Consider the following 243,793-nt stretch of genomic DNA (forward strand, 5'->3'; position numbering starts at 1 on the left):
CTGTCCATCACCAACTCCCGGAGTCTACCCGAACCCTTGTCCATTGAGGAATGGGTGTGGAGTGAGGCAATAGCTATAGCTGTAATGTTTTATTAACTGAAAGAGTTGAAGGACCTCCCTGGTGGTCCACTGGCTAAGATTCCCGTGCTCCTAATGCAAAGGTCCTGGGTTCCATCCCTGGTCAGGGAACTGGATCCCACATGCCGAAACTAAGGGTTCACATGCTCCCACTAAAGATCCCGCATACCGCAATGAAAAATAAGGAAACTAAACTAAGACTCACAGATGCTGACCTTTCATTCTTAAGTTTATCTCATGGGTCCGATTGCCTGGCCCAGCATACTTACGTGTAAGTAGCTGATCAGACTAAAGTACGTGATCAAACTAAAACCTTTCTAGAAAAGTGTCTGCTGCCAAAAGCCCCTGGCATCAGTACTCCCTCCTCAAGCCCATTTCCTACTATACTGGTGAGTCTATCCGGGAAGCTATTCTTTTCTCTTGAACACATGACATTTTTGTGATTAGGAGACACAACCAGAGATTTTCAAAGGGGGGAATTGTGAATCCTCATCTCAAGGGAGTAACCCAGCAAGAGAGAGAGAAAACCTCCAAGGCTCTGAGCAGGTATAAATGGTCCCCCACCCACGGAATGTCCAGGGCTCAAAAACCAAATCTCCATCCTTTCAAAATCTGAATTGCTCAGTCCACTCTAATGCAGGGAAACGGCCTCAAGGCTATAGATTGTAGAAATTAACTGATTAAAGAAGTCCACATAACAATTTATGAACCACCTTCTTACTGAGGAAATGAACATGGGCTGCATAATGTAATAAAAGCGGCTCTCCATTCAACTGTAGAACCAGCTATGTTACCCAGCAGGGCTCAGGTTTAACTTTTGCATTTTTCTTAATGAGTGTTGAATAAATTCAGCCTTGTGCTGATCTCTGAATTGTGACCAAATTGTAGAAACAGAGGGATGTGGGGGCGGATGGAATAGGGAGCACGAACTGTGGATGTTTCAGGGGGAAATTAGGGAAGAATTGGCCGAGAAATATCAGTCAAAGAAAGGTTCACAGGCTGGCATTTGAAAAGACATTATTTTCTATATGTTGAATCAAGTGTTTGTTAATTTTAAAAAAAGGAGAAGAGAAGGGAAGTATTATTTGTCATCTGCCAGAATTAGGGCCAGGTACCTGGGCACATATTGGGTTGGCCATAAACTTTGTTTAGTTTCCCATAAGATTTTACGGAAAAAAAAACAAACGAACTTTTTTGGCCAGCTCAATACTTTTTCACAGTGAGATTTTATCTCACTGTGAGATAGGGAGAGGGGAGGGGAAAAATTTTTTGAGTGAGGGGGGATTGGAGATGGGTATGAAAGTGGGGTTAGGGTGTAGGATCCCTTGCTGGGAGACGGTCTGCCATGCTGGTAGTGGCTTTCACACAGAAAGGAGAACACACAAGGAAATGACCTTTGGAGAAGCCTGGAGACCAATGTCTCTTGCTACTTCTCTGGCAGCTATGCCACGGGTGATGGAGTATTGCTCAGAGCAGTGTTAAAAGGGATACCACCACAGTTGCATTTTTACAGCATGCTGTCAAGAGCTGACAGCTTCCAAGTTGCTTGATTAGACATTAGACAGTTCAGAGGACAAAGTGAATCATCAGTGACACCCCTCCCCTGCCCCCACACACATACCTTGGCTGTGATACTGATACACATATCAGTTATCTGTTGTAGTCGTCCTGAAGTTACTTGTTTGTTCAATCAGTAAGTCGTACCCAACTCTTGTGATCCCCATGGGCTGCAGCCTGCCAGGCTCCTCTATCCGTGGTATTTTGCAGGCAGGAATAGTACAGTGGGTGGTCATTTCCATCTCCAGGGAATCTTCCTGACGCAGGGATCGAACGCACATCTTGGATTGGCAGTCGGATTCTTTACCACTGAGCCATCATTGTGTTATATTCTCATCCACATATAGATGGTTTTCACACCCTCAGAATCATAACATAGTAGCTATTCAGTGCCATTTTCCACTTACATCAGATCACGAGCATGTCCAACATCACACACACTTTAGAAGCATTTTTTTTTTTTAGGGGCAGGATAATATTCTATCCAGGAATATATGAGAATCTATTCTATTACCTTTTCCTACTCTGGATACATCAGTTGTCCCCTACTGTTTCCCCTCAAATAAAACAACTCTTGCTGATGTAATCTTTACACATTTTCTCTTAAATTACTTCTTGGAATTGGGATTTTGGCAGAGTTGACAGGCAGAGAAAACAAGCATATAGAAAGTCAACTCAGTAGAAAATAGAGTTTAGTGGGATCAATGTGGCCAGGTACTGATCAGTTTACCTTCTAAGAATCATGTCATGCAAATGGGTGTGTGAGGTGTCACCTTGTATAATGTTTCAGGGCGATAGGACCAAATTATATGAGAGAGAGTTAAGTACTTCAGGCCTCTCTTACTCTCCAGGCCAGAGATGGAGGGACTGTGGGTCAGTCTCTAGAACCAAGGACCCAAAAGGAGACCTCTGAATTCCTGGGAAGGAGGTGTCATCAAAAACTCAATAGCAATATACCTGACACTTAATAATCAATAGTTAAATACAAGAGAGGGAAATTGGCCTCATAGATCAATCGGTGGTGGCTTAGAGAGCTGGGTGTTCTGTGAAGGAATTTTAGGCCATATTTAGAGCTTATGGGCAAAAAAGATGGAATAAGTTTCTTTATTTTGGGTGGTTGTGGTTAGGGACATTGATTTTTTTGAGGGGGACTTTTGGCCATTCTGTTTTGGGGGAGTTGTGAGCTCAGAACAAGCAGATAGGCTGCAAGGTAATACTTGAAAAATTGGATTTCAAACTAGAAGGAAAAATGATCGTATTTGAACCCTGTAAAAATTCCTGTAACATCAATACAGTACGTGTGTGGCCTTGACCTTATTTTACAGATGAGATAGTTAAGACCCAGAGGGGCTTATGAAGTGACCATGGTGGGAACTTTCCCAGCAGTCCAGTGGCTGAGACCTCACCTTTCAATGCAGGGAGTACAGGTTCGATCTCTGGTCGGGGAGTTAAGATCCCTGACACCTAGGGGCCCAAAAACCAGAACACAAACAACTGAATCAATATTGTAACAAATTCAGCAAAGACAACAAAATGGCCCGCATCAAAAGAATCTAAATAAAAAAGAAAAGTGACCACAGAGCATGTGCGATATATTGACCACAGGCTTGAGATTTCAACTCACGTCTTCATTTGTGAGTTAAAAGAGGTGGATCAAGAGACACTGGCATCAGGGTTCACCTTTATTCTATCACTTTGTCAACACTGAGGATGTGAAACAGCATGATACCCTGCTTCAAGTTAAGCTGGAGGAACAAGGCAGCCTGAGGAAATTCAAACAACACAGCGTAAAATAGCTATTCAGACCGGAGCCACGTGCCAAGGTGAGGGGACTGGCAACCAGGTGATGACACAGGCCAGTGGTTTCGGTAGTTTTTGCTTGCACACCACACACACAACTGTTTCGGAAAACTGTGAATTCCCTTCGCACATAATTCATAATTTTTCTTTATAAGTATAAATGGTTGCAAAGAATATTCCTTCTGGTGTATTATGAATATTGATATTCTAACATAGAAGTGTTACATGTTTTAAAAAATTGTACCTAGTGTAACCTAGACACCATAACAACTTTTTTGTAGTATGATCTTTATGTTCATATATTTCAAACAGCATAGTTTAAATCGTTGACTATAAACATTTTAAATTTCTAATTGTGAAAATTTTCAGATGAAAATAGACATATAAATAATTAAGTTAAAATCTGTTAAGGTGATATCATGTTACAAACTCCCTTCCCATCCAGGCTGCCATATTAACATTGAGCAGAGTCCCCTGTGCTATACAGTAAGTAGGTCCTTGTTAGTTATCCGTTTTAAATATAGCAGTGTGTACATGTCCATCCCAAACTCCCTAAGTATCCCTTCCCTAAACATCATAACAATTTGATATCCATCATGATTCATTTAAAAATGAATAAATCAATTTTTAAAGTTTTACATTGTCCTTTTCTTCTCCTTGAACTTACAGTCTTTCTTTTCATTTCTCAGAGTTTTATTCTAATGAAATATCTTTTATGCTTTAAGAACATTTACTGATTACTTTGTCATTGTTCTCTGTAAGCAGACTTAAATATACAAAGAAGCAAAATCGTAGTCTGATAGCACCCTAAGGCTTTTAGGGCTTAAATAAAATACTAGATTGAATTTGTAGTTTAATTAGTATTAGTATAATTCATCCACATAACAAACTCCTTTTAAAATATGAGAAATAATTATTGGACATAAAAAGTAACTTTTTATTGAACTGCATCTTTTAATAAGATGAATAGGGCTTTTTAGAAAGGCTGTTCAGAGGGAGGAAATTACTTATTATTGTAATGATACAGAGTTCACTATTAATTCTGTTCTTAGTTTTTGTTTTTTATAGATGTAAATTCTCAGAAACCTTGTTCACACAGAATGGATGGAAATGAGAGTTTGGTTACAGCAGTGTCACTCAATTATTTAAACTCTTTCTGAATTATGTGCCAAAAATCACATGGTGGTTTGTCAGAAAATTTATTTTTAGTGATGTACGAGGTGACGACTCAACTAAGTCCTGCTGTGATATTGTTGAAAGCAGAGGATTGAAGGCAACTGGACTTGGGGAAGGTTTGATCCCTGGACTTTTGGGGTTATTTGTTTTCTCGACATTTGCTCCATTATTTGGAATGATCCTGTTACGTGATGCCCTTGACTGTTCAGGCCTAGGGACACTGTACCCGGGTGAAATTCAGGGTGGGGAGAGGTGGAGTAGGAGGGAGTGGTTAAGACAGGGGAGGGAGGAGACAGGGGTGAGTGGATTGCCCAGAGCACTTACAGGTAAGAACCAGGACTGTGCTCAGATCAGGTTTAGAAAGAGCACACTTGAGATCTGAGAACTTGGAAATGAATTCCTTTAACACTCTCCTCTGGGGACTTCCCTGGTGGTCCAGTGGTTAAGACTCTCAGCTCCCACTGCAGAGGGCCCAGGTTTGATCCCTGTTCAGGGAACTAATTTATAACTAAAACATTGAGACTTACGGCATGCAGACCTCAATTGGGACTCTCGCCTCAGGTCCTGCCATTGTTAGGGTCAGAACTATTACTGGTGCAGTGAATAATTCCTTAAAAGAAAAGAAGAGGAGGAGGTAGGCAGGTTACAGGATTCTCCAGGGAAGAATACCAGAATGGGTTGCCGCTTCTTCCTCAGGGTGTCTTCCCAACTCGGGGATCAAATGCACCTCTCTTATGTCTCCTGCTTGGCAGATGGGTTCTTTACCAGTAGCGGCACCTGGGAAGCCCTATTAAAATATAAGTCATTCCTAAACAAATGATGGCTCTTTGTCTCGATTGCTGATATCCGATCAGTCACCACTGACCAGGCAGAGTGGGCCAGGCCCCTCTGGGTCTCAACCTTGGCAGCACCCTGGAACCACAGGGACAGCATTATAGAATACCGATGTCCAGGCGGGTCCAACCCGCAGAGGTTGTCTGTGGTGAAGCCAGGGCATTCAGATACGTAAGAGCTGCCTAGGTTATTACAATATATAGTCAGGGCTGGGAAACTGGGCTGGAGCAGCAGTCTTCAGCCCTTTGGCATCAGGGATTGATTTCATGGAAGACAATTTTTCCACAGACCGGAGCAGTGGGGATGGTTTGGGGGTGATTCAAGCACATTATATTTATTATGCCCTTAATTTCTATTATGATTACATCAGCTCCACTTCAGATCATCAGGCATTAGGTCCCAGAGGATGGGGACCCCTGAGCTAGAGGGACCCTCCATTAACTTCAGACAGGCTAAGTAAAGGTTTAGTTTCTTTGGCTGGATTGTGTTATGCCTGGTGAGAAAGAACTAAATGATTCTCTTAGAACTTGGACTTTTTTGACCATTGCAGTGGCCTTTTGGACAACTGACTACTATTAATAGCTGTGTTGCCAGTTGTTAATGAATCTCTCTGAGCCTCAATTTTCCCATCTATACAATGGGCATGATACTGATTTCTTACATTTTAGAGTTATCCTGAAAATTAATATGAGAACTTATAAAATGTTTAAAAGAGCTGCTGGCATTGATAAAGGGCTGCGAGGTGCTTTATAAATAAGAGACAATTTGTTCCAAATGCTGTCAGCATGAGTCATTTCTTTGTGGGCAGTCGGTCAGTGATAGACTCGGTAGGGCCTTGGTTCATGGACCCAGGCTTCTTTAGCAAACTTCTTTAGCAGAGGTACACAAGGTGGCTTGATTTATTTCTGGACATTTATCCATGAGAAAACAAACAGGCAGCACAGCTCAGTCTGTACCAACAAGATGATGATGGATTAAAAAAGGTGCGTTAGGGAGCAGAACAACATATAATTAGCCAGATAGACGGCGTTGTTGGATTTAGCATCAGCTTTTACAGAACTTTGATTATCCTGTTTGCCAACCTATTTTAAACTACTACTCTTGGGGAGTCTGTTGTTTTGGGTGGTGAGGATGGGGTTGAAATATGGGGAATAATATGGAGAGTGGCTGTGTCAATGTGAGGGATGCCATGGCTCCCAAGGTCACGGCCAGTTTTGTGGGCAGCTGCCCAGGTCCCATGTGCAGAAGGCCTCTGAGCTCAGGTTAATGCCCTACTGTCACTCTCTTGAACTCTGTAATAATTCTGTCTCTGAGCTTTTGTTTTGCAAGTGCAGTCTGACGGTTCAGCCGCAGATCTGTGCGTAGAGGAAACACATGTAATGTGTGTAACAGCCGCAGTTTCTTTTTTTTAAGTCTTTATTGAATTTTGTTATGATATTCCCTCTGTTTTATGTTTTGGCCCCCTGAGGCATGTGGGGTCTTAGCTCCCAGAACAGGGATCAAACCTGCATGCCCTGCATTGGAAGGGGAAGTCTTAACCCCTGGACTACCAGGGAAGTCCCGCAGCTGCAGTTCCCATCTGCCTCATTTGCACACAACTTCCGAGCTTCCACGATGCCCCATGAATCCCAGTAGACCCACCAAGCATGGGGATTCAGAACAACTCAGGAGACAAGATAAGCATCGTACATTAAATAAGCAGGGACACTGACAGCTGTGAGAGGCCAATTTTTCTATTCAAATCAGAACCTGCTTTGAAGGCAGAAGGAAGGCATTGTTCTAAGAAACACAAGTGACCAAGGAATCCTGTCTTATCCTTTTTCACTTCCCTGAATGAGCCAGTCGTTTATGATGAAAATAATGCTACAGGAGGGAAGAGAAGGATGAAGAACCCCAGAGATCCTTTATTTTTTCTGTCTTCCTTAACCATCAGTAGTGAAGGTGGACAGTGTTGGTAGAGTGTGAATGTATCAAAAAGTGAAATAGGAACAGCCAAGCTAGTCTTGGGCAGTGTTTCTACTGTTTTGGTAAGAATGAATTGCATATGCACATAGGAGCCACAAAATACGAAGTGTGTAATTTCGGTCATTCTGCAGAGGAGTTAAGTGCCCTTAGATTTGCATTTAAACCAGCACTGCATAATATAAAAAGTAAGATTCATGCTCATAATTTAAAATTGTAATCTTTTTCTTAGGACATTACACAGCAAATAAAAGATACCATGACACGTAGAGAGAACCATAGAAAAAAGGGAAAAAATTTGTATTTTAGTACCTTTAACGGCATTTCCCCATCCCACCCCTGCCCTGCACTCTTTGAAAAGGGCAACTCATATTTTCATTTTGTAACTGGGCCCTGCAAATTATGTAACTGACACGGTCTGAGTTATCATGCTAAAAACTGTCAGTAATTGAGAGTTGTCTTTCTGTACTAGTTTCGGAATTGTTAAGCTCCTCTGAAGCACCTGAGTGAGGCTTTGGAGGTGTCTGATGGTGAACATCCTCTGCCTTCTCAACATCTGTGTCTCCATTTTTCATTTTTCTTTGGCAGTCTTCCCTCCACTCTCCTGGCATGTGCTTGGGTAGCTTATAACTCAGCAGTGGTCCACCACCAAGAGGGAGGTCAATCACATCATAATCTCCTGACCTCAGTGATTGGTTCAGGGTGACAAGTGACCCAGTCAGAGCCAATCAAATGCAAGGAGCCTCATGATGTACATGGGTGGGCATTTCCAATACTCACCAAGGGCTGGTTCTCCTCTGTTTCTAGACACACAGGAGGGTTGTACTCTCTGTTTCCTAAAAGTTCAGCAGACTACAGTTCTGGGACTACATCAAACAGACTTGTGGACTCCTGCCCTGGAGATGATTGTCTGGACTGTGATGGACTTTGATCAATCATGAAATGAATTTCTGATATGTGACAACACTGAGAATTTGGGATTGCTTGTTTGTGGCAGAGCCACAAAACCCAGCATACCCTGATGAGTACAGCAAGTGTTAGCTGTTCTTGCATTTTTTTAGGAATGGATACTATTTTCTATTAAGAATGTTTGAGTTTAGAAAGATATCCTCTTAAAAAAGTCAAGTCCATTTTTGGACAAGTTGTAAACCAGTCTGGAAATCACCATGAAGATGACACAAAAATGACTGAAATTTGGGAAAGGCAGGTTTCATGTATGATAGCAGAGTGTACAGAATACCAAGGAAGTCTTGGTTGTAGGGGGAATGTGGATGATCTTCATTTTGTTTCTGATACGGTGTTGAAACTGCATGAGCTTTTTCAGAGGTAGTTGGTGTAAATAATGATGGAAGAAAAGTGGCTGAGTCTGCTTAATGGTTTAAGGAAGAAAAAGAAGCTGCAGGCAAAGTCTTATGTAATGTGATTTTATTGAAATACAGAGGAGAAGGCTTAGATGGATGGACAGAGATAGAAATATGACTTGCTTGGCAAATGCTTCCAGACGGTCATCCACTGGGCTTTTCTATTATCACTACAAAATTGTGCTTGATGTGGTTTTTTGTTACACATACTTAGAGGCAGGGGAAAACCAGTCTTCAAAATGGTGGCCTCAATGTGTCAGAGTCAGGAAGGGTCCTGGCACCACGTTGGTGACTGAATACGACCGTGGTGATATATTTAAGCTTATTAATCAGAAAGTGAAGATTGATCCCAACATTCTGCATATAGGCAATGTGGGGAGATATTAAACCCCATGAGGGTTTCTGTTCTTTTTCCTCTAGCCCAATAATTGTTTTGGATGAATCACTTGCACTTGTGCAAGTTTTAGCCAAGTTGCCTTAGGTAATTCTTACATAATATTTATAAAAACATTCCTGTAATTGTGACTCATGGTCATGCTTCTACTCAGAATTGTGTTAAAGCTGAGAATTTCAGGGAGAAAAGTGCCTGAGTGATGTTGAAGCCTTTCAGAGAATTCAGTTAGTGGAGGCAAGACAGCCAAGGCCATCATTTATTTGCTGCAAATGCTCTTAGTCACTGAAGCCCCAATGACAAATATGCTAATTATGTTTTTTTTACATTTCCCTTCCATTTTTTTGGAATTAAAAAGCAATAAATATTGTATAGCACAGGGAATTCTACTCGATGCTCTGTAACGGCTATATGGGGGGAAAATGCACGCATATATATGTGTATAACTGACCCAGGTGGCGATAGTGGTAAAGAATCCATTTGCAAGTGGAAGAGACAGAGGAGATGCGAGTTTGATCCCTGGAGGAGGGCATGGCAGCCCAGTTCAGTTCAGTCTCTCAGTCATGTCCGACTCTTTGCGACCCCATGAATCGCAGCACGCCAGGCCTCCCTGTCCATCACCAACTCCTGGAGTTCACTCAGACTCACGTCCATCGAGTCAGTGATGCCATCCAGCCATCTTATCCTCTGTCGTCCCCTTCTCCTCCTGCCCCCAATCCCTCCCAGCATCAGAGTCCTTTCCAATGAGTCAACTCTTCGCATGAGGTGACCAAAGTACTGGAGTTTCAGCTTTAGCATCATTCCTTCCAAAGAAATCCCAGGGCTGATCTCCTTCAGAATGGACTGGTTGGATCTCCTTGCAGTCCAAGGGACTCTCAAGAGTCTTCTCCAACACCACAGTTCAAAAACATCAATTCTTCAGCGCTCAGCTTTCTTCACAGTCCAACTCGCACATCCCTACATGACCACTGGAAAAACCATAGCCTTGACTAGACGGACCTTTGTTGGCAAAGTAATGTCTCTGCTTTTGAATATGCTATCTAGGTTGGTCATAACTTTCCTTCCAAGGAGTAAGCGTCTTTTAATTTCATGACTGCAGTCACCATCTGCAGTGATTTTGGAGCCCAAAAAATAAAGTCTGACACTGTTTCCACTGTTTCCCCATCTATTTCCCATGAAGTGATGGGACCAGATGCCATGATCTTCGTTTTCTGAATGTTGAGCTTTAAGCCAACTTTTTCACTCTCCTCCTTCACGTTCATCAAGAGGCTTTTTAGTTCCTCTTCACTTTCTGCCATAAGGGTGGTGTCATCTGCATATCTGAGGTTATTGATATTTCTCCTGGCAATCTTGATTCCAGCTTGTGCTTCTTCCAGCCCAGTGTTTCTCATCTGGAGAATCACATGGACAGAGGAACCTGGTGGGATACAGTCCTTAGGGTCGCAAAGAGTTGGACATGACTGAAGTGACTTAGTGCACATGTAACTGATCACTTTGCTGTACAGCAGAAACTAACACAACATTGTAAGTCAACTATATTCCAATAAAAAGGAAAAGAAAAGCAATAATATGTACTTCCTTCTCAAAATACTCAAATATTACCTAAATGTATAAAGCAGAAATTACAAGTTTTTACCTTTACAGTTATGTATTTCCTAAAGTAATACATAATCAATATGGAAAATACACAGAAGCATTTTTAAAAAACAGATTCTCAACATTTTTTCCCTAAATATTTACACTTAAAAAAGTGATATCATAAAATGGCCCTGTATGTGGATGTGTAATACTTTTATTGCCATTTTTCAGATAAAGACCTTTGGGTTTAATTTACCAAAGGCACACAGCCTAACGAGTAACCTGGCTGGGATCTAAACCTGGGTTTGTCTGCTTTTAAAGAGCATGTCCCTGACAAACTTGCCCTTTGCATGTCAACAGTCAGATTCACCCCATCTTTAAAGACTGCAGAAAATTGTCTAGTATAAGAAATGCCAATCACAACCACAGTGAGATGCCACTTTACACCTGTCAGAATGATTATCAACAAAAAGACAACAAATAAAAAGTGCTGGCAAGGATGTGAAGAAAAGGGAACCCTCATGTGCTATTGTGGGAATATAAATTGGTATAGCCATTACAGAAAATACTATAGAGGTTCCTCAAAAAATTATAAATAGATCTACCCTATGATTCAGCAATCACACTTCTAGGTATTTATCTGAAGGAATTGAAATCAAAATCTCAAAATGAGATTTGCACTCCTATGTTCATTGCAGCCTTATTTATAATAACCAGGATATGGAAACAACCTAAATGTCCACTGACAGATGACTGGATAAAGGAAATGAAGAGAGTGTGATATACTACATTTACGATTATTTATTGTTGTTGTTGTTGTTCAGTTACTAAGTCATGACCAACTCTTTGCAACCTCATGAACTATAGCCCGTCTGTCCTCTTCTCTCTTCTAGAGTTTGCTCAGATTCATGTCCATTGAGTCAGTGATGCTATCTAACCATCTCATCCTCTGCCACCCCCTTCTTCTTAGGCCTTTGATCTTTTCCATCATCAAGGTCTTTTCCAATGAGTCGGCTCTTTGCATCTTTTTCCATGAGCAGTCAAAGTACTGGAGCTTCAGCTTCAGCATCAGTCCACCCAGTGAATATTCAGGGTTGATTTCCTTTAGGATTTACTGGTTTGATCTTGCAGTCCAAGGGACACTCAAGCGTCTTCTCCAGAACCACAGTTCAAAAGCATCAGTCCTTCGGCTCTCAGACTTCTTCATGGTCCAACTCTCACATCTGTACATAACTACTGAAAAAACCACAGCTTCAATTATACAGACCTTTGTTGGCAAATGTGTATGTGTTTGTCACTCTGTTGTGTCTGATTCTTTGTCCATGGAATGTAACCCCCCAGGCTCCTCTGTCCCTGGAATTCTCCAAGCAAGAATACTGGAGTGAGTAGCCATTCCCTTCTCCAGGGGATCTTCCCAACCCAGGGATTTTCCACATTACAGGCAGATTACCGTCTGAACCACCAGGGAAGTATATATATGTGTGTGTGTGTTGCATGTATGTATGTGTATATAAGTGAAAGTGAAAGTGAAAGTGAAGTTGCTCAGTCGTGTCCGACTCTTTGTGACCTCATGGACTTTAGCCTACCAGGCTCCTCCCTCCATGGGATTCTCCAGGCAAGAGTACTGGAGTGGGTTGCCATTTCCTTCTCCAGGGGATCTTCCCGACTCAGGGATTGAACCCGGGTCTCCCGCATTCCAGGCAGATGCTTTAACCTCTGAGCCACCAGGGAAGCCCTGTATGTGTATATATACACATATAAAATAATATATAATCATGTTATTGAAATAAAACATATATGCATATTATATAAAATATTACTAATATATATTGCACATAATATATATGTTATACAGACTATTTGAAAATGGAATATTATTCAGCCTTTAAAAAGAAGTAAATCCTACCATTTGCAACAATATGGATGGTTCTGGAGGATGTTGAGTGGAATGAGCCAGACAGAAAGACAGATATTATATGAAATTATTTGTACATGGAATCTAAAATAGTGGTCTTCCTCAGTGACTCAATGGTAATGAATTTGCCTACAATGCAGGAGATGCGGAGATGTAGGTTCGATCCCTGAGATGGGAAGATCCCCTAGAGGAGGAAATGGCAACCCACTCTAGTATTCTTGCCTAGAGAATCCCATGGACAGAGAGCCTGGCAGGCTACAGTCCATGGGGATATTAGAAGAGTTAGACACAACTGAGTGACAAAATAATAACAACATCTGAAATAGTCAAGCTCAGACAAGGAGAGGGTGAATGGTGTTGTCCAGGGGCTGAGGGGAGGAGGAAGTGGAGAGATGATGGTCAAAAGGTACAAAGTTTCAGTTTCAGACAATGAGTTCTGGAGAGCTAAGTACAGCATGGTGCCTCTAGCTAATAATATGTATTGGATACGTAAAATTTGCCAAAGCATACATTTTTTTAAAGATTATTTTTATTGGTGTATAGTTGCTTTACAATATTGTGTTATATTCTGCTGCATAGCAAAGTGAATCAGCTATATGTTTACATATATCCCCTCTTTTTTGGATTTCCTTCCCATTGAGTAAAGTTCCTGTGCTCTATAGTAGGTTCTCATTGGTTATCTATTTGATACATAATATTGAGTTTATGGCATAGTAGTGTGTATATGTCAATCCCAGTCTCCCAACTCATACCCCCCATTCCCTCTTTGGTATCCATATGTTTGTTCTCTATGTCTGTGTGCTGGACAGTAGCTCTTATATTAAGTGTTCTTATCACACATGGAATAATAATGATAAAGGGGTATGGGAAGGCTAGGAAGGGGTCCATGGGAACAAGGCCCTTCTCTGTCTTCTCCCTGCACCTAGCACAGTAACTGGGATGGGCGGATGTTCAAAAAATTGTTTGTATGTTGAAGGAATGAAGAGTCACATGTAATAAAAGCAAATAGCATACAGGAGACCTTGACCATTGGTGCCTGGTAGAGTCTGCAGGCTTCCTGGAGGAGGAGAAGACCTTTCAACCAAAAAGTTACACTTAATTAAGGAGGAGAAGGGAGCTGTTCACAATACAAATCACCCCAAGCTTTCGAGAAAACTTGAGTTGTAGTGGGAAACTGAGACTGTTTGAAAACTCAGACTGGTTTTCAAGGGAGATTTGATTTTTTACCACGTCTCTTGAGAGGAATTTGATGTGGTGAGCTGTAGGATTTTTATCTTCCATTAAAGCATAAATGCCAATAATTATAAATAGAAATGCTTTTTAAAACATGGCCTTTTATGTACCTACTATGCTGTCATTTTGTTTTATAGTACATAAAAGCATTTTGTCCATTTCATTTTAAATGTTAAGCAACACCCCAAGGGTTGCTAAATGAGTCATTGAACTCGCTTCTTGCAGGGTCTGTAGCCATGAATATGGCACCTAATAGATGTTTTGATCAGTGGTTATAAAAGAAAACATGTTAATAGCTGTTTGGAGTACATCAGCAGAGTGGAGGCATTTTTGCCTTAAAACCATGGAGTTATTCTCAGTTGTATTTGTTCTGTGGTGTCACCCAAGATGGAGTTTGTTTTGTACCCTGCTGGGTGGAAAAGCCACAGGCTTAGGTTGCAGGTAGATCTGGATTCAAATCCTGTCTCCAAGTTACTGTGTGGCCCTGGGAAATTTACCTTTGCTCTCTGAGCCTCAGTTTTCTTGCCTACTGAAGGTGGGAAGTAACTTCCATATCTTCTCAGATATGTGACTCAGTCCAAGTTCGTACTGCTTGCTCCACGTTGTTCAGTTGCTAAGTCATGTCGACTCTGCAACCCCATGGACTACAGCACACTAGGCTTCCCTGTCCTCCACTATCTCCTGTACTTTGCTCAAGTTCATGTCCATTAAGTCAGTGATGCTATCCAACCATCTCATCCTCTTTCATCCTCCCCTTGTTGCATGACAGGCCAATAAATTGAGAGATGAGTTATTTGGGCAAGGAGTGGTAGCATTATTAAGAAAGCTAGCCGACTGAGAAGAGGATGGACTCCTGTCCCAAGAACCATCTTGCCTGAGTTAGAATTCAGGCTTCTTTTATGCTCAAAGAGGAGGGAGTAAAGTTAAACATTTCCTGGTTCCAGTCAGCCTCCAGAGGGCATGTGTTCATTTCTTCCTTCCTGCAGTTATTCACAGGTGGGCTTGGTCAAGATGTTTCCTGTGAGTTAAACAAAGGTGTTTTAGCTTAATGCTCATTTCTTCAGAGTCAGGGTTTCCAGAGATGGGCCATTATGTATCATTTAAGCTTATAGACCACATCCCTTTAATGATTAACTTAATAATTAACTTGTAATAGAATACAAAGGTTCTTCCCTGTTATAGATATTACACTTAAAGCTTATAGTCCAGTGCCCTCAGACTCCCTTTTACTTTTCCTCTTCTCTTTAAGGTCATCAGCTCTTGCTGCAATCCTAACCTTTTTCTCTGTTATTGTCTGGTGACAGGAAATGTGTCTTATAAAAGCATCTTGTCGCTATGCTTTCCCAGTGCCCTGAAAGAGCTGGTCAGGCAGAGGAGTTCTGAGTTTTCTCCTGCTGAATAAGAGTCTGCCTTTGTTCTGCTGCTCTTTTATTCATTTAAACAATTTCTGCCAAGTGCCTGTTCTGGGCCAGGCTCTTTACTGGTCTCTGGGTTACAGTGGGAACAGGGTCCCCAGGTTGGTTCTCAGAGGTGTGTCAGGTAGGGCTCCAGGTCGCTAGGCTGGGTATCTTCTGTTTCCCCTCCAGGTCTATCTTCATCCCTCTCTGCCTGTCCAGGAAGGCTGACCACATCACAGGTTCCCTTGCTGTCTGGCGTCTGGCTGGACTCAGCCTCTGGCCCACTGGGGAGAACTCAGAGGCAGAGAGATGTGTGAAGTTGGGATTTGGACTCTTCTGGGCTGCCTTCACTACCCCCACCCCAAGAAAGCCACAGCTCTTTCTAAATTGTCTTTCTCTAACTTCTCAACTTTTAACCATTTGAGCCTCATTGCCTTTTGGGGTTTAGGGCCTTGAGTTACTGCACCATTCCTTGTGCTTTCTTTACATCTACGCTTTTGAATAAAACCTTTTCAAGTACCTCTTATTGATAGTTGAGTCATCTTGATTTGAAAAGGTCCCTCTGTTTTCTGCTGGGGTCTGACTCCGTGAAAAATAATAAACATCCACACTGGCTCTGATGTGCATTAAAAGAGAATTGCCCATAGTTAAAACATCCATTGGGTTTCTGTTCTGTATGAAATCCATGGTGATGTCTATTGAAGGTCGATTTATAGCTAAAGGTTTCTCCATGTTGATCACATCCAAAAGGATTTTTTTCCGGTATAAAATCTCTGATACTCCATGAGCTATGTCATTTTTTGTTTGAAAAAGGTTTCCTGTGGTGATTACATTCATAAGGCTTCTGCCCTGTATGAATGCTATGACATTCATGAAATGTGGCTTCTTACTCTAGGCTTCTTACTTTTGTGGTGTTCACAGGGCTTCTCACTCTAGAATGGATCCCTGTTTTGGGTAAGAGATGAGCTATCATTGATTCCCCCACCCCCAGATTCATTACTTTCAGAGTAGATGTCGCCACTGAGAAGTCCAAAGAGTAGGAAGAAGTTTGAATTTTGGCTGGAAGCTCTCACCCAGTGATTATATTCAGGGTTTTAATCCAACATGGATGAGCCAGAGCAAAACCATCTTTCATCTCTGTTACAATCAGATGACTTCATCCAGGTGTAATTTCCCTCTGATCTGCCACATCTAGTTTATGGTTCAAATTCAATCTAAGTTCGTCACATTGATGGGGTTTTATTTTTTGGAGAAGTAAGTATGGAGGTTAAAACAGCTTGTTTTCCAAGATTCTCACCTTGGTCTAGGTTTTCCTGTAACAGGTCATCTCTGGTGGGGAAAGCTTACCTGTTTTCCTATTGTCAGTTTATCAGGTCATTATCTTTCAAAAAAAAATGTCATAAGCCGTTCTTTGTGAGTCTTTTCACGTTATGAAGGAATAGACACATCTTAACAAATGTTTTGCCATGAGGTTGGCTCCTTAGGTGCAGCCTACTCTTTATATTACAGAAATCTCTAATAGAGATCTTTTTTTTCTCAAGTTCTGGGAGGCAACCTACCGGTTAGCACCTGCCTGGCACTTCTTCCGCCTTGGTCCATGGCTTCCCTCCTTGTTTCAACTTACAGATCTCAGCTGGTTTGCTGTCTTTTTGTTTTGGCTCTTGACTTGTGGGATCTTAGATCCCAATTAGGGATCGAACCTATGCCCTCTGCAGTGAAAGAGCAGAGTCCTAACCACTGGAGCACCAAGGAAGTCCTTGGTTTGCTGTCTTAATGCCCTCTGGAGAGTAGGATCTGTAACTCCCCAGCATTGTGTCCCTGTGGTCGGTTGTCTGTGTGGTTCCTGCTGCCCCAGGTAAAATTCATAGCCCCTTTTGTGAATGATCCTCTTCCCTTCTACTTGATCCTTTCAAAATCTTCTTCTTGGGAAAAAGCAGAGAAGGTGGATTATTCTGCAACTTACTTATTTTCATTTATCTTGCAGTTCTTTCTGTGTTAACTCCCATTTCTTATTAATGGTGATGGGGTATTTCATAGTATTGTTATGTCACAATTTATTCAATCACTCAATTGTGGTATCTCAATCATTTAATAAAAAAATAAGCTGTTAAGGATTTGGAAGTTTAAGCCATTTTAAAAGGGAAAACTAGCATTTGTTTAAAATAGAAAATTACCACTCCTCAAAATAAAAAATGTTCAAGAGTAGATTTTGATAAGATGGATATACCTCTTTAATGGATAAATCAAAACTTCTGAAAAGAAAAAGACCAAAGTCTGTCTGACTATACATTTCTATGACTGGATAATGATCAAATGTTCAGTACTCCAAAAAAATTAATTAATGACATTAAATGGGACAAGACATGATTGTTGCTGTCTGGGGAAAGAAAAGTAATTATATACTTTCTCCACCCAAACAAAAGGTCAGGCTGTCCTACCCTGTGAAGCTGTCACACGGGCCATTAGCCATTAAGCCAGGGAAGTTCTGCCTTCTGTGTTTTGATCTATTCAATAGCTGTTCTGAGCACCTGGCACCATCCTCTGTCACGTCCTGCACACGCTGTGCAGGGAACAGACCCCAGGAGGGTACAAACCAACAGAGTGGGTGAGTCCTTCATGAGCAAAGATGCTAAATCTGAAACACATGGTCTTTTTTATCACTTCAGATCTGCAGTGTCTACCTCTTGTCAGGTGCCTGAAAAGCTGCCGGAAGCAAAACTTGTCAGCTGAAAGCATCCTTGGAGGTGGGTGTAAGTGGGACTGGTCCTCCCTCCCTGACGCCAATAGAAGTGCAGGCGCTTGAGTACCTTCAGGAGGTGGTCTGGACTCCCGCTCATCCAGGTAGCTGGGTCAGCGAGCAGAGACAGTCTGCATCACATCTCATTTACTCATCTGTTCTTTTTGCAAGTTTCTCTTTCTCAACAACTTCGTTGCTATTGTTTAGTCAGCAAGTCATATCCAACTCTTTGCGATCCCATGGACTGTAGGCTCCTCTGTTCATGTGATTTCCCAAGCAAGAATACTGGAGTGGGTTGCCATTTCCTTCTCCAGGGGATCTTCCCCATCCAGGGATTGAACCTGCGTCTCCTGCATTGACAAGCAGATTCTTTATCTCTGAGCCACCAGGGAAGCCAGCTTCAACAACTTTGCTGCTGCTGCTGCTAAGTTGCTTCAGTCGTGTCCGACTCTGTGCGACCCCATAGACGGCAGCCCACCAGGCTCCTCCATCCCTGGGATTCTCCAGGCAAAAACACTGGAGTGGGTTGCCATTTCCTTCTCCAATGCATGAAAGTGAAAAGTGAAAGTGAAGTCGCTCAGTCGAGTCCGACTCCCAGCGACCCCATGGACTGCAGCCCACCAGGCTCCTCCATCCATGGGATTTTCCAGGCAAGAGCACTGGAGTGGGGTGCCATATCTAGATATAATTCACATACCATAAAATTCACCCATTTTAAGTGGGTCACTGATTTTTAGTCATTTTGCTGAGATGTGCAATGAGCTGTTTTTACTCCTAACACCTGTGACACCAGATATGTGAGTTTTCTCTTCACACCAACCAGTTCTCCAACTCATTGGATACCAGTAGGGACTCCGACAAATCAATTCAGTTGGTAGGAATTTGTGCAGACCCACAGATGCCAGGGCTCAGTCCCACAGACGGTCCTCAAGTAGGACCCCAGTCTCAAATCTCAGGTTGTCACCTGTACTTCTGACTGAGGAGCTATACACTGGGGCTTCCTGCAAACCACCTCCACCCTAGGTGTGATGATTCAACAGAAGGATTCAGAGAATTCAGGAAAATACTGTGACTGGTTTATGGTAAAGGGAGCAACTCAGGCGCAACCACGTGGGCATGGGGGACAAGGTATGGGGGAGGGGTGCTGAGCTCCCCCCCTCTCTGGGCACATCACTCTCCCAGCACCTTGGTGTGTTCACCAATCTGCAAGCTCCCTGAGCCCTGACGTTTAGGGTTTTACGGAGGATCCATTTCACGGTTGTGATTGAGTAAATCATTGGCCATTGGTGATTAACTCACTTTTCAGCTCCTCTCTCCTCCCTGGAGGTCAGACCAACCTTCTAATCATTCCAAGATCTCTTTGGCCACAGTCCCCTTCCTGAAGCCATCAAGGGCCCCCAACATGAGCCATTTGTTAACATGCAAAGACCATTCTTCACCCTAGGAACTCCAAGGGTTTTAGGGGTCATGTGAAGGAACAAGAGACAAAGACCAAATATTGATTTCTTATATCACATCCAGTAACCCCACAGTCCAGTGTTAGGGTATATCTGTCACCCCCAGTGAGATCTCTTGTGTCTTTTACAATTAATCGTCATCCCTAGTTCCAATTCCAGGCAACCATGGATCTTTCTGTCTCTATGGATTTACTTTTTCTAGATATTTTGTATTAATGGAATAATGCAAAATCTCTGTTTTGTCTGGCTTCTTTCACTTGGCGTAATATTTTTGAGGTTGTCCATGTTAGAAATGTAGTTCATCCCTTTTTATGGCTAATATTTCATTGTATGGATGGGTCACATTTTTGCTTATTCCTCTATCAGTTGATGGACATTTGCATTTTTCCACTTGAAGGCTATACTGAATAATGCTGCTGGAACATTTGCATGAATAACTTATTTACTTTTAATAATAATAATCTGTGTATGGAGGAGGAAAGTTTCAAAATGGAAGTGATATGTAGATCGTGATTCTCTGATTTTTACTTCATGCCACTGTTTTAAGAGTTAAGGTCCTGTTTGCATATATTTCTATGTGATTCATAACACACATCTACTTGGTTAGTTCTGAGAACTATGGCCCAGAAAATTAGAAGCTGCCCCTGCACAGTATTGTGAAACCAAGGACAAGACTAGGGATGAGAGATAAGCAGTTTAGCAAACTAGCTTATGCAAGCCCTGAATGTTAGAAACAAAGGACTAGAAAAGCACACTGTAGCCTAAAATGAAGTCTCTTTTCTAGCATGTATACTTGTGTTTTTGCATAAGGTCTTTTAAGGATATTTCAGAAGCTTAGATGAATGTGCTGAGTTACCTGAAAATGTGTTATTGTTGTTCAGTCAACTAGGTCATGTCTGATTCTTTTGTGACCCCATGAACTGTAGCCCACCAGGCTCCTCTGTCCATGGGATTTCCCAGGCAAGAATTCTGGAGTGGGTTGCCATTTCTTTCTCCAGGGGATCTTCTTGACCTAGGGATCAAACCCGCGTCTCTTGCATTGTAGGTGGATATGTCCAGAAATGTGTTGAGTTACCTGGTAATTATCAGGTAATATATAATAAAAATATAGATATATAATATTTATTTATTTGGCTCCCCAGGTCTTAGTTGTAGCATGCAGGGTCTTTAATTGCAGCCTGAGAACTCTTGGCATGTGGGATCCAGTTCCCCGACCAGGGATGGAACCCAGGCTCCCTGCTTGGGGAGCTTGGAGCCCCAGCCACTGGGCCACCAGGGAAGTCCCTATCAAGTATATCTTAACGTATGGACAAGAACCCAGGAAGCTGGAAAGAATGAGTGGATTCTGCAGATGAAGCCTACAAAAGTACAGGGGACAGGGCTGCAGGGTGGATGGGGAGTGGACAGTGCCTGATTTTGGAAACAGCTCCCAAGTATCTGGTGCAGGACCTCTTCCTCACCTCCCACCATCCACACAGCTAATGGCCTCGTCCAGCTCCCAGGTAGGAGTTTTATCCAAGCCTGAGCACATGCACTCACCATAGTGATGGGCTTAGAGATGGGCATATGATTTAATTTAGTTGGTCTGAAGTTTTTCACTTCATGGGTAGAGAGAGGATTGTGACAGAAAAGCTGGTTTTCTACTGGAGTCAGTGATCTGATAGAAGTCCAGTGCGATTGGGTCCACACTGTGGGGGGAAAAAATGATTGTCCAAGAAAGAAGCCAAAGAAGAGAAAGTTAATCTCCTGAGACAGATTTTTGATGGTACCTCTTCAGTCCCTGGCAGGGCCCAAATGTTAATAAATTCCTCCCTCTCTCTTTTTTTTTTAAATAACCCAGTTGGAGACGGGGTTTTGTTGTCGGCAATTCAAAGAGTCTTGACTCTTCTCTTGCTTGGAATACATCGAGGTCATCAGAATTTAATTTAAAAACATGAGAGTGACAAGCTGCCTCTTGTTCCTAAGTGAGCTGGAGCAGATTCTTACCTGTTCAAGTGTTTCTGGCTGAGCCTTAGGCAGAGAGCGGGTTGTTTGTCTTGTCCCTGAATCATCGCTTCCTTCTCTCTTCCTCTGCTGGGAGGTGATCTCAGTTTGGGAGGGAAACCAGAGCAATTTCAAGTCTACTTGATGAAGACTTCCTTACCCACTCAGCGAAGCTGATAAGAACAAGAGCCACTCCTGTGACACAGATGAGAAAACCAAGACTCGGGATGGCTAGATGCTTGGGTCACGGAGACACAGAGAAAAGATCAGCCTGCCCAGGGCTTTCTGTTGCTTTTACTGCAATGCCTTTCACTTTGAGAGGGGGTCCAGCCCTGGCTCGTCCAGGGCATTCTCTTCACCTGCCTGCTAGCCTTCCTGAGGACATGACCTCCCCTGCACCTGGCACGAAGTACATGGTCCACATTAAACCCCGATCACGTACTTGTGATGACAAAAGAGAAGACTCGGATGTAAAGAAGAAAAGGTAGACTTTGAAGCGAGGACACATTTTATGTGCTGGGTGAGATATTTGAAGCCTAACCATCTTCTTTTTTTTTAATTAATTTTTAAAATTTATTTTTGGCTGTGCTGGGTCTTCATTGCTGTGCAGGTTTTTCTCTAGTTGCGGGGGGTGGGCTTCTTGTTGCGGTGGATTCTCTTGTTTCGGAGCACGAGCTCTGGGGGACGGGGCTCAGTAGTTGCAGTTCCTGGGCTCTAGAGCACAGGATTAATAGTTGTAGCACACAGGCTTTGTGGCTCAGAGGCATGTGGGATCTTCCCAGACCGGGGATGGAACCCATGTCTTCTGCATTGGCAGGCTGATTTTTTTTTTTTTTTAAACCACTGAGCCACCAGGGAAGCCCTGAAGCCTAACATCTTCTGAATAGAATTAAGCAATTGTGAAACTGGTGGTTACTAAATCGCCTTGGGATTTTAGTTAAGTTATCAGTTAAAGAAGATGAGTCTGATTCTGACAGGGAAATGCATAGGAATGATGACCATATACTAAGCAGGGGCTTTGCACTTTTTATCTGTGATGCTCAGCATTCTCCTGAAGCTAGTGATCATTCCCATTCCACAGATTGGGAAATATGGGCTCGGAGGGGTGATCAACCAGCATTCATGGCGTTCTGATCCCAACCCCAAAACATCATGTTGTAGCTTTAAAAAAATCCTTGTAACTGAGCTGCAATTACTGCCAGTTAATCACATTCTTTGAAGAATATAATCTATATCGGAATTTTTAAGTTTGCAGCTGCCTCCACATTTGAGGACCGCTGCTCATAAGTGATTCTGGTTCTAGAAGAATTTCCAGTGCAGTATGCCACTCACTCCCTTCTTTGTGACCCTTTGATCTTTAGAGGAAGTCAGATCAAGCACTTCTGATCTGATGCTGTGTGGAGACTACAAGGATGCTAACACAATCTGGGTTTTCTGGGCAGCCTCGTTCCGCAGGAGAGACGTGCCTTTGTCAAGGGATGGCAGGCAGCTAAATCTCCAGGATTTAGATCTCTGACCAGCAGGCAGAGAGCTGAGTGTCTGCAGAGGAACCAGGAAGGGCTGGATGCCTAGTGGGGACAAAATTGAATGTGCATGTGGTCATGGTGCTTGGAGTAATGGGAAGGGTTCCCTCGGAGGGGGAAACTCTTTTCTAACTTTCCTCTTTCAAAAGTATGCCTTGCTTGCTTCTCAGCCCATTTTTACCCATGTGAGAATTGTCTAGTGGGACTTGGAGTTGATGGAATCTTCTCAGTAGTGGGTGACTCAGAGGGTAGACTGTCTGCCGGGTGATTCATGCTCGAGTCTTCAAAACTGAACTCACTTGCTTGCTTCATTTCATCTCGAGCAGTGGCTGCTGTGTGGATTGGCCACCTGGGCCAGGAGAAGGGAAATGGAAGATGATTTCTGAAGAAGGAAAACTGATGATGATTTCATTTAATTATGACCCCTTGTGACTTCCCGAGGCTTTTCCTTGGCTTTATGTGATGGGATAAATGTGCTTGCTTTGTCAAGAAGCCACCTTAACCGTGACTTTCAGCTGTGGAAATTCTTCTATTCTCAGTTGTGGATGGCCTTGTAGACCCGCAGCAGCAGCAGCAGTAGCAACTCGGCACATGATAGAAATGCAGAGTCCCAGGCCCCCTCCCAGCCCTGTGATTCAGAATCTGCATCTCCACAAGATTTTGGGATCTTCCAGGGAATCTTGACTGTGCATTTCTATTCGAGAAGCCTGCATAGGGTGAGACCAGAATATAGTAAAGTGACCCATTAATGTCCTTTAATAATAATAATATCAGTAGGAATAACATCAAGGGACCCCAGGGACTGTGCTAATAAGTCTTTGATGTATTATTTCATTGAAACTTCTCAGCAACACTGGATGGAGGTACTAACATTATTCCCTTTTTTTTTCTGGCAAGGAAACAGAAATGCACATGTGGGTGAGAGGCAGTGAGAGACAGGGCCCTGGATCCAGCTCACATCTCATCTGCCTCTAAAGTTCATGACCATGAGCTCTATGCTACGATGTTAGTCTGTGTGAATGAGTGAAAGATGCGGTCACAAGTTGCTTCCATGTGTTCATTTGCTCCTCAGATGTTTTCTGAGTTCCGGCTTCAGAGCAGGCATGGAGTGGGCTTGGAGGAGATAGGATGGAGCCCGCCTCCCCATGCACCCCCAATTCAGAAGGGTAATGGGAGGAGGAAGGGGAGGAGCAGGGGCATGAATAAATAGCCGAATCCCAATGGGCATCACAACTTCATGTCCTGGGCCAACCTTGAGGGGGAATTCAGCATTTTGCTGTCCCCCTCCAAGGGAAACCCATTGCTCCAAGCACCATGACCACATGCACGTTCAATTTTGTCCTCACTAGGACAGAGGATGAGATGGCTGGATGGCATCACAACTCGATGGACGTGAGTTTGAGTGAACTCCGGGAGTTGGTGATGGACAGGGAGGCCTGACGTGCTGCAATTCATGGAGTCACAAAGAGTCAGACATGACTGAGCAACTGAACTGAACTGAACTGGGGCATCTAGGCCTTCCTTGTTCCTTCTGCAGATGCTCAGCTCTCTGCCTGCTGGTCAGAGATCTAGGTGCTAGAGATCTAGCTGCCCACCATCCCTTGACAAAGGCACGTCTCTCCTGTGGAACGAGGCTGCCCAGAAAACCCAGATTGTGTTAGCATCCTTGTAGTCTCCACACAGCATCAGATCAGAAGTGCTTGATCTGACTTCCTCTAAAGATCAACCGGTCACAAAGAAAGGGATGAGTGACACCAGACTGGAAATGCCGATTTTGTTGTCTAGTTTTCTACTTCCTTTTTATACCTTAATTAGAAGCATTTCTGTGGCATTCTGCTTGCCTTATCCTCAGTGGACCAGAAGGGCAGATCACAAGTTCCCTTGAATCACCTCCTCTAGTGGTTTTTGTTTTCACTTCTAGCTAATTCTTTTGCACATCACATCTTACATGTAAACCCAATATGTGAACCAGATCCCGGGACAGCATGACTCTCTGAGCTTGGAGCCCTTCCCTCTTCTCAATCTCTTCCCCTCTTTTTTCCCCTTCCACCACCAGCCTCCCCGTCTTGCTTTGCCCCCACCCCCATGGGCCTCTGTATTTGTCAGGATGATATTGCTTACAAATGACAGTAGCTCGGTAACAGAAAGTCCAGGCGTAGGACTAGCTTCAGGCATAGCTGCAGGCAGGCACTCAAATGAGAACAGCAGGCATTCTGTCTCTTTAGTCTGCCTCCTGCTTTCTCTGATGTTGGCTTCATCCTCAGATGCCACTCCTGCCAGCCGGGGTAACTTGGCACCCAGTGGTCCACGGGAAGGAGTACTTTCTTAGTGTTCAAGGACTGAGAGTCCCCCTGAGCTGCCTTGAGTCAGAGACATGGCTACTGTGCCCAAGACATGGAGGACTCATGAGCCAGGTACCTCCCTGGTGGCTGGTGTTGATGGGGTCCATGTCACCTGATCCACAGTCCCGAGGCAGCAGTCACCTGGGACCGCCATGGACAAGAGCAAAGGCTAAAAACCTCCCATCACATCCAGCTCTGCCACCTGCAGGATGCGTGACTGAAGTCTAGAGACTTCAGCGAGAGAGTTGTTCATGCCCACACCAGCCTAGAGCCATGCCAAGTCCCAGGCTCTCCTGAATTTCAGCTCAGAGTTTCCTCTATTGACGCACCCAATGTTTTCAGAGAGGGGCAAACCATTTTCTTTCCTGATAAACAAAGTCCTTCAAAGCACTTCTTGTGGTATTCACCCTAAAGGACCATCAGTGACCTTGCTCTTGCGTGCCTGCTGATGACAAGTTGGAAGATGCGAGCCTCTTAGAATCCAGCAGTGTAATGGCATGAACGGAACGAACACAGAGCAGGACTCTTCCTCCTGTAATTAGAAATGTGGAAAGAATCTTTCTTTCTTCTTTGTTTCTCAGTATCTATCATTAAAGTGAGACAAGTGCTCTATAACATTCAGGGAAATGAGCCAGTTATTCAGGTATTTCATGGAAAATACATTTCTTTGGCTTGAGCAACTCACCTCCTTAGCTGCTTCCCACTTCCATTCAACTGCTGCCTCTGGCGATAGATAGGCTTTCTGTGTTGCCTGGTGAAAACATGACAAAAAGGAGAATATGTAAGGATTTTTCTGTGTATTCATTATTAATACTTCTGGCAGAAAGTACACAGAGTTCTCTACTGGGGCTGAGAGCTGCTGAAGCCCATCCAAGCCTGGAGAGCATAGCCACAGGCCACGTGTTGCATCGCACGGTGGGTCTGTGGGCAACGCATGAACCGTGGGGCCTGACTGGCTGAGTCCTAGTTCTGCTCCCCCAATTCTGAGCAGCCTGGGTCTGGATGATTAACCTCTTCCATGATCCTATTAATAAGATTCCATTTAATAGTGCTTATTATCTCATAGGGTTTTCATGAGAATTCAATGAGTTACTATATCTAAGTGTTTAGTCCAATGTCTGGTACATAATTATACCAGGTAATGAGTTTTACTATTATTGTCATTTACTGAATTTGGCTCTCAAATAAGTGTTTTTATGTGAGAAAGGTTGAGTTCTTCATTTAAAGGGTTTGCTTGTATTCTGCATTTTGTCAGAAAACAACAGGTACAAAGTTCCTGAGGCTGGAATGAATACAGTGAGTTTGAGTCCAATTGAGGGGTGAGTATGGGCCGGGGCTGGGGGGAGGGTTGGGGGCTTACTGGAGGAAATCAATTGTTAGGACTTTTTAGGGCATGGTTGTTGTTCAGTCACTCAGTGGCGTCTGACCCTTTGCAACCTCAAGGACTGCAGCACACCAGGCTTCCCTGACCTTCACTATCTTGGGAGTTTGCTTAAACTCACGTTCGTTGAGTCGATGAGGTCTTCCAGCCATCTCATCCTCTGTCACCCCCTTTTCCTCCTGCCCTCAACCTTTCTCATCAGAATCTTTTCCAGTGAGTCAGCTCTTCACATCAAGTGGCCAAAGTACTGGAGCTTCAGCTTCAGTACTAGTCCTTCTAATGCGTATTCAGGGTTGATTTCCTTTAGGATTGTCTGGTCTGATCTCCTTGTAGGGCAGGATAGGGAAGTGGAATTTTATTCAAGGCCACTGAAGAGTTTTGAGCAGAAGTGTGATATTATCTGATTAGATCTTTACTTGACTGCACTGGCTGCTGTGTGGAGAATGGATTTTAGCGGAGGTGAGGGTGGGTAAATGTTTTCATCCACGGAGGCTTGGGTGTGTTGTAGCTCCCAGTCCTATAAAAAGGCATCACGATTAAGCTCAAAACTTCAACTTAAATAAGGACCACAGGAGATGATTTCTAGGGGTACTGGGAGTAAGCCCCTGTGGTGATTCTGCCTTGGTGATAGGGGGTGAAAGTGAACACAATGAACGAATGAAGATAGAATGTGCTTTTATTTCCAAGCATTAAGCGTATTGGGAACCTGACTGTCCCACTGCGTAAAATGCACAGTGGGTTCCTGTATGAAATCTGGGGAAGTGGTTGTGGAGGAGAGAGTGACAGCCTGACATCCAGGGTCATTCACCCCAGAAATGGATGCACTCCTACGGGTACCCACAGACTTTGGAAGAGTATAACAAGTAGAATGATGACCTGTCTTCTTGGTTTTTATGACAGCTCAACGGAGGCTCTGTTACGAACGTCTGGACTTGTGTTTGTAGAAATAGTCCTTAAAGCCTCTCTCTATGGTAGCACATGTCTCTGGGGTCATTGGGCCATCGTTCAACACTGCTGTTTCCAGGAGAGGCACTAGGGTGTCTGGGTTGGACTTGGGGGTGTGGGTGGACACCCCGAGTTTGAATCTCCACTTCTCTACTTGTAACTGAGTTTCTGTAGACTTCTTTACTTCCCTGAGTTTCAGATGCCTCATCTGTAAAATAAGGATGAGCCTCATGTTTGCCTCAAGGGGTTATGCAGAGATCAAAGAATCAAGTGCCGGTAAGGAACTTAGCACAGCTCCTGGCATGGGGTCAGCACTGCATGTGGATGTGTGTTTTTGACTGTGCATTGTGCTCATGAGAAAGTGCTCTGTGTCCCTGCTATTTAAAAGGTGGTCCCCGACCAGCAGCCATACCCTGTGGGAGCTTGTCAGAGTCAGAAATTCAGCATCTGAGAGAGTAACATTGACATATATACACACTACCATGCGTCGAATAGCTTTTGGGAGGCTGCTGTATAGCACAGGGAGCTCGGCTTGACACTCTGTGATGACTAGAGGGGTGGGACGGTGAGGGGTGGGAGGGAAGCTCAAGAGAGAGGATGTATGTATACTTATAGGTGATTCACATCATTGTACAGCAGAAACTAACACAACATTGTATAGCAATTATACTCCAATTGAAAATAAGTTAAAAAAATAAAGGATTAAAAAAAAAAAGAAACTCAGAACCTTCGGCTTCACTCCCAATCTGTTGAATTAGCTTTAGTGCTTGAACAAGATCCCGGGAGATTTCAGCAGATGTTTCTGTTCAGAAGCACTGCTCTGGGCTAAAATGTACATAGAAAGGGCAACTGGATCTGTTTTGATTACGGAAAACTGTTGGCAGCATTGTGTTGGTGCAAAAAGACATCAGCCTCATGGCACAAAATATACAGAGACCCTGAAGTAGCTGGGCATTCTCGGGCAGTCATGTTTGGGACAGAGGTTCTTCATCTATAAAGTGACTCATCTATGTCAGAGACTTGTTGACAGTATAAATGAAATAATGTGAAAGCTAATATGAAAGAGTGCAAAGTACATTATTTTTATCTTGTTTGCATAGAAAAAGGACATCATAATCCCTAGAGCCGTCAATACCATTTTCAAAGAATTCGATTCCCCATTTTCCACATCAATTTTCCGGGAGGCAGGGGACAAGACCTATTATTTGGTGTCTCGATTAAAATAATGCAGAGTGGCAGTGGCCCAGGAATCTCAGCCTGATATTTTTGGAAACTAAATGGGAGAGTTTTGTAGTTTGGCTAAAAAGCATTGCCCTAGAAAAGGCCAGAAATGCTGTCAATGGGGATGTTTATGCCATTGACAAAATAGTCACGGAATTGCAGTAGACGGCCATGAGCAGAAGCCAGTGGGATGCTTCCGGGTGGTGTGGTTCAATGTGACACACGTTTATCAGCCACGACAGCCTTTTTTTTATTATTTCCAAACATCACAACCAAAGCAAGAAACAAATCCTATTGTTCACATTAGCACAGATCAAGTACAGCAAGCCTCAGTATATTATAGCACAAGAAAAATACACAGTTGTATACCGAAGACACAGCATAATGTAAGAATTCGTGGGAGAGGGGAACGTGGGGACAACCAGAAAGTACAGTCTGAAGTCCTCTGGGATGGAAGGGGGTCTGACAGATGCTCGCAGCACACAGCTGTGGACAGAGCTCATCAGCAAGGCTCACCCTGTGTTCACAGGAGTGAATGTCTTTACTTGACTCAGTATAGACCTTGACAACAGGGTCACCCAACTTTAACACCATGTCAAACAAAAGAGCGGTGAACCAGAAACCATCCTCCTTCATACATCATCACATCACATAGAAAACCCGCGACAGAGACACAGTTCTTATGAGCAAAACAGCTTTCAAGAAAGTCACAGGCAGCTCAGAGTTTAACTCCCTGAAACTACACTTCAGCAATTTCTTGAGACACATGCCCTCCCATCCACAATTCCCTCTCTTGTTTTAAAGACAGAAAAGAAACCATAGGAAAATTTGTCTTTTTAAAATAGGGAAATACATACCTTAAAATAGCAAGATATCAAAATACTTTGTACATGGGTATGTTCTGATTTTCCAAAACACTTGATCTCTCTTTCATTAGAGTTTTCAAAGATGCCCTGTGTTGAATGCAAACAAACCCAACAACAACAGAAACAATCATAATAGCACAAAATAGAATAACACAATAATAATAACAAAAATAGAAGTGGATTCCATCCCCATCCTATTTCTTTCGGGGGCTGGGGGGTGGTGATGGAGTCAAGAAGAGGGGCACAGCATAGCATTACTTCTTCCACAAAGAGGTCATTGTTTTTAGGGTTATTTTACCGTAAATAGAGTAACAGACTAGAAATCTAGTTTCTTATGAAATGAGAGTAAAGCCATTCGAGCTGGGGGTTGGTAGCTGTAACAGGTTTGCTTGGGGGAGATTCCAGCTACCCTTACTGTTACTGCAAATCCTTGGGTCTGTCTGACCTGAAGCATGAAGGAGTGGGTGGGAAGCAGGGCGCAGGCAGGGATCCAAGACCCTGGGTGCATGGAAATGAATGCAGACAGCGCTCAGAGTAGCCTTCATGGATTCCCCCCAGGGACTATTTGAGAAATCAGAGCTTGTGACTTACCCACGTAGGCATCCTTTCAGAGAGCCTGTTATATACCGTTTTCCTCTTTCAACCAAAGGCTCTCTGCAAGCTTAAAAACAAGAAGATACCTAGGATCATGACTGGTAAAACTCTTTTTTATGTCTTATAAGTAGTTATCTGCCTTGTTGCTAAACACCTGGGCCAGCTGGAGGGTGGAAAGTGACCAGACTGAGAACCCTTGCAAAGGCCCCACGTCTTATCCCAAGTTCATGCCGTTGCAACTGCAGAGGATCTCCTTGAAGGTGTTGCGCAGCTCCAGGCTCCGGAAGGCATAGATGAGCGGGTCGATGACAGAGTTACACATGATGAGGACCAGGTAGGTATTGAAGTGGGCAGTGTAGCAGACGCAGTAGGGGTTGGTGGGGCAGGTTATTATGAGGACAAGATGGAGGAAGAAGGGGGCCCAGCAGAAGACGAAGACCCCCAGCAGGATGGTGATGGTGACTGCCCCCTTCATGCAGGAGTGCTGCTGCGGGGCCGCTCCATCAGCGGGTGGCAGCGCGGCGATGCGCTTGACGTGCAGCCGGGCGAAGAGGAACATGTGCACGTAGAGGGTGCCCATGAGCAGCAGCATGGCAAGGAACATGGTGACCAGGCACACGATGACCATCTTGCTCTCGGAGTAGACGATGAACACCACACCGCAGATGCCGCAGCCCAGCCAGATGGCCACGATCAGGGCCAGTGCCTTCCTCACGGTCATGATGCTGTGGTAGCGGAGTGCATAGAAGATGGTGACGTACCTGTCAACCGCAATGGCCAGAAGGTTGCAGATGGAGGCCACCAGGGAGATGCAGATCATGGAGTCAAAGACATTGTCCATGTGCTGGATGAACTGGTCCTCCAAGGTCAGGTAGTCGCTGTTGACCACGGCGATCATGATGGTCTCCAGGGCATTGGACACGCTCACCAGCATGTCGGCCACAGCCAGGCTGCAGAGGAAGAAGTACATGGGGGAGTGCAGGTTGCCATTCCTGACCACCGCCAGGATGACCAGGATGTTTTCCAGCAGGCTGATGATGCCCAGGGCCAGGAAGACCTCGGGCTTGATGAAGACCTGTTCACAGAAGCGGCTGCTGCTCTGGTTGCTGAAGGAAGGGGCAGCGACGTGCTCTGAGCTGTTAGGCAGCTTTGGTTGAGCCGAGTGCAGACAGCACGAAGCATTCATCGCTCACAGGCAGCTGGCTGATTGGAGCGGGGGCTCCAGCAGGGTCCCGAGGCTGTGGCTGCTGCTGTTGCTGCTGCTTTAGGAAAGAAAAAAAATCTCCCCTGGGATCCTGGTTTCAGATGCTTGTCCAGAGTACAAGCTTGTCCAGTGTTAGATTTTGTTCTTCCCCAGAATAAAAGGATGGAGACAGGGAGAGAAAGAGACAGGTCGGGAGAGAGAATGAGAGACAGAGGAAAAAGTCAGCTTGGATTCTTACAAAAAACTTCCCTGTGCTTCTCCAGGACGATCAGTTTTAGAGAAACTTATCTCTCTCTCTCCCTTCTTAGCTTCCTACTGTCTCTCTTTCCCCCTCTCACATCCCAACCTGGGAACAGAAAACCAGCCACTAGCTGCTACAGTTACAACAGTTTTCATAGCAAGATGGGGGACGTGGTACCTGTTGTGAGGAGTGCGGGGGAAACACTCAGTTTTTATACATTGGCTGGAGGCAAACAACTCCTACTTAATCTTCAGAGCGGCGAAATGACCACTGAGCATCGGACGTCTTTCTGACTGACAGCAGAACCGGCTCCCAGGAATCGGACCCAGAGATTCAAAAGCAGCCTACTGCCCTCTGCTGGTCAGACCACTCATCCGTTCTCTGGCTGGGCTGAGCAGTTTTTGTCATGGAAACTGGCACAGCCGTCCTTTCGTCCACGTATTATTTGTTCATTCTTTTTCTTTTTTGGTGGCAAACATTTATTAAGCACCTGCCATGTGTTAGGTTTCTGCCCCGTTCAGGAAATTCAGTAGTGAGCAAAGCAGACACACCATCCTTGTTTCTCCCAGACTCAGAGTCTGGGGTGGGAGATGAGAAATCCAGCAGTTTTATTACAGTGTGATGCATGCTTGAATCGGGGAATGCCAGGAGCTGGGGGAGCTCTAAGGGAGCCCCCTAACATGCTGGTCAAGGGAAGTTCTTGGAGGAACGGGCTTCTAAGCTTTGATTTCAAAGAACAGAGGCGATGCCCAGTGGTGAAGTGAGGGCTGGGGTTGATGGAGACAGAAGAGGATTCCGGGCAGAGGGAATAACATGCTTACAGCCTGGAGGCTAAAAGCAGTGGTTCTACACGTAGCTGTGGGAATTATCTGTAGAATGTGTTCCTGGGGATCGCATTTGACCTTCTGAAACAGAATCACCCAGGGGTAGTACCTGGGCAGGTGCGTTTTCAGTTTTTAAGGGGTGAGGGGAGAATAGAGCCAAGGTTGAGATCGACAGAAAAGAGAGCTTGGTGTTTTTCAAAGGACTTTAGTTTTCTCTGGCCAGAGTGTGGAGCTGGGAGACACAATTTGAGAAATGAGTCTGCCTTTTTTTTTTAAGACGAGAGGGGCCAGGCTCCTGAAGGACAGTCTCAGCTGAGTGTGGGAGTTTTGGACTGTGGGGCAGTGAGGGGGCTGTGGGAAAGAGGAGGTGGGGTTTGCATTTTAGAATGATTCCTCTTTGCATGGTGGAGACTGCTGTGGGAGGGGATGAGTCAGAAGCCTGGGGGGCCAGGGCTGCAGAGATTCACAGGAAGATGATGGCATCTTGAAGCAAGGAGGTGGCCACAGGGCCATGGGAGGAGTGGACAGAGATGCTTAGGATATAGAGTCCTGGAGATTTGAGTGTGATGGGATGTGGGACAGTGCAGGGAACACCTGCACTTCCTTCTTAAGTAACTGGGAGAACAGAGATGTCAGTTGAGCTGGAAAAATGTATTGGTTGGCCAAAAGTTCATTCAGGTTTTCTGTACCATCCGACGGAAAAAACCCAAATGAACTTTGTGGCCAACCCAATAAAAGTCAGAATTTAGCACCCAATTTTTAATACTTAGTTTATGTCAGATGTGAGGTTGGACAGGAGGATGATGTAAACTCTTGACACACTGAGTCCCCTTGCCACCCCCGTCCCCCTGCCGCATACCTGTACATCAATTACTGGTCCACTGATGCTCTGATTATCCAACTATCCACTAACTATGGATGTGAGTGTGACTGGGTGTGTATTAGACAGAAGAAATGTGCATACAAAGTAGGCGAAAACTTAGAATATTTATGAAACTGTGGGGTGGAGAGGTCTTCTTGAAAATATAGGCAACCGGAGGGGGAAAGGGATAGGGAGTTTGCGATGGACATGTGCACATGGCTATACTTATTTATTTATTTTATTATATTTATTTATTTTTAATGGATTGATTGCTTTACAATATTGGTTTGATTTCTGTCATACATCAATATGAATTAGCTACAGGTGTACATATGTCTCCTCCCTCTTGAAACTCCCTCCCACTTCCCACCCTTTCCCACTCCTCCAGGTTGTTACAGAGCCCTGGTTTGAGTTCCCTGAGTCATACAGCAAATTTGCAAGTAAAAATAGGTATTTTACATATGTTGCTGCTGCTGGTGCTAAGTCGCTTCAGTCGTGTCCAACTCTACGCGACCCCATAGATGGCAACCCACTAGGCTTCCCTGTCCCTGGGATTCTCCAGGCAAGAGTACTAGAGTGGGTTGCCATTGCCTTCTCCTTACATATGTTGCTGCTACTGCTAAGTTGCTTCAGTCTGTCCGACTCTGTGCGACCCCATAGACTGCAGGCCACCAGGCTCCCCTGTCTCTGGGATTCTCCAGGCAAGAATACTAGAGTGGGTTGCCATTTCCTTCAATGCATGAAAGTGAAAAGTGAAAGTGAAGTCACTCAGTCGTGTCTGACTCCTCGAGATCCCATGGACTGCAGCCTACCAGGCTCCTCCATCCATGGGATTTTCCAGGCAAGAGTACACACTGCTATATTTAAACTGGATAACCAACAAGGACCTACTGTACAGCAAGGGAACTCTGCTCAGTGTTGTGTGGCAACCTGGATGGTTTGGGGAGAATGGGTGCATGTATATGTATGGCTGGGTCCCTTTACTGTCCACCTGAAACTATCACAACATTGTTAATCAGCTGTACCCGATACAAAATAAAAAGGTGTTTTTTTTTTTTTTTTAAAGGAGAGGCAATAAATTAAGTGTGAAAAAAGGCACCATAAGCAAAGTCAGAAGAAAAACAGGAAGATTTGCCATAGTCAAAGGTTACTATCTCTTCAATACAAAGAATGTTTTCACATTAATAAGAAAGAGATGATTTACCTCTTAGAACGAGGGACTAAAGACAGGAATAGAGATTCACTGAAGAGGAAATTCAAGTGACTGATAAATATATGAAAAGATGTTCACCCTTCTGTGGAGTCTGGGAAATGCAAATCAAACTTCAGATTGAAAAGAATGTAAAAGATATCAAATTCAGCTGAGAGTGCTGGGAGAATGACACTTCTAGTGTTTGTGGATAGTCTTTATCATTTTCAATTTCTACTAAAATTAAAAAAAAATGTATCTGAGTATGGATCTCAGTCCATGAACTGAGGGGCATGAAAAACACTTGTATTTATTTTGAACAAAGTGACTTCATTTCTGATGCTAAACCTCTCATGTTCCAGGTTGGGGAAAAGAAAATCCTAATTCTCATGGGGCTTTCTCTTCCTCACCCTCTGGGTCACATCCAGAGGTGTGTTTATACTGTTCTGGTCCATGGTTTCGGGGGCACTTGTCTTACCTGTAAAGCTCAGACTGCGAGGTCTTTCCCCTGCTTTGGGCTGAGCACCGACCATCATTCTCTGCACCTGTCCTCTGTTTATAAGCATCCTTGAGAGCGAGCAGGCGGGGCCTGGCACTTCAGACCTGTATCCTCAGAGGTACCCTCATCCCCTCACCCCCGATGAGTGTTGACGTGGTCTCCTCTAAGCGCTAGTCTCTGCTTTCCTGGGGGAGCAGCCCAGACACAGCTACTTTTAAGCTGACACTGTACTTTGTTTTCTACATCCGTGACTCTGCCTCTGTTTTGTAAAGAAGTTCTTTTGTGCCCTTTTTTAGATTCCACATGTAAGTGATATCATACGATAGTTGCCTTTTTCTGAGTGTCCAAATATTTTAATCCTATGCCTTGAAAAAGTTTTTTTAGTAAGATTTACTTATTTATTTTAAGTTTGTTTTGTTTTTGGCCACACTGCACAGCATACAGGATCTTAGTTTCCTGATCAAGGATTGAACTCACACCCATTGCAGTGCAAGTTCAGTGTCCCAGCTATTGGAATGTCAGGGAAAATACCCTAAGATTTATTTTTACTCAGACTCTAGGTTCCTAATATTTTTATGCCTGTAAATTTCACTTTACTTTTTTAAAATTGAGACATATATTCCAGAAAATTCATGATTTTGAAGTATGTGTTTCAGTAGGGTTTTTTTTTTTTTTCATGTTCATGAGGTTGCACAGCCATCACCACTGTCTAATTCCAGGACATTTTCATAACTTGGTCTCCATTAGCAGTCACTGCTTGTTTGCTACTTCCCTCAGCCTCTGACAATTACTAATATATTTTCTGTCCCTATGTGACGGTACAAAATATGCTCACTGAGGCTATGTTTATCTTCTGGATCACAAAAATCTCCATTTTCCAATTTTTCAAATTCAAAACAAGCAAAACCAACAGCTGTAAGTGGAAATATAAATTGGGCCTGCCACTATGGAAAATGGAGGGTCCTTAAAAAACTAAAAATAGAGTTACTGTATGATCCAGCAATCCCACTCCTGTCTGGGCATATATCTGGAAAAGATGAAGCTCTAATTTGGAAATATACATGCACCCCAGTGTTCATAGCAGCACCATTTACAATAGCCAAGCCAAGTGCCCCCCAAACGGACTTAAGAAGATGTGGTGCAACAGAATATTACTCAGCCATCAAAAGGAATGAAATATTGTCATTTGTAGGAACATGGAAGGATCTAGAGATGAGTCAGTCAGAGAGAGACAAATATTATATGATACCACTTAAATGTGGAATCTAAAAGATAATACAAATGACTCCATATACAAAACAGAAATGGACTCATGGACATAGAAGACAAATTTATGGTTACCAAAGAGGAAATGGAGCGGGGAGGGATAAATCAGGAGTATGGGATTAACAGATACAAACTACTACGTTTGTATAGATACAGACTACTATGCTTACTATACCCAAAATGGACCAGCAACAAGGATTTACTATGTAGCACACGGATGATATTCAATACCTTGTAATAACCTATATTGGAAAATAATCTGAAAAAGATATATAACTAAATCACTCTGCTCTACAGTTGAAACTAATATAATATTATACATCAACTATACTTCAATAAACAAAAACAACAAAAAGCCAACACATGTCAATTCTTCTGTATTAAAATTCAGTATAAAAGTTATAAAAACATTCAAAACAACAAAACCACAAATCTCTGCTCTCACTCTCTTGAATTTTAAGACCTTATAAATAGAGAGTTATTTTGTTTCCTGAACACTTCAGTGCAAGGAACAGGTCAAGGTACTTTCTTGTGCACATTTTTTAAAAAGAACTTGCTTTCTTTGCTCTCTGCTGGAACCTCTTTTGAAATTTAGGGTTATATTTTGCTTCTCCAAGTCCATTTTCCTGTGGTTGATTGACAGTTGTAGCAACCGAGTCAAATTAATGATAGAAAGCAGTTTTCTGAGTCTAGAAGACAGATGATGCATGTTGTTCCCAGTTCTTCTGGTTACCAGATATGATGAATACAAAGCCCTCCATGGTATACAAAAAAATCTCTCTGTATTTCTTGCTTGAAAAAAAAAAATCAATCTTAGCACTTTTCTTCAATCACAGAATTGAGTGCCCTTAACTCTCCTCACCTCCTCTTGTTTCCTTTGCCTGTTTAGCACCAGAGTCCTAGGTTCTGAGTGTTGTGTTTCTTGGCGGGAGAGCATTACCCTGATGATGCTACAGGGCTGAGGACTGTATCACTGGATTATCTCACACCAGGACTGGATGATCTCAGACCGGAGCTTCTTAGCCTTTTGCTGTGCATCTGAATAACCCAAATATCCCATCAAAATCCAGATTCTGGTTCTATAGATCTGGGAATGCTGATGCTGCTGGTCCGTGGACTATACTTGGAGTATTGAGGAAAGAGATCTAGCCATTTGCAGGTGTTGACAGAGAAGCAGTGCAAGGAGAGCCAGCCATGGAGTTCATGTGGGAGAGGAGCATGGAGCATGTTACTTTCAAAGGCAGCAGCGATGCCGCAGCTGCTGGACTTGGTGTGTGACCAGTGACAGTCACACAGGGGGCTGCCCATAAGCCTAACTTGGGCATCATTCCTGTTGTGTGGCCTCTGAGCTCAATGTTCTGACCTCCCCAGAGAGGTTGTGAGCTACCCAACAAACATCATTTAGTAAATTTCTTTTCTGTTTAAATTAGCCAGAGAGGGTTCTGTTATTTATAACCAAGAATTTGAGTCACTCTTGCATTCTAGTTCAGGTCAATAGATATTGGCTATCTGGAAGAATTCCAAGGCTTCGTCAGTTTGGAAAAAGAATTTTAAGTAGCTCAGTGGTAAAGAATCCGCCTGCCAATGCAGGAGACCCAGGTTCAATCCCTGTGTCGGGAAGATCCCCGGCAGAAGGAAATGGCAGCCCACACCGGTATTCTTGTATGGGAAATCCCGTGGTCAGAGGAGCCTGGTGGGCTACAGTCCACGGGGTTTGCAAAAGAGTTGGACACAGCTTATGGACTCGGCAGCAGCAACGTGGCGCCTGTGCTGATGAGGGAATGGAAGCCTGCCCGCTGCGCCTCTGGCATCTTTGTGTCACACTTGTATTAGTTTCCTTCTGCTGCTCTCACAAATCACCACAAACTTAGCAGCCTAAACTGTCAGAAAACGTGTTCTCTCACAGTTCTGGAGGGCGGAAATCCAAAAGGGGTTGGTTGGCAGGGCTCCATTCTTTCTGGAGGCAACAGGAGAGGGTCTGTGTCCTTGCATGTCTCAGTCTCTAGAGGCCACCTGTACGTCCTGGCTCATGGCCGCATCCTTCCGTGTCAAAGCCAGTCAGTCGTGCCGTGTTTTTACATCTCCCTCAGACGCTGACCTCTGTCATCATGTCTCCTTTTGTAACTCTGACTTTGTTACTTCCCCACTACAAGGACTCTTGTAGGCCCACTAGGATAATCTAGGATCAACTCCCATCTCTAGACCCATCACCTTTTTAAAAGTTTTTTATTAAAATTTTTTTATTTTTTAAAAATTATTGGAGTATAGTTGATTTACAATCAACTATTAGTTTCTGCTGTACAGCAGAATGAATCAGTTATCCAAATACATATATCTATTCTTTTTTTTTTAGATTATTTCCCTAGATAGGTCATTACAGAGTACTGAGTAGAGTTTCCTGTGCTATCCAGTACGTCCTTGTTAGTTATCTGTTTTATATATAGTAGTGTGTATATGTCAGTCCCAATTTTCCAGTTTATCCCTCCCTGCCTTTCCCCTTTGGTAACCACTTGTTGTTCAATTGCTGAGTTGTATCCAACTCTTTGTGACCCCATGGACTGCAGCACGCCAGGCTCCCCTGTCCTTCACTATCTCCCAGGATTTGCTCAAATTCATGTCCACTGAGTTGGTGATGCTATCCAACAATCTCATCCTCTGTTGACCCCTTCTACTTTTGCTTTCAATCTGTCCCAGCATCAGAGTTTTTTCCAGTGAGTCAGCTCTTTGTATCAGATGGCGAAAGTACTGGAACTTCTGCTCCAGCATCAGTCCTTCCAATCAATATTCAAGGTTGATTTCTTTGTAATCATAAATTTGTTTTTTTACATCTGTGACCCATAACTCATAAGTAAAAGTGTTAGTCCCGCAGTCATATCCAACTCTTTGAGACCTGGTGGACTGTAGCCCGCCTGGCTCCTCAGTCCATGAGATTCTCCAGGCAAGAATACTGGAGTGGGTTGCCATTTCCTTCTCCAGGGGATCTTCCCTACCCAGGGATCGAACCTGGGTCTCCCAAATTGCAGACAGATTCTTTATCGTCTGACCCTCCAGGAAAGCCCCATAACCCGTATATAGATCTTTATCTTAATCTCACCTGCAAAGTCCCTTTGGCCATGTAAGGTAACATGTTCACAAGGTCTGGGATTAGAATGTGGATGTGTTTGGGGGCATTATCCCATCTAACTCATGTTTATTAATCAGTATTTCAAGTCCTCTGGTGCACATTTTTAGCGTACCCATAGATGCTCAGTTCTTTGGTGACTGACTCATTCTAAATCAAGATTAATGTATTCATTTATAATGATTCCTCTTCTTTAGAGAGCAGAATACTTGAGCATTTGTGTGTAGAAAACCCTGTCTTTATGGGATTTCTGAGAAAGCAAATTACTATCCAGAGGTTCTGTGATGAATTAGAAATCAGAGAAAAGTAGGAAGGTTGGGAGGGAGGCACCAAGTCCTCTGAAAGTCTGATAAGATATCTTTGTCTTGAAAACAGACCTCCCCTCTAGAGCCTGTGTGTGTGCTTAGTCACTCAGTCGTGTCTGACTCTTTGTGACTCCATGGACTGTAGCCCACCAGGCTCCTCTGTCCATGGGAATTCTCCAGGCAAGAACATTGGAGTAGGGTTGCCATGCTCTCCTCCAAGGGATCTTCTCAACCCAGTGATTGAACCTAGGTCTCCTGCGTTTCAGGTGGATGCTTTATCATCTGAGCCACCAGGGGAGTCCATGAATATTGGAGTGGATAGCCTATCCCTTCTCCAGGGGATCTTCCCAACTGAGGAATCAAATTGGGGTCTCCTGCGTTGCAGGTGGATTCTTTACCAGCTGAGCAGGAACTCATCTTCTTCACATAGAGTATCAGTTGGCAAACACTGCCAGACAGTAAGCCTTGCAGACTAGAAATGTTTGCCGGTGCTGAGATAGAGACACACTGGACCAGTGATTCTCAGACTTTAGCATGTGTCAGACTCACCTGGAAGGCTTATTAAGACACACATCCCCCCAAGCCCTGCCCCACTCTATTTCTGACTCAGTAGGTGTGAAATGGGATCTGAGAGTTTGTCCCCACCAGGTCCCCAGGTGATGCTGACTCTCTGTCTGAGGATCACATTTTGGGAATCACTATTGCTGCTGCTAAGTCACTTCAGTCGTGTCCGACTCTGTGCGACCCCATAGACGGCAGCCCACCAGGCTCCCCCATCCCTGGGATTCTCCAGGCAAGAACACTGGAGTGGGTTGCCATTTCTTTCTCCAATGCATGAAAGTGAAAAGTGAAAGTGAAGTCGCTCAGTCATGTCCGACTCTTCGTGACCCCGTGGACTGCAGCCTACCAGGCTCCTCCGCCCATGGGATTTTCCAGGCAAGAGTGCTGGAATGGGGTGCCATCACTATTACCAGACTGTAAACTCTGTGAAAGCAAGGACCCTGTCTGATTGGTTCACTGCTACATGCAGCATCGAGCAGTTGAGTTACAATATCATAGGTGTTTAATGCACATAATAATAGCTACATAAGTAGCTTTACCTACCATCTTTTAGACCTAGATATCTGCTGATATGGGCTTCCCAGGTGGCTCAGTGGTAAAGAATTTGCTTGCCAAGCAGGAGACTAAGGTTTGATCCCAGGGCCCAGTAGATCTCCAGGATAAGGAAATGGTAACCCACTCCAGTATTCTTACCCAGGAAATCTCATGGGCATAGAAGCATGGTGGGCTACAGTCCATGGGGTCGCAAAGAGTCAGACACAACTTAGCAACTAAACAACAACTACGAATACACTATATACAGATTTCTGTGTGTGTGGTCAGCAAAATAACATCCCCACTCCCAAAGATGTCTATGTTCCCATCCCAGTAACCTGTGAATGTTACTTTACTTGGCCAAAGGAGACCATGCTGGTATGCTTAATGTTATAAACCCTGAGATGGGAGATTATCCTAGATCATCAGGGTGAGCCTAATCTAATTACACAAGTTCTTAAGAATAGACTAGCTTTCCCTACTGCTGTGATAAAGATGCGTTAGAAGAGAAAGCAGGAGTGAGGAGACGGGAGGAAAGCTCCATTTGCAATTTCTGGTTAGAAGACAAACAAGTTCATTTGTTCACTTGAAGTTCAAGTTCAAGGAACATAGGTGTCCTCTAGAAGGTGAGAACAGCTCCCCACTGACAGCCCCAAGAAAACGGAGGCCTCTACCCTACAACTGCTCGGAACTGAATTCTGCCAACAATCTTTACGTCCTGGGAGGGGTTTCTGCCCCAGAGCCCCTCGTCAGGAAAGCAGCCTGCCGCTTTGTAAATTAACTAATACTTCCAAAAAAAAAAAAAGAACTAACATCGTCTACCATGTGTCAGGCACCTCAGTGAACACGTTGCAGAAATTAATTCATTTTTGCCTCCACTTTATAGGTAAGGAGAGTGGGGCAGGGAGGGCTCAGAACCTCCCCCGAGGCTACAGCGGATGGTGGGGGAGGCCTGGGGTTGGGATGCACCTGGCCCTAGACCAGAGAACTTCTTCCTGCATTTCCTCCTTTAGTCTTTACACCCCGGCAGGGACTAGGTGCATCCAGAAAGGTGCTGAAGGTGTGGAATTTAAGGAGGTGCTCATTCTCGGGTTCTTGTCTCATCTTAGTTGGGGCCCCAATTCCTGATGCCCCGATGAGGCCATATTGTTGTAGCAATTGCATTTGACAGAAGAAGAGACCGAGAGGGGCTGTCCTGTTACTGGGCAAGGGCTGGACTGGACCCCAGGGTTCTTTTCTCAGCAGCCCCTCAGGTGTGGCACCCAGCACACCTCTTGCATTAGGACACACTTTCTGCTCTGCATCCTGGTCCCGGGCGCCTCCCCACGGTCCATCAGAGCAGCAGCGTTTGCTTGTGAGGCTCCCACAGAATTGGGACTGTCCTTTGCAAGTAGCCATCCAGTCCCTGTCGGCAGAAGCTAGGAGAAGACAGCTGGAGTCCTCGCTGACATGCAGAGTAAAGCAGAATCTCACCTCTCTCCTGACACGAGTGTGCTGCCTCGAACAGTGTCCGTCACCCACACACTCCCTTTCCCTTCATTCTGCAGGAGGCTGGTGCTTCAGGCAGACACACCTGGCATCTCTGACCTCATCCCTGCATTTCTCTCAGTCAGAAGTCAGGATGGAGTGACAGATCACCTGCTGCGGTAACTCCTTGCTGCTCCCGTGGGGACAGGTGCCAGGGCCTTGTGCCCAGAGACTCTGAAAGATAACTCTCTGGGGGTAGGGGGTGAACTTCTCCCCTGTACCAGGTCAGAATCCTCCAGAGACTGTACAGTCTCCCCCTGGAGGTCAGGCTTACGCTGAGAGTCAGAGCGTCAGGTATCAGTGGATGGAGTAGAGAGGCACCTGAGCAGAGGTGGGGAGGAGGGGAAAGACTCTGGAGGTGTCAGGTCATTGGTCCACGAGCTCACAGGGTCCAGCTCCCACATGGACACTCCCAGACTGGGCGGGGCTTCTCTCCCACTTGAACGAAGATCTTGGCTGAGAATGGTGTCCAGCCCTGAATGAATTCCCCTCCATGGTGTATTCTGACTTCCTTCATCAGCTTCTACCCCATTCTGCAGGGTTGCAGGGAGGGAAGAATAGCCCGTTCTCTCCTATTCTCTAGAACTGGGCTTTCCTACAGAACCCGGTGGCAGGCTAGGTTCTGCAGGATGGAGGGTGGGTGGGCTGGAACTTTCTGAGGAGTGCTCACATGTGTGAGGGAGGGGTAAGCAGGGTGGGGCAGAGGTGGGAGTTGAACCTGCCATTGTAGTATGGTCCTCGGTCAGTCCTGCAGCAGCCCCGGAGCTGGACGGGCCGGCAGAGCTGGGTTGACCTGGGGCGCGGGGCTGGTTTGTACCCCAGCCTCCAGAGGTCACCTGTATGGGTGTCCGTTGCCTCCGTGAAGCCTCATGCAGACGTCCATCTTCAGCTGAAGGCCAGCGAGCCTCAGAGAAGGATTCAGCTGCTTGCTTTTGCCCAGCAGCTCTCCCCGCCGCTGAGGAAGGCACTCTTGGTCCTGGAGGGAGCCTGGGCAGTGTGTCAGCCCGTCCATCACAGCCCCGTCTGCAGCACCTACACGGTGCACGTGCCTGAGAGCCCGCTGTGATCCATCAGCTCAGTCAGGTCTGCTGAAGCAGCATTCAAGTTCTGAAACCAGACATGAAGAGAAAATTATGGGGCAGCAGATCCCTCCTCCCAAACCCCAGAGAGATGCTCTTGCCAGGAGACGACAGAAACCAACAGAAGGAAGAGAAGATTCATGTTCTTCAGTTCACAGGCTCCTGGCTTATACTGACCGACAGCCACAGAGGCTAGAATCTCCCTCACTAGTTAGATGATTTCTCTTTCTCTCTGTAGAACATTCCAGCACACGTGGAATTGTTTGCATGTGTCAAATGTGTTTGTTCTGTGACTCCAAGACAATAACAATACCTTAAAAAAAAGTATTTGGCCACTCTGCGTGGCATGTGGGGTCTTAGTTCCCTGACCAGGGATTGAACCCAGGCCCCCTGTGTTGGGAGGGCCTTAACCAGTGGACCACCAGGAAAGTCCCCAACAATAGCCTTTTTTTAAATATCACCCCAGTTGGGACACTCTTCTTGTCAATAATCCTTGTGTGCTCTGCCTTGAGGAGCCCAAAAGGGGTGTATGTGGGGGAACATATAATAAATAAAACAGAATGTGGCAAGTACTGTAAAAATGTAGTAGTTGAGACCAGGTTGCTGTGCTGTGCTCAACTGTGTCCGATTCTGTGACCCCGTGGACAGAATCACACCAGGTTCCTCTGTCCATGGAATTTTTCAGACAAGAGTACTGGAATGAGTTGCCATTTCCTACTCCAGGAGATCTTTCCAACCCAGGGATCAAACTTGTGTCTCCTGCATTGGCAGGCAGATTCTTTATTCCTGTACCACCTGGGAAACCCCTGAGACCAGGTTAGAGGAATTAATTTTGACCATTTGACCTGGATCGTCTGCGACTTTGGTTGGTTTTACTCTGAGAAAACCCAGACCCTAGTGCTGGGAAAGATTGAAGACAGGAAGAGAAGGGGACAACAGAGGATGAGATGGTTGGATGGCATCACTGACTCAATGGACATGAGTTTGAGCAAACTCCAGGAGTTGGTGATGGACAGGGAAGCTGGTGTGCTGCAGTCCATGAGGTCACAAAGAGTTGGACACGACTGAGTGACTGAAACGAACTGAACTCTGAGAACAGATTTTTGTAATTGCTAGGCATAGTTTTTTTTTTGTAATTGCTAGGAAGTTTTATTGAGTAAGATGTAAAAGTCACAACTTGTAGAATCCTTCAGAGTCCCACAGGGTTGACCAAGAAGGCTTTCTTGTTTTGCTGAACTCATAATTTAAAGGAACATTGGTTGACAAAAATAGATGCCGACCTGAGAGAAGGTGGAATAGGGAAGAAGTACTTGCATGCTCCAAGGACAGCTGACTTGTCTGTTTTGCCACTGGAACCTTTCTCCCTGAAGCAGAGGGAGAAAAATAGCTCTCCAATATGATCTAAACCATGGTAACATGAATGCTTCCTTTGCTGCAAATGGCTTTTTTTAAAAAGCCAAGGCTTTTATGGAAAACATTCCTTTCAAAGAAAAAAAAAATGACTGGGTTCCTGGTCAGTGATGAATAGGCTAGGTTTTGTCAGATGTGCCCACACTTTTCTGAGAATTGAGATTTGCCTGATGGGGAGCACTCAGGTAACGGCTATAACGTGACCGGCTTGACTGCATGTCCAAGTGGGTGCGTTCCACGTGAGCACGTGATGCCTGGGAGCAAATGTGAAGGGTGAGTGCTTTGCTGTCTGAACTTGAGATGTTGTCACAGGTGAGCATCTGCAGAACGTTAGCTCTCAACCTGGTGCTTCCATGCGCATCCACTTTCATTAGCTTTCTTCCTCTTCGTGTTCAGTGGTGTGTTTTACTTGGGAACACGTCACAAGTGGACGTGATGAAATGCCAAGTGCTATGCATTCAGTCACATTCCTAAAGGGAGAAAGTACATTTCCAGTAGGTTTTCCAGAAGTCAAAACATTGCAATACTAGGTAATGTTTGCCTCCAGAAGGACTTTTTATTATAGATAAATTTATAGTAGAGTTTAAGGACATCTGACATCTTCATTATGTTGAGATTTCCCATCTAAATGAATATGTTTCATCATCTCTCTTAATATTTCTTAATAAAATGGACATTTTCTGCATATATCTTAAAATTTTCACTATGTATTATATGTTTGCTGCTGATGTTACTGGGGTAAATGGAAGTACTTTCCTCCATTTATTTTCTGTATGAGATTAATCCCACCTCAGGTTGTCTGAGAACTCTGACAATGCAGCCAAATTGTTGAAAATCAGAATCCTGAAATGACCTAAATGTCAGCTCCAAACTGGTTTGAGCAGAGCTGCTTTGCTGCATCCAGTTTTCATGGACTTCTTTCCATAAAGAGGCTCCGATTCTCACGGCAGCCTGAGTCACTCAGAGTGGCACCCAGGGAGCCATGATTCTTTACCATGAAATGGGACCCAGAACCCCTCACGCTCAAGTGGTTGGAGATAGGGTTAAGCAGCAAGCACAATGCTTGGCATGTCGTTCATATTAAATTAATGGTAAAAAGTGCAGGTTCTGGGTTCAGTTCATGCGGGTCCAAATTCCTGCAACCAGACATTTCCTAGCTGTGTGTCCTTAGGCAAGTGACTCGACCTTGCTGAACTTCAGTTATTTTATCTATGAAATGAAGATGACAGTAGTAAGGGCTTTGGGGGGCAGCTGCGGGAGTGACGTGACAATCCTTATACAGGGCTTATTGAGGCCCCGGTGTGTGCTGAATGCCAGGTGAATAAGCTTCCCTGCTTTGGCCACTCCTGAGTCCCAAAGGTGCTGAATGAGTGACCTTGAATGAAAGATCAAGGGAGTGAAAATATTTAACTGAAAGAATTCAGTGGCCTCTGAATATAACCTCAATCCATAGTTAGCAGCTTTGAGTCTCTGCTAACAAAATTCTAAAAGATCAAGACCAGTGGTTCTTAATTGGAGTCTCTTGCACCCAGGGGACATTTGTCAGTGACTGGAGGCATTTCAGTTGCCACAACTAGGTGACTGTATTACTGGCATTGAGGGGGCAGAGTCTAGGGATGCTGCTGAACACCCCGCAGCACACAGGACAGCCCCCACCACAGAGAATCATTCCAACTCCAGATGCCAGTCATGCTCACAGGTTGACAAACTCAGCTCTAGGCTCGGATTTATTTCTGGTCCCTTAGGGTTTAAGGTGGGGCTAGTGGTAAAGAACCTACCTGCCAATGCAGGAGACCTAAGAGACACAGGTCCAATCCCTGGATCAGGAAGATCTTCTGGAGAAGGGAATGGCAATCCACCCCAGTATTCTTGCCTGGAGAATCCCCATGGACAGAGGAGCCTGGCAGGCTACAGCCCATGGGGTCGCAAAGAGTTGGATATGACTAAAGTGACTTAGCAGCAGCAGGGTTTATCAGATAGTCAGATCGTCTGGTTTTGGGTGAGGTCATCTGATCCAGAAATTTCTGGTGATAACTAGCAACTTCTCAAGTTATAAGACAGGTGTTTGCTCAGTGGTTCAGTTGTGTCTGACTCTTTGTGACTTCATAGACTATAGCCTGCCAGGCTCCTCTGTCCATGGGATTTCCCAGGCAAGAATACTGGAGTGGGTAGCCATGTGCTCCTCCAGGGATCTTCCCGACCCAGAGATCAAACCTGTGCCTCCTGCAGGCAGGCAGATTGGCAGGCAGATTCTTTACCACTGAACCACCTGTGGTTGTTGTTCAGTCGCTCAGTAGTGTCCGACTCTTTGCGACCCCATGGACTGCAGCACGCCAGACTTACCTGTCCTTCACCGTCTCCCGGAGCTTGCTGAAACTCATGTCCATTGAGTCGGTGCTGCCATCCAACCATCTCATCCCCTGTCACCCCCTTCTCCCGGCCTCAGTCTTTCCCAGCATCAGGGGCTTTTCCAATGAGTCGGCTCTTTGCATCAAGTGGCCAAAGTGCCACCTGGGAAACCTGCAGGTAGCAGATGCCTATAGGTCCCCAAAGATGCTGTGTTTCCTCTTCCACTTGCTAATTTTCTAGATGCCCTGGTGGTAAAGTACTGGTTCAACTTCTCCAGGGATCAAATATTCCTCAGTCCTAGGATTTGCTATATTTAAACCCTGAGGAGATTGAAGCTTTTCCCTTGGAGAAAAAGCTCAGGAGATGAATGATTCACTCTTTCCAATGAACCGTGGCCTCCCTGTGATTTTTCTTGTTGCTTCCACTAACTTTGCTATTCCCTCTTATTCACTGCTTCCTGTGTTTCCTAGTCTCCACTGATAGCTAAATTGTTCAAGAGCAGCAGGCAAGGCTCCTTGCAGTGATGAGAATCTTGCCAGCTGGGGAACTTCAAGAGAACTTGGTTGTTTGAATAACAAGTGAGTGACACCATAACAAAGTTCCTTATTACCCAGGGATTGGGAGGGAATGGAATGTGAGAAGTCACCATTTAATTTTAAATGATACTCAGAATGCAGCGACTAAAGTAATGAGCATGTTTTAATTCATCAGACACTTACTTGACAGTCGTCTAGGATCAGAGAGACACACGATAGCAGAGACTGCTGGTTTGCCTTCCTCAATATCTACTCTCCAACATGCCATAATAAGATCACACACAGTGACCCAGAGCAAATACTCTGTTCTCAGTCCTCCTTGCAGCTGGATGTGTCCTGTGGCTAAATTCTGGCCAGTAAGACGGGAATGGAAGCTTTGTGTGGCAGCTTCCAACAACACTCCCTAAGGTGAGCTGGTGAATGCCCTTTGTTTTTCCTTCCATACTGCTCTCTGAAGATAACTGTGATGGCTGGAGCTCCAGCCAACATCTTGGACCATGGGTACTAGAGTACAGTCCAGGAATAAGAATCTGGAAAGAATTTGGCTCCCTAAGGACTTATTGACACAGAGCCACCTTACCTGGTCACCTCTTGACTTTTACTTGGGAGCGAGAAGAGTTCTATTTGTTCAAAGCCATCGTTAATCAGCCTCAATGTCACCCTCACTGATACTGAGACCAGGAGACTGCAGCTACAGCTCTCATCTTGATTTCTGTACCTGAGAAAGTGCTTTCTTTCATGAAAAGTCTCCTGACTTTATGAAGTGGGTTTCAGAGGCTTAAGAATGTTATCCATGGAAAGTTCCTGTGAGATGGCAGAAAATGGGGATGTTTTACACTTTACAGTAGATAACTCAAAAAAATGTGTTAATTCAGTGAATGATGTAGGGTGATAAAGCTCAACATTTATGAACTGGAATCTGCTAGGCTCAGGCAGGGCTGGAATCCAAAATACCGTTGTTCTTCTCCCTTTACTCAACCATGACTTGAACAAAGGAAGGATAAATTGGCCAGATGCACTGTGACTTGCTTTGTTGTTTGCCAGCTTTTCCTTGAAATGAACATCTGTGCACATTTCCCTGCCTGCTCAACCCATTTAACCCCATCTCCTCTCTGCAGCTCTTCCCAGGACGGACTTCCGCCACAGGGATGAGGAAGCGGATCTCAGAAGACTGAGGCTGAACCTCCTGGGCGCTTTGCCTCTGGAACAAATGGCAGGAAACATCCATTCAACAGGCTGCTCATCCCTTACATTGATCTCAATGAGGCTCTGCCAATTAGTGTATTTTGTAAAAGATCAAGAACCTAGCAACAAGGGGCTTGTGATCGATATCAGGGCTTTTGTTCTAAGCAGCCACTTATCTCAGTAATTCTCGCTGAGAGTCCGTTGAAACAAGAGTTTCAGTTTTATTGGAATGGCTTATAATTTGTGCATTATTTTTAAAAGAAGAAACACACACGAGCTGGCCGATTTCTCCCTCTCACAATTACCTTGGAACCTCTTCTTTTTCTTTAAAAGATCAAAAATTGTAACAGGAAATAGGATTAAATGAATAAATTCCAAGGCACTGAGAAGACACTGACACCACTTTTGAGTAATCTGGCCCGACTTTCAGCGCTTGTAATGAGTGTGTGCCCTCGGTCTATTAATAAAACATTGTTTTTCAGTTCTGAGTCATCCAATTTTTCATCTTCTTTCTGGGTTCTGTTTGCATCTCTGTGTCTTGTCCACATGAGTATACTCCATTAAGGGATGTTTAATTTTTTCCTGTTTGGAAATTTTATTATATTCATTGTAGAAAAACAATGCAGAAAAGTTTAAAGAAGAGATAAATGACAGTACTGGTGATGGTGGTTTAGTCACTCAGTTGTGTCTGACTCTTGAGACTCCATGGACTGTAGCCCACCAGGCTCCTCTGTCCATGGGATTTTCTGGGTGGGAATACTGGAGTGGTTTGCCATTTCCTTCTCCAGGGGGATCTTCTCGCCCCAGGGATCGAACCCGAGTCTCCTGCATTGCAGGCAGATTCTTTACCAACTGAGCCACTAGGGAAGCCCTAATGACAGCACTGCTACCTCCTTTATGATATTTTATTTTTAGTCTTGATTTTGTGAAAAACAAGATGTATTTGTGACTAGAATTTACACCCCCTCCATGAGTTTTTTTCTCCTGCTTTTCATTCGTTAAAGCAGGCAGAGGGCCCTGATATTCTGTAAAGGGTAAGGGCCCTATGGCAGGGGTAGGGTGGCTGGCTGAAATTGCCTAAAAGACCCTTCCTTGGTTGTCTTTATTTTCACATCAGTGCTCATGGATGGAAGGAAAGAGGGGCTTCTTCAGACTAGTGACGATTGGCCCAGGGTTCCCAAAGCAGCCCCAACCTGAGCTCCACCTGGACCGGACCAGGCAGGCATGGTAAGGACTCTTAGGGCGGTGTTTCCAAAAATGTAATACACACTCAAATCACCTAGATTTGAAATGCAGATTCTGACCCAGCGGTATCCAAGTGATGCACATGCTGCTGGTTCAGACCACACCTGGAGTGGCAGGTCCCAGGCTGCTTCGGGGAGTTTTGGCTCAAGTGTCACCCAGACCTGTAACCTTTTCTGGTCACAAAGACTGGAGCAGCTGACCTGGCAGAACCACAGGGCCCTGGCAGTGGGCACTTCCAGACACTGCTGTGCACACATGGGCAAATACCCTGGGGTTCTGAGTGAGAAATTTGGCTAAACCCTGGAGGGTAGGTGGAGGGTAGCTGAGCCCAACTGGGGCCGAATTTCTTAACACCTTTGCAGGACTGGGATTCAGAGGTAAAATTAAGTTGAATTATGAAAAATAAAGAAGTGTGCACTTTTTTTTACATGCATGAATTTGTAGACTGAAACATTTCATACTGTACCATGATGTACATTAAAGAAGCTTGCAGCATGCTGTATATACATTTTTAAAATCTTGTTTTGCTTCCAGTTATGATATAACAAACTATTTTCCCAACTCATGAAATGTCTCTGAAAATAACACACCTTTAACAAGTCCATTCTAGGACAGTGAGGACCTGATCCATTGTGTTCAGCACAATACTCAACACAGTGCCTGGTGAGGGGTGGAGGCTCATGAATCATTTGTTCATTCTCTCAAGTGTAGATGGATGGATGATTTCTCTATTGGCCACTAAGATTGCTTTCAGGTTTATAAATCATGCTGTGGTAGACATTCTTGGTGAAAACCTGTGCCCACACACTTGACTGTTTCCTTAGTTATCTGAAGAAGTCAATGAATATGAAGAATTGAAGGTGAATTTAGTTCCTCTTTTAGTTTCCTATAAAATCCTTGCTTATTGCTTGGCAAAAACCCACATAATATAGACATAAACTTGACTTAGTATGATGCAGATTCTTCTTAAAACTTACGCCAAGGGTTAAACCACTGAAATACTTGAATTACAGCTCCTAAGTTCCTATAAAGTTAAGTGTTAGTCATTCAGTCATGTCAGACTCTTTGCAACTCCATGGACTGTAGCCCCTAGCCTGCTAGGCTCCTCTGTCCATGGGATTCTCCAGGCAAGAATACTGGATTGGGTTGCAATTTCCTCTTCCAGGGGACAAACTGGGGTCTTCTGCATTGCAGGCAGTTTCTTTACCGTCTGAGCCACCAGGGGAACCCCTATAAGGTTAGACCAGTTTAGTAAAAAATTGGATATTGATGAAGATAAAGGTGGGATTTTTTCCTCTTTGAGTTGGCACCATCTAGTGGTACTTGCAGACAATACAAGAACAAAAACTGCTTTGGGGATTAAAGATGGCACTCATTTAACTTTGCCATCTCCAGTCCAGGCTACCTTCTATTTTTCACCTGATCATTGATGCAGACTCCCACCTGGACTCTGTCTCTATTTTTTCCCTCCTTATTCCATCCCTTAGTTTGTAGTCAGAGTGACTGTTTTAAATTTGTAAATCTGAGTCATGTGTGCGTGCTTAGTTGCTTCAGTCATGTCTGACTCTTCGCGACCCCATGGACTATAGCCCACCAGGCTCTTCTGTCCATGGGATTCTCCAGGAAAGAATACTGGAGTGGGTTGCCAGGCCCTCCTTCAGGGGATCTTCCTGACCCAGGGATTGAATCCGAGTCTTCTGCATTTCCTGCACTGCAGGCAGGTTCTTTACTGATGAGCCACCAGGGAAGAAATCTGTGTCAGTTCTGTTTAAGTCATCCAATAGCTCATCATCTTTAGGATAAAGCTTGATCTTTTAACTTGATTTGTGAAATCCTATGCCAGGCTTTGGCAAATATTTTCTAAAGGGGTCAGGTGGTGAATATTTTGGATTTGGGGGCACGTGGTCTTTGCAGTTCTCCTCCTAGGCCCCGTGGTGCTGCTGGTGGGCAGCGTCTCTGTCATCTTTGTCCACAGGAAGCTCTGGGCATGACTTTAAATGTGGGGGTGGCTGAGCAGGACGAGATTAGTCCCAAAGGAAGCAAGTTCAGCGGGAGGGTCAATCCACAGTTCAGACAGGGTCAGGGCCCACGTATAGTTAGGAGAACGGGACACACATCCCTCTGTACCTTCAGGAGGATCCTTCTAAGAGGTTTCCAACTCCCAGGAAGTATGTGGTGTTCTGTTTTGAAAAGGGGGACTCAATCAAGGGTTTTCAAAGTGTATCTCCTAGCTGTTCTGTGGGCCAAGGGTGCTGAATGAGGGGCAGCTGAGTGGGTGGTATTCCTAGAGACAATTTCTAGATCATAAAGGAATTCCCATTTAGAATAAAGTTGAGAAATCAGAGTGGAAAGGCTAGGGAAGAGGAACCAGGACCTGGGAAGAAGGCTAAGGGGGCAGAGTCCTATCTCAAAGGCTGCCAGGGCAGGCATCCCAGGAGGAGCCCACCTGGGCACATAGGAGGCATGCAGAGAACAATTCCTGAATGATGAGCAAGTAATTAAATGTAAACATGTTTCCCACAGCTCCTTCCTTCCTCCCTACTAAGTGCCACCCTCAGCCTCTGCTGCCTTCTTCCCTCCCTGAGGTGCCTAGCCTAGGACGTCTCAGTTGGAACCTTCCATGACTTTCCAGATGCCTCCCATCCATGGAGAACTCCCTGCCCATATGCCCCTGAGGTCCCCAGAGCTGGGTCTCTATACGTGGTCCCAGGCAGGGATCATGGGAAGGAGCTCTGGGGACTGACTCACAAATATGAGGAGAAAGTCAGCACAGAACAGGTCAGGCTCTCTCTTGTCCATCACCTTGGACTTGACCATGATCCACACACCAGCATCCCTGTACTGAGGAGTTATTCTGTCTTGTGTGCTCCTGTGTTCACCAACCCCCCACACTTTGAGGTTCTCTTTTACCTCCTAAGTACACAGGATCCCCCTTCCTGGTTTTAAGGGGGGAAAAAACGTATTCTCCTTTCAACAGTTTTGTTATAACTGCCAGAGCTAACACAAAAACCAAATGTAGACTTCAGTTACTAATAATGTACCAATGTCATTAATTGCAACAAACGTACCACACTAATATAAGATGCTAATAATAGGAAATTGTGTGTAGGGGTATATGGGAACTCTTTGTTTTATCATCTAAGTTTTTCTATAAATCTAAAACTGTTTTTGAAAAGCCTATTAAATAAAATATAATATTTTGTCTTCTTGTATCCCTTTGGGAAACAGTGTAAGGAAATACATGGTGAGGAGGTTTCTATGTTAATATACCCACATTTTATCTCATCTTACAGGTCTGAGGTTCCCTTCTCTTGCTTCCTCTGTCCTCTGCCAGAGCTCACTGCTAACCCAGGCACTCAGAGATCCCAGAGAAAGCTGCATTTCAGGCCTCTAAGACATGCATGCTGAACTTTTCCAATTAGTAAAGTCCACATCAGGCCACCTGATGCAAAGAGCCGACTCATTGGGAAAGACCCCGTTGCTGGGAAAGATTGAAGGCAAGAGGAGAAGGGGGAAACAAAGGATGAGATGGTTGGATGGCATCACTGACTCAATGGACATGAGTCTGAGCAAACTTAGGGAGATAGTGAAGGACAGGGAAGCCTGGAGTGCTGCAGTCCATGGAGCTGCAAAGAGTTGGACACAGTTTAGCGAATGAACAACAACAAGGTCAGGCCAAGTAGGGTCAGAGAACTTTATGTTTCCCAGGTGATGTGAGGTGGCTTTGAGGACCTAATTGTGGGGAAGTTAATACATGGCCTGAGTCCAAAGACTCCCAGGTGGAAGATGCTTCCAAGGGCACAGGGGATGCTGTTATGCACCAGGTTGCAGAGATGGCCCCTGACTGCCATCCTCCTTGTGACTGCATCAAATGAGGAGACCCAGCTTGCCCAAAGTCTTGCCTGGTCACATGCCACATTCACTGACTCATCAACATGGTGACATGAAAGCCCAGCGCTCTCCCCTAAGCTCAGGACAACCCTGAAGGAACATCCTAGCACCAGAGCTCCATGGGAGCCCCGCTGATATCTTCATTAGGATTTTGTTGCAGCTCAACTTCTTCTATCTGGTCCTGCTTCCTCTCCGTCCCTTCCGCAGAAGTTGAGTCTAAAAGTACCTCTTGAGAAAATGACATGCTCATCTTCACCTCAGAGTCCATTTCCCAAGGAAACCAACCTGAGACAAAGATGTTGTGGGGGCCACACCAGTCATGGATGAATCGAATTATTTATATATACTACTATGTACCAAATTGCCTTACTATACCGAGAGCAATCAGAGTCCACAAAAGCGTTTATGCCAAAGAGGTGTATAATCAGATCTGTGTTCTGAAAGACATGGATAAAGAAAGAGGAAAAGATTGTAGGGCAGGGCAGGAGAAACCGGAGTAGCCTGATTAGAAGGTAATCATTTTCCTTTATGTAAAAGATGACAGTGGATACAGAGAACTAGATTTAAGACGTGTTTAGGAGGTCAAACTAACAGGGTCTGATAGGGAATAGGTATGAGTGGTTGAGTGAGGATGAACAGCGTGGGTCTCTTTTGGTTTAACCAAATGGATATGCCACATACTGAACAGGGTTGGGCAGGAGAAAGGAACGTCTGAGTGTAGATCATGAATTCAGCCTTGAATGTTCGAGGTGCAAAGCGAAGATTTCCAGGTCAAAGGATATACAAGTCTGTATAATGGGTTCAAGATGATTCAGTTACTAAGAAACGGAATCAAGATTTAAACCTAAAATGTATCTGGTTCCAAAGCCAGTGCTCTTGACCATCATGCCGCCGAAAATCCCTCCCTCTGAAGTCTTCAGAGCTCCATAGAAGGTGTGAAGATGGCTGGAGGCGGAAGGAAGCGTAGGGTGATGGAAGCTAGAGATAAGAGGCTGTCCAGTCTTCAGCAGGGTCCATTAATAGGTTTCCCAGTGTGGAATTCATCACTCTAGAACAATGGGATAGAATGGTGGCATCACAAGGGGAGGGGGAGTCTTGTCATCTCATAGAGGATGTCTGGGCCCTGCTCTGCATTCTGCTTTTCTAACACCTCTCCTGGCCTTGACATCCAGTCAGTCCCTGAGGTGAATGCAGGGATCACAAGGAAGCAGTCAGCGCCTGACTATGGATGCTTGGAGAGTGAAGGGGCACCAGTTGAGAGTGGGCCAAGAGTCCCAGGACACAACCCTTGTGCTGGGGTTGAGCCCATTCCAGAGGTGAGAGAGAAGCAGGTGAACATGAGAGCTCCCTCTATTTCTGAGAGTGTTTTCTTCTGCCCCTCCACTTCCTTACTACAGAGCTAGCCCCAGACCCAGTACACACAGGAGAGGCAGACCTCACTTTCCCAGGTATGTTTCTATGTGTGTTGCTTTTACCTCTTTGAGAATGTGCCTCAGAGCTCTACCTTCCCCATTCTGTAATGTACAATCACCATCTCGAAACTCTTAACTTCTTTCAGTCAAATTGTCAAAAACAATTTTTCTGCAAGAGGAGAAAGAGGCAACTTCCTGTATTATATGCAGGGATCCACAGCAAAGCCAGGAGCCCACAGCAGACATTGCACTAGTACTAATTTTATACCTTTGACCCCTCTGGAGTGAAGAGGAGGAGTCCTCATAAAGCTCAACTATACAGCCAAGAGGATGAGGCCAGAGATCTACCTTCCTTCCTGTAGCTCTGCGGCCCAGGGAGGCCCTGCTATTCAACTCAGGCCGGAGCTTTAACCCATCTGCCCATCATGAGCTTCCAGAAGTCTCTGGCCCAGACGACATCTCTGAGGATGCTAGATAGGCAAGGGCTGACAGAGAAGGCAATGGCACCCCACTCCAGTACTCTTGCCTGGAAAATCACACGGATGGAGGAGCCTGGTGGGCTATAGTCCATGGGGTCGCTAAGAGTCAGACACGACTGAGCGACTTCACTTTGACTTTTCACTTTCATACATTGGAGAAGGAAATGGCAACCCACTCTAGTATTCTTGCCTGGAGAATCCCAGGGACGGGGGAGCCTGGTGGGCTGCCATCTATGGGGTTGCACAGAGTCGGACACGACTGAAGCGACTTAGCAGTAGGATTAGGGAAAATCTCTAAGATGGGATGAGACACAGGAAGGAGCACAAGCTTCGGGTGTCGCACCCCTTGGCTCCGGAAACCCTCAACGTTTCCAGCAGCAACTTATCCGTTTGTAGCAACCTTGTCTGTCCAGTTTATAATTTCAAAGAAAAAGTGTCCCAGTTCCACAGTTTTTCCTCTCATCACAATCCTGTTCCTCTGACATCATGGAAGTAGGAACTGTCCTCTCTCTGTAGAGCACAGAGGTCCAGGCCTCTCCAGGACCACACTGACACCGAGCAGGCTCCAAGGGCCACCATGATGCCTGTCCTTGATTTCCCATCCTGCCTACGTCTGCCCTCCCTTCTGCTGGCTCTGCTGCTGAAACTCACAGGTGAGTGGGACCTCCCTCTGCCTGGTTACCGTTTCCTCCCCGCCTGCTTCCCTAGAATTTCTTTGAGGAGGGATTTCCTTGGTCCATTGTAAAACAGGCAGAATTTAGAGATCTAGACTTGAATGGCCTCCAGCACACAAAATCTCCCAGGGACTGTGTCTGTTTCACACCTTGGGTCAGGTAAAGGACTCGCCCATGATCAGCAGGCTGAACAGAGCAAACACGACAGCTCTCATCCTCCAGCCACTGGGGACAAAGGGTCTGTATTTTCATTGGTCACCAGCACACATATGCTACCCACTAAGTGAAGAAAAACATCTTAGAAAAGATGAGATTATAAAAGCAAGAAAAGAATCCACAATGCCATCAGGAGATAATCAGTGTTAAAGTTTTGCAGAGGTCTGAGTGTTCAGAGAATATTGGTCAGAAGTGCATACTAGAGGTCTCTGGGTCAGAGATGGAAGCTGAGCCCTGCAGTCTCCTTCGCTTAACTGTGTGGTTCTGCCTCTATTTGCTGGGGGAAAAAAAGAATTTTGTAGAGTCTTTCCCCCAAGGATATTGGTCCATGTTGGTAGAAGCTTTGAGTCCCAACTGCCACAGAAGATAGCTTTAGGGTTTAGATCAGATGAAGGAGGAAGCAGACCATTATCTGAGAGTGAGGAAGAGGTGGGAAGCCTTGGATCTTAAGGGAGTAAACTATGTGAGGCACTCACACTCACTGGAGAATTTTAACAGACATCTAAATAAGAATTCACACCAATTTTATACAATCTCTTCAAAAAATTAGAAAAAGAAGCCACACTTCCCAACTCATTTTATGAGGAAATTACTACCTTGATAGCAACAATAAATAAAGATTGTACATAAGAAAACTATAGCCCAATATATGTCATGAACTTAGACACAAAATTCCTCAACAAAGTATTGGCAAATAGGATTTAACATTGTATAATGTTATATATTATGACTAAGTCAGATCTTAGTTTCAATACTGAGAAAATCAATCATTATAATCCATCACATCAAATTAAAGAAGAAATAAATTGCATGATCATGTCAATTGATGCAGAAAAAACACTTGACAGATCTAACACCTATTAATGATGAAAACTCTCAAACTAGAAATAGGGAGGAATTTCCTCAACTTGACAACATCCACAAAAACCCTACAGGTATCACTATACTCAGTGGTGGAAGACAACGTTTTCTTTCCAAGATAAGGAAAAATGCAAAAATATCTATCCTCACAACTCTTATTCAACAAGTGGAGAGAGAGAGAGAGGAAGAAGGAAAGGATATAGATTGGAAATGAAGAAATAAAACTGCAGATACTGTGAGTTTCTACATAGAAAATCCCAAAGAATCTACTAAAAATCCACAAATGATCAATCAAATCAATCAAAAAACTCCCAGAACTGAGTTCAGCAAGATGTCAGGAAACAAGATCAATGCACAAAATCAGTTGCATTTCTGCATACTGAAACAAGGGCTTCCCTGGTGGCACAGCCTACAATACGGGAGATCTGGGTTTGATCCGTGGGTTGGGAAGATCCCCTGGAGGAGGGCATGGCAACCCACTGCAGTATTTTTGCCTGGAGAATTCCATGGACAGAGAAGCCTGGTGGGCTACAGACAATGGGGTCTCAAAGAATAGGACACAGCTAAGCAAGCACAGCACATACTGAAACAAGCATGTGACCATTTAAATTACCTCCAAGAAAGGTAATCAGTCTCTCAGTTGTGTCTGACTTTTTGCAACCCCATGGACTGCAGCACGCCAGGTTTCCCTGTCCATCACCAACTCCCAGAGCTTGCTCAAACTCATGTCCATTGAGTCAGTGATGCCATCCAACCATCTCATCCTCTGTCATCCCCTTCTTCTCCTGCCTTCAATCTTTCCCAGCATCAGGGTCTTTTCCAATGAGTCAGTTCTTCCCATCAGGTGGCCAAAGTATTGGAATTTCAGCTTCAGCATCAGTCCTTCCAATGAATATTCAGGACTAATTTCCTTTAGGATTGACTGGTTGGATCTCCTCACAGTCCAAGGGACTCTCAAGAATCTTCTTCAACACCACAGTTCAAAAGCATCAATTCTTCGGCACTCAGCCTTCTTTATAGTCCAACTCTCACATCCATACATGACTACTGGAAAAACCATATCTTTGACTAGATGGATCTTTGTCGGCAAAGCAACATCTCTGCTTTTTAATATACTGTTGAGGTTTGTCATGGCTTTTCTTCCAAGGCACAAGCGTCTTTTAATTTCATGGCTGCAGTCACCATCTGCAGTGATTTTGGAGCCCAAGAAAATAAAGTCTGTCACTTAGGTATAAATCTAATTTGTATCAAGAGCTGTGTGAAGCAAGCTACAAAATTGATCAAAAACATCAAAGAAGAACTGAATATGTATATTTATTTATACATAAATATGTATTACATGTTTATAGCTAGTAAGATAAATATTGTCAAGGAATCAGTTCTCCCCAACTTGATCTATATATTAAATGCAATCCCAATTAAAAGCCAACAGGTTAATTTATGGATAGAGACAGATTGATCCCGAAGTTTATATGATGGAACAAAAGATCCAGAATAGCCTACACACTATTGGAGAAGAACAAAATGACTTTTCACAAGAATTAATTGAAAATGAATCATATGAGTGTGCAGTGGTAAAAAAATAAAATGTTGCAGTATTAAAAAAGGAATCATAGACCTAAATGTAAAACATGAAACTATGTAGAAGAAAGTCTAGATGACACAGGGTATGGCAATGACTTTTAAAATAATAGACTTTATATTTCAAGACAGTTTTAGGTTCACAGCAAAACTAATCACAAGGTACAAGGATTTCCAATACTACTCCCTACCCCCACGCATCCTTGCCTCTCTGTTTTCAGCATCCTCCACCAGAGTGGTCATTCTGTTAGAACTGATGAACCTGCAATGACAAATTATTAACAGCCAAAGTCCAGAGTTTTCATTACGGTTCACTCTTGGTGTTGTACAGTCCATGGATTTGGGTAAAGTATTATGATAGGCATCCCCCAACTTTATGGTATCATACAGGGCAGTTTCTGCACCCTAAAATTACCTGTGCTCTGCTTATTTTCCTCTGTTTTCATCCTAACCCCTGTAAAGCACTGATATTCTTATTGTCTCTTAAGTTTTGCATGTAATATAGTTCCCTGTCATGTAATTAGAATCCTGCAGCATGTGCATGCCAAGTCCCTTCAGTCGTGTCCGACTCTTTGCGACCCCATGGACTGTAGCCCACCAGGCTCCTCTGTCCATGGGACTCTCCAGGCAAGAATACTGGAGTGGGTTGCCATGCCCTCCTCCAGGGGATCTTCCCAACTCAAAGATGGAACCCACATCTCTCATGTCTCCTGCTCTGGCAGGCGGGTTTTTTACCATTAGCACCATCTGAGAAGCCCCTACAGCATATGGGCTCATCCTTTAAATTAGTAATAAACATTTAAGGTTCCTCCATATCCTTTCAGGGCTTATCTGCTCATTTCTCTTCACGGCTGAATAATATCCCACTGTCTGGATTTACCACAATTTCTTTATCTATTCACCAACTGAAGATCTTCTTGTTTTCATGTTTTGACAGTTGTGAATAAAGCTGCTATAAATTATGAGGGAGAGTGTGTTCCCGGCCTCTCTCAGCTTCTGGCAGCCTCAAACATTCTTTAAATTGTAGATGGTGTTTCCCCTGTGTCTTTGCATCATCTTTCCGTGCATGACAACTAAATTAAGCTGTGCCTGAATTCCTGATTCACATAAACCAAACAATGATGATTAGGTGTTTCTTAAGCCACTAAGTTTGTGGTAATTTGTTATTCAAAGATAGAAAAGAAATATGCTAGGCTTGAGAAATCATTCAAGAGGAAAAATATTCCAAAGTTAGTAGAACTTATCTTACATATATTCTGTGTATCTTCCATGAACTCAGTGTCAGTGCTCCCTGTCTAATACTCAAGAACACATAATAAGAGCAGTACTGAGTACTAAGAATTTGTTGCATTAGGTTGAGCATCCATAAACATCACACATTGTAATAACTGAGATGTTTTCACATTGCAATAACCAATTTTATACCCCTTAAGGAAAATATACATTTCATGGAGAATGCAGGTCTCGGTGTGTATCTGGGCACCTGGGCTTCCACATGAAGAAAGGGAGATGTCTGTGTTTGAAAACTGTGCTCTGTATATAGTATGTTGGTTATCAGCACAATGTCCTTAGCTTTTGGCCTTATTCTGGTTGTTGTTGTTCAGTCACTAAGTGTTGTTGTTCAGTCACTTTCACTCTCATTAAGAGGCTCTTTAGTTCCTATTCAATTTCTGCCATTAGAGTAGTATTATCTGCATATCTGAAGTTGTTGATATTTCTCCCTGCAATCTTGATTCAGCTTGTGATTCTTCCAGCCTGGCATTTTGCATGATGTACTCTACATAGAGGTCTTCCCTGGTGGCTCAGTCAGTAAAGAATCCGCCTGCAGTGCAGGAGACCTGGGTTCAATCCCTAGGTCTGGAAGATCCCCTGGAGGAAGGTATGGCAACCCACTCCAGTATTCTTGCCTGGAGAATCCCCATGGACAGAGGAGCCTGGTGGGCTGCAGTCCATGGGATCACAAAGAGTCAGACACAACTGAGAGACTATGCACAGCACTCTGCATAGAAGTTAAATAAGCAGGGTGACAATATACAGCCTTGTAGTACTCCTTTCCCAATTTTGAATCAGTCCATTGTTCCATGTCTGGTTCTGTTTCTTATTCATCTGCATACAAATTTCTCAGCAGACAGGTACATAGAGAAAAATCTGACTCAACTATTATTTCACATTTTTTATTTAATATAAATCCATTCATGGGTTCATTGAAGATATGTTTATTTAGTGCCCACTATGCTCCAGTCTGGGGCTTCCCTAAAGGCTCTGCCAGTAAAGAATCTGTTTGCAATCAGGATTTGCAGGAGACGCAGGTTCTTGGTTCGGAAAGATCCCCTGGAGGAGGGCATGGCAACCCACTCCAGTGTTCTTGCCTGGAGAATCCCATGGACAGAGGAGCCTGGTGGGCTGCAGTCCTGGAGTCACAAAGTCTTGGACACGACTGAGTGACTGACACACACACACATGCTCCAGGCTATCCTTATATCTTGATGGAGAAAGAAAGTTCCATTTTCCTTTCTACATACTGGTCCTCTTCTCCTCATCCTGCATGGCAATCAGATTTGTGATTTGTATACTTTGGTGCCAGTACATGTTGCTTAAGAGTGTGCAGTCAGACCTCCACCTTGATCTAGAACCAGACCCTCAGAACATTTTGCACCAAGACAAGGAATATGAGAAATAACACACAGTTTCTTTCTAGGAACTTCAGTTGAAGATTTCCAGGTGAATCAGCCTGAGAGTTCAGTGTCAGCCAAGGTTGGAGATGTCATAACCTTGGGCTGCAACATTCCTGCATCATCTCCAGTAGGGCCGGTCTTGTGGTTCAAGGACGCTAGGCTAGAACGAAAATTAATCTACAGTTTCAATGGACGCCGATTCCCCCGAGTATCCCCAGTGGTAAATCCAATGGCCAACCAAACAGACTATTCCATCCGCATCAGAGATGTGTCACCTAAGGATGCTGGCATGTATTACTGTGTGAAGTTAACAATAGGGCATCCTGACATGGCATATATAGCTGGCCCAGGCACCTACGTGTCTGTGAGTGGTAAGTACAGTTTGACAAATTCCATCTTCCTGATTTTTAAGATACGTTTTTTAAAATCGTTGACTTGTACCAAATCATCACTCTACACTGGATACTGTACCCCTTCATTCACAATCTGCTCTATAGGCTGGGATTCTGCAGATGGTCCTTCTGATCCTTCTGGCATCCTATGCCCAATATTGAATCAGGCTGAGTCGACAGGCCATGCCCTTCTTTAATGGCCACCAGAAACCAAATTAAGGACAATGGACATTCCCAGTTGAAAAGATGTTGGGTAGGTAAAATGCACGACATGTGTGCACTCTACGAACACTTTATGAACATGTCCAAAAAGTTAGAAAACTGAGAGTTGGGAGGCTTGTTTAGAAAAGCCCTCCTAGAGAGGTTGAGTCACTCTCCTAGCACTTGACTGTACCCTGAGAATCTGCCCTGAGCATTGCACTCCAAGCTCTGTTGTCCTTTTATTCTCAGAGGACAGCCAGTGCTTCTTACTCCTTGCCACTCCGAATTAATTTCATGAAATACAATGAGATTAGGGTATCCTCTGTTCTGCTGGGAAAACTTGTCTTCTCCTCAAGTTTTCCTCAATGTTTTCCTCAAGTTCAGCCACATTCCATGGCATCTAACTGGCCATGGAAAATTCACACATTGATTTCAACTTGAAAAATATGGGTATAGATAGGTTACCTGCCATTTTCTCCTGGCTTCAAGAGTTCCCTTGTCTCCCCACTGACATCTTAGGCCATCTGTGATTTGATGCTTTGATAACTTGAAAGGAGAGATTATCATCAGGACCTGATATCATGTGGGGTACTAAGGTTGGTGGTAGTGGGAGTTAGGGGTCAGTGGTGGACCCTCAAAATTGATGCAATCCCTTGAGGCTCTTCTCTCTTTTTGTTGAGTAGAATCAACTGTCCCCCTCTTCCCTCTTGAAAGTGAAAGTGAAGTCACTCAGTCGTGTCCAACTCTTTGCGACCCCATGGACTGTAGCCCATCAGGCTCCTCCGTCCATGGGATTCTCCAGACAAGAGTACTGGAATGGGTTGCCATTTCCTTCTCCAGGGGATCTTCCTGACCCAGGGATCGAACCCAAAGCGTCTGCATTGTAGGCAGATGCTTTACCATCTGAGCCACCAGGGAAGTCCCTCTTGAGGACATAAGTAAAAGACTCACCTCTGCCTTCAAGAATATATGCCCACCTGATTTTTAGGTTTCTGATTTCTTTACTTCCTCTTTCTCTACACCCCTCAGCATTAATGTCTCTGCAAAATCAGTGACTGATTACCCTTCAGAGGAGAGGTGAAGGCCAATGCCAAGTTCTCTGGACATGTGGAGTGGGCAGAGGAGACTTGGATCTATCTCCAAGTGTATTGAGCAATTTTTGGCATTTAGATAAGAAGGAAGACTTATTTCTATGAACATTACCCATTCACAAACCCAGCCCTCCCTATCCATCTTTCTCTTATTTTACTTAGGGGCTGAGGAATGAAATTGGGGAGGTGATTCATCTAGTCCTCTGAATTGACTCCCCTCTGCTAGCACTTGGGGAAAGAGCTGCCAGCACTTGCAGTGGTCACTCTAAACTCAGTGTGTGGGTACTCATCAGATCAGATCAGTCACTCAGTCGTGTCTGACTCTTTGCGACCCCATGAATCACAGCACGCCAGGCCTCCCTGTCCATCACCAACTCCCAGAGTTCACTGAGACTCACCTCCATCGAGTCAGTGATGCCATCCAGCCATCTCATGCTCTGTTGTCCCGTTCTCCTCTTGCCCCCAATCTCTCCCAGCATCCGAGTCTTTTCCAATGAGTCAACTCTTTGCATGAGGTGGCCAAAGTACTGGAGTTTCAGCTTCAGCATCATTCCTTCCAAAGAAATCCCAGGGCTGATCTCCTTCAGAATGGACTGGTTGGATCTCCTTGCAGTCCAAGGGACTCTCAAGAGTCTTCTCCAACATCACAGTTCAAAAGCATCAATTCTTCGGCGCTCAGCCTTCTTCACAGTCCAACTCTCACATCCGTACATGACCACTGGAAAAACCATAGCCTTGACTAGACGAACCTTTGTTGGCAAAGTAATGTCTCTGCTTTTGAATATGCTATCTAGGTTGGTCATAACTTTCCTTCCAAGGAGTAAGTGCCTTTTAATTTCATGGCTGCAGTCAGCATCTGTAGTGATTTTGGAGCCCAGAAAAATAAAGTCTGACACTGTTTCCACTGTTTCCCCATCTATTTCCCATGAAGTGATGGGACCAGATGCCATGATCTTCATTTTCTGAATGTTGAGCTTTAAGCCAACTTTTTCACTCTTCATGTGGATACTCATACATGTCACTAAAATGATGAATAATTGAGGCCCAACCTTGATCTGGATCCAGTTTTCTTAATCCTGCCTAGGTCGGAGCAGAAAAAAATGGGAGATGATTTTGAGTTTCTTTTCAGGAGTCACACATGAGATGTTCAAGGTGCAGCAAGCTGAGATATCGCAGACTGTGTCACCTGGGGAAACACTCACTCTGAGTTGCAGCATACCAGATTCATTTCCAAATGGACCCGTCTTATGGTTCAAGGGGACTGGACCAAATCGTGAATTAATTTATAATTTTCAAAGAGGTCTCTTTCCCAGAGTAAACCAAATTGGAAACATGGCCAAAGCTGGCAACAAAGACTTTTCCATTCGCATCAGTGAAATCTCTCTTAAAGATGCTGGCACATACTTCTGTGTGAAGTTCAAAGAGGGAAATCCTGACATAGAGTACCAGTCAGGTCGGGGCACCAAGGTGACTGTCACTGGTGAGTTTGACCTTTCCACTTTCTGTCATGTGATATTGTGACAGTAATAATGTCCTCTAGTCATTGAACAACTACATTCTGCTAGATATTGTCAAAGGTACAGTGTACACTTAATCTTGTCATTCTCTCAGAAACCTGTGATTTAAATTTTTTATGGGAGGAGAATCTGAGAGTTAGAAAGGTTGATGAGTGATGAGAGATATCTTGTTTAACATTCCAACATTCAACCCATGCCCCATAGCTAGGCTAAACCAATTAAGGTAATTTCATGTCCCCTACTGGCAGGTGACTCAGATGAGACAGACTTAAGTCAATTTGTGTCCATAAGAGAAATCTGGGAAACTAATACAATTTTCTCCCCTGTTGGCTAGGAATAAGAAATAATTTTGTCCCGGATACTCCAGGCAGACATTTTTTGGCCACGAGGGGAACCAACTTGAATAAAAATCTACTCTAGAGAAGTGCAAAAATGTAAAGTATGTGGGTTGACAACATTGAATATCCGTGTTGCTCCTGATTCCAACCCCACCTCTGGACCGTCAATTATAGAAGAGAAAACCTCTCCTTTAAGCCTGTTTGCTAAAGTCAGCACTGTCCTAATGGATGACAGCTGATAAAGAGCATCCACAGAGCACTGAAGCACAATTTCCAATCAGTTTTTTCTGCTTCTAAAGTCTTACTGTATTTGTTTGTCTATTTTATTATGACCTCTGAGCAATACCCAGCCCGAGGAATGATTAAATTGGTGATATGAAAACATTACTGTTTATTGGGCATCTGCTATATCCCAAACACTTTCCCTATATTATTATAGTTACCTGTGTAGCAACTTGAGCATAACAATGCTTGTCCTCACTGCACAGATGAGTAAACTGAAACTCAAGGAGATTCAGGAGTACAGACAATAGGGAATAGAGGTGAGGTTGGTCTGGGCTCTCTTCAGTATGCTTTATATTAGTGGAGAACCTTTTCTTACAAGGAGGAGGAATTTAATACATTAGTTTAATGACCCTCCCCTCCTTCAAAGAAAAGAAAGGAGCTGCGTGATCCTGTACTTGAGGAGAGTTCTAGCTTCCTCATGTGTTCAAGGCACGAATCAAGAACAAAAAGTCTGAATTTGGGCTCACAGGCTCCAAGGCTCTTACTCTCTGAAGTTCAGCTCTATCGCTTCCTATATTTGTCTTTCTTGCTTGTATGTAGGCCTTGCTGCTGCTGCTGCTGCTAATTCGCTTCAGCCGTGTCCGACTCTGTGCAACCCCATAGACGGCAGCCCACCAGGCTCCCCTATCCCTGGGATTCTCCAGGCAAGAACACTGGAGTGGGTTGCCATTTCCTTCTCCAATGCATGAAAGTGAAAAATGAAAGTGAAGTCGCTCAGTCATGTCCAACTCCTAGCGACCCCATGGACTGCAGCCCACCAGGCTCCTCATTCCATGGGATTTTCTAAGCAAGAGTACTGGAGTGGGTTGCCATTGCCTTCTCCTAGGTAGGCCTTACCAATCCAATAAAGAAAACATTGACATTCATTCCCTCATCTCAGCAACCAGCATGGGAAGAGAGCTCCTTTTTCCCCAGACTCCACAAATGAGTCCCAGAGAATCGCTCAAATTTGCCTTTCCTGTGCCTTTTACTTGCTCATAACTGCAAAGGAGAGGAGGTATCAGGTAGAAAAATCATCAACCCATTGAAACAAGTGCTTAACAGACTGAAAGCAACATGTGTCTGCCTCAAGGTCTGGATTCTTCCTTTAATGTAGAAGAACGTTGAGACCCAGAGTCTGGAAGGTACACAGGCAGTTCTCTCACTCCCATAATCCTTTAGGTTTGTGGCTTTGCCTTCTTCCTAATAAGACCTCAGTTAGAGTGGAGGTGGAGGTGTGCATGAGGATGATTTAGATGGAAATTATCGTGAATGAGTTCAATTTCCCTATTAAAGTACAAATAGGTACCATTTAGACATGGTAAATGAAAAGTACACATACATACAGTTTTTAAATACTCAGCTAAGTATAGATTTGCTGTAACTAATTGTTGCAATTTTAGGGTTTAAAACAACAGGAATAGACTTATGCGAATCGCATGACAGTGTGAGGAGCCCCACAAACCTACTTGCCAGTGAAATTGGCAAAAAAAAATAACAATAATTAATTAATTAAAGGAGTGACATTAGCAATAGAGCAGACAAGGAAGGTGCCCAGCCTTTGTTCTCCAGTCACGGGAAAGGATTCCAGTGAAAGCTGTAGGAATGAGCAGTGTTTTTTATACTCGTACTCCTCCTTCAACCTGGTGTAGCAGCACAACTGGGAGGAAACCTTACGTGCCTGCTCCGCCCTTGGAAACACACTGGGTCATTCATCCAACATTGTGACTTGTTTTGGGGCTGACTGTGGGATTAGTTTCTGTATCATCTGACTCAGAACTCTAACAGGAACAGCAGCACAGTTTAGAAGTGCAGAAAACAGAAGCTATTGAAGAGGTTTCATTAGAGCTTCAGATATTAGGTAGTTCCACAGGAAGACACAAATGGGTATAAGAGATTGAGAACTCCTAAGAAACAGGAAAGCTATATAGGGAATTTGAGATAGCTAAGCATAATGACCAACCTAGATAGCATATTAAAAAGCAGAGACATTACTTTGTCAACAAAGGTTTGTCTAGTCAAGGCTATGGTTTTTCCAGTGGTCATGTATGGATGTGAGAGTTGGACTGTGAAGAAAGCTGAGTGCTGAAGAATTGATGCTTTTGAACTGTGATATTGGAGAAGACTCTTGAGAGTCCCTTGGACTGCAAGAAGATCCAACCAGTCCATCCTAAAGGAGATCAGTCCTGGGTGTTCATTGGAAGGACTGATGTTGAAGCTGAAACTCCAATACTTTGGCCACCTCATGCTAAGAGTTGACTCATTGGAAAAGACTCTGATGCTGGGAGGGATTGGGGGCAGGAGGAGAAGGGGACAACAGAGGATGAGATGGCTGGATGGCATCACCAACTCGATGGACATGAGTTTGGGTAAACTCCGGGAGTTGGTGATGGACAGGGAGGCCTGGTGTGCTGTGATTCATGGGGTTGCAAAGAGTCGGACATGACTGAGCGACTGAATTGAACTGAACTGAACTGAAGCATAAACACAGCCTGTTGTTCAGCCACTCAGTCATGTCTGACTCTTTGAGATCCTATGGACTGCAGCACACCAGGCTTCCCTGTAGTTCACTATCTCCTGGAATTTGCTCAGACTCATGTCCATTCAGTGATGCCATCTAACCACCTCGTCCTCTGTCGTCCCCTTCACCTCCTACCTTCAATTTTTCCCAGTGTCAGAGTCTTTCCTAATGAGTCAGCTTTTTGCATCAGATGGCCAAAGTGTTGGAGCTTCCGCTTCAGCATCAGTCCTTCCAATGAATATTCAGGACTGATTTCCTTTAGGATTGACCGGTTGGATTTCCTTGCAGTCCAAGGGACTCTCAAGAGTCTTCTCCAACACCACAGTACAAAAGCAACAATTCTTTGGTGCCCAGCTTTCGTCATGGTCCAACTCTCACATCCATACATAACTACTGGAAAAACCATAGCTTTGACTAAATGGACCTTTGTTGGCAAAGTAATGTCTCTGCATTTTAATATACCATCTGGGTTGATCATAGCTTTTCTTCCAAGGAGCAAGTGTCTTTTAATTTTGTGTCTGCACACCATCTGCAGTGATTTTGGAGCCCAAGAAAGTAAAGTCTGTCACTATTGCCATTGTTTCCCCATCTATTTGCCATGAAGTGATGGGACCGGATGCCATGATTTTTGTTTTTAGAATGTTGAGTTTTAAACCAGCTTTTTCACTTTCCTCTTTCACCTTCATCAAGAGGCTCTCACAGCCTAGAGAAGATATATCCCCAGAAAATACTTGAAAGGCCCCAGAATCTAGCCAGGATGATTGAAGAAGGCATTCCCCTGCACAAAGCCAGTCCATAAAGAGATGGTTGTTTTAGTTCATTCAGGCTACTGTACTAAAACAGCATATACTGAGAAGTTCATAAATAATAGAAATTTATTTCTCATAGCTCAGGAGGCTGGAAATCCAAGATCATCGCACCAGCCTGGTCATGTGAGGGCTCTCTTCTAGATCAAAAATCTCTTATTGTATCCTCACATGGCAGAAGCAGCTAGGGAGCTCTGTGTGGCCTGTTTTATAAGGCCTTACTACCATTTCTCATGATTCCACTCTCATGAGCTAAGTATCTCCTGAAGGCTCCTCCTACTAATTCTATGACATTCAGGACATAGGATTTCAAATATGAATTAGGGAAGACATAAAAATGGTGTGTTCAAACGTCCAAATTTCAACCAAAGACCGGAAAGCATCTAGGAAAACATGGCCTAATCAAATGAAAACTCCAGAAACTGACTGTAAAGAGACTCAGATTGTGTCTCGACTCACACATAAAATTATTTTCTAATTTTCCTTGTTACGGCTTCTTAGACACATCCATCATGTAAAAGCAGACATTTAGTTATCAAATACATGAATTTTTTCTACAGTATCTTTGAGAGTAATTTCTCATTTAAATGCTTTCTTCTTTGCAATCACTCTGTATTTTTTCAGTCTTCTAACTTTATTGAGGCTTTTAATGGCTAAGTCAAATCACTCTTGGTAAATGTCACATTGCCCTTGAAAATATGTGGGTTATTTTCAAATATCTTTTGATGTTGATATCTAACATAATTCCACAGTGATAAGAGTACAGACTCTCTATGATTTCAATACCTTTGGACCATGAAATTTTTGCACCTTGTTTTACATCCCTGGGTATGTTCCAGTGTCTTCTAGTTTATAGTCTATGGGAACTTAAGTAGAATTTGAACTTGAGTAGTATCCTACTGTTTTGTGAAAATTTCATAAATCTTAATTATGTTAAACTGGTTTATAGTGCTCTTCAGGTCTACTATATCCTACCTCTCTGTATATTCATTCTATTAATTTTGAGAGTTTGATATTGAAATTCCAACTAAAAATCTTAATTTATCTACTTAAAAATAATTGTAATATATAAAAATAATTATATTACAATTGTAATAATTGAACTATATGTAACCTTGTTCTGTATTTTCCAAGTCTCCTGTAAATGTGTTATCGTACTTTCATAATTTGAAAAAGAAGAAAAAAAGTCAGCTGAAATGTGAAGAAGTATGGAGCTGAGCCCAGACAAAATTATCAACCCACAGAATCACAAATTAAATAAATGGTTATTGTTTTAAACCACAGCAGTTTTGGTGTGGTTTGTTACCCAGCAGTAGCTAAACCATACAATGCCTTGCCTACTAAAATAAAAAAATTTTTTTCATTTTAAATAAAACTTAAGAAATAGCTGAGAAAGGAAAGCACATAGATAAGTGGCTGATTCATGAGGATGACATGCAGGTCCTGAGAGTCTTGTGGAATTTTCCAGGCCTATGGTCTATTCAAAGAAGCTTCAATATATCAGGGTCCTCAACAGGAGAACAAGTAGAGGCAGTAATGGGATTTACCGATGGTTCCATGAAAGGTACTAAAGGCCATGCAGGACCAGCCACATCTCAACAGACCCCAAGTGAAAAGTGCTCAAGGAGCAGGTCAGACCACCTCTGAAACAGACTCAGACCCCAAGACAGTGATCAGACCCAAGGCCCACCTTTCCATCCAGAAAAAAACTTCAGCTTCCTCTGCACCCAGGACCACCTGCAGTAGGAAAGAAGAAAGGAAGCACTGAAAACTTGAGCTTTTTTTTCCTAAAAAAGACTGAGTTAACCTAAGAGAGAATGATGGCAGCATATAAGTGCTTACTCTATCCCATAAATGCAACCATATTTTTATTTTCATTTTATAGATCAGGAGTGTTCAATGATTGTCCTAGGGTCACACAGCCAGATCTGGGTAAAGCCACAATCTAAATCTAGACAGTACAGCTAAAGAGGCTATCAGAACATGGAAAAGCCTGGGATTAGTTAGCAAACTTAATTTTTCCTTCCTAATAACTGGCATGATGGAGGAGGGGGTGATTCTTGAGAAAGTTTAGATCAGTTACAGAAAATTAAGAGGCCACAAACACAAATGTTTGCACAACCTGAGTGTGTTCCATTTGGACCCCAGAAAATGGAGCTTTAGAGTGTTGCCCACAATTATACAATTAGGAAGTGTCTGTGCCCACCCTCCAATGCCAAAAGGAGGCTACTAGGGGTCTTGATTTACAATCAGTCCTTCTTAAGCAAAGTTACTTCCTCTATTTCCTACATATTATGAATAATGATGGATAATATGTTTTCCCTTTATATTATGCTACACCCTCATGCATATATGTCATATCATTCCTGCACTTAGGAAGGGATTGCTCCTGTCCCCATTTTTTAGATGAGGCAATAAAGCCTTGAAAATGACAAATGACTTTGAAAGGTCACACAACCAGGAACAGGCAGACCCAATTCTCTATTTTTATTTTAGACTTTTTATTTTATAGTCTATAACTATAGTTATAGTTATAGTTGACTATAGGGCTATAGTCAATTAACAACGTTGTGGTAGTTTCAGCTGAACAGTGAAGGGACTCAGCCATACATATACATGTATCCATTCTCCCCCAAACTACACTCCCATCCAGACTGCTACATGACATTGAACAGAATTCCCTGTGCTGTATAGTAAGACCTTGCTGGTTATCAGTTTTAACTATAGCAGTATGTACATGTCCATTCCAAACTCCTTAACTATCCCTTCCCCCCAGCAGTCATAAATCTGTGTCTCTCTGTTTTGCAAGTTCATCTGTGTCAGTTCTTTTGAGATTCCACATATAAGGGATGTCTGTTGGAGAAGACTCTTGAGAGTCCCTTGGACTGCAAGGAGATCCAACCAGTCCATTCTGAAGGAGATCAGCCCTGGGATTTCTTTGGAAGGAATGATGCTAAAGCTGAAACTCCAATACTTTGGCCACCTCATGTGAAGAGTTGACTCATTGGAAAAGACTCTGATGCTGGGAGGGATTGGGGGCAGGAGGAGAAGGGGACGACAGAGGATGAGATGGCTGGATGGCATCACTGACTCGATGGACGTGAGTCTGAGTGAACTCTGGGAGTTGGTGATGGACAGGGAGGCCTGGCGTGCTGCGATTCATGGGGTCGCAAAGAGTCGGACAAGACTGAGCGACTGATCTGATCTGATACATTTTTCTCCTTCTCTAGAGGCAGACGCAATTCTTGATCCAAAGTCAGGCTGACTTGAGGCCACACTGTGACAACCGTGTTCATCTCCCTCCCAGGATGGCAAGGACAGGGTCTGGGAAAGGTCATTAAGGTTTTGACAGAGTGAATACAGGAACTACTGCTCAGATGTGAAAGCCGGAAACTCCTCCATTCCCCTTCTTCCTCTTGCAGCTTTGTTTTGCTTTAGCGAAAATACTTCCCCAAATAGTCCTGGCCATGAGAAGGCCTTGTATACGGACCCCACTTCAGACTCCAACGCCCATCAGAGAGTAGAATGGTGGTCAGTCTAGGGGACCACAGGAGATGCCCTGTGCCCTCTCTGATGCCCACCCTGACCTGCCTGGCTCCCTCATCTCCCTGCTCCTGGCTGCTGGCACTGCTCCTTGTCCTCTCCGGTGAGTAGGATCTGAGACAGAAGAGGATCCACCCCTGGCTGACCCCAGAGACAGGTGCCAGGAGGGGCCTGACCCCTACCAGATGGAGTGGGAGGGAGAAGCTGAGAATATCTCTGATCCCAGCAGAACTCAGACCAAGTGTCTGGAGAAGCAGAACTTTTAGGGCAGCACAGGGAAGCCAAGCTCCCAGGCTCTGGGCTTACAACACCATGTTCTGGCTCAGATACTTGTTAGCCCATCTGCAAAGAACCGGTCTTTGGGACCTTTCTCTAGGGGGTGCTGTGAGTTATTAAATATTAATATAAAAATAGTGAGGCTCAGCCCAGGACTGGCTACATAATTTGCCCAGCCCTGTGCAAAATGAAACCGCAGGTCCTTTGTTCCAAAGATATTAAGAATTTTAAAACAGCAATAGTAGAGCACTAAGGCAAGCATGAGGCTCTTCTAAGCTTTGGGCCCTGTGCAACTATACAAATCAAACATCCGTAAGTCAGTGGGGCTCCATAAAATGAGACTAATCCTAGGGCCCATCTCAAGACTTTGTGTGAGATAATACCTATAAATACCTGGCACAATGTAAAGATTTAATAACTATTGGCCACTACTATCATACCGATGTCTCCTCTAAGTCAGGATCAGGCTGATTTAGCTCCTGAGTTTGGGGTCTTCCAGGTACAACTCAGACTCGGAGCCCAGAACCCTTGGATCAACCAGACAAGATCGTAGCTCTCAGTGGGCTCGTTCTGTCCCCTGCCCATCTGGGTCTCTGTCCCAGGACCTACTGAGATCTAGATTCTGTTCATTGCACCTTGGGTCCCCCAGAATGGTCAGCCCCAAGAGAGGTTTCCTTGAGTAAAGTGTGAGTCATAATTCTTAGTAACTCATTTCACAAATACTTCGAGTGTCCCTTAGGTGTTAGGCACTAGGTTAGGAAATCATATATCTAAACAAACCAGAGTAAAATATTTTCAAAATATTTGTGGAAAATAGTGATTTCTAGCAGACTTCCAAAAGTGAACCCCTTGACAAGGATCACGAAAACCAGAGCATGCAGATAGAAAAATGGGTGGGACGGAATTCCAGAGCTGTGGGAAAGGGACTAGTCCAGCTTTACAGACGAGGCAGAGACAAAGCACCCCGGACATTTCCCAAAGTCTGTGTGATAACACAGAAGGAGAATCAAGCAAAGGGGAGTGAGAAGGGGTGAGAGCACAGCGCCTTATTCCAGACTCCAGTTTCCTCTCTGCTGTTTCACTTTCCCAGACTTGCCCCAGCTGGGATAAGAACCACGCGACTTTCTGAGCCCTCACCTTCTCTACTGCCTCTTTAGTTCTCCCCTTCTCATAACACACAGAAGCTTCATCTTCATAAAATTTTAATAGCTTTATTGAGGTACAACTGACATAAAGCAAACTGTATGTGTTTAAGGTGTGCAATTTGACACGTTTTGTGGGCATTGGACACGTTTCAAAGTTGTGAACTTATCACCAAGATAATCAAGATGATGAATGAATATAACACTTGTAAAAGTTTCCTTGCATCCTTTCCATTCCTCCTCCTCCCCAGGCAACTGCTTATCTGTCTCCCATTGCTGCCTCCCATCACTACAGTTTAGTTTGCACTTTCTAGAAATTTATACAACAAACATCCAGTATATACCCTTGTTTGCCTGGCTTCTTTTATTCATTGCAATTATTTGAGAGTCACACATGTTGTTGCACATATCAATAGTCATTTTTTGTCTATCTACTGTATGGATAAACAAACCAGTTTGTTTCTCCACTCACTTATTGACAGACATTTGGGTTGCTTGCTGTTTGGTGTGGACATATGCTTTCATTTCTCTTGGGGAAAGTACCAAGAACAAAATGACTGGATCATATGGCAGGTGATTGATTAACTTTTAAAGACACTGCTTTAAAGTTTTGCAAAGTGATTTACCACATTATATTTTCATCATCAATGTAGGAGAATGACATTTCCCCCAATCCTTGCCAACATTTGGTATGGTCAGCCTCTTCAATTTTAGTCATTCTAAAAAGTAGCATCTCATTGTGGTTTTAATTTGCAATATGCAATTGGATCTTACATTTTTTGTCCAATGTGACAGTTTCTAACTTTTTCTGGGAATATTTAGACCATTTACATTTAAAATAATTTTTAATATGATTGGGTTTAAATCTATTAAGAAATCTGTTCTACTTGTTCTTTGCTCCCTTTTGCTTCTTTTTCTGTCTTCATTTGGTAATTTAATACTTTTATAACGTTATTCTCTTTTTTTGGCTTATTAGCTGTGATTTTATTTTGTAATTTAGTGATTGCTTTAGGGTTTACAATATATTAATACCTCTTTATCAACATCTACCTTAAGTGATACCATACCATTTCACATATAGTATAAGAACCTTATGATGGTATACTAACATTCTCCCCACCCCAATCATTATTCTACTGTTACCTACTTAACTTTACTTATACGTGTATTATAAGCTTCACTTTAGAATGTTATTATATTTTATTACTTGGGGCCTTGTTTTTCAGATTTGCTACATGGGAGAGAGCACTTCTCTCTAGGCAGAGTACTCTCTTCTGTGTAGTCTACCCATTATCCTGTTGATGAGTTTTTCCAGTTTTACAGATGGGAACAGGCATTATTCTCTGTGCTCTGCTGAGTGATGGGCACGATTTCGTGCATATGTGTGAGGAAACTGCTGAGGGCAGGGAAAGGAGCACCAGCAGGAATTAGAGAGGACGAGGTCTCACCACTCATATAGTGGGGTTTGGGGTGAGTATCGCTGAACTTCCTGGAACTAAGGACACCAAGGACAAACAGAATCCCTGGGACTGGACATGGGGTGTCCCTTGGTCACAACTGTGAGGCAGTTCTTAGTGGCTAATGGCACATACCTCGCTGAAGATGGGAGGGAAATGAATTTTGAATTCCACAACCCTTCCCCAGATCCTCTTAGAAGGGAATATTTGCTCCACCTTTCTACTCCCCTCCTGCACTGAAAACCAAGAAACACCATGATGCAAACTTAAGACCTGGGATGAGACCGAGTTATGCCCAAGGCCTGATGAAAGCACAGACGAAGGGAAACTCGCAGCACAAAGCTGATGACCCCATCGTGACCTTATTACTTATAAGTTCTCCATTTTATAGCCCTGCTCTCTCTCTCTCTCTCTCTCTCTCTGTCTCCAGCCAGCTGCTTCACCTCCTCTTTCACTTCCCTCTCCAACAACACCCCTCAAGTGTTCTAAGCAATTGTTCCTGACCAGTTAATGGCTGGTTTATGTTAAGTTTGCCTCTTAGGACTCCAAGTTCCTCTAGCCTTGCACGAAGCCTTTTTTCCTCTGTTGCAGGAGTTCCTGAGCAGAGCAAGGGGAGTAAGTGGCAGGTGCTGCAGCCCGAGGGCCCCATGCTGGTGGCAGAAGGGGAGACAGTCCTGCTGAGATGTACAGTAGTCGGCTCCTGCACTGATGACATGATCAAGTGGGTCAAGGTGAGCAGCCAGGACCAGCAAGAAATCTACAACTTCAAGCATGGCTTCTTCCCCAGGGTGATGCCTATGATCCAGAAGATGCTGGAGCCGCTTAACTGTGACTATTCCATCTATATCCACAATGTCACCGGGAAACATGTTGGAACCTATCACTGTGTGAGATCTGATGGCTCAAGTGAGCACTCAGGAAAGATGCTGGATGGAGGCACCTCCGTGCTTGTGAAGGGTGAGTATCAGGCCCTGCAGGTCACAACCTTCTGCTCTGATCTATCTCCCTTTACCCGCATCATTCACCTTTACCCACAATCAAGCTCTGCTCGCAAAACCTCAGTGACATACAACAATTCGTATGTCTCACTCACACATTTACAGGCAGCTGGGCTGGTTCTATTCTGCATGTCTTATTCCAGGGCCCAGACTGGCCAGAGTACATATTTCTCATGGAGATAGCAGAAGCACAGAGGGAAAGTCCCAACACCTTAGGCACATTTCAAGCTTCTACTTGTGTGTCTGCTGTTAATAATAAATAGCCCATTGGCTAAAGCAAGTCACATGGCTAAGGTCAAAGGTAAGAGGCAAGGAAGTATACCCAACCACTATGAGGCCACGGTAAGAGTTTGGATGTGCCACGCCATCAGAGGAGAGTCAAGAACTGGGGCTGATCATTTAATCCACAAGTAACCAGTCATGTCATCTCTAAGTACACCAGTGGTGACCTGGACACCAATATGGTCTGTCATTCAATAGGAATGTGTTCTTAACTTAGTCATTTCAGGTCAACATCCTTCAAGTGCTTAATTTGTGAAATAGGCAATATAATTCCTATTTCAAAGGATATTCAGGTGATGAAATAGAAGAATTGATGTTTGTGAAACCCCTGTAAATTGTTGACTTGGAGGATATCTGTGTGTGTGTGTGTCAGGGTAGGGGGTGGAGGTGGGGGGTTCATTTTATCTTAATGCAAACATTTCAGAAACCCTTCTCTGACTCCTTCCAAGCTTCTCTTGGTCCTGCAGTCTTCTGGGTTTCCAACCTCAGAAGAATTTTCTAAGCCACCTCCACCACCAGACTGAGAACTCTAGGGTACGGCATTTATGTGTTGCTGAGCTTTCTTTTCCCCAGTCCTAGCATCAGCACATAGTAGGTACTGAGAACTTCTTTACTGAGTGAATCAGCTATTGAACAATGAGGGAATGTGGGAGGGAGTAGCTGAGTGAAAAAAACAGGGGAAGGAAAGGGAGGAAATCAGTGAACTGTGGAGGGAGAGAGAGAACAATGAAGTCCTCTCTTTGGATGCAGGACCTGGGAACACAGGGCCAGACCTCTGGATCATCCAACCCCAGGAATTGGTGTTGGCAACGCCTGGAGACACCGTCTTTCTGAATTGCACAGTGCTTGGAGTTGGTCCCCCAGGACCCATCAGGTGGTTTCGGGGGACTGGTCTGAGCCGGGAGGCCATCTACAACTTTAGAGGCATCTCCTACTCCAACGTGACTGCAGTCCAAGCCTCCAACAATGATTTCAGCATTCTTCTGCATGGCATCTCCACCGAGCATGCAGGAACCTACTATTGTGTAAAGTTTCAGACTAAACTCAACAGGCAGTACCTATCCGGACAGGGCACCAGGTTGAGAGTCAAAGGTGAGACAGGTAGTCAGGAAGGTGTTGGGGGACAGAGGGAGGTGGTCCACCAGGAAATTTTTACCATGTCGCAAACAAGCTAGCTCTTCTTAGACTCAAAGTCATTTACATAGGCTATTAATGCTTTCTCCTTTTCTATGGAGAATTTCTACTCATCCTTCAAGGCCCAGCATAAATAGCCCCTCCTCTGTGAAATCTTCTCCTTCTCCCAGGCAGAGTTGATTTCTCCCCATTCTGGGCTCCACAGAGACAGACTGTGGAGACTGTACAGACTCTTAATGATTCAACAAACATGCATGTGTGCCTTTGACGGCCACACACTGGGTGCTGCAGATACAGAAACGGAGCAGGCATTGTCTCTATTCCAGAGATGCTCAACCAGGTCTGACTAGTCCTTCATAGTTACTGGACTTGACTTCTAGTCCCTATCCCAGGCAGAAACTCACAGGCTCATCTCCCCAGCTACTAACACAGGGGCTCAGGAAATGGAGGGATAGAAAGAAAGGGGAGTGTGAGACCACTTCTCTTCCTTGCAGTAAATCACACTTCTCTCCAAGGGTCAGAATTCACCAAGGAACGTACAACCAAGATATTTCCATCAGGTGAGTATATTTACCTCCAGTGGCATAACCAGTCCCCCACAGGTAAGTGGGGCCAGAGAGGGCTTGGCCATGGGAGATGAGCAGCCCCAGACTTCTGGGGCCCTCCTGCCACAAAGACGGTTCCCATGACTCCATCTGAACTGCACAAGCAGAACCCAGAGAACCAGAGTAAAGTTCAATCAAAGAAGTACTTTCCAACAGTCAGTGCGAACTGCTCAGTGGGCAGTCTTGCTGTGAGGTCTTGAGCTCCCCCTGAGTCAGAAAAAGGATACACTGTGGAGCTGTGCAGAACAGAGCTGGAGAACATGGCTTTGTAGCCAGGCTCCCTGGATTGAGCACCTTCCTAGCTCTTTGAGTCTCTGGTGTCCTGCTCTGTGATCTGTGAGGGGAAAGGGAGATAAAAATCAGAGAGTTTACCTCACGGAACTATATACAGATCCAATGGGGCAAGTGCCCAGAACTATGCCTATCACATAGCCTCAAGGGCACTTGATAATTGGGGGATGAACTTGGGATAGAGGTGACCAGGTTAGCTTCCCAGATGCTCGGCCCTGTTCCTGCTATCCTTGGGAGCCAGACCACTTCGTCCCATCACTATTTTGGCACATGTGGCCCTGAGCAAATCACTCCCCTACTCTGGGTCTGTTTCCTCATCTATACAAATTGAACTGTTATCCTACTTTGCAAGATTAGTTTGAGGATTATATAAGGCATTTAGGAAATGCTTAGCTCCGGCCCTGGGACAAAGGAGTTGAGCAGCAAATAATGAAAGACATTTTCTCTTGTTATCAGAGGTCTGGGATGCTGTCAAGATGATTAAGGGTACAAACAGGATATTGGGCAAAGGCTCTGTGAGCCTGAAACAGGAGGAAGGGAGGTCTATGATCTCTTTAGCTGTAGAAGGGATGTGGCCCCGCAGGCTATACAGAAGCTAGGCTCAGCTTCACCATAGGGGCACTGAGTTGTGGGCTGTTGGGGGCTCACCCGGGGTCCTTCCTGAGCTTTCCTCTGTGTCTCCCAGGGCTCCTGTCTGTCCTCACACTTGCGGTCCTGGGACTGAAAACAGTGACCTTGGCTGCACTCTTGCTGGCCCTGGTTGTCTGCTGGAGAAGCCCTTGACAAGAAGACATCAGAACTCCAGGCCCAGAAGAGGTGTGCTCGTCTTAGCATGGGTCATGGATGACTGGTCAGCCCTAGAGTGGGTCCTCTAAGAGAGGGCCCAGGAATCCCTAATCATTTCTCTGCCTCCCGGCTGCCCAGCTGCCAGCTGCCCTCCCAGCTGCCTTCAAGCCTCACGATGAACTCCAGGATCCTGATTCCTGTTCACCTGGTGAAATTCTCTATTTGTCACTGGGCTCCCTTCTGTTTGCTTTTTTCTCACTGTATTTCACTGTTTGTTGAACCCAGGGTAGACAAGGTGCGAGCTAAGAGGCTGGAAGAAGATGCGAGGAGCCGTAGGAACTGTAGACATGTTTATTCTCTCCTCTCGTGGCTGACCCAGCAGACAAAGCCCTAATGCAGCCTCACTGCCACAATGTTAGCCATAACATAGCCCCAAGGGCTTTCTCAGGTAGAGTTTATATATGCTTCAGAACAAACGTAGCCCGTGGCCAAGAAATTACCTCCTGACATGCGTGTGCAGTGCTATAGGTGACCTCAGCTGTTATGTAATTATTATTTACAAAAAGTGGGGCAAGAGTGAGAAGATGTGGGGTGAGGGAGCCTGATCACTCCATCTTCACCACTTTGCTCTTTCCCTACAGCCTTCCTTTCTCTTCTCAGCCTGTTCAAACCCTCCTTGTCTTTTAAGGTCTTGCCCAAGTCTCTCCTCGAGGCCTCTGCTCCTGTTGCAGCCCCTTTTGGAGGGCCCACCCCCTTGGTCCCCACCCTACATTTTCTCTTCCTTCAAGATCCAACTTGAGAGTCCTTCCCAGAAGGTTTCCCTGAGTGACTCTGAGCTGGCCCAGCCAGACCACCTGTGCCCCTCCATCTCTATCCTTTCTTCCTCCTTTTCTGCCTGCTTTCTTTCTTCACCCTGGCTGGCTTAGGTGGCTATAATAGTTAGAATTCAGGTTTGGCAACTTTGACAAAACTCTCAAATCAGAAGAAAGTAGCTCAAATCTGAAGAAAGTTGGTTCCTCTAGTAATATTTGAGCATAAACAGGCCAGGCAATTTGGGGACTCCTTGAGACCCCAAGATTCTTTGATCTTGTTGATACCAGGTCCATATCTCAGGCAGAAAGACCAGGGAAGAGGAGGATGACACTTCCCTTCAAGGTCACAGGTAGGAATTTGCCCATATCACCTCTGCCTGGTTGGAATGTGGTCACTTGGTCACACCTAGCTGCAAGGAAGGCAACAAGAGTGCACCTAGCTAAAATCTGTCACTAGAGAGCCAGAGAGTAAAGCTCAGTAGATGACCAGCAATCTCTACCCCTGTGGCGTAGAGATAGCTTACTTGCTGTGTGGCACACCTGAGCTCCATTCCCAGGTGAAATGGCACCTCTCTGTACCTCTGCCTCCACTAGGGCAGCATAGTGGAGGGTAGTAGTTCTAAAGAAAAGGACACGTCGCCCCCCAGGGACATGGCAATGTTTACAGACATTTTTGATTGTCATAACTTGGGGGAGACTGTTGCCCTCTAATGATTAGAGGTCAAGGATGCTGCTAAATGCACAGGACAGACCCCACAGCCAAGAGTTATCTGGCCCAAAGTATCAGTAGAATCAAAGTCGAGAAGCCCTGACGTAGTGGAAAGCATGCATTCCCTGCAGTCAGACACGCCCGATTTCTAATCCTGAAGCGCCCACTCCCTCCTTGTGCACCATTGATAACGAATCAGTCATTGCCCCTCTTGGAACATGGAGGAAAATAACGTGGACTTCTGCATTGTATAAGAAACAATTCAACATCGACTGAGGGCTTACTATGAGCTGTGTGTTCTGTGTACACTCAGTACATGTGAACTCCCTTTTCTCTTTCCATACAAACATTTATTAGCACCTATTATATCAGGAAATGGATTAGTCTGAATGTTTTTCATTGTAACAAACAGAAAAGTGGGTGGAACAACACTAAGCCAACACATTTAGCCCGAGTGTTTGTGCCAGTCTCAAAATATGGATAACTGGTGCTGTAGCTGGATCAGCTCTTGTAGTTCTTATTATGAGTGCAAGATGCCCTTCAGCAATATCCATCAGGGAACTTTGAAGAACTAGAGGTTTATAACTTTACAAGACCTGGAAGTTACACAGAATTCCTGGGGCCGCACTGTGAGGTCACAAGGAAAAAACAGAGGGAACACCTGGGGTTCTGTTTTATTGAGGTTGATGATTTTCTGGGCTCACTCTTTATGGGTAAATTTAAAACTTAAGAGCAGGAATTTAAAGCCCAGGAAGAAGAAAAGAAATAGTAGCTCAAATGATCAGTTATTGAAATCAACCAAGATCTCTAAAACAAAGCAAACTCAGTGGGGGAAGATGGCCTGGCTATTTAGCCCTGTGACTGGCAGTATGTTCAGAAATAAACACATTGAAGGGGGTGCCTCTTTGAAATGGATGCCTCAGCAGTCAAAACTTAAATAAGATAATAGCATTACCAAAAAAAAAAGAAAAAACTGTCAAGGTTTACACTGCACTGAGAACTGAATAATTATTGAATTACCAGACATCAGAAGAAAGGGTAGATATAATAAATTAAATAATATCTTCCTACAAAAGATATCCAAGTCTGAATCCCTGGAACCTGTGAATGTTACCTTATGTGACAAAAAGGACTTTGCAGATGTGATTGTGCGTGTGTGTCCCATCTTTAAATGGAGCGGTTGTCCTGAATTATCCAAAGTGAAAGTGTTAGTCACTCAGTCATGCCTGACTCTTTGCAACCCCATGAACTGTAGCTAGTAGCCTGCCAGGCTACTCTATCCATGGAATTCTCCAGGCAAGATATACTGGAGTGGATAGCCATTCCCTTCTGCAGGGGATCTTCCCAACCCAGGGATTGAACCCAGATCTCCTGCATTGCAGGTAACTTCTTTATTATCTGGGCCACAGGGAAGCCCTTACTTATCCAAGTGGGCCCTAAATGCAATCACAAGTGTCTTTGATGAGGGAGAGACAGAGGGAGATTCCACACAGAACAGGAGGAGAAAGCAATGCGACCACAAAGGCAGAATGGAAGTGTGAAAATTGCTGGCAGCCACAAGCAGCTGGAAGACGCAAGGAGCAGAGTCTTCCCAGTGTCTCTGGAGGGAGCACAGCCCCCTGATACCTTGATTTCAGCCCAGTGATACTAACTTCAGACTTCTGGCTTCCAGAAGCAGGAGAGAATAAATTTCTGTTGTTTTAATGCCATGAAATTTGTGGTAATATGTTAAAGCAGCCACAGGAAGCTATTAATAGGGTGGAACTGGGCTTCTGAAATAACTGGGTATTCCCTGCTCTGCCCCTGTAAACCTATTCACTTGTGCTGACTTAAAAAAAAAAAAAAAAAAGCACAATATGAGAGTTATGAGTTAAGTTTTATTTGGGGCAAAATGAGGGCTATCTCCTGAGAGAGAGGATTCCAGATAGTTCTGAGAAACAACTCTAAAGAGGTAGGGGAAGGTCAGCATATACGTGATTTTGGTCAAGGGGGAGTAATGCAATCAAACACATGTTTTTGGCAGAAGGTTTCTGTTAGTCTCGTGAAGGTTACTGCTAGTCACAAGGAGCAGACATCACCATGAGGATTTTAGTGTTTTTCTAGATACGAGGAGATTTGAGAACTGGGCTCACAAAATCAGCTCCTGAAAATATCTGTCTGAAAACCTGTTCTACCAGTTTTACCCAGAGCACAGAGCGCTTCATTTCTGCTCTCCACCCCAACAGCTCCTTTCAGTGGACGTTGAAAATCAGCAGCCGCAGCAGCACATAACTTAATCCTTGTAGAGATAGACGGCAAGAGCCAATGGCAAGGGCCAATTTGTAGTTGACACTAGACAGGGTCCTGCGTGGTCTGATCCCTGAAAGCCCTCCCACCGTCTTATCCCCCGCCTCCAACACCCTTTAAATTGACTCCCTGTCACCCACCTGGGCCTTGGCTACACATGTTCCCTCATTCAGTCGTCTGCTTAGCTGTTTCTTCAAGAGGCCTCCGTAGTAGCTCATCCATGACAACATTGTCTTCCTTCTCATTTCCCATTTGCAGCGTAAGTTTCTTCACAACATTTACTGCTACATATAAATGTGAGAGTGTGTGTGTGTTTATTTCCTTGATGATTGTTAGTTGTTCACTAGTGAATTTGAGTGGGCTTCCCAAGTGGCTCAGTGATGAAGAATCCGCCTGCCAATGTAGGAGACATAAGAGACGCAGTTTCGACCCCTGGGTCAGGAAGATCTCCTGGAGGAGGGCATGACAATCCACTTCAATATTCTTGCCTAGAAAATCCCATGAACAGAGGAGCCTGGCAAGGCTATAGTCCATAGGGTCACAAAGAATCAGACACAACTGAGCCACTGAGCACTCATACAGTGTATTTGAGTTCACCAAGGTCGGGAACCTAACTTTTCACTCTTGTAGCCCCTTTCATTCATTCATAAAAAGTAGTTGAAGGCTGATAATGTGCCAGGCAGGTGGTGGAAGGCAGAATCAGAGTGGGACTGGGGTGAGGTCAGGATGGGAACCAAAGTGGAGATGAAACTGGAGTGGGGCTGGGGGTGAAACTTGAGAAGGAAGTGGGCTTTGGAGGGTAGGGGTACATGTAGTGCTGGCAGTGGGGATAGGGGAGAAAACGGTGGGGCTGTGTGGGTCTGGAGCGTGTGGTGGTGGGTCTTCAAGGTAGGGATGAGTCTGGAGGTGGTAGTCATGGTGGGACTTGGGGATGGGGGCAGGGCAGGGGAAGGAGGGTGGGGGAAGGGGCTGGAAGTTGGAAGCGGGCAAGGCCTTCAGCACCACCCCTACTCAGTTTTGTTAAGGACATCTAGATAAATGTTATAAAAATGTGTCAATAGTTTCAACTTCGCACCCAAATGTCCCCTTCTAATCAAATTCTGACTCTAAACACCTCCAATCAGATTGCTGGAACCGCCTCCAGAAACTAGCCATGGAAGCACAGTCCTACTGGCCAAATAGATTCAGGGTGGTATAGTGGTTAGGAGCACAGCGTCTGAGGTGCCTGGGTTCAAACTTATTTAGGAATCTGCATTCCTGGTCTTGAAGTCCTAAGACATAACTCTAAATTGTTAGGTTGTTTTTTTTTTTCAGTCAACAATAGAGGCAAACATCTGTTTCATTTTGCCTTGTACTGTTCTTGTACCTGAGTATTGAAATACAGATCATTTTATTCCAATCACTATCTTTTATTCCCCCCTTCAATTAGGGTGTGATGTTGGTTTTGTCAATGCATATAAATCAATTTTATTATCTCTCAATTTCATTTAAGGCATAAAGGGGTGATACAAAATGTTTGTTATGAAAGTGGATCTGAGAAGGCTGTGAACACTTGCTGGCCCACCTTCCACCACCCACTTTGAACATAGGCCCTGAGGCCCAGAGAGGGCAAGAGGTCTGCTCTTATCACCCAGCTTGTTCAGGGCCCAGACTGAGGCAGGAGCTATATGGGCTCCAGGATAGACATTTACAACTAGCCTCCTGTTTATATTTCTTGAGGCAAGAAATGGATGGACTCCAGCTTAGACATTTATAACCAGCCTCCTGTTTATACTTCCATATAGAAATGAACAACAGGAACAGGGTAAAGAGCTGTACTTTAGTTTCTGGTGGACACTTAAAATGACAGTAATGGGCGGGGCAGAAATGAGCTGAGTCTTACCCAGATAAAGGATAAAGAGAGCACATACTTCCCATTCTTGAGATCAAGGAGACCTCCCAGACTGCAAGTATGCAGAAAGACTTCCTAGGGGTCCAAAAGGGAGAGGGGGCCACCCCAGAATAGCTGGTGTCAACTTTCCCATAGGCCTCTGTGCTGGAATCCATCTTGACAAAAAGATGTGCATACATGTGAGAAAGGGACCTAGGACAGGTCAGGTGTAGAAAAAGGAGGGCGATAACTGGCCAAAGGTAAACAAAGACCTGGAAGAACTGCCCTGTATAAACGATGTGACCACCTCTTTACTGCCCTCCTCCTCATCAGGCAGGAACCTGCTCCTTTTTCTCCTGGTGGGTATCTCTGCCTTGCTTCTGTCTCAAATAAACAAACTGTAACAGGAGGGAAAGGGGCGGGGCACAACTTTGGAAAGAATGACATAGCCCAAGGAAGCAGCATAAACCAATTAGAATCAAATGGGACCAAGATGGCAGACAAGACTAGACCTTGATCCTCAATCAGCAAGTGAAATGACACACCCAGAGCTGCCAGGACAGTTCCAAGGCACCGTTAAAAGACCAAGGAGTGGGCAATGGCCCAAATCCTGGAAATCTCCACTCCTTCCCCAAAATAGTTGCAATAATCCTCCCACTCATTAGCATAGGAAAGCACCCAGCCTGTAAAAACTAACCACATCACATTTCAAGGCCGCACTTGCCCTCTGTCATGGCCCACACTCTGTCTGTGGAGTGTGCTTCTCTCTGAATCTGAATAAATCCACTCCTTACCTGTCACTTTGTCTCCCACTGAATTCTTTCTGCGATGAGACATCAAGAACCTGAGCTTCATTAGGTCCTGAAACCAGGTACGGTGGGTTATAGCTGAGTTATAGCTCAGTCCCAGCCACGTGGGTTCAAGTCCCAGGTTTAAGTCCCAAGCAGGGTTTCCTCTGGGTTCAAGTCTCAGCCACGTGGGTTCAAGTCCCAGGCAGGGTTTTGGCTGGGTTTGAGTCCCAACCACGTGGGTTTGAGTCCCAGGCAGGGTTTCCGCTGGATTTGAGTCCCAGCCACATGGGTTCAAGTCCCAGGCAGGGTTTTGGCTGGGTTTGAGTCCCAGCCACGTGGGTTCAAGCCCCAATCTGAGGGAAACAGCTTCAAAACCGTTTCCTTGTGTGTTCTCCCACGTGCCATGTCTCCAGTAATAAACTTTGTACCTGCTTTTACAGTTTTTGCCTCCTTGAGCAATTCATTTTTCAAACAAGGCAAGAACCAGGGCAACTTTGCTTCCAGCCTCTAGCCCTTGGTGGTCTAGCAGCTAGGATTTCTAATTTTCATCCAGGCTGAATGAAGTTGCTCAGTCGTGTCCGACTCTTTGTGACCCCATGGACTATAGCCTACCAGGCTTCTCCGTCCATGGGATTTTTCAGGCAAGAGTACTGCAGTGGGTTGCCATTTCCTTCTCCAGGGGATCTTCCCGACCCAGGGATCAAACCCAGGTTTCCTGCATTGTAGGCAGACACTTTACCCTCTGAGCCACCAGGGAAGCCCAGGCTACTCAGGTCCAATTCTTGGGCAGGGAACTAAGATCTCACTTTAAGCTACTGCTCGCTGGTGTCTCTTCAAGACCAAGCCCACAACCATGATGAACACTAAAAGGCAGTCATTCTGCAGCCCCACACCTCCAGAATGTATGTTTGTGGGTCTCAGGGTTGCCACTTCTCATAGCCACAAGGCATCTGTTCTGTGGAAAATGAAAAGTTTTCTTTTATTGAAATTAGGTCATATCCCACAGTCTGTTCAACCCTTCTCAGGAGTCTGGTACGTGCCCTGCATCCTTGTGCTGAGATTTTCATCCCTGCATTTCTCACCTGGATATGCAGATGCTTGAGGTTTCATATATTCACTCCTTCACTAATTCAACAAAGAGTCAGTAAGCAGCTGTTTAATGCCAGTGACTGCAGGTCACAGGAGATAAAATGAGAGCTAACATTTGCTGACGACTCACTAAACATCAGGCTTCCCTGGTGGCTCAGCTGGTAAAGAATCCGCCTGCAATGCGGGAGACCTGGGTTTGATCCCTGGGTTGGGAAGAGCCCCTGGAAAAGGGAAAGACTACTCACTCCAGTATTCTGGCCTGGAGAATTCCATGGACTGTATAGTCCATGGGCTCGCAAAGAGCCAGACATGACTGAGCAACTTTCACTTTCACTAAGCATCAAACATTGCTCTCAGCAGTTCACATTGAATCCTCAGACCTCTCTGAGGTAGGAACCATGAGGAGTTCCACTTCACACATCAGAAAACTGAAACTTAGAGAGATAATCTGCCCAAGATTACACAAGCAGTAACAGCTAGGTTTCAACACCATGTGTGTGTTTTAAAGCCATACTGTGTTGGAAACAGTCACAGCTCCTGCTGTTCACGAGGATTGTGGCCCTTGGGGAAGACAGACACTTAACATGGCATCAGAGGGCATTCACTGGCAACTGTATGATGGAGCCTAGGGATGTAGAAAGGTATCCTTGAGGAGGGGATACCTAAGCTGAAACTAGAAGGATGAACAAGAGCAGATCAGTGGATGGCTCCTGCGTGCTGAGTTGCTTCAGTCATGTCCGACTCTTTGCAACCCTATGGACTGTAGCCCGCCAGGCTCCTCTGTCCATAGGATTCTCCAGGCAAGAATACTGGAGTGGGTTGCCATTTCCTCCTCCAGAGGATCTTCCCAGGGATCGAACCTGTGTTTCTCATGTCTCCTGCATTGACAGGTAGGTTCTTTACCACTAGCGCCACTTGGGAAGCCCAGTAGATGGCTCAGTGGTAAAGAATCCAGCTGCCAATGCAGGAGACATAGGTTCAATCCCTGGTCCAGGAAGATACCACATGCTTTGGAGCAACTAAGCCCGTGTACCACAACTACAGAGCCTGTGCTCTAGAGTTGGGGAACCGCAACTACTGAGCCCATGTGCCACAAGTACTGAAGCCTGTGAACCCCAGAGCCCATGCTCTGCAACAAAAGCCACCACAGTGAGAAGCCTGCGCTCTGCAACCAGAGAGTAGCCCCGGCTCCCATAACTAGAGAAAAGCCCGCACAGTGATGAAGACCCAGCACAGCCTAGATAAACAAGTAGAAGAGTGATCAGGGGAGGAGGAAGAGAAGAGCATCCCAGGGAGGGTGGCAAGAGGAAAGAGAGCAAAGAAGCTGAGGACCTCTGTGACAGGATTGTGTCTGAGAAGGTGCCCTTGGAGCAGAGGCTGAAGAAAGCAAGGAAGCCACAAGGGAAGGGTGTTCCAGGCAAAGGGAGCACACAAAAGCTCTGATGCAAATACCTGTCTGGCACCTTCAAGGAACAGCAAGAAAGGCAGTGTGCCCAGAGCAGAGGAAGCTGCTGAGAAGCCTAGGAGATGAGATGGAGAGCTAGCTGGTGCACCTCACAGGGGTCTTCCAGGCCCTCAGACTTATTTTTTTATTTTTTAACACAGATTGAGATGAGGAGCCATGGAAGGGTTGGGAGAGACAGTGCCTTGTTCAAGGCTCTCACAACATGAACAACAAGAGCGATATTCACTCAGTCTTGTCCGACTCTTTGCAACCCCACGGACTGTAGGCCGCCAGGCTCCTCTGTCCATGGAATTCTCCAGGCAAGAATACTGGAGTGGGTAGCCATTCCCTCTTCCAGAACAAGAAGGCAGGGACTTTGTTTTGCTCCCTGCTAATGCCCAGCCCCGAAAGAGCACAAAGAGGGGGCAAGAATACACAGAAGAACTATACAAAAAAGACCTTCATGACCCAGATAACCACAATGGTGTGATCACTCACCTAAAGCCAGACATCCTGGAATGCAAAGTCAAGTGGGCCTTAGGAAGCATCACTACGAACAAAGCTAGTTCAGTTCAGTCGCTCAGTCACGTCAGACTCTTTGCGACCCCATGAATCGCAGCATGCCAGGCCTCCCTGTCCATCACCAACTCCTGGAGTTCACTCAAACTCACGTCCATCGAGTCAGTGATGCCATCTAGCCATCTCAACCTCTGTCGTCCCCTTCTCTTCCTGCCCCCAATCCCTCCCAGCATCAGAGTCTTTTCCAATGAGTCAGCTCTTCGCATGAGGTGGCCAAAGTACTGGAGTTTCAGCTTCAGCATCATTCCTTCCAAAGAAATCCCAGGGCTGATCTCCTTCAGAATGGACTGGTTGGATCTCCTTGCAGTCCAAGGGACTCTCAAGAGTCTTCTCCAACACCACAGTTCAAAAGCATCAATTCTTTGGCGCTCAACTAGTGGAGGTGATGGAATTCCAGTTGAGCTATTTCAAATCCTAAAAGACGATGCTGTGAAAGAGCTGCACTCAATATACCAACAAATTTGGAAAACTTAGCAGTGGCCACAGGACTGGAAAAGGTCAGTTTTCATTCCAATCCCAAAGAAAGGCAATGCCAAAGAATGCTCAAACTACTGTACAATTGCACTCATCTCACACACTAGAAAAGTAATGCTCAAAATTCTCCAAGCCAGGCTTCAACAATACATGAACCGTGAACTTCCAGATGTTCAAGCTGGATTTAGAAAAGCCAGAGGAACCAGAGATCAAATTGCCAACATCCCCTGGATCATCGAAAAAGCAAGAAAGTTCCAGAAAAACATCTATTTCTGCTTTATTGACTGACAAAGCCTTTGACTGTGTGGCTCACAACAAACTGTGGAAATTTCTTAAAGAAATGGGAATACCAGACCACCTGACCTGCCTCCTGAGAAATCTGTATGCAGGTCAAGAAGCAACAGTTAGAACTGGACATAGAACAACAGACTGGTTCCAAATCAGGAAAGGAGTACGTCAAGGCTGTATATTGTCACCCTGCTTATTTAACTTATATGCAGAATACATCATGTGAAATGCTGGGCTGGAGGAAGCACAAGCTGGAATCAAGATGCCCAGGAGAAATATCAATAACCTCACATATGCAGATGACACCACCCTTATGGCAGAAAGTGAAGAAATAAAGAGCCTCTTGATGAAAGTGAGAGAAGAGACTGAAAAAGTTGGCTTAAAGCTCAACATTCAGAAAACTAAGATCATGGCATCGGGTCCCATCACTTCATGGAAAATAGATGGGGAAACAGTGACAGACTTTACTCTTTTGGGCTCCAAAATCACTGCAGATGGTGATTGCAGCCATGAAATTAAAAGACGCTTGCTTCTTGGAAGAAAAGCTATGACCAACCTAGACAGCTTATTAAAAAGCAAACCAAAGGTCCTTCTAGTCAAAGCTACGGTTTTTCCAGTAGTCATGCATGGATGTGAGAATTGAACTATAAAGAAAGCTGAGCGCTGAAGAATTGATGCTTTTGAACTGTGGTGTTGGAGAAGATTCTTGAGAGTCCCTTGAACTGCAAGGAGAACAAACCAGTCAATCCTAAAGAAAATCAGTCCTGAATACTCAGTGGAAGGACTGATGCTGAAGCTGAAACTCCAATCCTTTGGCCACCTGAGGTGAAGAACCCACTCATTGGAAAAGACACTGATGCTGGGAAAGGTTGAAGGCAGGAGGAGACGAGGACGACAAAGGATGAGATGGTTGGATGGCATCACCGATGGGATGGACATGAGCTTGAGTAGGCTCCGGGAGTTGGTGATGGACAGGGAAGCCTGATGGGCTGCAGGTCCCTGGGGTCGCAAAGAGTCGGACACGACTGATCGACTGAAATGAACTGAACTGAAAGAGTTCCCTTGGTTCCACTCAGTTGCACAAGTGAATGAACGAAAGAATAAATTAATGAAATGAGGAAACGACTCAATGAATAATGTGAAACTGAATCCTTTGGCGATCTTTCGTTCCACAGGTACACAGTGGTGGACCCGCCCCGCCTCTCATCCTCCCCGCGCTCCCTCCCCCGCCGTTAGACTGAGGGTCCAGGCTGCGGCCGCCAGAGGGCGCAGAGCGGCGGCGTTTCCCGCACGGAAGGTTTTGCGTTAGGCACTGTATGGGGCGGGGCCTGCGGGCGGGCTCCACTCGGCTGGACCTGGTCAACCGGAGGACGGAACGCCGCGGCGGGGCTGAGGCTGTGCAGTGATACCCGGGGCAGTTTGGGCGGCGCACCGGGCGAAGATGGCGGCGGAGCGGCAGGACGCTCTGAGGGAGTTCGTGGCGGTGACGGGCGCCGAGGAGGATCGGGCCCGCTTCTTCCTGGAGTCGGCCGGCTGGGACCTGCAGGTAGCGCCGGGAGGGGGGCCGCGTCGGGCAGGCAGGGTACTATGGGGAGCAGACACCTGGTGCCTCAAGCCCTCGGCGGCCGAAGCGCACAGTCATCCCGCCGGGCTGCGGCCCGACCCAGGCCTCAGGGTCCTGGGGCCGCTTGCCACGCGTCGCCAGCTCGTCCTGGGCGAGGGGAAACGCAGGCCAGCCCAGGCCCGGACTGACCTGGTCTATCGGACCTCGTTTTTCCTTTCTGGCTGGCTCTCGGGTAGGCGAGCCTTTGGGTACAGCCGCAGCCCGCGTGGAGACGGGGACCCTGGGGGCGTGGCTGCCGCGCCAAGTCTCGGCTGCGGCCCCGGCCGGACTGACCAGCTCCCGGGTGGAGCGGGGCGACGGGGGGCACGAGGTGCTCGTTCATTTCCATTTCCGCAGCCCGGGTCACACGCCCCCTCGTACCTAAATGCTGGGAGAAACTGGGTTGTGGCGCAAAGTTGGATCCTAATCATCTTTATTGGGTAACTTCTCTGTGAAATGGGAGTCTTCTTGGAGCTTATCGTGTAATTCACTGGCAGGTATTAGACATACATAAAATACTAGAAGAGATTAAGATAAAGTACACCAGGCAGGGATTTTGGTAAACTGTTGAATCCTCTGTGTCTAGAACAACACCTGACACGTAGTAAGCACTCAGTGATTAATTGTAGAAAGAATTGCATGCATGTTTTTGGCCAACCTACATCTTTGATGGATGACGATGATTAATATTTATTGAGTGCCTACCATGAGCTTTATGTATCTTAAGTTATTTAAGCATTGCACTTTGAAGCTGAAGTTTAGGGAAGTTAAGTAATTTGCTGAAGGCCTCACTAGCTACCAGGTGGAAGAAATGGCATTCGAACTCAGTTCTGTCTGATACCAGAGCCCAGGCTCTATTAAGCTCTGCCACCACGTGCCCTGGCACTTTACATACGTGATTTGGTTTATCCTTGCCACACTGTGAAGTGAAGAAAACGTCTTCATTTGAGGAAATAGATGAATTGGAAGCTCAGAAGGCAAGTGATAGGCCCAAGGTCACACACCCGGGGGTTAGGATGTGAACTGGGTCTGCTGACTTCACTCTTCACATGCTTCGCGAAACATAAAGTTAGGTAAAGCATCACAACTGTATAGACATATGATGTAAAGCCCCTGTGCTGGGTGAAAATGCAAAGTGCGGCTTCTACTTGAAAGACCTAGAAGCTCCCAGTGTTACAGTTGGCAGGTCATCGGTCTCGGTCTCCTCATGCTGTTAGTGCGGAAGCACGCTCACGTATGTGACGTGACTTGCCCACGACTTGGACACAGACCTCCCTTGATGCCATTCAGTGCATGTCCCGTAGCACAGTGCCTCCTGGCTGGCTTGCTAAAGTGTGTCCTGTAAAGGCACGCTGCTTCCCACAGGCTGGTTGTGTCCCACAGCAGCTCCCTGTCTCCTACAGTGTGGTGACCTTGAGGACAGGAGCCTGGTCTTGTCATTTCTGTAGACCTCATTGCGCTCTTACTTCATTGTGCAGAGTAAGTGTCGGTCGATCAGTCCTGTCCTACTCTGCGATCCCATGGACTGTAGCCGATAGCCCGCCAGGCTCCTCAGTCCATGAGATTGTCCAGGCAAGAATACTGACATGGATAGCCATTCCCTTCTCCAAGGGATCTTCCCTAACCAGGGATTGAACCTGGGTCTCCTGCAATGCAGGCAGATTCTTTATTGTCTGATCCACCAGGGAAGCAGTGATTAGTAAATACCTATGCATTGACTTCATGCCAGAAACATCCAATCACAAATGGCTAAAAGAGGTCCATATTCCTTCTGTATGTATAGATAGAGCTAAGACATGACTGGGCATAAATGTTAATGGATGCTCTCATCCATTTTGCAGGGTTGGTGAGATGAGTGTCCCCATTGCACAGACTAGGAAACAGCCTCAGAGAAAAGTAAGAGTAGTCATCTGTAGTGACCTCGCAGTTTCCAACTCCTGGCTGTCACCTGAGAGCTGAGAGCAAGGGCCTGAGCAGACTGCCTGGGATCAACCCTGGCTCCACTCTTTACCAACTGTGTAACCTCAGACAGTTTTCTTCTTACCACTTCTCTGTCAACTATAAAATGAGATGATGATAGCACTAACTCCATAGGGTTCTTTGAGGATTAAATAAGTTAGCACAGATAGAGTTACACTCAGATCAACATGGCACATAAATGAGTATTCAGTAAATGTACACTGCTTTTACTAGATCACATTTCCTCATAAAATGACATTGAGGAGTATCTCCATCCCAGCTTTCCTTTTTGCCTTCTTTTTCCTTTAGTAGGTGGAATTTGTTTCAGGTGATATGAAAACAAATAGTTGGGCCACTAATCTTTTGGTCTTATTTTCCATGGCTCACCATATACAGACTGCCTTATAAGCGTGGGCCATATTTTTGTGTCTTTGCTCCTTTGTGTTCAAAGGGAACATGTTAGATGAAGGCCTGTTTAAGGATCCCATGTTACTGCCTGTCTGTTTCAGATTGCCCTAGCAAGCTTTTATGAGGATGGAGGGGACGAAGACATTGTGACCATTTCGCAGGCAACCCCCAGTTCAGTGTCCAGAGGCACAGCCCCCAGGTAAGGGCCAACTTCAGTTATTGCTGCATTGGTGTGCTTCCAGCAGTGGTGGACTATTTCCTGCCTTGACAGAGGGTTCAGGCCTGGGAACCTGGACCAGTGGGTTTGAGGGAGAAAGACTGACTGGTGGGTAGTAGTTTCTTGCAAGACTTATTCCTTTTGTGTGGAGATGTGGGATTCTTAACTGAGTGTGTTTTATGATCCAGTCCTGGAGGAAACCACAGAACCAACTATTTAAATGTTTGCGGGGGGGGGGGGGTCTCTTATTTATGAAATGTGAGGAGTGGCTTCTCCATTTCTGAAAGTTTTTAAGTTAAAACTGAAGTGCTTCCTTTCAGGGAGGCTATAGACGTAAAAGATTAGGCCAGATGACTTTAAAAAGGCTCTTTAAATATTTTAGGATGCCTATTACCCTATTTAAAAGACTTAGACAAACTAAACCTGTTAACCCGCTCTTTCCCAAATTAATTAGGGAGACCTTGTCTTATTTTGTGAAACAGTGTTAACCTTTGCGATCTCATTTACATCCCTTGTCCTCGCCGCCCTGTCTCCAGGATTCTTAGAGCAGATCACTACTGTGATCTGCAGATAGCAGTAATTATTGCAGGACTTCATGAGACAGGCAGGGCCTCTTCCTTTAAAGGTATGTGAACCACATCTCCCTTTTCTGCTGAAACCTTTTCTACTCTGCTGTATGTCCTCACTTAGTTTGAGTTTGCATTCAACTCCAGAACACACATATAGGGTTTCTTTGCTGGTGTGAAGTGATAAATTGTGTTTCTCTCTGAGGACATCTGAGATTTAAATTATATTTCCCCTCTTTCAAGAAGGAACACTAATCCCAGCTGTCATTGTTTCCTTAACTTCTCCTCTGTTTCCAGAGGAGAGAGGTAATAGGCAGGACATCTTTCAGTTCTTCATAGATGCTAACCTGTGAGGTGTCATTGATGACATGTCAGGATGTTACTGCCTGGGGCCTGGTTGGTAGGGTAAGGGCTCTTCTGCAGCTGCTCATAGAGACAGCTAATTTCCTGCAGTGTCTTTCACAGGCACACCAGATTACTGTTGGGTGTTGGCACAGAAATAGAGAGGAGGAGAAATTGAAACCTAGCTTGTGATGTCAGTCGCATGTTCATACCTGTCTTCTCTGGTAGACCCAAAGTCCAATCCACACAGTGGTTTATTAAAGCCTGGGCTTGGAGCCTAACCGCCCACCTTCATACTAGAGCCTAGGCTAGGAGCCTGACTGCCCACCTTCATGTTAAAGCCTAGGCTAGGAGCCTGATCACCCATCTTCATGTTAGAGCCTAGGCTAGGAGCCTGACCACCCACCTTCTTGTTAGAACCTGGGCTTGGAGCCTGACCTCCCACCTTCATACTAGAGCCTAGGCTAGAAGCCTGACCACCCACCTTTATGTTAGAGCCTAGGCTAGGAGCCTGACCACCCACCTTCATGTTAAAGCCTACTCTGGGAGCCTGATCACCCACCTTCATGTTAGAGCCTGGGCTTGGAGCCTGACCACCCACATTCATGTTAGAGCCTAGGCTAGAAGCCTGACCGCCCACCTTCAAATCCCAGCTCTGTCACTTGAGAGCTTTGTGACCTTGAGCAGGTTACTCAACATCGCCAGTCCCTCAGTTTCATTACTTGTCAAATGGGAAGGATAGTAGTGCCTGCCACATGGGCAAATAAATGAGTTAATACAACATGGAACATGTTAACTGCTATTACTGTCATTTTCGTATTACCATTATTAGCATCCATTCTCATCTTCCCCATTCTATTATTTGTTCCCTGTCTCATTCCACAAGTTCATATGTTAAGAAGAGTTAAAGAACCAAAGAAATAGAGCTTATCGTTAAGACCAAGAGAAGTAAAAGACTTGCACACACATGCAGTTCTAAATGTCTTACTTTGCTTTGGTTAAGCCTCAGACTTGGTACTGGGCTTAGGTGAAACCAAGGAAAAGGGAGAGGGAATGCACCATGTGTAAATCATGGTCCTTGTGCAGATGGTAAATGCTAACTGCATTCTCAGGAGAAGGCAGGCATGTGTTAGCACCCAGGAGGAACTCTGTGTGGGACCTGCCTTCCCCTGTTTGACCTGACTGTTGCAGGACACTTAGCCTGCTGCTGAGCTCTCCCCGCCCCCGACCGTCATCTTCTCATACTCTTTCAAGTTGTCACTGCCTCTGTGCACAGCACTCAGTTAATAAGCTCCTAACGTGGAGGCTAACCCCCTAGGCGGGATCTGTGGAATGGGTGTCAGAAGGCCCGTAAATTACCTGAAATTGTACGTAATAACTTGTATATATGTTGAACCTTTTTAGGCAAAAATATTCGTAGCTTTTTATCAGATACTCAGAGGGCTGTGGGACATAAAAAGGTTAACCATAGGTACAGGAGAAAGTCTGAACTCCTCAGTAATAACAGCTATCATTTATTGAGTACTTATCAGCTGCCAGGCACTAGGTTTAATGCTTTACTACAACCCTGTGAGGTGGCTACTGTTACTTTTCCCATTTCACAGATGAAAACACTGAAGCTGGGCTTCTTCCCAAGATCACACAGCTAGTCAAACAAGGATTTAAAGGCAGATCTGTTTCTGCTTCCAGCACTCAGCTCTCAGCCAGAATGATGTACTGCCTCTCCCTGTGGACATTCAGCATCCTCAGGAGTTTGCAGCGAACCTGCCATCCTCATCTTAGCCCCCTTTTCCTCCTTTCTTAAATCTTTATTTCAATCAAAGTGATTCGTTTGGTGTCTCAGTTCTGCCTTAGTTCTTGGAGCCTCTCCTCTGACTCGACAGGCCTAGTCTCGCTCCCTTTCCACCTGTGCAAATCCTTGTGTCCTTCCACGTGTAGCTCCCGCCCCACCTTCTCTACTAAGTGTGTAATCCCCAAACCCAGAGGCAGCACAAACCCCAATCACAACCCACATCTGCATACTACTCAGCGACATCTCTCCTATGTTGTCTTGAATTCTTCTGGTGATTACTGGAATATTTTCTCCCTGAGTAAATAGTAAGTTCCTAGAGGTGGAAGGGCTAGTATTTCAGAAGCACCCACCATCTGTCTGGCTCTGCCAGATACTCCTTCATACATTATCTTCTTATACCTCAGTATCCACCGTGGAAGTCGGTAGGGTGCTCACCATTTCACAGGTCTGGATGCTGAGCCTTAGTCTGAGTAACACATTTGCCCTTACGGCAAATTCAAACCCAAACTCGTCTAAATCCAAAACTGCTGCTTCTGCTAACTACCTCCCTGTCCAATACCTCCCACCCCTGTACCTAGCACAGGGTTGAGTAAGAGGGATGCTGTTATTTCTTCCTTTTTTTTCTTCTTTCATTCAACAAAACTGTACTTTCTTAAAATGTTAGGGACCACCATTGTCTGATTCTCTAAAACTATATTGTCTAATATGGTAGTCTCTAACCTCAGGTAACTGTTTAAATTAATTAAAATTAAATAAAACAAACATTGAGCTATTCATGCTCAATTACTGAATTTTAAATGCTCAATAGCCCCATGTGACTAGTGGCTTCCATATTGGACAGTACAGATACAGCATTTCTGTCACTGCAGAAAATGTTATCTGACAGAGCACCTTTGTGCTGCTTCAGGGTGCCTGGGAGATAGAGTTCTGATCCTGAATAGTTGAAATTTCTGAGACATTTTGCCAATTTGTGGAAGATACAAGACCCAATATTCTTAAATTGGTGGTGTCCCTAGGACATCTGTACTGTTAAGGTAACTCTCAGAACATTACTCTAGAACAGTGGTCCTCAGACTTGAGCATGTATCAGAATTACTTGGAGGACTCCTAAAACCAGATTACTAGATACTCCTTTTAGGGTTTCTGATTGAGGAGGTCTAGGGTAAGGGTGAAGGATTTGCATCTGTCTGAATTTCGAGGGTAAATGCTGATACTCCTAGTTCAAGGACCAACAGTTTGATACCTGCTGCTCAAGAGTAGTACTTGAGAAGTGCTACACTGTCCGTCAGCACCCCAGCTGTTCACAGTAAGCCCACGAGGTTGGTGCTGGTTGTTTCCATTTTCACATGAGGAAATGAAGACTTAGAGAATTTCAGTAGCATGCCCAAGGTCCCACTAGTGCCTAAGTTGGGATCAAGAACTTTTGGGGAAAGAGAACTATAGCCAGAGCAAGTGGTTTGCTCAAGCTGGTGGTGGTGGTGGTGGTGTTCAGTCACCAAGTTATGTCAACTCTTTGTGACCCCATGGACTGCAGCACACCCCTGTCCCTCACCATCTCCCACAGTTTACGACTTGGTGACTAAACAGCAGGCCTTTAAGGCACTAGTACAGATCTTAATCACTTGCATCCTTTTAGACCATGTTGTGTAGAGCGTGAAGGAATGCCCAGGAGGTTGCTCTCAGCTCAGGCAGGAGTGTATTTGCTACACCATTTGCTGGTTGTCCTCTTATGTCTAGTTGGTAGAGCCTCAGAGGGTATTCTGTCCTCTGATTGTCTCCCTGAAATAAATCTTTCTTCAAGACTGAATGGAAGTAAACAACTCCTTCTTAGCCTCACTAAATTGCTATTACCCCCTTCCCCTCGTATTAAAGAGAAACAACTTTTTTCCCCATAAGAGATACAGAAAATGTTTTTATAAATTCTGTGTCTCACGGTCCTTGAAAAACTAAGATTGTTCCTTGAGGACAAATCTAAACTAGGAAAAAAGTGGCAGTGTAAGACAACATCAGAGGAGGGAGTTAACCTTTCTCATGACGTGTTTAGTGGGCCCTCTCCACCACACCCTGTACTTGACTAACCTACAGCAGAAGCAGACAGGGGCCTCTTCACACACATATTTGTTTCATTTCTGTTCCTTGATTTGTCCTTTAATGTGTTGCTGTCACTGGTTTCTGTGTGTGCCTGCACTGCTTTCCTATAATGCCCTGCTGGTCCCCTTTCCCCACCATCACCACCATCCATTATCCAGTTGACTGATGGTCCTCTCGTTCATCAGCACTAGGTCCAAATGCCGCGTTTCTCTGGGAAGCTTTTCTTGATACTTCCCCCACCCCCACCTAGAACAAAAGACTCTGCTCTCACGTCCCATGTGCTTTCCTTTGTCACAGCCCGTATTACACAGTATTTAATGGATGGTTTCCAGGCCAGAGTGCCACTAACCTGTAAGCAACTAAAGGGTAAGAACTGTGCCTGATAATTTCATAGACCTAGCATCCAGTTCAGTGCCTGACACACAGGCATCCTCCCAATATTTAAAAATTATATGATGAAAATCACTATCCGGTAGTATGTTTTTAAAGTAGTACAGTCCCTATCCGGTTCCCTCCTCTCCCCTGCTGCTGCTGCTGCTAAGTCACTTCAGTCGTGTCTGAGTCTGTGCGACCCCAGAGATGGCAGCCTACCAGGCCTTTCTGTCCCTGGGATTCTGCAGGCAAGAACACTGGAGTGGGTTGCCATTTCCTTCTCCAATGCATGAGAGTGAAAAGTGAAAGTGAAGTTGCTCAGTCGTATCCAACTCTTTGCAATCCCATGAACTGCAGCCCACCAGGCTCCTCCGTCCATGGATTTTCCAAACAAGAGTACTGGAGTGGGGTGCCATTGCCTTCTCCGTCCTCTCCCCTAGGAGAGCTTAAATTGGATTCCACTTTACTTCTTGATACACTTCCTATTTATTCTTAGTCCTGGGTGACCTTGAATAAATAAATATCACATTGTTTAGCATATAAACATAAGAGAGAGAACCCTCTTCCACCTAGATCCTCTTCCTGCCCCACCAAAAAACCTAAACCTCAGTGTCCTCAACTTTTAGCAGTTGATGATGGAGGTTACCTTTTTTTAACTCCCCATGAGATCAATTTCCTCCTTTCTGTGTCTCCAGCGATAATAGGGTGACATCCTTCAGAGACCTCATTCATGACCAAGATGAGGACGAGGAGGAAGAGGAAGGTCAGAGGTGAGTCTTTGTTGGGGACACAGTCCACATGAATTCTGTGATAATTACCTAGAAGGGCCTAGAAGGATAAACGTGCTCTGTTATCATTAACCATTAGTACTGTGAGCTAGTCACACACATACTAGAAACAGTTTTCCACTCCCTGTAGCTTAGAAGTGATCCCTGTCTTCTTACCTTTTTTTTTTTCATTTGGGGTTTGTTTTTTTTGTTGTTTATTTTAATTTTTTAAATAATATGTATTTATTGAAGAATATTAGGGAAAAGGAAATAAATCTGTAAGGAAAAAAGCCATTCATAGTATCACAACCCAGAGGTAGCCAGGTATCAATACTTTAGGTGTATTTCCTTCCAGTTTTTTCTTAATTGAAAAAGCAGTATATTACATAATAAACAGGAAAATGGGCTTACAAATGTATATTCCCCTGTTACACAGACACTGTACTGTTTTTTGTTGGCTTGCCTTTAACCTTTAGGAATGTTATAATAAAACTGGTGTCCATTGTGGAAAATATAGCATAATGAAAAAAATATGACACTCACCCACCCTTTGGTCACTACAGTTAATATTTTGGCATACTTCTACTAAGTCTTGGTTCTGTGTATAAAGGTAGCTTGTTGATACTGTATTTTACATGATGAAGATTAGATAAGTTTGTTTCTTGCTTTTGCAGAATTAATGCTACATCTTGATATATAATGCTACATATTTCTCTGTGTCATTAAAATTTTTGATAAGTGTTTTCACTGACTATAATAATAATCCATCATACGGAATGTTTGATGTTTAGATCATTTTCAGTTTTTTACCACTGTAGATATCAATGCTGTGAACATCTCTGTGTATTAATCTTTGACTACATTTCAGGTTATATTAAATAGTTTCTAGAAATGAAAATACCGGGTCAAGGCCATGAATATTTTTAAGGCATTTGATCATAGGTTCCTAGTTCATAAGCCAGGGCTTTGAGATCCCATAATAAGGACCTTACAGAACTTTACCTGGAATGAACAAGGATGAACTGGCTGCAGCCTCGTTTTACAGGTTTTGGTTCTCCATGGAATCTGCCTGGGTCTGTCAAACATTCCTGAGGAACATTGTGTAATAACCATTATGGAAATGCAGTTACCTCATTGTGGTCAGTCTTTGGAAAGTGAGCTCAGAAATTACATATGTTCTATTCTTTGTTTTCATCCATGTAGTGACTTTTGCCGTACCTCAGCATTCTATTTAAATATACTCAAAGTTCAGGAATAAATGTTAATTTCAGTGTTTCAATGCCCCTTGAAAGACAGTGTCATCAAGTAAGTGAATGCCCAACTCTTAAATAACCTCTTCCTAGTTCTCCTGTCTGGTCACGTCCTCCAGGCAGTGACCTTTACTTCACATCCGGAGTTACCTCTTTGGTCCCTCAGCATTTCAGACCTAATGACACTGGTCCTCTTGTTCATGCCAAGTCCTAGGGTTTTGCCTCCATTCCCTGGATAATGTCAAGACATGGAAGGCTGAGGCTAATTTTTATAGGTTCTCAGTTCTCCCCACTGAGATGTGCTGTTGACTTAGCTGTGAATAGGAGTGAGAAGGAAGCAGCCAGCCAAGGCTGCATGACTGTAGATTTTCAAACCCAGGTTAAAAAACTAAAGTGCTAACTTAATCTCAAGCTTTGCTTGGCCCCTTACAAAGCAGATGTGGGTATCTTGGGGCTTATATTTGAGCTTCACTGACCACCTCCAGTACCCACTCTCATCATCCTCCTGGTGTATGTCACAAGAATTGCAAGGCGAAGTGAGGCTTGGGTGAGCTCTCGGTGCGGTATCAAACCACCTTACATGTGTGTGTTACTCTGTGCTTGTTCTTTTGCATACATCTGCTGATTTGAACCTCACGGCCCTGACTTAAGGAACAGGTAGGTAGGGCATGTGATTCTTCCCTTCCATTTCAAAGAAGGAAAGTGAGGTATAGCTCAGTGCACTGGCTTGCCCAGATCACTCAGTGACAGAGCCACCAGTGGAACCTTCTTGCTTGTACTAACCATGCCACTGCCACCATTAATCCGGGGCTGCTAGTGGTAGCTGCTTCTCACTGTGATCATAGTGATCATCTCCTGGAAAAGTGTTGGCGTTTAATTCCCAGAGCTAATGTGCTGTCATGCATGCCTGGAATGCCCTTTCCTGGTTTCTTTACCTGATAAACTCATCATCCTCAAGGTTTAGCCCAGAAAACACCCTTCCAGGAACCCTTGACTGTTCTCCCTGATTCTGTATTCCCAGAGACCCCTTCCTTACCTTTTCTGTGGCTCACACTGCAGTATGCCTGCCTGCCTCTTTACATGTGTCTCCCACTAGACAGTAAGTTTCAAAAATGAGCATTGGTGCCCTTTGCCTCATTGTGCCCAGCTCCTAGCCCAAAGCATGGCACATGCTCTGTTTATATTTTCTAAGCGTATTTGGTGTTAGATGTGTATTTTCTGTGCAGGTTTTATGCTGGGGGCTCAGAGAGAAGTGGACAGCAGATTGTTGGCCCTCCCAGGAAGAGAAGTCCCAACGAGCTGGTGGACGATCTTTTTAAAGGTGCCAAGGAGCATGGAGCTGTAGCTGTGGAACGAGTGACCAAGAGCCCTGGAGAGACCAGTAAACCAAGAGTAAGCATAGGGGCTAGATGTCTATGTCCATAGAACTGAGGTTCCAGAGAAGGGGGAAGGAGGCCTTTATCACTCAATAGTGACTGAATTGTTTTTGTTTTTCATTTGCTCACTTCCTCTTGTGCAGAAGAGCAGTGCAGTTTCTCTTACCTTTTAACATGAAATCAAGATTTGGGGTAAAGTTTTCAAACCTGTGGTCTAAATCAGGTTCTGCCAATTGTTTTGTTTGGCCTGATCAACTTGATTTAATGTCTTGCTTTATTTTTTTTTATTTTAATTAAATCAATAGTCATCTGTTTTACATAAAATCTGAATTTCTGCCTTCTTTGTGAAAATCAAAAAAGTATCTGGTGTTATCCTGCACCAAGATTCCAGCATGGTCGTGATTAACTAGATCTTAGTAGCCGCCATTCCCTTTAGCCAAGCAGCACTCTGTCCAGCCACACCTTTTCAGTTTTTACCCCAATCCTGACCTGGTAGCTCTGAGTTTGCTACTCAGAGAAGGCATACCTCATAGTTAATAATCTTGAAATAACATTTTGTCTGAATAACCTGATCACTGCTGACCCACTCCTTAGGTGTTTGTGAACTTGTCTTTTATAGCCATTTGCAGGCGGTGGCTACCGCCTTGGAGCGGCACCAGAGGAAGAGTCTGCCTACGTGGCAGGAGAAAGGAGGCGGCATTCCGGCCAAGATGTGAGTATGCATCCATCTTCTGTAGGGAAGCTCGTGGACTGTTTAATTACTTTGGGGGAGAAGTTAATCCATGAGTCAGCAGCCTCTGAAAGGGAAGAGGCAGCACATTTGCTGTGTCATCCATGATTGAAAAGGCTTACCTGAGAATCACAGACAGCTCTCATCTGGCTGGATGGTGGCAGGGGGAGCTGGATAAGTTGGGGTGGGCAGAGTGGATGGACAAATAAAGGAGTTTTCTGAGCATTCCATGAGTCTCAGACAGAGGGATAGTGATTCTAGGGTTCTCTGATGCTGTGGACAAGGCTAAAGAACTTGGTCTTTAGACTCCCCCCCCCGCCCTTCTTCCCTGGAGAATCACAGAGACAGAGGAGCCTGGTAGGAGGCTGTCTATGGGGTTGCACAGAGTCGGACACGACTGAAGCGACTTAGCAGCAGTAGCAGCAGCAGGGAGGCTTGAAACATACTTTTAAAACTTTTTCCTATTGTTATTCAGTCCTTTTTCCCCTGTGCATAGGGGGTCCCCCCTTCTCTACTAAGTGTAATAATGCTATGAGTCAATTTTGAAGTTTATGCCATAAACATTTTTTATCTTATTGATTTACAGTGTTAATTTCTTCTGAACAGCAAAGTGACTCGGCTGTATATATTCTTTTTCAGTGCCATAAATGTTTTCATATGACCTTGTGAACATTAGTCTCCATAATGTTTTTGTTTTTAATCATTTTGGGTTTTTTTCAAAACAAAGTCAAGCAAGAACAAAATAAAAATTCTATCTGCCTGAGGCAGCAGCTGCTAATATGTTGTTCTTTAGCCCTCTAGACCCTTTCCTGTGGATGGGTACAGGGAGTTAACAAATTTTGTAGATATCATTTTTAATGACTGCAAAATAGTCCATGTAAAATTTGCCATGCTAATGTAGTTGAGCACAAGCTGTGTGCCAAGCACGCTGGCAACCCTACAGATAGGGAAGCTACAGCTTCAATCAATCGAGTCATGTACTCAGTGCCACTTAGTGAGTGGCAAGATCAGACGCAGATCCTGGTCTGCTTAAATCAAAGCCTATTCTCTTAACTTGTGCCATATCACCTTCTTATTTTAGGTTAATACTTATTTCATTGGTTGTTGATTGTTCTCCTTGTGCATGAGTATATATGTTTGTCTGTCTGTGTGTTTTAGTAATGACACAGTAAAATAGTAAAAAACTCGCTAATTTGCAGGTTCACACTGGTGTGCTTGCCAGGTTCCTGACAATGTATGGGCTGCTTACCTCCTGTTGTCATAGGTTCATGTAGTGTTGAAGCTCTGGAAGACTGGATTCAGCCTGGACAATGGTGAACTCAGAAGCTACCAGGACCCATCCAATGCCCAGTTTCTGGAGTCTATTCGCAGAGGGTGAGCAGAAAAACCCTTCTTCAGGTTGCATGTCAGTGAGTGAGATGGCAGATGGGAAAGAAGAAACCAATTCAAATGTTTATTATTTAAGAAATTTAAAATTTTAAGCAGATTTAGCACAGTTGAGAAACAGATTCACAGATCTGTTTCTGAAACCCTGTGTATCTACTTTTCCACTTTGGGCCTAGGTCAGAGCCAAGTCACCAGATATGCTTCTAGGCAGGCATGAGAGAAGGGGGAGGCAGACAGCCACTAGAGCAGTGAGCTCCCCATGGAGGCCCATCAGTTGGAGATGGGAAGTTTCTCCTCCTTTTGTACCCATCACTGTCATTCCCATCCTGCTCTATGTGGGCCCCAGCACTGCCTTTTCTCCCACAGAGAGGTGCCAGCAGAGCTGCGGAGGTTAGCTCACGGTGGGCAGGTGAACTTGGACATGGAGGACCATCGGGATGAGGACTTCGTGAAGCCCAAGGGAGCCTTCAAAGCCTTCACTGGCGAGGGTCAGAAACTGGGCAGGTAAGGAGCAGCACGGGTGGGGTGGAACTGTGTGGGTCACTCCTTTGGGGCCCAGCAGACCCTGTGCACAGCTCACTTGATGCAGCTCTTTACTGTTTATTACAAAGTACTTCAGATTTTATCTTTATGGGAGGAAGAGTATGAGAACATAGGCTTTGGCATTAACAGACCTAAGTCTAAATCTCTTCTTCGCTTTCTAGCCGTATAACCTTGGACTGTACAGCCTCAGTTTTCTCAGCTTAAAGTGGGGCTAGTAAGAGTCCTTATCTCCTTGACTGCTGTTGGGAGGAGCACGTAGAGCACTGTCCCACAGTGAGCAGTGAAGGTAACACATTGCAGTTTGGACTTGGTTATCTAGGGTGCTCAGAACAGAGAGCACCTCCTCGATGGCTCTAAGGCTGAAGCAGACACACGTATTCAGGTCACTTGAGGTGGGGATTCAGCGGGGGTGAGGAATCCAGCCAGCCTGCAGCAGCATCGTTCAGGATCCAGGGAAGCTCAAGGACATTGTTGCTCCTGTGCAGGCTGCTGCTCCAGTGTGAGGGGCGTCTTATTTTTACCTCTCTGGTAAACACTGCCTGACGCTTACTTTGTCATTCCCTGTGACTGTTTTGCCTTGTGTCCTCTGCCACTATCTCTGTCTTGCATTCAAACCCCTCATATTAACAAGATCTGATTGGTTGATAGTTCCTGTTAACTGTGATCAGCAGAGTTCTCACACCAGATCCTTAATGAACCCACAGATAGGCAGCCTTTTCTCAGGGACCCACTCAGCTTTGGCTGTGCATGGGGTCACTTGGTCAGTATTCTTCTGAGGGATCTGTGCACACAAGAGGCTTTCAGCGTGGTGACACACGATACAGTCCTTACTTTACAGAGGGAAAGCTGAGGCTCTTGGACTCTTAAGGGTTACCCTTAGGTGCTCCCTGCAGTGCCACCAGGACTAGAACCTGGTCTTCTGATTGGAACTCCTTCCCACACTTCTGCACAGCATGACCCTACTTCTGACCTAGCTCTGGCAGCTTTTGAGCTCGGTGCTGCCCTTGCTCACCTCACCAGCATGTTCAGGAATCAGAGTGTGGTCTATGCTCTTTGCGATTCTGACTGGCCCTCTCCTCGAATCCCCTGCCTCCCTGCTGGCCATTCGTGCCTCGTCAGGAGCAAGGGTCATAGCTCTATTAGAGATAATAGACTGCGATTTACCAGGACCAAAATACTGAAGTCACCCTGCTCTCATCGTTTCATCTCCCACATTGAGCCCTGTGGGTTAGTCTGGGACAGCTGTTCCCAGAGTGATCCATCTGTGACTTCCTTGTCAATTGTGGTAAGCTTTGTGGAGCACCACTTAATTTTTTTCCCTATATATTATTGAAAATAAAGTGTGTTTATCTTTTAAAATAGAAAATACAGGTAAAGAGTAAAAGCTATTCTTAAACCTAACCGCTGGATATATCCAGTTAGTATCTAAGGGTGTGTGTGTAAAAACAAATGTTCTATGCCCTACTGTTTTGCCTAGTCAATGTAGTCTGGCTATCGTTCCAGATCAGTAAATGCATTTCTACAATATTTTTTTTAATGCTAACATAATTTTCTATGCTCCGTATGTGCCATATCTTAACCAGTGCCTGCTATTAAGTATTTACGTGATTATCAGTATTATGAACATTGTAGTGGTTATCTAATTAAATCTTGATATACCCCTGATGTTGTCCTGGAAGTAGTACAACACGTAGCTCAGAAGGTCTTCACGTTGCCCTCCAGAACATGGCAGCCTTCTTTCACCCGCCATTAGTTTTAAGGAAGGACTCAACACCTTGAAGTTTGGGTTTGTCTGGCTTCATATTAACCAAAAATGCTTATGCTTTTGGAATGTCTTAATTGTATTGTGTGTACAGGACAATACGTCTCAAAAAATTAAGATATTTTAAGGAGACTTAGGATGAAGTGAAGTATTAGTCGCTCAGTTGTGTCTGACTGTTTGTGACCCCATAGACTGTAGCCTGCTAGGCTCCTCTCCATGGGATTTCCCAGGCAAGAATACTGGAGTGGGTAGCCACCCCCTTCTCCAGAGGATCTTCCCGATCCAGGGATGGAACCCTCGTCTCCTGCAGTGCAGGTGGTTTCTTTACTATCTTAAGTCACCAGGGAAGCCCTCTGTTTTAGGATGGGACTACGTTATTAGTGCAGATGATGAATCAACAGAGCTTGATAATCAGACATGATGCTTGTCAGCTAAATAAATGTTCATTGCCAGTTCCACTTTGATTTTCAGTTCTAGCTTTAGTTTTTCCAGTAAATTTTACTGTGCTTTCCATCATTGTCTTGTTAAATAAAATGATTAGGAAGCCAACTGTTTTAAGAAATTTTTCTCAAGTTTCCCTCAAAAATTGGTCAATCCTTGTTTTTTCTCCAGTTACCTAGAAAAATAAAGTGAATGAATAGATTTTTCTCAGTTCAGAAATTTAAAAAAATTCTTTCAGTTGCATGAAAGAATGTAGGTTTTGCATTTGTTTGTTTGGATGGGAACTAATCTGAAGATTTGAGAAGCCTGCATTTGATTTCAAGTAGCAAACACCACGAGCGCACTTGGGATGGGGTGAGGGCGTCACTGCTGCTGGGATGAGCTCCGCTGCTCCCCATGCTTGCTGCAGTGCTCATCTTTGTAAAGCAGGTGACAGGGCCTCAGGCCTCAGCAGAGCATCTTAGTGCCCAGTTTATTCCCACTACAAAGCAAATGAGCAGTCAAGTGATTCAGCTTCTGTCTCATTCAGGCCTTTCTGGCAGGCAGCAGCTTCAATGAGTACCTGTCGTACTTGGAACTGTTATAAACAGTTGAGGGCCAGGCTACTTAGAATCTAATTAGAGAGTTGACCTAATGCTGTTAAAACTAATGAACAGAACAGAGAAGATCTTAAGCATTTACAGGTGCAACATTTAACTTTCTGTGATGGGTGTAATTTATCTGTGTGTCTCATCTTTTGAGTCCCACACATTGTGAGGTCAATACATAGAAGCTTTTCTCATAGCCAATAACTGTGGCCAGTGTTCTCTTCTGATCTCCACTCTGTAATTCTCTAAACCCATATTTTTGATGTTCACAGAAAGTAAGTTCAGTTTTTAGTTCTTTCTTGCTGACTGTGTGCTCTGGGGCAACATTTCGTGGACTGTTCCATGAAATGATCTTCAGGAGGTTAACATGAAAGAAGAACATGGTGGTCAAATAAGTTTGCCTTCACTTCACAGCCTCTCAAAGTGTTAGTCTTTCAGTCGTGTCTGACTCTTTGTGACCGCATGAACTGTAGCCTGCCAGGCTCCTCTGCCCATGGAATTCTCCAGGCAAGAATACTGGAGTGAGTTGCATTTCCCTTCTCCAGGGGATCTTGAACCAGAGATCAAACCCGGGTCGCCTGCATTGCAGACAGTTTCTTTATGACCTCTCAAGACCTTTAATATGTTAGTGGCCTCAGACGCTGTTGGTATAACATGTGACATTTCCAGAACCTTCTGTAGATAACTCAAGGGACTCAGGTCCCAGGGAACACACTTAGGAAAGTACTTTCAGTTGGATTTGCTAAGAAGACCCTTTTTAGGTTGTAAAGATCAGAGGAAGAAGTGAGGTGGAGGAACTGATCTAATTAGAGGCTTTGGGGGAAGGCAGGGGGATTCTCATCTAATGGCCTCTATTCTCTGCAAAGGTCTAGGCCAGGACATCTGCTAAGAGAAAAAAAGAGATAACGCCTCCACACGGTTGTGGAGAATTGGGAATTTGTGTGCATTTTGTGTTTGTCCACCTCCCTGAATGTATAACCCCTTTAATTCTCACAATAGTCCTTGTTAAAGAATCTCGTTACTACTGTTGTTGAAACTCAAAGAGCTTAAATAACTAGCCCAACACCACTATAGCTAGTGGGTGAATTCAAACCCTGGTCCATCTCATTCCAAGATCTGAGCTTTCCACACTGCAGCAGGCACCATGTCCTGTTCATATTATATACTTAATCCCTGTGGTGCCAGGCACTTGGTTGGCTTTCCAGAAATCTGAACTGTCTCCTGATAGTTGACCAATGAGTACAAGATACCCACATGAGTGAGGCTGCACTAGGGTAGGCAGGCCTGAAAATTCCATCAGTGGATAAGAATCTGGACTTGTCCTTTACATCCCAGCAGTCACCTGCCAGGCTGTGTGACACCCACCTCAGCTGGAGACTTGGAGTGCCCCCTTCCCGTTCTGTCCTCAGCCTCTCACTGGGGCCAAAACTCGTCCTGGTCTGCTGGGGCCTCCAGTGTCAGGTCCCGGTCTCTTCCAGCCCAGGCTTTCTTGCATACTGCTTTCTTCCCTTCAAGCTCTGTTCAGTTGTGGACATCAGGGAAGAAGGGGGTTGGTAACTTGCCCAACTCCAGGAGTGAGGGAGCTGGCAGTAACTTGGGGGTTGAGGTGAATTCTGCTGGACCTCTAATTTCCATCAGAGCAGGGATTCTGTCTGGTCACTCCTTATGTCAGTAGCAGCAAACAGCACCAGACGTAGCAAATGCTCAGTAAAATCCTTGACAGGATTCCACTCCTGCTGGGGCTTTGTTTCTGTTCATGTCCTGATGCAATCCTCTCTCCTCAGCACTGCCCCCCAGATATTGAATACCAGCTCTCCAGCACAGCAGGCAGAAAATGAAGCCAAAGCCAGCTCTTCCATCTCAATCGATGAGTCACAGCCTACCACAAACATCCAAATACGGCTTGCTGACGGCGGGAGGCTGGTGCAGAAGTTTAACCACAGCCACAGGTACCTTGCATTATGGGGCCTGGCTTATTCTAAGAGGGTCCCAGAAACTCCCACAGATACGTGAGTAGAGGGAGCAGTTCTTCCCCCTAAACACCAGCAGACTCTCCAGGCGCTCTCCAGAGGAGGCAGTGGGGTAGGAAGCTGTGCATGTCTGAAGCCTTTGGTTTGGTCCCCGCTCTTCCATTAAGTGTAGCCAGTGACTGTTCCCTCTCCCTCGTGTGGGTCACAGATTCCTCAGATGGATTTGTTCCAAACTATTTGTTCATGGGAAGTTTGATGCAAAAGCCCAAGGGTAGAACAGATGAAATCTGAACTGCTGTGGTTGATGGAGCGGGGAGGGGACGAAACGCGGCATCCCGCTTACTCATCCCACTCATCCCACTCCTCTACCTCCCGACCCCCAGGAGGCCTCTGACAACCTCTAGGCTATGAAGGTCTCTGAAATCCGGACTTGGAGAATTCTAGAATACCTGTTCTATCTCAGCTTATCTGGGCCAGATTGAAACAAACTACCTCTGCAACTTAAAGATGGGGAAGCCGAGGCACAGAGTGATGAAGGGATTAGCAGGGGATGACTGTTGCCAGTAAAGATATTTGGCAAAACAACTCTTTTTTTCCCTAGAATAGCAGTGTCTCTAAATTTCATCAGTCATAGGCCATATAAATCAGAACCCATGTGGGGCCCAGGGAATGGCTTGCCTTGAGTGTTAACAAGCTTCACATGAGGTTAGTGTGGAGCAAGTGTAATGAGGATTATAGAAGAGGAATCAGGCAGAGAAGCCCCTGGGAAGAGGGACCAGATGTGGGCAGAGAGCACAGCACGGTGAAGAACTGAAGGGGGGAGGTAGGAGAGCAGGGGAAGGAGGCTGGTGTGTAATTAGGCAGGACTTGGGACTACAGTCAGGAGGTTGGTGTTTATAGCAAGGAAAGAAAGTTTAAAAGAAACTTTAGTCGCTCAGTCGTGTCTGATTCTTTGCGACCCCATGGACTGGGGTCTACCAGTCCATGGTAGACTGTAGCCTACCAGGCTCCTCCATCCATGGCATTTTCCAGGCAAGAGTACTAGAGTGGGATAACAAGGAAGACGGGAGCAATTCTGAAAGATTTTAGAAGAGTGACATGAGCTCTTGTGTTTCCAAATGGCATTTTGGCCACTCTGGAGGATGGGGCAGAGGAAGGGACCTGGGGAGGTGATGTGGCCTCCCTCTAGCCTGGGGGTGAGTGGGTGGGAGTGGGCAGCAGGCAGCAGAGAACACCGCTCACCCGCCTCCCCACTCCACCAGGATCAGCGACATCCGACTCTTCATCGTAGACGCCCGGCCGGCCATGGCTGCCACCAGCTTTGTCCTCATGACTACCTTCCCGAACAAAGAGCTGGCTGACGAGAACCAGACGCTGAAGGAAGCCAACCTGCTCAATGCCGTCATCGTGCAGCGGTTAACATAACTGGCAGGCCCGGCCTGCAGCCTCCTCTCCCTCCTGTGTCTCCCATGGCCAGCTGCCCTGTGGGGACCGCCCTTCCACCCACTCCTGCACACCCTGCATCCAGTGCCACGTCTCCTCCGTAGCTCTGGGTTCTTAGGTCTCAGTTGGACATTTGTTTTCTCCTTAGTTGCATTTCCTGGGTTTTTGTGATGATCAATGGACTTTAAAGAAAAAAATAAAAACAACCAAAAAAAAAAAAAATTGAAGGAATATCACCAGCATGTTGTACAGAACGTTTCCCACTGAGGCAGGCTTTGGTTACCATGAAATCGTATTTGTCTAGGGTGTGTGGAGGAGCCTTCCTTCCATCCTCTCTGTGTAAAAATTGCATGTGGCACACAACACCCACCCACTAAGTGTGACCCCCGCCACCCCTATGTAGGGAAGAAAGGGGGGAGACTTAAGAGAAAAAGGCTTTGTAGCACTCATTACATAAGAACAAATTTCTTGCCTGGATAAAACTGGCAGCAACAAGAGTGTCCTGAAGCATGAGATCAGATTCAGAGGCATACCGCTCCTTTTACTCAAGCCCTGGGAGGTGTATACTCCCCAGGCCTTGGCCAGTTGAGATTCTGACTACACCTCCTGCTTTGGCCCTTTCCTCCCTTATCATCGGGGCTGCTGTGTCATTGCTGTATTTCATGGAGAGATCTGTCCCTCAGAGGTAGGGAATCTTTTTACTGGGAAACAGCTTGTGCCAATTCAGTGAGTTCAGAGTCAGAGTTCAGAGTCACTGCTTCACCCCCTGCAGTGAGCCAAGAGCTAACACTGCTGGTCCTCAGAGTCGGGGGAGGCCCTGGGTTCCCAATCCAGACCTATCCTGAGAAAGGGAGTTGGTACTTCTGATCCCAGAGAGGCAGTTGGGGCAGGGCTGCAGGGTGTCCTCCTGCAGGTGGAGAGGAAGGAAACCAAATGCTGGTCTGGAGAAACTGGAAATTATTGTCACCTTGACCATTAAAAACCAATATGAGGACACTGGAGTTTTTGTACTCTACTGGGTTGCTCTGAAGTATAATGACAGCAGCATAGTAAGTACTTCAGTGCCGCGCAGGAATCCCATTGTACAGTGCCAAAACCTAAAGCCCAGGCCACACGGCTGGTAAATGGTAAGGCCTGTCTGTCCGCAAGGCCTCTCTGCTCAAACCCCGTGCCCCGTACACATATACTCCTGCCCTGTGTACATACACTCAACCGTCCCCTTTGCAGGGTTTCAGCTTATGTTAATTAGCACATGTCAGAACAGAGCATGAAAACACATAACCTGCATCACTAGAAGAGTCTACAAAGGCCCCTGGGTTCCCCTCCAGCCCAGGAACTGAGTGAGGCAGCTGACTTAACTGTTGGCAGCCACCACAGTGCAGACCAGCCAGGTGTCTGGCCCTAGGTCAAAGGGACTGCCAACCACACAGCCAGGGATCACACTAGTCCAGTTAAGGCCAGTAAGGAGTTTTCAGCCCTAGTTGTTTGTTCCGGTGGCCCAGATGAAAAGGTTAATCCACCTGATAGACTTTCATAGGGAGATACGCAACAGCCACTAGTTCTGGGGTTTCTGAAGTCAGGGCAGTTGTTCTCAATTGAGGCATTTTGGATCATCCCCCAAATTGGCTGTTGAGTGGGGTATCCTCCTGGCATTAAATAGGTCTGTGCATGCTAAGTCCCTTCAGTTGAGTCTGACTCTTTGTGACCCTGTGGATTATAGTCCGCCAGGTTCTGGGATTCTCCAGACAAGAACACTGGGGTGAGTTACCATGCCCTCCTGCAGGGGATCTTACGGACCCAGGGATCGAAACTGCATCTCTTACATCTCCTGCATTGGCAGGTGGGTTCTTTACCACTAGCACCACATGCGAAGCCCTAATTAGGTCTGGCCAAGGACATATTGCAACATATAGGATATGTCCTAATAGAAGGATATCCAAAGTTCATCACTAAGTGAAAAATGCAAGTTGTCATGATGATGCCCTAATGAGTGCATGTTAAATTCATCTCTGCTGTGGGACATGTGTGTTGTTCCTGTTTGATATTGTGAACCACACTGTGCTAAACAACCCTGCAAAGTACAGTGTGGGGCACATCTGGTTGCTTCCTCAGGAGATGGCTTTGGGTGGCATTGAGAAAGTGCCCTTCTGAGCTGCAGGGCCCCTTCCCATGCCTGCCCACAGTATAAAATGTGCCCATCATTGGAAGGACTGGGGCTGAAGCTGAAGCTCCAATACTTCAGCCACCTGATGCAAAGAGCCGACTCATTGGAAAAAACCCTGATGCTGGGAAAGATTGAGGGCAAGAAGAGAAGGGGATGACAGAGGATGAGATGGTTGGATGGCATCACTGACTCAATGGACATGAGTTTGAGCAAACTCCGGGAGATCGTGAAGGACAGGGTCGTGAAGGACAGGGAGGCCTGGTGTGCTGCAGTTCATGGGGTCACAGACTCAGACATGACTTAATGACTGAACAACAACAAATCCCAGCCAGGAGCCCTTCAAAGTTGACTTTGAGTTCATTGGGGGAAGAAGTTGGTGCAGAAATGTGAGTTCCCTGTTGCTCCCTCTTACTGCATTTTTAGAGGGGGACTGCTGCCGGAACTTCTCCCAGGGTCAAGTAAAAGGATATCTTCTTTCTTTAAAATGGACTTAGTTCCCTTGTCGAGGGCTGTGACCATGTTCTCCCATCCCCCCATTCTACATCCACTCTCATCTCAGAACAGGTCAAGGAAGCAGAGCGGCAAACACTGCAGACTTCTAGTGTCCAGCCTGGGTCCCAGTCTGAGCAAACTCCTGTGCCATGTGCCTGCGTCTCTCTCTCTCTCTCAGTGGCCTCATGCCTCACCCCACGTCCAGTCCCTCAGTAAGTCCTCCAGGTTCTACTGCAAATGCATCCCAAATCCAGCCACCTGTCATCCCTCCCCGGCGGTCTCCGGGGCCCATCGTCCACCTCACATCAACAACTGCAGTGACTTCCTTTTGGTCACCCTGTTCTCCTTGCCCCTGACAATCTGTTCACACAGAGTCACCACATCCATTAAAGCCCACCGCATCTTCCTTTAAAGCCCTCAGGAGCTCCCCACTACCCCTAGAAATGTATTACTAAAAGCCTGAAGAGCCCTGTAGGACCTGGCCCCTACCTATCACTGTATCCTTCTGTCCTGCTTTATTCTTCTGACTTCTTCCGATGTATCATGTATTCTATTTCCCTTGTCCCTCCACTAGATTATAAGCTCCCTGAAGCAGGGGGATTGTTTTCGTCACTCATGTACCTTGACAACCTGATGGCACAGTGCCTGACACATAGTAGGCGCTCAACAAATAACTGGTTGGATGAACATGTGAAATGGAAATAAGACCTCCCGATCAACTGCCTCCCAAAGTAGGTTTCTATTCAGCCACATGGGGGCATCATTCTAAAGGGTAATCATAGCTTCAGGTTCTTTCAGCAAAGGCCATTAAGAGGGCAGAACAAAAAGCACAATGGGGTGGGGGGAGCATGGTGTAAAGGGAATGCCCCCAGCATTTCCCTGCCACCTGGGTTGGATTCAATTCAGTTCAGTCGCTCAGTCTTGTCCGACTCTTTGCGACCCCATGAGTCAGCACACCAGGCCTCCCTGTCCATCACCAACTCCCGGAGTTCACTCAGACTCACGTCCATCAAATCAGTGATGCCATCTAGCCATCTCATCCTCTCTTGTCCCCTTCTCCTCCTGTCCCCAATCCCTCCCAGCATCAGAGTCTTTTCCAATGAGTCAACTCTTCGCATGAGGTGGCCAAAGTACTGGAGTTTCAGCTTTAGCATCATTCCTTCCAAAGAAATCCCAGGGCTGATCTCCTTCAGAATGAATTGGTTGGATCTCCTTGCAGTCCAAGGGACTCTCAAGAGTCTTCTCCAACACCACAGTTCAAAAGCATCAGTTCTTTGGCACTCAGCTTTCTTCACAGTCCAACTCTCACATCCATACATGACCACAGGAAAAACCATAGCCTTGACTAGACGAACCTTTGTTGGCAAAGTAATATCTCTGCTTTTGAATATGCTATCTAGGTTGGTCATAACTTTTCTTCCAAGGAGTAAGCATCTTTTAATTTCATGGCTGCAGTCACCATTTGCAGTGATTTTGGAGCCCAGAAAAATAAAGTCTGACACTGTTTCCCCATCTATTTCCCATGAAGTGATGGGACCGGATGCCATGATCTTCATTTTCTGAATGTTGAGCTTTAAGCCAACTTTTTCACTCTCCACTTTTACTTTCATCAAGAGGCTTTTTGGTTCCTCTTCACTTTCTGCCATAAGGGTGGTGTCATCTGCATATCTGAGGTTATTGATATTTTTCCCGGCAATCTTGATTCCAGCTTGTGTTTCTTCCAGTCCAGCGTTTCTCATGATGTACTCTGCATATAAGTTAAATAAGCAGGGTGGCAATATACAGCCTTGACGTACTCCTTTTCCTATTTGGAACCAGTCTGTTGTTCCACGTCCAGTTCTAACTGTTGCTTCCTGACCTGCATACAGATTTCTCAAGAGGCACATGCTAGTAAAGTAATGCTCAAAATTCTCCAAGCCAGGCTTCAGCAATATGTGAACTGTGAACTTCCTGATGTTCAAGCTGGTTTTAGAAAAGGCAGAGGAACCAGAGATCAAATTGCCAACATCTGCTGGATCATGGAAAAAGCAAGAGAGTTCCAGAAAAACATCTATTTCTGCTTTATTGACTATGCCAAAGCCTTTGACTGCGTGGATCACAATAAACTGTGGAAAATTCTTCAAGAGATGGGTTGGGGGAAAAAAAAAAAAAAGAGATGGGTTGGATTAGGAAGGTTATTAAGGGCCAATCACCTTCACAGTGAGCACCTGAGATCCCCAATGCCCAGCTTAGTTCTTTAGCGTCTACTGATGATAATCGCAGCCGCCATAATTTAAGCACTAATTTTGTGCCAGGTCTTATGTGTACCTTACTTCATGTAGTTCAGTAACAACCTGAAGGTATCATAATTAGCCCATTTTGTGGAGGAAGGTTCTGAAGCCTAGCTCAGTGAAGGGATTTGGCTGAAGTCATATTCCAAGTAAAAGAACCAAGATTTGAATTCCCAGCCACCTGACTCCAAAGCTATGGCTCTGGACCATCAGGATCTACTGCTGTGAATAATGCAGGCCCAGAGACAGCGGTGGGAGGAATGACGGACAGGTGGGGAGAAGGGCAGGGGAAATCAAGGAGGGCTTCTCAGAGGAGGGCACCCTTGAGCTGGGCTGTGAAGGATGACCAGGGCTTGGTTCACTAGCAAGGAGGTAAAGAGTTTTCCTTCCTCTAGAGACAAACCCAAAGGATGTGTGAAGGTATGGGGCAGGTAGATCTGGTATGACATTAGATGAGTCAACTAACCTCTGGGCTCTGGGAAGGAGCCAGTGCCAGAGACTGCATCTTGTCCCTACTGAGGGACAACAGTAAGGTCCCCTTCGGACCCATGGGATGAGAGAAGGCTGAGGAAACCAAAAATGGACTCCAGAGCCCCAGGGCTAACCCCTTCCTCCTCATTTGACTCTCTCTCTGCTCTGCAGTCTTCCCATCTATAAAATTGGCTCTCAGAAGAATTTCTGTATTGTAACAATTACTGTATTGCTAGGAATGCTGTTTCCCAAACCTGTGAACTCATGGGCCCCCAGATCAGCCAGTAGTTGGTTTTGACAACAACTCTGCTTCCAGGGCAGGTTTGGGACACCTCAACTCCCCGAAGGTGATGGAGTTTATTCAAAGATTTCACACTTATAACATAGCAAGTCAGCTTGCAACCTCCCTCCCCAGGCCAGGAGTTTGTGCTTTCTTGGACGATTTTCAACCAGGAATTGGAGGGCAAGGCCCCAGTCAGCAGAGACGCCAAAGGTTCTTAGCAGGTGGGACCACTTGACCCCATGGAGATGGGACAGCTTTCCTTCCAGGCAGGCCAACTGCTAACTGCTAAATCACTTCAGTCGTGTCCAACTCTGTGCGACCCCATAGATGGCAGCCCACCAAACTCCCCCATCCCTGGGATTCTCCAGGCAAGAACACTGGAGTGGGTTGCCATTTCCTTCTCCAATGCATGAAAGTGAAAAGTGAAAGTGAAGTCGCTCAGTCATGTCTGACTCTTAGTGACCCCATGGACTGCAGCCTACCAGGCTCCTCCATCCATGGGATTTTCCAGGCAAGAGTACTGGAGTGGGGTGCCATTGCCTTCTCCATCCAGGCAGGCCAAACAGGTCCCCAAATCCCCAGTGGAGGTCATAATTCAGGAGAGACTCTGGCCCCATCTGAACACTCTCCGCTCACCAGCCAGATGACAGAGATCTAAAGTTGTAAGTGGTGCGGAAATTTGAGGTGAAGAGGGGTGAGGGTTATCACAAAGGCCAAAAAATTATCTAAACCAATCCCTGAAGCCCCAAGGGCACAGGTAGAAGTGAGCAAGAGACAAAGTACCAGTGTCCTAAGCTGGTCTTGAATTTGAATATTACCATACTCCTTACTGGCTCTATCCTCTCTCTGAGCCTTGACATCCTCATTGCTAAAGGAAGACAATAATCATACCTGCCTCAGAAGGTGACTGTGAGAAATCAAATAACATGTACGAGGCACACATGCATCAGGTGTTCGTTGTTACCTGAATCAGGGCAGAAACTAGATAAGCTGTGACCTCAGGGTTCCACTTGCTAACAGCGCTCAGGTTCACAAGAGTGTCTGAGATCTTGAGCACAAGAAAATGGCATTTTCTAAAATTCAAGTCTCTTGCAGATTTAGGAGATTTAACAAGGGAGAGAAATCTAGCCCACAGTATCCATCAGTTAACAAGGGTTGGTAGGCACATGCTCAGTGCCAGGCCCAAGGGTGCATGGTGGGGTTCCTTGAGGGTCACCCCCCATGCACAGTCTTCAGGGGAGAGAGTCAATCACTAAAGGACACAGATGCAGGTGAGGGGCAAGACAGACCCCAGGAGCTTGTCACAGGCAGACATGGCCTGTCAGGAAGCCAGAGAGCCTTTCTCGAGAGGACTTTGGAGCTGAGAGCTGGACGTTGTACGGTATTCATCCAAGTGGTCAGAGAGCTGATGAAGTATGTGCCAGGAAAAGGGAGCAGAAGGTGCAAAGGGCAGGAAGCCCCAAAGCATGTGGTTCATGCTAGGAGCCAAAGTGAGGCATGAATGAATGAATTGAATCTCTTTGAACCAGTCTTTGTAATATCAGATTCTAAATGAATTTAACCAGATGGTTAAGTAAATTATGGCACATTCACACAGTGAATACAATCAGTCATTTATAAGGAACGAGTGCTCATGCATGAAAATGGATTCTCTCCAGGATACCTGATAAGTGATTTCCAAGAATAGGGCCTACATGTGCCAGGCACTGTTCTTAGCACTGCACAAGTATTAACCCATGATCCTCACCCCAACCCCATGAGGGAGAAAAGAAAGAAAAACACGAAGTATAGGTTACAAAAAGCAGTTTATTAACGCGTACAGTGCACATCACGAAGGAGAAATGAAGTAAAAAGTAACTCAAAAATGGCAGGTTAGAATTCTAGTTTATATAGCGTCTTCAACAAGGAACAATAAATCTGTAGAAAAATGACGGGACAAAAGAAAGCTTTTTAGGCTTCCAAAGATGGCAGACTGTGGGAAGGTAAATACAGGGGAGGAAACTAATAGAAGGTTTGTTTGTAGATTCCTCTGGTGTCATCTCTAGGTTGAAATGTCTGTCTCTAATAAAAGAATTTATATCCTGCCTTTAGGGGTAGAAAAGGGGGAGGTTTTCTGCTTCCTGTTTTCAGTATAAAATAATTTTCATGTCAAAGGGGCACATTTTGGAATGACATACTGTGGTTTCCTTCACTTCCTCCCTCATATAATAAATCTATATAAATATGTATTTGCTTGTATCTGTATAGACACCACGAACATGCTGGAAACACACACCAAATGTTAATTGTGGTGGTCAGAAGGGTATATATAACTTCTGTTATACTGTTTTTTTTAAACCTTAGAATTTTGACCCGTGCACTTCCAGATGGACAAGCTGAATTTAGAAAAAACAGAGGAACCAGAGATCAAATTGCCAACATCCGCTGTTTCATAGAAAAAGCAAGGGATTAAAAAAAAAAAAAACAAAACCCTGCTTCTTTGACTACACTGAAGTGTTTGACTTTGTGGATCACAACAAACTGTGGAAAATTCTGAAAGAGATGGAAATACCAGACCATCTTACCTGTCTCCTGAGAAACCTGTATGCAGGACAAGAAGCAACAGTTAGAACTGGACATGGAACAACAGACTGGTTCCAAATTGGGAAAGGAGTATGTCAAAGCTGTATACTGTCACCCTGCTTATTTAACTTCTATGCAGAGTACATCATGAAAAATGCAGGGCTGGATGAATCACAAGCTGGAATCAAGACTGCTGGGAGAAATACCAACAATCTCAGATATGCAGATGATATGACTTTAATGGCAGAAATCAAAGAGGAACTAAAGAGACTCTTGGTAAGGATGAAAGAGGGGAGTGAAGAAGTTGGCTTAAAATGGGATTCCCTCGTGGCTCAGATGGTAAAGAATCTGCCTGCAATGCAGGAGATCTGGCTTCTATTCCTGAGTTGGGAAGAACCCTTGGAGAAGGGAATGGTTACCCAGTCCAGCAGCATTCCATGGACAGAGGAACCTAGTGGGCTATAGTCTATGGGGTTGCAAAGAGTTGGACGTAACTGAGGACTAGGAACTAAAGAGTTCTTGATGAGGATGAAAGAGTTGGCCTAAAACTCACCATTAAAAAAACAAAGATCATGACATCTGGTCCCATCACTTCATGGCAAATGAAGTGACAGATTTTATTTTCTCAGGCTCCCAGATCACTGCAGATGGTGACAGCAACCACAAAATTAAAAGATGCTTGCTCCTAGGAAGAAAAGCTACAACAAACCTAAATAGTGTATTAAAAAGCAGAGACATCACTTTGCTAACAAAGATCTGTATAGTCAAAGTTATGGTTTTTCAGTAGTCATGTACAGATGTGAAAGCTGAACCATAAAGAAGGCTGAGCACCAAAGAATTGATGCTTTTGAACAGTGGTGCTGGAGAAGACTCTAGAGAGTCCCTTGGACAGCAAGGAGATCAAACCAGTCAATCCTAAAGGAAATCAACCCTGAATATACATTGGGGAACTGATGCTGAAACTCCAATACTTTGGCCACCTAATCCAAAGAGCTGAGTCATTGAAAAGACCCCAGTGCTGGGAAAGATTGAAGTTAGGAGGACAAGGGCGTGACAGAGGATGAGATGGTTGGATGGCATCACCATTTCAATGGACATGAGTTTGACCAAACTCTGGGAGATAGTGAAGAACAGGGAAGCCTGGCGTGCTGCAGCCCATGGGGTGGCAGAGTCGGACACAACTGAGTGACTGAACAACAGAGTCTTAACAGCACAGATCTCACAGTGATTATATTATGAATCTGCACTGTGAATTTCCCTTTGCCATACATTCAACAACTCATGTTTAAGCCTGTACTATGTGTCAGGCACTGTTCTAGAATCAGAGATCATTAAAGCCTTCCCAGCCCTTGGAGATCATCTAGACAAACCCCTTGTCTTTACAGAAGCTCAGAGACGGGGAAGAACTTACCCAAGTGACACAGCAAGTCACTGGCAATGCCAAATCTAGAACCCAGGACTCCCTCCTCCCTGCCCATAGCTCTTCTCACCTCACCCTGGAAACTCTCATAGGGTTCTTGTGTTTCTTGTTCTCCGGGGAGGACTCTTTTTAGGGAAATGCTCTGTACTGGTGCCCTGACAACCTTGCACATATATCCACCTAGACCATGTAGGCAAGGTTTGACTACGGCTGACCTAAGCCTTGGTGGAACTCCTGGGATCTTCGGGAACATGGGAAGTCAGGCAGTCTTGTGAGGAGCTGCCACAAGGTCAATTCTCTCTTCAGGGGGACTGCTGTCATTGGGCATTTCTCATCTGCCACCCTGGTTTCAGTGAGGTGGGATTTCCATCCCCCTCTTTTTTATATATGTATTTATTTGGCTGTACTGAGTCTTAGTTGTGGCACACAGGATCTTCATTTGGTTGCGGCATGTGGGATCTAGTTCCCTCTCTAGGGATCAAATCCGGGACCTCTGCGTTGGGAGTGTGGAGTCTTAGCCACTAGACTACCAGGAACGTCCCAAAACACCAACTTCTGCTTCATTTCAGCCACTGTTAATTTGGTTTCTGTCACAGTTGAGTTCAGTTGCTCAATCATGTCCAAGTCTTTGCGACCCCATGAACTGTAGCACGCCAGGCTTCCCTGTCCATCACCATCTCCCGGAGCTTGCTCAAACTCATGTCCATTGAGTCAGTGATGCCATCCAACCATTTCATCCTCTGTTGTCCACTTCTTCTGCTTTCAGTCTTTCCTAGCATCAGGGTCTTTCTAATGAATCAGTTCTTCGGATCAGGTGGCCAAAGGATTGGAGCTTCAGCTTTAGCATCAGTCCTTTCAGGACTGACTTCCTTTAGGTTTCTGTCACAGACCATATCCTAAATAATGCACAAATTGCCAAAGCAGTCACAGGCTCCCTGAGATTCAAAGGAAAGGGGACATAGATGATAAGAGTGTTAAAGAACTTTGGGGTCACGTTTTTAACATGAGCTGGTCAACCCCTTCAGACCTTGGCTAAACCTGGCTACCTCAGGGAAGTATGTCACCACAGTCCACGTTAAGTTACACATCTGTCATATGTCCTTCGGAGCACAAGGCCATTAACCACCCTCACAGTAAGGATTTGAAACTTTACATTTATCTTTGTGGTTATTTGATTGGATCTCCCTCACGAGACCGTAAGTCCTATGAGGTCAGGGACTGAGTCTGTCTCCTTTACTACTGTTATCCCAGCATCTAACACAGCGCATGACATAGAGTAGGTGTTCAATAAGTATATGTATGTAAGTTATGAATGGATGAATGAATGAATGGATCCGGACAAGAGAGGGAAAGGTTTCCTGCAACGCAGTGTAAACGCTGAAGACTCCTCCTCAATAGAAAAACAGAGCTCAGGATCGTGACCCACTGACTGGAATGCTAACATGAACGCACATCTGCGCGGACTTCTCACAACCATCCTTTTCCAGGATGAGTAGGTGTGGATTTAGTAGTCCCCCGGCTAGTAGCTGGCCGATTCCCAATTCTGACTCTCGCTTCTCATACGCGGAAACTGAATTAGTGATGCCTGCCCGGCTGGTAGCACGGAGAAAGGAAGGGTGGGGGAAGCAGCCCGACCCCTCTGAAAGGCAGCATCCGGAGGCCTCGGGGCTTCCGGGTTTCCGGTTTTCCCTGCCCCCCTCCCCCCACTGCCCCGCGGCCGGGGCTCCGGGGACGTGCGCGCCGTGTGGGGCGCGCACGCAGGGCGGGGCGTGCGGGGGCGCGCGCGTGCGCAGCCGTAGCGCGGAGGGTCGAGGCAGAGCCGCGGAATCGCCGCGAGATCCGGTCTAGGTCCACGCTGCCCGTCGCGCAGCCAGTCGGCCAACCCAGCGTCCGCCGCTACCGCAGCCATGGGAGTGCAGGTGGAGACCATCTCTCCCGGAGACGGTGAGTAGGCGCGCGCCGGGTGGCCCCGGGGTGCCCCGGCCACCGCGCGCATCCGTTCACCTCGCGCGTCTGTCTGTCTCTTCAGGGCGCACCTTCCCGAAGCGTGGCCAGACCTGCGTGGTGCACTACACGGGTGAGTCGCAGGACCGGGGTAGGGGGCGGCTCGGAGGTCGGGGGGCAGTCGGCGCGGCCTGGGGGCAAAGGCCTGGGGCGTGGCGGCGGCAGGCCCGCGTGGCCCGAGGCCGAGGCCTGGATGGTGGCAGCGCCCCCGAGGGGGCAGCGTCGGACCTGCCGAACCTCGGGCGGTCCGAGCCGGCGCGCGGGCCGGACTTTATTCCGCACTTCGAAAGCGGTTCTGTGTCAGAGATGCTGTCGTTCTGCCCACAGCGCGGATGGGGAAACTGAGGCGTGGGGCGGCCAAGTCACTTGTCCAAGGTCACAAGCTCAGGATGGGCAGAGCTCTGGCCAAGGACCATCAGAGAGGATTTATAGCATTTCTGTGCCCAGTTTACACCCTATTCCCGCTTCCGCCCCACCCTTCGATGGAGATAAGAGGGGCGAGGTAATTACTAGTCCGTGGGAACTCGGCCCCGCGCTGCGGGTGGAGAGACATCCCACTTTCTAAGTTTTTGCTCTGGCCCAGCCTGGCCTTGGCGAAGTTAGATCTGCAACGTCCTTTTCCTTTTCTTAGTTTTGAGCCACTTTATAAATCCGAGCCTCAGTAGCGGTGATGACCCGGGTTGACATAACATGTAGTTTAGCCCCCCAGTCCTTCTAAGAGTAGAGACTTATCCCCTTTCAAAAGGTAAGGAAACTGAGGCCCAGTTAGGAAAACAAATAGTATTATAAGCCAAAGGAAGTATTAGACTCTCAGCCAGAATTTTAACATGACAGTCATATTCCTTGAGACCATTTTTTACTCTGTGCCCTTACAAGGTTCTCCTGGGTTGTACTTGGTAGGGAGGGGAGGGGGGAGGCTGAGCAGGCGGAGACTTAGCTGTAGTGAGTGCTGGTGATTGGTGTAGCCACAGTTGTTAATATGAACAACCTTCCCTCCCCTTCCTCCTTCCCTTTTTCCTCCTTCCCACCCTTTCCTCTGTTCTCCTCCTTCCTCTGTGTCTCTCCGCTCCCCCACCCCCTCAAGTAGGCTGTAGGCAGTTCTGAACCTGCTGCTCGGGGATGAGCTCTCGCCTTCTCTCTCAGATCATGGTGGGGGCGGGGGGGAGCCCTCTGTTGAGGGAAATGACTTTTCTTTGGGAAGGGAAAAAGGCAGCTAACATTCCCCCCTCTGGTGCCCTTTTATTTCTCTGGGTTTTTTATTCCTCTGGCCCTTCTCCCTGTGTAGAAAAGGGGGTGAGGGTGTAGGGAGTTAGGGATAGAACTTTTAAAAAGGCTACCATAGGAGGAAGTATTGAAACCTATCTTGGTAGGGAACTATCTCATACCTACAAAAGAAACTGTAAAGTGGTTTTGATGTTTTAAACGGTTGACTTTGTAGACCGTGGTCAGCACCTGAGCCCTGGAGGTCTAGTGGAAGAGAGCATGTCAGTTTGGTTGATTTTGATCTGTGAGATGAGAAGAGTAACCATTGCCTTTTACAGTGCTGGGTGAGTGGGCAGTTGATTCAGTTCCCACAGCCAACTGAGGCAGGGACTCAGAGAAGTGAGTTGACTTCTCCCCTCTCCTCTCAGTTTCTAAGTAGTCACATTAGGTTAATTGGCTCCACCTGTGGCATTCCCAAGTCTGTGCCCCTTGTCCTTGGCTCACCCATCTTCTGGGGCTGATAGCAGGACTGGACACCAGCATGTGGGCAGAATGAAGTTTCACTGTGCCTCTTATGAAGTGTCCCCACGCCGCACGTCTGGAGCCTTTTCCTAAGAGAACAGATGGCTGTGGGACCCAGAACACCATCGGGGCTCCCAGTGCCTCTTCTCCAAGTCTCTGTTTTCCTTGAGGGTGGCACCCACCCACACGTTCCCAGAACAGCGGTGCGACCCTGGCATGCATTAGGACAAAAGCTTTCTTTTTTATTTCAGTTTTGATAAGCCCTACAAAGACACCCTGGTGAGAAGCCAGCTCTGCCTCATGCTCACAGAATAGGCTGTTCTTGGGCAGGCTTCTTTGTTCCTGTGGGTTTTTGCCATCAGCCTCCCAGGAAGAACCTGTTTGAGACCTGTAGGGGCGTGAGAGGAATGGGGAAGCGCTTTGAAATTTCATCTGTAGCAGTTGAGTGACTTAAAAGCCACTTGGAACAGAATCCATCTTGAGGGAACATGGTGAAGAGTATCATAAAAATCTGAGGGTCCTCAAATGCAAGAGAACCTCTCCTCACTGAACCTTGAGGAGGAGAAATTCTCATGATCCTCCTAGTTTTCATCTTGTTTTTCTCTACCCACCTCTCAGTAGTCTCCTGTTAGGGCTGTTTCTCTGCTTCTCCCAAGTCATGGATGGTGGACATCCCTGTGTGCCCACCTCCCACCCCTGCCCCCTGTTTCTCTGTTTTCTTTTGCATAGCTAGCTCAGACTGCTTGGCTGTGTGGCTCCAGTGGTTACAGTTCCTAGGACGGAGAATCTGATTGACCCAGGTTCAGGTCAGGTGGATTCTCTAGATCCAGTCTGCTCTGGCCAGGTAACTGCTGCTGCTGATTTGGGAGCAGCTTCAAAGGATAAGCTGGAAATAAGGAAGCCAAAATCTTCTCTCGGTCACCAGGGATATGATTAGCACAGGCTGACTTTGACCACATGGATGTTCCAAATGCTTCTGGTGGCTGCCAGTTGTATCCTGGATGCCACTCTCCAGGCTCCTTCTGGTAATTTCCACAGCCTCTAGCAGAGCACAGCACGAGCACGGCCTCAAAGAAAGGCCTGTACCACATCTACGTGATGTCAGAAGGGAAGGTGAAAACTGTACTGTCTTTAGCCAAGCCCCTCCTAGTAGCATGACAGGCAGGCATTGAGGTGAGAGGGAGGAAGTGGAAAGATAACCTGCCAAATAGGTGCCTGGAGGATCAAGTGGATCCTCATGGCTCCCTCCTTGCCTCCAGTAGCTTTATGAACTTTATTATTGAGCTTGTCCTGACACACTGCTAGGCTTATGTCCCTTTTACTCACATCAGCAGGCCACGTGCCTGCCATTGTTAGAGCAACCTCAAGTGGATTGAGGAATTCTTTTTTTATAGTTGACATCTTGTCTTTGGGATCAGGTTTAACTTGTCTGTAGCCTGACTTCTGACTGAGAAAAACCAAGGATCCCTCGGCTTCATCACTGCAGGAGGTCCACTTGAAGGGACACTGCAGCTCCCCTCCCCACCCGCTGCTTTTCTTTAGCCTCTGTCTCTCCTCTCCTCCCTGCTTTATTCCACCCCCTCCCCTGCTGGGTGTTTCTTGGCTGGTGATCCGATGTCTGGAGGAAGGCTCACCCCCAGCAGTGACTGCTCAGATGGCTTCCCCCATGTGTGCGGGCTTCAGGCAGACCGACTGTAACTGTTTGGGCAGGGCCACAGCAGGACCCTTTTCCTTCCTACAGCAGATAATTATTGAGCAACAGAAACCAGCCAGGCACTGGGGACACAGCCAGTGAACTAAACAAAGGCCTGGTCTGGTGGGGAAGAGACTAGCAGCATGAAGATATGACACATCAGGTGGTGAGAAGCTCTGTGGAGAGAGGTTAAAGCAGAGTGAGGGCCTGGGAAGGGGGTTTACAGCTTTTAGTGAGGGTGGTTGGAAAAAACTTCTTATAAAAGGACACTTAATTATTTGCCCAAAGGAAGTTGGGAGTGACTGATGTGGCTGTCAAGGAGAAGAGTCTTCCAGGCAGAGAGAGGAGCTAGCACAGAAGCCCGGAGGCTGGAGCATGACTTGGTATATTAGCTGGAGTGGATTGTGTGAGGGAGAAGGTAGTAGATGAGGTAATGGTGGGGCTTGCTTTCTGAGATGGGAGTCATGAGCTGATCTGGATTTTAACAGAATCGCCTCCCTTCTAGCTACTGTGTGGACACTGGAGTGTTGGTGGCATTGTGGAAACAGGGCCCTCGTTGTATCCTGGGTGTTCAAAGCGTACCAAGGGCAGGTGTGCAGAAGTGGTACCACGTGGACAGTGATCCCCAAAGAAGATGTGGGTCCTTCACTGGGTTCAGATTTTAGCTTGGGCACATGATCCACTTTTCTCAGCCTCCGTATGCCATCTATTAAAAATGGGAGAAGCAATGCCTGCTGTGAGGAGTTGCCGGGAGCAGTGCATCTGGGAGGGGCAGCAGCAGCAGTGATGCTGTCACTGCACACTGTGTCACGAAAGGCCCCTGTGTCCCCAGCGCTCCATGTTTTACCACCCCTCAGTTTAGGGTTGGCAGAGTTGCTTAGGCCGAGACCCTTCCATTTCACAGATGAGGAAATAGGTAATTATACAAAAGATGACTCTGAGTGAAGGTTCATCTTAAAACAGCCCTCCACATTGCCTGCAGAATATTTTGGCTAAGAAAACTGCAGCTGTTCTCTTTAATTTGAGACCAGAGGAGTTTTCGTATTTGTTATTGATGCTTGGTGGGTGTAAGACGGTCAGGGTTGGGCTGCACCAGCTCACTAGTGTGTGCAAGTTAAAGTGTCAGTCCTTTTACCTTCAAGTTTCCATAACATAATTGGATTTTAACATTTTGCAAATGGACCTTGCTATGGAAATGATATTTTCCTTCCTCTGAGATTGTGATTACCAAAATATCGAATCACATGGATGCCAGTTTCTTCTTCCACAGGTGAGAGCAGAAGGCTCACTTGTCTTAAATGAACTAAAGACCACATAGAATTCTGGTATCTATGTGCAACTGTTATTTGTAAAGTTGTCAGGATTAGAGAAAAATCAAAATAGAACAGTAATTACCCACGTGCCCACCACCTAGATTCCCTGATGGTTGACATTTTGTCATGTTTGCCAATTCTGTCTACTTCCAGGTGTATGTAGATAGATATAATCAATGTTGAGTTTTTAGCTGAGCCATTAGAAGCTGCTGACATGATCAGATCAGATCAGATGCTCAGTCGTGTCTGACTCTTTGTGACCCCATGAATCACAGCACACCAGGCCTCCCTGTCCATCACCAACTCCCGGAGTTCACTCAGACTCACGTCCATCGAGTCAGTGATGCCATCCAGCCATCTCATCCTCTGTTGTCCCCTTCTCCTCCTGCCCCCAATCCCTCCCAGCATCAGAGTCTTTTCCAACGAGTCAACTCTTCACATGAGGTGGCCAAAGTACTGGAGTTTCAGCTTCAGCATCATTCCTTCCAAAGAAATCCCAGGGCTGATCTCCTTCAGAATGGACTGGTTGGATCTCCTTGGAGTCCAAGGGACTCTCAAGAGTCTTCTCCAACACCACAGTTCAAAAGCATCAATTCTTCGGCGCTCAGCCTTCTTCACAGTCCAACTCTCACATCCATACATGACCACAGGAAAAACCATAGCCTTGACTAGACGAACCTTTGTTGGCAAAGTAATGTCTCTGCTTTTGAATATGCTATCTAGGTTGGTCATAAGTTTCCTTCCAAGGAGTAAGCGTCTTTTAATTTCATGGCTGCAGTCACCATTTGCAGTGATTTTGGAGCCCAGAAAAATAGTCTGACACTGTTTCCACTGTTTCCCCATCTATTTCCCATGAAGTGGGACCGGATGCCATGATCTTCGTTTTCTGAATGTTGAGCTTTAAGCCAACTTTTTGACTCTCCTCTTTCAGTTTCATCGACAGGCTTTTGAGTTCCTCTTCACTTTCTGCCATAAGGGTGGTGTCATCTGCATATCTGAGGTTATTGATATTTTTCCCAGCAATCTTGATTCCAGCTTGTGTTTCTTCCAGTCCAGCGTTTCTCATGATGTACTCTGCATATAAGTTAAATAAGCAGGGTGACAGTATACAGCCTTGACGAACTCCTTTTCCTATTTGGAACCAGTCTGTTGTTCCATGTCCAGTTCTAACTGTTGCTTCCTGACCTGCATACAGATTTCTCAAGAGGCAGATCAGGTGGTCTGGTATTCCCATCTCTTTCAGAATTTTCCGTAGTTTATTGTGATCTACACAGTCAAAGGCTTTGGCATAGTCAATAAAGCAGGAATAGATGCTTTTCTGGAACTCTCTTGCTTTTTCCATGATCCAGCGGATGTTGGCAATTTGATCTCTGGTTTCTCTGCCTTTTCTAAAACCCGCTTGAACATCAGGAAGTTCACGGTTCACATATTGCTGAAGCCTGGCTTGGAGAATTTTGAGCATTACTTTACTAGCGTGTGAGATGAGTGCAATTGTGCGGTAGTTTGAGCATTCTTTGGCATTGCCTTTCTTTGGGATTGGAATGAAAACGGACCTTTTCCAGTCCTGTGGCCACTGCTGAGTTTTCCAAATTTGCTGGCATATTGAGTTCAGCACTTTCACAGCATCATCTTTCAGGATTTGGAACAGCTCAACTGGAATTCCATCACCTCCACTAGCTTTGTTCGTAGTGATGCTTTGTAAGGCCCACTTGACTTCACATTGCAGGATGTCTGGTTCTAGGTCAGTGATCACACCATCGTGATTATCTGGGTCGTGAAGATCTTTTTTGTACAGTTCTTCTGTGTATTCTTGCCATCTCTTCTTAATATCTTCTGCTTCTGTTAGGTCCATACCATTTCTGTCCTTTATCGAGCCCATCTTTGCATGAAATGTTCCTTTGGTATCTCTGATTTTCTTGAAGATATCCTTAGTCTGTCCCACTCTGTTGTTTTCCTCTATTTCTTTGCATTGATCGCTGAAGAAGGCTTTCTTATCTCTTCTTGCTATTCTTTGGAACTCTGCATTCAGATGTTTATATCTTTCCTTTTCTCCTTTGCTTTTCGCTTCTCTTCTTTTCACAGCTATTTGTAAGACCTCCCCAGACAGCCATTTTGCTTTTTTGCATTTCTTTTCTATGGGAATGGTCTTGATCCCTGTCTCTTGTACAATGTCACGAACCTCATTCCATAGTTCATCAGGCACTCTATCTATCAGATCTAGGCCCTTAAATCTATTTCTCACTTCCACTGTATAATTATAAGGGATTTGATTTAGGTCATACCTGAATGGTCTAGTGGTTTTCCCTACTTTCTTCAGTTTAAGTCTGAATTTGGCAATAAGGAGTTCATGGTCTGAGCCACAGTCAGCTCCTGGTCTTGTTTTTGCTGACTGTATAGAGCTTCTCCATCTTTGGCTGCAAAGAATATAATCAATCTGATTTCGTTGTTGACCATCTGGTGATGTCCATGTATAGAGTATTCTCTTGTGTTGTTGGAAGAGGGTGTTTGTTATGACCAGTGCTGACATGATACTTTTCTCTAAGTACTTGAGCATGCTGTAAGAATGAGAGTATTCTCCCTATTCTAATTCTGGTCACCTCTGAGAAAATTTTAAATGGTTCAGTAGTATCTAAAGCCAAATGCGTATTGAAACTACCCCAGTTGTCTTCAAAGTGTCTTCAAAGTTGTCTTTCAAAGTGTTAAAAAAAAAAAGAGTTCAGTTGGAGATTATGTCTGTAGTAAACATCCAGAAGAGTCTTCATATCTCACTGCTTTTCCAAAGAGAGCACTTATTGTTATAGAATACCCCCACGTCTATCTCATTGTTTTTTCCTGATTGTTGTATAACTCCTTCCACTATCTTGATTTCCTTTAAACTAGGAGTTGAAATGTCTAAACAGTTTCTGGTTAAAACATTTTAGTGTGAAGACTTCTAACATGATGCTGTGTACTTCATACTTGGCGTACCATGGGGAACATCACTATTTGTGATGCTAAATTGATCTTTTTTCTGATTATGCATTTTACCCTTTGAATTAACGGGGCCATTGTCAAAGTGCTCGGACATTGTGCATGTGCCCTGCTCCTCACCAGCCTTTCACCTGCTGTTTTTTATCTCAGTTGATGATTCTTACCTGAAAAAACTGTTTCATTGGCATTTAATTTACAAAATGGTAATTAAAAACTTTTTTTTCATATCTTCCACATTTATTAACTGCTCTTCTATTACACAGGGTAAAGCTGAATTCTTTTGCTTTAATTATCAATTTTAAGGTCAGGAATTGGTTTTATAGTCATCCTCCATGATGACAAGTGACTCTCCCCATCTATTTATTTATTTATCTTTAGTATATTTGGGACTCATATTTTACTCAGGGCCTTAAAATCATTGTTATTCATTATTCTTTTTGATAACTCTTGTCCCAGATTTGGCCAGTAGGAGCCCCTTCAGGGGGCCTTCCTGGCTGGGTCAGCAGTAAAGAATCTGCCTGCAGTGCAGAAGACACAGGAGACGCGAGTTCCATCCCTGGGTCAGGAAGATCCCCTGGAGGAGTGCATGGCAACCCACTTCAGTATTCGTGTCACAAAAATCCCATGAACGGCAGGCTGTAGCCCTTCGGGTCACAAAGGGTTGGACACGACTGAAGTGACTGAGTACATGCATGCAGCCCCTGCCTTTTTGACATGCTTCCACTGTTTTTAATCATTTCCTTGGTTTCACTGTTCTGTTCCTTGCCTTAGTCACCTCTCTCCAAAGAACTCTGGTTCCTTGCAATGGGTCTCAGACTTTTTTTATTGACAGCTTTATTGGATATAATTTATACAATAAAATTTTTAACTTGAACATGTTTGGTGGTTTAAAACTGATTTTTGTAAAGTTTCTGATTAGAATACCCCCGCGTCTGTCTCATTTTCTCCTGGTTTTGTGTAGCTCCTTCCATTACCTTGATTTTCTATAAAATAGGAGTTGAAATGTTATAGATACAGTTCATTGTGTCTATAAACTAAGGCTCATTTGTCTGCCTTGGGATTTTCTCTAAAAACGGTATTGTCATCTACAGTTTCCCATGGAAAAGGCCGGAGGTGTTTTGAGCAACTTAGGCATGTATTCCCTTGGGCCCCTTTAACTTTGGCCTGATAAATTCTAGCAGTACAAAGAGCAGGAGGAGGAAAGGGAAAGAAAAGGGGGGATAATCTGCACCTGGCTGCTGCTGTCTCTGTTCTCTTTGCCTTTCCTTTTCCCTTCCCAGGAGCTCAGGCCACCCTGGCCTGCATTCAGTTCCCCAAACACACCAACCTTTCCCCCCAGGAAGGCCTCTGGCCTGCCACACTGCCTCCACTTCTCACCAGGGCAGGCTCCTCTTGCAGCTTAAATGACACGCCCTCGGTGGGCTCCTCTGACCCTTGGCTAAAGTGACACTTGAGATGTGTGCACACACTTAGGCCTCTATCTCTAACAAGGTGCCCATAAGGCAGTGTGTAGTTACATCTGCTCTTTCCCCAGGAGACTGCAGGCTCCAGGAAGTCAGCCCCACAGGGCTGGTGGTCTCCAGGGTCTTTCTCCTTTGGTGCTTGGCATGGAGTAGGTACTCAGTGACTGTTTCAAGTGGTCACTTAGGACCTGGTATTAGACTTCAGCTGGAGTGTGGAAAGTCTGCATTCCTGTTCTGATTGGTATCATACTTCTGTTAGGTCTTCTGCCCACTTTTTGATTGGGTTGTTTGTTTTTCTGATATTGAGCTGTATGAGCTCTTATATATTTTGGAGATTAATCCTGGCGTTTATCCCAGGGATGCAGAGATTCTTCATTATGCACAAATCAATCAATGTGATACACCAGATTAACAAAATTGAAAAATAAAAACCATGTGATCATCTCAGTAGATGCAGAGAAAGCTTTCAACAGAATTCCAACATTCATTTATGATAAAAACTCCAGAAAATCAGCATAGAAGGAACATACCTCAACATAATAAAGGCCATAATGACAAACCCATAGCAAACATTATTCAGTGGTAAGAAACTGAAAGCATTTCCTCTAAGATCAGGAATAAGACAAGGGTGCCCACTCTCACCATTATTATTCAGTATAGTTTTGAAAGTCCTTGCCATGGCATTCAGAGAAGAAAAAAGGAATCCAGATTGGAAAAGAAAAAGTAAAACTCACTATGTGCAGATGATGTGATACTATACATAGAAAACCCTAAAAATGCCACCAAAAAACCACTAGAGCTAATCACTGAATTTAGTAAAGTTGTATGATATAAAATTAATACACAGAAATCCCTTACTTTTGTATATAGTAACAATGAAAAATCAGAGAAATGAAGGAAACAATCCCACTCACCATTGCAAATAAATGAATAAAATACCTAGGAATAAACCTACCTAAAGAGACAACAGACCTGTATGCAGAAGACTGTAAGACACTGATGAAAGAAATCAAAGATTACAAACAGATGGAGAGATATGTCATGTTCTTGGATTGAAAGAATCAATATTGTCAAAATGACCACACAGAGCAATCTACACATTCAGTGCAGGCCCTATCAAATTACCAATTGTATTTTTCACAGAACTATAAAAAAAAATTCACAGTTTGTATGGAAACACAGAATACCCTGAATAACCAAAAGCAATCTTGAGAAAGAAAAGTGGAACTAGAGGGATCAACCTTCCTGATTTCAGACTATACTACAAAACTACAGTTGTCAAGACAGCATTGTATTTGCACAAAAACAGAAATGTAGACCAATGGAACAAGATAGGAAGCCTGGGGATAAATCCCCACACCTGTGGGCACCTTATTTTTGACAAAGGAGGCAAAAATATACAATAAGGAAAAGACAGCCTCTTCAAGGAGTGGTGCTGGGAAAACTGGACAGCTACATGTTAGAGAATGAAATTAGAACACTTCCTAACACCATACACAAAAATAAACTCAAAATGGGTTAAAGACCTAAATGTAAGACCAGAAACTATACAAAACTCTTAGAGGAAAACATAGGCAAAACACTCTGACATAAATCACAGCAAGATCCTCTATGACCCACCTCCTAGAGTAATGGAAATTTTTAAAAAATGGACCTAATTAAACTTAAAAGCTTTTGCACAATGAAGGAAACTAAGCAAGGTGAAAAGATAGCTGTCAGAATGGGAGAAAATAGCAAATGAAGCAACTGACAAAGGATTAATCTCTAAAATACACAAGTAGTTCAGGCAACTCAATACCAGGAAGACAAAACACCACTATCAAAAAGTGGGCAGAAGGCCTAAACAGACAGTTCTGCAAAGAAGACATACAGATGGCTGATAAACGCATGAAAAGATGCTCAACATTGCTCATCGTTAGAGAAATGCAAATCAAAACTACAGTGAGGTATCATCTCATACCTGTCAGAACGGCCATCATCGAAAAGTCTGCGAACAATAAATAAAGAGAGGATGTGGAGAAAAGGGAACCCTCTTGCACTGTGAAGAAAGCTGAGCGCCGAAGAATTGATGCTTTTGAACTGTGGTGTTGGAGAAGACTCTTGAGACTCCCTTGGACTGCAAGGAGATCCAACCAGTCCATTCTGAAGGAGATGAGCCCTGGGATTTCTTTGGAAGGAATGATGCTGAAGCTGAAACTCCAGTACTTTGGCCACCTTGTGCAAAGAGTTGACTCATTGGAAAAGACTCTGATGCTGGGAGGATTGGGGGCAGGAGGAGAAAGGGACGACAGAGGATGAGATGGCTGGATGGTATCACTGACTCGATGGACATGAGTTTGAGTGAACTCCGGAAGTTGGTGATGGACAGGGAGGCCTGGCGTGCTGTGATTCATGGGGTCGCAAAGAGTCGGACATGACTGACCAACTGAATTGAACTGAACTTGCACTGTTGGTGGGAATGTAAATTGATACTAGCTATTATAGAGAACAGTATGCAGATTCCTTAAAAAACTAACTGGTATTAAGTTAAAAGTAGAAATTCTTTCTCCCTCTCCCAACTGTAAGTAGCAAGAACTTTATATAGTTTTGAAAGCTTGGGGTTTGGGATACTCTGTTTTGTTATTGTTTGGTTTAGGTTTTTGTTGTTGTTGGTTGGTTGGTGTTCTAAAACTTTCCATATTTGGGGCCCTGCAAAATGTTTCCTGTGAAAACCACCTGCAAAGATGCACCAGCTAATGAAAATCACATTGTGAATCATGAGCTTTAACTACAACATGTGGTGAGGCTGTAGATTCATGCCTTCCTCAGTCATCTTCCCTTACCCAGTAGAGGGTATCTGGGAACTCTGCCTTCCACGAAGCAGAGTGCGCTAGAAGTGGCTTCTTTTCTGTTAAGTGAAATGATAACCCAGGGGTTCTCCAGACTCTCCAAATGCTAGCCTTGGGTCCTTCTTCTTCTTTTTTTTTTTAAGATTTTTTATTTTCTTTTTAATGTATTATTTATGTATTTTTATGTTTTGGCTGTGTGCCATGCCAGATCTTTGCTGACCAGGGATTGAACCCAGGCCCTTGGCAGCGAGAGTCAGATCCTTAACCACTGTACCACCAGGGAATTCCCTGGTCTTGGGTCGTAACCACTGCTTCTGTGACAGGGGCCTTTGCATAGCAGCTGCTGGCCAGGTCTGCCTCTGCTGGTTCCTTTTGAGCAAGAAAGAGCCCTCCATAACAGGCAGCAGAAAGCCAAGCTGTGGGCGGGATCCTGCCAGGAGAGGATCTGGAGACTTCCCCACTATCATGTATACGCTCGCTCTCTTTTTTAAAGACCTCCTGCTCCCTCTCCAGGGATCTGAGTTTGATTCTCCCCCAAAGAACAGCTGAAACAGTTTGGGAGTAGACCCAGGTGAAGGTGACGTCAACTGCATTGCAGCCAGAGGCCGATTTAACAGTCCCTCAGGCAGCCATAGCTTTTGCTCCTTTCGTGGCCTTGTGCTTTTAACTGGAGAGCCCGGAGTTTGCCGAGGAATTTAAAGGTGCCGAATGTAAAAAACTGCCATTCTGGGATTACCCCTCAGGTTCTTTTTATCACATAGGGAAGAGGTCCAAAGCCTTGTGGTTGTCCTGCTAGTTCCTTAAAATTGTGCAAATGAAGCAGATCCTAAAGTGCTCATGAGTGCCAGGGGTTGAGCTGAGTGCCTCAGGGACGTAGAACTCTTTGAGTCCAGGTCTGATCTCGAGCCATGTTCAGTTGGGAAAGACGAGAACTAATTCTTGACATCAAGAGTACGTAGCTATCCTAGACGGTTTCTGGATCATGAGGTATAGATTTGTGTGTAATCAGAAATGGAATCAGTCAGTTCTTTAAATAGAAGGCCATGCTGGTGATCCAGGTTTTTGCTAAGAATGGCCTTCGGAGCTTAAAGAGTATCAGCTGTCGTGTCTGCACTGTAACCTCAGTTGCCTTCTCTCAGCAGAGAAGTGTTTTCTCTAGGAAATTACAGCACTAACTTGGCAGGTGGCTTCACTGTTCAAGGGCTCCCGGTTCTGGCACAGAGATGTCCAGAGCTAAAATGGGAGCAGCTGCTGAGGCTAACTTGCCTGCTTCACCTGCTCCTTCCCAAACAGAGGAAGCACCTGCCATCCACTGCCTGGTTGAGTGTAGGAAGCAAGCGTGTAGCATTTTAGTAAATCTCACTTTTTTCCCTTTCTCCTGTTTTTTAAAATAAAAGTTTTATAGAGGTGTAATTGACATCCAGTAAATAAGCTATTCATATTTAATGTGTACAGTTTCATAAGTTTTGATATGTTTCTTTGTTACTCTTTGAAACCTCCCTCCTCTTCCCATCCCTGACAACCACTGATAGTCAGCATAGGTCAGTGTGCCTTTTCTAAAGTTTTATAGAAGTGGAATCATACCATGTGTACTGTTTTGCCTGGCTTTCACTCAGCATAATTATTTTGAGGTTATGTTGTTCCACGAGTCAATAGTTCGTTCCTTTTTATGGCTGAATAATTTTCTATCATATGGATATATTTAATTATCTGTTTACCAGATGGCAGTTGTTTGGATTGTTCCAGTTATTGGTTATTATAAGTAGGTCTACTATGAGCATTTGTGTATATGAATATTTTTATATAGCCAAAACCACCATTTCTTTTGGATAAATATCTAGGAGTAGAATGACCGGGTCAAATGGGAGGTGTATGTTTAAACTGCCAGCTGTTTTCCAAAGTGGCTGTTCTGTTTTATAGTCCCACCAGCAGCATGTGGGGATTCCAGTTTCTCTGTATCCCTGCCAGTACATAATATAATAATAATAGTATGGACCTAACAGAAGCAGAAGATATTAAGAAGAGATGGCAAGAATACACAGAAGAACTGTACAAAAAAGATCTTCATGACCCAGATAATCACGATGGTGTGATCACTGACCTAGAGCCAGACATCCTGCAATGTGAAGTCAAGTGGGCCTTACAAAGCATCACTACGAACAAAGCTAGTGGAGGTGATGGAATTCCAGTTGAGCTGTTCCAAATCCTGAAAGATGATGCTGTGAAAGTGCTGCACTCAATATGCCAGCAAATTTGGAAAACTCAGCAGTGGCCACAGGACCGGAAAGGTCCGTTTTCATTCCAATCCCAAAGAAAGGCAATGCCAAAGAATGCTCAAACTACCGCACAATTGCACTCATCTCACATGCTAGTAAAGTAATGCTCAAAATTCTCCAAGCCAGGCTTCAGCAATATGTGAACCGTGAACTTCCTGATGTTCAAGCTGGTTTTAGAAAAGGCAGAGAAACCAGAGATCAAATTGCCAACATCCGCTGGATCATGGAAAAAGCAAGAGAGTTCCAGAAAAGCATCTATTCCTGCTTTATTGACTACACCAAAGCCTTTGACTGTGTGGATCGCAATAAACTACAGAAAATTCTGAAAGAGATGGGAATTCCAGACCACCTGATCTGCCTCTTGAGAAATCTGTATGCAGGTCAGGAAGCAACAGTTAGAACTGGACATGGAACAACAGACTGGTTCCAAATAGGAAAAGGAGTTCGTCAAGGCTGTATACTGTCACCCTGCTTATTTAACTTATATGCAGAGTACATCATGAGAAACGCTGGACTGGAAGAAACACAAGCTGGAATCAAGATTGCCAGGAGAAATATCAATAACCTCAGATATGCAGATGACACTACCCTTATGGCAGAAAGTGGAGAGTGAAAAAGTTGGCTTAAAGCTCAACATTCAGAAAACGAAGATCATGGCATCCGGTCCTTCCACTTCATGGGAAATAGATGGGAAAACAGTGGAAACAGTGTCAGACTTTATTTTTCTGGGCTCCAAAATCACTACAGTTGGTGACTGCAGTCATGAAATTAAAAGACGCTTACTCCTTGGAAGGAAAGTTATGACCAACCTAGATAGCATATTGAAAAGCAGAGACATTACTTTGCCAACAAAGGTTCGTCTAGTCAAGGCTATGGTTTTTCCTGTGGTCATGTATGGATGTGAGAGTTGAACTGTGAAGAAGGCTGAGCGCCGAAGAATTGATGCTTTTGAACTGTGGTGTTGGAGAAGACTCTTGAGAGTCCCTTGGACTGCAAGGAGATCCAACCAGTCCATTCTGAAGATCAGCCCCGGGATTTCTTTGGAAGGAATGATGCTGAAGCTGAAACTCCAGTACTTTGGCCACCTCGTGCGAAGAGTTGACTCATTGGAAAAGACTCTGATGCTGGGAGGGATTGGGGGCAGGAGGAGAAGGGGACGACAGAGGATGAGATGGCTAGATGGCATCACTGACTCGATGGACGTGAGTCTGAGTGAACTCTGGGAATTGGTGATGGACAGGGAGGCCTGGCGTGCTGTGATTCATGGGGTCGCAAAGAGTCAGACACGACTGAGCGACTGATCTGATCTGATTATATTATAAAAATATAATAATATGATAATGAGTCTTTTTAGTTTTATACATTCTAATCGATAGTAGTCATATCTCCTAGTGGTTTTAATTTGCGTTTTTTAATGATGACAGTGTTGAATATATTTTCATGTACTTATTTGCCATTTTTTATCCTTTTCAATGAAGAATGGATTCATATCTTTTGCCCTTTTTTAATTGTTTTTTTGCTGAGTTTTTTGAGGGTTCTTTTCGTATTCTGGACATAAGTCCTTTATGAGAGAGATGTCCCGTAAAGATTTCTCCCAGTCTGTGGCTTGACTTTTCATTCTCTTAAAAGTATTCTTTAAAAGTGCAGAAGTTGTCATTTTTGATGAAGTTCATTTTGTCCTTTTATGGAGTGTGCTTTTTCACCTCATATCTAAGAAATTTTTGCACGACTCACAGTCAAAGGTTATTTTCTTATGAGTTCATCTATAAATTGTATAGGTTTAGTGTTCTTTTAGAGCCGATTTTTAGTTGACATTTGATTATGATGTGAAGTATAGGTACAGGCTTTTACTTTTTGCCTGTGGATGTCCATCCAGTTCTTCTAAGCCCAGCATATTTTTCATTTCAGGCATTATGGTTTTCACCTCTGGAAGTTTGACTTCAATCTTATAGTCGTCCTCTGCTCAGTCTAACATCTGTGTCACTTCTGGATTGGTTTCAGTTTATTGATTAGTTGCATGTAGGTCATACTTTCCTGCATCTTTGCATGCTTGGTAATCTTGGGATTGTTCATTGAAGAAGGCCATCTTGTCTCTCCTTGGTATTCTCTGGAACTCTGCATTCAGTTGGGTATACCTTTCCCTTTCTCCCTTGCTTTTTGCTTTTCTTCTTTCCTCAGCACTTTCTGAAGCCGCCATAGACAACCACTTCAGTCCGATCACATCATGGCAAATAGAAGGGAAAAAGGTGGAAGCAGTGACAGATTTCCTCTTCCTGGGTTCAGATGGTGGCTGCAGCTGTGAAATTAGAAGACGATTGCTTCTTGGAAGAGCTATGACCACCTGAATAGCGTGTTAAAAGGCACAGACATCGCTTTGCCGACAGAGGTTTTGTATAGTCAAGGCTATACAGTAGCCTTGATGATCTTTTCAGTAGTTGTGTGTAGATGCGAGAGTTGGGCCATAAAGAAGGCTGAGCGCCGAAGAATTGATGCTTTTGAATTGGGCTGTTGGAGAAGACTCTTGAGAGTCGCTTGGACAGCAAGGAGATCAAACCAATCAATCCTAAAGGAAATCAACCCTGAATATTCATTGGAAGGACTGATGCTGAAGCTCCAATCCTTTGGCTACCTGATGCGATGAGCTGACTCACTAGAAAAGACTTTGCCTGATGCTGGGAAAGATTGAAGGCAGAAGGAAAAGAGAACGACAGAGGATGAGATGGTTGGATGGCATCATTGATTTAATGGACATGAACTTGGGCAAACTCCAGGAGATTGTGATGGACAGGGAGGCCTGGCATGCCGCAGTCCATGGGGTTGCAAAGAGTTGGACATGACTTGGCAACCGAACAACAACCATCTTTAGATGCTAGACATTGTGAATTTTACCTTTTGGGGTGCTGGATATTTTATTCCTAAAAATCTTCTTGAGTTTCTTATGGGTAAACACTTGAGTTACTTGGAAACAGTTTGATCCTCTGCGGTCTTGCTTTTATGATACGTTAGGTGGCTCCTCCAAAGCAGTGCTCAGGCGGGGGCTGATTACTCCTCACTGCTGAGGCGAGATCTTCCCAGAGATCCTATGCTGTGCCTCATGAACCATGACATTTTTCAGTTCAGCTAGTGGGAACCAGTACTGATCCCAGTCCTGTGTAGGCTCTGAGCACTGTTCCTTGTAAACCTTTTAGATGGGTTCTTTTCCAGGCTGTGAGTGGTGTCCTCAGGCCACATGCATTGATTAGTACTGTGGTGGGTACTTATGGGGGACTCTGTAGATCTGGGGATCTTCCTTTACGCTCTTCCCCTCCCTGGTGTGTGTTCAATAGACTCTGTTCTGTTTTCTTCCCTCGGAAGCTCCCGAGGATATAAGCCGGGTCGGGGAGGACGTCATAGCTCTCACCTTGTTAATTTTATTTCTCAGGGATCACAGGCTTTAATTGCGAAGTCCAGTGTCTTCACTGTTGTAACTGTAGTCTGGCCTCTTTTTGGTTTCATTCAGTTTCTTTTTTTTTTTCCTGTGGTTGGTTTGTCTGGTGTCTTTTTGTTTCAGTTTTTGGTAGAAGGGTAAATCTGATCCCTTTCCTCCATCTTGGCCAAAACTGTTAATACCTGTTTTGATATCATAGTTTCTCTTATATTCTGCATTCAATATTGACAAACCTAATTCCCACTCGAGAAAGCATCATATGCACATTCATTCCTGCTTCTTAATGGACATTGCTTCCTCTTTTGCATAACCTCCTTCAGCATCCTGCAAATTATAGCCTTGGAGTTGATTTCCTCATTTGTTAAAAGCAGTCTCTGGCAGATGGATGGAAAGGCTCCTGAAAAAGAAAGGATTCTGAGATGCCTAGCTTCTTGTTGCCTGCTCTCACCCTTGATGCTGAGTTCATTTGGGCTGGGGTCAGTGTGTGAAGAGCTTGAAATGGACTAGAGGGAACATCTGTGGTGAGTATTATGGAGAGTGGAGATCTAGTTTTCTCCCAGTTTGTCATTTATAGAAAACTATTTATCATTTCTTTGATCAGATAGTGATTGTGTTCTGGTAAAGAGATGAGCTACATGTACACCCAAACTTGTTAGTTCTAGGGTGCCAGTTCCTAGCTTTACAGTGACTTAACCGGGGTGGATCTCCATCTTTGTGTCTCCCTTTCAGTCTTCAGCTCCCAGTTTCAGGCAGTATCATCACCCACTCTGCCCTAGGACATCTGTCGGCTTCTCCTCCTCTGTTAGGACAGTAGTTCCTGTCCCCACGACTCCCCATTTTCCTATTTTGTCAAAATACAGAAAGTCTGGTGACTGTGATAAAGCTGGCAATTGATCTCTGCTTCCCCATTCCACCTACCAGTGTTGACACTGTTTTTTAGGTTGGAATTTCCCTCCACCTCTGAAAACATACAACAGAATTCTGTGTTTCGCTGAGTCCTTAGAGGGTTGCTTAGAACCATAGTGGTTGCCCTCCCTCCACCTCCAGCGAAATCAGTATTGTGTTAGTTATATGTCAACAATGGGCTGGACCCTTCCAGTCTGGGATGAAGATGTGTTTTCAAGACCTCAGTGACAGCTATCACAATTGGCTGACACTGGCTTCTGGAGAAACCAATGTGATGGTCTTTTGTGAACAAGGAGTTGCAGGTATCTATTGGTCTTTTGTCATGACACTCATCCCCTGGCATTTCCATCTCTGAAATGCCCTCTTTTAGTGCAAGTTTCCTGTATGGGTTGTCTGGCTTATGAGAAACTGGAATGGTAGAATGAAAATGGTTTTTGGATTTATAGCCTAGCTTTAATGCCTTACCACATCACTTCACTTCTCTCTGCCTCAGTTACTTCTTCTGTGAAGTGGGGACAGGAATCCTTTGCTGTGGGGATGATTGAAAAAGTTCATGTGTGGAAAGTACCTTGCCCAGTCTCTGACTCAGATTAGAAGCGCTGCCCACAGTTGAACCAGAGCTTTAGACAGTTTATCAGTGAAAGGTTTTTGGTATCTTTTCCAATGCTCCTTCTCCAATACCAGCTGGTATCCTACAGTTCAGTTATGTTCTGACACTACCCACTTTCTGTAAAAGATGATGGGTGAATTCAGGGAGGAATATGGCTTGCACATAGACTGACTGTGAACTGTGTGCTTAAAGGGCCCACAGTTGCTCTCAGTCTGAGAGGAAATCCAGAGTGCTGGGAATTCCTGCCAGGAGTGTGTCTGCTTCCCCATTCTCCAGAACAAGGTAGACAGCCTGCCTCTGGTATCAACTTACTGCTTTGAGTTGGGGAAGAGCCTTCACTAGCCTGGAATAGAGGGACTACCTCAGCTCCTCAGAGGCCCACTGAGGACACAGGAAATCCTAGGACACCACCGGGTCTTCCAGTGCTGGCCTCTAGGACAGGCACTCTCCTGCTGGCTCTCACTTCCCTCGTGTCATTCCTCCTCGTTACTCATGTTACAACTGCCCTTTTCCACAGGGATGCTTGAAGATGGAAAGAAATTCGATTCCTCCCGGGACAGAAACAAGCCCTTTAAGTTTGTGCTGGGCAAGCAGGAGGTGATCCGAGGCTGGGAAGAAGGGGTTGCCCAGGTATGCTCTCTTTTTTGTTTTTTTTTTTAGTGTCTACTTCTTAAATAATGTTTATGAGTAGGAAAAATTTCATTGCTAGCTCCCTCACCCAAATAGCTCCTTTTATTAATGTTTTTGTAGAATTTCTGTAAATGCCCCCCACCCCTTCTTTTAGACAGACAGACAGACACACACACACACACACACACACTGTTGTGCTCTTTTCTTTTGCACTATACCAGGACATAGAAGAAAGCTGTCCTCATAGAGCTTCATAGTGTAGGCAGATCTTGGAAGTATTGCAGGCTTGTTTTCAGGCCACCACAATAAAGCAAATCTTGCAGTAAAGTGAGTCACATGAATTTTTTGGTTTCCCAGTACATATTAAAATTATGTTTACACTATAGTTTATTAAGTGTGCAATAGCATTATGCCTAAAAAATAATGGACAGGTGATCCTTGAGCAGTGCAGCGTAGGGACACCAAACCCCACCTTCCTGCCCCCTGAACAGTTAAAAATCCACACATAACTTTCACAGCCGGTCCTCTGTGCCTGAAGTTCCTCATCCAAGGACTCAGCCAACCATGGATCATGTAGTGTTCAGTGTTAAAAAACACTGACATGTAAGTTGACCCATGCAATTCAAACCTGTGTTGTTCAAGGATCAAATGTATGTGCCTTAATTAAAAAAATACTTTATTGCTAAAAAATGCTAACTAACATCTGAGCCTTTACCGAGTCATAATCTTTTTGTGGTAGCAAATCAAAGACCGCATATTGCTGTACAAATGTAGTGATGAAAAGGTTCAAAATACTGCGTGAATTACCAAAATGTGACACACACACATGAGGTGAGCAAATGCTGAGGGAAAAGCCACAGGTAAGCTTATTCCACCCAGGATCGCCACAAACCTTCAGTTTGTGACAAACACAGTGTCTGAGAAGCACAGTAAAACGAGCTTATGTCTGTATCCCTCAGGTGGGTGTACTACAGTTTATTTGACCAGGACTCTCTTGATGGCCATTTGGGTCTTTCCCAGTATATCAGTATTATAAACAACACTGCAGTGATTAATCTTGAACGGACTGTATTTTACATTTGTGCAGGGGTTCCCACAGGCAGATTCTTGGAAGTAGACCGAGTGGTTCAGTAGCTCTGTGCACTGGATTTTGACATATTGCCATGTTGCCATCTGTAGGGATTACACTGAATTGCCACCAGTGGGCTATGAAGGTGCCTGCTTCTCCCAGCCCTTCCAGCACAGTGTTGTTAAAAACTTTTGGCTTCAGGACACAATGAGTGAAAAACATTATCTTGGTATGGTTTTAATTTGTATTTGTCTTATTATTGACCATGTTGTGTCAGACCACTTCTGAGAGGTCAGGCTCACGGAGAAAGTAATTTTGTTTGTCTTAAGTCTATTTCTTCACTTCTCCCCTCCCCATTTGTGTAAACAGCTTTTGTTCTGCCAACTCTGTGAAATTCCCAGTAGACAATAAGGGACCCAGGGTTGCCAAATTTCAGTTGGATTTTATCCTTGTGCCGAGCCCAGGAATTTGTTCTTGGCACTGACCAGGTAAAGGGATGTTTATTGTGGCCTACAACCCAGGGAGCTTTATAATCAGGCTCTGCCATGGTGGATAATTAGTCTATTTCCTCTTACCAAAGAGAAGTGGAGATATAACCAATGTGGATAGAGGGATTTCTGTTTTTCTGTTTTTTCAGAATACGCTTTACATCCTCTATAAAATGTCACTGATTGATCTCCAAATAAACTGCTTAAACTTGCAGAAACTGCCTTTCTTAGGTGTCTAGGTTTTTGTTCCTTCCTGGCTGGGAGTCGGCAATAGAAAACGGAGAGGATCTTTGTGGCTTACTTCCTTTTGGAAACCTCTCCAACTGTACCTTTCTGTCCTGTCTCCCACCCCAGACGTCTGGTAGGCTCTTGGGTCTGTAGCTCACCCCCCATCTCCCATGCCAACCATTGTCCTCTCCATGGCTCATCTTCTGTGGCTGTTCCAGCACTGGAACAATCATTGTGTGTCCCAGGAGCTGTCGCTGCTACTGAGCTAGTGTTATCAGCCTACTTCCCATCCCAGGCTGGTAAGGCCTAATGAAGTGTTAGGGAGATCCCTAGTCTCCCCCTGCAGCCAGGCTGCTTTGAGTCAGTCACAGTGCTGTTGCTTGGGGGAAGTCTGGGTGGTCTGAGACCTGCATAGAGCATGAACTCCTCCATATAATATTTCTTTAGGACATACATTAAAGGCGCAGGAAGAAGGGTTGTCTTTTGCCCCTTTTCCTGTTCTTTTGATATTGTTCCAGTTTTCTGTGCTTATAGGTCTTCAGTCCTGGCACATATACTGTTTTGGCAACTTGCTTTTTTCATCTAACCATGTATCTTGGACATCTTTCCATGTTAGTATAGTTAAGGCCACTGTTTTCTTTCTAGAGGCTAAGAAGAATGGTACAGCTGTACTATGAAACCACGCCCCTTGCAGTGGGCATTTGAGTTGCTAGCAGATTCTGGAAGTGGAATTTCTGGGTAAAAGGATATCATTGCTTTGAATTTTATTAGATTAAGCCATATGCTTTCAACTGTCCTTACCGCTTTGGTCCAACATGTCCCAGTTTCTCAAGGGCGCTGTAAGAAAGAAGCCTGTAGCTTTCTCTTCAGTCACCATCACTTGGACTGAGTCAGAGAGCCAGGAGTGCACACATGGAGAGGTATGGGTATAGTTGGAGAGGCGTCTGAAGGAAAGGAAGCCACAAAGATCCTCTCTGTTTTGTACTGCCAACTTTTAGCCAGACAGGAACAAAAATCTAGACACCTGGGAAAGGCAGTTTCTGGAAGTTAAGCTGTTTGCTGCTGCTGCTAAGTCGCTTCAGTTGTGTCCGACTCTGTGCGACCCCACAGACGGCAGCCCACCAGGCTCCCCCGTCCCTGGGATTCTCCAGGCAAGAACACTGGAGTGGGTTGCCATTTCCTTCTCCAATGCATGAAGGTGAAAAGTGAAAGTGAAGTCGCTCAGTCGTGCCCAACTCTTCGTGACCTCATGGACTGCAGCTTACCAGGCTCCTCTGTCCATGGGATTTTCCAGGCAAGAGTACTAAAGTGGGTTGCCATTGCCTTCTCTGGTTAAGCCATTTATTTGGAGGTAAATCAGTGATCTTTTACAAAGGATGTAGAGTAAAGTATATTCTGAAAAAGAGACAGAAATCCCTCTATCCACACTGGTTAATCTCCAGTTCTATTTGGTGAGAGGAAATAAATATGGAGACTTAAAAGAGATAAGTAAAGAGTGGGGATAAAGCAGAGAACCTGCTCACTGTTCGGAAAATAGACATTTTGTATTTGATGAGAAAATGAAAAAGCTACAAATACATTTTAAAAAGTGAAAATTTTCCTGCCATCCTCTGCTCTCCCCATAGAAAAGTGCTGGTATTATTTGTGTTCTTCCAAAAATGTTTTCATGTTTATACAGATAGGTGCAACTATGTATAAATACTTTTCTTTTTTGTATAATTGGTAGCATGCTATTTTCATACAATTGGTAGATGCTACTTGGTACCCCCAGAAAATCTTATTGCTTGTTTTACTTTTTCTACATTTCTGAGTATAAATATAGAGATTGCAGAAAAGTAGCCTGCCTTAAATATTACTTTCTGTGTGTTTTCTTCTAAAGTAAGGTTTTGTTCAAAGCACTGCTTTTGCAGTAGTATAGATGCTTCTAGTGACAGGCCACTGAAGGGCTTAGGTGGTGACATGTCTCTAGTGTTGGCTGCCCAGAGTTGGATTAGTGGGACCAGGACAGAAGGATTGAGAGCCTGGCGATTCTGGGAGTCAGGAGGGATTTTTATCAGTTATCGGGTCCTTGGAGCCAGATGGAGGGCTCATCCAGCCTGTCTGCCTGCCTCCACGTCCTCACAGAGGGTGCCCGGTGCCCAGGCAGCCATGCAGTCACCAGAATCACACCATCCTGGCCAAGGAGCACCCAGTAAACAGCTCTGCTTCTTAAGGGAACAGTTGGGGAGCACATCCAGCACTGCCATTCTTCCTTGCTCTTTTCACAGATGAGTGTGGGTCAGAGAGCCAAGCTGACTATCTCCCCAGACTATGCCTATGGTGCCACTGGCCACCCAGGCATCATCCCACCAAATGCCACTCTCATCTTTGACGTGGAACTTCTAAAACTGGAATGACAGGAGTGGCCTCCTCCCTGAGCTCCCCATTCTTGGGTAAGGAACTTAATGCTAAAGAACCTTCCTTTAACTACCTTTGCTCCTCCTGAGTCATGCCCAGTGCTTGATGGGCATCAGAAAGAACCTTGGTGCCTCGGGATGTTTTCCTTTATATTCTTCCTCCGTCAGCCATACTTTCAGTTCTGTTACAAGTTTATACCTTGGAAAGGGACGGCATGTGCTCTTGAAAGAACTCAGGGGGACAGGGCAGCTGATGGTAGCTGTTAGTGGAGTATTTTTATATGTAGCTTATAAACTAAAACTGAGTTGGGAACTGGAAATATAGATCAAATTTTTAGTGCTAGCATTTCAGTTCTCTAGAAATAAGATTGGTGATGACTTTGTTTGCCCTGCTGAGTTTGTGCAGCTCCCTCATTCATACATCCTCTCACCGCCTGTTAGAAAGGTATGAATGGGACATTACCACCTGGGCCACCTGCCCCAGGGAGCAAGCCCAGGACACGCAGGACAGTAGGCCAGCTTGTTACAGTGGGTTTAAAGATGAGGCCCAGATGCTTATGAAGTATGAAGGATGTTCTCAGACAGTCCTGGAGAGGATCTTAGGGACCTGAGTGAGCCTTTCTGTCCAACAAGTGAGGAGGCCGAGGCCAAGAGAAAGAGAGAGGCCTTACTCAAGGTCACATCCAGACAGAGACAGTAATGGACAGAACCCTTTCCTGCTTCCCCTTCCTGGACTTGTTTTCCTTCCTCTTCCCTTATTTCTAGGTAAGCCAACTCAATATTCTAATAACACATTACTTTTCATATGAGTATTAGAATCATAAAACATGTGAACGCTGACATCTTTCCACATGACCTCATGCATGTTAAGTCACTTCATTCATGTCCAGCTCTGCGACCCTATGGACCAAAGCCCGCTAAGCTCCTCTGTCCAGGGGATTCTGTAGACAAGAATACTGGAGTGGGTTGCCGTGCCTTCCTCCTCCATGTGACCCCAGATCTCTGCATTTGCTCCCCTCCTGCTTCTGGAACCAGAAGGCCATATAGCCAGGGGTTGGGTGACAGTGATTCTATTTGAAAACAGTAGTAGGTGGCTGCCAGCATTATGGAATACTTTGTCTTAAGGTAGAGGAGCCTTTTTTTTTTTTTTTAGCTATTTCCTCTCAGTGGTTTGATCCTTAAACACCTGGGTCATCCATGCCTGGTCAGGTTTGAGGACTCTGGCTTTTTCACTTGTCATTCCTTCCAGGGGAAACCCTGACACTTGATAGAGCCTCTCTCTGCCCAGAGAGCTGCACCATTAGTCCCTGCCCTAGAAGGCTGAGTCCTTTGAACATAAATGTACCAAAGGGAGTCCTGGAGTAATCCTGATTTGGGAACAGGCTTTCTGTAAATCTGAAAGGACAGGAAAGGGAAGGAGGGGAGAGAGGGCTGAATGGCTATGATTTACCCTGGCCTCAGCCTCCCCCCAACACTGCCAAAGAACAGTTCAGAGCTTCTTGCAAAGGTCTTGAGGGAAAGCTCAAGGCCAGACCCAAAAAGTCAGGTTCGAGTGAGTGAATGAAGACTAGATATTTTCTCAATCCGTTTGACACAAGGAAAAACCGGCTTAGGGCTGTGCATGTTAAAGTCTCTGGGAAGCTTTAAGACTCTTGATGCCCAGGCTACCCCAAGAACAGTTAACCGCTGTCACTAGATGTGAGGTCTAAGCCTTCAGGTTTTTTTTAAAGCCCCCAGATATGCAGCCAGGTTGGAGACCCATTGATAATGGGGATCTGAATTGTCAGCCATATTGGTGGGCTCTGTCCCTCCTGCTGTCCTCAGCAACATAGATGTAACCTTAGGTTTAAAAAGCACCACTAAGGTGTGCAGGAAGAGGCTGCTCACCTGGGAACCTAGCCCGAGCACAGTGGGTCCTTCCCAACTGGAGCAGAGGGGTGAGGACAGATCAGACCTCACAGCTGTTGGGGAAGGGACATGGTATGGCAACAGCCTTGTGGTGGTCCCTTCCCCACACAGAAAGCTTTGAGCTGCTGGGACTTACGGATTTTCTGTCCCCAACAGATGTGCCACAGAAGGATCTGGCGCCTCCAGACGCACACAGCGAGTCCGTATGGAGCTTTTCCTGATGTTCCACTACACTCTTTGTATAAACATCTTCCCAGACTGAATGTGTTCTGCCACCGGCTTTGCTCTTCCCCTTTCTCCTCGTATGTGTGTTGACCTGAACTATATGCCATAAACCTCAAATTACTCAGTTTGTTTTTGTTTTGGGGTGAAGATTGAGTTTCAGTCCTTTGGATCTAGGTTTCCGATTAAGTATTAGTCAAGTATTAACAGCACAAGTAATGGGTTAACTTTAGACTAGGAATTGGTGTTGGGGTGGGGGGTGCAAGAATCTTTATTTTATTTTATTTTTTTGGATAAAAGTTTTATCTATTATATATTAAACGTTCTTGCTGCTGTGCTGCAAAGCCATAGCAGATTTGAGGCGCTTTTGAGGGCCGAATTATTCTCCAAGTTGAGAGATGTCCTCGGGTTGAATTGAAAGCCCTACCCAAAACTGCAGTGGGAAGGGGGAGAGCCTTTGCCTCCACTGCCCCACCCTCACCCTCCTCGTAGACCCTCTGCCTTTTGAAAGCAGATCATTTTCACTGAGATGTTGGCCATTGCAGATGTCTGTTCCCCAGGCCAGCAGGGACCTCTGAAACCTTCATGGCCTGGCCTTTTTTTTTTTCATCCTGTGGTTTTTCTAATGGATATCCAGGATTTTTGTAATCGCATAGCTATCCAAGCTCTACTTCCTAAATTTTAAGAACTTTAATAGAAAGTTAAATTGAAGGTGCTGTTTGTAGACACTTAACACCCATGAAAGCCCAGCCATCATGACAAATCCTTGAGTGTTGTCTTAAGAAAATGATGCTGGTCATCACAGCTTCAGCATCTCCTGTTTTTTGATGCTCAGCTCCCCCTGCTGATCTCAGAGTTTCCTGGCTTCTCCTTGCCCCCTCTCACCCCTTTGCTGTACTGTGTAGTGATTTGGTGAGAGAAACTGCTGCCTACTCCCCCAGCCTACCCCCACTCCCTGCACTACACATGAGTTTCAAGTTTTATTATTGCAATAAAAGTGCTTTATGCTGGCTTTTCTCAGCTCTGTGTGATGGTGGTTACTTTGAGGCACCTTCCCCTGCCCTTTTGTGGAGAGAATGGGGTTGGGGGTATGACGGTGGGGCTGTAGTGTCGGAGGCTGTGTCTTAGCAGAGCTGCAGCAGGAACATCCTGCCCCAGTGGTCTTTGGCGGGGGTGGGAGGGAGTGGGCCGTAGACTTGCATCTTCACCATGGAGTGAACTATGTGGAGATGAGGCTGAGATGGTCAGGGACTCTCCTCCTTGCCCATCATCAGAAGTTCATTAAAAGTGAAGTCTGGGTAGAGCTCTGTGCTGGGTTTCCTGGGGTTGCCAGGAAGTCGGGGATGCGCCAACAGGTGAACTGAGCCACAACCCTTTTCAAGATGTGCTGCCAGCAGATGGATGAAATGTTACAAAGGGGAGATTTGGGTTTTAAGCAGGTGTTCCTTGGTGAAACCTGGTATGGAGGTTTTTGTCAAGTGGACAGTGTGAGTGCTTGCAGTAGCTTCCCTGGCCCTACCCTGTATATGCTAAGTAATATTCCCCTCCTCCCCTATCATGGACATCAAAAATTGTGGTGTCCCACTCCTTTCTAGACACCTTCCAAAATTTCCCTGGTTAAGAGCCTTTGATTTTAAATAGGTGGTTCAAGGACTTGCTTAATAATTTTTAAAATCCATCCAGCCATCCATTTATTAATTTATCTGTTTGTTAATTTGACCACACCACATGGCTTACGGGAGTTTAGTTCCCCATCCAGGAATCAAACCTGGGCCCTTGGCAGAGAGAGCGCAGAATCCTAACCACTGGCCTGCCAAAGAATTCCCACCTTTATTAATTGAAGTCACCAGAATATTATTTCAGTGTTATCTTATATCCCCCATAGTTCTTTTATTAAAAAAAAAAAAACAAACAACAGAAGATTTTTATCGTGAACACCCATATACCCACCGCCTAGATTCTACCATGAACATGTTACTGTACACCTGTTTATCATTTTATTCACCTGTCCCTTTAGTCACATTTCAGAATAAATGGCAAGCATCACTGCAGTATCCCTTAGATATCATTAGAATTTAGTACTTGTTTACACTTAAAAACCTATCAAAATATAGAGTAGCACTCTGAGGAAGTTCCCCTGTGCCCTTTCCTAGTCAGTCCCCACCCCACCCCCCAGAGGCAACAGTTGTTTAAATTTTTTCTACTAAAGTGTTGCCTGTTGCAGAGTTTAATTTCAGTATCATCTTAGGCTGTATCTCCTTGCACTCAGACACATCGGGAAACTTAGTTCTCATTGAACTTCAAGATGAAAGAAATCCTCTGGATCGGGGTCAGTTACCCATGACAGGCAGAACCATGGACGCCAAAGATGTCCACATTCTGATTCCCAGAGCTCATGAGTACCTTAACGTGGCAAAAGGGCTTTTGCAGATATGGTTACAGGAAGGACCTAGATGGGGGGAGATTGTCATGTATCATGTGGGAGGATCCAGTGTAATCACATGGGTCCTTATATGAGTCAGAGATGTGAGAACAAAGACATCTGAAGATACTGCACTGCTGGCTTTGAAGATGTAGGCGGGGACCACAAGCTGAGAAATGGCCGTGGGCCCTAGGAGCTGGAAAAGGTGCGAAAATCCTCCCCAGGGCTTGAAGGAACCAGCCCCGCCAACAGTTGGTTTTAGTCCTGTGAGACCCATTTTGGACTTCTGACCTCTAGAGCAGTAAAATGATAAATCTGTGTTATTACAAGCCAAATCTGTGTTATTTTAAGCCACTAAATTTCTGGCAATTTGTTACATTGGCAATTTGAGCAAGAAAAAACTCACACAGGGTCTTTGTTTCTTTTAATGTGTAGCAGAGAACAGAATAACAAGAAGTCAAGATTTTTAAAAAAATCTCCCAAGATTCCACAACTCGTAACAAATCAGGTTTCAGTATTTTTCCTGCTTCTTCCCCTCTATTTCCCTAGGGACTTGTCATTTTGAGTTTTAATTACAACCTAGCACAAATTTTGCATTCTGCTTTTTCCCTAATGAATGTTTTTGATCAGGAATATATGTCCATGTTGCTACAAAGTCTTTGTAACTATTTTAAGAGGGCTGTAAATAAAGTCAAATGACTGTACTAAGTTTAACCACCTTGGAGTTTTTTTGTTTTGTTTTTTGGCCACGCCACACAGCTTGTGAGATCTTAGTTTCCCGATTGACCAGGGATCAAACCTGGGCCCTGGCAGTGAAATTGCTGAGTTCTAATCACGGGTCTGCCAGGGAATTTCCCTTAACCATTTTGTTAAAGGATAAACTTTATTGGAAAGTAAAATCGTGACTCAAGTACAAAATGAACATGTTAAAGGTTGTAGTTGTTAATTAATTGGAGACCCAGTAAGATGTTTTAGTAATAAGCCAAGTAGGAATCCTGAAATGAATTTCTTTAATAGATACAAAACCAACAGAATTGGCCAGTATCCACAGAACTAATTCACCATCAGTTAAATTCCACTGGATGCAATCTGCATTTCTCTGCACAAGAGTCATCTTCACTGTCAGTTTCCCTCAAGGTCAATCATTGTGAAGTGGCTTAAAGAGAATGGACGGTGGAGACAACCGAGAAAGGGATGGGGGTGGATGGGCAGGTGGAACACGCAGTAACGGGAGGGAGGAAAGCGACTTGGAAGGCTTCCACCACGTTTGCTGGCATCCTGCTGTGGTACGGTACTTCAGGTGTTTCCAATGTTTTGCATTTATTAAAAAGTCAATATGTCTTTAAACATGTAATTTTTTTCTTCCCTAAATACCTTGATTCTATAGGATAAAATAGTGGAAGGAGGGCTGTAGGCTCCAAAGAGATTATTATATGACATTCAGTTGGTGTTGCCAAGTTGTATAAGCTTCCCACACACCAAAAACAAACCCTACCCATGTCGCACGGCAGAATATGGGCCATCACTTCCATGGTCTCCTTAAAACGTGAGCACTTTCTTTTTCCAGACACCCTCCCGTTCACCCTCTTTGCTCTTATGTTCCTTGGTTGGAAGTAGATCTGTGGAGAATTGACCAGACTGGACCAGAGACGTATCACCCTTCCCCCAGTGCTGGCTCCCTCTGAGCCCCAGAACAGCATCCTGGATCTCTCACTAAAGAAGCAAGAGTTGGGTCTTGCCTGGTGATCCAGTGGTTACAAATCCACCTTGCAATGCAGGGGACACAGGTTGAATCCCTGGTTGGGGAGCCACATGCCTCAGAGCAACTGAGCCCAGCACTCTGAAGCCCAACCACCACAACTAGAGAGCCCAGTGCCCCTCAGATCCACGTGCTGCCACGAAGACCCAATGCAGCCAAATTAAAAATGTATATTAAAAATAATAAACAGGAGCACCACAGGCCCAGCTGGAACTGGTTCATGTTGACACTGTCTTTTCCTTTTCCTTCCTTTTTGTTTAATTTTTGAGAAACATGGTGGTTATATTTACAGTCCTGAGGTTCAGGAGAACTAAGTCTGCTTCTGAACTTTGCTATGGGTTAGACACTGATCTACCTTGTTAATGAGTTTTTCCAATTGTTGAGTGGATTTGGGGTGGAATTTGGGGAGTGCATAGTAGGTCAGAGTGACTGAGTGAACTTGTAAGATAACTTCCAACTCTAACAAAATTGTACTGATTTAAAATTCGGTGATAACATGAGAAACTTCACTGTTTGTATGTGGCCATGGCAGCCACACAGCTCCTCTGCTCCCCAGTAACCAGGATGACAGTTTGACTGCAAAAAAGAATTCCACCAGCCCCTACTTGTTCCAGGAAATGGCTGGCCACACACCCTCCACCCCTTCCTCTTTTGAAATGTCCCCAGACTGCTTGCTTGGCCTGTTGCAGCTAACCAAGGATGGCCAAATGTACTTGAAGATCAGTTGGTCTCTCCTTCACTCCACAAACCTGCCCTACTGGACCGTGTTCCAATTGGAAACTACATTAGTATACACCTAGACAGCATGTTAAAAGAGGTCTTAACTGACAAAGATCAGTATAAAGATCTTTGTGTAAGTATAAAGATCAGACAAAGGTCAGCTGTGGTTTTTCCAGTAGTCGTGTACGGATGTGAAAGTTGGACCATGAAGAAGGCTGATCACCAAAGAACTGATGCTTTCCAGCTGGTGCTGAGAGTTCCTTGGACAGCAAGGAGATCAAATCAGTCAATCCTAAAGGACATCAACTGTGAATATTCATTGGAAGGACTGATGCTAAAGCTGAAGCTCTAATACTTTGGCCACCTGGTGCTAAGAGCCGACTCATTGGAAAAGACTCTGATGCTGGGAAAGATTGAGGGCAGGAAGAGAAGGGGGCAACAGAGCCTGGAGATGGTTGGATGGCATCAATGACTCTGCACATGAGTTTGAGCAAACTCCGGGAGATAGTGAGGGACAGGGAAGCCTGGTGTGCTGCAGTCCGTAGGGTGGCAAAGAGTTGAACACGACTGAGCAACTAAACAACAGATCTCATTTTTACGCAATAAATTGTACCCCTGACACTTTTGAACCCCTGCGGAAGCAAAGATGATGGCGGGGAGTTCGCTTGCAGCAAGTTTCTAAATAAACAGGCTTTATTAATTTTGTCTTAAACTTAGATTTGTCTTTGACACGTGGGATGTGTGTCTGTAAGAATTCTGCCCTCAGCATGCACCTGCTCCCTGGATAAATGTGGATTCACTTTGGTTGATAGCCTTGGACTGAACTGGGTTCTCAGGAACCACTGAGAAAGGAGAGTTTAGGGATTCCCGTTCAGCCCCTTGCTTGCTCTTCCTCCCTTGCTCAGTCATGTCCGACTCTTTGCGACCCCATGGACTGTAGCCTACCAGGCTCCTCCCTCCATGGGATTCTCCCGGCAAGAATATTGGAGTAATTCCCTTCTCCAGGGAATTTTCCCAATCCAGGGATTGAACCCAGGTCTCCTGCAGTGCACGCGGATTCTTTACCATCTGAACCACCAGGGAAGCCCAGAGATGAGGGAGGTCTTGATCAGACTGATAGAAGCGAGGGTAGTAAGAAAGTGGTCAGGTCCAGGACGTACTACCAGGGTAGCTTTCAGGCAGAACCATGAGGGAGAGTCCCAGTAGAAAAGCAGCAGTTTTCCGCCAGGCCCTCCTCACTCTAGCCCATGCACAGACACAACTATTTCAAACTCCTAGCTCGCTCTTCTGCAGTTACCACCATGTTGTACCAGTTGATTATATTGTTTTTTAGGGGATTTTTTTTTTTTTTTTGCTTGTTTGTTTAGAAAATAAGATTAAAGTAAATCTTTGGAAAGAGCCTGCTTAATTAAGAAACAAAATCTCAGGAGATGTAAAGGAAATTAAGAATAGGTGTGACCACCTAAAAATGAAATAACAAAACTTCTGTATCATAATGCCATAAAGATAAGAGCCATAATGGAGAGAAATTCTTTTTACAAAATAGAACAAAAATCTTGTACCCTAAATATATAAAAATTCTAAAGAAAAAAATTTAGTAGAAAATAATATTAAGCTACTCTTTAAGAATTTTACATTACATTGATGTGCTTCAACGTGTCACTTTAGGATCTTAATCTTCTCATGTGGCCTCTTGTCCTCCAGCAGGCACGCCCAGGCTTCTTCACAGCAAATGGTCTCAGTTCCACCTTGCACTAAGGTGATCAGAGGGGACACCCCACCCTCCCCACCCCCCACTCCATGGCAGGGTGGAGCCCCATTGCTTTCCTTGCTCCGCATGAAGCAACAGTAACAGAGGCAACACTCTCCTCCTCACAGCCGGAGTGTTGGGGAGGGTTACAGAGAAGGAGGAGCTACAGCAAGAGATTCTTTTAATTTGTGTATGAAGTTGGCATACACTCAAGTGTCCCATGCATGAAACCCACTGAAATTAACATAGAAAAATCTCTGAGAACTGAACTATGATGTGGAATACTGCATGGTTTTAGATTGGCCTCTGAGTAGCACACAAGCAGGGCAGACCAAAATAACACTGAATTTGGAACTAAATGGACGTCAAACACACAAACCACAAAAGTGAGCCATAATATGCATTCTAAACTGAAACAGGTTGAAGGCATACTAAAGAAGAAGGTTATTTTAAAGGAAACAGATTGTTGTAGCATAATACCCAAAAACCCAGGATAAAAATAAAATATTACTAGATCTGAACTGAACTGAGAAAAGACAATCAACAGATTCCAATATCAAGATTACATGGATGATGAAATTCTGACAAGGGTTTTAAAGCAGCCATCATAAGAAAAAAAGGAAAGGGTAAAGGAAGGAAAGGATCAACAAGCAACTGTGAACACTCTTGAAATAGAGAAATAATTGATGAAAAGTTTCAGCAAAGAAATAGAAAATATAAAGGAAAACCAAATGGAAATTTTAGAACTAAAGAATACAAGAATAAGAAACTCATTGGATGGACACAGTGGCAGGATGGAGAAGACAGAGGAAAGAAACAATGAACTTGAAGTTGGGCCAATACACACTATGCAGCCTGAACAAGGAAACAATAGGTGAGAAAAACAAACAGAACTCCAGGAGCCTGTCAGACAGTACCAAGATACACTTATGTCCCTGGAGTCCCAGAAGGAGAGAAGAAGGAGTGCAGTGCAGAAAATATAGAGAAATAATAACTGAAAAATCCTCAAATTTGGTAAAAGAGCATAAATTTACTGACTTAAGCTGAGTGAACCCCAAACTAAGAATACATAACAGTCCTAAAATAAGAAGCTGCGTGAACCCCAATCTGAGAATACATAACAATCCTAAAATAGTATGCACTAAAAGCCAAATTCTAGACAGTAAGATGGTGGACTATAAAGAACGCTGAGTGCCAAGAATTGATGCTTTTGAACTGTGGTGTTGGAGAAGACTCTTGAGAGTCCCTTGGACTGCAAGGAGATCCAACCAGTCCATCCTAAAGGAGATCAGTCCTGGGTGTTCACTGGAAGGTCTGATGTTGAAGCTGAAACTCCAGTAATTTGGCCACCTCATGCGAAGAGCTGACTCATTTGAAAAGACCCTGATGGTGGGAAAGATTGAGGGCAGGAGGAGAAGGGGACGATGGAGGATGAGATAGTTGGATGGCATCACGGACTCAATGGACATGAGTTTGGGTAGGCTCTGGGAGTTGGTTTTGGACAGGGAGGCCTGGCATGCTGCAGCTCATGGGGTCACAAAGAGTCAGGCATGACTGAGCGACTGAACTGAAGGTGGTGGATTCTGGGGGCTGGGGCTCAGGATATTGGCAGATATTGGTCAAAGGGTACAAATATCCAGTTATAAGGTGAATAAGTTTGGGGATCTAAAGTATGGTGTTTAACAATACTGTATTATGTTCTTGAAAGTTGTTAAGAGAGTAGATATTAAATGCTTTCATCACAAAAAAAGAAATGGTAATTATGTGAAGTGATGGTATGGAGATAACTAATACTATTGTAATAATTTTGCAATATGTAAGTGTATCAAATTATCACATTTTATACCTTAAACTTACACAGTATGTCAACTCTATCTCAATAAACCTGGAAAAAATGCAAAGTGGAAAAAAATCTTCAGAATAAGTAGGAATTATGGGACATTTACAAAAGGTGTGGCGTACACATAATGAGAAAACAAGGAGAAGAGAAAGAGAAGAAATGATTTGTAAGTCATTGACGTTGTAATGACTTACAAGTTTCCAAAATTAATGATAGACACCAAACCACAAATTCAAGAGGCTCAAGAAATACCAAGCAGGATAAATACCAAAAAATTGATGCCAAAGCATTTTATATTCAAACTGTAGGAAACCAAGGACAAAGAGAAAATCTTGAAAGAAGCTGGGTATGGAGGGAAACAACTTACTTGTAGAGGAACAAGGATGAAAATTATATTGGGCTTTCTCATCAGAAACCATGAAAGCAAGAAGAGAGTGGAGTGAGATACCCGAGTGTTGAAAGAAAATAACAACCAGCCTAAAATGTTGTATCCAGCAAAATTATCATTCAAAAATGAAGGAGAAATAAAGTCTTTCTCAGACAAACAAAAAACTGAAGGAGAGAGGAGCTAGAGATCAAATTGCCAACATCCATTGGATCAAAGAAAAAGCAAGGGAATTCCAGAAAACCATCTATTTGCTTCATTGACTACACTAAAGCCTTTGTGTGGATCACAACGAACTGTGGAAATTTTTTAGAGATGGGAATACCAGACCACCTTACCTGCCTCTTGAGAAACCTGTATCGGATCAAGCAGCAACAGTTAGAACTAGACATGGAACAATGAACTGGTTCCAAATTGGGAAAGGGGTACGTCAAGGCTGTATATTATCACACTGCTTATTTAACTTCTATGCAGAGTACATCATGCGAAATGCCGGGCTGGATAAAGCTCAAGCTGGAATCAAGATGGCTGGGAGAAATATCAATAACCTCAGATATGCAGATGACCCCACCCTAACGGCAGAAAGTAAAGAACTAAAGAGCCTCTTGATAAAGGTGAAAGAGGAGAGTGAAAATGCTGGCTTAATACTTTACATTCAAAAAACGAAAATCATGGCATCCAGTCTCACCACTTCATGGCCAATAGATGGGGGGAAAATAGAAACAGTGACAGACTATTTTCTTGGGCTCCAGAATCACTGCAGATGGTGACTGCAGCTTGCTCCTTGGAAGGAAGGCTATGACAAACCTAGACAGCGTATTAAAAAGCAGAGGCATTACTTTACGAACAAAGGTCTGTATAGTCAAAGCTATGGTTTTTCCAGTAGTCATGTACCGATGTGAGACCTGGACCATAACGAAGACTGAGCACCAAAGAATTGATGCTTTTGAACTATGGTGCTGGAGAAGACTCTTGAGAGTCCCTTGGACAGCAAGATCAAGCCAGTCAATCCTAAAGGAAATCAATCCTGAATATTCATGGGAAGGACTGATACTGAAAGCTGAAAATCCAATCCTCTGGCCATCTGATGTGAAGAGCTTACTCACTGGAAAAGACACTGATGCTGGGAAAGATTGAGGGCAGGAAGAAAGGGAGAGACTGGCATCATCAACTCAATGGACATGAGTTTGAACAAACTCCAGGAGATAGTGAAGGAAAGGGAAGCCTGGCTGCTGCAGTCCACAGGGTCACAAAGAGTTGGACATGACTGAGCAACTGAACAACAACAGACCTGCCTTGCAAGAAGTGTTAAAAGAAGTTCTTTGGAGAGAAGGAAAATAATATCAATTGGAAATTCAGATCAACATAAGGAAGAAAGGTATCTGAGAAGGAAGAAATGAAGGTAAAATACAGTCTTCATTGCTTGTATACCTACCTAATCTTAGAGATAATTCTTTGTCCAAAGTAATAATAACAACAGTGAACAGGGTGATTCTAGCATATGAAAAGTGAATTGAATGGCAGCAATGTTATAATGGATTGGAGGGAGGAATTGGGACCACTCCAAGGGAGTTGGAGTACCCACGAAGTGGTACAGTGTCATTTGAAAGTGGACTTATAAACAAGTATCAAATCATTAAGCTGTGCACCTTCAGGTAATGTAATGTTATATCAATATGTCCATTGTACCTCAATAAATAAAAATGTAAAAGAAAGTGGACTGGGATTAGTTGCAGACATACTGCACACTCCAGTGCAGCAGGCCCCAACCTTTTTGGCACCTGGGACCGGTTTCATGGAAGGCAATTTTTCTGTGGACTGGGGCCAGTGGGACAGTTTGGGGATGATTCAAGCGCATAACATTTATTGTGCACTTTATTCCTATTATGAAAGTGCTGCACTCAATATGCCAGCAAATTTGGAAAACTCAGCAGTGGCCACAGGACTGGAAAAGGTCCGTTTTCATTCCAATCCCAAAGAAAGGCAATGCCAAAGAACGCTCAAACTACCGCACAATTGCACTCATCTCACACTCTAGTAAAGTAATGCTCAAAATTCTCCAAGCCAGGCTTCAGCAATACGTGAACCGTGAACTTCCTGATGTTCAAGCTGGTTTTAGAAAAGGCAGAGGAACCAGAGATCAAATTGCCAACATCCGCTGGATCATGGAAAAAGCAAGAGAGTTCCAGAAAAACATCTATTTCTGCTTTATTGACTATGCCAAAGCCTTTGACTGTGTGGATCACAATAAACTGTGGAAAATTCTGAAAGAGATGGGAATTCCAGACCACCTGATCTGCCTCTTGAGAAACCTATATGCAGGTCAGGAAGCAACAGTTAGAACTGGACATAGAACAACAGACTGGTTCCAAATAGGAAAAGGAGTACGTCAAGGCTGTATATTGTCATCCTGCTTATTTAACTTATATGCAGAGTACATCATGAGAAACGCTGGACTGGAAGAAACACAAGCTGGAATCAAGATTGCCTGGAGAAATATCAATAACCTCAGATACGCAGATGACACCACCCTTATGGCAGAAAGTGAAGAGGAACTCAAAAGCCTCTTGATGAAAGTGAAAGAGGAGAGTGAAAAAGTTGGCTTAAAGCTCAACATTCAGAAAACAAAGATCATGGCATCTGGTCCCATCACTTCATGGGAAATAGATGGGGAAACAGTGGAAACAGTGTCAGACTTTATTTTTTTGGGCTCCAAAATCACTGCAGATGGTGATTGCAGCCATGAAATTAAAAGACACTTACTCCTTGGAAGGAAATTTATGACCAACCTAGATAGCATATTTAAAAGCAGAGACATTACTTTGCCAACAAAGGTTCATCTAGTCAAGGCTATGGTTTTTCCTGTGGTCATGGATGTGAGAGTTGGACTGTGAAGAAGGCTGAGCGCCGAAGAATTGATGTTTTTGAACTGTGGTGTTGGAGAAGACTCTTGAGAGTCCCTTGGACTGCAAGGAGATCCAACCAGTCCATTCTGAAGGAGATGAGCCCTGGGATTTCTTTGGAAGGAATGATGCTAAAGCTGAAACTCCAGTACTTTGGCCACCTCATGCGAAGAGTTGACTCATTGGAAAAGACTCTGATGCTGGAAGGTATTGGGGGCAGGAGGAGAAAGGGACGACAGAGGATGAGATGGCTGGATGGCATCACTGACTCGATGGATGTGAATCTGAGTGAACTCCGGGAGTTGGTGATGGACAGGGAGGCCTGGCGTGCTGTGATTCATGGGGTCGGGAAGAGTCAGACATGACTGAGCGACTGAACTGAACTGAACTTATTCCTATTATTACATCAATTCCACCTTAGATCCTGGAAATCAGGGACCTCTGTTTTAGGGAATCTGTTAACAAATTTTTAAAAGAAGCAATTGATATTCTGAGAAGAGAGAAAATGGAATCATACAAAATTAAAACCAGTCACCGTCCACACTGCAGCACGTTCAAGGTCTGCCGATAGCCAGGCAGCTGGAGCAGGAGAGGTAACAACGGCGAGGCTGTGCCAGCCTGGGTTTGACTTCTAGAGAGGTGCCCAGGGATGCAGCGGGCATGCAGTGGCCACTTGCTTCTGCCACTAGGCCTAGGCTCAGGCCCAGGAAAGCAGGGGAGGCATAACCCAGGCCCTGAAGCACAAAGAGTGGTGTGACACAAACAGCTTGTTATGATGAGTTAGGCCTGGGACTCACGGGCGATGGCTCCCTCCCTCCTTCCCTCATTCACCTCTCTGGGGATGCCCTGTGGTTAAATCTAGCAGTGATCATCAAAAGGACACTTACCTGGAATTGAGTACAGAGGAGTGTCGAGGGTGGGCAGAGCGAGGCTTCCCAGTGTGGACTATGAGGGGTGTTTTCTGTAGAGAGTTGAGAAGCGGTAATGAAACCCCTGAAAGGCGCCTGCTTTTTATTATCACTCTGCACTGGCAGTTCTTATCCAAGTCAGTGATTAACTTTCTCCTCCTGGTAAAAGTCTTTTGCGAGTCTAGGTTCTAAATGGTCACTGTGGTTACTGTTAAGTTTTAATAACAGGCTATTAGCACAGTTTAAAACTACTTTTCCTGTAATAAACATGGTGTTCTACATGGAAGTTAATCCAGAGAACTTTATTATACACTTGGCTCCCCCCACACACCCAGACTCAACTACAGGCATTTGTTTCTAGTTTGGTAACAGTTTGTAACAGTCAAACTCAACTCCAGACACAGCTGGTGTACCCTCCGGTGTTCCGCACACCCCTGAGTCTGAACAGACTAAGTAGTGACAGCGCTGTGACCGTGAGAGGCGGCAGCAGAGCCCGCGTGACCTCAGGCTTTCAGCACACGTGCCGATCACACTCCAGGCTCACTGGGTTCACTCTTTATTTATTTTTGCAAAAAGAAAAAAGACATTACTGTGACAGAAATATTAGTTCATCACTTTCCCTTTTTTTGTACTGTAATACTGTATTTGTTGATTTGGTTTGTGAAAAAGTCTATGTGAAGTCCAATAAAGAAACTTTTCCAACGCTGAATTTCTTTTCTGGTCATTATTCTTATGATTTATTTCGTGATTATTAATGACAATAATTATGCTGCAGAGGAGGGAGTAGTGAGAAAATTGCTGATCATAAAGACTAGTTCAGTCCTGACTTTGCCCGAAACTTCACATCGACTCCACAAGATGGGCTTCTGTAGCCCATTTTATAGATGAGGAAACTGAGGTTCAGAAAGGGAAGGGAAAAACGCCCAGGATTACATTCATAAGTGACAAGAAAGGGGTTCAAGTCCAAGGTTGGCCCAACTCCAAAGTCCATGGAGTTTGAAGTGCCAGCAGATATTAAGGCTTTGCCAGAGCAAGACAGCAAACGTGGACATGAACTATGGTGGCCAGGGGGCTTCCTGAAGGACGTTGTGCTGGGACGGTCTAGAGGGGGAGGGCAGTGAAACATGAGGAACTTGCGAGGAGACAGAGAATGGGGCTCTCGCCTGAGCCCTGCCGCTCCCTGGCCAGTATGGCCTTGGACAAGTCCCTGGCCAATAAATCCTTGATTTATTCCACAAATCAGGCTAAACAGTGGTCTGGGCAGTGATTGTGGCTGGTGACGGAATATGATCTTTCCCCACCCCATTTAAGAACTGAATCCTCAAGTCCCCCTTGGCCCACACCCCCCAAACCCTGCACCTCTGGGGTTAGGAGTCCAGCTGCTGGCTGGAGGTCTGGATGGCGTTAGTTAGAAACATAAGCCTGGGTTCTGGACAGGCCTGGCTTTGAGTCCCAGATCCACCACCTTCTCAGATGAGTCACCTTGGACATGACTCTACTTGTCCCTGTTCTCAGTGTCCTAAACCAGTGTTGATCTGAAAAAGTAGTTGTGAGAATGAAAAAAAAAATAATGATGCCTGATACTTACTGGAAAATTCTGGTACCCAAAGTTCCAAGAGTATGACTGATTTTTTTTTTTCATTAAATTTCCTAACCACCCTGAAGCTATTATTCTCATTTACAGATGTGGCAATGGAAGACCAGAGTGGCGGTGATTGCCCAAGGTCACACCCTTGTTCTGCTTGGCTTAGTGTCTGTCCCACAGGAAATGCCTCAGTTACAGTTGTAACTAGTTCTGACACATGGGTCCCACACACGCATCTCCCTGTCTCTGGAATGAGGATGTGTCTGACAACTGATGTCCAAGGAGCATGTCAGCCAGCAGGTGGAGGGGGAGTTAGGTGTCCTCACTGTCTCTGGCCAGTCCCTCAGATGGCTGAGATCAAGCCTGATGGAATTTTATCAGATTGAATCCCTAATTATCCCTTACAGTGGCTTCTAAAATGATGCCACATGGAAATAGAAGGTTATTGAGTGTTCAGAAGCCTACCATCACCCAGACAAAACAAAACTTGCCAAATTCATCCAAAGAATGTGAAGAACTTTAATCTTTGATCAGGTCACCAAAGTGACCATGATATGCAATTTTAGAAATAAAATACACTACTGTAAGTTTTTTAGAGGGCACACCTGATATGCTTTTTTACCAAAAAGTTACTAAATAGATATATTTTCTTTAAAAATCTTACAATTGATAACGTTATAAAAAAAAGTGGAAGTAACTCAGTTGTGTTTGACTCTTGGTGACCCCATAGACTGTAGCCTGCCAGGCTCCTCTGTTCATGGGATTACCCAGGCAAGAATACTGGGTTGCCACAGTATCAAGTAAATCCAAAATGGTCATGATTCTTCCCATTATGAGCACCAAAAACCCACTTTAAACTGGCTTAAGTGAAAAAGGTACTTTATTGGCTCTTGGATGTAGAAAGCCTAAGAATAGGCAATTGGCTTCAAGCACAGCTGGATTGGGGGGCTTTTGGTGGCTCACACAGTAAAGAATCTTCCTGCAGTGCAAGAGAGCTGGGTTCGATCGCTGGGTTGGGAAGATCCCCTAGAGAAGGGAATGGCAACCCACTCCAGTATTCTTGCCTGGAGAAATCCATGGACAGAGGAGCCTGGCGAGCTACAGTCCACGGAGTTGGAAAGAGTCAGACACAAGTGAGTGACTAACACACACACACCTGGCTCTGCCTCTCTGCAAAGGCTCCCTTTCCAGCAGAGGCAGGACAGCTGCCAGCAACTCCAGCAGCCGACCCTCTCAGATTTGATGCTCCCATTCTTCTCAACATTTGGAATAAGTCCTAAGCCCAACTGCCGGTGACTGGAACGGGGCTACATGACTACACTCTGGACAGTTCAGTGGAGGCTCAGGGGATGGAATGCAGGTCTGGGCCTGGCTTAGTCACTCTTGTCCCCTTGTAGTCAGGGCTGGTTTCAACTCCATCCACTGCCCGAGGCTGAGGTGGGAGAGGAGGCTTCCCCTGAAGAAAATCAGAAGTTGATGGCATAAGAAGAAGTGAGTGCTGGATGACCCCAAAATTATAACTGTCTTTGGAAAATAATAATTGGTGATGAAAGGAAGGTTCAAAGAGGTGACTTGTACCAGATCATCCACCTGGCTGCTCAGGTGGCCTCAGAAGGGGAAAGTGCCATTGTCAGACCACCTGTCAAGGTGGGAAGAGTCCTTGAAGGTCCCTGGTGTGGTGGGGCGGGGAAGCTGGAGGCCCAGAGCTGGAGAATGACTGGTCCAAGGTCATACAGCAGCCCCTGGCGGAGATAAAACCAGAACACAGAGCTCAGGTATCTTGGTCTTCCATCTAGTGCTCCCAGCTGATCTTGTTGAGTACCCAAGGGGACTTTGGGATGGGAGTGTCCAGCTGGTTCATCATTTTTGGAGGAGAAGCTCCATCAGCCTTTTTGGGAAAGGAGTTTCTCCCAGTAGATGTCATGGGGTGGCTTTAACAACCCCCGGCCTCATCCCTGCTGTACTGGGATCTCCCAGTCTGTCTCAGTTGGAAGGGAGTTGGGTGAGGGGCCCAAGATTCCTACAGGCCTTCCCAGTCCTTGATGGTGTCAATCTGATGCCTTAATCTTATATAAAATGGAAGCCCCAGGCCAGCGCCTCCACCTGCTCCAGCTACCCTGCCTTCTGTGGATTCTGGAGCCACCACTGCTAGCCAGGCTGGATCTTCCCATGTCTTTTTCCACTCTAGGAAGGGCCACATCTTCACCCAACAACATCCTAAGAAACCGGCAGTGTTTCCTTATCTAGTGTTCAAAGCCAAGAACCCAGCAAGCAGGAACCCCCCAGCCCTGCTGTCTCTGGAATTCTCTGTGGTGGGGGGTCTTGGGTGCACTAGTCTGATTCGGGGTGGGAAGGAGGCCGGGTAAGGCTTCCTTTGCATAATAAGTGCATAATTTTATGTAGATGGTGCGTCTTTTGGGGGTGATGGAGGGGCTTCTGATAGAGATTAGGAGGGGCTTAAGCACCCACTGAGCTTCCCTGGTAGCTCAGATGGTAAAGAATCTGCCTGCAGTGCAGGAGATCTGGGTTTGATCCCTGGGTCGGGAAGATCCCCTGGAGAAGGAAATGGCAACCCACTCCAGTATTCTTGCCAGGAGAGCACTATGGACACAGGAACCACTGGCCCATCCCTGATGTTATCACCAGTTTAAATTTGAAGAACCAGGCCTAGCTCAAGGACAGAGCACCTTCAGTAGAAATGGAAATCAGGTCTTTCAGATAGTGGGAAAGACGTGGGGTGAGGGGCTGGGTGCAAGGACATCTTCCCAGCTTGTTGGGACTTCCAACAAGGACAACTGAGGACTGTATTTATGACATGCTGCTGCTGCTGCTGCTAGGTCGCGTCAGTCGTGTCCCGACTCTGTGCAACCCCATAGATGGCAGCCCACCAGGTTCCCCCGTCCCTGGGATTCTCCAGGCAAGAACACTGGAGTGGGTTGCCATTTCCTTCTCCAATGCATGAAAGTGAAAAGTGAAAGTGAAGTCGCTCAGTCATGTCTGACTCTTCGTGACCCCATGGACTGCAGCCTACCAGGCTCCTCCATCCATGGGATTTTCCAGGCAAGAGTACTGGAGTGGGTTGCCATTGCCTTCTCCGGTATTTATGACATAGAAAGCTTTAAGTGAGAAAAAGGAAATTTACAAGAAAATGTGTGTGTAAGGAGGTAGGGTGTGTGTGTGAATCAAGTTTATGGTGGTCAAGAGCATAGGATTTGGAGCCAGACCACTCAGGTTCAACTATTGCTTTCACCCCTTACTTAACCTTGGTTATTTTATTTACACTCTCTGTGCCTCAATTTCTTCATCTGTAAAATGGGGATAGTAACAAAGTGAAGACTCCAGGAGATAACTCCACCTAAAGCAGTGAACGCAGGTCCTGGCACACCTGACTGCTCAGACGATGTTAATCTTGTTAGCCTCCTGCGCTGGGACCTCTTTCCTACAATCTTCAGCGGCCAGACTCCGGCCAGACCCCAGCTGGCCCCGCCCTGGCTCCGGAAGCCAGCAGCCCTGCTGAGGCCACGGTCCATTGTTCCTCCTTCCTGCTCAGCTTTGCAGCTCCGGCCAGGGCGCATCCGGGCTGGGGAGCCCACCCTCGAGCCACCCCCACTCCACCCCCGCCGACCCACTCCCAATCAGTCCCAGTCAGGCCCCTCCTGTTCAGAGTTGGAGCTCTTGACTGCTCCGAGGCCTCCGTCCAGCTTGCCCCCGTCTCCTGTCTAGAAAAATCAAAAATAGCAGAGGCATCTCTCAGGACTGCCTGAGGGTCCCATGAGATCACGCGTGCATGAGGCTGAGCTCCAGGTCTGGTGTCCCACTCAGAGTACAGCTGTCCTCCCAGGTACTGTCAATTTGGGGGGATGGCTGCTCCTGCCAAGGCGCAAGGGGGACCGGTTCAGTCGTAGTGTCTGGGCTGGAGTGGATTTCTTAGATCACGCTGCCTCTCCTCACCCCACCACTCAACCTGTTCCCTGGCACGAGGCAAAAAGTGGGTAAAAGGGCTGGACAGCTTTCCCAGGCTGGCAGCTGGAAGAGATGGGCTCTGGAGTCCTCGCATCCTGGATCTGCCTCGGAATTGCCATGTGGCCTTGGGCAAGGCCTCCCCTTCTTTGTGCCCCCCTTTCCCTCCTCCCTGGCTGTACTGTGGCCATCTGGGTAACTGTGGGAAAGGTGATCCCCCCAGGACTCAGTTTGTCCTGTCTGCCAAAGGGCCTGCACAGCTAGATTAACAAGGTGACTGCTGATCTCAGGAAGTTTCTTTCTTGTCTTTCTGCTGCCCTGTCCCCCATTTCTCTGCTCAGACAAGCCCACCACACTGGGCTGGCCACGGGAGGCTTCCGGAAGAGTATGTCCAAGTCTTATCAGTGTGTCCCTTTGTGTGGGCAGGACCAGGATCGGTTTTTTGATACGCTTTCTCTCTACCCTCAGCCCAGCAGGCAGAATGGGCCTCCCTGTCCACAAGTTGGCTTTGCCGCAACATGAACCACACAGGCAGCATGCTGAGTGGCCACGTGCAGCAGCAAGCATCCCGCCATCAGAGGGAGCTCGCTCAAGACGTGAGGCACGGGGATGAACCAGGGCTCACATCACATCACAGCTTCAAAGCCTCAGCCTATCCTCAGAGTACCCTCCTGCGGCCTTCATGCCCCCAGGGGACCTCTCTGGCCATTACTTCCTGCCAGCGGCTGTCGTCTTGCTGCCTTCCCTCTCCTGCTTCCCTCCTTTTGCTTCCCATCCTGTGGACTCCAACAGAAACCCCTGAATCTTCTCTTCCCGTTATACAAACAATTGATTTCTTCCCAGTTTTGATAGGGGCAGTTGGTTGGGGGGGGGGCTTGGATGCCCCCATGCTGTGCTGTGCTGTGCTTAGTCACTCAGTTGTGGCTGACTCTTTGCGACCTCATGAACTGTAGCCCACCAAGCTCCTCTGTTCATGGGGATTCTCCAGGCAAAAATACTGGAGTGGGTCGCCATGCCCTCCTCCAGGGGATCTTCCCAATCCAGGGACTGAACCCACCTCTCTTGCATTGCAGGCAGACTCTTTACTGTCCAAGTCACCAGAGAAGCCCATGAATACCGGAGTGGGTAGCCTATCCCTTCTCCAGGGGATCTTGCTGACCCAGGAATAGAACCAGGGTCTCTTGCACTGCAGGCAGATTCTTTACCAGCTGAGCTACTAGGGAAGCCCGGATGCCCAATAATCTCCATTGATTCCCCCCAAATCATCCCAAATAGACAAGGTCACCCCCAAAGAAATCTTAGGGATATTTTGTGCTTTATAAACACAGTCTTAAGCCCCTTGCCTCCCCTAAACCTTTCTTTGCCAACCTTCTGCTCTCAAGTTTGTCCACCTGAGCTCATCAAAGGGCTCAGTCGGGCAAAGGGTCTTCCACTGAAAAGTATTTCCTTCCATGAAAGGCTGCTGGGAATTAAAAGGCACATTTCCCCATGTTACTTGTGTTATTTTCATTACTCTTCACCATAACTGCTGTTTGAGAAGCATGCGTTCGATTTTGCAGAAGAGGAACCAGGCGGATTGGAAGGCCTGTCTGGCCTGACAGCCCCAGGCTCGGAGTTGTCAGATGTCTTTCTTCTCTTCAGTGCCCCCCACGCCAGGTAGGTCCCTGCTGCTGGACTCAGTGTGGCCCCACCCCCATATCCAGGACATAGAGGCTCCCTCTGCCCCTGCACAGGTGACCACAGCCGCCTGGTGACCCCCCAAACAGAGGCCTGAGGTGGTCCTTAGTGTCATTCTCCATGTTATTTCCCAGGCTCTGCCCTCCAGGTACATGGGGAGATGGCACTTCCTGCCCCCTTGTGATCGAGTGGGGTCATCTGTCTAGCCCTGGCCAATGAGGTGCATGTGGGCAGAAGCAATTGCCAGGTGAAGATGCTCTTCCTCCATCGTGGCTTCTGCTAGCCTTTGAGCAGGTGGCTTCTCCGTCTCCTGGGCCCTGGGGAGGTGACCGGAGAGCCCCACCGGCTTTTGATGGATGTGCCGGTGCTGCTAAGACCTGGGTGGTTTTTTATGCAGCGCGTGTGACCTCTCCTCCCTTGACTAGTACATTTCTCCAGAAAGCAGAACCAAGGTGGAGCTGAGAAATGGGGTGGAGGATGTTCAGTCTGGAGACCTGTCTTGTGTTCTTTTATGAGATGGTTCATCAGGTGTGGCCATGGAGCAGAGGGGAGGCTCAGGGAAACAAAGGTTCTATGCATGCACAAGTCTAGAGATAGGAAACATACGTGCCATGAGTGGCAAAAACACAGGGTGGTCAGGAGGGGGAGGGGAGAAGGCTTAAGCCACAGCCTTTACTGGGGTTTTCAAGAAAAAAGCAAGGTAGGGCAAGGTGAACAGTTTGGGAAGGACTGGTCCCAATAATTTCAGTGGGCTCTGGGCTGTAGGGGATTTCCAGTTGCCAAATACCTGGCCCTGGGGCGATTAGGCAGAGGGATTTCACCTATCAGCACGGGCTGATAGATATTGGGCTCTAGGTATATAATGCCAAATGTCCAGGCTGTATACCTGTGGTGTCTCGGGCCCAGTGGGGACCGACCGAAGCTGAGTTGGCCCTTTGCTGGATCTTAGCATATCTTGACATGAGGGGCAAAGACTGCTTGTTGCCTACCCAGTACACATGCTCCCCTTTTCCTTTGTAACAGAACTCCAGTATTATCTTGTAATGCGCCCAGCCTTGCATGCAACTGTGTGGCCATGTGATTAAATCCTTGCCACCTAAGTACCTAAGTATGAAGTCCGCCTGGACTTCTTGGTGGGCTTCCTATAGGGGGTCACTCAGCTGGAGGTCCTTCTGCCCTCTCCTTCCTGCTATCGCAGCTGCAGCCCCATCCGCGTTCTGAGTGGTGCAGGTGGTACAGAGTGAGTGTGAAAATTGCGAAGACTGGAAAGATGTTTCAATAGTCAATGAAGATCATAAAACCTCCTATAAAAATCCACTGCCCAAGAAGGTGGGCTACAATTCCCATGTGCTTTGTACCTGGCTAGCAAAGCCCTACTGTAAGGGCTGGCAGAGATATCTCTGGGTGGGCTGAAGGGACTGGGGACATTTTTCCAGCCCCGGAGGAGAGGGATTCTTTAGCAAAGCAACTCCAGCAACTGGAGAAGTAGGGCTTTGGACATACATTCTAGGGCTCTCTTTGCCTTCCTTCTCCTCCCCAAGTTGCACTAGGGCCCATGCACCTCCACCCCACAGCCTTCCCCAGAAGCTGGCTCTCTGCCAGGCAAAGGCAGGGAAAAGGAGTGTTCCCAGCTGGCTCTCCAAGCTCTCTTCAGAAGGGAAGCCGGGCTTCCCCAGGAAATGGAGCAGAGAATTAATAAGAGAAGACCAGTGCGGGGAGACCCCAGACCTCTCATGGCTGCTCTGAGCCAGACAAATCCCTCCACTGACTTGGGTTCCCACCTATAAGATGGGACAATAATACCCTGCCTGCCTCCCTCCCAGGGATGTTGAGGGACCATCCTGCAGAACTCAGAGGCGTGCAGAAGGCAGGGGAATTACAAGTGTGCAATCTGGAGGTGTGGGGTTGGCCCTCTCACAGAAAGCAAAAAGCAATGACCTACGTCCTGGTGGTGGTCACCAGCCCTGGCTCAGGTCTGATGGACCCAGATCAACAGCGCTCATGCCTCCTGTGATGCTGGACCTGAGCTTTCTCATCAGTAAACTGGCATTATTCCTGTGGACAAGGATGGCAGCCTACAGATGTGAACCACCGGGCGCAGCCCCTGGTTCCTGGCAGCCCTCAGAACTGGCTGGGTCTTCACCACCCACCCCTGGTCTCAGTGGGCATGTGCATTCTCACCGGATGCCCTGTTTTAAAGCCGCCTTTGTGTCTGGTGAATGCCCCACCTAACGACACTAATGAGAGTGAAGGACAGGGAAGCCCGGCAAGCTGCATGCAGCCCACGGGCACGCAAAGAGCCGGACGTGACTGAGCAACTGAACAACAACAATGATGCTTCCAACAGAGCACCCTTAATTTACCAGATGCTTTGCAGTGAGGGCTGGGCACACGACGAAGTCTTCCCCAGTCACGTGCCCTCAGTGCAAAATTTTGGGGGATCCATGACCCAAGGAGACAGGGGCACACAGACCCACTTTGGCCATGCCTACATCCAGTGTCTGGAGTCACCAGGGACAGAGGTCCTGCAGGGACTGGCCAGGTCTGGGAGTCAATGAGATGGGTTGCCATGTCAGTGTCTCGTGATTAGGGGCTGAGAGGTGATCTGGGCCATAAGACTTCCACGCTGGACTCTCTGCCTGACTTAGAGGTGGTGGGCTCCCCAGTAACCTTTAATAAGTTCCTTTCTTACTTAAGTAACACACAGCCAGTTTCTGTTGATGGACGATCACAACTCTGGCCGACTTCCCTCCTCAAGCCCAAATGCCGACACTTCCCCTACCCCCAAGTTGCCTGTGTGTGTTTAGATGCTCCTCCTGTGCCTCTGGTCAAGCAGCTTGGCTGCTGCGACCAACTGTCACCAGCAAATACCAAGTTAGACCCAGGGCCAGGCTAATGAGGCTGGCACAGCTGCCACAGCCTGCAAAGGGAAAGCAGACAGATTCTAGGTTCGAATCCCAGTTCCACGGCTTAGCACGTGTGATCATGGGCCCTCACCATGCCTGTCCGAGTCTCAGTTTACTTGTCACAACACCCCAGTGGTCATGCTTTAGGGGTTTCAAGGAGCTAAGGGGTGGAAAGCCCCTAGCCCCACGCTTAGCACACTGTAGGCACTGGATCTGAGAAGAAACCAGGTTCGGAAGGAGTAAGACATTAGCTCTCACGTTATAGGTTGTGTCCCGGTCACCTGGAGAGGTGAATCAAAGGCAGAGCAGGGTGCAGCAAGCCTGGTTGTTCCCTGGAATCTGTCTTTTTAACTGTTCTGTACCCAAAGGTCTCTGTTGCAGGTGGCTGGGGTCAGTGCCCTTGGAGAAATACAGGATTCAAGGGGAAGATTAGAGGAAGCAAGGGCCCAGATGGTGGGGCCGCCACAGTAGTGGGCCGTCTGGGGACCTCAGCTTCCTACTTGCTGGAAGCTTATCCTGGGAGAAGCTCCAGCCTGGATGGATGGTCCAGAAAGGATGCAAGTAATTTGTTTATTTGATCTCTGATCACATTTAAAGCAGTAATGGATACACTTTTTCTCACCTGGATAAAACAAAAATTCAATAATGTATTCAATATTATAATAATTCAAATTTAGCTGGCTCTTCCCATGGGCACCGTGTCATTGCACACTTTGTGCTAATAGATACGAAGTGAAATCATTCTCACAGGTGAGGAGACCGAGGCCCAGAGAGATGGAGTGACCTGCACAAGTTCACGCGGCCTAAGCATAGAGATTTTAGCCCAGGCGGGCTGGGATTCCACAGCCATACGATATGCTGTGCCCCCTTTAGGATACCACTTTCAGGTATTTTTTGAGGGGGTGGTATTGTAAGGGGTCTCTGGCAGGTGCCTGTGCCCATGTTGGGGTCTCTGGCAGGAGCCTGTGCTTCCAAGCTAGGGGCTAAGTAGAACTAAATGGGGTGAAGCATGAAGGGAATCAGCCCTCTGGTGCTCAGCTCCCACCTGAGAAATCCATGGTTCAGCTCTGTGGGGATGGGGAAGGCTTCCTGAGCCCTGATGGCTCCATTCAGTTCACAGCCACGGCCTGTTCACACCCCCGGGCTGTGTGGCCTTAGGCAAGGTGCTCCGCCCTCCCCATCTTCCGGCTGCTGGGAACAACCTGAAACTGGGCTCTACCCCATGCTCAGCAGAGCGTTCCACATGCAGATGGAGCACTTCCAGTTATCATTTAGCGGTACTGATGCAGCTGTGGTGACGAAACCCGAGTTTTCTACACCATCCCAGTTCTAGGCAGAGGGTAGAAGTGTGCAGTTGGCACTTCTCTCTGCCCAGCAGCCATTCCCCCTTCTTCCATGAAAAAAAACCTTGTTTTGACTTGAACCAGTTGACTTTTGTTTCAGTAACTTGTAGCTGGACTCCTTCCAAGAGGAAGTTGGAAACATGTTTATGGAGTGTCAGCTATGTCCTAAGCACTGCATATGATTCATTTAATTCTCATGACAAGCTGGTAAAGCAGGTACCACTGAAGCTCAGAGAGGTTAGGTAACTTGTGCAATGTCATAGATCTGAGACAGAGATCTGGGGCCCCAGCCCAGCCCATCTTTTAAATGAGTTAGTCATTACATTTATATCTGTGATTGACTTTTCTAGGAGGGCATGCATTGAGTCAATAGATACTTATTGAGAGCCTATTATATACCAGGCAGGGTGCTGGCCCTATGGATGAGAATCCCATAGACAAGTCCCTGCTCTCAAGGAGTGCCCATTCCAGGTGATGCAGAGGTTTCATCTCACAGGCCAAATCCAGGTGGTATTAGCTACCTGCCACATTATTCTGAGAGAATTCTGAGCTGCCTCTGGGCTTAGCAGCAAGGGGTGTTACTGGCTGATTACTCAGGTCTGTGAAGGGTGCTGTATAGAGTTTCTGAGTGTATGGTGCATATTGGATACCAATGGTTTAGATTTTTGAAGATGGTTATGCGAGTGTATAACAAAGCAGAAACATATCCTGGTCGGAGCACAGGTTCTAGTTTTCATTTTGAAAATAGCCACTGTACATGTAATAACTAGGCCCTACCCTCAAGGAACTTAGGCTGTAATTGGTGGCCAGCCACCCTGGTGGCTCAGATGGTAAAGAATCCACCTGCAATACAGGAGACCTGGGTTCAATCCCTAGGTTGGGAAGATCCCCTGGAGGAGGGCATGGCAACCCACTCCAGTATTCTTGCCTGGAGAATTCCCATGGACAGAAGAGCCTGGCGGGCTACAGTCCATGGGGTCACAAAGAGTCATACATGACTGAGCGACCAGGCGTGCACATGCTTAAAATATAAAAAAATTTAAAAAGGACACATGAAAAATACAAGATGATTACTATCAAAGAACAGAACGGAACAGCACGATCTGATCCAGAGCTCAGAAGCAAGACAGGCCACACGGATGGAAGTGATCATGGAGGCTTCCTGGAAGAGGAGCTTGGAGTGGGGGCGGGGGGAAGGCATTCCAGGAGAAACAGCAGCAAAGGTAGGGAAGCTTGAGGTGAGAGTGGAGAGGCCTGCAGCCTGGCTCAGGTAGGAGTGCTGGGGCAACAAGGCTGAAAGGATAATGAGAGTGGGGAGGCCTGCAGCCTGGCTCAGGTAGGAGTGCTGGGGCAACAAGGCTGAAAGGATAATGACGATGACATGGGCCATGGAGTCTCAATGTCAGGCCTGGGAATTCAGTCCTGATCCTGACCCTCGCTCTCTCCCTTCAGTTGTTGTTCAGTCACTCAGTTGTGTCCGACTCTGTGATCCCATGGACTGCAGCATGCCAGGCTTGCCCATCCTTCACCATCTCTCAGAGTTTGCTCAAACTCGTGTCCATTGAGTTGGTGATGCCATCCAACCATCTCTTCCTCTGACGTCTCCTTCTTCTCCTGCCTTCAGTCTTTCCCAGCATCAGGGTCTTTTTCAATGAGTTGGCTCTTTGAATCAGGTGTCTAAAGTATTGGAGCTTCAGTTTCAGCATCAGTCCCTCCAATGAATATAGGAGGGACTATATTCAGTAGGGAACCGCTGAAGACTTTGAGCAAGGGCATGCTACAGCAAAGTATCAGTTCTTCTTGGTGACTGCAATAGGGGAGAAGTCAGAGCTGGAGGTGGCTAAACCAGCAGGGCACAGAGGGAGCACCCTGCATGTAGGTGGGGGTGAGGGGACATAGATCTTGTCCCAGATCTGTGTGGACAGACATGCTGTGTGACCACAGGCAAGTTCCTTACCCTTCTGGGCTGGTTTTTCCCTCCATCTTCTCGAAAAGCCTGCCCCTCCCCCACCTTTTTTTTTTTTTTTCTTTTTGCGGGTCTGTGGGTTCTTAGTTTTGCACTAAGGATTGAATCCCTGCCTGCTGCAGTGGAAGCATGCAGTCTTAACCACTGGACCACCAGGGAAGTCACAAGAAAGCCACTTTTAGACCCTACTGAGTGAACTGAGATATGTGTGTGTGGCGGGGGTGGTGAGGGCAGGAGATGTCACATGGTTCAGTTAGGGTCTCTATTTGCTACTTTTCTTTGGACTTGAAGGCCTAATCTAAGGTGGTCCGTCAGCCATGGTCTCCCACACACTTCAAGCCCGTGTGGCTCAGCCCTTGGGTGTGTCCACACCTCAGCTTCAAGTGCATTTGTCTCATAGAAGGGAAAAAAGGACCTTGGAGCCTCTCTGCAGCTGCGTCACTCGAGAGGGACTTTGCCTCTTACCCTGCTCTGCAGGGATGGCAGGAGCCACTGAAGTAATGGCTGTGAAGCGCCCACGGTAGGGTCTTTATGCCCTGCATCCTTGCTGTTGTTCCTGTTTCCTGCTTTGGTCTTCAGTGTGGGGCTCTTGGCTATAAGCCCCTGAGGCTGGCAGTGTCTCCTCCATGGGCTGAACATTTTCTGGGCCCCAGCCAGGATCTGATGCCCCAGTGCCCCTCTGTCCAGGCTCCTCACAGGGACTGTGACGTGGGCCTGCCCGGCCTGCTGAGCCACCCTGACATTCACCCCACCCTGGGCGGCTGCCCTGCATCATTCCTCCCAGGACTGCCCAGCACATGGGGGCCGGCCCTCCCCAGGCACCAGGTGTGACGGTCACCTCTGTACCACCCAACCCACCAGGACCTCAGCTAAATTCTTCCCTGCTTTCTGTCTATTTTACATGATTATTTGGGGGGATGGTCAAATACATTAAATTTTTTCAAAATTTAAAAGGCACAAAAAGTGTGCTATTACAAAAAAAATCCCCTCCCGCCTCAGCATTGAGCCCCTTAGTTCTCCTTCCTGGAGATAATTCATCTAAATTTCTTTTTAAAACAATTAACCTTAATTTGATCACCCCTTACAAAAATCATAAACATGCAAAGCAAAAACTAACTTCAAAAGAAAACCCCATCACTTTGAAACAGACACAGAAATACAAATCAAAGCCTATCCCCACAATCCCACCATCTGAATTTCCAGTGTTTTAGGATATGACCACCCAGACAGTTTTCCGTGCATATTTACTTTTTAAAAAATGAAAACCAAACACAAGATGGATGTCATAATATTGATTTTTTTTCGATATGTTGCCAGAACATTTCCTCATGACTTAAAAAAAAAAAATGAGACCATATTTTGTATTTTATTTATAAATATATATGAAAATTATAAATGTTATATATTTATATAATTAAGTTATATAAGTATATACTATTTATTATGTTAAAAACAGGGATACTGTTGAGAGGATTACTGAATTTTTTGGTTTTATTTTTGGTTCTTTAATAATTTTGCCTTTTCTGAGTTTGCACGGTTTGTGGTTGTAGGTCCATAGTAAATTAAAGCTGTTTTGACTCATAAGAGAACAAACCCACGGTTACCAGAAGGGAAGAATTCAGGGAGCGGACAGCCAGGGAGCCCCAGGATTGACATGCACACACTGCTACATTTGAAATGGATAGCCAACAAGTACACACTGCACAGCGCGGGGAACTCTGCTCACTGCCACGTGGCCTGGATGGAAGAGGAGCTGGGAGGAGAACAGCCATATGTGCGTGTACAGCTGAGTCACTCCACTGTGTACCCAAAGCCATCACAACACTGTCAATCAGCTATATTCCAATACAAAATAAAAAGGTGAAAAAATAAAAACCTTACAAAATAAGCCAAAAAAAAAAGAAAAAATAAAGCTCTTTTCACCACTCATACATGCACCATAAGATTTGGCCACTGATTTAGATGTAGGAAGTATAAAAGAAGTAGAGATCTTAGATGTGTCTAAGTTTTCTCATTTGTGTTACTAGGTGACTACTGATCACATTTACTAAAATAGGCAATGAAAAATGGAAGCAGTAATTTTGATGAGAAAAAAAGTTATAAAACATATTTCAAACTCCTCTAACTAAAACAATACTGATAAGAAAAACACACTTAATCCTTGTTTTTTCTTAATCACCATCTTTTTAGAACTTTGCGTTTATCTTTGTGTAGTGATGTGGTATAGCAGCCAAGAATACAGACTCTGTATTACAGGATGTAATACAGGACGCCTCATTGCTTCTGTAAATGACATTGATGGCTTTCTGATCTTCCAAAGACGCCTTATTTAACTGACCCTGTGATGTCTGTGATGGGCATTTGGAGATTTCTAGATTTCCCTACTATAAGAAAACAGTGATGGGCCCTGAGACCCCATCCTACTTATTTTCTTATGACGAATCCCCAGAAGAGGAATTGCTAGGTCACAAGGTATGGCCATTTTTAAAGACCCATCAAACTGCCTTCATGTTTAGAGGAGTAGGTGTCCTATCCAAGTCTGATTTCCTCAAGGTCAAGAAGTCTGGTTCATACCCCTCCCCACAGGAGCTGTGAGCCCCTAGCCCCATTTCTACATCCAGACTAAGGCCAAAGCCCTCCTCTGAACCTGCTGACCTCGGGCAGGTTGACCCAGCTGCAGGGACGTACTTGGGCCCATTCCAGGCCCAGGTGAGTCAGCTGACCAGGGAGCCGGAACCCAGCTGGGACAAGGGCCACCACCTTCCAGGGAGGGACCATAGTCCGTCAGCAGCGGCTGGAGAAGGACGAGCAGCAGCACCTGACTACAGGTAAGAGCTGGGCGCAGGGCCCCTTGGCAGGGGGGTTGGAGGGGGCAAAGAGGACACCTGCTCTCACCTGTCTTCCTCTTTCCCTGTTTCGACCCTTCTGGGACTTCCAGGCCTTTTCCTCTCAAGGTGCTTCTCTCTGGCAGTGAAATGTAAACTTTGGAAGAGGGGCTTCTTCTTCTGAGCCCAGCCCTGGGCCAGGTTCAAGGGTAGGTGATCTTTATCCAGACATCACTAGGGCTCCATCCAGGCTCCTTCTGACTGCCTGGGACAGTGATCACAGGGATGGGACCCACACTTTGTTCCTCACAATGGACCCCTGGAAAACCAGAGCAACCTCTGCAAGAAACTGAATGCAGGCTTCAGTTTCTGTTACTCACTTCTCTGCCTGAAGCTGTTTCCATCAACAAGCTCCCTACCAAGGAAGGAGAACCTGCTGGGGGCATGGGCCAGTGGCCTGACCCAAGAACCGGTTTCCTCCTGTGGGGACTCCCACACAGTTGGGGAAACTGAATGAGGTCATGGATAAAAGGAGCATGCCTCCACACAGCTAGCCTCAGAAAATGGTGCTTAAGACAGGGCTGCTATGTGCTGGGCAGGCACTGCATGGGCTGTTGTACACATGGTGGTCCAAACTACTAACAACTGTACCGCCACCACCTGTAGCCCGGGCTCTCTGTTCACTCGCGCTCCCTCTTCTATCTTCCAAATCAAAGTCCGACCATGTCATTCTGCTGCTCAAAATTCTCCAGTGGCTGGCTCCCATCTCACAAGAGTCTATGCCAAGCCCTCAGCACGACCCTCAGGCCGTAAAGGATCTAGTCTGTCTCACCACCTCTCCACGCTCTGTCCTACTACTTCCCCTCTGAACGACTGACTTCAGTGTCATTGGTCAGACGTTCCCCAAACAGAACAGGCACTCACCTTAGGGCCACTGCAGTGGCTGTGCCCTAAGCCTCACTGCTTTTCCTTCCCCATTTAGGCCACTTGTGGCCCCCACCCTCAGCAGTGAGCCTCCTGGGCTCCCAGGCTCTATCCTCCACTCCCTATCACTTCCCTACTCACCTGACTAACACTTCTTTATCCAGCCAGGTGACATTCAAAGACGGGGTTTTCTTTTGTTCCCTGCCTTATTACCGGTACTTAGAACAGTACTGGGACTTAGGTGCTACTAAGTGAATGTACTGAATGAACAACAGCTAACGATTACTGCGTGCCCTTTATTGTGGTAGTACTTTCTGTACACATCTCAAGAATCTAACCTCCACAACAACTCTGTGATGCAAGTATTGTTATTCATATTACAAAGGAAGAAATGACATGCAGGAGAGACTTGTCCGTGCTTGCTCTCCAGCCAGAGCACATCAGTCTGAACCCATCCTGCCTGCCTCCGAGGTCCTTGCTCTCATTCTGCCTCTCCTGTGCCTGGGTTCAGAAGCATCTGCACTCCTTGAAAGAAGTTCACAGTTTTTCTCCAGCAGGCAGTACAGCCTGAGGGAGGGAGGAGGGTATAAGCTGGTGGCCTAGCAACAGCCTCTTCTTTTCCAACTCACCACATCCCTGGGCTAATTTGGCCTTCCAGGAGCTATTCCTCTGACACTCTAACCCACGCTTCCCTCCTGCACACTGTCTTCTAAAGGATGGATGAGTTGTCCACAGGAACAAGTGGGCGTCCCTTAGTGTCAGCTCTTTGGAACAAAGTGTTCTCATTTCAAAGCCCAAAGATGGGGGCTGGTGACCCCTTTTCAGCCCTGCTGGTCTCTGAGAACCTGATTGCTGCTAAGTTGTGGGAGTTGCTACCACTCAGAATACCACAAAGTACAGAAGCTCAGGGATGGAAATCGTGGAAAATGCAGTGGGAGAACATTTCTCTGGGTGAGCTAGGTTAGATGGGTTCTTTCCTCTCATAGGAGCCAGTTAATTGTAGGAAATCAGCAGCATCATATTGAGCAAACTCTTCCAGTGTCATTGCAGGAGCCCGCCTTTCCATCTACCTCATCAGGGCACTGTTTTATCTCCCTTTCTAGGCCCAGGGTTTTTCTTCAAAGGTCTTTTTGGAACTTTTTGTCTTCCCCTTGGGTCTGCTTTTCCGTTTCAAGAAACAGTAATTGGACCCTTGCTGTGTGCCAGGGAGTGGGCACACTAGGGCTTCAGAAATGAGCAACATTCCTCACCAGAGAGGGAGACAGGCAAACAAATACAGAGTAGTGGAAATCCAACTTAGGAAATGCAGACCTTGCTCACAGTAGGTGCTTAAAAACACTAGTGGAATGAATGATGAGATTACTAGTGGAATGAATATGAGATTCTGTGGTTTAGAAAAGGGAGACGCTTATTTGTGTTTGGTTTGGGGAATTTGGGGGTAAAATGAGTTCACCAGATGAACAAAGTGGTGGGGGCGGGGGAGATGTGAATGGCATTCAAGACAGCGGGAACAGCATCTGTAAAAGCACAGAGGCTGAACTAGCAGGGTGAGTTACGATCAACAGGAGTCTGGAATGAATGAGATGCAGGGTAAGTGCACAAGAGTGAGGTTATCAGGAGTCAGTGGAGAAGGTACCTGGAGTCAGGTCAGGGAGATTTGAATATCAAGTTGAAGTCGGAGATTTTACTCTGAGGGCAGGAAATGGGTAGGCTGGAGGGCAGGAGTCAAGGCTAACTCCCAGGTTTCTGGCTCCGACCATGGGGTGCATTTGGTGGGGTCACTGTAGAGTGGCAGCAAAGCTGGGAAAAATGAGTTTCAACCAGCGGGAGGCAGTAAAGATCTGGAAGGCGGCTGGACTCCTGGGTCTGGGCCTCCCATCTCTGGAGTAACATACTCCATTCTCCTCCTCTGGAACCTCTATTCTTCACAGTCCAGTCTGTGTCCCCTGGCTTCCTCCGGGAGGCCTTCCCCCTTGCCCCAGGCTTTTATCCTGCACCCCACAGACCCAACTCCCCGAATCTCTAAAAACGAGCAGCGGGTCGTTTTGCTGTGGGAAGTGATCTGCCAGGCCAAGCCCAAGACCCTCACCCCGAGTGGCAGGCCCTCATTCTCGGGTGGGATCCTAGGGTGAATCTTCCTGGGGCGGAGCACCAGGACGGGAAGTCAGGGCAGGACAAGAAACTTGGGAAGGTGACGTCTCAATGGGTGGGAAATACTCGGGGATCCAAGGTGCTTCCGAAACCTACGGGAGCGCTGGAGCTTCCTCTTCCTAAGGAGCAACAGGCAGCCCGGAGCGCAGGCGTGTCAACTTTGCCCTCCTCCCTCCCACAGCTGCCTCAGAACGGAATCCTATCAGTCAGGGGAGGGTTCAGCCGCACCCGCTCTCCTTCGGGAAGCCGTTAATGGACTCAGGCTCAGGGGTGTGTGGAGTGTAGGGAGACATTCCCATTGAAAGCGCAATTTGATCCGCGTAGCTTCCACACCGGTAAGAGGCGATGCGGAGCCCGATTGAGCCTTTAAATCCCTTATTCTGATGCTCTACCTGATTTTGTGTGTGTGTATGGATGTGGGTGCCAGCCACGAGCGCCTGGAAAAAGCAAGAGGCCGGAGGGATGCTAGGATCCCACCGGACCAACAACCCACAGAGGAGGCTGCCATTTTCCACCCACAACCGCGGAGCACCCTGGGAACGGCGTGTAGCCGTGCGCAGCCCCGGATGGATTAGACGCATGCGCTCTAGCCGCCGCAGCGCGCCCTAGCGGCCTGGCGGAGTCTTTGCTGTAACCCATAGCAACCAGGGGAGGTCGCCTCTTATTCCGAGCAAAGTTCGGAGCTACAAGAGGGTCAGAATGGGAGTCTTTTGGAGATCTTCGATCAGCGATCGTTGGACAGATTAGGAAACAAGCCCTAGGGACCTGTGGTGCTTTCTCCGGTCCCCCTGTTCACGGAGTTGTGTGCCTGGCTGCTTCCAAAAAGCAGGAAATTGAGGCTGAGGGAGGGGGTAGTTTTGTCCAGAGCGGCTTTTCACCCCCACCTCCTTACGGGGCATTGCTGTGAACAAAACTAATGTAGGTGATGAAATTCCAGCTGAGCTATTTCAAATCCTAAAAGGTGATGCTGTTAAAGTGCTGCACTGATATGCCTGCAAATGTGGAAAAACTCAACAATGGCCACAGGACTGGAAAAGTTCAGTTTTCATTGCAATCCTAAAGAAGGGCAATACCAAAGAATGTTCAAACCACTGCACAGTTGCACTCATTTCACACGCTAGCACAGTAAGCTCAAAATCCTTCAAGCTAGGCTTCAACAGTATGTGAACTGAGAATTTCCAGATGTACAAGCTGGATTAAGAAAAGGCAGAGGAATTAAAAAGCAGGGACATCACTTTGCTGACAAAGGTCCGTCTAGTCAAAGCTATGGTTTTTCTACTAGTCATGTAGAGATGTGAGAGTTGGACCATAAAGAAGTCTGAACACTGAAGAACTGACACTTTTGAACTGTGGTGCTAGAGAAGACTCTTGAGAGTCCCTTGGATAGCAGCGATCAAACCTGTCAATCCTAAAGGAAATCAACCCTGAATATTCATTGGAAGGACTGATGCTGAAGCTGACTACTTTGGCCACCTGATGTGAAGAGCTACTCATTGGAAAAGACCCTGATGCTGGGAAAGACTGAGGGCAAGAGGAGAAGGGGCCGACAGAGGATGAGATGGTTGAATGGCATCATCGACTCAATGGACACGCGTTTGAGCAAAATCTGGGAAATAGTGAAGGACAGGGAAGCCCGGCATGCTGCAGTCTGTGCTAAGTCACTTCGATCGTGTCCAACTCTTTGTGACCCTATGGACTGTATCCTGCCAGGCTCCTCTGCTCATGGGATTTCCCAGGCAAGAATACTGGAGTGGGTTGCTGTTTCCTACTTCAGTGAGTCTTCTTGACCCAGGAATTGAACCCATGTCTCTCACGCCTCCTGCACTGGCAAGCAGGTTCTTTACCACTAGCGCCACCTGGGAAGCCCTACGCTACAGTCCATGGAGTTGGGAAGAGTCGGACGTGACTGAGTGACTGAACAGCAACAAGTTGAAAAAAACCCCGCAAAACAGCATGTTGCCCTGTCTGCACTGTAAAGGAGAAATGAGGGCAATGAAAATAGTTTATAATAAAGGAATATGCACTTCACTATGTAAAAGCTCAGACTGGGTTACACCAGATCACGCTTGTACCTAACTTAAAACGAGGGAGTTTGGATTTGTGTGCTCAGATGCTCAGTCGTGTCCCACTCTCTGGGACCCCATGGCCTGTAGCCCGCCAGGCTCCTCTGTCCATGGGATTCCCCCAGCAAGAATGCTGGAGTGGGTTGACATTTCCTCCTCCAGGAGATCTTCCCGACCCAGGGATCCAACCAGGATCATCTGCTTGTAGGCAGTCTCCTGCATTGGCAGACAGATTCTTTGCCACTAGGGCCACCTTGGATTTAATAGATAGTATTCAGCTGAATTTTGCCAAAGTTTATATTTGGCATTTTGAGTCAAAGCTTAAATGTATCTGTATACAGGCGTGGAGTGACTATGACAGCTACAGACACAGACACACACGAGTGTGTTCTGGTAACCTACCTGCGTTGTGGAGAATTGACAATGATTTTTCAGAATGGTGAACAAAACCAAGAATAACTTCCTCAGATAAGCTGGTGTATACATTTCTGGATGATATATTGTATATTAAAACCAGGTAAAGTTTCATTGTATTTGTATATAAAACAGGTTATAAACAGGTTTTTTTTTGTTGTTGCTTCAATTAAGATTGGTGGGATATTGGAAACTTGTGTGGGACAGTTTGTTGTGATGAGCTGTTCTGTGCATTACAAAAGGTCCTGGTCACTACTCCCTGCTTCCTAAATGCTAGTGTCCCCTCAGTCTTGTGACATCCAAGAATGCCCACACAAATTTCCAGTCTGTTTCTTGGAAAACCACTTATCTATTCAGTCAAATAGCAATTTTTGTCGGCATCTGTGTGCTGGGTGCTGTTTCAGTGGGGAGGTGTAGGGTGATGAACAGGACATAGTCCCTGGCATTCTGAGATGGAGTTCAGAATGAAGGGATACCCAGATAGTAATCGTATAATATGATAAATAACTTGAGAGTAGGCGCAGTACCAGTCAGTTTGGGAACACAGGAAGACCTAGCCAACTAGCCAGGGGTCCCACGGCCTGAAAAAGCCAAGCGGAGAACTTGCATTTGAGCTGAGTCTTCAAAGGCTTGAAAGGCTATGCAGAGAAGGGTGGTATGCCAAGCAGAGGGATCTGCATAACAAACAGGTCCAAGGTCGCTGGCACACAATGGACACTCAAGTAGTGTGAATGAGTAGATGGATAATTGAGATATGCATATTTCCTGGCAGGGAGCCATTCCCCACTATATTGTGAATTGCTAAAAGGCAGGGAAACTCCTGCCTCTTGATTCCACCCAGATCCCTAACCTTGGTTGAGACCCAGAGAAGGTGGCAGTGGTGAAAGTGTCTCAGACCCGGAGGATGGGTTGTGTGATTCCAGCCTGGAAAGGATCTCCAGGAAGTGGATCTCAGATTCTGCTTGCCCAGATGGCAGCTGCTACAGATATAAAAGCTCTGCTACTTCAGTGTTTGAAAAAGCAGGGCAGGGATGCCTCTTATTTTCACATCTGTAGCTCATGTGTGATCCAGGGCGTGTTTTTGATGGGTGGTACCTTCTGAGGACTGTCCCAAGATCCAAGTCTCCTGGAGTGTGTGCACAGAAGGGAAGACCACAGGCGAAGGGGCCTCTCCCCTCAGCTGATTTAAAGCAGGTCAGAGCCAGGCTCCCTCTCCCCATTGGACCATCCCTGTCTCCTTAAGATGGTCATTTCTGCCCCAAAGACCAGGTGAGGGCAAAGATCTGGAACTGCCTGCCCCCAGGAACCAAGCGGGCAGTGTGAGCCAGCTGGATGGGTACTTTGGGAAACAAGAGGTGTGTGCAACCTCATCTAAGGGCAGGCTGTGACTCCGGCCTGGCTGAGTGTTGCTTGTGTATGATTCCTGCTCTTGCATTGCCAAGTATTTTGTGTTTTTTTTTCCTATACAAGATAGAAGTGGAGAATTCTATATTTCCAGATTTTAAAATGTTGACACTAACTCAAACGAAAACAGAAAAAACAAGCCAGTGAAAGGCAAACAAAGCCTGTTTGGGCCCTCACATCTTCCATCCTAGGAAGGTGCACGTTCATAGGACATTAGCACTTTACTCTACAAGGAGAAACGTGGAAGCCCAGGCGGAATGCATTGCTTCTGGAAATATTGAGTTGATGTCCACGCTAGGGGCTGGTTGATGTCCACAATAAATTAGAAGGTCCAGTTTCTGCCCATTTGGAACTCCCAATAGGTAGATCAAGAGGCAGCTTCAGAGTAGTGAATGATCAACAGACTAAGAACATGAGCTGGGAGAGGAGGCGAGTGTGGGGCAGGGGGAGCACAAATCAAGGCAAGTTTCCTGAAGAGCCCTCTGATATGGAACACAGAAAATAATTGGAAGTTAGCCAGGTGGGGAGCAGAGTGGGTAGAAAGGTATGCCAGACAGAGGGCATAATAATACACACAAAGGCCTGGGGACACGAGGAAGTTCAGTTAATTCAAGGATCTAAAAGTAGCTCATTGTGGCTGAAGCTGAGGGTGCCGGTTGGGAGAAAGACATGTAGAAAGAAAGAAAGTGGGAGAATAAGGCAGGGGGTGCAAGCAAATGTCTATTGGGACTCAGGGCCAATGAGTAAATCGGTCTTGATGTAAGAGACAACAGAGGCTGAGGGGGTCTGGGGCGCCCGGGAGTTGGCTGCGACTCAGATGTAGCCACTCAGCGGTGGTCCAGGGTTGCTAGAGTGTCCTGTTTTTCAGGAGCAGTGTGAAGCTAGATTATTAAGTGCCGAGTCTCGAGTTCTGCATTTAAGCTTTTAACTTTGAATGTATAAAGTCCTTGGCAAGGTCAAACAACATCTGTTTGCATCTGGCCTGTGAGCCACTGGTTCCAATCTCTGGAGGAATCGTAAAGGGCATGTGGACTGGATTCTGAGAGTGGCGGAGCCACTAGGGGTGCTTTAATCAGTGGCATGGCATTCCAGGCTCACACAGAAAGGACCTGTTGGCTGGAGAACAGCAGTTGAGTTGACTCACTGGAGATGTTGTGATTCCTGCAGAAGAGCGGGGAGATGAAGGAGGACAGCGTGAGGATTAGTGATGGGATGTGGGGATAATAGGGTGTGATGGCAGACTAGAAGGGATGGTGTGTGTACGGGGTCGTTGGGGAGGCTTCAAGTTGATAAGTGTCAAGGCAGCAGGTGCAGAGGAAGGACAAGGAAGAGTCATGGAGGAAGATGACCTTGACCCCTGGGGATCACTCCGGCGAGATGCCCAGAGATTCTGGACCTGGTCCAGGAATGTGGGCCCAGTGCAGTGAATAGGACCCCCTGGATCGCCAGGAACTGCAGGTCAGGTGGGAAGACACACTGAGGACAACTGAAGAGCCCGGGACCGGAGGCCGGTCCGCAGTCCCTGCTGAGGGCAGGGCCCTGGGTGGGGGCAGCGGTGACCTCACTGTCTCAGGAGCCAGGGCGGGAGGGTGGTGTAGGAGCTTCCAGCTGACGAGGACTGGCCCAGCAAAGGCCAGTAGATGTGAGAGAGCCAGTGTGTTAGTGGGTAAATGGTGAAGAATCCAGAAGGACAAACTGCTCCTTGCTCACATTTCATCTAGGGAGGAAATAAAGCTTTTCTGCGGGTAATTTCTTTGAATTTCTTTGGGTACCTTGCTCCAAGGTCCTTCTGGTTCTCCCCCCGATAGGTAGGAAGGTTTTTAATAAATGTTTATGGTCCCCCATCATTTCTTTATCCCTATGAACAATACTCTGCTGAGCATATAAACTCTTACTCTTACAGTTTGTGTGCATGTTTTTAAGAGTTTCCATTGGCCTTCATCATGATCAAGATCAAGACTCACCAGTGAAGCCGGAAATGGCAGTAGGGGCTCAAATGCCCAGAGATGGAGAGGGGTGTGGGGGGGCAGGGGAGGAATTATAAGGTGCCTGCTGCCTGTTTTAATATGAAGTCCCCAACCGCTTGACACTGGACTGAGCCCCAAGTAGTTGTGGGAAGATGCTGCACAAACCCCTAATGCTGGCCGGGTATACAGTAGGTGCTCACTCTGCACCAACTGGACCAGGTTTAGGTCTTGAGCGATAAGATCTTGTAAGGCTTTCTGACCTTTGAAACATGGCAGGGAAGGACATGATTCCCCAGTCCTACTTTGCCTGGTGAGCATGTCCTGGGTGACCCCTGGGTCCAGGTTCTAAAGCCCAGAGTCAGCTGAACACGGTGGGGTGGGATTTTGTAGGAGTGGAGAACATGGGCTTGGGAACCAGACTCTGGCTCAATCCCAGCTCCTGCATTTCTAAAATGGGGATAATAATACCTATTATATAACTGGTATAATATATTATATTATTATATAATGTATAAGTATATAATAATAGAATATATAATATATAACAATATATGTTATATATGATATATATAATATGTATTATATATAATCATGTAATAGTAGTATAATAATAATACTACCCTTCCTGACGTCTTTCTCATCCTGAGAGTGCTGGGTGGCACGTGTCTGTGCCTCCGCTCACCCCTCAGCACCCGGCTCTGTTGTGCCCTGCAGGGTGTTCCAAGGAGCAGCCATGGCCACCCTGTACCCATCTCTGGAGGACCTGAAGGTGGACCAGGCCATGCAGGTAAACTGCCAGGCTATTAGCCTGGGTCCCCTGCTGAGGCTTCGGGATTACTCCAGGGTAGCTAAGGGAGGCTTGTCTTGGATCAAGGTTGGAGGCCCCTGGGAGTTCCTTATTGGCCCCAAGGCATGCGGGTCCCCAGTGCGGGGCCTGCTGGGCAGAGCAGGTGTTCAGAGGCCAAGGCAGTGGGATCACAGCAGGTGGAGAAGACAAGCAGCTGCAGACAGGCCTATGTCTGGTGCCCGCTCGGTCCCAGTGCTTCCTCCACTGGGGTTCGTGCAGACCCCATGCCCTAGGGCAAGCTTCCAGGGTAAACCCTGTGGCCGTGGTGTTTGGCCTACTCAGCCCCCAGAAGCCCTTTCCTCCTTCCATCCTACATGAGGTCTTAGTGGGTTTTGAGAACTGGGGGCTTTTTGACTGATAATTACCTTGGCCACTGCAGGTAGTAAATGAGTTGTGACATTCAGTGGGTTGCAGGCCCTTGGGAGAACCTCCCTCCTGAGGCATGGAGGTGTGCGAAGCCACATTTATTGAAGGGTTGGATACCCACTCAGGCCACGAGCATACCTATCGCCCTGACCCCCAGCCTCAGGGAGCCCCAAGCTCCAAGGGCTCTGGGGTTCTGACCACAGCTGAGCGGCACTCCCCTTCCATTCCCAGGCCCAGGCCAAAGCCGTACCCAGGATGCCTGCTCTGCCAGTACGGGGAAAAGGGGACTCCCAACCTCCACGTGAGTGATGGGGATGGGGTGCTTCCGGCCGAGAGTGACTTCTGCTGGCCATTTCCGAGAGCCTGCCTCTTGCCTGCCACCGAGCCATGGGCACTGTGTACAGTTGTCCCCTCTACTTTGAGGGGGACGCTGAAAAGCTGTGACCTTGTGAGGGGCCTGACATCCCTGACTTAGGGCCACCGAGGAAGGCTGCATAAGGAGACCAGGATGTATGCAGTGGCCCTGGGGCTGCTCTGGCTATCTTGACTGGTGAGCTCAGGCCCAACCCCTCTCCTCACCGTGCAGTTTCCCAGAGCTGCCTTTGGGTCGGCTGGTGCCAAATAAAGGTAACTGAGCTGAACACCAAAGTGATCCGTGAGGGGCTCTGTGTCCGAGGCTGCTCCCAGACCATCTGAGGGGAGGACCCACATTGCCAGCAAGTGTTCCCAGGGCTGCAGAGCCATCTCAAGAATATACTGCATTCTTGGGAGTAAACAGCATCACGGACCCTTTTGTTTCTTAACAAAGATGAGTGATCACTTGGGAGCCAGGCAGGTGTGGCCAAGCTCATGGCCAGAATAACATCTTTCTCTTCTTCCCCTTCCCTTCCCACCAGTTTTGTATCCTAACCTGGCAGAATTGGAAAACTATATGGGTCTTTCCCTCTCCAGCCAAGAAGTCCAGCAGAGCCTGCCTCAGACTCCAGAAAGTGCCAGTGTAGGTATTTGTCTCTTGCCTGATGCGGGCCCTCCTTCCTCGGTCTTGCCATTTAAACAGATTTGAATCTCCTCTCTCTGTAGCATCCCTGAGGCTCTGTTTCTTGATGACACGTTTCATTTTGAACCTTCATGAGAAGTGCCGTGGGGTTTCATGGTTTCCTGCAGGCCTTGGGGCTAGAGGGCCACTGCCTGCCCTTTGACCTCTGACCTGCTGGCCTGAGCCTGCTAGATGAGAAGGGAGGACATTAAACCTGGCATGAGCCTGGGTGCTTCTAATGAGGGGGTGCCTGTGACTTGGGAGCAGCTGCATGGTTAGGCAGAACCTGTGAGGAGGAGCTTGTCAGCCCCAAGTCCCCAAATGAAAAAATGCTTAACTCTTGCTCTCTATGACTTCAGGGAGCAAAAAAAAAAAAAAAAATCATAACATAGAAATATTCACTCCTGAAAATATATTCACTTATAGAATCAGTCCCAAAACTGTCTACCCATCAGCTTCAACATTCCTGGTTGGTTCATTGTGCTGGTCCAGTGCAAATCGACTGCAAAGTGCAAATACAAATCTTGGTAATGCTGTGGGATTTCATGAAATTGATAGAAGTGACGATGAGAGCTGCCACACTGACAAATGAGGATTTCACAGGAGAAATCAGCAAGGATGAGGACATGTAGGATCCTGAGCAAAGCTGGTGACACCCTGGAGTGGTTTTCCAAAATGACGCCCTTGACAGTCATGTAGGGGAGCACACACAGGAAGCAAAGTAGGTCACATTGTCCAGTTTTAATCCATTGATTGATCTCTCTTTGGTCAATAGCCCAGACAACCTAAATTTGATGGAAAAAAAAAAAAACGACAGATAATGCACTTTCATAATTAAAATTTTTAATTATTTTAAGTTTTTCTTTTTAAATAATCGGAGATTCAGTCAGGAAGTTGCCAAGACAAGAGAAGTCCCTTGTACTCTTCACTCAGTTTTCCATTTTATGTAACTACTATAATGTCAAAACCAGGCATTTTACATCAGTACAATGCGTCTAAGGTTCTGTGTGTTTTTATCACCTGCAGCCACCAGCACAATCAAGATACAGAACTACATCATCACACAGAAGTCTGTGTCATGCTGCCCCTTTATGATCATGCCCAGCCTCCCCTTCAGCATCCTCAGCCCCTTGGCAGTCACTGGCATGTTTTTGTCCCTATAATTTTATCATTTTAGAAGGTTATGTAAGTGAAGTCACATGGTGTGTGACCTTTTCAGATGGGCTCTTTCCACTCAGCATTGTGCCCTGGAGATCCTTCCAGGCTGTCGCCTGTTTCAACAGTTCATTCTTTTTTATTGCAGGATTGCGTTCCATGGTGTGGCTATAGCTCAGTTTGTTTAACCTCTCGAGGGACATTTTGGTTGTTTCCAGTTTTTGTCTATTATAAACTAAGATATTACAGATGTTTGTGTACAGATTTTTGTACAGACATAAGTTTTCGTTTCTCTGGGATAAACGCCCAGGAGTACAATTCCTATGTAGTGTAATACATGTATGGCTAATTTTTTTTAGAAAGAAACTGCCAAACAATTTTCAGAGTGGCTGTATTATTTTATTTTCCTGCCAACAACGCATGAGTGTTTTGTTGGCACATCTTTGCCAGCATTTGATATTATCACTATTTTAAGTTTTACTCATGGTAGGTGTGTGGTGATGCCTTATCCTGGTTTTTATTTGCACTTTCCTAATGGAGAAGGAAATGACAACCCACTCCAGTATTCTTGCCTGGAGAATCCCAGGGACGGGGGAGCCTGGTGGGCTGCCGTCTATGGGGTCGCACAGAGTCAGACACGACTGAAGTGACTTAGCAGCAGCAGCAGCAATGGCTAGTGATGTTGAACATCTTTTCACGTGGTTATTTACCAGCTGTATAGTCTTTTTGATAAAATGTTTTCATATATTTTGCTTATTTTCTAAATGGATTATTTTTTTAAGTCAACTTTTGAGACCTTATTCTAAAGTCCTTTGTCATTTGATTTGTAAATATTTTTCTCCCGCTGTGTAACTTCTCCTTTCATTGTATTAAAAGAGTTTATTGGACAACAAAAAGTTTTCAATTTTGATGAGGTTCAATTTATTGATTTTTTTCTTTGTGGATCATGACTTGGTGTCCTAAGAAACTTGACTGAGCTCTAGGTTCTGAAAAATTTTCCCTTTTACTTCTAAAACTCTTATACTTTTTGTTTAAATTTATGATTGAACTTGAGTCAGTCTTTGCATAAGGCATGAGGTCACGATTCATATTTTGCTTATGGATGTTCAGTTGCTCCCATGCCATTTGTTGAAGAAGAAGACTCTTCTGTCTTCACTAAATTGTTCTCACACCTCTGTTAAGAAGCAGTTGCCTCTACTTGTGTGAGGCTATTTCTGGATATTCTCTATTCTGCTCCAAAGGTCTGTCTCTCCCCAGTACCACACTATCTTGATTACTGTAGCTATATAGAAAGTTTGGAAATCTGGTAGAGTGATTTCTCCTGTTTTTTACTTTTTTGTCAGACTAGTTTTAGCTATTCTAGTTCCTTTGTGTTTTCATGAAGTTTAGATTAACCTTGCTTCTATCTACAAAACATAGAGACTGTGATAGGAAATGCATTAAATATGTATATCACTTTGTGGACAGTTGACAGCTTCATCTAGTTTTTCTGATCCATCAATACAAAATATCTCTTTATTTATTTAGACCATTGATTAGGCTTCTCCAATAGCTCAGTTGGTAAAGAATCTGCCTGCAATGCAGGAGACCCCGGGTTGATTTCTGGGTCAGGAAGATCCGCTGGAGAAGAGAAAGGCTACCCACTCCAGTATTTGTGGGCTTCCTTTGTGGCTCAGCTGGTAAGGAATCTGCCTACAATACAGGAGGCCTGGGTTCAATCCCTGGGTTGGGAACATCCCCTGGAGAAGGGAAAGGCTACTCACTCCAGTATTCTGGCCTGGAGAATTCATCCATGGGGTGAAAGGAGTCAGACCAGGCTGAGCGACTTTCACTTTCAAACTCACAATACATTATATTAAAAAAACAGTAATGAGTACTCAAAATTTCTCTTTTTAATAACTTCACTATTTTCTACTAATATCTATCCTACTAAGGTTATTTCCGTTTTTATCTAAACGTAGAAATATATGATGATGTGATGAGAATTCCATGGACTGTATATTCCATGGGAGTCGGACACGACTGAGCGACTTTCATTTCACTTCACTTCACTTCTTTGATCTCTTTTATCCATGTTTTGTCATTTCCAGCATACAATTCCTGTATATGTTTTATTAGCTCCACACCTATTTCTTTTTTTTTTTTTTTTTAGCGATTGTAAGTGGTATTGTATTTTTAATTTCAGTTTCCACGTATTCATTGTGAGTATATAGAAGTACAATTGATTTTTTTGGTATGCATTGGTCTTGTGTCCTGTGACCTTGTTAAATTCACTTATGAGTTCTAGGAGTTTATCTGTAGATTCTTTGGAATTTTCTAGTAAAGCATCATCTCATCTGAAAATAGGGACCATTTTATGTTTTCTCTTCCAATCTATATGTCTTTTATTTCCTTCCCTTGCCTTATTATCTGGCTAGTCCTTCCATTACTGTATTTAACAGTAGTGGTGGGAGTGGACATCTTTGCCTTGTTCCAGATCTTTTTTGGGGGGCGGGGATAGTATTCACTCATCTTGATACTTTTGACATAATTTTTTTTAAGACAGAAATCAGCTTGAGCTCCTTTACCCCCTCATTGTTCACTATTTTCTGTGAATTTTTTTATTTTTAAGTGGATTTTAAAACGTTCTTCTGACATCAAGTTGTCTTGGAAAATGAGGACCCTTTTATAGACATACCTGTCCTCCCGTCTCTATTTTCCTGGCTGTGTTTTTTTGGTGTGTGGATTTTGACGCCCCCTAGTGGCTTCATAGCGCCATGTGTCCTCCTGCCCGCAAGAGGTGTGTGTGGTCTGCGGTGGGCTGGAGCTCAGGGTCCACCCCGTTCTCTTTTCCCAATCCCTGCTCCCACGCCTGGACCCTTGAGGCACGAGGCCCCACGGCGCTGGCTGACCTCTGCTCCCCTGTGGTCTGCAGGCAGCGGTCTCGGGTCCCTCGCCGGGCCAGGTGGTGGCGCCGGTGTCCGGGAACAACCTGGGCGCGCTGCGTGCGGAGATCAAGCCCGGTGTGCGCGAGATCCACCTATGCAAGGACGAGCGTGGCAAGACGGGGCTGCGGCTGCAGGCCATCGACAAGGTGGGGCTGGGGTCAGGCGGGAGGGGAGGGGCCCCGCGGAACGCAGAGAGAGAGCTCGCGTGCTGGACTGCGCCTGCCCGCGGCCCGAGCTGCCCGCGGGAGCCAAGGCTCACCTGAGCCCTAGACAAGCTCGTCCTCTCCATCCCCTCCCATAAGGCACTAGGGCTTGCTCTGGGTTGTGCCAGGGACCCTCCACTTGCCCTTCCTGGGACTTCATGCCTCCTTGCTCCCCACTCAGAGGGATCTGGCTTCTGGGAGGCTTTCTGAAGACAGTGGAAGGTGAGGGGTGTGGGGGTGTTGGTTTAGATGCCAGTCTGAGAGGCCTTGTAATCTGGTGACTGGGGATGCAGCCACTAGTTGGAATTCCTGAAAGCGTTAGTTGCTCAGTCATGTCCAACTCTTTGCGATCTCATGTACTGTAGCCCGCCAGGCTCCTCTGTCTAAGGAATTCTCTAGGCAAGAATACTGGAGTGGGTAGCCATGCCCTTCTCCAGAAGATCTTCCCAAGCCAGGGATTGACCAAGTCTCCTGCATTGCAGGCAGATTCTTTATCATCTGAGATACCGGGAAAACTCCTGAATTCCTGACTCCGTTGCTTCCTAGCTGTGTGGCCCGTTTCCTCACCAGGAAAATGGGGTACCCTGTATGTTGCTATACAGAGCTGCGGTCCCAGGGCCCAGCAGGCTCTGAGAAGATCAGGAGGCAAACAGCAGTGCAGGAGGAGGCGCCTGGGCTCAGGGTGGGCTGGGGGAACTGAATGCGGGGCTCACCTCCTCCAGGGGATCTTCGTGCAGCTGGTCCAGGCCAACACCCCTGCATCCTTGGTGGGGCTGCGCTTTGGGGACCAGATTCTGCAGATTGATGGACGCGACTGTGCTGGGTGGAGCACGGACAAAGCCCACCAGGTGGTGAAGAAGGCATCGGCTGAGAAGATTGTCATAATCGTTCGGGACAGGTGAGCACCCGGGTCCCAGGAGCCTGTCTGTCTGCCCTTGGTTATGTCCCAGGCCCAGCTCACTGTCCCTCCCTGCCAGGCCGTTCCAGCGGACCATCACCATGCACAAGGACAGCACAGGCCACGTCGGCTTCGTCATCAAGAAGGGGAAGATCATCTCTTTGGTCAAAGGGAGTTCCGCGGCCCGTAATGGGCTCCTCACCAACCACTATGTGTGTGAGGTGAATGGGCAAAACGTCATCGGGCTGAAGGTGAGCAAGGCGGAGCATGGCTCCATCCCAGGACCTCAGGGACTGGGAGATCGAGAGGTGGTGGGAAGGTTCGTGTCTGTGGGTGGGCTGCTGCGCTCGCCCCAGCTTCAGATCCTCATCCTAAGGCTGCTGCAGGGATTCAATGAGACAAAGGTACGAGAGCTCCGAGCACAGTGCAGACACTAAGTGCTCAGTAAATACTCGCTGATGTTACTTACTCATGAAGGCCAGAGGTGTGACAACAGGTGGTGGTGGTGGTGGTGATGACGTGTGTCAGGAAATGGGTGTCCGGGGTGGGGGTGAGGGGCTCCTGGCTGCACGGTCTATTCTGTGTGATATTTCTGTTTGTATCCTGGATCACGTTCACTAATAGGAATATTTTAGGAAATGGCTCTTCAGAAGCCCATTTCCTACCTCTTTCTTCTCCCCAACAGTGTGTGTGTGTGGTGAGTTTTATCTTTAAATACAAGAAGGAGCAAATGGTCTAGGGCCAGTGCTGTGACATAGACTGGGGGACAGGGTGGGTGCCTTCGGGGAATGGACCCCAGAAGAGGTTGAGTCACATGGCTTCTGGTCCCTGGAAAAACGAGAGTGGTTTATCCTGATTGATGCCACCAGGACTGAGAGCCGTTCTTAATTCCAGTTGTGATTTAGAGTGAGGGTCCCCCCCCACTCCAGCATCCAGGGCTTTGGGGCTCACAGGCAGGTGGAGGTGGCCTGGGGGGTTTGCCATCTCACCCCACAGATGACACAGTCTTGTGAGCCACTCCCCCTCCCTCATAAGGGCCATCTCCAGGTCACTCCTGTCACACATCTTCTCCCCTATGCCTGACCATCTAGTCGCATCTGGCATATCTTCTCCCATTGATCCTGGCACAGCTAGGAAAACACACAGCCAAGTCGGAGATCTGTGCAAAGTAAAGGTCACGGTCTCCAAGTAAGGGCCAGAGGCTCGTCTCGTGCCTTAGCATTCGGCTTTGGGCTGTACGGCACACTCTGTGTAGGTGCTTCTCATGTCTTGTTCTCCCCATGATCTGAACAGCTTCTGCAGGCCTTTCTTTTTACTGGTCAACAAGATGTAAGAGGAAGAGGTACCCCACGGCCTCGGCTCAGGCTGACAGGAGCCCAGAGAAGAGGGTGGGTGGGTGTGCCTACTGTCCCCCCTTGTCCCCACTGCAGCGTGGTTCTCTTTCTGCTTTGGGGTCAGAATCCCGGTGTGACTGGGGCCTGGGAGACGGCATACTCGTGTGGTTGGTGGGATTCCCGGGGCTCTTTGGGGGAAGTCATGTCTGTGAGGCTGTTCGGTGTCAGGCCCACACAGGCCCTCGAGGTGAGGATAGGAGAGGTGAGTCCATTTTACTGAGAGAGCCTCAGATGGGAGGCCCACATTCTTGCTTCAGCTGGGGCCTGCCACCCTCACTCAAGGGGCAACCTATTCCCTACCGTCACTGTCAGTGGTGGACTCCAGCAAGGACACGCTGACCACTTCACAGAGGTACCTCATTGTTGCCCCTGGCCCCCAAGGTGACTGTCACTCGCCTCTTCTCCAGGACAAAGAAGTCACAGAGATTCTGGCCACCGCCGGGAACGTCATCACCCTGACCATCATCCCCACCGTCATCTACGAGCACATGGTCAAAAAGTAAGGCTGACCCCCCCCACCCCCTGGCCCCCCTCTCCTCCGGCCGCCCCCCTCCCCCACCCTGCGGAACCCCCCCTCCCCTCTCCTCACCTCCTGGCCACCGCCTTCTGGTAACTTGGGGTGAGGCAAGGGAGGCACAGGTTTTTGGGAGAAGGGGGAGAAGGTGCTGCCAGTTTTGGCGAATGTCCTTGTTGCTGTATCTAGGTTGTCCCCGACTCTGCTGCACCACACCATGGACCACTCTATCCCTGACGTCTGAGGCCACGGGACAGCAGCTCAGCCCTGTCACCCTCCTGCCAGAAAGGGAAAGTCTGTGCCTGCGAAGGCGTGCTGCCTGGGGGCGGGGCCGTCTCCAGGGGGCGGGGTCTTCTCAAGGGGGCGTGTTCCGGGCGGGGCGACATGGCATCCTGTGCGCCTGTCATTTACATACACTGGCCTCGTTGGAGTCTCAGCCACTCAACTGGGCTAAGGCCGGGACAGGGCCCACAGGCGGCCATTCTCTGTGCTGATTTAAATGCTTGGCACGTCGGCAGGCCGGCTAAACACTTCCTAAAGTTGCAGCTGGGTCCCTTTCAAATTTTTGCCTCTACCAGTAAAACAGTTCCATGTTTTGAGAACACAAATACATTTTTTTTTTTGGTTAAGAATTGTTTCTTTTTCCTTTACTTGTTCTTTGTCACAAACTGTATAGAGTTATAACCCTTCACTGTCTTTTGAATAAAGATTTGATTTTAAATAAAATCCCTTCCTTGAAAGTAATTGATATTCCAGAATCCTCAGTCCCATGACGCACCAGTGTTGGTTGTCTTTTAAGCAGTGGTGAGACCGAGGCCTTTTCTATGTGTTGCCTTTGACAGCATGGCTTGGCTTGGCTTGGCCAGCGTCACATGCTGCCTGTTGGTGTGAGGCTGGGATGGCTGGGTGGTGGTGGGGGACAGTGTGGGCTCTGGAGGGGGGCACTAGCTTTAGAGCGCCCCCTGCTCAGTGACTCCAGCTGGCTTCTGCATCTGTAGGTGTGAGAATCACCTCGGGGGTGCTGGAGAGGATGGAATAGGTGCACTCTCAGGGCCCAATGGGACTGACACCGAGGGGGTGCCAAGTGACCCCCAAATGACGCACGGTAGAGCTGAGCCAGCTTGCAGCTCTCAGGTCCCCTCTACCTCAGGAAAGATCTCTGCCCCCTCAGCTCTTTCCAGGGTGTGAGTTTTGACTCCCATGCAGGTGGGGACAGCGTGAGCCCCCTTCATTCCCCTCACTGCCCCAAAAGACACAATATAAAGAAAACAGGCGATGGATCTGATTGTGTTTTCATGCTTTAATCCAGAGCTGTTCTGCTGTAGGTACAACTCTGTCAGATCAATAGGACAAAGGAGACAAAAGTGAAGACCCCTCCCCACCTCCCACCCCCTTCCTGTATCCCCTGAATTCTCTGTCAAGGGCATGGCTGAATTTAACAGTGCACTATGACTTGTTTGTACTGACCCCTAGGTCACAGAGGGGTCATGAGTTTACTGGGCAGAGGCCCCTCCGTAGGCCTCTACCCCAGAATTTTGTCACTTGCCCCCTGCACCGCCCCCCAGCAAGGCGCTACCAGGTACGCCGGTGCTACTGGTGACTGGGAACTGTGTTCATTGAAAAGCTAAGTTATCCCCTTGGGAGATATTTGGAATAAACTTCACTTGAGGCCAGCTCTCTGAGCAGAGTACTGCCCCTGACTCTGATTCCTGCTTGAGCCTGGACCAGAGGAGTAGCCTGGCCAACTCTGGCCTGGACCCCACAACTGAGGGGAAGCCAATTCTGGCAGCGGGGCTCCAAGGGACCAGCAGTTCCACAAGGTGATTCCTGAGAACAGTGTTGCTCAGGATCTAATCAGCTCCAGCCAGAGGCTGGGGAGAGGGGAGACCCCAGAGATTTCTGCTCTAGAAGCGGAGGGCAGGAGAGAAGGTCACAGCCCAACAGGAGGAGGTATTAAGCAGGAAGGAAAAGGGGAGCCTTGGAGGATGAGCACTCAGTGGGAGGCTCCGGAGCCCTGGCCTTGCCTCCAGCCCCACATTCTGGACCCTGCAGTCTGGGCTTGGAGCCTGAGCCGGCGGGCCGCTGCTTCTTACCGCTGGAGCCTCCCAGGCAGCTCTGCCCCTTTTGCATAGATGCGGGATCCCGAACACACACACGCACACAGGCACGAGCTGGAGCCTGGCTGACACGGTCCCAGCGCCTGTCCCGGGCTTGGGCCAAAGAGTCGCCTCCTCCATTGACAAGAGACAAAGCCTGTCGAAGGTCCCACCAGACCCCACAAAAGAGAGGACCCGGAGTGGGCTGGGGCCCCTCTGACCAGGCAGGCAGGTCTCAGGCCAGAGCAAGAGTACAGGGTGGCACCAGTTCCTCTCACCTTGTCCACAGACCTGAGTCCACACTCTTCCCGAGGGGCTTGTTCAGAATTAGGGACAGAGCGGACCACGGCCCGGCCCTGACCACGTCCACCAAAACACAAGACACAGTAGGAAGGCCACAGACAGCAAGACGCAGACAGGAGCAGAGGGGCTATGCAGCTCGGCTAGATTCCAGGGGTGAAAAATATATAGATTTTATGTTGTCAAATATAGTCATATCTTTATTTTCTCGGCAAAGCTTTTGACTATTTCTAAGGAGACACTGCGCAGCTCCGTGAGTACACGGCACGAGGCGGGGTCCATGGCCAGTCTCGGCTTGGCTTTGGATGGGGGATGTCCACTGCCCCTCCACGTCATGACCCCTGGGTCCCGTGGGGCAGCCCAGCCCTGCCCCCAGAGTTCAGGTTTGGTTCGGCTGGGATCGGGGGGAGCTCCACAAGGATGGCAGGTCTGAGGCCTGGAGTGAGGACAGGGGGGCTTCGGAGGCGCAAAGCACGTGGCTGAGGGGCTCTCCCCCCAGCTGGTGGCTAGGCTGGCTGCCCACCCCCAGCATGCAGGCGTCCCCCGCACCAGCGGAGGCACAGAGAAGAAGGGCAGAGTCCACGAGTCAGGTGACAGCTGCTGAAACAGCGGGGTGGGCAAGCCACCTTGACGGAACCAGAGGGCCCCCCTAGGCCAGAAGGCTGAGTAAGACACAGGGTCCCAGCAATGCTCCCCACCCCTGCTCCAATGTAGGGCGTAACTCTGAGGAGTGGGTGGGGTGAGCAGACAGGTATACGCCCTGAAGGGGAAGAGGAATGGGTTTACTCTGTAAAATAAGAATGTTAATAAAGTGTCAGCAGCTTTGCTGGGGGACCCAGACGTGGTCCCAGGGAAGGAGGGGGGTGCCAGTGAACCTTTCCAGGTTGACTGGGCTTGGGCTGGCAGCCCCACTCCACTCCCACCTAGGAAACATCCCAGAGCACCCTGCTTTGGCCTGGACGGACATTACGGCTTCAGCACCTCATCTTGCCATTCACCCTGCTGGATATTCCTCCAGAGGCAGATAGGTGTAAGATTTAGGAACCCTCATCCTAGAAAGCAAGCAGCCACCTCAGGGGAGATCCCGAGATGCATGAGAACCAAGCCCCAAAATGAACATAGTGCAAAGCAGAAGTTGGTCCTAAGGTCTCTGGCGAAACCTGGGTGAGCTCCAGAGGCTGGAGTGAAACCAGCTGGGGTTGCTGAGCCCAGCCCTGCCTCCCAGGCTGCAAGGCCTCATCTCAGAGGCTGGAGGAGCCTCCTTGAGCTGCCAGCCCCATCTCCTCCTTTTGTGCTGGCAGAGTCTCCAGATGGGAGCTGGGGCTCAGGCCAGTCTGGCTCTCACAGAAGAATGACCTGACACCGTCAGAAACTCCAAGAGGAAAAGTGAGGTGGGGAAGGTCTGAGATGAACAGATAGACAGGGGACCCACACTGCCCTCTGCCACCTCTTGCCCATCACCATCTTTCCTCCAGCCCGTGGCCTGATTGTGCTCCCAAATCCCAAGTGGGGAGAAGTCTGAAGAGGCTGGAGCTCAGCACAGGCCAAGTCGTTCCAGACCTGCTCTGAGTCCCAGTCCCCTGCCTGTACTTTGGGTCACAGCTGCCTCCATCTGAGGAGATAATACTGGCCCAGAAGCCTGGGCTGAGGGCAAGGGGTGGCTTGGGAGACAAGGCCTGGCGTACACAGGGAAACAGACAGGACCTGGGGGCAGGGGATGAGGAGGCCGGGCTGACAAGTCAAGGCTGGCCTCCCCAGATCATCACACGGGAGACTTCCTGAGCAGCGGCTGCCCTGTGTGGGGGGCCTGGTGGGCAGGGGGGCTGGGGTGGGGGCCTCACCACTTTCTCTCTCTGCAGTGTGTCTGATCAGTGGGCCTCCCGGCTGTCGGTCTCTCTGCCCTTCTCTCCTGTTGCAGTTTTCGGACACCTTCCCCCAACCTTCACTCCCAGCCTCTGATACGGTTATTATCCTGAAAAAGCCACCTCCAAACCCCAAACTAAAGAAATAAGATGATGCCCCAGGGGAAGGTGTGAGAGGGAGGGCGGCACCCCTACAATCAGTAGTTGGGCTGTGGGAGCCTCTGCCCAGGCCGGCCCTCCTCAGAGCTGGGAGCTGCCTCCAGTGGTCGTGCCGGTCGGGCCCTGATGGCTCAGCGAGCGGCAGCTGATCCTGCGGATGGAGTGCAAGGCCACCGTGCAGCAGCCCCGCAGCAGGGAGCTGATGTTGTAAATGGGCTGGCCCTGGCGCCGCTGGGAGCGGCAGAGCCAGGCCACTGTGGGCACGGCGGGCACCACCACGGCCAGCAGATCCACGATATAGTGGCGGCTCCAGTAGCTCTTGGGCTCCTTCTCGGCCGTGGCTGCCTCCTCCTCCTCTTCCACAGGGCATGCCACGCTCACCGACGGGCTGGGGTTTGGGTGGGCACCAGGGTGGTGTGGGGTGGGCCCCCAGGTGATGGGCTCCGGGGCCTCCAGCTCGTCCCCCACCGTCACCACCACTGCAGAGTTGGGGTCTCTGGGCCCCGGAGGGTGGGGATCCGGCTCCAGGCGCCTGTCCCCTGACTCGGGGACCATCCCGCAGACTTGGGCCTGGGTCACTTTCTCCAGGATGGTGTCCAGGTCAGGCTGGGATGGCACGAAGTCTGTCTGGATGGCGCGCTCCTGCATGCAGCTGGCCTGCACTCCGGCCTCCGTGCCACACAGCAGCTTCTCATAGGTGTTGCTGGCGGGGAAGCGGGGCCCCAGGCTGAAGGAGCTGTGTAGAGACGAGGGCTCCTCGGGGCCGCAGTCCACCCCTGACGACAGCAGGCTGCTGGCCTCCAACGCCTCCGTCCGGCTCAGGGTGTCATCGTTGGCCGCGAAGCCACTGTCGACCCCATCCTCGGCCGAGGTCCCAGGGTGGTCCCCGGGCGGGCGGTCGCCGCAGACAGCAGGGTCGCTCAGCTTGGTGTAGGTGGAGCTGCGGGTGAGAGAGCGGGCCGGGGAGCCGCCAGCCGACTCGCCCGCACCGTCCTCCTTGGCCAAGCCGTTCTGGGCCACTTCCATGCTGTGCAGCAGCGTCTCCAGCTTCTTGTTCTGGATGTTGATGTCCACGAAGTACTTCTGCAGCCCCTTGTCCTTGTCGATCAGGTTGTTCTTGACGGTGTCGATGACCTGCTTGAGCTGCTTGATCTCCTTGCGGGCCTCCTTCAGGGCCAGCTGGGCCTCCACGCGGTGGCATTCCTCCTCAATCCAGTCCTCCTGCATGCGCGACAGCTGCGTCTTCAGGTCATCGATCTCTGTGTCCCTGTGAGCGGATGAGACACCGCACTCATCACCTGGCCGGGCACTCCATTAAGGACCGGCAAGGAGGGGGCTGTCCCCAAGGACAAAAAGCACTAAAAACAAAGGAACGACTCGATGCCGTCTTCCTCATCCTCTTTATTCCACTGGGAAGCAGTGGGGGTGGGAGAGGGGTGAGGGGTCAGGACAGAGGAGCCCCTTCCTTGGGGACAAGAAGCCACCATCGCATTCCCACCCCCTAGAGCCGAAATGCCGACGACCGCCCACTTTTACCTCCACTACCCAAAGAAGAGAGTCGATGATGAAGACCTTAGTTAAAAATGCAATTGCTGTAAAACTTAATACATCCATTTAAAACTCTTAACATAAAACAACAAAAACGAAACCTAAAATCTCTGCTCTGCCCAGAGGGATGTGGCCTCCTACAAAAGCCGGTGCTGGAAATTTTCAGTGGAGGGTTATCTGGCCAGAGACTGCGGGGAGAGGGTGACAAACCACTTTGTTTTTATGAGAGAAATTACTGCCGTGAATGTAGCTGATAATGTTACATCTTCCCTCCAGGGGAGGGGTGAGAAGTGGTGGATGAGTCCGAGGAGAGTGATGAGAACAGAGTGGCTGTCTTATCTGTGCTAGATGTGTCCTTCTTGTAAGTACTGTCCAGAGGAGAGGCCCAGAAGATTGCTGAAAAAGGCACAGAGCTACTCCCAAGAGGAGAGGCAAGAGCAGGCAACATGGACTGTCGGAAGAGTCTCCGCCAGAAACTCTCAGGCCTTTAAAATCCCTGAGGCTTAGATGAATCTGGGGGGCAGTGCAGGGGAGGGAGGTGAAGTAGGAAATGATGCCATCTAGCCCAGAGGTAAAGCCAGGGTGAAACTCATCAGGATGAGCTAAAAGCAGTAAGAAAGGAGGAAAATCTTTCATGGAACTGAACTCAACCTGCACGCAGACACTCATCCCAAACCCTCCATTCACATAAATAAAATCCAAATGGCATATCCGTCGCTTTGGGGTTTATAAGGCCAGCAGAGTGACCAACCCAGATCCAGCATCGTGCTCTTTTCAAAGGCAGATTAGAAATTCAGGAAATGGGCCCAGGAATTTCACTCCACAAAACACTGAAGGGCCTGGGCCCTGGGGGGCTGCAGGCTGATCAGCAGTGGCATCAACTGGAAGGGGCAGAAGGGAAGGAAGGGCTGCCCAGCAGGGCACAGCTTGGCGATGGAAGTGGGGTGGCAGCGGGGACCTGCAGGGGCTCAGAGCCCCCACAGGTGCGGAGAAGACTGTCCACTCCTCCTGCCTTGCGGTGGAGGGCTCACTCTAGGGTAATACTGCTCACTGACGCTGAGCCCTGGGAGGAAGGGTGAGTTTGGAAGAAGGGACTGGGCGTGATCAGCTGGGCTGGGCCTACTCCTCCTTGGAGCTGGCAGGACCCCAGAGCTGTGGCTTCCCAGCCCTGTCTCGGTCTCAGGTGGTCTGTGGGATGTTATATTTGAACTGGGTCTTGAAGGATAAATTTGCCAAGGAAGTGAGATGGGGAAAAAGGGCGTCTTGGAAGTGGGGATACAGTGTATGAAAGCACAGAGGGTAAAGCCATCTTTGAGGAGCAGGCAGGCTACTGCGGGAATGAGAGCATCACTGTTCACAGTGTGTGTGGAGGGTGACAATACAGTAAGTAGAGAGCGGCCAAGTTACCGCACAAGTCGTGGGTGGAGAGGCTGAGGAGCCGAGGTGCAGGCATGTCCAAAGCAGGGCATCCTGCCCAAACCACACAGGGCAGGTGGCCTGCTCTGAGCCACAGGGCAGTCCTGGAAAGGCAAGAGGGAAATGGGCTGTCTGCTCCCTGAGGACAGCAGAGCAAAGGGCCAAGCAGACCCAGGGCATCACTGAGAAGAAAATGGGAAATAGAAATCCTGGCTCTGCAGACAAGGAGTCCCACAGAATGCTGCCTGTGACCTCCTCAAGTTCCAAACCACAACAAATACAGACTGAATGGGGTACTTGGCAGAGCTCTGGTCAAGAAAGATGTGGTCTTACTTACTTATATATATATATATATATAGATAGATAGATATGTATGTATGTATGTATATGTATAATAGACACATTCACAGAGGGAGAAAGATTAGTGGCTGCCAAGGATGGGGTTCTTGGGGGAGAAATGGGAGCATGATTGCTACTGGGAACAGGGTTTCTTTCTGGAGTGATGGAAACATTCTAGAATTAGATACTCTTGATGGTTGCACCATTCTGTGAATATACTAAAAAACCACCGAATTGTTTACTTTAGATAAGTGAATTGTATAGTACGTGAATTATATCTCAATAAAATTGTCCTATTAAAAAAAGAAAAGATGAAGGAAGCCGTAGTCATGGTGCCCTGACCCCCAGTGCCCTGCACAGCACCTTGTCCAGCTCACAGTTAGCTGTGTATCTGAATCCATACAGTTTGGAGAAGATGGGTAGATGATGCAAAGGTCAGAGGGCAGCCCTGAAGCTTCCATCATAAAGATGAAGCCACCAGCCTGGAAAGGTGAAGGCTGGGAGGGTCAGGACTGGCCCTCAGGTCTGGAGAATGAGCTCAGACAGGCTCACGGAGTCTCCTGGAAGACCCCTGGGCTGGGTGGGCGTTCAGAGAAAGGTTCCTCGCAATGAATGAGGAAGAAGGCACCTGGGCCTGAACGGTAGGTCAGGAGCCCCTGGTGACCCCCTGGGAGGAGGCCAAGGAGGGTTAACAGGTTGTTTCTCCCCCCCCCCGCCCCCGCGGCCCCCCCTCCAACCTCCCCGCCCCACGATGGGCAGGTCAGCCGGGAAGAATGCCCTGGGCTCCTACTCCCCAGGTAGAAAGGAGCCAGGGCACGAGAAGTGGCCAAAAGGGGCTGCCAGGCTCCGACCGAGAGAGCACTGCCTTGGAGTGAGAGGGAAAGCGGGGAGGCCGGGGAAACTGCTTTCGGCCTGGTCCTAAGCAGCCACCTGAAGCTTCAAGGAGCAGCTGAGGGAGGGAAGGGACGGGTGGGGTTTTGCGGGAGAGAGGAGCCCCCAGCCACTCCTTCCTCCCAGAGATGCCACGGGCCCTGGCCTCCTGCTCACCGGTCCTGGAGCCGGTCCTGCGTGTCCTTCAGCCGGGCCTTCAGGTGCCGGATGCACACCTCCTTCTGCTGCAGGGGCGTCAAGTACTGCTCCGGGGTGGGGGCTTGATGCCATGGTTGTCACTGCACAGCGTGTACTTCATGGAGCGCCTGCCAGGGGGCGCTCGTCAGCGGGGAGCGAGGAAGGGGCCTGGCGATGCGCTGGGCCTCCAGGAGAGAGGGAGCCCCGTCCACCCATCCTGGTGCCCCGCCCACTCACCCTGGAGCCCCGCCCACCCATCCCGGTGCCTCACTCCCCTCTGGTGCCCGGCCCCCCCTCCCCGCCTCCAGCGCCTTGCAGGCCAGGCCTCCCCCTGTGCCCCTGTGGGCATGAGAACACCCGGCCCTTCTGGAAGGTAGGTTTTATTAAGGTTCTTTGAGGCAAGAGCATAGCGTCGAGGTGGGGAGGTCAGGGCTCCTCTAGCTCGGGGTGGGGAGATACATCACAAAGCATGTGGACAAGCCTGGTACCACCCAGGGCTTGCGCTGCAGCCCAGGGCTGAGTCTCCCATCCCAGAGAATAAAGCTGAGACAGGGAGAAGCCTGTCTCTCTCCATGTAATTATCCCGGGGCTTGCCTGGTGGGCAAGGACTTATCCGTTGTATACGTGAGTGACTGGGTGTGCAAATCTAATCACTGTACCGCAAGAACCATATGAGCTGGCTCTGTGTCGTCGTCGTGACCATCGCCTAAACGTTCATTCTGTGTAAGGCAGGTACCGAAGTGGTAGCCTGTCATTTCCCTGGCATAAGGTGGGTGATAGTTAATATAAAATTAATGGTGTGTAAGTTTTCTCACTGTTCTACAGCTGTGCCTTCGGAGGATCACATTACCCTACAGTAGGCCTTTCTCTGGTAATTGGAGAAACTGCCTATCAGTCTGTCATCACTGTAAGTGGTTTTTAGACAAATGTAACAATGTTTCTCATACCATATTATGAATATGACTGTAATACTGTATGCCATAAATTTTTATAATGATTCATTCATTAGATAGGCTAGGCTACCCTGAAGCAATCGTATTGCTGCTTCTTTGTTATCAATGTGTATTGTTATCAATACATGCATCATTATACCTGTAAGTAAATATGAATTTCTTTTTCACATGATCTTTTCATTTTTGATGTCTAGTCTTAGTGATGCATATAATCCCTACAGCGCTTTGTGTCATATAAGACAATACTGACGTCCTGACAGGTGATTCATCTTAGAAACAATGTAAACATACCGTGTCAATATATACAGTGCTGTAAACATATTCTCTTGTGCTTATAATTTTCTTAACATTTTGTTTTCTCTAGTTTACTGTATTGTAAGCATATTGTTGATAGTACATATAACACACCAAATATGTGCCAGTCAACTGATTATGTTATAAAGGCTTCTGCTTGACAGTAGGCAGTTACGTTTTGGGGCAGCCAAACGTGATATGTGGATTTTCAACTGCACAAGGGATCAGTGCCCCAACCCCCCTGTTGGACCAGGGTCAACTATTCTAGGACACTATTCTAGGACACACATTCACACAAATGCAGGTCAATCCTTCCCATCTGCACATGCCCACTCATGTTCTAGAGGCACATGGGAGCCCAGATGTGCATCGACTGTTCATAACATCGACCTGTTCATAGCTGTACCCTGACGTGGAGGCAGGCTGGACATGCACTGCTCCCAGCAGCCACACTCCCCCACGTGGGGTGGTGCAGATGTGCATGTGTGGTGAGCACACCCAGCTCCCACCAGTGCCAAGGAGGAGGAATTCCCACCCAGAGGAGGCGGGAGGGCCAAGGCTTTCATCCAGGGGTCAGGAGCACCCCTATCCCACCAGCAGACCACAGCCTAGCCTCCTCAACTCACAGCTTCCTGCCTTCTCCCCAACAGAACTCCCATTTTGCTTAGGTGGCCCTGCACGTGGAACCACTAACCCTCCCTGAAGCCAGTCAGTCACACCTGGCACCTGCCAGCACAGTGTAGACAGAATTTACTGGGGAACGTGTCCTGTCTCAGAAAAAACAGCCTGGCGTAGAGGGGAGTGGGGGTTGGCCTTCTGCCTTCTTCTTCCTTGGACGTGGACCTGATGCCTGAAGGTGTCAGAGCCAGCTGTACACCAAGGATGGTGGAGGTGGGGTCCTCGACACTTTAGGGAGTCGCCCACTTCTGGCCCCTTGTTCTGAAAGCATCACCCCTAGTTTGTCTCAGCCACTGTCTTTGGTTATGTGTAGCTGGGTATGATCATATCCATCTTACAGATGGGAAACTGAGGCTCAGAGAGAAGGGACTTTCTCAAGGTCACACAGCCAGGGAGTGTGCTAGAGTTGGGGATGGTTAGAACACCCACACCCCCCAGGCCCCAAGGCGTTCAGGTTCCCCGCCAGCTGGGAGGCAGAGGGAGGGGCTGGTTACCTGGGCGTGGGGCTGCTGTCACTGCCCTTGCAGGAGCCTGAGTTGCTGCTGCTACTGAGAGAAGAGGTGCCGTAGGCATCCCGCACACTCACGGGTGGAGAGGTGCGCCTGGAGGCAGGGAGAAGAGGCAGGTGCTCGTTCTGGCTGGTGGGCAGCTGCGGACACTGGGCGAACACCGCCAGGCCGCTGCGGCCCAGAGGGCCCCCACTTTGGGGTCACCGCCGGGGAGAGAAGCAGAGGGGAGAGTGGGGGGACAGAACAGACAGGGGTGACAGAACAGACAGTGCAAATGAAGATGGAAAACCAGGAGGCAGGTCCTCCTGGCTCCCCAGGACAGAGGCGGAGGCTGAGCAGGGCTGTGGGCCAAGGGTGGGGCCCAGCTACCCCTAGCGAGGGTCCTCAACGTCCAGGGTCCCTCAAGCCCAGAGGGAAAGGGCCCTGTGTGAATTGAGACAGAGGTGGAGAGGACCGGGCAGGCAGGCATAGGGGCAGGAGGAGGGGCATGCGTGGAGTCTGGGTGAGCCCGGGTGGAAGGCTACATGCTGTCTTTGTGAGGATGGAACAACAATATTAATGATGGGAAGGATCCAGTGGTTTAAGTCTTCAGAGAACTTTTCTATCCACAGTGTCATCTGAGCCCTTAAATAGTTCCTGAGGCAAGTGTCAGCAAGCCCATTTTAAAGACGGGAAAAATGGGGGCAATGACTTGCTCCAAGACAAGTGGGTGGTGGACTGGAGGCAGAGACCCCCTCCCCCCACTTTCAGAGGCCAAGACTCCGGGCAAGGGGGAGACTCACCTGCGGGATCCACCAGAGGCCCGTCTACCACCTGGCAGGGACATGGCCATGAGGCTGCGGGTCCGGGTGAGGGGCGGGATGGGCGGTGTCCCCGGGGCTGAGGAGAGAGGGCGGGTTGGGGGGGCCGTGGGGAGGGCCGGGCCCGGCCACGTCATCCTCTCGCTGGGGCCGCTGCCCGGCATGGCTTCTCCTCTCACCCTTCAGCAGGACACTCGGGACCAGGCAGGGGGCTGGCAGGCAGGCTCTGCCCACGACTGCCTCCACCAGTGAATTTAGCAGGCTCCCACCACCCAACTTAAAATCACGGTCGTCAGAGCCTCAGGACGGCCAGAAATCATCAGTCCAGCCCCGTGTCCTCAGATGAGTGGATGGTGCCCCAGAAGAGCAAAGGCCTCCCCCCAGGTCACACTGGCACTGGGGCAGGGCCTCCTGGTTGCCTCAGCCCAGCACTGAGTCTGGCTGTGAGCCAGGGTCCCTGGACCCCTGACTCTCAGACCCCCACCCCTGTGCTGGTCAATCCACCCTCCTCCTTGGAGGGGACTGCAGGCTGGAGGACTCCTGGAGCATCACCAGGAAGCCCAGATTAGGCTGGGCTAGTCTTGACGTCCTTCCCAGGGTGCCTGTTGGTGCGAGGCTCAGGGCTTCCCGTCTATAGGGGAGACAAGACAGACCAACACACCAGCACACGTGTAGAAAGACATATGGATACACATGAACATGAAAAGGTACCGCATCCCTGCCATTCCAAGGCGTGCCGCACAGGGCTCAGTGAACATGCTCAGGGGGCCTGTCCACAATGCAGGGCATGCAGCCCTTGCCCGCCCCACCTCCACTGCCCACATGCTACACACAGGCACGCCTGTGCCCATCCATGCAAATGCGCATACTCATTTTGGGATGCACGAGGAACTCAGGGCACAGGCTCAAAGCAAATGAGGAAGGAGACAGATGGGAGAAGAAGACACTCCCCCACCCATTCAGAGCATCACTGTAGGCTGGACCCAGTAGGAAGGGACCATGCCTGTGGAGATCCATCCTCGGCCCTCTTGACAAGTGGGTAGGGAGACTCAGATCTGGGCTCCTGCCTGGGGATCCCTCGGGCCCTTTCCTGGGTAGGGGCTTGGGTTCTGAGGGCAGCTCTACAGAGGTTTAAGGGAGGGAGAGGCCCCATGCTGGGCTGTGTTGGCTGTTGTGGGAGGTCTGTGCTGGGCTTCAGCCCAGAGCCCCTAAAGGCCAGGGAAGGGAATGGGCCTGGACTCTTTGCAGCCAACATGCTAGTTCTGTGCCAGCTCCAGAGACCCCAGTCCCCTCCTTCTACACTCAGAGCAGGGACTAAGGACAGTCGCCTGGGTTACAGGACTCGGCCGAGGACACCGTGCACTGGACCTTCCTCCATGCTGGGAGAGAAGCCGTTGCCAAGCCCTACTCCACGCCAAGACCCCGTGCTAACCACGTTACGTACATTACGCCATCGACTCCTCCCAACAATCCTATGAGGAAGTGCTGTGATTAGTCCCTTTACAGATGAGGAATCTGAGAGGGAAGGGACTGCCTGAGTCCCTGCCCCAGTGGGGCAGGGCCAACACCTGAGCCAGGCCAGCACCAGATGCTGAGGGGCTGGATCACGAAGCACGGATCCCCTGCCCAGGGCACCACCCCTTCCCACGTCAGGGCCTCTGAGGATCCCGGCCACCCTGGCCAGTGGCGAGGCTGCCTCCTGAGCAGACAAAGGTGCTGCTCAGGTGGCCTGTTTCCTGGCTGGGACACAGACATGGTCTGTTCCCTTGAGGGCCTGGACACAGCCAGCATTGTCTGCCCAGAGGTGTCAGGTGCCAGGTACAGGAGCCGCCAGCACCCCACCTGTTATCTGAGCTGCTCGACCTGACTTGGCAATGCATCCCACCCACCATGCCTCAACCACCCAGGCAGGCCTCCTGGAACCGCAGGGCTGGCCCTCAGAGGAGGAACTGTGGGACAGGGGCTGGGGGGACAAGGGTGCTCCTTCATACTTGCCAGGAGGCCACCAGTGTCTTAACACCTCCTAGGCACAGGAGGGCCTCAACCAGGAGCATGGGGGAGGGGCTGATTGTCCTTACTCATGGGTGGACAAGGGCTTCAAGGATCACCTGTCTTTTTTCTTTTTTTAATTGGAGGATAATGGCTTTACAATATTGGGTTGGTTTTTGCCATATAGCAAAGTGAATCAGCTATATGCACACACATACCCCCTCCCACCCCCCACCCCTCATTCTACCCCTCTAGATTGTCACAGAGCACGGAGCTGAGCTCCTTGTGCTATACAGCAGCTTCCCACTAGCCATCTATCTTATGGGATGTATATATGTCAATGCTATGCTCCAATTCATCTCCCCCTTGATCATCTGTCATTGACAGACCTCGTCTGTCTGCTACCAGGTGACCATGCTGAGTGCTATTATGTGCCTTGGCCCATTATTCAAAATAAAAATCCTTCGAGGCAGGATCTGTTATCACATTTGGGTCCAAGGTCGCACAGCTGCACGTCCAATAGACCCTGGCCTCTAGCCCCAGTCAGCCTGGCTTCACTGGCCATCCTCCCGTCATCACTTCTGGCTTTTGGGAGGATGCTGTGCCTTCAGGAGGACCTTCAGAGAGGCAGGACTCAGAGCTGAGGCCAGGTCTCGCTCTTCCAAGCTAGCTCTGGTGAGTGTTGCTAAGGAGCTTGCAAAGCCTGGGTGGAGCTCTAGGCTCCAGTCCTGGGAGGCAGGCACCAGGCCCGCTTTGCCTTGGAGCTGCGTGTGGCCTTATACAATGAAGGCTTTGTCCCCATTCCTACCTTGCTTGGCAACCAATCCCACACCTCCCTCCTCTCTTGCTCCCTCTTCCTTCCTCTCTGGCCTGGGGAGGGGTGGGGCAAGGGGATGGCATTTGTACCTGGATGGAGCCGACAGTCTCCTGGGAGGCCAAAGACAGCCATTCATCTGGGACAGAGGTGGAAGTGGCATTTCCCCTGCTGGGATGAGACCTTGCAGGCTGGAGTCCCTCTGGGAGGGCAGAAGATACCCAGGCCCAAAGGGAGTCACCTCCCCAGGATCTAGCCCAGAAGTGTTGGTGAGCACCCTGTGCTCTCTCAGGTCCTCCCTCCCTCTGAGCCCCAGAGAGGAGGTAAGTTGCCATGGCGTTTGTTGCCATGCCAACTGCTTGGCCTGGAGTCCTGTAGACCTATCCCAAGGTGGCCACTGGAATGGAAGGTGGAAAGGAAACCCCTAAATGTGGGGAACTGGGCTGACAGTCGCCCATCATCTCCACCCCAAGGTAAGCCCAGCCCCATTTCCCCATCCTGCCCACACCTTGACAAACCCTGTTGGATCCACCCCTCTCATCAGTCCCTCACACACCCAACAATGGGAGCTTGGGAGATGGAAAGAGTCGGAAATAGTCTAAGCAATCTGGGCTCAAATCCCAGCTCTGTCATCCTCTAGCTGCCTGCCTTGGGCAAGTCATGCCACTTTCTCTAAGCCTCAGCTTCATCATCTGTAGGTATAACAGAAAGCTCCTCATATGGTTACTGTGAGGATGAGATGGGATAATTCATGCACGGGGGCTTAGCCCAGTGCCCACCATACAATGAACACACAAAAATGGGAACTGCCAGGATTTGGGTAGTAGGTAACTGCAGTGCAATGTGAGCTTTGAAAGAGAAACATTCAAGGGATAATAGTGGCTTCAGGAAGGTCAGGGAAAGAGTCTTCAAAAGGAAATTTACACTGGGCCTTAAGGGGTTAACAGGGGTTCACCAGGCAGAGAAAGCACATGGGAGGGATGGAGAAGCCTGGGCAAAGGCGGTGAGTAGTTCAATAGAACAGCGTGGCTGCTTGGGGAAACTAGGGGGCCTAGTGGAGGCAGGGGCACAGCGGGAGTGAGGCTGCAGAAGGAGGTGGGGCAAGACCACACCGCGCCACGAAAGCCAGAATCTTGTCCTGTGGGCAACAGGGAGCCATGGAAGGGTCTTAAAATGGGGATGGACATGATCAGATTTGCACTTTAGAAAGTCCTGCACGTTTGTGGACCATAGCTGGAAGGGAAGAAGAATCGAGGCAGAGAGACCGGTTAGGAGGTTATCAAAAAATTAGAAGGGCCTGATTCAGGGCATGGGCTTCCCAGGTGGCGCTAGTGGTAAAGAACCTGCCTGTCAACGCAGGAGACATAAGAGATGTGGGTTCAATTTCTGGGTTGGGAAGACCCCTGGAGGAGGGGCAACCCACTCCAGTATTCTTGCCTGGAGAATCCAATGGACAGAGGAGCCTGGTGGGTTATAGTCCATAGGGTCTCAAAGAGTCAGACACAATTTAGCATGAATGAATGCAGGGCAGCCCAGGAACAATGGAGAAAAGGGCATGGGGTCTCCTGGAAATTCATCAGAGGCCCCCAATTAAGTAAAACTTAGGGCATAACTCATTTTTTTTTTTTTTTAGGTAAGAACTGGATTTATTTAGAGAGAAACACACTCCACAGACAGAGTGTGGGCCATCTCAGAAGGAGAGAACAGCCTAGGGGAAAACTCTTGACCATGGCATTCAAGGCCCTCTCGTCTCTACCCTGTCCAGCCAGCTCTCAGCTGCTTGCTGAGCCCCGAGGAAAGCCCTGTTTGTTGCTCCATGTCTTTGCAAAGGCCGTCTGCCCAGCCGACAGCACCTGCCCTGCCTTGTCCTCATGCATACACTGCACTCTGTGTTAGGATCTGCCCTGCAGGCCTTTCCTCCTGGGACTCCATCAGTCACTTACTCTCTTGACCACTTAGCATGCCATGGCTTAGGTTGAAACTCAGGGAACACCACCCTCTGGGGAACTTCATAAAAATAAACACAATCAACACACAACAGTTAGTAACACAATGGGTTAAATAGGCACATATGATAGACCAAGTGGTTGGATTAGATGGTCTCCAAGACGGTTCTGGATCCAACATTCTCTGCTTCTAGGGCTGTGAATTAAATGACAGAGTCCTAATTGATGCTTTCTTCCCTTTCAATGACTAGAACCCCTGGGTTTCAGTTTCTCCATCTGTAAAATTAGGAAGCTGCATTCTTCAAAGAGAGACATGATGGCATTTTACTCAATCAGTGAGTCACGGGGGAGAAACCAGGCATTTGGGTTAATTTAATATACTAAGCTAAGTGAAAGTCCCTGTATGTACCATAAATTATCCTCCGCCCCCCCTCCTCAAAGAATTAGCCATCAATAAAAGAAGAAAGCTATCCAAAAATCCAAGGGAACAGAACAATCTGTGTCTGATGACTCAAGCCTCTCCCAGCTGTGGAAAGCAAAGCAATGCAACCTACAGACCAGAACTTGGGCAAAATCCTTTCTCTGCCAAGACTACACCAGAAGGCAGAACATTCCACCTGTCAAGCTGCAGAGCGCCTGGTGCTCCTAGAACGCTAATGCAGAGAGAAGCGGCAGGTGGAAGACGGGCCTGGGAGTGTTCCAGCCTCCCTCTCTGGATCTCCAGGTTAGTGCTCTGAGTGCTGCTTATGGCTGAGGGGTTTGGTAAACTTCCCCTGGCTTCAAAACCTCATCACCCACTATGCTTCTCCACACTGTCAGCAAAAGCCAGGACCTTTCCTCCTGGACACGGAAAGGGAGGCGGTAGCAGCACGTCTCCTGTCTTGTTTCCTACACAGGCTGCCTGCAGAGCTGGAGCCACAGAGGCAGCCACTGGACTCCTTCTCACTTTGGCGACCCCAGCACAGCATAGGGCAGACCCACAACTTGGCCACACACTGCGAAGGCTCTCAAGGCAACCAGGATGGAAGTGAGGGTGGAGACGTCTGCTATGCTGGGTAGTCTCCGGTGGTTACACTCAGATCCCAGAGCTTGGAGGGCATGGAGCCCAGTGGTCTTCAAACCACCCAGAGAACTTGCCCCTGGGACTGCAAGGGGCTGTGGGCTCAGGCCTCCTTCCCCCTTTCACCTGGAGAGGCTCCTCTTGTATCTATTCTACCTGTGGAAGGTCCAAAGTAAGACTCCTTTTTCGGTTTTGCAGGTTAAACATCTATGTAATGTATATTTTCCATGATGAGATACTCCTTCATATCCACTAGGATGGCTATAATCAAAAACACAGATGATAATAAACAGGGGTGAGGATGCAGAGAAATTGAAACCCTTGGGTGTTGCTGGTGGGAATGTAAAACAGTATGGTACAGCTGCTGTGGAAAACAGGCTGGCAGTTCTTCAAGAAGTAAAACATTGAATTACCAAATGACCTAGACGTTCCACTGGTGGGTATTTACCCCAAAGAATAGAAGATGTTCAAACAAAAACTTACATAGGAAATGTCCATAGCAGCACTGCTCACAACAGCCAGAAGGAGGAAATGACCCGAATCAAATGTCCATCGAAGGATGAATGGACAAAAAGTATGGTTTATACATTTGGTGGAATATCATTTAGTCAGAAAAAGGAGTGAAGTATTAATATATGCAACAACATGGATGAACCTTGACAGTCTCATGCTGAATGAAAGAAGCCAGACACCAAAAGCCACACGCTGTGATTCCATTTGTATGAAGTGTCCAGAACAGGCAAATCCATAGAGATAGAGAGCAGGTTAGCGGTTGCCAAGGGCTGGGGGAAGGAGGAGTAGGGAATGACTGCTAGTGGGCATGGAAGTGATGAAAATGCTTTAGAATTAGAAAGCAGTGACAGATATACAACTTTGTGACTATGCTAAAATCCTTTGTATCATACATTTAAAAGTGTGGATTTTATGGTATGTAGCTATACATCAATAAAAAATATAATCTATATAATATTTATTTCAAATGAACTGGTATAAAACGACAGGCATGGTCCAAGAAGGGGAAGGGAATGGCCCAGGATGGCTCTGCAAGCAGAGACCAGACAGGGACCAGAAGCAGCCCCCCTGTTCTACCTGACTTCAGGCCGCCGGGTCCGGGCAGCTGCTGCCCTGCTGCCCCTGAGAGCCTGGAGGAGACGGCGACCGAGGCTGCCCCTTTTGAAGGTTTGGAATATCCCCAACTCCATCTGATTCTCACAGATTCCCTGTGGAGGGAGGCCAGGTGGAGACTGATCCATGGACACGTGGGAAATCTGAAGCTGCAGAGCTTTTGAGATCACTCAAGGTCACACCTGGACGTCTAGGTCTCAAGTGCCTGCATTTCTACTGCATCATGAAGGTCTCACAGCGCAAGAGATCTGGGACATGTATTGTTATGCTGCATGAAAAAGCAAAATTCTAGTTTGCTGGGAGATCCTAAAATACCATGGTAGACATGTGGGGTTACATCCCCAAATCCTGTGCTCCTCATGCTTCCATAAAAGGAGGACATCGCAGGTGGAGAAAAGGGAGGCCTCACACACTCTTGGTGGCAGTGTAAAATGAGGCAGCCTCTGAGGAAAACAGTGTGGAAGTTCCTTAAAAAACTGAAAATAGAACTACCATATGATCTAGCAATTCCACTCCTGGGTATATATCCAGAAAAACCAGTGACTTGAAAAAACATAGGCACCCTAATGTTCAACAGCAGCACCATTTACAAGAGCCAAGACATGAAAACAACGCAAGTGCCCATCAACAGAAGATTAGATTAAGAAGGTGTATATGTATATATACGTACACACATAAAACGAATCTTACTCGGCTGTAAAAAGAATGAAATGTTGCCATTTGCAACTGTGGATGGACCTAGAGAATATTATGCTTAGTGAAATGTCAGAGAAGGACAAATCTGTGATATCACTGATATCTGCAATCTAAATAATAATACAAATGAACCTATATACAAAACAGAAATATACTCACAGATATAGAAAACAGACTTGGAGTTACCAAAGGGCAGAGGGAAAGGGAAGTGACAGATTAGAGGCTGGGGTTAATGGACACAAACTACTGTATATAAAATAGATAAGTAACAAGGATGTGCTGAAAAGCAGTGATCCCCAACCCTTTTGGCCCCAGAGACCAGTTTCATGGAAGGCAGTTTTTCCATGGACCAGTGTGGGGAGATGGTTTTCAGGATGATTCAAGCTCATTACAGTTACTGTGCACTTTGTTTCTATTATTATTAAATCAGCTCTGCCCCAGATTAGATCTGAGGCATTAGATCCTAGAGGTTGGGAACCCCTGCTGTCAAGCACAGGGAATTATACCCATTCTAATAACCTAGAATGGAATATAATTGGAAAAAATACTGAATCATTAAGCTGTACATCTGAAACTAACACAATAGTATAAATCAACTATATTTCAATAAAAAGATGATAAAATAATACACGTCCTGAGACAAAAAAGTGGGACATAGAAACAGGAGGTTAGCCCAGCAAGAATGATTATTCAAAAAGAAATTCTTCATATGTCTTCTCCCTAACCAGCATAAGTCTCTCCACGTCCCTCCAAGAATCAGCCGTGTGGGCAAAGGAGAAGCCCTCATTGTGAGGACCATTGTGTTCAACTCTTCCAACAGCTGTTGGCTGCACCCTGCTCTCTAGACCAAGTGCTGTGTGAGTCCAGCACTGAGAGACCCTCAGCCCCCCAAGCCATATCACAGGGTCAGTGTACGGGACCTTGGGCCCTTGACATGTCTGAATCTCAGCTGCCACACGTGTTCAGTGGGAGCCACCCTCCTGACCTTGCCTGTCTCTTTAGGATCCAACCAAGGCAACGAATGCAGCAACGGAGGAGGTGCTTAGACAAACAGAAGACAGAATATTTTTTGCCATTACTACGAATATCACTACCTTGAAGGGATCTTCTGTCCTTTTTCAGAGGTATTATTCTTTGCTTTATGTCAAGTCCCAGCAGGCATGGGGGTGACTCTTGAAATTACTGGCACCCTCTGCCAGGCCAACTGCCCTGGGCTGGCTCTCCAGGGCAATGCCTGCCAGGTCTCCTATATGGGGAGGGGCAGTAGGGGGCAACACTGGTTTCTATCCCTCCACCATCCAGCGTGCCAAGGCTGCCCCTCTGCAGACAGCCACGGGGAGGCCTGGGGGACAGAGGGGCCCCAGTGCAAGCCCCAGCTGGGCAGATGCCTGGCAAGTGGCTCCTGGCAGATGGAGGCCCTCCAGTGACCTTGGACACAGCATATGCTTCCCTGGGCTTCCTGGCTGATAGAGCTGTCAAGCCATCACCTGGCTCCTTTCCCCGCTGCCTCCTCTGCCTGAGGTTCCAGCTCTAAAGCCTCACAGGATGGGACCTCTGACTCTATGGATTCTCTCCTTTTCTTTTCAGATCTCTGCCTTAGTTCTCAGGATCCTTGAGTCGGTGTCCACACCTCTCCTAAATTTACCCCAAGTACCTCCAAGGGCCAACACCCTCACAGAATTCTAGAATCCTGGGTAGACTTTGTCACAACCCATCATTTTACAGAGAGACACTGAAACCCAGGAAAAGCATGCAGTTTGCTTAAAGTTGCCCAGCAAGTAGGGGATAGAGTCTGGGCTGGGAGTTCAGTGCCTGGCTCCAGTGACAAAGCTTCCGCACTGTGGCCTCCACCCCACACCCCCATTTGAATCCAGGCAGAAGCATCCTAAAAGATGATTCTGTTAAAGTGCTGCACTCAATATGCCAGCAAATTTGGAAAACTCAGCAGTGGCCATAGGACTGGGAAAGGTCAGTTTTCATTCCAAATCCAAAGAAAGGCAGTGCCAAATAATGCTCAAACTATTGCACAATTGAACTCGTCTCACACGCTAGCAAAGTAATGCTCAAAATTCTCCAAGACAGCCTTCAACAGTAGGTGAACCGTGAACTTCCAGATGTTCAAGCTGGATTTAGAAAAGGCCGAGGAATCAGAGATCAAATTGCCAACATCCGCTGGATCATCGAAAAAGCAAGGGAGTTCCAGAAAAACATCTATTTCTGCTTTATTGACTATGCCAAAGCCTTTGTGTGGATCACAACAAACTGTGGAACATTCTTCAAGAGATGGGAATATCAGAGCACCTTACTGGCCTCCTGAGAAATCTGTATGCAGGTCAAGAAGCAACAGTTAGAACTGGACATGGAACAACAGTCTGGTTCCAAATTGGGAAAGGAATATGTCAAGGCTGTATATTGTCACCCTGCTTATTTAACTTATATGCAGAGTACATCATGCACTTTGGGCTAGAGAAATGCTGGGTTAGGTGAAGCACAAGCTGGAATCAAGATTGCCGGGAGAAATATCAATAACCTCAGATATGCAGATGACACCACCCTTATGGCAGAAAGCGAAGAAGAACTATAGAGCCTCTTGATGAAAATGAAAGAGGAGAGTGAAAAAGTTGGCTTAAAACTCAACATTCAGAAAACGAAGATCATGGCATCTGGTCCCATCACTTCATGGCAAATAGATGGGAAAACAATGGAAACAGTGACAGACTTTGTTTTCTTGGGCTCCACAACACTGCGGATGGTGACTGCAGCCATGAAATTAAAGGACGCTTGCTCCTTGGAAGAAAAGCTATGACCAACCTAGACAGCATATTAAAAAGCAGAGATATTACTTTGCCAACAAAGGTCTGTCTAGTCAAAGTTATGGTTTTTCCAGTACTCATGTATGGATGTGAGAGTATAAAGAAAGTTGAGCAGTGAAGAACTGATGCTTTTGAACTGTGGTGTTCGAGAAGATTCTTGAGAGTCCCTTGGACTGCAAGGAGATCAAACTAGTTAATCCTAAAGAAAATCAGTCCTGAATATTCATTGGAAGGACTGATGCTGAAGCTGAAACTCCAGTACTTTGGCCACCTGATGCAAAGAAGTGACTCATTGGAAAAGACCCTGAGGCTTAGAAAAATTGAAGGCAGGAGGAGAAGGGGACAACAGAGGAGATGGTTGGAGGGCATCACGGACTTGATGGACATGAGTTTGAGCAAGCTCCAGGAGTTGGTGATGGACGGGGAGGCCTGGCATGCTGCAGTCCATGGGGTTGCAAAGAGTCGGACATGACTGAGTGGCTGAACTGAGAAGTTTGATAAAATAAGAACAAAAGTTAGCTTTTTGAGTAAAGAAGTCATGGAAAGAAAGCGAGGGTAAGACAGAAATCTCACCAACTTTAAGGCAGCTCACAAATGACACAGCAAAATATACACTGAAACTGAGGCCTGTGGAAGAAGGGGATACTCCAGCCTGACCACACATACAAACATGTTGGCAATAATGAGGTTCAGGGTCCACTCCGAGCTTCCTGTCCACCAAAGCAAAAAGAGAAATTATGCCCAGTTTTCTTATTCTTATAGTTAAGGGAGAGTGGGAAGCAGACTAATTCTTCAGACTAATAAAGATCTCCCTAAAATGACTGCTAAAAGAAACATTATGGCATGGGATTTGCTGTAGGGATAGAGGACTGCCCATTGTGAACCTGCAACGAGGGTCCCAGGGTAAAGGAAAGACGGTTCTCTCAGAGCTCACCCAAGTTGCCCTGTGTGTGCTATGCTCTGCTGACATGAGACTGAAAGACCCATGGAACACAAGGACCAAAGGCTAGAAGGATGTACAGGTATGATCTGATCTGCCCAGGACCACAGCGCCTTTCCATGGAGATAGCCCCACCCAACCTGAGAAGAGAGAGCTTCTCTTTCTGTGTATCCAAACCAGGGAACCACCGAAGCTCACAATGTGTTTTGCATTTTTTCTCCCACCCTCTCTCCTGGATTTCATGACAACCTAGTCCAACGGCCACATTTCCTAAAACATAAAACCAAAGACTTCCCAGAGGCCATGATGTGAGATGCAGGGCCAGGGGACAGGAGACTGAAGGTGGGCCAGCTGATTCCAATCACACCAATCACTCTGGGCATGTTGCTTCTGTTGGAAGCCAAGTCTCATCTATCTTCCGGAGGCTCCTGGGGGCTTGGAGACACAGGCCTGGTTCACCTAACTGTTTCTTGGCCTGGGGGCCATGCCGATCCTACATGAGCATCCTTCACCTCTCCTCCCAGGCCCTCCTTCTTTCTCCAGCTGCCAGCTTCCCTGCCATCCTTGGCAGCTGACTCCTACCCAGCTGATTTCCAATGGCACATCCATTCTCAAGCTGAATTCTCTTGCCTTCACCAAGATCCAAGGCTTTTGACAGCCCCCAAAATAGCTCACACTTTCTGGAAGAGGGTGGGTAATTATAAACCCCTGTTCCCAAAAGACTTCCTACTCTGGAGAAGCTGTGTGTGTGTGTGTATGTGTGTGTGTGTGTGCGTGTGTGTGTGTGTGTGTTAGTTGCTCAGTAGTGTCCGACTCTTTTGTGATCCCAGGGACTGTAGCCTGCCAGGCTCTTCTGTCCTTGGAATTCTCCAGGCAAGAATACTGGAATAGGTTGCCATTTCCTTCTCCAGGGGATCTTCCTGATCCAGGGATGGAAGCCACATCTCTTATGTCTTCTGTATTGTCAGGCAGATTCTTTACCATCTGAGCCACCTAGAATTCTTTTTTCCAAATTGATGAATCCTTGGGATTCTTCAATAAGTATTGGCTTCCAGGTAGCCAATATCTTTTGACTCAAATTGGAACACAGTTCTAGGTCTCTGGCATTGCAGGCAGATTCTTTACTGTCTGAGCCACCAGGGAAGCCCCAGAGAAGCTGCTCTACCCCTTATTTTAGCTAAAGTGAGCATTTAAAAATGTTTTAAAGGGGAGATTCTGTAAACATCTACATCTATATTAAAATCCCTTTGTCTCAGAATGAGCTTTTCCCCTTTGCTAAGAGACTAATTTAACAGAAAGACATGACTTTGGGCTCAGATAATAAGTCTGGATCTGAATTCCAAACCTGAACCATCCACTATCTTCATGACAGTGAGAATCCCACTTTATTTCTCTAAACCTCAGTCTCCTTATCTGTAAAATGGAGGTAACTACAGTTGTGCATGAGTACAGTCATGATTAGCAATTATATGTGTGTAATTAGCTATTATATATGTGAAATGCCTAGCAAGGAAAGCACTCCACACGCAATATTTATTTATTCATCTAAACAGTCTTATTCTTGGGCTTCCCTGGTGGTCTAGTGGTTAAGAATCTGCTTTGCAATGCAGGGGACACATGTTCAACCCCTGATCCAGGAAGATCCCACGTGCCGGGGAGCAACTAAGTGTGTGCACAACTCCTGAGTTGGTGCTCTGGACCCCATGAGTTGCAACTACTGAGCCCATGAGCCACACTTATTAAAGCCTATGTGCCTAGAGCCTGTGCCCTGATCAAGAGAAGCCACTGCAGTGAGAAGTCCACGCACCACGACAAAGAGAAGCCCCCACTCTTGGCAACTAGAGAAAGCCCAGGTGCAGCAACAAAGATCCACCACAGCCAACAAAATACAATAAATAAATCTTAAGAAGTCTTATTCTAAAAAAAAGAATTCCTGAGTCAAAAAAAAAAAGAAGTCTTATTCTTAATGTTATTCATATATGTTACATTTTTATCCCACCTTAAAATCTTCCTCTGGAATATTATCATAGTTTGTGTTTCAGGGGGCCCTCTGTTTCTTCCCTTGCTTTGTTTTCTCCATAGTCCCGCTACAGCTCATACATTTACATATTTTGCTTATTGTCTCTAGAACACAAGCTCCAGGAAGGTAAGAATATTTGCCCATTTTGTTCTTTATATAGTTCCCAGCATCTAGATTAGTGCCTGGCACCCCGCACGCCCTCAAATATTTTCTGAATGAATTAGTGGTTCTGCATTCACTTGGATTGATGTCACCACCCAGGTAAAAGCAGGCTTCAAGAATGCTCAAACTACCGCACAATTGCACTCATCTCACACGCTAGTAAAGTAATGCTCAAAATTCTCCAAGCCAGGCTTCAGCAATATGTGAACCATGAACTTCCTGATGTTCAAGCTGGTTTTAGAAAAGGCAGAGGAACCAGAGATCAAATTGCCGACATCCGCTGGATCATGGAAAAAGCAAGAGAGTTCCAGAAAAACATCTATTTCTGCTTTATTGACTATGCCAAAGCCTTTGACTGTGTGGATCACAATAAACTGTGGAAAATTCTGAAAGAGATGGGAATACCAGACCACCTGACCTGCCTCTTGAGAAACCTATATGCAGGTCAGGAAGCAACAGTTAGAACTGGACATGGAACAACAGACTGGTTCCAAATAGGAAAAGGAGTATGTCAAGCTGTATATTGTCACCCTGTTCATTTAACTTATATGCAGAGTACATCATGAGAAACGCTGGACTGGAAGAAACACAAGCTGGAATCAAGATTGCCAGGAGAAATATCAATAACCTCAGATATGCAGATGACACCACCCTTATGGCAGAAAGTGAAGAGGAACTAAAAAGCCTCTTGATGAAAGTGAAAGAGGAGAGTGAAAAAGTTGGCTTAAAGCTCAACATTCAGAAAACGAAGATCATGGCATCTGGTCCCATCACTTCATGGGAAATAGATGGGGAAACAGTGTCAGACTTTATTTTTCTGGGCTCCAAAATCACTGCAAATGGTGACTGCAGCCATGAAATTAAAAGATGCTTACTTCTTGGAAGAAAAGTTATGACCAACCTAGATAGCATATTCAAAAGCAGAGACATTACTTTGCCAACAAAGATTCATCTAGTCAAGGCTATGGTTTTTCCTGTGGTCATGTATGGATGTGAGAGTTGGACTGTGAAGAAGGCTGAGCACCGAAGAATTGATGCGTTTAAACTGTGGTGTTGGAGAAGACTCTTGAGAGTCCCTTGGACTGCAAGGAGATCCAACCAGTCCATTCTGAAGGAGATGAGCCCTGGGATTTCTTTGGAAGGAATGATGCTAAAGCTGAAACTCCAGTACTTTGGCCACCTCATGTGAAGAGTTGACTCATTGGAAAAAACTCTGATGCTGGGAGGGATTGGGGGCAAGAGGAGAAGGGGACGACAGAGGATGAGATGGCTGGATGGCATCACTGACTCGATGGACCTGAGTCTCAGGGAACTCCAGGAGTTGGTGATGGACAGGGAGGCCTGGTGTGCTGTGATTCATGGGGTCGCAAAGAGTCGGACACGACTGAGCGACTGATCTGATCTGATCTGGTCTGAAGCAAGTCAAATGGTGCAAAAAAAAGTTTAACAGTACTTAGTTTGTTACTTTAGTCCTTTTCACACATGGTGTCCTATTTAGGTGGGCTTGTCTCTCCTGCTAGATTTGTAAGCCTAGGTTTTTAAAAAAAAAATTATTTTTTTTTAAATTGAAGAATAATTGCTTTGTAAGCCAGGGTTTTATCTATCTTCATATCCGTAGTATCTAGCAGCGCCTTGAGGGCAGAACTCTTAAAACCCGTATCTTAAAGGAAGGCATGAAAGCAGCAGTTTGAAAGCTGCCATGTAACCAGTCTCTTGCCAGGCACTGTCCTGCATGCCCCACATTCATCCTGTCAATTCACCCTTATATTACAGGGTATTCTCTCTGTTTTACCACCAAGGAAGCTCAGGCTCCAGAAACCAGCAAACTTGCATGAGGGCAGGCGGTAAGTAGGTGGTAATGCTGAGAGTAGAACTCAAACCATCCCAGCTGCCCCTCCAGATTATTGGGTTGGCCAAAAAGTTCATTCAGGTCTTTCCAGAACATCTGCTACAAAAACCCGAACGACCTTTTTGGCCAACCTGATACATCTCCCCACGCAGAAAACCCAATTCGCTGTGTCAACAATCCCAAATCCTAATAGCACCCCTCAGAGAAAAGTGAAAGATATGTCACAGTGGATCCTCATTGTCTGGGGAGTCCATAGTGGGAATTCATACGTGTGAATTCACGTACCTGGTAAGCATTTATTTACAAGCCCTGTTAGTTGCCTGATGCCCACATTCCCAGCTCAGGTGGAACAAGGCAACCTTCTTATTTCTTTTCTTTCTTTCTTTGAAAATAAAATCTCATAAAAAACTAGTGTTTCAAACTGGAGTCACCAGAAGTACCCAGTTATTAAAAATATACATACTTCACTTGGCTTGTTTCATTTCTTAAAAACAAATGTCTGTCTGTGGCTATTTAGAGCCATGTTTTAACAGTTTTGTGCTTTTTTTTTTGCAGGGTGACTTTGCTATTTAAAATGGCCTGCAAGTACAGAGCTGAAGTGCTGTCCAGTGCTCCTAAGCTCAGGAAGGCTGTTAGGTGCCTTACAGAGAAGATAAGTGTCAGATAAGCTTCCCTGAGGTGTGAGTTACAGGGTTGCTGGCACAAACTCAATGTGAATGTATCAACAATGTATAGTAAAGGCGCTGTCTTAAAACAGAAACACAAATAAATAAAACAAGGTTTTATTGATCAATTGATGAAAACGTAACAAGAGACTTCCAGGATCCTAACTCTGTTTTCCCTCGGGAGCAATGGTTTCGCACCAATTCAGGGTTCCCAGTTGGTTTATAGTGACAGAACATGACTATTGCAAATAAGAATTGACTGTTCTAAGCATAGGTGCCCAGGACACAGATTTGCACAAAACAGGTCGAGTTGTATTCATGTGCTCACTAGTACACACATATAACTATGCTCATCTGTGTGTGTGCAGTCCATGTACTCAACACGGCCATCAGCACCAGCACAAAGCAAGCATTCTGACGGGCTAAGGAATAAAGGCAGGAACTCAGAGGGTAGAGCAAGATGCCCCTGGGTTCAAATCCCAGCTCAGAGGGGAGCTGTGTGCCTGCAGGCCAGTCATAATCAGGGCCAGTTTCCTTATGTCCACATGAGGTTAATCACTGTCACATGGTGAAGTGGGCCTGTGCATGTTAAGCTGCCAAGCACAGGGCCAAGCACACCACAAGCCACAGAGAGGACAAGGTTTGCAGCAAGCAACAGGACAGGGCCTTTTAAGGCCCTTGTTATCTATTCCAGTAGTCATGTACAGACGTGATGGCTGGTCCATAAAGAAGGCTGAGGGCTGAAGAATTGATGCTTTCAAACTGTGATGCTGGAGAAGACTCTTGAGAGTCGCTTGGCCAGCAAGGAGATCAAACCAGTTAATCTTAAAGGAAATCAACTCTGAATATTCATTGGAAGGACTGATGCTGAAGCTGAAGCTCTGATACTTGGGCCACCTAATGTGAAGAGCTGACTCATTGGAAAACACCCTGATGCTGGGAAAGGTTGAAGGCAAAAGGACAAAAGGGTGGCAGAGGATGAGATGGTTAGATAGCATCACTAACTCAGTGGACATGAATTTAAGCAAACTCCAGGAGATAGTGAAGGACAGGGGAGCCTGGCATCCTACAGTCCATGGAGTCCCAGAGAGTTGGACATGACTTAGTGACTGAATGGCAACAATAACAATCTATCCAGGGCATGTGTGGGGGCCCAGGAGTCAAACTTAGGGCCTCCTCCTTAGCACACTGGCCTCCTTGTTCTCACAGACCTGGGCTTCACTCTGCCCAGTGTTACTTCTAGGGATACCTGAGGCTAGGAGTCCAGGAACCAGAGGCTTGAGAAATGGAATATTTCATGTCATATCAGTAAACAAGGGTGTCACAGTCATCAGCAATGGTAGGGAGCCTTCCAAGCCACTGAGCCCTAAGGAAACTCAGGAAGGTGGAGGATACCTGCCACCTAGCAGCCATCAGACTGCAGCCACTCTCTACTGTGAGCCCTGAGGAACTCAAGGTGTGAAAACAGAATATTGGCCCCAGATAGCTGAAGTGCAAATCAAAAGAATGATGATTTCAGCACAGCCAAAAATATAGAAATATATATATATATGAACGATTTCAGTGAGCCAAGACTCTTGCATCTTCCCCAAAATAGAAAAGCACTAAATTCCTTAACTTGGGATATTCAGCTTTCTTTAATTAACAACAATCTTTTGATGTTCAGACTGCCTGTCCTTTGTTGCAAAACTTCTGTATAATCTGGCTCCTTCCCTTGCCTCCTCAGAACCGTTGTCTCAGGGTAACTTGAGATGCTGTCTCTTGGGCTTGAAGTCCTAAAAATCCCCACCAAATGAAACATAACTCTCAACTTTTAGGTTGTGAACACTTTCTAAGCTGACAGGGTCAAAGCCAGAGGGTGCTCAGAGGCAGGAAAGTCCAGAGGTCCCAAACTGGCAGCCCACAGGCTATATCATGCAAATAGACCAGATTGCTTTGGCCTGCATTTGTATGCATTTTATTTTCAGTCAACGTTTATAACTAGAAAGATTTCATACTTAAAAAACCTGGAGATTTCCCAGCCTGTCTTAACCCCAAAGATCCTGTGGCTCTGTGCCCGCATTCCTGCAGAGCAGTGAGTGACTGAGGCTGAAAAGTGGCTCCTTTTGGTCAATTCTCACCTGCACTCTTGCTCTTTACCTGGGTTTTTTTTGTTGTTGTTGTTAGCTATCTGGTGTTGGAGTTTGGAATCTCTAGTCTAGCCTGATCCCATTTTGTAGATAGAGGATGTGAGGTTGGGGGAAGGGGTGGCCCTTGCCCAAAGCCCCAGGATGAACTGGTGGAGCTGAGACTCGAACCCTTGCAGTTCTGAACCCAGGGCACTGGACATACAGGGAAGTTGGGAACACGGAATGGGGACTTGGGCTGAAGGGCAAATTCTGCTTAGGAGAAGTCTGCTGGGGCAGAAAGGTGAAGCAGAGACCAACAGCTCTGGCTGCAGTTAGCACAAAGTTCTCTCCTCCTCACCTGCTGGCAAACACCGCCTCCTGACTATATAAGCTAAACTCTTCTTGGCTGTGTTGACACAAGGCTCTCAGGTGTCCCTCTTCCTGACTTTTCTCCGGAGCACACAAACATCTTCATAATCACAGGGGCCCTTGAGGAGGCGTACAGAGCAGGGGCTTTTCTTAGGGCAGAATCCATCTGGAAACTTAATTCTCAGCAGAGGACTGACCATGGCCTTTGGCTTCCTCATCTGCAACATGGAGTTTCCATTGGGAATTTTAATCAGATAATGCTTGTGAAGAATCCTGGCACACACTACCCAATGAGCCATAATTCCATTTCCTTATTTTATAAACCAAGGCCCAGAGACATAACTCATCCCAAGAAGGTCACAAATTAGCTACAACTGGATAATTTTTAAATTTTAAATATAGCTCTATTTATGAATATTGTTACTATAGCTATAGGGCTTTGCTGGTGGCTCAGATGGTAAAGAATCTGCCTGCAATGCGAGACACCCTGGTTTGATCCCTGGGTCAGGAAGATCCCCTGGAGAAGGGCATGGCAACCCACTCCAGTATTCTTGCCTGGAGAATTCCATGAACAGAGGAGCCTGGTTGGCTACAGTCCATGAGGTTGCAAAGAGCTGGAGATGACTGAGGAACTAACACATTCCAACTATAAAAGTAGCATGCACCTTAAAAAAAAAAAACCCTCCACTTTTGCTACTCAAAGAGAAACCACTGATTAATTTTACTGTTGCTCCTTCTAGTTTTTTCTAAGCATAAAAGGAAAACTGTATTGGTTGGTGGGGGGTGGTGGTGGGGGTGTTATTTTTACATAGTTATAGCCATGGTAGAGAGGCATCTTTGTATCTTTCAAAAATTTAACACAGTTTATGAATTGCCCATGATATGGCATTTTCTTTATGAAAAGTATCTTATGGGCTATATAATAGTCCATGTCATGGCTCCATCATGGTTATCCTTAACATCCCCTTTTGTTGAACATTTAGACTTTTTCACTCTCAAAAAGGATGTCACAGTAGGCATCTTCGTGCATAAATGTTTTTCTGTATTTAGAATTATTTCCTCAGGATGAATCCCCAGGAGAGATTTATAGGGTTAAAGAGTATGAATATGCTGCAAACTGCTTTGCTAAAGAGTTGAGTTGCCAGTTGATTCTCCCCCCAAAACATATGCACAGCAGCTGTATTTCCCCTCGATAAAACCACAGGCACTTAGTTCTGTCTCCTAAAAGGCAAGGAGTTCCAGTTCAAACACAAGAATTACCCAAGATGGTCTTTCTGCATCTCTTTGGCTAGTGACAAGTGTCCTCATCCCCACATGGCAAAGAGGGAAACTGAGGCCTCCTGGAGAGCCTGAGCTCAAAAGTGGCCTACCTCCATGCCCCCTCAAGCTTTCTCCCTCTCCTACTCACAGCCCTTCTTATCTGTGTGGCAGCTCTGGCAAGGCCATTTTGGTCAATGTTTACCAAGTGTCTATGTGCACTGGGTTCTCCCCAGTGGTCCCAGTAATCAGAGTGTGTGTCAGGGAGGGGCTGGGAAGAGGATGGAAAGTCTCTGCAGAACTCAGGAGCAGGTTTCTGCGGGTGGATGCAGAGCTGTCTGTGGGGATCATTCCAGGTTGAGCACAGGGGGCGGGAGTCAACACTCCAGAGGCCTGCGGGAGGAGGGCAGAGACAAGGGGCTGGGCACACCGGTCAGACAGTGTAGGGCCCAGAGGGAGCAGATGGGAGACTGGGTGCTGTGGGAGCACCTTTTGAGGCTACAGTAAAAAGTTATGAGCAGAGGAAGGACAACCTCAGGTTTAGAGCATGGAAGGCAACCCTGTACCAGTTCTGCTGAGAGTGGGCTGGAAGAAATGAGCAGAGGCACCGGGAGACGGAAGATGGGAGAAAAGGAGAGAAGGTGAGAGAAGCAAAGATGGCTTTGAGAGAAATTTATGGGGACAACAGGGCTTGGAAGAGATGGGCAAACCAAAGAGAGGGAAGAACCGTGATGATGCCCAGGCCTCTGGATAGGTGGGGGTGATGGGCACTCATCACTGCCCATCCGATGTTCCTCTCCCCTCTTCCCTTAATAACAGAACCCTATTTTTGTTTGGGGGAGCTATCCACCCAGTTAAAACATACAAGTGTCCAGAGTGGCAGTGGCAGTTCTGGCCTGTGCACTGTGAGCAGTAACATCCTGGCTAGAGTCAGGCTAGCTGTTGTTTAGCCTGTGAGGGCCAAAAGAGAAGTGGGCATCACGCCTTCAGTGGCTCAGAGTCTCCCAGGTGCCAGGAACAGGACTGTGTTCAGAATCAAGGCCTAGCGGACACCAGCTGAAGGAAGTGGGGCAGCCAACCAGGTGATCAGGGCCTAAGAACCCCACATAGTCAATGCAGGCACCAGGAATGGGCCCTGAGGGAGTGTCACCATCCATCTGTCCTGGGACACAGCCCAGCACAGGAGAGAGAGCATGGAACTGGGAACCTGGACACTCAGCTCTGCCACTGACTCACAGACCTGAGGGTGCCCCTCTCTTGAGCTGGTACCTCAGTGTCCCCATCTATAAATGGAGGAAACACCCCAACCTCATGGAACTGTGTGACCACCTGGCCTCTGCCTTGTCATCGGCCTCACCTCCCATCACACCTTCCCAAGCATCTTCACTCTCACTGATTCATCCTGTGGATTCACCATGCTCTGACATGTGCAGTGCCCTCCACCTAGAGCGCCCTTCCAAGCTTCTTCCACCTGCTTATCTTCCAGGATGAATTCAAGTACAGATGTCTGTGTGTGGCTCCACAGAAGACAGTGTTCACAGCTCAGCCATGGTGGCCGAACTGTACCTCTGACTTTTGGAGCACTTGTTACACCAATAAGACATGGGCTGTTAACACACATCAGCTATGGATCACTATCTTCCATCTTTTGAGGGTTTCTAAGCCTACACACACACACACAGCATGTATCTGCTGGAGAGCTTCAAAAGGGCACTGGCAGAAGAGATAATGATGTCCTGATTCAGGCTTCACATGCCCAGAGCAAAGCAGAGAAATTTGCCCTGCACTGTTCTAGCCCATGCAACTAAAACCTGGCCTTCCTTAATGAATTCATGGCGCCTCCTCCTCTGTCTCCTGAAAGCCTTTTGTGGCAACAGGTGGTGCTGACACACTCCTTGTCCTTGGAGTTGGGATGGTCAGGGAGATAGCTCTGCACCAGCCTCTCATCTACAGGAAGGCACAGTTGTGCCCATAGAACAGACAAGTGAGGGAGGTGCAAAGAGGTGACCTGCCTCTCTGGGGTCACAGGAATCAAGACATCAAGACCTCCAGCCTGGGCCCTCTTCCTCTAGAGATCAGAGGTCTGTGTGGGCTCTAACACCACACCCCATGGTCTCAGGGACTCAGGCCCCCTGTTTGCAAAATGAAGTTGTTGAGGTTAGGTTAGGAAGTACTTCTAGGTCTGTCCTGTGATTCCACATGCTAGTAGAGAAGGATTGAATTCAGAAGCTAGAGTCTCCCAGGAAGCTAGTTTCTCTCTCTTACACACACACATACACACACGCATTAAGTCTGAAACTCCCAGAGGGCCCTCTGGGGCAAGACAGAGGTTAGGAGAAAATGGTTGCAAAATATATATTTGATGAGGAACTTGTATCAAGAATGCATAAAGAACTCTTACAACTCAATAATAGTAAGACAGCCAAACAGTTAAATATTTAAAAGTTGGAAAAATTTTTGAACAAATAATTCACCAAAGATATAGAGATGGCAAATAAGCACACAAAAAGATGATCAACATCATCAGTCATTAGGAGAATGCAAATTAAAGCCATAAGGAGACACCGCTATACAACCTATTGGATGATTAATGATAAAAAGACTGATCATACTCAGTGCTTTGAGGATGTGAAGAAACCAGAACTCTCACACATGCTGCTGGGAATGTAAAATGGCACAACCACTTTGGAAACACTTGGACAGTTTTAACTTAAATATGCATTTACTAAAGGACCTAGCCATTCCACTTCCCTCCTAGGTATTTACCCCAGAGAATAAGAAGGTATATCCACACAAAGACTTATACACAAATGTTCACAGTAGCTTTATTTGTAATAGCAAGAAACTAGAAAAAAACCAAAATGTCCATCAACAAACAAAGGGAAAAGCAAATCATGGTTTACCCTTACACACAGTGGAGTACTACTCAGAAGTAAAAAGGAATACACTATTGATAAACACAACAACGTGAATCTCTAAATAATCAGGCCAGGTGCAAGAAGCCAGACCCTCTGCCCCAATCAAAAAAAGTATACGCTATATGGTTCCATTGATATAAAATTCTAGAAAATGCAAAGTAATTTAAAGTGGCAGAAAGCGGATCAGTGGTTGCCTGGGGAGGGGAATGGAGAGGGAGGTATGAGAGGAAGGAATTACTATAAAGGTGCAAGAGGAAACTTTGGGGGTTGATGGATGTGTTAATTATCTTAATGGTGGTGATAGTTTCATGGGTCACATCCCATGTTAAACTCACACTTCTAAGTAGGTGCAGCTTGATGTATACATCAAGAGCTGGAAGGAGGGGAAGAGGCCAGAGAAAGAGAAGACGGCAGGGCAGCAGCAAGCAGGAGGGGTCTTTCTTGGAAGCCTGGCACATGCACAGACATGGACACAGATGCACGGACGTCCATGCACTGAGTAGGAAACCACCACGTGGCCTCTAGGAAGTTCTAAGAGTCTCTAAACTCAAGAGATTCCATCTGCAAAAAACATCAAGGCTATTTGCCATTCGCTCATTACTTGTCCAGAGCACTTCCTGTATGCCTGGCTTGCACTGGGCACTGGGGATTCAGAGGCAAATCAAGCACAGGCCTTGCTCTGGGCAGTTCACGCTATCGACCATGGTGTAGCCTTCCCAAAAGTCAGCCTACACATTTAGCCTCATACCCTAAACATCCCAGCCGGGTTCCCTTCATAGGGTGTGTGAGAACTCTTCTTCTTAGACCTGATTTTGTTTCTAGCCTCGTCATTTCTTGGGAGAAAGCCTTCAATTAGCTCATAACTCCAGCAGATTTTTGTCTTTTATCTGTGCTAAGCAGACATTCAAGCCAAACCCCAACTGTTTCTCATAATTGACTAAGGAGATCTGAGTCAACGTCTTCACAGAATCACAGAACTTAAGGACAAGAAAGAATGTGAAGATTTCAAAGCCCAACTTCCAATGATGCTGATCGAAGCACCATTTCTCTGAATAACAGTCCTGTTCTGCAGTCACCTAGACTGTTTGAATACCACCAGTGAGAAGGGAGCTCACTACCAACCGAAGATGTATCAGATCTTTGGAAAACTAGAGAAGTTATAAAGTTCTTTCCTTCTAACTGGGTGTAAGGGTACTAGCATTTATTAAGCACCTACTGTGTGCTAAACCCCGTGCTGTGGGCTTTACACACATGGGATTTCTAATCTAGTTTAATTCTCTACCCAGCTTTGCTCCTATGAGGCTGGAATTATGACTATGAAGCCCATTTTTACTACTGAGGAAACAAAAGGGTCAGAGAAATCAAGTGACTTTCCCACAGTCACAAAGTAAGTCCATGATCAAGACCAAGGTGGCAGTCCAACTTGTCCAGCTCCAAAGTCCGTGCTCTCAGCTGACCACTCAGAGAGCAGGGTGAGGGATCTGATGCTGTCCAGACTTGGATCCTGGGCTCCTTCACTGGAAGGCTAGCCTCTGAGATTCCTCACAACAGCCATCTCCTGCTAGTCCTAACAACTCTGAGGCCCATCCTCTCCTAGGCATGGAGCCTACCCGCCCCCTGTTTTTAGAAGGCAGCCACAAGCCAGGGAGTTGGCTCAAGTAGTCCTACAGCTCTAGGCCGGGCCCTGGGTACTGGGGGCTGCTCTCTGTAGTGCAGGAAATGGGAGGGTGTGGAGGGTCAGGAGCTCTCCGTCCTCTGAGCTTACAGAGCTAGGCTTGGTGACTAGGAGCCTGGGCTCCGGGAAGGAGCTGACGAATAGGGACTCCTGAAAGATAGCACATGAACTGGGCCTTGAGACAGATGGGAACATGGGGAGATAGCAGTGGTGATGGGAAGAAAATTTCAGGGTGAATTTAAGTAAAGGAGGTAGAAAGGAGGGGCCCGTGGAGGGAATACTGCTGACTGGGATAGAATTTGACCAAGGGCCCCTTACGGACATTTCTGAAGCAGCAAAATACCTTTCGTTAGCTCTTAGGCTGGCTCATTCCAATCAGCCCCAGGGCTGGTAATCTTGCTCGGAAGAGCCCAGCTAAGGGCTGAGGAGGGAGGAATGGATACCCACAGGCCCAAAGGAGCAGAAACAGGGAGAGAAAAGAGAATGAAAAAGCAAAGGGAGAAAAGGAATGGGGAGAAGTGGGCTCAGGAATTGGTTATTTGGTAGCTCAGCCACATACAAAAGACAAGTCGCTTCAATTCCCTGTGACTCGACTTCCTCTTTTATAATAATACTTTCCTTGAAGAGCGGTAGGAGGATAGGCCATGTCACACATCCCTGTGCCTCTTATCATTCGCAGGGACAAGGGTTGGGACCCAGCGGGGAGAGAAGCAATTGAGGCCATAGAAAGGAGGCGCATTTGTGGGGCCATCTGCCATGTGCCATGCCCTTTTGGCAGATCATCCTCTCCTCTCAGGCATGAATGATCGATCCCTCTTTGGTAGATGAGAACATGGCCCAGGGGTGGGGGCTGGGAGGGGAGGGTGGGGAGTAAGACAATTTGTCTGCGGTCTCAGGCTGACAAGCAGCAGAACTGGAGATGAACCAGGCCTGACTCTGAAGTCAGAGCTCACCCTGAGCAGCAAGTAGCCCCTAGGAGGCCCAGGTCGGCTTCAGCTCTGTGCCCCAAATGAGAGGAAGGTGACCTTGGTCAGCGCCCTAGGCTTCGCCTCACTGCAGAGGCCACATTTGGCACACCTGTCTCCCAGGAGAGCTCAATGTCCGAAGTCTGCCACCTCCGAAAGGGAGGATGGAAGGAGGTGAGTGGTACAATGAAGAGAGGAGCAGTGGCTTGGAGGGAAGAGGGGGACGTGGTGCCAAACTAGCCTCCTAATGAGGCTTTGGGAAAGACCCAGGATTCCCTGTGCCATTTCTACCATTTAAAAAAGCTCTGGAGAACAGGGGACTGCCCTTCGCTGAGAGGTACTAACCCTACAGCCCAGCTAGACTGGTGGGCTCACCACCCTAGGACTTGCTCAGCTTACCCAGTCCTACTCCTCTCCCTTTCCCCAACCCTTCAGATCCTGCTCTAGCTCCTCCCACTAGGAAGCGTTCCCAGATAGCCCCAGCCTACGGTTACCCTTTATCCTGGGGACGCCAGTAGCACTCACTGCTTGCATCACCTGTGACCAGTCCTATGCTAGAATTCCCGACCCTCTAGATTACAAGACTATTGAGCATCGCCATTCCACATCCCATCACATTGCAAGAATTCCTTCTAGAACATCAAGACCTATGGGAGCAGCCTAGAGATGAGAAACTAGCTCTCAAAATATACTGCTTCATTGCTAGATGGTTTTTCAGTTTAGCATGTTTTTCCTTGAACTGAGCCTAAATTGTCCTCCCTGGCTGGCACCTGTAAGTGCTGATCTGGGGACTGCCCTTCAGGGCATGTGGAAGCCCAAGATCTCTCATGTGACTGAAATTTGAGTTTCCACATACAACTGTCTTCATACCTGATGACCATATTCCATCCCAGCAGTGTGGGAAGCCATGTCCAACATGCCTGGGTTGGGGTTCCAACCCCACCACTTTCTGGTTACACGAGTATGGCCAGTTCCTTCTTTCCACTGGTCTCAGCTTCCTCAATTATAAAAATGCCCCACCTCACCAGGTGGCACTGCCTCACCTGTTGAATAGTAGCTTTATTGCTTTATTCATTAACCACTTTTTTTGAAGCAATATGGCTTAGAAGAAAGAACATAGCTCTGATGCCAAACAGACCAGCTTGTTACACAGTAGCTCTGAACAAACTACTTCCCCTCTCTGAGCCCCAGTGTCCTCATCTATAAAATGAGGATAACATAAGCTAAGTGGGACTGAGTTGTTTTGCGTCTTGTTTTTCTAACAAGTGTCTTGGCCTTTCTTCTGGATCTGCCCAGTTTGCAAGGTTACTGTAAAGCAGCTACCCTTTTACTGAGCACCAGCATGTGGCAGGCACAGTAAGTGTTTCAAATGAAGACTCCATTCAATCCCCATACCCACTCTCTAAAGCAGGTACTACAATCTAGCATCTAACACTCGGAAGGCACGCAATCCAATGGCAGCTGTTACTAATATTTCTATGAGCCAGGCTCCATGTATCATCCATATATCTTTATCAGCCTCAAAATCTCCCTGAGTGGGAGGGACTGAACATCAGTACCTGCTTATAGACTGGACACTGTACACACTGGCTGAATGAATGAATGGAAACATTTCTTTGCATTCCCCCACGGTGGCCGGGGTAAAGCCTGACCACAGTAGATGCTTGATGAATATTTGATTAAGTGGAGCCACAAAAATGTAAACTGTCCTCAGTGGCTTTAGTCTGAATCCCAGAATGCCTTGAAAGCACGTCAGTGGGGTTCCTCCAGCTAATCAGGAGGTCCTCTCTGAGAACACTCTAGGCTTCCTTCATAATCAGATCCCAGCTTTTCCTTGGGGGTGGCTATGTGGCAGAGCTGTCAAAAAGAGATCACTTACTGTCCAGACCTCATCATAACCCAGGCAGAGGTGGTAGAACCAGCGTGGCTTCCAGAGAACAAGAAATGCCCCTCCTGCTGAGGAGATACCAGCACCTCTCCTCACACCTGCTTCTCAAGGGTAGCTTTTGTGCCGGCTTCACTGGCCACCAGTCAAATTCCCCCTTCTGAGGCTGCTGATCAAGCTTCCAAAGACCCTGTGGAAGGGAGGCTGGCAGGTTCCAGGGGGCTCAGAGGGGTTTGGAAGCCTCAGTCTCTAGAGACTCCTTCCTGACAGTGCTGCCAGAAGCGAAGGGGCACAAATTGGGCCTTTGAAGCAGGCGGCCAGAAGCAGAAGATCCAAGTGGCCAAAGCAATGTGTTCCCCTGTCTTGAAGAGAGGGAGGGCATCCCTGGTCCAGGTCTGCACTCTCAGCTTCATTTCCTTTCTCTGTCCTCATCCTCAGCCAACAGCTATGAGCACTACATGTCTGGCATCTAACACTGTACATCAGGAAGCACAGACTGATGACCTGATACAGACACACTTTAATGGGCGTATTTTAAAAGGCTGCCTAGTTGGTCACATTAAAAAAAAATCAAAAGATGTCACAAACATTCAGATTTCTGTCTTATTTTTTATTATTGTAATTATTTATTTTTTGGCCATGCAGCTTGTGGAATCTTAGTTCCCCGACCAGGGGTCGAATCCATGCCCCCTGCTGTGGAAGCATGGAGTCCTAACCATTGTACAGCCAGGGAAATACCTGGGTTTCTTTCTTATAAATGAGAAGATCCGACAACATGTGGCCCACATTCTTGCGTGGCAGGAGTGGCAGGCAGGCTAGCAGCTGCCTCTTTCAAGTAAATACTCTCCAATTTGCTATCATCTTCCAAAGCCCAAAATGGACAAGAGAGTTTGAGGTTCCTTCCTTTACATGTTTTACTATAGCATATGGACCTCCTCTAGTGACCTTAGGAGGTAGATAGACAGTGTCATGTCCCCATTTTACAGATGAGGAAGCAGAGGCTCTAGAGAAAAAATTGGCCAGGATTTGAGCCCAAGCAGCCTGACTTCAGAGCCAAACTCAAGGACAGTGAGTGTGTGCAAAGTCACTTAAGTTGTGTCCGACTCTGTGTGACCCTATGGATTGTAGCCTGCCATGCTCCTCTGTTCATGGGATTCTCCAGGCAAGAACACTAGAGTGGATCCTCCTCCTCCAGGGGATCTTTCCAACACAGGGATTGGACCTGTGTCTCTTCTCTCTCCTGCCTTGGCAGGCGGGTGCTTTACTACTAGCACCACCTGGGAAGCTCCCTGGTCTGCTGCAAAATATGGACAATGCAATGAGACTTTTAAAAGTATTTATTTTTATTTATTTGGCTGTACTGGGTCTTAGTTGTGGCATGTGAGAGCCTGTTCCCTGACCAGGGATTAAACCCAGGCCCTTGCACTGGCAGTTTGGAGTCTTAATCACTGGACCACTAGGGAAATCCCTGCAGTGAGTTTTTAAATAAAGCAAAATGCATCTGATTTGAAGGAATCATTTTTTTCCCTGATTTAATATAGCCTTCTTACTTTGGGGATAAAGGTATTAAAATGTTCTTTTTCTCTCTATATGACTATAACAGTAAACAGAACGAGTGTAATTTGTCCTTATTCGGCAGAGTAAAAAGTTGGCCAACCTAGGATGGATTCTCAAATATACTGATCTTTGAAATCTGAGGACCATTGCTCTGCTATACAGCCTTCCTGTCCAGAATGAAAGCATGTTTCTGCTACTCCTCATGGTTCAAACCGCCCCCCGACCTTGATCCGCATCTCATCCTATCTTTGAAGAGGTAGCTTTTGAACTGAGCCTTTCCCAAACCCTCTCCCTCCAGCAAACCCACAGAGCATGTGTTCATACCTCTAGTTATATTTATCTCATTCTTCCTCAGGTTACAGTTATCTGTATCATATCCACTCTTGTATCCCTTAAAGTGGTTCTAGAACAGAAGAAAGTGTTGCGGAATTGTTAACCAGTCAGTGCTTGAAGAGATCACCACCTCTGCCTATCATTTTGCAGGTGTGGAAAAGCAAAGAGCCTTGCCTCAGGCCACCCAGGGAGTCCTGGCAGAGCTGAGGTCAGTCTCCTGGCCCCTCGGCGCTTGCTCTTTCCACTGTACCAAGCTGCTTCCCAGGTGTTCTCTTTCGGTTGGTTCAGCACCTCAGTACAGAGGTGCTAGCATATGACAAACACTTCATAAATACCTGTTCATCAGGCAGTACAAAGCAGCTTGGGAACACAGGCCTCCTCTCTCTAAGGGCCCTTAGCTTCACATCATCTGCATCAAACCTCTACTCGGTGTGAGCTGCCCATCAAATGAAGAAACGGCCCCTTAGGTCCCTAGTGACCTAGATGTAGAAAGACACCCTTATGGCTCAGAAATGCAGTCCCCATAAGGCCAGAGTTCTGATCCCAGCCTTGCTGAGTAATCTTGGCTAAATGCCTTCACCTCTCCAGGTGTCGGGTGGTCTGGACAGGTGGGATAATGACATGAGGAAGAAGTCCCCAAGCCCACTGGATGGTTATAGGCACTAGACAGGCTTTCCAAGAGGAGCCCCAGAGTCCTGCTTCTAGAGGCCTCTGATGACAGGGAGGATTCCAGGCCCCCTGAGACAAATGGATGGCTCCTTTGGAACTGAGCCACAGAGTGAGTTGGGATGGTCCCTCAGATTGTGGCCACTTTTTGGGTTGCTGCAGTCAAGAGTCAAAAACTCCTTGGAAACATCCTAATCTGGGTAGAACATTTATTATTATTACTATTATACACAAATTTAATGCAGAAAATGGCATCATTTCTCTAAAGTCTTCCTGAGAGGAGGAAGAGGCCATCCCTTTCTCCCTGTCCCATTACATCCACATCAGTGTTGTCACAGCTCCTAGATAGTCCAACCATACCCACAGGCTTAGATAGTTGTCTTCCTCTATTAGCCGTGAGCTTCTTGAAATTAGGGATCGCCTCTTACTCTTTTCTGTATCCTATGTGCTTGGTCTGCTGCTGCTGCTGCTGCTAAGTCACTTCAGTCGTGTCCAACTCTGTGTGAGCCCATAGACGGCAGCCCACCAGGCTCCCCTGTCTCTGGGATTCTCCAGGCAAGAACACTGGAGTGGGTTGCCATTTCCTTCTCCAAGGCATGAACAGGGCCTGATAAATAAATAATAAACAAAGGCTGATCCATGTTTAGCCGGACAAGGAAACTCCACTCTTGTTCTGGGACAAGGCAGCATTTAGGCCCTTTAGAGTCATAGAGGCGTCCAGTGCATTTAGGACATGCAGAGAGAAACTGGCTAACCTGAAGTCACGCTGTCAGTGAGAAGGCTCAGACTAAAAGCAGTTCTTTCAACTCTCAGCTAAACTGTTTCTGGATCTACCACAACTTAGCTGTGTAACTCTGGGCAAGATCCTTTGTCTCACTGCCCTGGCTTCCTCACTTATAAAATGGGTAAGATTAAAGTCTAAGCCCACATAGTAGGATTATTTGAAGAGTAAGTGAACCTGTGTAAAACAGAGCACAGGACCTAGGAGGAGCTCAAAACGTGTGCCTGTCATGACTGTCATTCACTCCCAGCCGTTCTCCTGGGTAAAGGGGCACCGGCCACTCATCAGCAAAGCCGAGCTCACGCAGCAAGGAAGACTTTACAGCACTAACTCACACACTCGTCAACCCAGCAAGTTCCCCCGCAACAGTCCCTTTGGAGAAATGCCTGATCTTTTGTCAAGAATCCTTCACAGCTTCCCCTTCTCCAAAGCCCTAGGCACAGTTACAAGTGTACACACACCTCACAGTGACTAGAAGCGGAGGTAGCGAAACCTTTGCAAAAGCTCACCCTTTCGACTCGGATAGACCAGGTGTCGGATAACAGTTCTGCCACTTCGAGCTCTGTAGCCTTAGGAAGGTCACTCTCTCTAAGCCTCAGACTCCTCTACTTTCACGTCAGTATAATCTGTTACAAGGATTACCTGAAATAGATAATGGTCTGCTATTCCATAAATAATACTCAGAGTAATAATAGTTGTCTTACTTTTATTCAACAAAATCCACTTGACAAAATGTCAGAAGCAGAAGGAAGCTTCAGGATCATGTCTTCTCACTTTATACCTGGGGAACTAGAGGTCCTGAGAGGAGCTATGATTGGCCCAAGGTCACTCAATGCGGTGGTAGTAGAACAAGACCTGGGACCTGGGTCTCCTGATTTTTTGCTACCTGTCCATTTTGACTTGTTTGATTCTCCTTATCTGCTCCTTCCCCGAAATACAAGAGGCTGGAATCATTCTCTTCCCAATTTTCTTCTCTTTATGCTCATCTTTCACCATCCAGAACCACCATCATCACTCCCAAAGGCACATCTAGTTCCTTCAAGCCTGACTCAGGGAGAAGGTGAAACAATTGTTGGCCACTGGCAATAGCAATAGTAAGAGCAATAATAATGACAGCCAACAATTGGCACAGTACTATACTTAACAATGCTTTTCCCTACACTGTCAACACACTCCCGCAGTTTCTCTCTAACCTAGTTGGCTTAGGGACATAATTTCCTCAAACTTATTTGATCCAACACTTACTGAGGACCTGCTTTATGCCTAGCCATGGGCTAGAGGTTGAAGACAGAGAGAGAAAAAAGTCCAGGCCTCTGCCGGGAGGAGCTCACAAACTAATGGGGATGTAGTGGAGCTGGGGAAATAATTTCTTATGGCCCAAATGGTGCAGCAGCAAAATGCCCTGCACTACCCTTATGGGGAGCCTTCTTTATCATGCTGTCAAGAGGCAGAATGCATCTGTGGAATAAACCGCAACGAGAAAGGGTGAATGTAAGGCTGAACAGGACAGCAGGAGGGATGATAAAGAATAGGAAATACAGACACCAAAGTCTTGGCCTCCTTATCTCATGGAGATTCTAGTGAGAGACTCCTGGAGTGCAAGGAAGCAGGAGTGGGATCCAGGTGAAAACAGGAAGGCTTGGTCCCTGCCTCCCTGTCAGCACATAAGATTTTGATGCTTCTGTTCCCTAAGGGACTCTGCTCTTTGATGCCAACATTTTCCAAACCCAGTGCTGGGCTACATGTGCCTCCTTGGGACCACCATTTGCTGGAATGATATCAGTATCCTTGCACCGGAAATGTTTGTACCTCCTGGTTGCTTCCTAGGCCCCTCAGCCTGGCAGCCCAGCCCACTCCAGCACACATTATCCCCTGGCAGGGAACCATCTATAAGGATGTGGAAGAGACTGGTGGGGAGGTGAGAAAGCACAGGACTAAGAGGAGCCACTCCTCCCCTCTTCCTCCAGTCTACCTCCCAAGTCCCACATCCCTGAGAACCTACTATGTGCCAGGCATGGGCAGTATTTTCAGTGCTTTCATATAGGTCTCATTCAGTCTTCACATCAACCCTCTGACAAATTCTTCCCAGATTTACAGATGAGGAAACTGAAGCTTGGGGGAGGGAAGTAGCTTGACAAAGGTCATTCCAGTGATGGCATGGAGATGCCAATACAGGACTGTCTGACGCCTCCAGTTCTACAAGGCCCACACAGTCAATGCTTCCCTTGAGAAGTCCTGAGTTTAAAGAGATCAACTGAGGAAACCCCAATTATTTCATAGACCCAAGTTTAAATTCTAGATTGCTTTTAATAGAGATGTCCCCCTGACATGTAAGAGCTGCTTGAATGGCATATTAAAATCGAACAGACCATCTAATCCAACTCCAGCATTTAACAGACAAGCAGACAGACACCCACGCCTAAAGGATTTTAAGATGGCTACTTGGGGCCTCTGAGCAGGCTAAGGGACATCAAGACCCCAATCTCTGGCACCTTCCCTCCCCCACCCTGCCTGCAGAGATCACCTTCTTTGGGGAAACAACTCCAGCCCATCCCACCTCCAGATGGACAGAGAAGGCAGAGGAAACAGGCCTCTCCTCAGACTGCAGGGGTGAGGGAGGGAATGTGGGACTCCCCTGGCTAGTTGGTGTTCCAACAGCCCAGCTGCCAGCTGAGGAGCAGAAGGAGAAATTATCACATCTCAAGGAAGCTCCAGGGAGACTGAGGCTCAGAGCTCCTACTCTACGGGGTCAGGGGCCTTTTTTTTCCAGATCTACCTCAGGGCCTTGATTCTTCTCAGGGGAATAAGGGAAGGAAGCAGTCATTGACACTTGACCTTGGGCTGGGTTTGAGGTTCCATCCTCCCCCCACCCTCAGGTACCCTTGCTCCTTCCTCCTCCAAGAAGGAAAGAGGCTTAAATGTTTGCCAAATGCTGGAACAGGAAGACAAATAGAAACGGGGTGGTCCCTAAAATCCCCTAAAATCGCCCACTTCGGGCATCTTCTCTGCTGCTACCAGCATCCTCTAACTGGTGAATTTCAAGGTGGTGGCGGTGGTGGGGCGCTTAGAAGGGTGTAGGGAAATGAAGGGAGGGTAAGAATGAGTCACTGTTAACCCCTCCGCGGCTGGTGTCCTCTGAGGGATTCTACCGCAGCGAGCGGCCCCCGCCCGCAGCCCGCAGCGGTGCAGCACACGCGGCCCCTCTCCCGGCTCCGCCGAGGCCTCCTCACCTGAGTCCACTCGCCCTCCGCAGCCCCGCCAGCGGCTCTCACCGCTCCGGCCCGGCTTGGCGCAGTGCCTCTGCAGTCGCTGCTGCAGCTGCCTGGCCCAGATCAGCAACCTGCGGCGGTGGGGAAAACAGACAGACAGGGGCGGGTGAGCGTGGGCGGGGACCCGGGGCGGTCGAGTCCCCCAGCCGCTGACAGCTGGGCCGCCGCAGCCCGAAAAGCCGGGAGGGCTGGCTGACCGCTGGGCGCTCCGGCTGCTCCCCCGAGCCTCCCCTTCCCCCACCCGCACTTGGCATTTGGGCCGCGGCGGCACCGCTGGGGCGGTGGTCCCCGGAGGTCCCTGTCATCACCTGCGGAGGCTTCCATGGCTTCGGCTGCCCTGCCCAGGCCGCCGAACTGCTCTCCGGAGCCCCTGCTGGAGGCGGCTAGCTGGGTGCTCGCCGGGGCTGGGGCTGCCGGGAGGGAGGGAGGGAGGGACAGGGAGGGTGAGGTGGATGCAGGGGACCAGCCAGTCGGCGGCTCGCCGGCAGCTGCGTAAGCGCCCCGTCTTCACTTTCCTTCTTAAAGAGATAGTTAGCATCTTGCTCCAAGAGATTTTGGGAGCCGCGATGCCAGCATCGCCGAATAGGGGTGGCCTCTCCCACTTCCACACCCGCCTGTACTTAGAACCGGTGGTGGCACCTGGCCAGAGCATGTTGGCTCACTGACAGGTCGTGTGACCCTGGACGAGTCCTGTCACCTCTCTGGGCCTCAGTTTTCTCATCTGTGACATGGGATGTTGATACTAAACTCACTTCTTGTCACATGGTGGTCTTAAATAGTCATTTGATCCTAATTCCTTGAAGAATATTTTCACTCAAGTACCTCTGAGTATCTAATGCAAACAGTACTCAGACTACTTAGGAAAATGATAGTAAGAATCTTAAATATCTGAAAACAAAAAATGTTTTTCTTTGAGGTATTAAGATGGTGAATCATCAGAAAGATGGAAAGGTAAAAACAATCAATACCTAAAATAAGTGTTCATTATACACCCTTCCCCTCTGTGTCTGTCTTCCATCCACTGTCAGAGGGAAGAAGAGAAAAAACAAGTAGGAAAAGTCTAGAAAACTGGACTCTCTGCCTAGCCCTTCCACTTCTAGTCCTGTAACTTTAGATAAAGTAACTCACTCTCTGGGCCTGGATTCTTATCTTCTCTATGTGTGGGAATCTGGGTGCAATGGGAAGGTGCTCCCTCCTTCAGAACCAGCCCTAACTATCTGATCAGTAACTC

General features: G+C 46.6%; 7 protein-coding genes and 1 long non-coding RNA gene across 10 annotated transcripts; 6 read left to right on the forward strand and 2 right to left on the reverse strand.

Annotated features, from left to right (window-relative positions):
* Positions 1-30,545: 30,545 nt before the first annotated feature.
* Positions 30,546-31,517, reverse strand: MC3R (melanocortin 3 receptor). Its single transcript, XM_005887965.2, has one exon. The coding sequence runs from the start codon at positions 31,515-31,517 to the stop codon at positions 30,546-30,548; it is 972 nt and encodes a 323-aa protein (XP_005888027.1).
* Positions 31,518-64,848: 33,331 nt separating this feature from the next.
* SIRPD (signal regulatory protein delta) lies at positions 64,849-65,262 on the forward strand. Its single transcript, XM_070382022.1, has one exon. The coding sequence runs from the start codon at positions 64,849-64,851 to the stop codon at positions 65,260-65,262; it is 414 nt and encodes a 137-aa protein (XP_070238123.1).
* Positions 65,263-72,633: 7,371 nt separating this feature from the next.
* On the forward strand, positions 72,634-84,290 carry SIRPB2 (signal regulatory protein beta 2). 3 transcript variants are annotated; one of them, XM_070381518.1, is made up of 5 exons: positions 72,634-72,833; positions 76,197-76,562; positions 77,636-77,977; positions 78,514-78,579; positions 79,601-84,290. In XM_070381518.1, the coding sequence occupies exons 1-5, from the start codon at positions 72,713-72,715 to the stop codon at positions 79,696-79,698; spliced, it is 993 nt and encodes a 330-aa protein (XP_070237619.1). In that variant the 5' UTR covers positions 72,634-72,712; the 3' UTR covers positions 79,699-84,290. The 3 variants fall into 3 exon arrangements, with proteins under 3 accessions (XP_070237619.1, XP_070237620.1, XP_014335170.2); XM_070381519.1 differs by having other exon boundaries at positions 78,535-78,579; XM_014479684.2 differs by having other exon boundaries at positions 78,541-78,579.
* Positions 84,291-91,431: 7,141 nt separating this feature from the next.
* On the forward strand, positions 91,432-111,879 carry NSFL1C (NSFL1 cofactor). The gene is made up of 9 exons (XM_005887961.3): positions 91,432-91,589; positions 94,115-94,212; positions 100,089-100,163; positions 102,637-102,802; positions 103,406-103,498; positions 104,781-104,890; positions 105,269-105,406; positions 110,020-110,184; positions 111,468-111,879. The coding sequence occupies exons 1-9, from the start codon at positions 91,485-91,487 to the stop codon at positions 111,628-111,630; spliced, it is 1,113 nt and encodes a 370-aa protein (XP_005888023.1). The 5' UTR covers positions 91,432-91,484; the 3' UTR covers positions 111,631-111,879.
* An 11,209-nt stretch (positions 111,880-123,088) lies between these two features.
* Positions 123,089-150,486, forward strand: FKBP1A (FKBP prolyl isomerase 1A). Its single transcript, XM_005887959.3, has 5 exons — positions 123,089-123,254; positions 123,340-123,387; positions 143,043-143,155; positions 147,208-147,372; positions 149,401-150,486. The coding sequence occupies exons 1-4, from the start codon at positions 123,218-123,220 to the stop codon at positions 147,334-147,336; spliced, it is 327 nt and encodes a 108-aa protein (XP_005888021.1). The 5' UTR covers positions 123,089-123,217; the 3' UTR covers positions 147,337-147,372; positions 149,401-150,486.
* Positions 150,487-164,785: 14,299 nt separating this feature from the next.
* On the forward strand, positions 164,786-169,189 carry LOC138990533 (uncharacterized). The gene is made up of 2 exons (XR_011466670.1): positions 164,786-167,579; positions 168,167-169,189. It is a non-coding gene; the product is annotated as an uncharacterized lncRNA (long non-coding RNA).
* Positions 169,190-177,149: 7,960 nt separating this feature from the next.
* On the forward strand, positions 177,150-197,362 carry SDCBP2 (syndecan binding protein 2). The gene is made up of 9 exons (XM_070382102.1): positions 177,150-178,418; positions 188,053-188,125; positions 188,783-188,852; positions 189,448-189,548; positions 193,657-193,815; positions 194,595-194,770; positions 194,850-195,021; positions 196,572-196,663; positions 196,868-197,362. Exons 2-9 carry the CDS (start codon positions 188,072-188,074, stop codon positions 196,920-196,922), a joined length of 879 nt encoding a protein of 292 aa, XP_070238203.1. The 5' UTR covers positions 177,150-178,418; positions 188,053-188,071; the 3' UTR covers positions 196,923-197,362.
* Positions 197,363-198,073: 711 nt separating this feature from the next.
* Positions 198,074-242,988, reverse strand: SNPH (syntaphilin). Its single transcript, XM_070381520.1, is given in 7 exon segments — positions 198,074-202,362; positions 205,446-205,542; positions 205,545-205,594; positions 207,886-207,993; positions 208,683-208,779; positions 242,524-242,633; positions 242,871-242,988. Coding segments are annotated over 5 exon segments (1,491 nt in total). The 5' UTR covers positions 208,733-208,779; positions 242,524-242,633; positions 242,871-242,988; the 3' UTR covers positions 198,074-201,176.
* Between the last annotated feature and the right edge of the window lie 805 nt (positions 242,989-243,793).

The sequence above is a fragment of the Bos mutus genome, chromosome 13, assembly GCF_027580195.1.
Source record: "Bos mutus isolate GX-2022 chromosome 13, NWIPB_WYAK_1.1, whole genome shotgun sequence".
Classification (NCBI taxonomy): Eukaryota; Metazoa; Chordata; class Mammalia; order Artiodactyla; family Bovidae; genus Bos; species Bos mutus.

Coding starts and splice junctions, on each gene's coding strand:
- MC3R (XM_005887965.2), bottom strand. CDS start 31,517: ATGAATGCTTCGTGCTGTCTGCACTCGGCTCAACCAAAGCTGCCTAAC.
- SIRPD (XM_070382022.1), top strand. CDS start 64,849: ATGATTTTGAGTTTCTTTTCAGGAGTCACACATGAGATGTTCAAGGTG.
- SIRPB2 (XM_070381518.1), top strand. CDS start 72,713: ATGGTGGTCAGTCTAGGGGACCACAGGAGATGCCCTGTGCCCTCTCTG. Junction 76,563..77,635: donor CACCTCCGTGCTTGTGAAGG/GTGAGTATCAGG, acceptor CTTTGGATGCAG/GACCTGGGAACACAGGGCCA. Junction 78,580..79,600: donor AACCAAGATATTTCCATCAG/GTGAGTATATTT, acceptor TGTGTCTCCCAG/GGCTCCTGTCTGTCCTCACA.
- NSFL1C (XM_005887961.3), top strand. CDS start 91,485: ATGGCGGCGGAGCGGCAGGACGCTCTGAGGGAGTTCGTGGCGGTGACG. Junction 103,499..104,780: donor GGCGGCATTCCGGCCAAGAT/GTGAGTATGCAT, acceptor CTGTTGTCATAG/GTTCATGTAGTGTTGAAGCT. Junction 105,407..110,019: donor GAGGGTCAGAAACTGGGCAG/GTAAGGAGCAGC, acceptor CTCTCTCCTCAG/CACTGCCCCCCAGATATTGA.
- FKBP1A (XM_005887959.3), top strand. CDS start 123,218: ATGGGAGTGCAGGTGGAGACCATCTCTCCCGGAGACG. Junction 123,388..143,042: donor CTGCGTGGTGCACTACACGG/GTGAGTCGCAGG, acceptor CCTTTTCCACAG/GGATGCTTGAAGATGGAAAG. Junction 143,156..147,207: donor GGGAAGAAGGGGTTGCCCAG/GTATGCTCTCTT, acceptor CTCTTTTCACAG/ATGAGTGTGGGTCAGAGAGC.
- SDCBP2 (XM_070382102.1), top strand. CDS start 188,072: ATGGCCACCCTGTACCCATCTCTGGAGGACCTGAAGGTGGACCAGGCC. Junction 188,853..189,447: donor AGGGGACTCCCAACCTCCAC/GTGAGTGATGGG, acceptor CCTTCCCACCAG/TTTTGTATCCTAACCTGGCA. Junction 193,816..194,594: donor GGCTGCAGGCCATCGACAAG/GTGGGGCTGGGG, acceptor CACCTCCTCCAG/GGGATCTTCGTGCAGCTGGT.